Below are 285,711 nucleotides of genomic sequence, written 5' to 3'. Positions count from 1 at the left end.
ACATCTCTATCTCAGTTCTTTTGGTAAAGAGGGGGGCAATTGTGGGGTAACCAGTAACCACATATATGCATTTGGGAGGAGTCTGAGAATGTAAAAAGGGCATGGTCACCTCAAGTAATTTGGTTGTAGAAAGAGTTAGGATTTTGCTTTGTTTTTAATTGGTGACATGCCCATTTTAGGCCTTGTATTACTGTTTTATCTATTTCTCAATCCAAAATTGGAGAAAACTGGTGTAAATTTCAACAATTGTAGTTTGTGGGGTCTGCAAGGACCACAAAAATGGGAGTTGGGAGTTTCTTGGGCGCTGGGGCCATTGGATTCCTATCCCTGCTTTAGGATATGGTGCTTGCATATCTATTACTGTAATTGATGACTGGCGCATGGGTTGGGCTGAGAGAGGGTGACTGGTGATTGGCCCAAGGTTAGCCAGCTGGTTTTCATAACTAAGGCAGGACTTGAACTCAATGCCCCTTACTTTTTAGCCTGATGCTTTAGACCAGGGGTAGGCAACCTCAGCTCTTTTATGACTCGTGGACTTCAACTCCCAGAATTCCTGAGCCAGTTTGGCTGGCTCAGGAATTCTGGGAGTTGAAGTCCATGAGTCATAAAAGAGCCGAGGTTGCCTACCCCTGCTTTAGACAATGTGTAGTGCAGGAGTAGGTAATGGGCGTAAGGAGCTTCTGCCAGGGCAGATTACTTCCCTCTTGGCTATCATATTGGTTTCTCCACCCATATAGTACTATGACCAAGGGCATCAGAATAATAGCGTTGGAAGAGACTTTGTAGGTCTTCTAGTCCAATCTCCTGCAACAATGATAAGAGCACCTATAACTTCTGAAGGGAATTCTGTCAGGAAAGTTCTCCTTAGTTCTACCTTGATTGTCTCCTTGATTAGTTTCCATTCGTTGCTTCTTTTCTTGCCTTCTGGTCCTTTGGAAAATAGGTTGACCCCGTCTTCTTTGTGGCAGTGTCTCAAATATTGGGAGGGGCTGCTATCATGTCATCCATAGTTCTTCTTTTCACTAGACTAGACATACCCAATTCCTACAAGACTTCTTCATATGTTTTAGTCTCCAGGCCCTTAATCATATTTAAAGCTTAGTCTCTTTTTTTAATGTAAGTAGGTCTCTTCTGGTATCAGTTGTTGCACCACAGGAAGCCCTGCAAGGAAGCTTTTTCCTTTCTGTTTTCTTTTTAAAAAAAGGATTCATTGATTATCTTACATCAAAACTCAAAAAGAGCTTAAATGGAGAATTATCCTTAAGGACTGAGTGTGGATTGGACCAGCTGCTGAACAGATGTCTCGGGCCACTTTTTGTGAGAAACAGCTGGCGTGAATGAAACCATTTGCAGGGTGTTGCACTAAGATGAGGGCAGAATCCTACATCCATTACTTTGTTTTTCTGCTTTTCAGCTGAACATATTGCTGCTGCAGTTAAGAGAGAGAGAGAAAAAAAAGCCAGGAATGAGATAGTATTTTTTTTTTGAAAAAAAAATCCTCCTGCAGCCTTCACAACACCCAAGGCCTTGAGGCCCTTCTTAACAAAGATTCTGCTTGGAACACATCGACTCTGTGCTCAAGGTGGTCTCCATGGCAACAAAGATAACTTGGAGGCCTGGGCAACAAGAGAGCCCTGGAGGTAGTTCAAGGCAAAGCTGGACTCCATTCCTCCTACTCGGATGCAGTTTGCAGGGTATGTGCCTGTGCAAGTGTGTAGCAGAGTTGCAGCTTATTTGATGGAAAAAGCAGCATTGATATTGGATGGAAATGTAGCAAGGTAGACAATGTGCCCTTAATGAGGTGTTGTGTGTTGTGGTCTATTCAGGCTTCAGAATATGACTATTTTCATCTCTGGTGCTGCAACCACACACCCCTCGCCACTCCCCCCCCACAAAAAATCAAGGAATTGAGCTTTTGTATGCTCACTGCTGGAAAATGCAAAAATGCATTTGCCTTCTTTACTGGTTGCAGACTAAGCTACCAGTGGCAAAGACAATTCCTTCTGGTAGAATGGAAAGTGGTATAATTTTTCACAGAGGGAATTTGCATACGCTTCCCTCTTCCGTACCATAGCCTGTGCAAAGGAGAATAGAAATGGCCTTGATAACATTATGGTGACATAATCGGTACTGTTCAAATCTTGAGTTTTTATACCCAAGGACAGGGGTAGGCAACCTTGGCTCTTTTATGACTCGTGGACTTCAACTCCCAGAATTCCTGAGCCAGCTCAATTCCTGAGACAGCTTGGCTCAGGAATTCTGGGAGTTGAAGTCCACGAGTCATAAAAGAGCCAAGGTTGCCTACCCCTGCCCAAGGACATGATTTGAGCCCTCCTAACAAAATGGAAAGATGAGAGACCTTTTTGTGAATAGACCTTGCATGGCTCATTTGAATTTGCTAATCCGAGGTACTCTTACATGATGGCAGATACCCACATACTTGTTTCCGAGAAGCTTGTCTGAACAGAATTCTCCTGCTTCCTGTTCTGTATTATTATTATTTATAATAATAAAGGATTCATGCATTCCTTTACTCTGTATAAATTGCATATGCCAAGCTACTTCATAAAGCCTTCTGTTTGGCAAAATGAGAGACTCAGGCACATTTGTTTGATGCTAGAAGTAGCCACCCCACCCCACCTCCAACTCCTATAACTCCTCCTTTATCATCACTCTAGGATCCATTTCAGATAAGCATTTGAACGTAACCTAAATCTTTCTGACAGCCATTCTGGGTTATGAAGCATTTGTGGCTCACATTGTGAATTAGGCTGTCACTCTCTTTTCAGCAAACCGTAATCTGAAATGCTTTGCAGTGCTGTGGAAATGAAATCACCAGAGCCACTGCAATGAAATGGCTTGTAATGTTGAGCAAATACCACACACGTTCAACTCAAATTCTTCCCGCACATATTACTGCTTAGGTATAAAAACTTATTATTATTTAATTTAGGTACAAAAACTTACTAAGAACAAATAAAAACTTATTAAAAAGGAAAAAGCATGGGCATGAACAACACAACATATATGGATAAAATGGAAATTCAGTCTGTAAGTAGGATTGCCCACAAAGAATAGTAGCAGAAAATGACAGCCATTTCTAACAAAATAATACAGACAATATCTACGTGACCTTGCATATAGGACATTGAATGTTTGCTGTTCAGCATTGTGCATGGTTGGGTTTGAGAATTTATGAAATGCGAGCCTTAGAAGGAGAAGAACCTATTCTTTACAAAATATTGCAGGCCATATGCATTACCAAATACATATACATTAAGTACAGGTTTCGTGATTCAGTATGTTCTTATGTTTCTGTTTTGCACGAATTGCCTCTTGCTTGTATCAAAAGCCTAATGCTTTTTATAGAAGAGTCCAACTCTCTCTCAGAAAGACTGAGATCCTACACTTAAGAGACACAATGCTGATCTTTTTGTCATGAGCAGCACGCACAGACAGTAGTCTCATGGAAACGGCATTATGAAATGTACATTTGGCCCAAGAAGACGTAAGTACATTTTGACCAAAGTCAAAACACTTCCCTTGCCATTTTTATTTCTTTACTGATACATCTTGATTGGACCAGTGACAGCAATTATCTGAAGTAGCCAGACAACCCTTATTTTTCAGTTCTTACATACCAAAGAATGTACATGTAAACTCACAGCCCCCGGCTTCTTTTTGATCTGCTTGACTTTAAAATTAAACATTATAGAGAAGATTTCTAGGGTTCTTTGAAGGGAAGTAGAGCGCTACTGCAAAGCTGTCACAAGCTGTGAGGTTCTTAAAATTTTGACTGCAAGTATTCAGCAAATAACACCCCGATCTGTCCCTTTACATAAAATGTAAATAATATTTGCTATTAAAATTTTGAGAATCTCTCTGCTTGTGACAGCTTTGAATTACAAATAGCTTCCTGTTTCCCTTCAATTCATAATACCATTGGCAACACTTTCCTTAAAAATAATCTTTCAGATTTCTTTAGGTTGAGACACAACAATGTACATTTGTGCTTCCATTGAAGTGCTAACATAACTGCCTTGGCTCTTCTTTGCCTCAATATCATCAGTCTGGATCAGGTGAAAACTGTTATTTGAAAGTGATTCTGATCGACTTCACTGAATTCAAAGTTTGTGTAAAGATCCAGCTGCAGAGAACAGGCTTCTTATTTATCCTGTATTTCCTTTTAATTCCTCAGTTTTTCAAAAGCATATATGCAAGCTGACTCTTAGGCTGTCCATGAAGATTTTGTTTGTTCCCCCATCCCTTATTAAGCATAAAAGGTAAAAGAAAAGTTGTATAGCCTCACATGTATCCAAGTTTATCTTTTCCTGCTCTAGTTCAACCTTCCTAAACCAAGAGCCCTCCAGAGGTTTTGGCTGCTAACATCGCTGGAAGAAGTATGGAAATTAAAGTGGATAATTTCAGAGAACACAAGATTAGGAAAGCTGTTCTAGGCCCAAGCTACAGCTATGGGCTATAGAGAATGGAAAGAGAAATCTAAATCCCTCACCTTGATTAAAGTGGAACATGAAGAAAGAAAAAAAAGTCAGCACTGTTTTGCATATGTTAATTCATTAAAGTGTTTGCAAAGGGAATATGCCCCGTTGCAGGGATGTGGATTTTAAAGGAAAACAAAACAAATAGCAGCTCAGGTGTGTAGGGAGGGCAATTCATTTTACAGAGGAGCATCATACATCAATATTTTGTTTGGTACAATTGTGAGAGGAGCACAACTCTCTCTGTACCAATTCTTCAGGAAAGGACAGGAAACTTAAGAAAACAGCATTCTCAGTTTCATTTCCACCTGCGAAAGAATTAAAAATATGAAATGTTCCCCTCTCTTCATAGCAGCTCTGGATATTGCGGTACAACTGTTGAACGGGGCAGCCTTGATTCCCTGCCACCCGTAGCCTTCTCTAGTCTTTGGTGATGCCCAGATGGTGCCATCTGAAAGGCTTTAACACTGTAGAACAGTTCTAGAAGATCCTTTAGTTTCATGTCCTTTCTTACAGAGAAATGTTTCAATGCAGCTTTAAAGTTCCGACAGATAACCGTAGGATAAACGTATTTGCAGAGCCTTCACTGTCCTGGTCTGCCTCCCCCACCTTCTGCATGTTTACGGGGGTTGAATCTCAGGTTTGTCTTTATCTTTGATGTGCTCCATCTGTAACATTTGTGTCACGGTTCCAGGCAGGCTTCCTACCTCCCTTTCTGAAGCTTCCCTCCAGTGATTCCCACTCCCAACCCAGTCTTCTACTGGTTCACTGCTCCAGCCAGTCCCAAGGTCCTCTGTGGCCCAGTCCCCGCTTCCCACCATCACTTCGGATTCCCAGTCCCCCGCTGTAGTCCAACTGCCCCCTCCTTCCTCCACAGAGCGTTGATAGTAGGTCTCACGGGCGTGTTTGCGCTTAACATGCCGGCGGAGGGTATTGCGTTCTGTAAAGCGCAGCCGACAGATCTGGCATTGATAGGGCTTCTCCCCAGTATGGACCCGCTGGTGACGCAACAGTTCACCAGATTCCCGGAAACCTTTGCGACAGACGGGACAGCTGAAGGGTCGCTCACCGGTGTGGATGTGCTTGTGGCGCTGAAGGTGTGAGGAACGCTTGAAGGCCTTGCCACACTCGCGGCACGTGTACGGCTTGCTCTCGGAGTGGGTGATGCTGTGGCGCTCCAGGTCAGACTGGTAGAGGAAGGTCCGCAGGCAGATGGGGCAGAAATACAGCTGTCGTGGTGGTGGAGCAGAAGCCAGCAACTCGGGTTCCGAAGACTGCATTTGTCCAGCCAGTTCCACTTCCTCTCGTGACACAGTGTGGGGCACCCCTTCTGCATCAATCAGCACCAGGGATCCCTCATCAGTGGCACTACCCTCTCCTGCTGGACCCAGGTGCTTAGACTTTGGAGCAGAGGCTTGTGTGTTCGACCTTCCTCCTCTGTGTCTAGTCAGGGCAGAATGCAGCTTGGGACCCCAGAGAGCAATGCTGTAGATCTCAGGGTGGGGTGGCCTGTCATCTGTAGCCACTTGGTGCTGCGTGACATCACTGCTGAGTGGGGCCTGCGTATAGTGGTTCCAAGGCACTGGGGGGTAACTTTCTATCACCTCGTTCTCAAGCCTGTTGCCACCATGGTTTTCCAGTCTCGGCCAACTACTCTCTGCTGGCACCAATACCCGAGCCTCTGCCTGCAGCTCCGCTGGATGCCCATCACCCCTGCTGACATGCCACCTGTGAGATGGCTCCATTGGGCACCAGGAACAAGAGGGCAATCAGCTACAGGAGCATCACTGCAGAAACGGGAGAATAGTAAGAACCGTGAGGAAATGCACCCACCCATGAAATGCACACAATCGCTTTTAACACGCTTGTCATGAGAATACATTCAAAATAATACTTCCGGAATTAAAGTGATTAAAAAAAACACAGAGCAAACTAAAAGCCTGGTAATGCCAAATTTAACTAAGACTCGTGGAACTTACTTTCATATAAAACTTGCTCAAGACTATGCCGGATCATGCCTTGCAAACTATTAATAAATTCTTCAGCCTTTTTATGAAGTACGGAGCTTTTTTATGAAGCTCCAAAGTGAGCTTCATAAAATAAATCTTGTATTAGTTATATGTAGCGTTCTTTCGAAATGTCTAGAAAATTGTTAGCATAGCAATGCACACAACAAGCATGGATACAACTGCCTGGTATTGTTCAGATATTTTCTTCTGAACGCAAATATTTGTTGGTGAATATTTGCCTTACACTTATAAGCAGAATTCTAAGCACCTGCAGCCCATGAGAATGCAAGGTATTTGTGTGAACATCTATGATTTGTTATTATACCCACAAGAAAGATTTTGTTTACAATACAGTAGAAACCAATCTGGAGAACAGTAGTGGTTAAAGTGTTAGAACAATTAACCAGTGGAACAACCTGCCTCCAGAAGTGGTGAATGCTCCAACACTGGAAGTTTTTAAGAGGAGACTGGACAGCCATTTGCCTGAAATGGTATAGGGTTTCCTGTCTGAGCAGGGGGTTGGACTAGATGACCTCCAAGGTCCCTTCCAACTACTATTACTACTACTACTTCTTCTTCTTCTTCTTCTTCTTATTATTATTATTATTATTATTATTATTATTATTATTATTATTATTATTAAGGTACTAGATTAGAATCTGGGAGACTGTGATTCTAGTCTAGTCTTCAGACATGAAAGTCAGCTGGCAACTTTGGATCAGTCTCTGTCTCTCAACTTCAGAAAAACAACAACAACTGGCAAACCACTTCAGAAAAATATTTACTAAGAAAAATGCAATACTTTTTCTTGTATTCACCAAGAGCTGGGGCTGATTTGATGGGCCATAACATTTGTACCGTAGGATAATTTTGAATTATCCTACCATTTTCATAATCAGTTTGGTAAAAGAGATTGGTTGATTTTTCTCCCCTTTGGAAGTGTGCTTACGGGTAAAGTGAGGATTCTAAGTTACATTAACCACTGTAAGGAAGTAGAGCAAGGGAGCTACTTCAAGTAAAATGTAAGCAGTATCAGGTCCATCATCCAGAGGCAAGAACAAAAGCAATTTGGAAAATATATTTATATAACCCTGGCTTATTTTCTTCTCTTTACAATGCAAAGCTTCTGCACAGATTACACTCTACAAAATGTACCACACTTTTGCAAGTAGAATGTAGTAGTTCACAGATGCAATAGTGAGGTAGACATTAAATTTGTGTCCTAATTCTTGAAAGCTGTAATTCTCAGAATTATTTGGAGGGTACCAACTCTTCCCAAATAGCAAAGTTTGTCATTTGCAAAGGTTCTCTGGCATACCTGGTCTTTGCATTGTTTACATCTAGTCCTTTATATGCCTTGTACATAGCAGATGACTCTCAAAGCTCTAATCCAAGGGGATCTTCAAACTTGGCCCTTTTATGACTTGTGGACTTCAACTCCCAGAATTCCTCAGCCAGGCACTCTGACTAAGGAATTCTGGGAATTGAAGTCCACAAGTCATAAAAGGGCCAAGTTTGAAGACGCCTGCTCTAATCAGAGACTAAATCAAAGGGTCAAGTTTGAAGTTCCTTTTGCTTTAGAGTCTAATTTCAAACAGCTACCCTTGCTGCCCCCAGCTAGAATATTAGCACTGTACGTGTTTAGTAATGTAATAAATGCTAGATTATTGCTTAGGAGACTTTGGGCCCATAACATATCTTTCAGTCCAGCCTACCTCACAATGTTATTGTGAAAGTAAAATAGGAGAACACTCCCCTTTGCACTAACTTGAGTTTTTAAAAGAAAGACAGGATATGCATTTTTACACAGTCTCCAAGTATCTATTAATAACTTCAAATTCTAATATTAAAATACAGCCTAGAATTCTGAGCTGCACTCAATTTTAAATGTTACCAGTATCAGGCTTAACACTTATTTTTGAACATTTCTGTCACTTTAAGAATGAACCCCCCCTCTCTTAATTCTAGGTGATTAATCTTAAATCATGCTGTGAACTGTGAAATCCATTCCTTTGCATTTTTTTAAACATACTAAAATCCCTCAGCATCCATTACTAGAAATACTAAGGCGACAGGGTAAAGATAATGAGAGAATGAAAATAGAGAACACAGGTTACAAATGTTGCAGTCCATGTGATTTTGGACCAGAAAGCCTCTTCCACTTTGCACCATCAAATACATTTTTGTTCACAATCTGCCAATCTATACTTTTCCTACCCTGGAGAAAGGTGAGGCATGCATGTACTACTTTCAGCTGAAATCATGTGATCAAGCTTCTTGTCACAGCTGTAGCAAAATACCCACTTTCAATGCTTAACCTGAATTGAGCCCTTGTCACAATTGAATCAATACATTTTAAAAACTTCCCTAAGAAATTCTGGAAGGACCCCGAGTGCTGTTTCGAGCATGGGTCATTGTGATTTTTTCCCCCTCCCCATTAAAGAGGAGACAGCACCTCTGGGCATGTGCTGAGTGCCCTTCCTTTACCAGTTGGAATAGCACAAGCCAGCCCTGAAGCACCTGCGACTCAGTGACAAGACAGGCAGGTTTAAAAAGCACACGGAAGGTTTCCCAGCAGGCTCGATCCCTGGCATCCCATGAAAGGAGGGAAATGTCCTATTAAAATTGCATTTTACTTTTTAAAGAGAAATCTATTTCTCCCCGCTATCCCTTATTCCTCCAACAGTGTCGCCAAAAGCAGAGGATTCATAGCCTTGAGACCGTTTCTCATCCGACACAAATGGATCGCCCAGATCCAAGATCACCCTTCCCTTCCTCCTTGCGCCCCCAGCCTGCGGATAAGCGGTCAAAGCTTTAAGCACCCCCCCACCCCCCACCCCACAATTCTGCTTTGGGCTATGCTGGCTGAAAGGAAAGGCGCTACCCACCACAGCCGGAGGACCTGAGGAGCAGCTAATACCTGTTTTGCATTGTGATCTGCGGCACTGGAGGGTTTCAATGGGCCGGCAGCGGGTGGGGAAGAGATGAGCGTCTGCTGGGAAGCCTCTCAGCCCGGCCGCTGCAGAACAAAAGAGGTTGGCTGGTTTTAGCTGGGCATCCGGGAGGCGTTCGGACCCAGCCGAGGGACCCGGCAGAGAGCACCATTCCTACATTCAAGAGCGGCTCCTGGGTCCTAGTGCTACTGGCTGGTCACAAGAAGGGGACACCAGGAGTGGCGAGCAGACTCGAAATAGTCCGGGGTCCCTGCCGCGAGGGCGTTGTCGCCTTATGCCTTTGAGAGAAAGAGGTTACTCCTTCGCCTGCCCAGTTATGATTTTCCACCTTACAAGGACTAGTTAACATCACGATAGACCATGATTTGACCATTTCTCAATGAACCAGCACTGACTGGGTTTACACATTCCTCTATTGTATGCCAGTATTTTCACAACCTTGGCAACTTTAAGACCTGTGGACTTCAACTCCCAGAATCCCCCAGCCAGCCTTGCTCTATGCCAAGACCAAGCACATCATTTAATGGCATAGTACAATATGTGATCCCCTAGTTAAATGACTGTTTAAAGTGGGGTTATCCAACCTTGGCAATTTTAAGACCTGTGGACTTCAACTCCCAGAATCCCCCAGTCAGTGCTGGCTGAGGACTTCTGGGAGTTGAAATCCACAGGTCTTAAAAGTTGCCAAGGTTGGACAGTCCTGCTTTTAAGAAATGGCCTCACTGAGTCAAGCTTGACTATTTGTTATTACATGGACATGCTGTTTTCTCATAACTTTATAAAAAGGATTTATCTTCATTGGTCCTATTTGGACATCTCCATCCAACCAAATTTAGCTTGTGAGTCCAGACTCGGACTGCTCCGGGCTACCACCTGATGAGGCTCCTAAGAAGGAATTTGAAATTGATATTGACTATCTGCCTACCACATGCCAATCAACCAGATGCTATTTATTTATTTACATCCAGACGAACTCTGGGTGACTCACAACTCTAAAGATGTCAGAATAAAAATAAAATAGCTAAAGAAATGATGAAATGATGAATCTGCCTAACAACCTCAAAATAAAGATAAGCATATCGAACAAGGGGCCCCAGCCATCTTCAGGGATAGCCATATTTCAGGTTAGTTAGCCTGGCAGGTTAGGTGAGATCACCTATGCAGTGTACAGGCATATGCAGCCGATAGATCTGTAGTTTGCAGGTCAGCGCAATGAAGCTGGGTCGCTTCTGCTGAACCATTACAGGATTTCCTTGTTCTCACATCCTGGACTCTGGTGTGATCGGTAAGCAGTTGTAACCTTCCAGGCTCGTCCAGTGGGAGGGGGGACATAAAGAAAGTAAAAATGGCAGCCCAATGCATATTCAAAAGCAATGCAATTGGAGCTTCCATCATTTATTAAATTTTTAAAAAGATTTTTTATCTCACTTTTATTGCTTTATATGTAACTCAAGGCAGCAAATGAGCTCATTGCCTTATTGGTAAAACCAGTGCTTTTTTTGTAAAAGAAAAAGGTGCCGGAACTCACACATGTCATACAACCCGCCTTGCCTACCCTACAAGGTTCCATCCAAAAAAGGTGCTGGAACTCCATTCTGAGCGTTCTATGAGAAAAAAAGCCCTGGGTAAAAACCACAAAGGTAGGATATAAATAAATAACTTCCTCCTCCTCCTCTTTCTTCCATACAGTAACAAAGCTAGAGGAGGGAACTAGAGAGACAGCCATACTGGACCTAATTCTCACAAACAGAAGAAGTGATAGAGGGAGTTAAAACTGCAGGAACCTCGGGTGAGAGTGATCACGTCCTACTGTAATGCAATATAATGCAAGCACAAGCAATAGAACATAATGATAACAGAGTCTTAGATTTTAAAAGTGCTGATTTTAACAAACTCAGAGATAACTTGGGAAAGATTCCATGGATGAAAATCCTGAAGGGGAAAACAAGTCAAGAAGCTTGGGAAACTCTGAAAAATATGATCCTAAAAGCCCAATCCAGCACAATACCACCAAAAAAGAAAAACAAGAAATCTAACAAAAAAGCAGCATGGCTGCACAAAGATCTCTCTGATAAAATGAAAAAGCATAAATACAAAAAATGGAAAGAGAAACACGCAACTAAGGCAGAATATCAGCAGATAGCCAGAATCTGCAAAGAAGAAGTCAGGAAAGCAAAGGCTCAGAACGAACAAAGACTTACAACAAAAGTCAAAGCTAATTTAAAAAGTTTCTTTCAACATATAAATAATAAGGGAAAAAAATCAAGGAAACAATCGGTCCACTAAAGAGAGAAGACGCCAAGGAAGTAACAGGCAGTGGAGAGAAAGCAAAACTGCTTAGCTCATTCTTTGCATTGGTCTTCATGCAAAAAGATATTATAGCCCAATCTACCAAAAACATAACTGAAAAAGACAGATTAGAAGTAAAAGTTAAAATAAACAAAAATTGGTAAGAGAACACCTGTCTGATCTGAACATAAATCACCAGGATCAGGCAGATTACATCCCAGGGTTCTGAAGGTGCTGGCAAATGTCATCTCAGAACCACTGTACCATATCTTTCAAAAATCCTGGAGCAGCAGGGAACTACCAGAGGATTGGAAAAGAGCTGACGTAGTTCCCATCTTCAAAAAAAAAGGGGGAAAAACAGACTCAGGAAGCTACAGACCAATCAGCCTAACATCAATACCTGGGGAAGATACTGGAAAAGATAATCAAAAAACAGATCTGCTAGAAACAAATGAAATTATAACTAGAAGCCAGTACGGGTTTGTCAAAAACAGATCATGCCAAACCAATCTTATTTCCCTCTTTGACCAAACAGTAGACCAGCAAAATGCTGTGGACATAGTATACTTAGACTTCAGCAAGACAACCTACTTCTTGAAAAGGTAAAAAAAAAAGTGGGATATCAGATGGATTTTTAACTGGCTGACAAACCGTATTCGACAAGTCCTTAATGGTACTACGTCTACATGGAGGGAAGTAAGTAGTGTGGTAACACAAGGTTCTGTCCTAGGCCCAGTACTCTTCAACATCTTCATAAGTGACTTAGATGAGGGAATAAAAGGGGAACTTATCAAATTTGCAGATGATACTAAGCTGGCAGGAATAGCCAACACCCTAGATGATAGGGTCAAGATCCAGATGGACCTTGACAAACTTGAACACTGGGCCCTATCTAGCAAAATGAAATTCAATGTAGAGAAAAGTAAAGTCTTACACTTAAGCAAAAAACCCCAAAGGTACACACATAGATTGGGTGAAACCAGGCTGAATAACAGTACCTGTGAGAGGGATCTTGGAATCTTAGTCGACAATCAATTAAATATGAGCCAATAGTGTGCAGCAGCAGCAAAAAAAGCCAATGCAATCCTAAGTTGCATTAACAGAGGGATTCAATCAAGATCATGTGAGGTACTAATACCACTCTATAAAGCCTTAGTAAGACCACACCTAGAATACTGCATCCAGTTTTGGTCACCACAATGTAAAAAAGATGCTTTTTTAAAAATTCCATTTATATCCCGCCCTTCTCCGAAGACTCAGGGCGGCTTACAAGCTTAGCAGTAGCCTTCATTCTATGTATATGCCTGCTTATTAGGGCTTTCACACACACCCCAAGCGGCATTATTACAAAGTCAGCTTAATTGCCCCCAACAATCTGGGTCCTCATTTTACCTACCTCGGAAGGATGGAAGGCTGAGTCAACCTTGAGCCTGGTGGGATGCGAACCTGCACTAATTGCAGGCAGCTGGTGTTACTTAAGGAGGCATTAGCCCACTACTCCACCAAGGATCTTTTTAAGTTGAGATTCTAGGAAGAGTTCAGAGAAGAGCAACAAAGATGATTAGGGAACTGGAGGTTAAAACATATAAGGAATGGTTGCTGGAATTGGGTATGTCTAGTTCAGGGGTAGGCAACCCTGGCTCTTTTATGACTCATGGACTTCAACTCCCAGAATTCCTGAGTCAGCTGACTCAGGAATTCTGGGAGTTGAAGTCCATGAGTCATAAAAGAGCCGAGGTTGCCTACCCCTGGTCTAGTTTAATGAAGAGAAGGGCGAGGGGTGACATGATAGCAGTGTTCCAATATCTCAGGGGCTGCCACAAATAAGAGGGACTCAAGCTGTTCTCCAAAGCACCTGAAGGCAGAACAAGAAGCAATGGATGGAAACTAATCAAGGAGAGAAGCAACTTAGAACTAAGGAGAAATTTCCTGACAGAACAATTAACCGGTGCAACAACCTGCCTCCAGAAGCTGTGAATGCTCCAAGACTGGAAGTTTTTAAGAAGAGACTGGACAGCCATTTGTCTGAAATGGTATAGGGTTTGCTGCCTGGGCAGGGGGTTGGATTAGATGACCTCCAAGGTCCCTTCCAACATTATTGTTGTTGTTGTTGTTTTGCAACCCGTTTTGGTCTTCACACTATAGAAAAGATGTTGAGACTGTGGAAAAAGTGCAGAAAAGATCTACAAAGATGATTAGGGGACTGGAGGTTAAAACACAAGAAGAACGTTACAGGAACTGGGCATGACTAGTCTAGTGAAGAGAAGGACCAGGTGACCTGATAGCAGTCATTCAATATTTTAGGGGCTATCACAGAGAGGAGATCAGCCTGTTTTCCAAAGCACCTGAAGGCCAGACAAGAAATAACAGATGGAAACTGATCAAGGAGAGATTCAACCTAGAAATGAGAAATTTTCTGACAGTGAGAACCATCAACCAATGGAACAGTTTGCCTCCAAATGTGTGGGAGTTTCATCACTGAAAACTTTCAAGAAGAGACTGGACTGCCATCTGTCAGAAATGGTGTAGGGTCTCCTGCTTGGGGAGGGGGTTGGACTAGATGACCTACAAGGTCCCTTCCAATTCTATTATTCTAATTCTAATTCAACCCTGTGAGGTGGTTTGGGCTGAAAGAGTATGATTGGTTCAGTCACTCAGCTGGCTTTCATGCCTAAGGTGGGACTAGAACCCACAGTCTCCTGGCAATTGGCCCAAAGTCAGCCAGCTGGCTGTCATGCCTAAAGCGGGAGTAGAACATATCCTCACCTAGTTTCTAGGCCCGCACCTTAATCACTACACCAAACTGGCTCATGACTTATTAAATCTCCTTGGTGAATGCAGATTTAGCACGACATCTCCGAAGCAGCAATTTCTCTGCTTGCTATAAAAGACACCTGTGCATTGGTTTCTCTCTTTTAAGAAAGATGAAGTTGATTTTTAACAGTTTCTGCTGCTTCAGATGTAAATTCATTTATTTACAAAAGGAAAATACCACTTGTGCCACCCAGCCTCTCTTTTTACAGTCCCCCTGCCTCAACATCCTGCTCTTAACATTTGGCAGTGATTATGACAGAAGTAGGCAACCTTGGCTCTTTTATGACTCGTGGACTTCAACTCCCAGAATTCCTGAGCCAGCCACGCTGAGGAGAAATGGAGAGGTTTCCAAGCTGAGCCATGCTGGCTCAGGAATTCTGGGAGTTGAAGTCCACGAGTCATAAAAGAGCCAAGGTTGCCTACCCCTGGATTCTGAATTATAGTAGCCTGCTTTAATACTTTCAGAGTAAACACAATGATATAAGAATATGTGTTTAATTCTTTTTTTAAAAAAAACCCTACAAGAAAAGCTGAAAATTATGATGGCGTGTACAGGTACTTCCTTGACTTACAACCACAATTGAGCCCAAATATTTTGTTCCTAAGCAAGACAGTTAAGTGAACTTTGTCCCTTTTTATGACTTTTTTTTGCCACTTTGCTACTTTTATGACTTTTTTAATGACCTTTTTTGGCGTTGTTAATAATTGCAATTGTTAACTTAATAACACAGTTGCAAAGTGAATCTAGCTTTCCCATAGACTTTGCCATGAGTCGCAAGAGGGGATCACAAGCTACACACACACACACACACACACACACACACACACACACACACAGTGCAACCATCATAAATATGACTCAATTGCCAAATATTTGAATTCTGATCACGTGACCAGGGGGATGCTGCAATGGCTGTAAGTGTGAAAAATGGTCATAAGTCACTTTTTTTTAGTGGTCTTGTAACTTTCAATGGTCACGAAATGAACTGTTGTAAGTGGAGGACTACCTGCATCTGATCAGGATGGGAAGAAAAGGCTACAGACCTTTAGCATTATAGCTTTAAAAGGTGAACAAGGGTAAAATCTACAGGTAGTTCTCCCTTAGTGACCAGCAACTTTATTGTTAAACATTGTTAAGTGCAATGACTTACAATATCACTTCTCATTTTGTTGTTGTGAGTCATTGTGGGTTGTTGAGCAAGACGTCATGGGGCTACAACTTCTCAGTTGACTCAGCTTGTCGGAAACCAGCTGTGAAGTGTGCAAATGGCAATCACATGATCACAGGGACAACTGTGATGTTTGCAATTGGGAGGACTGGTTGTAAAGTTTCTTTCCCCCCCCCCCCACCATCACAACTTTGAACATCCCTAAACAGGACAGATATTAGGTGAGGACTACCTGTAATAGAACTGTATAATGTTGCAGGGGTCTATACCAGGGGTAGGCAACCTCGGCTCTTTTATGACTGGTGGACTTCAACTCCCAGAATTCCTGAGCCAGCATGGCTCAGCTTGGAAACCTCTCCCTTTCCCCTCAGCATGGCTGGCTCAGGAATTCTGGGAGTTGAAGTCCACGAGTCATAAAAGAGCCAAGGTTGCCTACCCCTGGTCTATACCATCAGAGTGCAAGTTGCATTTTATTTTTCCTGTGGCCCACCCCCCCCCCCTTTTTTTAAACCCCATTTATATCCCGCCCTTCTCCGAAGACTCAGGGCGGCTTACAATCTAAAGCACAAATCAATGTGCTTAGCAATAGCTTTCATTCTATGTATATGCCTGCTTATTAGGGCTTTTGCCCCCCCCCAGCGGCATTTTTTACAAAGTCATCTTATTGCCCCAAACAATCTTGGTCCTCATTTTACCTACCCCGGAAGGATGGAAGGCTGAGTCAACCTTGAGCCTGGTGGGACAGGAACCTGCACTAATTGCAGGCAGCTGGTGTTACTTAAGGAGGCATTAGCCCACTGCTCCACCAAGGCTTTTGTTGGCTTCACACAATACACCAGCAATAGTAGCCTATATTTGAAGATTAGCATTGTGGCTTAAACCAGTCAATTGTGGTTTAATCAATTTACCATGGTTAGAAAAGTCATTGCTTAAAGCGGTATGTAACATAGCTACTACAGGGAAATTCTGGGAGCTAAAATTCTTTTGACTAAGATGAAAGTAGTTATTATTAGTAGTTATTATGACATAAAAGCAGCTTTCTCCAGGCTGATGTCTTTCAAATGTGTGTTAGGCTCCAGCCTCTTCGCCTAGGGCAGCATATGGTAGCTAGGGATGAAAAGAGTTGTGGGAAAACAGATCTGGAAGTGCCAGGTTGGAAGAGCGTCAGGGCTAATCATGCCCCATCTTTCTGTTAGCAGGAAAAAAAAAAGTGTTTTTGGGGGGTGGGTGGGAGGCAGGCGGTTCAGTGAAGCACATAATTCTACTTGGGAAGCCAAATGGTTAAAATTAAAGAATATAGCCACTTTGTTTGTCGGATTCAGAGACCAGTCATTGCAGGGTGTCCAAAAATGTCTGTCTGCCTACGCAGAGTTTATTGTATTTATACAGTTTTAACAAGCAGGAAATAACGCACAGCAAAAGCATTGTTTATTGGTGTATTCCCTAGTCAATCTTAAAGAACATCGGAACATCCCAGCCAGGGCAGAGTCTCTCATATCCATCTGGTTCCTGGCAGTCCTTGGCAGTGCTAATTGGAATGAGCTCATAGACATGCGGATAACAGGATACTAAAGCAGGCAGTTTTCTGCACACGGTCCCTTCATATCCTTGACCTCCATCTCTACATTTGCTAACCCTGATCTTGTAACATTCCATGTATCTAAGAAAGGAAGAAAAAAGAAAGAGAAAAAAATATTACAAGGAAATTTGGTGTAATGGTCAAGGCACCAGGCTAGACAGCAGGAGACTGTGAGTGCTAGACCAGACATGTCAAACACAAGGCCCGGGGGCCGGATCCGGCCCGCAAAATGGTTTCATGTGGCACGCGAAGCCATCCTGGAAACAGTGAGGGAACAGCCCCCACTGCCTTGGCCCTGGCCCAGAGACCCTCCTCCTGCCAGAGACCCTCAGATCTGTCCCACTCCTGCCCAGGCCCCCATAGGCACCCTTCATGCGAACGATGTAGAGCTGGCCACGCCCACTCAGTAGGCCACACACACTCTAGCCACGCCCACCCAGTAGGCCACGCCCACCCTGGCCATACCCACCCGGCCCCCTGAGGGCAACCGCAATGCTGATGTGGCCCTCAATGAAATTGAGTTTGACACCCCTGTGCTAGACCTTCCTTAGGCATGAAAATTGGCTGGGTGTCTTTGGGGCAATCACCAGGAGACTGTCAGTTCTAGTTCTGCCTTAGGCATGAAAGCCAGCTGGGTGACTTTGGGTCAGCCCAACCCACCTCTCACAGGATTGCTGTCGTGAGGAAAGTATTTATTTTTATTTTTTTATTTTATTGAATTTATATACTGCCCTTTCCCGAAGGACTCAGGGCGGTTTACAGGGTATATAAAACATCAATACAAAAATTAAGAGCAATTTAAAAAGATTAAACTAAGTCCCTGAAAAAATATAAAACCCCAGTTAAAACCCCCAATTAAAACTCAGCCTGGGCCAGAAAGCTCGAAGAGCCAGGTCTTCAGGTCTCGGCGAAATGATCGAAGGTCAGGGGCAGTCCTAAGCTCCACGGGCAGCTGGTTCCAAAGGGCAGGCGCCCCCACAGAGAAGGCCCTTCCCCTGGGTGTCATCCGGCGGCATTCTTTTACCGGCGGCACCCTGAGAAGGCCCTCCCTGTGGAAGCGCACAGGACGAAGGGAGCTTGATGCCGGCAGGAGGTGTTCCCTCAAATATCCCGGACCCAAGCCATTTAGGGCTTTATAGGTCATCACCAGCACCTTGAATCTCACCCAGAGGGCAACTGGAAGCCAATGCAGCTCGCGGAGCAGAGGTGTTACATGGGAGTAATGGGAAACCCCCATTACAACTCGCGCGGCTGCATTTTGCACCAGCTGAAGCCTCCGAGTGGTCCTCAAGGGCAGCCCCATGTAGAGAGCGTTGCAGTAGTAGGAGGAAGAAAGAGTATTAGGTATGTTCATCACCTTGAGTCATCTATAAAAATAATAGAAGTGGGATAATAACATGAAATATTAGCAAGTTGCTCTATTTCCCCACATCTTCCCTTCTCTTCTTTTCTTTAAACCCCCTTCCCCCCCCCCCCCATGGACTGTTCCTTCAAAGGTTTTCCTGAAATCAACACACAGGATTTTCTGGGCCGATAGCCATTCTGATTATCAAATATAACCAAAACATGATGGATGGGACAAGAACCCAAGCAAAATATGTTCTGAGATCTTACATTTAATTAAGGACATATGCAGTTGCTCCCCACTCATAAATGTAATGATTCCTCCTGTTACCTTAGAGGTCCCAAATTGGTAAGGATTTTGGAAGTCTCCAATATCTACCTGCAGGGTTTTTTCTGGGGCTAGCCATCACCCTGAGATCTTACTTAGGTGGTAGTTCTGTCTTGCACAATACACCTGGGGGAAGTCAGCTCCCCAGAGAAGGAAATATTAAAAGGGCAGGAAAATATATGTCCTCAAAAGATCTTGATCAGGCAGAAAAGCATGCCCAGGTTTTCTTGATAGCCCCAGGTCTCCCTCCCCCAAGCAGAAGCCAGCTCTGTACAAATGCAGATGTAAACCATCAGGAAGGTTGAAGCTAGGAGATTAAGAAGACAAAGACACCTAACATCTGCACACCTCACCCAAACTCTAAGAGTCATTAGCCCCAGCACCAGGGAAGCAGGATATGGTCTTTGGGACATAATAACTCACAGATGCCAAAGGACACACTCAGACTCAGGTCAAAGTTCATGCCACAGGAACAGGAAGCAGCTCCAAACAAAAGGCTCCAGAGGGTATAAAAACCCACTCCCTACATGTGTTCACTCTCTTTTCTGCCAGCCTTCTTCCTGTCTGTTCTACTTTTCAATAAACTACAACCTTCTTCCTAAAGCAGTTGCCATGTTTGTTCCCAGCTTGGACTGAACCACGATGAAGACTTTTCTTCCAACACGCCAATGGTTGTAGCTTTTCTGATCCTTATCCTGCAAGATACTAGTCCTCTGGGACAGACATGACCTTTCTTTAATCTCACCTGTTTTTCCCCAGCTGTGTTGTTTTAGCCCTCGACTTAACAACCAAAATGGAGCCTGCTCATCATGGTTGTAAATCACGATGGTCATAAAACAGGTCATCCCCCCACTTTTGCAACCTTTTTTGTGGTGGTTGTCAAATGACTGTTGTGGTTGTTAAGTGAACACTGCAGCTGTTAAACAAATGCTGTTTGGGGACAAAACCTTAAAATGCAGTCACACGATTGCAGGATGTTGTAAATGCCCATAATGTGAGCTGATTTGCTAAGCACCCAAAATACAGCCATCTGACCATGGGGAGGGGCATCAGTTGGAATTTTAGAACTGATTGTAAATAGCTTGGGGGAGGGTCTGTCATAAGTCGAGGACTACCTATATTCTTCTTTCAGTCTTTATTTTCTTGCACTGCGCTATCAGCAGCTGCTCCACATTCCCACCTAAATCTCTGCCCCATTCTGCTCATACGGGTAGTCCTTGCATTACAACCACCCCAGAGCTCAAAATTTCTATGGCTAAGCAAGGCAGTTGTTAACTGAGCTTTGCCCATTTGTCCACCCTTTTTGCCACAGTTGTTAAGCAAACCATGACAGCTGTTAAGTGAATCAGTTGTTAGGTGAATCCAGGTTCCCCCAGTGACTTTGCTTGTTGGAAGCAGGCTAGGATGGTTACAAATGGTGTGATCACATGATCCTGGGATGCTGCAACTGTCGTCAATGTATGCCAGTTGCCAAGTGCCCAAATTTTGTTCACATGACCATGGGGATGCTGCAACGGTCTTAAGTGTGAAAACTGGCCATACGTCACTTTTGTCAGTGCTATTGTAACTTCAAATGGTGGGACTACCCAATGGTGGGATTCAAAATATGTGAACAACCGGTTCTCTGTGTAGATGCCATTTCCAGGAAGTCCATTCTGGGCCTGGGGAACAAAAAATTAGCTACCGGTTCTGCAAACCAGTTAAATCCCACCACTGGGACTACCGGTATACAGGTAGTTCTCAATTTACAGTTTGATGTTATGATGGACCCTCAAAAAGCTATTTACAACCTGGATTCAAAGCTCCAGGTTCAGCTGGTGGAGACTAATGAAAAAGAAACATGAAGGGTTCTTGACCATATAGGGAAAGGTAAAGGTAAAGGTTCCCCCGCACATGCATGCTAGTCGTTTCCAACTCTAGGGGCCGGTGCTCATCTCCGTTTCAAAGCCGAAGAGCCAGCACTTGTCCGAGGACGTCTCTGTGGTCATGTGGCCAGCATAACTAGATGTCAAAGGCGCACGGACCGCTGTTACCTTCCCACCGTAGTGGTCCCTATTTTTCTACTTGCTTTCAAACTGCTAGGTTGGCAGAAGCTGGGACAAGTAACAGGCACTCACTCTGCTACGCGGCACTCGGGATTCGATCCGCCAAACTGCCAACCTTCTGATCGACAAGCTCAGCATCCTAACCCACTGAGCCACCGCGTCCCTATCCATATAGGGTAGGGGTGTCAAACTGCCGGCCCGTGGGCCAGTTGCATTATACAGAGGCTGCACCCACCTCAGAACTGGCAATGCAAAAAAAGTCATGATATGTCGAGACACGTCACGTGATGCGGCGAGTTTGAAACCCATGATATAGAGGGAAATGAAATTGAAAAATCAATTAGTGAGAGACAACATCGCTACACTAAGAAGTTCTGAGCTTGAAATGAGAAGCGCCGCAAAGGGTGGAAAGAAGATCTAGTCACTTCACTTCCATTTTTTCCTGCTGCACCTGATCCCACCTCTGAATAGATCAACCGTGGATGGTGAGAGATACTTATTTCCAGGTGGAATTATTTAGGAAGATCTTATTTCTCTTTTCCTTTGTTTTGCCTTCCTCTTCTTTCTTTCCTATGCCCTTCTCTTCCCTGCTCACTCTCTTCTCTAGGCTAGCCCAGGGGTGGGGGAACCTTGGCTCTTTTATGTCTTCTGGACTTCAACTCCCAGAATTCCTGAGCTGGCTGGCTCAGGAATTCTGGGAGTTGAAGTCCACAAGTCATAAAAGAGCCCAGGGTTCCCCCACCCCTGGGCTAGCCACAGCGGCTCCCAACCTTTTCTATACCCCGCACCCCTAGAACACTTCTGATTTATTCTCGCACCCCTTAGAAAAGTTCAAAGTAATGGCAACGAATTATGCACATACACTATAATTTTGAAAACCCAAGTTTTCCCACCCCCGTTTGGGAAGCCCTTGGTTAGAGGATAACAAGTGGCAGGAATGGCTGACTTCATGTAAAATGTTGAGGTTTTAGGGTTTTTTTTTAAAAAAAAAAGGTTGATTGTGGAAAAGGTTTTGCTCAACAATGTTAAGCTGATTTTGGTTTCTATTTCTCAAGGCTGGTACAAAGAAACAAAACTAAAGATTCTGAAATTTATTTCAGGCAGAGGAAGTCACATGAAAATTTGAGGAAGTTTATTGCCATTTTCCTACTGAAAGACATTTGGGAGAAGACTATACAGTACTATAATATAATAACATTACAGTTAAATATATATATATGTGTGTGTGTGTGTGTGTGTATACACATGTTGCCCTTGAGTTACAACAGTTCATTGGGTGACCATTTGAAGTTAAACCGCACTGAAATAAATGACTTATGACTGTTTTTCACCCTTATGACTGCTGAAGCCTCCCCATGGTCATGTGATCAAAGTCAGATATTTGGCAACTGACTCTTATTTATGACGGTCGCAGTGTCCCAGGGTCATGGGATCCCCTTTTGCAACCTTCTGACAAGCAAAGACAATAGGGAAGCCAGACTCACTTAATAAATGTTGCTAAATGAACAACTGCAATAGTTAACGACTTTGGCAAGACAGGTAATAAAATGGGGCAAAATTCATTGAACAACTGTCTTGCTTAGCCTTAGCACCAGAAATTTTGGGGTCGCCTGTGGTTATAAATCAAGGACTACCTCTGTGTGTGTTTGTGTTTGTGTGTGTGTGTGTACATATAATCATATGTGTGATGTCAATGCTGCTAACATTGGATGTTCTTGCTTGACAACATAGGGAGATATAGCCTTTTTCTTTAACCTGTATGTTACTCTTAGAGTTAGAATTAGTGGACGCTGGGGGGGAGTAAGGAGAATGTATCTCAAGACTGTTTCTAATAAGAGAAGAATTGGCAGGTTGACAAAGGGAGAGAAAGTTTGCATTTTAAACTAATTGGAGAATGTGATTTATGATGTTTAAATAAGGGAGGGAATTGTGCTTTGATACAATGTCTTTATGGGAGGAGAATTCAGATCTTGGCTTCCAACATGTATGTGCAGAAGCTATGCTATACTATTAAAAGATTCTTTAAGGTAAAGATAATTTGCTTGTGGAACTTTTTATTTAGATAATGTTTATTGTCATTTTTTACTGTGGGCACAACGGCACACATCAAAAATGAAATTTAGTTGCCTGCTCTCAAAGTGAAACACATACATGACACACACCAAAAACATACTATATACAACATATGTATAGACCCACACCCCTACATATACGGAATCCAGGTTTCTGGTTTCTAGTGAAGATAGTAATTAGTACTGTAATTTGTAGTTGTACGAATTATTTAGTGTACAGTTAACTAGTGTGCTACAATTAAGACTGGTCTTAAGGAATCCTAGATTGGAGTATAACCAATTCCACATTGTTAGAATAAATCAGGCTTTTCGCCATCACATCTCCCTTTATTGTAATTTTAACGTATATACCAGCTGCCTGCAATTAGTGCAGGTTCGAGTCCCACCAGGCTCAAGGTTGACTCAGCCTTCCATCCTTCCGAAGTAGGTAAAATGAGGACCCAGATTGTTGGGGGCAATAAGCTGACTTTGTAATAATGCTGCTTGGGGGTGTGTGTGAAAGCCCTAATAAGCAGGCATATACATAGAATGAAGGCTACTGCTAAGCTTGTAAGCCGCCATGAGTCTTCGGAGAAGGGCGGGATATAAATGGAATTAAAATAAAAATAAAAAATATATACCTTCCCTACAAAGCCACACACCAAAATGGAGACAATGAGCCTTGGTGCTCTATGAGCATGGTTATTTTTTTTTTTTGCCCATGAAGGTGTTACCTAGTTGAGTAATAATGAAACACCTGCAAGAAAAGAACCAAGCTCAGAGAGCACCAAGGACCCCTCACAGTTCAACCCTGAGCTACAGACACTCTAATGAAAACAATACCATGAGACTTTGGGAAAGATGGATTGATGCCATTGAAAGGTTCCTCACACCTTCCCGGGACTCTGCATCGACGAAGAGGTAGACCTCACCGTTTGGAAAAACCCTGTTCTGAGTATTCAGATATCAAACTTCAATACAAGGTCCTCAACTTACAGTCAATTGGGTCCAGAATTTCTGTTGCTAAGTGAGGAGGTTAAACAAGTCGTGCCCAATTTTATAATCTTTTTCGCCATGATTGTTAAGTGAATCACGCAGACATTAAGTGAATGCAGCTTCCCCCTTTGCTTTGCTTGTCAGAATCTGGCTGGGAAGGTCACATATGGCGATCACGTGGTCCCAGGATGCTGCAGCCATCATAAATACATGCTGGTTGCCAAATGCCCAAATTTCCCAAATGGGAAACCTGCAATGGTTGTTAAGTGTGAGGACTGGTTTTAAGTCACTTTTTTCAGGGCTGTTTTAACTTTGAACGACTGCTAAATGGATGGCTGTAACTCAAGGACTATCTATCCTGCAGTTCCAAAGTGCATGGGAAGACATCACGTTAACTTAGGATAGACATGAAGAGCTCTGTCTAGCCCTACCCTGGCTCCCTTCTAGAAGTGAGGAAGTTGCGGCCTCCCAGAATCCCCCTCCATTGCCCCTGCTGCTGGAGCTGCTAGGATCCGTAGCTCTGGAACCCTTTTCATTCCTGCAATCCAATCAGCCTTACCGAATCCTAGCAATAGCACTTAGACCAGGGGGTGTTAAACTGCCAGCAGGCGGACCGGATGCCTCATGCCCAAACCACGTCCACCCCATTGCCGGCAAAGGAAAAAAAAGTCACAATATGTCGCGACACGTCACGTGACGCTGAGAATTTGACACCCCTGACTTAGACTTACATACCACTTCACAATGTTTTACAGCCCTAAGCAGTTTACAGAATCCCCATATTGCCCCCATCAAGCTGGGTCCTCCCTTTACCCACCTCTGAAGGATGGAATGAACCAGTAAGGAATGAACTGCCTTTCCGAATAAATTATTTTATTTTTATTGATTAAATTTGTTTGCCACCCATCTCGCCGCAGTGCGACTCTTTCCATCTTCTCTAAAAGTTTTACTTTAGCACGTTGTTGTGTGAATGCAGCATCTCCCAGGGCCATTCCCAACCTCATGCCCGCCAATCAAGATGTTTCAGCGATGGACAGATCTGGCTTTTGGGTCTGGTCAAGATAAAACCGAACACGCAGGTTTTAGGACGCTTCTGGACGGGTGAGGTTTCCCAGCGGAAAGTCTCCTCCTGAACAGAACCGCACTTTGGGGCTTGCAATGCTTTACACATACCTACCTACTTAGGAGTAACTCCCACTTAAGTCCCTGAAGCTTACACCTTGAGTAAAGAAGCCGTGGGCATTCCGCTCAAGCAGGAGTCCAGCCCTCCGCGCTTTCCCCTGAAGAAAACAAGCTTTCGCCCCAGATTTTACAGCTCTTGGCCACCTCTGTGACCCTCTCGCTCTCACTTCCCATTCTCCTCCGCCGCCAGGATCACTTTCGGTTTCCATTTCCCCGGGAGGAAAGGCAGCCGGCTATTAAAGCGCATGCAGACGCCTCCGCTGCCGGCACTCTGCTGATTGGGCGGAGAAGGCGTGGAGCAGCCATTTGCATCTTTTCCTCTGGAGAAGCGGCAGCCTGAAGACCGGGAGTGGCGCGTAGGTATTGATGGGGACCAGCGTGCCTGGTTTTCGGGGGGCGGGGAGGGGAGGTAAAGAGAAAAGGGGGCTAGAAGGGTTCAAAAAAGCAGGGCAGGATGCGATCCAGCCCATAGGATCCCATCTCCCCGTTACTTCAATCCGAGAATACGATCCTAGCTCTGGATCGCTCGATCGGAACAGTTTGGGGAGCATCGCTTCGGGCAGAAACTTGGCACAGGACTTTATGGGTTCTTTTAATTTCTTCTGAGAACTCTTTTCTGCGAGGCATGGTTCACATCAGACAGTGCTTCTTGAAACCAGTAAACCCAAAACAGGTGTGTGTTTTTAAAGGGCAGGACAGCTGTCAGCAACACATCCAATATCATCACACTGGTTGGAGTCAAGGTTGGCTCACTCCTGGCTCCAATTAGCTCTTGGAGAAGTCATTAGGCTAGGGGTTCACGTACTTTTTCCACCCTGCACTGTGAATGTTTCCATCTTATGTTCAATTAAAACATGACAACAGCTAATGTTTGTGTAGTATTATTTTAAGCAGACTGTGTTTTTCTATTGTTGTGACTTACATGACGTTTAGAGCGCATTTTATGGCCAATTCATGCAAAACTCCACGTAATCCCAAAGGGTTCACATACTTTTTCTTGCAACTGTATGTTATGCCTGTATTTCATTTTTATACATTTCTTTCTTATTCCTGCAGGTTGAAGAATGTCTCAAAAGGAGAAGAAAAAGTAAGGATTTGTGTGTGTGTGTGTTTGTGTGTGAGAGAGAAGGCAGAAGGATTATGGCTGGGGATTGTAAAAATGGCAATCCCAACCAAATGAGAGCAGGTGTAATGGTTGAAACATTGAACTACAGTAGAGTGTTTACATCAATGCACAGCTTGTGCATGTTTGTCCGTACATAGAGAGTTGCATATAACTTTCCAAGAGAAACATGAACGTGACATTATATTCCCATAAAGGAGATGTTGTGTGATGTACATGCACACACACACTTGGGGAGGAAGGCTTCAGATCCCAGCTTATCCTCAGCACAAGCTGGGATAGTGAAATAGTTGGAGTAGGAGCAAGGAGAGAGAGCCGGGTTATAATCTGGCTCAGTTTAGTAAGTATATTTGGGGCAGATATAATAATATTCAAAGCACTTTTTTTCAGTGTGTGTCCAGCTATAGTAGCTAATATTACCTTCTATTCAATTAAATATTATAATTTGGCAATAGAGGGCCACTGGAGGCCATGCCCAAGGCTTATGGGAAATCAGATTGAATTGTCCCACAGATCAGAGGTCCATTTGATCAATTTATTTATCAAATTTAGAGAGGGCCCATCTCACTCCTAATCCCTTTGTTCCAGCCTTGGAATCGCTTTGTGCGAACATGGGCTGAGAGAGAAATGGTGATGGGCTAAATGTGGCCAGAATATGATTTGTTATTGGCTTAATGTGTTGTATGAATACAACCGTGTAAACCAGAGCTATTAAATCTATGTGGTAAAACTTGCCTGCTGTGCAGTGAAGAAAACTATTGACAGAGCCAGTAATTTAAAATTTAAATCTATGGGTAATTTCTGGACAAAATTTTAATTGTGAATTATCTTCCCTGGCTCGTATAATTTTATGGGGTGTTGTATTTGTACAGGTAGTCTTCAACTTAAGGACTACAATTGGGACCAGCATTTTTCTTACTGTGCAAGGCAGTTGTTAAATGAGTCATACCCAATTTAATAACCTTTTTTGCCACAGTTGTTAAGCAAGTCACTGCAGTTGTTAACTGATCACGCCTTCATTAAGCAAATCCCGCTTCCCCCTTTGGCTTTGCTTATTGGAGGCTGGATGGGAAAGCTGCGAATAGCACTATGATCACACTGGGATGCTGCAACCACTGTAAGTACATGTTTGTTGCAAGTGCCTGAATTTTTATCCTATGGCAGTAGGGATCCTGCAAAGTGTGTAAGTTCAAGGATGGGTCCCAAGTCACATTTTACAATGACGTTGTAACTTTGAATGATTGCTAAATGAATGGCTGTAAGTCAAGAACTGCCTGTATCATCCTGTCTTCTTGTACTTCTGGCTTTTTTTAAGGCAGGATCCCTCCCCCTCCTCCCCAGCCCCCTTAGAAACAATGACTGAAAACCTGGCATCCTCAAGATGTTACTAAACTGCAGGTCCCAGTGTTCCCCCCCCCACACACACACAGAATTGACAGCAGTAAAAGAAGTTTAGAACTATTGTTTCTTGTAACTTCTGCAAGGTCACAAACTCCCGTTCTGGTGTTAGATAGATGGAGTAGCTACACAATGTATCTGAACAGGCGTTGCTGGAAGTTGGCTATTAGAAGGTCCTTATGCCCTGTATTGAAGTTTGTCTGTCTTTCAGGAAGGGCTTTCGGCAGAAACCGCCTCCCATCCTCAAGTATTTGCAGGGTATCCTTCGCAAATACCCAGATGGAGGGCAGATATTAAAGGTGGGTTTGTAAGAGTTAAACGCTGGATTTTTTTTTGTCTTTGGAAATATTGACATAGGAATAGACTCTAGCTGCTTTGCTTGTTTCTTCATTCATTGATTCATTAATTCATCACATTTATATAGCTGCTTATCATATTACATTTTGTTGCAAGGAACATGGTTCTTAATTTGAGAATATTGCACATTTTATCAGCAATATCTAAGGAGCAGTTTTGTTTTCTACATGAACTAAAAGTAAGGAAAATGTGTGTGTGTGTGTGTATCCATGCATACACATCCTGTATAAAAAATCAGAACTTTTTGTTTAAAAAAGATATATGAACATAAGTAACTAGCTTGATGGTAATTTAGGTAATCTGGATAACTTGGGACTGCTGAGTAAACATACATAATTATCTCTTTTAATCTATGTATTATTTCAACTTACCTTATAAAATTATTTGGAAACTATTGAGGGAATGAAATGCATATGAAGAAGGGGTGGGCAGACTCCTGAAAATTGTACATTTTGTTTACACCAGGAATTCTGGGATTTTAGAACTGTTGGGTTCTTCATGCTAAAGGAAATGTTGACAACTACAGTTCCCACCCTCAACACTGTAGGGAAATTTGGTGTTTTGGGGATGGAAGCCATTTGTGTTAGATATAGTTTCATATACCTATTTCATTTAATCATATAATAATGTACAGGTAGACCCCACCCACTATCTTCTTCATTCCTTAGAAGTGCTGAACAATAACTTTACAACCAATAACCACTTTTACAATCTTTACAGCATTTTCATTCACATGATCACCATTATAATCAGTATGCATTATCCTGACCTGTTTTTCTCCCTTCCCCTTGAGAATTGGAGAGGAAGGGATTACATGAGAGTAAGCAGACACACAAAGAATACATGGGTCTGTGTAGTCCTGAGCACCATCATATTGCATTTAGTGCATATTAACTATTGTGTGCCTGCTTACTCTCTTGTAATCCCTTCCTATCCAATGAATGTAAATACAAACATTAATTCTCTTGTTGCTACTCATCCCAGCACTAGATGAGCATTCCAGAGAATAGGGAGTGTCTGTACACAAGTAAATACACTTACATGTCAACTGAGCCTTGGTGGAGCAGTGGGCTAATGCCTCCTTAAGTAACACCAGCTGCCTGCAATTAGTGCAGGTTCGCATCCCACCAGGCTCAAGGTTGACTCAGCCTTCCATCCTTCCGAGGTAGGTAAAATGAGGACCCAGATTGTTGGGGGCAATAAGCTGACTTAGTAATAATGCCGCTTGGGGGGGGCGAAAGCCCTAATAAAGCAGGCATATACATAGAATGAAGGCTATTGCTAAGCACATTGATTTGTGCTTAGATTGTAAGCCGCCCTGAGTCTTCGGAGAAGGGCGGGATATAAATGGGATTAAAATAATAAAATAATAATAATAAAAAACTGCACATTTAGTCATTTGTGTGTATCACAGTGAGGAACTCTTGCGGATTGAAACTGAAGGGAGATGGAGAGATGAGGACTAAAACCTTGCAAAGGAAGTCCCAGGAAATCCCAAGTCCTTTGGCAGAGAGTCAGGGAGGGATAGCTAGCACTTCATCTCTGATGAGCTTTAAAGGATGGTGTATCTGTAAAGGCACAGCTTACTTAATGTTTGTTGGCTTCGGCGTCTACCTGAATCTGCCCTCTGATTTTCTGCTTCTTCTCAAAGGAGCTGATCCAGAATGCAGATGACGCGGGTGCTGAAGAGGTGATTTTACTCTATGATGAACGGAGTTTTGGAACACAAAGTCTTTTCTCCGATGGACTGGCAAGCACCCAAGGTAGAGAGCAAGACATGCGGAGGACTAAAAGCTGCTCACCTTCACCCAGAAATAATTCCAGCTGTCAATTGAGGGGGTGGGGTGGGCTGATGGTGGAGATCTGTGTTGTGTGGCTTGGGATGCAAAATCCTGAGACACAGGCCTATTATGATCGATATATTAACTGACAGAACGAAAACTGGTTATATGAATAGCACAGGGAGATTGCATTATTAATGGGATTTAAGGAATGTTTTTCCATTTCTGTTACGTGTACACTGGACAACAGGGGGCCCTGCACTTTGCAGGCAGCCGGGCCTGTTACCCCGTTTAATTTGATGCTATCCTCCCTTCTTAGAAATAAAGAAATTACATTTTTAAAAGCCTCCTATGTCAGAGACAGTCCTCGACTAATTTGAGCCCAAAATTTCTATTGCTGAGCGAGACAGTTGTTAAATGAGTTTTGCCCCATTTTACAACTTTGTTTTTTTTCCAAATGCTGAAACGTTAGTTCTGCGATTGGCATCACAGCTGCCCAAGGGAGTGTGGGGCATAGGTTGTTTTTGTTGTGATTCAGGGTCAGCCTGTGGATTCGGCAGTTGGGTCGGATGACTCGGAGGAGGAGGAGGAGGGGGGTGTTGAAGAGCTTGCTGAGGGGGTTGGACAGCTTGATGAGAGCCCTCAGCCAGGCCCCTCTCACCTGGTCACGACGCAGACCCAGCTGTGTGAGCCTGACAGCGTGGATGAAGATGACCCACAGCTGGCCCTGTTCAAGGACGCCCGACGCAGGAGGCAGTCAATCAGGAGTAAACAGAGGAAGGCAATGGGGCTCCTCGGAAGGAGGCAGAGAGAAGCCACACCTGAACTGTATTTAAGGGGGAATGCGTGGGAGGGCTGGTTTGCTGAAGGCAACCGCTTGAAAAGCTCCTGTTTCTTGGTTTGTGTTTTGTTCTATTTGTTTTTGTAGCAATAAATTTGGCAGGCGTAATTCCAGCCTCTTGCCTTCTTGTAAAAGGGGTTGTCCCTGCCTTTTCTTCAGGGCCGGTAGCAGGCTGGTACAGAACAGTTTTTCCATTAGCAAGAACTCTTTCTCCACTTTGTCCTCTGGAGGCTGGCTTCCTAAGTGGCCTTGCCAGTAAATCTTTTTAGAACACAGCCACGGGGCAGCAAGGAAAGAGCCTTTCCCCAGCGTAGGAGCTGGCAGAAAAGAATGATGATGTAAAGTGATGAGGATGTCTGCAACCCATATTCTGCCTACACAGTGAATCCAAATTGGGGGTTCTGTCCTCAAATGCAGAAAGGGGTGGGGGGAAGACCTCATTTGGCATCAGTTCCTGGCCACAGAAGACTAGATCTTCTATTAGTTTTCAGATTCCAGGAAGCTGGTGAGATTAGAGGTCTGCCAGCAAGGATTCATTCTTGGCTTACTTCTGCTGCTGCTTTTGGTCAGTTTCCCGTTCACACGGTGTCATCGCTTCCTGGGATCAGGGAAATGGCTACAAAAGAGCCATTCTCCCTTCTGGGGAGGAAAAAAAAAGGGGGGAAAGCAGGAGTTCCTGTTTTTCCAGCACCAAAAAGACCACCCCCGCACACCCAGTATAGAGGTTGCTGTAATGCAGGAGTGGGGAACGATGACCCTTTAATGACTTGTGGACTTCAATTCCCAGAATTCCTGAGCCCCTCTATGCTGGCTCAGGAATTCTGGAAGTCGAAGTCCAAAAGTCATAAAAGGGGCCATCGTTCCCTACCTCTGCTGCAATGGAATGCACGGGTGAGCCTGGGAAAAGACCAGAGCGATCCTGCCTAGGAAACAAATCGGATAAGAGGGGCAGGAGCCTTCAGTCGCTTTAGGAGTTGAAGGAAGAAACTGAGGAAGGACCTAACTTAATGGATCAAGCAGTTAAAAGTGGCAGGTGGGAAGACTGTACTTTTGGACTTCTGTTAGTGTAGTCTTACAGTAAAGTAGACTTAGTTCATCTAGTCCTGTTTCCTGTCTGGTTTTACCTGGGAGTGTTGGCAGTAGTTGAAGAGCGGCTGTTTCCTTTCCCAAGCAGATTGCAGGTCTGCAAGATAGATAGCTCCACAAAATAGCTGCCCACAGCTTCAGCAGCAGGGCTGCAGAACTATTGGTATATGAGAATGACCTTGGGAGATGGAAAGAAGAGATGTTGCCTAGGAAGTGATCGGATAAGAGAGGGTATAGTCCAGAGCTGCATAATGGGCGGAGAAAGAGACTCAGAAGAGCCTCTCCCTTAAGGATGGGAAAAGAAACAGCAGGAGACTTGTACTTTCAAAGTAGCAAGATTCTGTTAACGTAGCCTTACAATAAAGTAGGCTTAGCTCATCTGGTCATGTTTTCTGTCTGGCCCACTTGAGAAGGTTGTCAAGAAAGGGGTTTTTGGAGGCTAATTGTATCTCTGAGTGAACTAGTTGGGTCCACAATTCCAGTTTTGATGCAAGTAGCCTTCATTTAACATCCACTCTTTCAGCAACACTTCAAATTTACAATGAGGATGAATGAGTGGTATTGAATGACCAGAAAAGATTGGAAGCCTTGAGAAAAGGGGGAATGTGAGAAAGAAAGTAAAAATAACCATGCCTTGATGTTGTTTTATTATAAGGTGGGACAGAGAGAAACTTGGATAAACTTTCAAGAGTCTGACTCAAGTCTACCTAAATATAATTATTTATTCCTAAAATCCCAACCCTGTCGGTTTTTATTTGTCCTGCCTTGAAGGACCGACAAGATGCCACCAGGCTACAAAATTGTGTTCTTTCGTTATCTCAGCTATGAGTGGGAATTTATAGACATGAAGAATTATGTATCTCTGTGTATGTATGTATGTATGCAGGCCTTTTTTTCTCATAGAATGCTCAGAACAGTGTTCCGGCACCTTTTTTTGGGGGGAAAAAAGCTTTTGCACAAGCTGTGTTGCTATTGGCTTAAACCTATTGCAGGCTTTGCTGTTTTATGATTCATGGACTTCAACTCCCAGAATTCCTGAGTCAACTATGCTATTGGCTTTCGAAAGCCAATAGGAATTGCTGCTGAGCTTGCCAAAAGACCCGGCCGGCAAATGTTGCACAGGCAAGTTGTAGCAAAGGCAGGAACTTCGCATTCCTCCCTGCTCCCCAACTACACCATCTCAACTAGGTAAGTAAGATATTATTTGCAAATAGGATATCCAAATATGACTCAAGGAAATTTTCCCTGCATGGAGGGAGTAGTGGTTTGTTTCACTTTGTTTTACTTTTCAAATTGATGTAGGGAAGAAATGATGATTAGAAAAAGGCAGGAAGTTATTTTTATTAGGGAGAATTCATTTATCACATGCTAGATATTTGGGAGCTTAGTACCACCAGCACAGGACATTTGCTTTTCTGAAACTTCATTCAAATTCAATTCCTGATAGGGGTTATTTGAAAAAAAAAGTTATTTATTAAATTTATATGCTGACTATCTCACCAGGATGACTCTGAAGTCAACTGTGAATCCATGCACAGTGGGGCCATTAAGCCCATTTTTTCCACTTTATCAAAAAGGAGACTATGATTTACTTTATCAAATCCCTTTAAATTAACTTCAGCCCTTACAATTGCTAGCAACGCTGGCTCTCAATTATTATAATGAGAGGCTATTGTATTTTGAAAAAAAGGAAAAATCCGTGTTGAATTGCTTTAACACACTGCATTTAAAAGTTGATATCTCCAAAAAGAAAAACAAAAAACAAAAACCTCACAAAGAAAAATAACAGAAGGAAAAGTCCAAGAAATAGAAATGGTTCATCCAATGGGAAAGTGAATCATACATTAACTCAGAAGAAATAAAGTTTTGGAAACCAAAACAATAAAGAACAAGAGATTTGTTCCAGGTTCAAACAAGCCACATTAAAAAAAATGAAAGACACCAACTCAGCCCTAAATGTCAGCTGACGTTACGTTTCAGGAAGTGTTCCCAAAACCACATTAAGTCCTTGCATAGATCTTCCATATTCTTTGTACATTTCAGTTAAGAATCTTATCACTTTCTGTCACACTTACTCACCCATAATATCTTCTATTTTGAAAATGCTATTATAGAAATGGCTAGTTTATAATGTTATAGAAAAGTAAAAAGTTGAGGTTCAATGTTAATGCTTCCTTCTGCTCCTGCAAAAGAGGAAGTCAGAAGTCAGTGTCTTTTCTTTTTCCCTTCTCCCCCTCACTTTCCCCTTTTTCTCTCACCCTTCACTCGCAAAAGCCCCCCACTCACACTGTGCTCACAAGTCTCCAGTCGCTCGCTCACTCTTCCGTCTCTTTCAAAGGCACCTCGTTCAGTCTCTCCCCCACTTACTCCGTCTCTTTCAAAGGCCTCTTGCTCGCTTGCTCACTTATTGCTCCGTCGCTTCCAAACACCATTTGCTCCTTCACACACTCACTTACTGCCCCGTTGCTTCTAAATGCTTCCAAATGCCACTTGCTCGCTCACTTACTGCGTTTGGAAGTGACGGGGCAGTAAGTGAATGAGTGCCAGGGCCAGAGGCCATCAGCTGTTTGGCGCTGGAGACGCCGGGTGGCCCGATGCAGCGCTCTGTGGCTGGGGCGTCTTCAGCTGGTGTCAGGGATGGTGCTGGAGGCCGTCAGCTGTTCAGCGTCGGAGACCGCTGCCGCGATGAACACAGCTCTGGATCGGGGTTCGGCGCAGCTCTGGGTGGGGCTCAGCATGGGCTGCAGCGTGGCAACTGCAGGGAGGGGAATCCCTACGGCAGCTGTGGAGAGGAGAATCCCTGCAGCCTGTGGCTCCAAGCCGCAGGGGCGGGGGTGCAAAAGACAGGCCACGATGCTGTAGCAAGAGGGGGTTCTTACAGACACCGGCATTGCTCCCAGTGACAGCACCTCTGAGTTCCGACACCTTTTTTTTTTAGAAAAAAAGCCCTGCATGTATGCATCTGTGTAAACTTCTATGCTGTCCATCATTCCTAGAGGCAACTTTAGGTGGCTTACAATCATAAAAATGATAAAACATGGAAACAATAAATAAACGCTCAAATTAATTTAAATTAATTTAAAATTGACAAGATGAGAAGGAAGGGAGCAAGATGTGTATGGGCAGGAGGTGGAGTTCTCTTTGTCCATTAACCATTTCCAGGAATTACAAGGAATAAGATCTCTTTTACGACACTGTAATCCCTCATGTTAAAAAAGGAATATATGTTAGTCCACGTTTTTCTCTCTTAGGACCTGCACTTCTGGCTTACAATAATGGCATTTTCTCTGAGGATGACTGGGAGGGGATCAAAAGTCCCGGCATCAGTCATAAGGAAGACGATCCATCTACAGTTGGTAGATTCGGCTTAGGCTTCAATTCTGTCTACCATATTACTGGTGAGTAGCTCTGCACGTCTTGATTTAGGAGAGAGCAAATCTCAAAACCGACACACATTTCTGAAAACATTTCTTGGGCATAGTTTTTCCTTTTACCGCCACTGCCCAAATTCTGAAGTGTTTCAAGAAAAAGGACTTTGCGCTTTGTATATATGAAATCCAGGAAGACACATCCCAGGTATTTTAGATAAGGGAGGAGTTGCTTTTTTGTCAAAAGTATCCTAATGTTTAGCTTCACACATTGCCTTAGGTTAAAACCAATCACACTGTGCCGCCTGATTTATCAACTGTGGCTTATCATTTATTGATTTGTGCAAATCCAGCAAATTGTAACGTACTGTGAATGTAATAACTGGTTTAGCGCAATAAGGTTTGTACAGGGCACTAAGCCTTAATGGGATTTGTCTGGTCTGATTTAGCCCGAAGGAATGACTGTTAGAACGTAATGCGATATGTGAGCATCTAGCAACGTGAAGATACTCTGGAACGGTGTTGCTCAACCTTGTCAATTATAAGATGTGTGGATTTCAATTCCCAGAATTCTGGGAGTTGAAGTCCACACATCTTAAAATTGCGAAGGTTGGGAAACACTGCTGCAGAGTGAAATTCAGCTCTGCTGAGTGCATTTGCTCTTTGCTTAGCAACTATCCAATAATAGTTGCCCTTTGCCATTCCCTGCCATTTTCAACTTTGTTTTACACAATATTGTCCCAGTGCAATCACTCGGCTTTTCTTGGGGTTCATTGCCTGGTTATCTAGTCCAGGGCTTTTCAACCTTTTCACAGATTGTACCGCTTTTAGGACATGACAATATTTGAGTACCACCAGTGCTTAGCAAGGTGTTGAAAATTTGATGACTAAAAAAAAAGCTGGTTGGTCGGCCCTTCTTCCTCTCTCCCTCTCCTCTTCTTAGCTCTCCTTCCACAGTGTAGTAAGAATGTGCCCCCCCCCGGTCCGTTCTCTGTACCCTTAAAGACACAGGAATCAAGCGCAAAGCAAGAAAGGCTCACAAAAGTCTCCCAGAAACACTAAACTGTTTTTTGTTGTTGTTTTTCCTTAAGCTGCCTTGGGCCTGTCACAGTTTAAACAATGTAGCAATCAGAGCCTAAAAGGCTCCAGCAATTGTGAAAAGTGATAACTTTAAATTAAGCCTGTTTACCTACAGAGAAAACTTGCTAAAAGCCATAGACAGACTCAAGATAAGGGGGTAAAACTAATTACATTTGTTTAAAGGAATGAAACCTATGGAAGCCAACACTTTGGGCTCATTGCTAGACTTTGTAAAACAGAGTAAAATAGTCCAATAACCAAAGCACACAAATTGAGCTTCTGAATTACAAAACGCTGTAAAAACTACATAAAAATCCTTATGGTAATCCATCCAAGCTTCCAGCTGACCAGGAACCCACTGGCTTCTGAAATGAGCCAACCTTCTTTCCGACATGGTCGTCTCCTGGCTTTTCATTTCATCAGTGCTGATTGCATTCTCCTGGCTGGAGAAAACGAACCAGGGCCCTATTCTTCCAGCAACAGCTGCTGCTTCTTCCCTGTCTCTTTTTTCTCCCTGCCTGCTGAGCTCTCCTTCCACAGCTTCTTCTCTTCCCTGTCTTTTTTCCTGTTTTTTTTCCTTTCCCACCAAAACATATCCTCTCCTCCCTCCCCCATTTTTCTTCAGTTTACCTTCAGCTCCGCGCTGCTTCCAGAAGTGCCAATCAGCTGGAGCTCTGCCTGCACTCCTGGAGCTTCTGCCGAGCCCAGACAATCCTGCAGCTCCAGCTGACTCTCCCTGAGGCTTGCGTCGCTCAGCTCATTCCCCTCCCCCACAACATTTGTCTAGGAGGGCCGCATATCAATTGCCACGTGCCAAAGTACCACTGGTGGTAGGCGTTCCATCGGTTGAAAAGCACTGATCTAGTCCACATTAATATTTCCTGGTGGTCCAAGTATTAAGCAGGTACAACACTGTCAATAACCAAGATAAAATAATGCAGTGGCTACTACTGACTTATATGTACTGAAATAAGAAAGGAGGAAAGTAATTGAAGTAGGAGTGTTCCCTGCATGTTTGTGAAGCTAAATGTTCCTTCTCATCCTTCAGATTTTCCATCAATTCTCTCTGGTGAATTTTTGGGAGTGCTGGACACGCAGCAAACAGCACTTGAGGAAGGAGGTCAGCTGTGGAGTATAGAGGAATGGGAGGAGGCATCGGATCAATTCCAACCATTCTGGGCAACACTGGACTCCCTTGGTAAACCCTGCCCAGCAGTCAAGGGCTACTTCCCTGGCACCCTCTTTCGCTTTCCTATTCGGCAGAGCCCCTCCAAGATCTCAGACAACATCTACAGTGCACAACGGGTGCAGGAACTGCTGCGCTCATTCTTAAATGATGCCCCCATTAGCTTGCTGTTTCTCAGGAACATCCAGAAACTGACTCTGGGCATTGTTGGTTCTAGTGGTTCCATCTGTGAGCTGCTGAAGGCTGATGTGTCAACTCATCCATATTGTGAGTCAAATGCTGTTCAAGACGTGCAAAAACCAAGCAAAGCATCTCTGAGCCAGGGAAGAAACAGAAGTATCTCAGAAATATTTGCTGATTACAATCTTGGTGCCACACTGGAGACCAATGGCTGCATCAAAACTCTTGCTTTACAAGGTACTGGGATTGCTAAAGCTGCCAGCTGTGAGTGGCTCATATTGTCAGCAGAAGCAAAACAAAATGCTCTCCCAGGTTTGTGGGACCTGGCTGAGAAGGTGAGATCCACACCAGCATTATCCTTGGCCTACTGTTTGCAGGACAGATGCGCCGGCCGCCTTAGCTGTGTCTTGCCTCTCCCAGCCACTGAGGAAAATGTCACTGGATTGCCACTGCACATCAGTGCTCCCTTTCAACTCACTGATGACCGGAGGCATGTGCAGTGGTCTGAAGAGGGGTCCCAGGCACGGGGGGCTGAGGGCCGTTGGAACCACTTACTTATGGAGGAGGTACTGCCTGTTGCTTATTGTCAAATGGTGGTGCTGGCCTCCTCCTGTCCTGGTGACCCATATGGGGCATGGCCAGACCCAACTCATAGCCAACAACTCCGGTACAAGCCTCTAGTAACTGAAATATGCCAGAGGTTAAGGGACATGAAACTCTTGGTGAGGGTTGGAGAGGGGAACCCTCGCTTGCTCCATCCATCTGAAGCCATCCTTTTGCCAAAGCCAGTCTTGGATAAGCCCATAGGCCCAGTGCTGGAGAAGGCCCTCCTTTTGGCAGGATCACCGCTGGCAGCAGCCCCTCCTCACGTGCGTCAAGCCTTGGTATTGGGTGCAAAAGATGGGACAGTAGTGCAGGAAGCCACAGCCAAGTTTGTGGGAAGGGCTCTGCAACGTGCTGCTGCCAACATCTGGAATTGGCTCACAGAATCTGAGAAAAAGTTGTTACTGGAATATTTGGTTGAAGATGGATGTTACCTGGAACTGGAGGATCTGCCCCTACTTCCAACAGCTAATGGGCACTACACCTGCTTTGGAGATGCTGGAGAGACCGTGTTTGTTGAGAATCCTGACTTTCCCAGGTGAGCAGCCTCCCTCCACACCACCCCCACCCCAAATCGTCTAATTCTGTCTTCCCTTTCTTCCTCCTTCAACATACTATACCTCCTGCTTTGAATTTAGTCACCCTTGAACATCTGTTAAGGTAGAAATTCAAAATTCAAAAGTCCCGGGAGTGAGGGTGTGCAGGGTGTGCAGCCTCCCGAGCTCCGGCTGGTGTATTTGAACGCCAGGTCTGTCTCTAATAAGGCTCCTCTCGTCCGTGACTTGGTCGAGGGTGAGCAGGCGGACCTGGCTTGCATCACGGAGACGTGGTTGGGCCCAGAGGGCGGGATTCCTCTGGTCGACCTTTGCCCACCAGGTTTCCGGGTGCTGCACCGGCCTCGGGCTCAGGGTAGGGGTGGGGGTGTGGCTGTTGTTATGAGGGAGACCTTGTGTCCGCGGGAGGCCACCGTTCCCCAGTTTGTCGGGTGTGAGTCTCTCTTTCTGAGATGCGGTCCTGGTGCTCAGTTGGGCTTGCTGCTGGTGTACCTTTCGCCTAGTCACGCAGCAGCAGCCCTGCCTGAGCTGCTCGATGTCCTCTCTGGGTTGGTGATTGAGTTCCCGAAACTCATAGTTTTGGGGGACTTCAATCTACCATCGCTGGGAGGATCATCTGAGTTGGCTCGGGAGTTCATGGCTTCCATGACGGCCATGGACCTGACGCAAGTAATTTTGGGACCGACTCATGAGGGAGGCCACACCCTTGACTTAGTTTTCTTATCTGGACGGTGGTTAGATGATCTTGGTGGGGGCTCTCCAATTATTTTGCCCCTGTCATGGACCGATCATCATCTCCTGCGGCTGGTCTTCCGTTTTGCCACCCCCCGCCGTGGGTGCATGGAACCAATTAAATGGTACCGCCCCAGACGCTTAATGGATCCCCAGAGGTTCCAGGCGGCGCTGGGGTCCCCACCTGCCTCCCTTGCTCACAGCTCGGCAGATGCCTTAGTGGAAGCCTGGGAAAGGACGGCCACTGAGGCTCTTGACCGAGTTGTACCCCTGCGGCCCCTGACCCGGTGCAGATCCCGTCGAGCTCCATGGTTCTCTGTGGAGCTCCGGGAGATGAAGCGTCGGAGACGGGGCCTAGAGAGCGGTTGGAGATCCAGCCGATCCGAAGCCGACCGATTGCGTCTAAGAGCCTACATTAGGTCTTATCTCGCTGCGATAAGGGAGGCGAGGTCTAACCACTTCGCCACCCTTATCGCGTCCGCAGATAATCGCCCGGCCGCCCTGTTCAGGGTGACTCGCTCCCTCCTAAATCAGGAGGTGAGGGAGGATCCCTTGCAGGGTCGTGCCGAGGAGTTTAACCAGCATCTGTCGGACAAAATCGCTCGGATTCGGACCGGTTTGGACTCTGACTGGGCAGAGTCTGGCGATCAGGACACGGGCGGTCTTGTCGATACCATCTGGGATGAGTTTGATTCTGTGACTCCGGAGGAAGTGGACAGGATCATGGGGAGGCTGAGCACCACCACATGTTTATTAGACCCGTGCCCTTCCTGGCTGGTATATGCAGCCCGGGAGAGAACACGCAGCTGGTTCCAGGCAGTTATATCGGCTTCTTTGAGTGAGGGTAGCTTCCCCGCCGTCTTGAAAGAGGCGGTGGTGAGGCCTCTCCTCAAGAAGCCTGCCTTGGACCCAGCTGTATTGAACAACTTTCGTCCTGTCTCCAACCTTCGCTTTCTTGCGAAGGTTGTTGAGAGTGTGGTGGCGCATCAGCTCCCTCTGGTCCTGGATGAAGCGGATTATCTAGACCCGTACCAATCGGGTTTCAGGCCCGGGTACAGCACGGAGACGGCATTGGTCGCGCTGGTAAATGATCTCTGGAGGGCTCGGGACAGGGGATATTCCTCTGTTCTAGTCCTATTAGACCTCTCGGCGGCTTTCGATACCATCGACCATGGTATCTTGCTGCGGCGTCTCAGGGGACTGGGAGTGGGAGGCACAGTCTTACAGTGGTTCTCCTCCTATCTCCAGGGACGTTCGCAGTCAGTGTTGGCAGGAGGGCAGAGGTCGACCGCGAGGTCTCTCGTTTGTGGAGTTCCTCAGGGGTCGGTCCTCTCGCCTCTCCTGTTCAACATCTACATGAAACTGCTGGGTGAGATCATTCGTGGTTTTGGAGTTGGGTATCATCAGTATGCTGATGATACCCAACTTTTCCTTTCGACCCCAAACCACCCCAGTGATGCCCTCAACGTGATGTCCCGTTGCCTGGAGGCGGTTCGGGTCTGGATGGGGAGGAACAGACTTCAACTCAACCCCGACAAGACTGAGTGGCTTTGCATATCTTCATCCCGGGTTTATTCGGACATTCCACCTTTGGCTATGGGGGGTGAACTATTACCCCCCGTAGATAGGGCTCGCAACTTGGGAGTCCTCCTAGATTCACGGCTCACCTTGGAAGACCATATAGGAGCTGTGACTAGGGGGGCTTTCGCCCAGGTTCGCCTGGTGCGCCAGTTGCGGCCCTATCTTAGCCGGGATGATTTATGCACAGTCACTCATGCGCTCGTGGCCTCTCGCCTGGACTACTGCAACGCTCTCTACATGGGGCTGCCCTTGAGGACCACCCGGAAACTCCAACTGGTACAGAATGCAGCCGCGAGAGTTGTGTTGGGAGTCTCCCGATACTCCCACGTTACACCTTTGCTCCGTGAGCTGCATTGGTTGCCAGTTGCCTTCCGGGTGAGATTCAAGGTACTGGTAATGGTGTTCAAAGCCCTCCATGGCATGGGGCCGGAGTACCTTAGGGAACATCTGCTGCCGGCATCAAGCTCCCTGCGCCCTGTGCGTTCCCACAGAGAGGGCCTCCTCAGGGTGCCACCGATCAGAGAATGTCGATTGGTGGCCCCCAGGGGGAGATCCTTCTCTGTGGGCGCTCCGGAGCTGTGGAATCAGTTACCGGTAGAGCTCCGGATGGCGCCCGATCTTCGCTCCTTTCGTCGCGATCTCAAGACGTTTTTGTTTGTACAAGCCGGCCTAGCCTGATGGGGATTGGTGGGGGTTTTTATTTTTTGTATTCTTAATTTGATCTTTGGGGTTTTATAATTGTATATTAATTGTTTTAACTTGGGCAATTCATTTAATCTTTTTTAATGTTTGTATTTTGTATTTTACTTTGCCCTGTGAACCGCCCTGAGTCCTCAGGGAGAAGGGCGGTATAGAAATATTATTAAATTAAATTAGATTAAATTAAAATGCTTTAAGGATAAAGGGAAGCAGAACTTTACTGATTTGTTCCAGAACAGCTGAAGGTCAGTGTCAAGAGATGCATTTAGAGATGTCACACTCTAAATCTTGGACTGAACATACCTTTATTTCCTAAGACGTCTTATGTTCTAGGCAAAGAAAATTAAATGGAAAGCTGCATCACTTTGTATTTTGCCAGATAGACCAGGTAGCATACTAAAAAGGTAAGAATGGTAGCTGACTTGTAGAAAACGGAAAAAGCACTTGTTTATTTAGAAAAAGATGAAAGATACTATTCAAAGTAACAGACATCATCCAGGGAGATGGCAGCAAGAGCGTGAAGGATTAAGCTTGCCAATTTGGTAAATAAAGCAGATTGCCTTAATATTTGATGAGCCTGTGTAGTATTTACAAACCTTAAAATATATAGAGTAAGATCCATTTTCTTGACCTTCTTGGTAGTTTGTAGTTTATGGAACTTTTCTCTTGGTTTTGTAGAATTCTTTTGCCTGGTTTGGCCAACCAGTTTCTTCCCAAAGATCTAACTCCTGTGTTGCTGAACCATTTGGAGGCAATTGCCAAAAAAGGTACGTTGTTATTGTCCCATATGTGAGCCCCTAGGTAGTGTAATAGGCTGTGAGAATAACCTTGAGGAACAGAAAGAAGAGCCACAACTAAAACAACAGTAGCGCTTTCTTGAGTTGTGGCTCTCCTTCATGTTCCTCAAGGTAATTGTTCCATCCCATTAGAGTGGCTGGGTGCAGCCTTATCCAGTTGACTGCATCTCCCACCATCTCAGTGGGATATTGGTTGGAGAGGATGGAATTATTTGGATCTGCCTGAAGGACAATATGATCGGGTCTTAGCATGTCCATGTAGACACATAGCAGGCAGATGCCCTCTGAGAACAGACTAGAAGAAGGGACAGTGAGCTTTTCCATATTGCAATTGCTACTCAGTGTAGGATACACCTGACTTACTGGTGCAGTTAGAAGAGGGAAGTCATTCACCACCTTTCTGGTTTTAATTTGTGGTTCAGTAAAGGAGGAGGAGGATTCGTCTTCTCGGGATTCAGGATTACCTTCCAATAGAAAACAAAGGGCAAATGCAACTTTCCCCTGAAGGAAGTCAAAGGTTCTTTTTGTCAGTTGTAGAGTAAATGAGACGTTTTGACTTCTGGCCACAAAAGTGCCGTCAGAGGTCATTTGAGTATGTAAGACTGTCAAGTCCGCCTTGGATCAGGCCCAGAGTGAATGTAATAATGCTACTCGCTGCAAAGACTGAAAAGTAAGCTTTCTGAACCAGAATGGTGGTTTGAACCTTAAATCTCCTTGCTTCTAGACTAACATTCCAATAGCATGTCGACATTCTCGTTAGAATCATCAAACGCAATTAGCTGAAAAATGAGTGTGGTACCTATCGAAGAGAATATTTGTAGCTCAGGGTTGAACTGTGGGGTCCTTAGTGCCAAGGCATTCTTGGTGCATTCATGAAGTTACCTAGTTGGGTAATAGAATATCTGCAAGAAAACAATCATGTTCAGAGACCTCCAAGGACCCCACAACAGTGTGATCTCAAACCATTCACAGACCTTTGCGATATAGCCTTTAGTACAGACCAAAAATACTTCTGTAACTCTTTAGCTCCAACAGGGACGTCTGAATGGTGCTTTTTCAAAAGGCAACTGAACTTTGTTTTCTCCTTGAGCAGGGGTGTCAAACTCAATTTCATTGAGGGCCGCATCAACGTTGCGGTTGCCCTCAGGGGGCCAGGTGGGTGTGGCCAGGGTGGGTGTGGCCTACTGGATGGGCGTGGCTAGAGTGTATATGGCCTACGGGGTGGGCGTGGCCAGCTCTACGTGGTTCGCATCAAGGGCCTGGGCAGGAGTGGGAGAGATCTGAGGGTCTCTGGCAGAAGGAGGGTCTCTGGGCCAGGGCCAAGGCAGCGGGGGCTGTTCCCTCACTGTTTCCAGGATGGCTTCGGGGGCCGCATGAAACCACTTCGCGGGCCGGATCTGGCCCCCGGGCCTTGTGTTTGACATGTCTGTCCTTGAGGAAGATAATTTGCTTCTCATCCAAGAAGCTTCATCAGTTCTGACTGAATGGTGGGGGGATGGAAGGATTAGTTCTGAAGAACTAATTAACTAACTAACTAACTAACTAACCAGTCAGAACTAACTCTATTGCCAGAACAAATCCTTCCATCCCCCCACCATCCAGTTAGAGCTGATGAAGCTTCTTGGATGAGAAGCAAAACTTTTTCCTCAAAAAAAATGAAGTGTAGTTGCCTTTTGAAAAAGCACCTTTGAGATAACCTTGACCTTAGATGACTGAGAATCTCCAAAGATGTTCCTCCAACAGAGATGCACAAACATTGGTACTTGATCCTTGTGTCTTTCCTGTCTTTAGGGTTATTCAAAAATCTGGTCTCCTTGAATGAAGCCATCATTGAGAAGAATCTTCCTAGAGCTCTCCCGAGAGATTGGGTGAGCAGCAAATCTGTTCCTGTTATTTGGAGTCCCAGTGCGTATCCTGGCGAGCCTCCCCTTGAGTGGATTTCTGCTTTCTGGACTTTCCTGACACACCGTGCTTCTTCCCTGGAACCCTTCGAAGGATGCCCGATGATACCACTGACTCCTCTGCACAATTCTCTCAATGGCATTCAGTTGGCTCGGCTTTTGCCTCAACCCACCCTCATGTTCCAGAGGCGTAATGGGCAATGCTTGCCAGATGCAGTGGCTAAAATTTTGCAAGTGTTGGGCTGCACCGTGATCCAGAACTGGGACTCCAGTTGGTCCCACCAACAACTGAAAGAATATGTTCTAGAACCCACACCTAGCAATGTCCTGCAAGCTTTTGTCCATCTGGGGGTAGCAAATGTAACAGACCACCTGACATTGTTGTCCACCTGCCAGATTGAAAGTTTGAGTGCTTTTCTCTCTACAGCTGTTTCATTCTCTCAAAAAGATAACAGAGTCCTCATTAACTTGCCACTCTTCTTCAAGATGCCTTCTCTTCTTCCACCTTCCAAGTCAGCCTTGGTATCAGCCCAGGATTATTTGGCTTTAGAAAAGACTTTGGTTCCACCAGTGCCTACAAATCTCTTGACTCCGGAGCCTGTGCTCTTGTGTCGCAATGAAGCTGAACGAAGCTTGCTCTTCAAAATCCGCGGAAAGCTTCTGGGGACGCCGGACCTGTGCCTGCTGTGTGTCCGAGCAATGAAGAAGGGGTCCTATGCAAATCGGGCTGAGGATGCCAAGCAATTCATGTTGTGGTTACTGCACAATGGAGACACACTCTTTAGCCAGAGCCGAGAATTACAAGCTTTGTGCTGCGATCTTCCATTTGTGGATTGCGGATCAACAGAATTGCTCCGTCCCTGTCATCTCTACGATCCGGAGAACCGCACATTGCTGGCTTTATTAAGACCGATCCACTTTCCCAAAGGGCCCTTTCAGGAGCAAGCAGTGCTGCGAACGCTTCGTACGCTGGGTCTGAAATCAGATCTTAGTGCTGTCTCTCCAGCAGATGCAATAACCGCTGCAAGAGAAGTGAATGTAAGTGAAACAGCAACTGCCAAGGCCAAGTCACAAGCCCTTATCCGGGTTTGCAATGAGAGTCCTCTACTGTCCTGCTTATCTCCTGAGATGCTGAAGCAGCTGAGGTCCCTGCCTTGGGTCCCTGCCGTCAATTCCTCTAAGCTTGGGCCAGCTGGAGTCTTCCTAGCACCTGAATCAATTCGTTCAGAGAGGTATGCAAGTCTTGTAGGACAGGTCATGGGACTGACAAATGCTTTTTGGGCCCCCGCTGCAGAAAAACTGGGCCTGGAACGCTTACCACCTCCAGAAAAGGTGATGGAAAACTTAGCTGACCTGGTAGAAGCCTATTGCTCTAAAGAGACACCCCTGTTAACTGCAAAGTTGTGTAGCATCTATCAACACATGCAACAGCATCTCTTCCATTTCCAGCATCCCCCCACGTACACATCAGTGTGGAATGGGAAGGGCTTCTCGTGGCCAACAGACGTGGTACTGTCCTTTCCTAATGATTTGGACTTTGCACTCCTAATGCCACGAGTTCCTCCAGATTTCCAAGAGTACAGGCAGCTTTTTGCAGAATGGGGTGTCCAGCAGTCACCCACTGAGAAAGATATAGACCAGGCTCTTCGTAAGCTGGCAAAACAAATTAATGCCAGACCAAACGGGGGTACGCAGGCTGAACTACTCCTCTTTGTAGCTGCCTTGGACTGGCTTACCAATCAAGATTACCATGGGGAAGAGGAAATGCTTATACCGGTGCAGATCATAGGTTTGGTTGGTTTTGCTCTTCGCCCTGCCAGTTCAGCACTGTATTGTGACATGGATCGTGCCCGTCTTGCTGATTTGGATGGAGACCTACCCAGTTTGGTGCATGAAGCGGTTTCTTCTGCCACAGCTGCTTTCTTTGGGGTGGAGATGGTGAGTACCAAGTTGTCAGGCTTAGAACTGTTTGAGGCTTGGGGGCCTTCAGAGCCCATCACTCTCCGAATCCGTAACATCCTTCGGGAGTACAGCCAGGATGCTGATGTGTTTCAGGAACTGCTGCAGAATGCCGAGGATGCCGGTGCTCAGACTTGCCGATTCTTAATAGACCACCGGCAACATGACGCTACTAAAGGACTTCTGGATCCTGGCATGGCTACTTGCCAAGGCCCAGCCCTTTGGGCCCAGAATGATGCGCTGTTTACCGAGGCAGATTTCTCCAACATTACCCAACTAGGTGCAGCCACCAAGGAGCACCAGGAGGACAAGATCGGTCGCTTTGGCCTAGGTTTCTGCACTGTCTACCATATGACTGATGTGCCTTTCCTTCTCAGTGGTCAGACCGTCCTCATCTTTGATCCCAATATCACCCATCTCCAAAAACATATCCGTGGTTCAGCCCGACCGGGCATCCGTTTGAATTTGACCTCCACAGTCGCCGCTTCCTTTCCAGAGCAATTTTGGCCTTTCAGAGGGATTCTTGGATGTCGAATTGGGGAGAAATACCAAGGCACACTGATCCGTTTGCCTTTCCGCACTGAACAGGAGGCCAAAGAATCTCAGATCTGCCCTGAGCCGTTTGGACCCAGCCGGATCAAAGGACTAGAAACTGGTTTCCAGGAGATGTCCCAGTACCTGCTGATTTTCCTCAATAAAGTGCAGGAGGTGTCACTCTCCTACCTTGCACAGGGTTCCAGTTGTCCAGAAGTTGTGCAGCCACTGGCGACAGTAAGCAGAGAAGTACTGAATGAGATGGGCGTTCCCCTTATACGATTGAGAACAACGTGGCAGTCAGCTGTGAATATCCACCATTTTCTGCTCCATTCATGCTCAGCTGATGGGGAAGCTGATGAACTGTTCAGAAAGGGAAGAAAAAGGGGTATCCATTTCTTGCCTCCTTCTGCTAGGGTAGCCTTACCACTCCGGCCTAGTACCACCGTTGGGCGATGGCTCCCGGATATAAGTGGTTTTAAAGGCCGTGTCTTTTGCTTCTTACCTCTTCCCATTGAATCAGGTCTCCCACTGCATCTCACAGCTCCCTTCGCCGTGCTTAGTAATCGCAAAGGACTCTGGGATACCACAGAAAAGGGCCAGTGGAATATAGCACTGCTACGAGATTCAGTGACAGCTGCATGGCTTGGGGCACTAACTCAGCTCCGAGACATGTACGAACAAGATCTGCTGGAGGAGTACGAGTATTATGATTTTTGGCCTGATATACACAGTATCAAGTACCCTTTCACTGAAGCAGCCAAAGCCTTCTATCAAGCACTAATCGATGGAGTAAATGGGGAGCAGCCAGTTCTCTTCTCTGATGGACAAAAATGGCGCCCGCTTAATCATGCTTGCATTTTGGATGATGATATCGTTCGCGAGACGCAACTGAGGTCTGTAGCGGTGAGAGCCTTCTCGTTACTCTTACCAGAACCACAGATTGCAGTTTCTCTTCCAGAGAAGGTTAAATTGAGCTTTAAAACCTGGACCCCGAGAAACAGCTCAGTGCTAAACACTTATAATTGGGCACGGTTCCTTCAAGAGCTTGTTTTACCCAACCTTGCTAAGCTTGCAGTGCCTGATCGTAATGCCCTGATTCTTCGTGCCCTAGATATGAATGATGCCAGGGTGAATGAGTGCCTGAAATCCCTGCCTTGCATTCCTGCTACTCCAAATGAAAAGCTGAAAACCATTAAAGAACTTGTACACCCAAAGGGCCGTGTCGCACCTCTCTACTGTCCTGAAGATGGCTGCTTTCCTATGGGTGAAGAATTTCTGAAGCCAGAGAGGCTGTTGCGCTTGGAACATCTTGGCATGAGCAAAGATTGGGTGGAAATGGAAGAATTGATAAGCCGAGCCCGAACTGTGGAGGCTTTGTGGCATCAGAACCCCGACAAAGCATGCCAGAGAGTCTGCTGTATCTTGGATCTCCTTGATGGCCATCTCCAGGAAAGTTCCAGAAATACTACCCAGGTTTTGTTTAGGGATATTCCCTTTTTACCGGCAGTGCTTCCTGGGAATATGCGTAAAATCTGCTGCCCCGGTGAGATTTACTACCACAAGCTGAATTCCTTGGTACATTTGATTGAACCAATCCTGGACAAGAAAGCCCTTGGGGGAAACTCCAAGCTCTCTGAGGAGATAATGGAATTCCTGGGAGTCAAATGCAAACTATCTGCAACTACAGTGCTAAAGCAACTGGAGACAGCGTCCTTTTGTTCCAATGCCCTCCCCCCAAAAAAGTTGGCTAAGATGGCACAAAATTGCTATGCTTTTCTCAATGAAGTAGTCCAGAACAATCAAGGTAGGGTGGAGGTAGCGCAAAAGGCACAGACGTTCCCCTTCATCCTGGTCAGTGTTGGCTTTGTGCCAGTGTGTAAAGTGTCTCACAATCTGGCTTTCGACGCTATTCCATATCTCTTCAAATTGCCTGAGGAGTACTGGCAACAAAAGGATCTGTGGAATTGTATCGGTGTACGTGATGTATTTACTTTGGATGATTATGCTTCTGTCCTGGAAACCCTGGCTAAGGATGCAGCTGGACGGCCACTTTCTGTAAAGCAACTAGAAATTGTACTTAGGTTAATCACTGCAGGGCTTGCTGGAGTTTTGCTAGAAGATCAACAACTGGATTCTTATTTGTCCCAGAAAATGTTTTTCCCAGACCAGGACAAAGTCCTACGACAATTGCCTAAGCTGCTTTTTGATGATACTCCATGGCTCCCACGTGAGAGCGGAACACCATTCTGCCATAGTATGATTCCACGAGAAATTGCTGTGCGCTGCGGCATATCCACCAAAAAGCACCATATACTGTCCAAGAGACGGATCGAGAAACTTTCTCTTTGGGGCACAGAGTTTGGAGCTAAGGAGGATTCGTGTACCCGCCTGTCTAACATCCTTCAGGAATATCCCTCTTCACAGGATGTGCTGAAAGAGCTGCTGCAGAACGCTGACGATGCTGGTGCGAGTGTCATCCATTTCCTTTGGGATCGCCGTCAGCATCCAACAGAGCGTGTTTTCAGTGATGAATGGAAGTCTCTTCAAGGTCCAGCCCTCTGCATTTATAACAACCGGACCTTCCAAATGAGCGATATTGAGGGGATCCAGCGCTTAGGCTATGGTGGCAAAAAAGGAAGGCGGGATGCTATAGGAAAATACGGCCTGGGATTCAACACTGTTTACTATTTGACAGATTGCCCTGCATTTGTCACAGGGGATAGAACATTATGTGTCTTTGACCCCACATTGCATTATCTCCCAGAGTCTGATGAGGTCTCACCTGGCGCAAAATACAACCTCACAAAAGATTTCAGAGAGGCCTTTTTGAATGTTTATGACACCTTTTTGTCTGATGTGTTTAAGTTGGAACAGGGCACACTTTTCCGGTTGCCCCTGCGTACTCCTGCAGGGGCGGCCTCCTCTCCCATTTGTCAGAAATCTGTGTCTGAGATAGATATGGAGAATATGTTGGAAGCTCTTAAAGAAGATGCAGAATGCCTCATGATGTTCCTCAATCACATTCGCACTGTAATTTTCTCTGTTATGGGTGAGGAAGACAGGAAACCCAAAGAATTGTTGCGGGTTGAAACTGAAGGAGGGGAGCCTGGAAGGCTCGAGTACCAGAAACATCTGCAGCAGGCAGCTGCAGCAGGAGGCCTGGAGATGAGCAAACCAGCAACCGTCTTCTACAAAATGAAGATCAGCACTAATCTCTTGCATGATCCCAGCATCTGGTGGGTTGGAAGGCAAATTGGAATGGACAGCACAGAGACCATAGAGGGCATGCTACTGCCCTATGGTGGTGTGGCTGTTTGTCTTAATAGACAAGTGTGTGGGAGGGCTTTCTGCACATTGCCCCTGCCAGGAAGGACAGGCCTTCCCATCCATGTCAATGGGAACTTTGCAGTGGATTCGGCTCGGCGTGACTTGCGCAAGGATAGCGGTGAAGGGGATGTCAATTCAACCTGGAATAGGTTACTCATGCAATATCTGCTGGCCCCTTTATATGGCCAGTTACTTAAAAACCTGTGCCAGACACTGGGGAGTGAACCCCTGAAATTCCATACTCTGCAGAAATGCCATGATCATCTTGCTCAGAAGTATTTGCAATATTTCCCAATTGTAACCAAAGATGTATCTCCTGTTTGGCAGCAGTTAGTGATCCATCTGTATAAACTGATGCATGAGGACCAGCTCCCATTGTTGCCAGTTTATCAGAAAAATGTCAATTACAAAAATGCCCATAGAATTGAAAGAATAAGTGTGTGTTGGAGTGCACCTAAAGAAGAGGATTCCACCAGAGGCCCCTATTTCCTGAAGAATACAATAGAGGATGAAATTCTTGAGCGCACTCTTCAGGAGCTGGGTATGAGCTTGGTCCCTGCCTTTCAAAAGTTACAAGAGATACATGAGCAATTTGTCATGGCGGAAATTGATGTACTGACTCTTGATTCTCCTTCCCTCTGTAATTTTTTGAAAAGTCTGCTCAACTTCTTACCATGCTCACTAAATCAAACCCCTGTAAAGAATCGTTCCAATTGGTTTGCTCTCCTAACCTGCTCTCTCAGTGGACTGTGTTCTGATGACGTGAATTGCGTGGAAGGACTTCCATTACTGTTGACCGATGATAACGTGCTGAGATGTTTCAGCCAACAAGAACCTGTTTATCAGCAGAGCAGTGCTTCTGAGCTTTTCCCACATCGTCAGCATTGTTTTTCTGCCTTTGCAGATTACAATCTAAATCAGCTTCTATTAGAAATGGAATTCCTGAAGAAGTTTACATTAGATGAATCTGTGGCTTATATACAAGAGACGTTGACACTGGACAGCTGGGGCAACGATAAGCAACGCAAGAAGAGCTGGTTAGGGGAAGTGTGGAAGTTCTTTGAAAGTCAAATCTGTGTGACATGGAATAAGGAAAAAAGGAACGAGCTATTTGCAAAGTTCATTTCTCTCTTCAAACGATGCTCTCTGCTCCCTGTCTATGGTTCCAGTGAGTTGATTCCTCTTGAATCCCTTGGTACATTGATACCTAATAACTTAAGCCCAGTTTGTGAAATTCTTAATAAGCTGGGCTTTGCCAAATTAGATAACTCCCTGTTGCCTCCAGAGTTGACTGTATACTGCATCAATCCAGAGCTGCTAAAGATTGAAGACCCTATAGTAGTGCTAGAGCAACTGTCTACCCACAGTAGCCTACGCTGGAAAGAACTCAAATCCTGGGAGTATGATTCACTGTTGAGGTTTCTCTGTAAGGATCTGGAAAAGTTGAATAATCAAGCATTAGCAAAACTGAAAGCTTTGCCTGTCTTTGAGACATATCAAGAAAAATATGTATCACTAGTTTCATATGATAAGGTCTATCGTCTAGTATCCAAAAATCCAAAACTCTGTGAGAACTTTCTGGAATTTTATGAAATGGATGCAAGGACTGTTTTACTCAGAGACGCCTGTTGGAATCAAAGGTTGAGCGAGTGCTTTGGTATTGGAGAAATGAATGACTTGCAACAATTTATGCTACTTTTGCCTAGGATACCCAGTTTTCCTGAGGCCAAAGTACTGGAAGCCTTAAAGTTACTCTTCATGATCAAGTCACACTATGATGAAGAGTATGAGACCCAGAAAGCAGTTGTGGTGTCAACATTCAAGTCCTTTGCCTTCATTCGGGATAAGGAGAATGTGCTGCGTCTTGTGTCATACTTCTATCAGGATGATACAATTTTTCAAGAGTTGGGATTGAGCTCTCGATTTGTACCAGAGAAATTCTATGCTTCAATGCGTCCAATCAAAGAGTGGGAAGTGAAGCTGTTTTTATTGGATGTGGGTTTGCAGGAGGTGATTTCTGAGGAAGATGTTTTGAAATGTGCTACCCAGGTTGAACGAGAGGCTTTCAGCAGCGGTTCCACTTCGGAAAATGTCCGAGGAAAAAGTAAAACTCTCTTGAAATATCTGTTTTCCAGAGCAAAAGATGAACTGTCTAATTCCTTCCTGGCAATTTTGTCCAAGATCCGTTTCCTTGTACCGCGTCGCCTCCCTGATGAACTGTGTAGCCTTCATTTGCCATACGCCCCTTGCAGAGATCCAGTGGCACCCCGAGGTTCTTTGTACTGTTCAAACAACGCTGCACTCTTTTGGACTTCAGCTGTTGCTTTCTCTTTTAATGACCGTGTTGGGAAAGAAGGTAGGGATCTTTTAAAAAAACTTGGAGTGATATGCACAGTACCTACCGATGTGGTCTTGGAAAATCTGGGTAATGTCTGTCAAGTAACCTGTGATACCCTAGAAAAGAAGGAAACTCGGGCAGACGTTCTAAAATGCATGTACAAATTCCTGTCAGAACAGGAAGAGATAGATGTGAATTCCCTTAAAGGCCTTCCTGTGATACTGACAGATGATAATGAAGTAGCTGAGGCAAAAAATGTGGTGGCCGACTTGCAGCACTCAAATGACTTTCGACCATACCTCTACATGCTGCCATCCAAGTTAGGGGTTTATATAGATGTCTTTGAAAAGTTTGGAGTGCAGACTAAGCCAACCATCTATCATTATGCCAGTGTTCTGGCCAGGATCCAAGAAGAGACTACAGAACGGATGAACCTGCAACCCAATCTTACTAAAGCAGTGCTCAGGGCTACTCAGTTCCTCTTCCATCTATTGGAAGAAGCAAAGGAGCCAGTGGATTTCTCAAAGCTGCAAGAACTTTATCTCCCTTGCATCGATGGGAAGCTATATCCATCAAACACTTTAGTATTTAGTTTCTACCAATCTGGTCAAGAACCCCTTGCTTTGAAAAACACACTTCGCTTTCTGGTTGATCTCTCTGAATGTTTCATATCAGCGGACAAGTATAAGCAGTGGAAACTTCTGAGCTTGCTACCTGAAAATCTCTGCCCCAAGTCTTTAAATAACATTGTTGAAGAACAACTAGAAGAGTCCTCTCTGAAACTGTGCATGTATCGGGAACACTGTGAGTTTCAGAACAATTTCAAAGAACTTCTGGTTTCTCTTGATTTCCACAATGCGCTGATTGCACTACTGAAATGGCAGAGTAAAACAGAGGAGATAGACGACATGAATGACGGACTCTTCTCTCCAGATCAGCTAGAAGTGGTGTGCTGTGAAAAGCTCTGCACTGTAATGGTCTACAACCTGCAAGTTTTAGAGGAAACTGAACCTAACGAGATAGTGCATGTCGCAACAATGCCAGATGACAAGACAAAGATTTACCTTATTCACCAGGAAAATATGGGTCTGGAAGAGGGAGTACATATTTCTCAAGTTCTAGCCATTGAAATTAACAAGCTTTTGGGAGAAAAACTTCATCAAAAAGCCATGGGGATCCTCATGGAGATTTTAGTTTGCAAGGGGCCTAAAAATATTGCTCGAGTCCTAGAGAGAAGCAGAGTGCCCCTGTACCAGCAGGCAATCCGAAATGCTTATGACCTTCCTCCTCCAGGAGAAGACATCCCTGAGGAATGGTATGACAGTCTGGATATGAGCATTCTGCATACCGTTATGAAAGGAGATTATGTGGGCTATCTGGATTCTTCCCAGCCCAAGGAGCATTACCTGTACGCTGTTGTCCTTGAAGTACTTGAGTCACAGAAGAATGGTGCTGGTCAAATACACACATATCGTATTGACTTGGGAGGAGATCGGCAAGAAGAAGTGACTGCTTATGACTTGTACCATTTCAAGAGAAATAAGCCAGTTTCCGATTCAAATAAACTGGTAGTGCTGCCCACAGGTCCCGCTGATGCTGCCCAAGTGGTAAGACCAGATATTAATGAGTATTGGCACCACCGGCCACTGAGCGAGGTGAAGAAAGAGATAGATGCGTGCCTAGCTCAAGTTGGGAGACTTTCAGAAGAGGAGAAGAAGAAAGCCCTTAGAAGATTGTATCTGTGTTACCACCCAGATAAAAATCTTGGCCAGGAAGATTCTGCTAATGAACTCTTCAAGTATCTTAAAGAAAAGATCAAGGAGATGGAAAAGGGAATGAGGCAAAATGGCTCCTGTGGAGGATCCAAAAGTAGCAATTCCTATCACAGAAACTTCTCAGACTGTTGGAGTGAATGGGATCGGCAAGCTCATCAGCATCAACAGAGGCACTATGAATTTACCAGAGGTGGTGGTGGTGGAGGAGGAGGTGGCGGCAGCAGTTACGATTTCTGGTCATACCATCGATGTGGACCAAACTCTTCAAGATCACAACCAAATCACTGTTTCCTGGAGGCAAAGCGTTGGCTCCGGCAAGCAGAATGTGATCTGCAGGTAGCAGCCAGCATTGCTGGGAATGGCAGCACAGAATGGCTGCTGTATATGACTTTCCGGGCTATGGAGAAGACTCTGACAGCAGTTGAGTACAACCAGGGAGGTAGCTTTGAGAGGAATCTCTCTCTTGCAAAGCTGGCTGATAAGGCAGCATCTTATGGATGTGAGCTGGCTAAGCTTCCTGAGCAGATAGATGTGCTCAGGGAACACGGTGTGGATGACAAGATAACACAGTATCCCAAATATCACACTTCACCCACCATTCCTAATGAGGCCTTTTCTGCCTGCAAAGAGCAGGATGTGCTATTGTCAGCTTGGGAGATCTTAAACGTGGTAAAGAGATGGCTTGGCCTCTAAACAACCCCCCCCCCCCAATAAATATTAGAAGCTGGGAGAGACCATTGTATATATAATGCAGCAGTACCTGTAAAGACATTTTGCAGAGAGTTTTAAAATGAGAAAGGTTCTCTAGGAAAAAAGAAGCCTCACATTATCATTCTTTGCAGATGATAAAATAGGGTGTCTATGAAAACAGTATGCATATTCTTTAATATGGACATTCCAATTGTTTTGTCTTTTAATAAGTTGATTTAATAAACTTGGCTTTCTTAAATAACCAATTAAAGAATTGATTATATATTTATGGAGGTCCCTGACAGTCATTTCATTTCCTTTTTATCTCTGTATTTGATTCTTCTATAACAGGCATGTCAAACTGCCGGCCCATAGGCCAGACGTGTCATCCCAAAACTGCGCGAAAAAATTGGGATACATCACACGACATTACATGACATCGCTAGTTTGACATGCCTGTTCTATAAGATCACCAGTTCACCTGAATACCCAATAATTACCGTAGAAGTAATAGTGTTTTTCCCAATGGATGTGCTTACTGAAATTGTCGTGACTAAATGAGTATGTGCCATCAAGTTGGTGTTGATTTTTCATGTCAAAATAAATTTTTCCCATGATCTGTCCCTCATCTGGTCCTTCAAGTTTTCCAGTGGTGCACCACTGGTTGCTGCTGATCGTTCAATGGTTATAAGTTGAGGACTAGCTACACTGAAATGTCTTATATTTTGGTCCCCTATTTACAGAAAGGTCATCTGTAGTTCAACGGCCTGGCTACAATGTAGGATTTTTACTTCAGGAAAGAATCACATATTCTTGTGTGAGAGTGTCAACCATTTTGGATCAACTAACAGTGAAAAGGTGTAATCCTGTTTGGCCCAATTGGAGATTACTCTGGCTTTGCAATTGGGACTTTAGAGAGATGAATAAAAATACAGAATCCAGGTTACTGATTTCTAGTGAAGATAGTAATTAGTACTGTAATTTGTAGTTGTACGAATTATTTAGTGTACAGTTAATTAGTGCGCTACAATTAAGACTGGTCTTAAGGAATCCTAGATTGGAGTATAACCAATTCCACATTGTTAGACTAAATCAGGCTTTTTGCCATCACATCTCCCTTTATTGTAATTTTAATGTATTTACCTTCCCTACAAAGCCACACACCAAAATGGAGACAATGAGCCTTGGTGCTCTGTGAGAACCAAGCTCAGAGAGCACCAAGGACCCCTCACAGTTCAACCCTGAGCTACAGACACTCTAATGAAAACAATACAATGAGACTTTGGGAAAGATGGATTGATGCCATTGAAAGGTTCCTCACACCTTCCCTGGACTCTGCATCACTGAAGAGGTAGTAGACCTCACCGTTTAGAAAAACCCTGTTCTGAGTATTCAGATATCAAACTTCAATACAAGGTCCTCAACTTACAGTCAGTTGGGCCCAGAATTTCTGTTGCTAAGTGAGGAGGTTAAACAAGTCGTGTCCAATTTTATAATCTTTTTTGCCATGATTGTTAAGTGAATCACGCAGACATTAAGTGAATGCAGCTTCCCCCTTTGCTTTGCTTGTCAGAATCTGGCTGGGAACGTCACATATGGCGATCACGTGGTCCCAGGATGCTACAGCCATCATAAATACATGCTGGTTGCCAAATGCCCAAATTTCCCAAATGGGAAAGCTGCAATGGTTGTTAAGTGTGAGGACTGGTTTTAAGTCACTTTTTTCAGGGCTGTTTTAACTTTGAACGATTGCTAAATGGATGGCTGTAACTCAAGGACTATCTATCCTGCAGTTCCAAAGTGCATGGGAAGACATCACGTTAACTTAGGATAGACATGAAGAGCTCTGTCTAGCCCTACCCTGGCTCCCTTCTAGAAGTGAGGAAGTTGCGGCCTCCCAGAATCCCCCTCCATTGCCCCTGCTGCTGGAGCTGCTAGGATCCGTAGCTCTGGAACCCTTTTCATTCCTGCAATCCAATCAGCCTTACCGAATCCTAGCAATAGCACTTAGACCAGGGGGTGTTAAACTGCCAGCAGGCGGACCGGATGCCTCATGCCCAAACCACGTCGGCAAAGGAAAAAAAAGTCACGATATGTCGCGACACGTCACGTGGCACTGCAAATTTGACACCCCTGACTTAGACTTACATACCACTTCACAATGTTTACAGCCCTAAGCAGTTTACAGAATCCCCATATTGCCCCCATCAAGCTGGGTCCTCCCTTTACCCACCTCTGAAGGATGGAATGAACCAGTAAGGAATGAACTGCCTTTCAGAATAAATTATTTTATTTTTTATTGATTAAATTTGTTTGCCGCCCATCTCGCTGCAGTGCGACTCTTTCCATCTTCTCTAAAAGTTTTACTTCAGCACGTTGTTGTGTGAATGCAGCATGTAGTAGCTCCCAGGGCGTTCCCAACCTCATGCCAGCCAATCAAGATGTTTCAGCGATGGACAGATCTGGCTTCGGGGTCTGGTCAAGATAAAACCCGAACACGCAGGTTGGTTTTAGGACGCTTCTGGATGGGTGAGGTTTCCCAGCGGAAAGTCTCCTCCTGAACAGAACCGCACTTTGGGGCTTGCAATGCTTTACACATACCTACCTACTTAGGAGTAACTCCCACTTAAGTCCCTGAAGCTTACACCTTGAGTAAAGAAGCCGTGGGCATTCCGCTCAAGCAGGAGTCCAGCCCTCCGTGCTTTCCCCTGAAGAAAACAAGCCTTCGCCCCAGATTTTACAGCTCTTGGCCACCTCTGCCGCCCTCTCGCTCTGAGTTTCCATTCTCTTCCGCCGCCAGGATCACTTTCGGTTTCGATTTCCCCGGGAGGAAAGGCAGCCGGCTATTAAAGCGCATGCAGACGCCTCCGCTGCCGGCACTCTGCTGATTGGGCGGAGAAGGCGTGGAGCAGCCATTTGCATCTTTTCCTCTGGAGAAGCGACAGCCTGAAGACCGGGAGTGGCGCGTAGGTATTGATGGGGACCAGCGTGCCTGGTTTTCGGGGGGGCGGGGAGGGGAGGTAAAGAGAAAAGGGGGCTAGGAGGGTTCAAAAAAGCAGGGCAGGATGCGATCCAGCCCATAGGATCCCATCTCCCCGTTACTTCAATCCGAGAATACGATCCTAGCTCTGGATCGCTCGATCGGAACAGTTTGGGGAGCATCGCTTCGGGCAGAAACTTGGCACAGGACTTTATGGGTTCTTTTAATTTCTAGAAGGTAATCACTTAAAAAAAGCGAATTAGAAAAAAAAACACCCAACAATAAATAGCCTTGCTCTACAGCGAAGCGAAGGGGATCCGTATTTCGGGAATTTCTGTGTCTCCGCTCGATTTTAGGGATCTCATTATTTGCTGGATCTGAAAAATCCAGTTTGAGAGGAGGGAGAGGATTGCGACGGAGCAGATTTTGGCCGGCTGAATCACCTGCCTAATGGCGAATGAATTGATTCCAGATGGTGTGTCTTAAGTTTCGTTTTTGATCCATAAATGTCAGCGGGTTAATGGCCTTAAAAGTTAAAAGCTTGAAAGATAGTTTAGATTTGAGACAGAAATGGATTCCTCCTCTCAGATTGTTTCCAGCTTTCCTAAAAATTGACTTGTGCCAGATTTGCAGGGTGGCAATGGATCAGCTCCCTTGGATTCATCCTGGAATTAATTTGCACTGAGTTCAAATTAATTGGTGTGATTACAGTTGCAAGAAAAAGTATGTGAACCCTTTGGGATTACGTGGAGTTTTGCATGAATTGGCCATAAAATGCGCTCTAAATATCATGTAAGTCACAACAATAGAAAAACACAGTCTGCTTAAAATAATACTACACAAACATTAGCTGTTGTCATGTTTTAATTGAACATAAGATGGAAACATTCACAGTGCAGGGTGGAAAAAGTACGTGAACCCCTAGCCTAATGACTTCTCCAAGAGCTAATTGGAGCCAGGAGTGAGCCAACCTTGACTCCAACCAGTGTGATGATATTGGATGTGTTGCTGACAGCTGTCCTGCCCTTTAAAAACACACACCTGTTTTGGGTTTACTGGTCTCAAGAAGCACTGTCTGATGTGAACCATGCCTCGCAGAAAAGAGCTCTCAGAAGACCTACGATCAAGAATTGTTGACTTGCATGAAGCTGGAAAGGGTTACAAAAGTATCTCCAAAAGCCTTGATGTTCCACGGTAAGATAGACTGTCTACAAATGGAGAAAGTTTAGCACTGTTGCTACTCTCCCTAGGCGTGGTCATCCTGTAAAAATGACTGCAAGAGCACAGCGCATAATGCTTAATGAGGTAAAGAAGAATCCTAGAGTGTCAGCTAAAGACCTACAGAAATCTCTGGCACATGCTAACATTTTTGTTGACACATCTACAATAAGGAAAACATTAAACAAGAATGGAGTACCTGGGAGGATACCACGGAGGAAGCCATTGCTGTCCAAAAAAAATATTGCAGCACATTTGAAGTTTGCAAAAGAGCACCTGGATGTTCCACAGCACTACTGGCAAAATATACTGTGGACAGATGAAACCAAAATTGAGTTGTTTGGGAAAAACACACAGCACTATGTGTGGAGAAATAAAGGCACAGCACACCAACATCAAAACCTCATCCCCACTGTAAAACATGGCGGACGGAACATCATGGTTTGGGGCTGCTTTGCTGCCTCAGGGCCTGGACGGATTGTTGTCATTGATGGGAAAATGAATTCCAGAGTTTATGAGGACAATTTGCAGGAAAACATACGACCATCTGTCTGCCAACTGAAGCTCCGCAGAGGATGGGTGATGCAACAGGACAATGACCCAAAGCATACAAGTAATTGAACAAAACAATGGCTTCAACAGAACAGAATACGCCTTCTGGAGTGGCCCAGTCAGAGTCCTGACCTCAACCCGATTGAAATGCTGTGGCATGACCTTAAGAGAGCGATTCACACCAGACATCCCAAGAATATTGCTACACTGAAACAGTTTTGTGCAGACGAGTGGTCCAAAATTACTCCAGATCATTGTGCAGGTCTGATCTGCAACTACAGGAAACGTTTGGTTGAGGTTATTGCTGCCAAAGGACGGTCAACCAGTTATTAAGTCCAAAGGTTCACATACTTTTTCCTGCACTGTGAATGTTTCCATCTTATGTTCAATTAAAACATGACAACAGCTAATGTTTGTGTAGTATTATTTTAAGCAGACTGTGTTTTTCTATTGTTGTGACTTACATGACGTTTAGAGCACATTTTATGGCCAATTCATTCAAAACTCCACATAATCCCAAAGGGTTCACATAGTTTTTCTTGCAACTGTATGTTATGCCTGTATTTCATTTTTATACATTTTTTCTTATTCCTGCAGGTTGAAGAATGTCTCAAAAGGAGAAGAAAAAGTAAGGATTTGTGTGTGTGTGTGTTTGTGTGTGAGAGAGAAGGCAGAAGGATTATGGCTGGGGATTGTGAAAATGGCAATCCCAACCAAATGAGAGCAGGTGTAATGGTTGAAACATTGAACTACAGTAGAGTGTTTACATCAATGCACAGCTTGTGCATGTTTGTGCGTGCATAGAGAGTTGCATATAACTTTCCAAGAGAAACATGAACGTGACATTATATTCCCATAAAGGAGATGTTGTGTACATGCACACACACACTTGGGGAGGAAGGCTTCAGATCCCAGCTTATCCTCAGCACAAGCTGGGATAGTGAAATAGTTGGAGTAGGAGCAAGGAGAGAGAGCCGGTTATAATCTGGCTCAGTTTAGTAAGTATATTTGGGGCAGATATAATAATATTCAAAGCACTTTTTTCAGTGTGTGTCCAGCTACAGTAGCTAATATTACCTTCTATTCAATTAAATATTATAATTTGGCAATAGAGGGCCACTGGAGGCCATGCCCAAGGCTTATGGGAAATCAGACTGAATTGTCCCTCAGATCATAGGTCCATTTGATCAATTTATCAAATTTAGAGAGGGCCCATCTCACTCCTAATCCCTTTGTTTCAGCCTTGGAATCGCCTTGTGCGAACATGGGCTGAGAGAGAAATGGTGATGGGCTAAATGTGGCCAGAATATGATTTGTTATCGGCTTAATGTGTTGTATGAATACAGCCGTGTAAACCAGAGCTATTAAATCTATGTGGTAAAACTTGCCTGCTGTGCAATGAAGAAAACTGTTTATTGACAGAGCCAGTAATTTAAAATTTAAATCTATGGGTAATTTCTGGACAAAATTTTAATCATGTGAATTATCTTCCCTGGCTCGTATAATTTTATGGGGTGTTGTATTTGTACAGGTAGTCTTCAACTTAAGGACTACAATTGGGACCAGCATTTTTCTTACTGTGCAAGGCAGTTGTTAAATGAGTCATATCCAATTTAATAACCTTTTTTGCCACAGTTGTTAAACAAGTCACTGCAGTTGTTAACCGATCACGCCTTCATTAAGCAAATCCCGCTTCCCCCTTTGGCTTTGCTTATTGGAGGCTGGATGGGAAAGCTGCAAATAGCACTATGATCACACTGGGATGCTGCAACCACTGTAAGTACATGTTTGTTGCAAGTGCCTGAATTTTTAATCATATGGTAGTAGGGATCCTGCAAAGTGTGTAAGTGCAAGGATGGGTCCCAAGTCACATTTTACAGTGACGTTGTAACTTTGAATGATTGCTAAATGAATGGCTGTAAGTCAAGAACTGCCTGTATCATCCTGTCTTCTTGTACTTCTGGCTTTTTTTAAGGCAGGATCCCTCCCCCTCCTCCCCAGCCCCCTTAGAAACAATGACTGAAAACCTGGCATCCTCAAGATGTTACTAAACTGCAGGTCCCAGTGTTTCTCCCCCCCCACACACACACACAGAATTGACAGCAGTAAAAGAAGTTTAGAACTATTGTTTCTTGTAACTTCTGCAAGGTCACAAACTCCCGTTCTGGTGTTAGATAGATGGAGTAGTTACACAATGTATCTGAACAGGCGTTGCTGGAAGTTGGCTATTAGAAGGTCCTTATGCCCTGTATTGAAGTTTGTCTGTCTTTCAGGAAGGGCTTTCGGCAGAAACCGCCTCCCATCCTCAAGTATTTGCAGGGTATCCTTCGCAAATACCCAGATGGAGGGCAGATATTAAAGGTGGGTTTGTAAGAGTTAAACACTGGATTTTTTTTGTCTTTGGAAATATTGACATAGGAATAGACTCTAGCTGCTTTGCTTGTTTCTTCATTCATTGATTCATTAATTCATCACATTTATATAGCTGCTTATCATATTACATTTTGTTGCAAGGAACATGGTTCTTAATTTGAGAATATCGCACATTTTATCAGCAATATCTAAGGAGCAGTTTTGTTTTCTACATGAACTAAAAGTAAGGAAAATGTGTATGTGTGTGTGTGTATCCATGCATACACATCCTGTATAAAAAATCAGAACTTTTTGTTTAAAAAAGATATATGAACATAAGTAACTAGCTTGATGGTAATTTAGGTAATCTGGATAATTTGGGACTGCTGAGTAAACATACATAATTATCTCTTTTAATCTATGTATTATTTCAACTTACCTTATAAAATTTATTTGGAAACTATTGAGGGAATGAAATGCATATGAAGAAGGGGTGGGCAGACTCCTGAAAATTGTACATTCTGTTTACACCAGGAATTCTGGGATTTTAGAACTGTTGGGTTCTTCATGCTAAAGGAAATGTTGACAACTACAGTTCCCAGCCTCAACACTGTAGGGAAATTTGGTGTTTTGGGGATGGAAGCCAATTGTGTTAGATATAGTTTCATATACCTATTTCATTTAATCATATAATAATGTACAGGTAGACCCCACCTACTATCTTCTTCATTCCTTAGAAGTGCTGAACAATAACTTTACAACCAATAACCACTTTTACAATCTTTACAGCATTTTCATTCACATGATCACCATTATAATCAGTATGCATTATCCTGACCTGTTTTTCTCCCTTCCCCTTGAGAATTGGAGAGGAAGGGATTACAAGAGAGTAAGCAGACACACAAAGAATACATGGGTCTGTGTAGTCCTGAGCACCATCATATTGCTTTTAGTGCATATTAACTATTGTGTGCCTGCTTACTCTCTTGTAATCCCTTCCTATCCAATGAATATAAATACAAACATTAATTCTCTTGTTGCTACTCATCCCAGCACTAGATGAGCATTCCAGAGAATAGGGAATGTCTGTACACGAGTAAATACACTTACATGTCAACTGAGCCTTGGTGGAGCAGTGGGCTAATGCCTCCTTAAGTAACACCAGCTGCCTGCAATTAGTGCAGGTTCGCATCCCACCAGGCTCAAGGTTGACTCAGCCTTCCATCCTTCCGAGGTAGGTAAAATGAGGTCCCAGATTGTTGGGGGCAATAAGCTGACTTAGTAATAATGCTGCTTGGGGGGGGCGAAAGCCCTAATAAAGCAGGCATATACATAGAATGAAGGCTATTGCTAAGCACATTGATTTGTGCTTAGGTGGTAAGCCGCCCTGAGTCTTCGGAGAAGGGCGGGATATAAATGGGATTAAAATAATAAAATAATAATAATAATAAAAAACTGCACATTTAGTCATTTGTGTGTATCACAGTGAGGAACTCTTGCGGATTGAAACTGAAGGGAGATGGAGAGATGAGGACTAAAACCTTGCAAAGGAAGTCCCAGGAAATCCCAAGTCCTTTGGCAGAGAGTCAGGAAGGGATAGCTAGCACTTCATCTCTGATGAGCTTTAAAGGATGGTGTATCTGTAAAGGCACAGCTTACTTAATGTTTGTTGGCTTCGGCGTCTACCTGAATCTGCCCTGATTTTCTGCTTCTTCTCAAAGGAGCTGATCCAGAATGCAGATGACGCGGGTGCTGAAGAGGTGATTTTACTCTATGATGAACGGAGTTTTGGAACACAAAGTCTTTTCTCCGATGGACTGGCAAGCACCCAAGGTAGAGAGCAAGACATGCGGAGGACTAAAAGCTGCTCACCTTCACCCAGAAATAATTCCAGCTGTCAATTGAGGGGGTGGGGTGGGCTGATGGTGGAGATCTGTGTTGTGTGGCTTGGGATGCAAAATCCTGAGACACAGGCCTATTATGATCCATATATTAACTGACAGAACGAAAACTGGATATATGAATAGCACAGGGAGATTGCATTATTAATGGGATTTAAGGAATGTTTTTCCATTTCTGTTACGTGTACACTGGACAACAGGGGGCCCTGCACTTTGCAGGCAGCCGGGCCTGTTACCCCGTTTAATTTGATGCTATCCTCCCTTCTTAGAAATAAAGAAATTACATTTTTAAAAGCCTCCTATGTCAGAGACAGTCCTCGACTAATTTGAGCCCAAAATTTCTATTGCTGAGCGAGATAGTTGTTAAATGAGTTTTGCCCCATTTTACAACTTTGTTTTTTTTCCAAATGCTGAAACGTTAGTTCTGCGATTGGCATCACAGCTGCCCAAGGGAGTGTGGGGCATAGGTTGTTTTTGTTGTGATTCAGGGTCAGCCTGTGGATTCGGCAGTTGGGTCGGATGACTCGGAGGAGGAGGGGGGTGTTGAAGAGCTTGCTGAGGGGGTTGGACAGCTTGATGAGAGCCCTCAGCCAGGCCCCTCTCACCTGGTCACGACGCAGACCCAGCTGTGTGAGCCTGACAGCGTGGATGAAGATGACCCACAGCTGGCCCTGTTCAAGGACGCCCGACGCAGGAGGCAGTCAATCAGGAGTAAACAGAGGAAGGCAATGGGGCTCCTCGGAAGGAGGTAGAGAGAAGCCACGCCTGAACTGTATTTAAGGGGGAATGCGTGGGAGGGCTGGTTTGCTGAAGGCAACCGCTTGAAAAGCTCCTGTTTCTTGGTTTGTGTTTTGTTCTATTTGTTTTTGTAGCAATAAATTTGGCAGGCGTAATTCCAGCCTCTTGCCTTCTTGTAAAAGGGGTTGTCCCTGCCTTTTCTGCAGGGCCGGTAGCAGGCTGGTACAGAACAGTTTTTCCATTAGCAAGAACTCTTTCTCCACTTTGTCCTCTGGAGGCTGGCTTCCTAAGTGGCCTTGCCAGTAAATCTTTTTAGAACACAGCCACGGGGCAGCAAGGAAAGAGCCTTTCCCCAGCGTAGGAGCTGGCAGAAAAGAATAATGATGTAAAGTGATGAGGATGTCTGCAACCCATATTCTGCCTACACAGTGAATCCAAATAGGGGGTTCTGTCCTCAAATGCAGAAAGGGGTGGGGGGAAGACCTCATTTGGCATCAGTTCCTGGCCACAGAAGACTGGATCTTCTATTAGTTTTCAGATTCCAGTAAGCTGGTGAGATTAGAGGTCTGCCAGCAAGGATTCATTCTTGGCTTACTTCTGCTGCTGCTTTTGGTCAGTTTCCCGTTCGCACGGTGTCATCGCTTCCTGGGATCAGGGAAATGGCTACAAAAGAGCCATTCTCCCTTCTGGGGAGGAAAAAAAGGGGGGGAAGCAGGAGTTCCTGTTTTTCTAGCACCAAAAAGACCACCACCCCACACCCAGTATAGAGGTTGCTGTAATGCAGCGGTGGGGAACGATGACCCTTTTATGACTTGTGGACTTCAATTCCCAGAATTCCTGAGCCCCTCTGTTAAGGAATTTGTTGTGCAGAGGTCTCCTTGTGCTACCAAAGAGTTGCACAGACAAGGAAGGGCACTGAGAGCAGTAAGAGTCTCACACACAGGAGTACACTGAGTTGTAAAAGCAAAAAGTATTTTACTTTGAGGGTGGTGTAAAAACAAAAAATGCACAGTCAAAAATAAACAGTCCAGGTCATACACAATAGCAACAGTCCAAGGAGTAATCCAAACTACAAAGTCTTCTTACCGGTCCAGAGGTCAATACACAGTTCAGGTTTACAACAGTAGTAAACCATCAGCAGAGCAAAAACAGTAATAGTAGAGATCAGTGAATTCAGAGAGAGAGAGAAGCTTCCTCTTATGGCCATGAGAACACTTACCCATTGGCCAATTAACTTCTTAAAGTCATAACATTATGGTTAATATATTTTCAACCCAACATTGTAGGCTAACACCATATGCCTAACACCCTCTATGCTGGCTCAGGAATTCTGGAAGCCGAAGTCCAAAAGGCATAAAAAGGGGCCATCGTTCCCCACCTCTGCTGCAATGGAATGCACGGGTGACCTTGGGAAAAGACCAGAGCGAGCCTGCCTAGGAAACAATCGGATAAGAGGGGCAGGAGCCTTCAGTCGCTTTAGGAGTTGCAGGAAGAAACTGAGGAAGGACCTGACTTAATGGATCAAGCAGTTAAAAGTGGTGGGTGGGAAGACTGTACTTTTGGACGACACTGTAATCCCTCATGTTAAAAAAAGGAATATATGTTAGTCCACATTTTTCTCTCTTAGGACCTGCACTTCTGGCTTACAATAATGGCATTTTCTCTGAGGATGATTGGGAGGGGATCAAAAGTCCCGGCATCAGTCATAAGGAAGATGATCCATCTACAGTTGGTAGATTCGGCTTAGGCTTCAATTCTGTCTACCATATTACTGGTGAGTAGCTCTGCACGTCTTGATTTAGGAGACAGCAAATCTCAAAACCGACACACATTTCTGAAAACATTTATTGGGCATAGTTTTTCCTTTTACCGCCACTGCCAAAATTCCGAAGTGTTTCAAGAAAAAGGACTTTTGCGCTTTGTATATATGAAATCCAGGAAGACACATCCCAGGTATTTTAGATAAGGGAGGAGTTGCTTTTTTGTCAAAAGTATCCTAATGTTTAGCTTCACACATTGCCTTATGTTAAAACCAAACAATCACACTGTGCCGCCTGATTTATCAACTGTGGCTTATCATTTATTGATTTGTGCAAATCCAGCAAATTGTAATGTACTGTGAATGTAATAACTGGTTTAGCGCAATAAGGTTTGTACAGGGCACTAAGCCTTAATGGGATTTGTCTGCTCTGATTTAGCCCGAAGGAATGACTGTTAGAACATAATGCGATATGTGAGCATCTAGCAACGTGAAGATACTCTGGAACGGTGTTGCCCAACCTTGACAATTATAAGATGTGTGGATTTCAATTCCCAGAATTCTGGGAGTTGAAGTCCACAAATCTTAAAATTGCGAAGGTTGGGAAACACTGCTGCAGTGAAATTCAGCTCTGCTGAGTGCATTTGCTCTTTGCTTAGCAACTATCCAATAATAGTTGCCCTTTGCCATTCCCTGCCATTTTCAACTTTGTTTTACACAATATTGTCCCAGTGCAATCACTTGGCTTTTCTTGAGGTACATTGCCTGGTTATCTAGTCTAGGGCTTTTCAACCTTTTCACAAATTGTACCACTTTTAGGACATGACAATATTTGAGTACCACCAGTGCTTAGCAAGGTGTTGAAAACTTGATGACTAAAAAAATAAGCTGGCTGGTTGGCCTTTCTTCCTCTCTCCCTCTCCTTAGCTCTCCTTCCACAGTGTAGTAAGAATGCGCCCCCCCCCCCCCGGTCCGTTTTCTGTACCCTTAAAGACACAGGAATCAAGTGCAAAGCAAGAAAGGCTCACAAAAACCTCCCAGAATAAAGAAACACTAAACTGTTTTTTGTTGTTGTTTTTCTTTAAGCTGCCTTGGGCCTGTCACAGTTTAAACAATGTAGCAATCAGCCTAAAAGGCTCCAGCAATTGTGAAAAGTGATAACTTTAAATTAAGCCTGTTTACCTACAGAGAAAACTTGCTAAAAGCCATAGACAGACTCAAGATAAGGGGGTAAAACTAATTACATTTGTTTAAAGGAATGAAACCTATGAAAGCCAACACTTTGGACTCATTGCTAGACTTTGTAAAACAGAGTAAAATAGTCCAATAACCAAAGCACACAAATCGAGCTTCTGAATTACAAAACGCTGTAAAAACTACATAAAAATCCTTATGGTAATCCATTCAAGCTTCCAGCTGACCAGGAACCCACTGGCTTCTGAAATGAGCCAACCTTCTTTCTGACATGCTCGTCTCCTGGCTTTTCATTTCATCAGTGCTGATTGCATTCTCCTGGCTGGAGAAAACGAACCAGGGCCCTTTTCTTCCAGCAACAGCTGCTGCTTCTTCCCTGTCTTTTTTCTCCCTGCCTGCTGAGCTTCCACAGCTTCTTCTCTTCCCTGTCTTTTTCCCTGTTTTTTTTCCCTTTCCCACCAAAACATATCCTCTCCTCCCTCCCCCATTTTTCTTCAGTTTACCTTCAGCTCCTCGCTGCTTCCAGAAGTGCCAATCAGCTGGAGCTCTGCCTGCACTCCTGGAGCTTCTGCCGAGCCCAGACAATCCTGCAGCTCCAGCTGACTCTCCCTGAGGCTTGCGTCGCTCAGCTCATTCCCCTCCCCCACTACATTTGTCTAGGAGGGCCGCATATCAATTGCCACATGCCAAAGTACCACTGGTGGTAGGCGTTCCATCGGTTGAAAAGCACTGATCTAGTCTACATTAATATTTCCTGGTGGTCCAAGTATTAAGCAGGTACAACACTGTCAAGAACCAAGATAAAATAATGCAGTGGCTACTACTGACTTATATGTACTGAAATAAGAAAGGAGGAAAGTAATTGAAGTAGGAGTGTTCACTGCATGTTTGTGAAGCTAAATTTTCCTTCTCATCCTTCAGATTTTCCATCAATTCTCTCTGGTGAATTTTTGGGAGTGCTGGACACGCAGCAAACAGCACTTGAGGAAGGAGGTCAGCTGTGGAGTATAGAGGAATGGGAGGAGGCATCAGATCAATTCCAACCATTCTGGGCAACACTGGACTCCCTTGGTAAACCCTGCCCAGCAGTCAAGGGCTACTTCCCTGGCACCCTCTTTCGCTTTCCTATTCGGCAGAGCCCCTCCAAGATCTCAGACAACATCTACAGTGCACAACGGGTGCAGGAACTGCTGCGCTCATTCTTAAATGATGCCCCCATTAGCTTGCTGTTTCTCAGGAACATCCAGAAACTGACTTTGGGCATTGTTGGTTCTAGTGGTTCCATCTGTGAGCTGCTGAAGGCTAATGTGTCAACTCGTCCATATTGTGAGTCAAATGCTGTTCAAGACGTGCAAAAACCAACCAAAGTATCTCTGAGCCAGGGAAGAAACAGAAGTATCTCAGAAATATTTGCTGATTACAATCTTGGAGCCACACTGGAGACCAATGGCTGCATCAAAACTCTTGCTTTACAAGGTACTGGGGTTGCTAAAGCCGCCAGCTGTGAGTGGCTCATATTGTCAGCAGAAGCAAAACAAAATGCTCTCCCAGGTTTGTGGGACCTGGCTGAGAAGGTGAGATCCACACCAGCATTATCCTTGGCCTACTGTTTGCAGGACAGATGTGCCGGCCGCCTTAGCTGTGTCTTGCCTCTCCCAGCCACTGAGGAAAATGTCACTGGATTGCCACTGCACATCAGTGCTCCCTTTCAACTCACCGATGACCGGAGGCATGTGCAGTGGTCTGAAGAGGGGTCCCAGGCACGGGGGGCTGAGGGCCGTTGGAACCACTTACTTATGGAGGAGGTACTGCCTGTTGCTTATTGCCAAATGGTGGTGCTGGCCTCCTCCTGTCCTGGTGACCCATATGGGGCATGGCCAGACCCAACTCATAGCCAACAACTCCGGTACAAGCCTCTAGTAACTGAAATATGCCAGAGGTTAAGGGACATGAAACTTTTGGTGAGGGTTGGAGAAGGGAACCCTCGCTTGCTCCATCCATCTGAAGCCATCCTTTTGCCAAAGCCAGTCTTGGATAAGCCCATAGGCCCAGTGCTGGAGAAGGCCCTCCTTTTGGCAGGATCACCGCTGGCAGCAGCCCCTCCTCACGTGCGTCAAGCCTTGGTATTGGGTGCAAAAGATGGGACAGTAGTGCAGGAAGCCACAGCCAAGTTTGTGGGAAGGGCTCTGCAACGTGCTGCTGCCAACATCTGGAATTGGCTCACAGAATCTGAGAAAAAGTTGTTACTGGAATATTTGGTTGAAGATGGATGTTACCTGGAACTGAAGGATCTGCCCCTACTTCCAACAGCTAATGGGCACTACACCTGCTTTGGAGATGCTGGAGAGACCATTTTTGTTGAGAATCCTGACTTTCCCAGGTGAGCAGCCTCCCTCCACACCACCCCCACCCCAAATAGTCTAATTCTGTCTTCCCTTTCTTTCTCCTTCAACATACTATACCTCCTGTTTTGAATTTAGTCACCCTTGAACATCTGTTAAGGTAGAAATTCAAAATGCTTTAAGGATAAAGGGAAGCAGAACTTTACTGATTTGTTCCAGAACAGCTGAAGGTCAGTGTCAAGAGATGCATTTAGAGATGTCACACTCTAAATCTTGGACTGAACATACCTTTATTTCCTAAGACGTCTTATGTTCTAGGCAAAGAAAATTAAATGGAAAGCTGCATCACTTTGTATTTTGCCAGATAGACCAGGTAGCATACTAAAAAGGTAAGAATGGTAGCTGACTTGTAGAAAACGGAAAAAGCACTTGTTTATTTAGAAAAAGATGAAAGATACTATTCAAAGTAACAGACATCATCCAGGGAGATGGCAGCAAGAGCGTGAAGGATTAAGCTTGCCAATTTGGTAAATAAAGCAGATTGCCTTAATATTTGATGAGCCTGTGTAGTATTTACAAACCTTAAAATATATAGAGTAAGATCCATTTTCTTGACCTTCTTGGTAGTTTGTAGTTTATGGAACTTTTCTCTTGGTTTTGTAGAATTCTTTTGCCTGGTTTGGCCAACCAGTTTCTTCCCAAAGATCTAACTCCTGTGTTGCTGAACCATTTGGAGGCAATTGCCAAAAAAGGTAAGTTGTTAATGTCCCATATGTGAGCCCCTAGGAAGTGTAATAGGCTGTGAGAATAACCTTGAGGAACAGAAAGAAGAGCCACAACTAAAACAAAAGTAGCGCTGTCTTGAGTTGTGGCTCTCCTTCATGTTCCTCAAGGTAATTGTTCCATCCCATTAGAGTGGCTGGGTGCAGCCTTATCCAGTTGACTGCATCTCCCACCATCTCAGTGGGATATTGGTTGCAGAGGATGGAATTATTTGGATCTGCCTGAAGGACAATATGATCGGGTCTTAGCATGTCCATGTAGACACATAGCAGCCAGATGCCCTCTGAGAACAGACTAGAAGAAGGGACAGTGAGCTTTTCCATATTGCAATTGCTACTGAATGGTGGGGGGATGGAAGGATTAGTTCTGAAGAACTAACTAACTAACTAACTAACTAACTAGCCAACCAACCAGTCAGAACTAACTCTAATGCCAGAACGAATCCTTCCATCCCCCCACCATCCAGTTAGAGCTGATGAAGCTTCTTGGATGAGAAGCAAAAGTTTTTCCTCAAAAAAAAAAAATTGAAGTGTAGTTGCCTTTTGAAAAAGCACCTTTGAGATAACCATGACCTTAGATGACTGAGAATCTCCAAAGATGTTCCTCCAACAGAGATGCACAAACATTGGTATTTGATCCTTGTGTCTTTCCTGTCTCTAGGGTTATTCAAAAATCTGGTCTCCTTGAATCAAGCCATCATTGAGAAGAATCTTCCTAGAGCTCTCCCGAGAGATTGGGTGAGCAGCAAATCTGTTCCTGTTATTTGGAGTCCCAGTGCGTATCCTGGCGAGCCTCCCCTTGAGTGGATTTCTGCTTTCTGGACTTTCCTGACACACCGTGCTTCTTCCCTGGAACCCTTCGAAGGATGCCCGATGATACCACTGACTCCTCTGCACAATTCTCTCAATGGCATTCAGTTGGCTCGGCTTTTGCCTCAACCCACCCTCATGTTCCAGAGGCGTAATGGGCAATGCTTGCCGGATGCAGTGGCTAAAATTTTGCAAGTGTTGGGCTGCACCGTGATCCAGAACTGGGACTCCAGTTGGTCCCACCAACAACTGAAAGAATATGTTCTAGAACCCACACCTAGCAATGTCCTGCAAGCTTTTGTCCATCTGGGGGTAGCAAATGTAACAGACCACCTGACATTGTTGTCCACCTGCCAGATTGAAAGTTTGAGTGCTTTTCTCTCTACGGCTGTTTCATTCTCTCAAAAAGATATCGGAGTCCTCACTAACTTGCCACTCTTCTTCAAGATGCCTTCTCTTCTTCCACCTTCCAAGTCAGCCTTAGTATCAGCCCAGGATTATTTGGCTTTAGAAAAGACTTTGGTTCCACCAGTGCCTACAAATCTCTTGACTCCGGAGCCTGTGCTCTTGTGTCGCAATGAAGCTGAACGAAGCTTGCTCTTCAAAATCTGCGGAAAGCTTCTGGGGACGCCGGATCTGTGCCTGCTGTGTGTCCGAGCAATGAAGAAGGGGTCCTATGCCAATCGGGCTGAAGATGCCAAGCAATTCATGTTGTGGTTACTGCACAATGGAGACACACTCTTTAGCCAGAGCCGAGAATTACAAGCTTTGTGCTGCGATCTTCCATTTGTGGATTGCGGATCAACAGAATTGCTCCGTCCCTGTCATCTCTACGATCCGGAGAACCGCACATTGCTGGCTTTATTAAGACCGAGCCACTTTCCCAAAGGGCCCTTTCAGGAGCAAGCAGTGCTGCGAACGCTTCGTACGCTGGGTCTGAAATCAGATCTTAGTGCTGTCTCTCCAGCAGATGCAATAACCGCTGCAAGAGAAGTGAATGTAAGTGAAACAGCAACTGCCAAGGCCAAGTCACAAGCCCTTATCCGGGTTTGCAATGAGAGTCCTCTACTGTCCCGCTTATCTCCTGAGATGCTGAAGCAGCTGAGGTCCCTGCCTTGGGTCCCTGCCATCAATTCCTCTAAGCTTGGGCCAGCTGGAGTCTTCCTAGCACCTGAATCAATTCGTTCAGAGAGGTATGCAAGTCTTGTAGGACAGGTCATGGGACTGACAAATGCTTTTGGGGGCCCCGCTGCAGAAAAACTGGGCCTGGAACGCTTACCACCTCCAGAAAAGGTGATGGAAAACTTAGCTGACCTGGTAAAAGCCTATTGCTCTAAAGAGACACCCCTGTTAACTGCAAAGTTGTGTAGCATCTATCAACACATGCAACAGCATCTCTTCCATTTCCAGCATCCCCCCACGTACACATCAGTGTGGAATGGGAAGGGCTTCTCGTGGCCAACAGACGTGGTACTGTCCTTTCCTAATGATTTGGACTTTGCACTCCTAATGCCACGAGTTCCTCCAGATTTCCAAGAGTACAGGCAGCTTTTTGCAGAATGGGGTGTCCAGCAGTCACCCACTGAGAAAGATATAGACCAGGCTCTTCGTAAGCTGGCAAAACAAATTAATGCCAGACCAAACGGGGGTACGCAGGCTGAACTACTCCTCTTTGTAGCTGCCTTGGACTGGCTTACCAATCAAGATTACCATGGGGAAGAGGAAATGCTTATACCGGTGCAGATCATAGGTTTGGTTGGTTTTGCTCTTCGCCCTGCCAGTTCAGCACTGTATTGTGACATGGATCGTGCCCGTCTTGCTGATTTGGATGGAGACCTACCCAGTTTGGTGCATGAAGCGGTTTCTTCTGCCACAGCTGCTTTCTTTGGGGTGGAGATGGTGAGTACCAAGTTGTCAGGCTTAGAACTGTTTGAGGCTTGGGGGCCTTCAGAGCCCATCACTCTCCGAATCCGTAACATCCTTCGGGAGTACAGCCAGGATGCTGACGTGTTTCAGGAACTGCTGCAGAATGCCGAGGATGCCGGTGCTCAGACTTGCCGATTCTTAATAGACCACCGGCAACATGACGCTACTAAAGGACTTCTGGATCCTGGCATGGCTACTTGCCAAGGCCCAGCCCTTTGGGCCCAGAATGATGCGCTGTTTACCGAGGCAGATTTCTCCAACATTACCCAACTAGGTGCAGCCACCAAGGAGCACCAGGAGGACAAGATCGGTCGCTTTGGCCTAGGTTTCTGCACTGTCTACCATATGACTGATGTGCCTTTCCTTCTCAGTGGTCAGACCGTCCTCATCTTTGATCCCAATATCACCCATCTCCAAAAACATATCCGTGGTTCAGCCCGACCGGGCATCCGTTTGAATTTGACCTCCACAGTCGCCGCTTCCTTTCCAGAGCAATTTTGGCCTTTCAGAGGGATTCTTGGATGTCGAATTGGGGAGAAATACCAAGGCACACTGATCCGTTTGCCTTTCCGCACTGAACAGGAGGCCAAAGAATCTCAGATCTGCCCTGAGCCGTTTGGACCCAGCCGGATCAAAGGACTAGAAACTGGTTTCCAGGAGATTTCCCAGTACCTGCTGATTTTCCTCAATAAAGTGCAGGAGGTGTCACTCTCCTACCTTGCACAGGGTTCCAGTTGTCCAGAAGTTGTGCAGCCACTGGCGACAGTAAGCAGAGAAGTACTGAATGAGATGGGCGTTCCCCTTATACGATTGAGAACAACGTGGCAGTCAGCTGTGAATATCCACCATTTTCTGCTCCATTCATGCTCAGCTGATGGGGAAGCTGAGGAACTGTTCAGAAAGGGAAGAAAAAGGGGTATCCATTTCTTGCCTCCTTCTGCTAGGGTAGCCTTACCACTCCGGCCTAGTACCACCGTTGGGCGATGGCTCCCGGATATAAGTGGTTTTAAAGGCCGTGTCTTTTGCTTCTTACCTCTTCCCATTGAATCAGGTCTCCCACTGCATCTCACAGCTCCCTTTGCCGTGCTTAGTAATCGCAAAGGACTCTGGGATACCACAGAAAAGGGCCAGTGGAATATAGCACTGCTACGAGATTCAGTGACAGCTGCATGGCTTGGGGCACTAACTCAACTCCGAGACATGTACAAACAAGATCTCCTGGAGGACTACGAGTATTATGATTTTTGGCCTGATATATCTAGTATCAAGTACCCTTTCACTGAAGCAGCCAAAGCCTTCTATCAAGCACTAATCGATGGAATAAATGGGGAGCAGCCAGTTCTCTTCTCTGATGGACAAAAATGGCGCCCGCTTAATCATGCTTGCATTTTGGATGATGATATCGTTCGCGAGACGCAACTGAGGTCTGTAGCGGTGAGAGCCTTCTCGTTACTCTTACCAGAACCACAGATTGCAGTTTCTCTTCCAGAGAAGATTAAATTGAGCTTTAAAACCTGGACCCCGAGAAACAGCTCAGTGCTAAACACTTATAATTGGGCACGGTTCCTTCAGGAGCTTGTTTTACCCAACCTTGCTAAGCTTGCAGTGCCTGATCGTAATGCCCTGATTCTTCGTGCCCTAGATATGAATGATGCCAGGGTGAATGAGTGCCTGAAATCCCTGCCTTGCATTCCTGCTACTCCAAATGAAAAGCTGAAAACCATTAAAGAACTTGTACACCCAAAGGGCCGTGTCGCACCTCTCTACTGTCCTGAAGATGGCTGCTTTCCTATGGGTGAAGAATTTCTGAAGCCAGAGAGGCTGTTGTGCTTGGAACATCTTGGCATGAGCAAAGATTGGGTGGAAATGGAAGAATTGATAAGCCGAGCCCGAACTGTGGAGGCTTTGTGGCATCAGAACCCCGACAAAGCATGCCAGAGAGTCTGCTGTATCTTGGATCTCCTTGATGGCCATCTCCAGGAAAGTTCCAGAAATACTACCCAGGTTTTGTTTAGGGATATTCCCTTTTTACCGGCAGTGCTTCCTGGGAATATGCGTAAAATCTGCTGCCCCGGTGAGATTTACTACCACAAGCTGAATTCCTTGGTACATTTGATTGAACCAATCCTGGACAAGAAAGCCCTTGGGGGAAACTCCAAGCTCTCTGAGGAGATAATGGAATTCCTGGGAGTCAAATGCAAACTATCTGCAACTACAGTGCTAAAGCAACTGGAGACAGCGTCCTTTTGTTCCAATGCCCTCCCTCCAAAAAAGTTGGCTAAGATGGCACAAAATTGCTATGCTTTTCTCAATGAAGTAGTCCAGAACAATCAAGGTAGGGTGGAGGTAGCTCAAAAGGCACAGACGTTCCCCTTCATCCTGGTCAGTGTTGGCTTTGTGCCAGTGTGTAAAGTGTCTCACAATCTGGCTTTCGACGCTATTCCATATCTCTTCAAATTGCCTGAGGAGTACTGGCAACAAAAGGATCTGTGGAATTGTATCGGTGTACGTGATGTATTTACTTTGGATGATTATGCTTCTGTCCTGGAAACCCTGGCTAAGGATGCAGCTGGACGGCCACTTTCTGTAAAGCAACTAGAAATTGTACTTAGGTTAATCACTGCAGGGCTTGCTGGAGTTTTGCTAGAAGATCAACAACTGGATTCTTATTTGTCCCAGAAAATGTTTTTCCCAGACCAGGACAAAGTCCTACGACAATTGCCTAAGCTGCTTTTTGATGATACTCCATGGCTCCCACGTGAGAGCGGAACACCATTCTGCCATAGTATGATTCCACGAGAAATTGCTGTGCGCTGCGGCATATCGACCAAAAAGCACCATATACTGTCCAAGAGACGGATCGAGAAACTTTCTCTTTGGGGCACAGAGTTTGGAGCTAAGGAGGATTCGTGTACCCGCCTGTCTAACATCCTTCAGGAATATCCCTCTTCACAGGATGTGCTGAAAGAGCTGCTGCAGAACGCTGACGATGCTGGTGCGAGTGTCATCCATTTCCTTTGGGATCGCCGTCAGCATCCAACAGAGCGTGTTTTCAGTGATGAATGGAAGTCTCTTCAAGGTCCAGCCCTCTGCATTTATAACAACCGGACCTTCCAAATGAGCGATATTGAGGGGATCCAGCGCTTAGGCTATGGTGGCAAAAAAGGAAGGCGGGATGCTATAGGAAAATACGGTCTGGGATTCAACACTGTTTACCATTTGACAGATTGCCCTGCATTTGTCACAGGGGATAGAACATTATGTGTCTTTGACCCCACATTGTGTTATCTCCCAGAGTCTGATGAGGTCTCACCTGGCGCAAAATACAACCTCACAAAAGATTTCAGAGAGGCCTTTTTGAATGTTTATGACACCTTTTTGTCTGATGTGTTTAAGTTGGAACAGGGCACACTTTTCCGGTTGCCCCTGCGTACTCCTGCAGGGGCGGCCTCCTCTCCCATTTGTCAGAAATCTGTGTCTGAGATAGATATGGAGAATATGTTGGAAGCTCTTAAAGAAGATGCAGAATGCCTCATGATGTTCCTCAATCACATTCGCACTGTAATTTTCTCTGTTATGGGTGAGGAAGACAGGAAACCCAAAGAGTTGTTGCGGGTTGAAACTGAAGGAGGGGAGCCTGGAAGGCTTGAGTACCAGAAACATCTGCAGCAGGCAGCTGCAGCAGGAGGCCTGGAGATGAGCAAACCAGCAACCGTCTTCTACAAAATGAAGATCAGCACTAATCTCTTGCATGATCCCAGCATCTGGTGGGTTGGAAGGCAAATTGGAATGGACAGCACAGAGACCATAGAGGGCATGCTACTTCCCTATGGTGGTGTGGCTGTTTGTCTTAATAGACAAGTGTGTGGGAGGGCTTTCTGCACATTGCCCCTGCCAGGAAGGACAGGCCTTCCCATCCATGTCAATGGGAACTTTGCAGTGGATTCAGCTCGGCGTGACTTGCGCAAGGATAGCGGTGAAGGGGATGTCAATTCAACCTGGAATAGGTTACTCATGCAATATCTGCTGGCCCCTTTATATGGCCAGTTACTTAAAAACCTGTGCCAGACACTGGGGAGTGAACCCCTGAAATTCCATACTCTGCAGAAATGCCATGATCATCTTGCTCAGAAGTATTTGCAATATTTCCCAATTGTGACCAAAGATGTATCTCCTGTTTGGCAGCAGTTAGTGATCCATCTGTATAAACTGATGCATGAGGACCAGCTCCCATTGTTGCCAGTTTATCAGAAAAATGTCAATTACAAAAATGCCGGTAGAATTGAAACAATAAGTGTGTGTTGGAGTGCACCTAAAGAAGAGGATTCCACCAGAGGCCCCTATTTCCTGAAGAATACAATAGAGGATGAAATTCTTGAGCGCACTCTTCAGGAGCTGGGTATGAGGTTGGTCCCTGCCTTTCAACAGTTACAAGACATACATGAGCAATTTGTCATGGCGGAAATTGATGTAGTGACTCTCGATTCTCCTTCCCTCTGTAATTTTTTGAAAAGTCTGCTCAACTTCTTACCATGCTCACTAAATCAAACCCCTGTAAAGAATCGTTCCAATTGGTTTGCTCTCCTAACCTCCTCTCTCAGTGGACTGTGTTCTGATGACGTGAATTGCGTGGAAGGACTTCCATTACTGTTGACCAATGATAACGTGCTGAGATGTTTCAGCCAACAAGAACCTGTTTATCAGAAAAGCAGTGCTTGTGAGCTTTTCCCACATCGTCAGCATTGTTTTTCTGCCTTTGCAGATTACAATCTAAATCAGCTTCTATTAGAAATGGAATTCCTGGAGAAGTTTACTTTAGATGAATCTGTGGCTTATATACAAGAGATGTTGACACTGGACAGCTGGGGCAACGATAAGCAACGCAAGAAGAGCTGGTTAGGGGAAGTGTGGAAGTTCTTTGAAAGTCAAATCTGTGTGACACAGAATAAGGAAAAAAGGAACGAGCTATTTGCAAAGTTCATTTCCCTCTTCAAACGATGCTCTCTGCTCCCTGTCTATGGTTCCAGTGAGTTGATTCCTCTTGAATCCCTTGGTACATTGATACCTAATAACTTAAGCCCAGTTTGTGAAATTCTTAATAAGCTGGGCTTTGCCAAATTAGATAACTCCCTGTTGCCTCCAGAGTTGACTGTATACTGCATCAATCCAGAGCTGCTAAAGATTGAAGACCCTATAGTAGTGCTGGAGCAACTGTCTACCCACAGTAGCCTACGCTGGAAAGAACTCAAATCCTGGGAGTATGATTCACTCTTGAGGTTTCTCTGTAAGGATCTGGAAAAGTTGAATAATCAAGCATTATTAGCAAAACTGAAAGTTTTGCCTGTCTTTGAGACATATCAAGAAAAATACGTATCACTAGTTTCATATGCTAAGGTCTATCGTCTAGTATCCAAAAATCCAAAACTCTGTGAGAACTTTCTGGAATTTTATGAAATGGATGCAAGGACTGTTTTACTCAGGGACACCTATTGGAATCAAAGGTTGAGCAAGTGCTTTGGTATTGGAGAAATGAATGATTTGCAACAATTTATGCTACTTTTGCCTAGGATACCCAGTTTTCCTGAGGCCAAGGTACTGGAAGCCTTAAAGTTACTCTTCATGATCAAGTCACACTATGATGAAGAGTATGAGACCCAGAAAGCAGTTGTGGTGTCAACATTCAAGTCCTTTGCCTTCATTCGGGATGAGGAGAATGTGCTGCGTCTTGTGTCATACTTCTATCAGGATGATACAATTTTTCAAGAGTTGGGATTGAGCTCTCGATTTGTACCAGAGAAATTCTATGCTTCAATGCGTCCAATCAAAGAGTGGGAAGTGAAGCTGTTTTTATTGGATGTGGGTTTGCAGGAGGTGATTTCTGAGGAAGATGTTTTGAAATGTGCTACCCAGGTTGAACGAGAGGCATTCAGCAGCGGTTCCACTTCTGAAAATGTCCAAGGAAAAAGTAAAGCACTCTTGAAATATCTGTTTTCCAGAGCAAAAGATGAACTGTCTAATTCCTTCCTGGCAAAACTGTCCAAGATCCGTTTCCTTGTACCGCGTTGCCTCCCTGATAAACTACGTAGCCTTCATTTGCCATACGCCCCTTGCAGAGCTCCAGTGGCACCCCGAGGTTCTTTGTACTGTTCAAACAACCCTGCACTCTTTTGGACTTCAGCTGTTGCTTTCTCTTTTAATGACTATGTTGGGAAAGAAGGTAGGGATCTTTTAGAAAAACTTGGAGTGATATGCACAGTACCTACCAAAGTGGTCTTGGAAAATCTGGGTAATGTCTGTCAAGTAACCTGTGATACCCTAGAAAATAAGAAAACTCGGGCAGAAGTTCTAAAATGCATGTACAAATTCCTGTCAGAACAGGAAGAGATAGATGTGAATTCCCTTAAAGGCCTTCCTGTGATACTGACAGATGATAATGAAGTAGCTGAGGCAGAAAATGTGGTGGTCCACTTGCAGCACTCAAATGACTTTCGACCATACCTCTACATGCTGCCATCCAAGTTAGGGGTTTATATAGATATCTTTGAAAAGTTTGGAGTGCAGACTGAGGCAACCATCTATCATTATGCCAGTGTTCTGGCCAGGATCCAAGAAGAGACTGCAGGATGGATGAAACTGCAACCCAATCTTACTAAAGCAGTGCTCAGGGCTACTCAGTTCCTCTTCCATCTATTGGAAGAAGCAAAGGAGCCAGTGGATTTCTCAAAGCTGCAAGAACTTTATCTCCCTTGCATCGATGGGAAGCTATATCCATCAAACACTTTAGTATTTAGTTTCTACCAATCTGGTCAAGAACCCCTTGCTTTGAAAAACACACTTCGCTTTCTGGTTGATCTCTCTGAATGTTCCATATCAGCGGACAAGTATAAGCAGTGGAAACTTCTGCGCTTGCTACCTGAAAATCTCCGCCCCAAGTATTTCAATAACATTGTTGAAGAACAACTAGAAGAGTCCTCTCTGAAACTGTGCATGTATCGGGAACACTGTGAGTTTCAGAACAATCTCAAAGAACTTCTGGTTTCTCTTGATTTCCGGAATGCGCTGATTGCACTACTGAAATGGCAGAGTAAAACAGAGGAGATAGACGACATGAATGACGGACTCTTCTCTCCAGATCAGCTAGAAGTGGTGTGCTGTGAAAAGCTCTGCATTGTAATGGTCTACAACCTGCAAGTTTTAGAGGAAACTGAACGTGTCAAGACAGTGCATGTCGCAAGAATGTCAGATGAAGAGACAAAGATTTACCTCACTCACCAGGAAAGCATGAGTTGCCAAGAGGGAATACATATTTTCTCAACTCTAGCCATTGAGGTTAATAAGCTTTTGGGAGAAAAACTTCAGCCAGGAGCTATGGGGATCCTCATGGAGATTTTAGCTTGCGAGAGACCTAAAGATATTGCTGAAGTCCTAGAGAAACGCGCAGTGCCTCTGTATCAGCAGGCAATCCGAAATGCTTATGACCTTCCTCCTCCAGGAGAAGACATCCCTGAGGAATGGTATGACAGTCTGGATATGAGCATTCTGCATACCTTTATGAAAGGAGATTATGTGGGCTATCTGGATTCTTCCCAGCCCAAGGAGCATTACCTGTACGCTGTTGTCCTTGAAGTACTTGAGTCACAGAAGAATGGTGCTGGTCAAATACACACATATCGTATTGACTTGGGAGGAGGTCGGCAAGAAGAAGTGACTGCTTATGACTTGTACCATTTCAAGAGAAATAAGCCAGTTTCCGATTCAAATAAACTGGTAGTGCTGCCCACAGGTCCCGCTGATGCTGCCCAAGTGGTAAGACCAGATATTAATGAGTATTGGCACCACCGGCCACTGAGCGAGGTGAAGAAAGAGATAGATGCGTGCCTAGCTCAAGTTGGGAGACTTTCAGAAGAGGAGAAGAAGAAAGCCCTTAGAAGATTGTATCTGTGTTACCACCCAGATAAAAATCTTGGCCAGGAAGATTCTGCTAATGAACTCTTCAAGTATCTTAAAGAAAAGATTAAGGAGATGGAGAAGGGAATGAGGCAAAATGGCTCCTGTGGAGGATCCAAAAGTAGCAATTCCTATCACAGAAACTTCTCAGACTGTTGGAGTGAATGGGATCGGCAAGCTCATCAGCATCAACAGAGGCACTATGAATTTACCAGAGGTGGTGGTGGTGGAGGAGGAGGTGGCGGCAGCAGTTACGATTTCTGGTCATACCATCGATGTGGACCAAACTCTTCAAGATCACAACCAAATCACTGTTTCCTGGAGGCAAAGCGTTGGCTCCGGCAAGCAGAATGTGATCTGCAGGTAGCAGCCAGCATTGCTGGGAATGGCAGCACAGAATGGCTGCTGTATATGACTTTCCGGGCTATGGAGAAGACTCTGACAGCAGTTGAGTACAACCAGGGAGGTAGCTTTGAGAGGAATCTCTCTCTTGCAAAGCTGGCTGATAAGGCAGCATCTTATGGATGTGAGCTGGCTAAGCTTCCTGAGCAGATAGATGTGCTCAGGGAACACGGTGTGGATGACAAGATAACACAGTATCCCAAATATCACACTTCACCCACCATTCCTAATGAGGCCTTTTCTGCCTGCAAAGAGCAGGATGTGCTATTGTCAGCTTGGGAGATCTTAAACGTGGTAAAGAGATGGCTTGGCCTCTAAACAACCCCCCCCCCCAATAAATATTAGAAGCTGGGAGAGACCATTGTATATATAATGCAGCAGTACCTGTAAAGACATTTTGCAGAGAGTTTTAAAATGAGAAAGGTTCTCTAGGAAAAAAGAAGCCTCACATTATCATTCTTTGCAGATGATAAAATAGGGTGTCTATGAAAACAGTATGCATATTCTTTAATATGGACATTCCAATTGTTTTGTCTTTTAATAAGTTGATTTAATAAACTTGGCTTTCTTAAATAACCAATTAAAGAATTGATTATATATTTATGGAGGTCCCTGACAGTCATTTCATTTCCTTTTTATCTCTGTATTTGATTCTTCTATAACAGGCATGTCAAACTGCCGGCCCATAGGCCAGACGTGTCATCCCAAAACTGCGCGAAAAAATTGGGATACATCACACGACATTACATGACATCGCTAGTTTGACATGCCTGTTCTATAAGATCACCAGTTCACCTGAATACCCAATAATTACCGTAGAAGTAATAGTGTTTTTCCCAATGGATGTGCTTACTGAAATTGTCGTGACTAAATGAGTATGTGCCATCAAGTTGGTGTTGATTTTTCATGTCAAAATAAATTTTTCCCATGATCTGTCCCTCATCTGGTCCTTCAAGTTTTCCAGTGGTGCACCACTGGTTGCTGCTGATCGTTCAATGGTTATAAGTTGAGGACTAGCTACACTGAAATGTCTTATATTTTGGTCCCCTATTTACAGAAAGGTCATCTGTAGTTCAACGGCCTGGCTACAATGTAGGATTTTTACTTCAGGAAAGAATCACATATTCTTGTGTGAGAGTGTCAACCATTTTGGATCAACTAACAGTGAAAAGGTGTAATCCTGTTTGGCCCAATTGGAGATTACTCTGGCTTTGCAATTGGGACTTTAGAGAGATGAATAAAAATACAGAATCCAGGTTACTGATTTCTAGTGAAGATAGTAATTAGTACTGTAATTTGTAGTTGTACGAATTATTTAGTGTACAGTTAATTAGTGCGCTACAATTAAGACTGGTCTTAAGGAATCCTAGATTGGAGTATAACCAATTCCACATTGTTAGACTAAATCAGGCTTTTTGCCATCACATCTCCCTTTATTGTAATTTTAATGTATTTACCTTCCCTACAAAGCCACACACCAAAATGGAGACAATGAGCCTTGGTGCTCTGTGAGAACCAAGCTCAGAGAGCACCAAGGACCCCTCACAGTTCAACCCTGAGCTACAGACACTCTAATGAAAACAATACAATGAGACTTTGGGAAAGATGGATTGATGCCATTGAAAGGTTCCTCACACCTTCCCTGGACTCTGCATCACTGAAGAGGTAGTAGACCTCACCGTTTAGAAAAACCCTGTTCTGAGTATTCAGATATCAAACTTCAATACAAGGTCCTCAACTTACAGTCAGTTGGGCCCAGAATTTCTGTTGCTAAGTGAGGAGGTTAAACAAGTCGTGTCCAATTTTATAATCTTTTTTGCCATGATTGTTAAGTGAATCACGCAGACATTAAGTGAATGCAGCTTCCCCCTTTGCTTTGCTTGTCAGAATCTGGCTGGGAACGTCACATATGGCGATCACGTGGTCCCAGGATGCTACAGCCATCATAAATACATGCTGGTTGCCAAATGCCCAAATTTCCCAAATGGGAAAGCTGCAATGGTTGTTAAGTGTGAGGACTGGTTTTAAGTCACTTTTTTCAGGGCTGTTTTAACTTTGAACGATTGCTAAATGGATGGCTGTAACTCAAGGACTATCTATCCTGCAGTTCCAAAGTGCATGGGAAGACATCACGTTAACTTAGGATAGACATGAAGAGCTCTGTCTAGCCCTACCCTGGCTCCCTTCTAGAAGTGAGGAAGTTGCGGCCTCCCAGAATCCCCCTCCATTGCCCCTGCTGCTGGAGCTGCTAGGATCCGTAGCTCTGGAACCCTTTTCATTCCTGCAATCCAATCAGCCTTACCGAATCCTAGCAATAGCACTTAGACCAGGGGGTGTTAAACTGCCAGCAGGCGGACCGGATGCCTCATGCCCAAACCACGTCGGCAAAGGAAAAAAAAGTCACGATATGTCGCGACACGTCACGTGGCACTGCAAATTTGACACCCCTGACTTAGACTTACATACCACTTCACAATGTTTACAGCCCTAAGCAGTTTACAGAATCCCCATATTGCCCCCATCAAGCTGGGTCCTCCCTTTACCCACCTCTGAAGGATGGAATGAACCAGTAAGGAATGAACTGCCTTTCAGAATAAATTATTTTATTTTTTATTGATTAAATTTGTTTGCCGCCCATCTCGCTGCAGTGCGACTCTTTCCATCTTCTCTAAAAGTTTTACTTCAGCACGTTGTTGTGTGAATGCAGCATGTAGTAGCTCCCAGGGCGTTCCCAACCTCATGCCAGCCAATCAAGATGTTTCAGCGATGGACAGATCTGGCTTCGGGGTCTGGTCAAGATAAAACCCGAACACGCAGGTTGGTTTTAGGACGCTTCTGGATGGGTGAGGTTTCCCAGCGGAAAGTCTCCTCCTGAACAGAACCGCACTTTGGGGCTTGCAATGCTTTACACATACCTACCTACTTAGGAGTAACTCCCACTTAAGTCCCTGAAGCTTACACCTTGAGTAAAGAAGCCGTGGGCATTCCGCTCAAGCAGGAGTCCAGCCCTCCGTGCTTTCCCCTGAAGAAAACAAGCCTTCGCCCCAGATTTTACAGCTCTTGGCCACCTCTGCCGCCCTCTCGCTCTGAGTTTCCATTCTCTTCCGCCGCCAGGATCACTTTCGGTTTCGATTTCCCCGGGAGGAAAGGCAGCCGGCTATTAAAGCGCATGCAGACGCCTCCGCTGCCGGCACTCTGCTGATTGGGCGGAGAAGGCGTGGAGCAGCCATTTGCATCTTTTCCTCTGGAGAAGCGACAGCCTGAAGACCGGGAGTGGCGCGTAGGTATTGATGGGGACCAGCGTGCCTGGTTTTCGGGGGGGCGGGGAGGGGAGGTAAAGAGAAAAGGGGGCTAGGAGGGTTCAAAAAAGCAGGGCAGGATGCGATCCAGCCCATAGGATCCCATCTCCCCGTTACTTCAATCCGAGAATACGATCCTAGCTCTGGATCGCTCGATCGGAACAGTTTGGGGAGCATCGCTTCGGGCAGAAACTTGGCACAGGACTTTATGGGTTCTTTTAATTTCTAGAAGGTAATCACTTAAAAAAAGCGAATTAGAAAAAAAAACACCCAACAATAAATAGCCTTGCTCTACAGCGAAGCGAAGGGGATCCGTATTTCGGGAATTTCTGTGTCTCCGCTCGATTTTAGGGATCTCATTATTTGCTGGATCTGAAAAATCCAGTTTGAGAGGAGGGAGAGGATTGCGACGGAGCAGATTTTGGCCGGCTGAATCACCTGCCTAATGGCGAATGAATTGATTCCAGATGGTGTGTCTTAAGTTTCGTTTTTGATCCATAAATGTCAGCGGGTTAATGGCCTTAAAAGTTAAAAGCTTGAAAGATAGTTTAGATTTGAGACAGAAATGGATTCCTCCTCTCAGATTGTTTCCAGCTTTCCTAAAAATTGACTTGTGCCAGATTTGCAGGGTGGCAATGGATCAGCTCCCTTGGATTCATCCTGGAATTAATTTGCACTGAGTTCAAATTAATTGGTGTGATTACAGTTGCAAGAAAAAGTATGTGAACCCTTTGGGATTACGTGGAGTTTTGCATGAATTGGCCATAAAATGCGCTCTAAATATCATGTAAGTCACAACAATAGAAAAACACAGTCTGCTTAAAATAATACTACACAAACATTAGCTGTTGTCATGTTTTAATTGAACATAAGATGGAAACATTCACAGTGCAGGGTGGAAAAAGTACGTGAACCCCTAGCCTAATGACTTCTCCAAGAGCTAATTGGAGCCAGGAGTGAGCCAACCTTGACTCCAACCAGTGTGATGATATTGGATGTGTTGCTGACAGCTGTCCTGCCCTTTAAAAACACACACCTGTTTTGGGTTTACTGGTCTCAAGAAGCACTGTCTGATGTGAACCATGCCTCGCAGAAAAGAGCTCTCAGAAGACCTACGATCAAGAATTGTTGACTTGCATGAAGCTGGAAAGGGTTACAAAAGTATCTCCAAAAGCCTTGATGTTCCACGGTAAGATAGACTGTCTACAAATGGAGAAAGTTTAGCACTGTTGCTACTCTCCCTAGGCGTGGTCATCCTGTAAAAATGACTGCAAGAGCACAGCGCATAATGCTTAATGAGGTAAAGAAGAATCCTAGAGTGTCAGCTAAAGACCTACAGAAATCTCTGGCACATGCTAACATTTTTGTTGACACATCTACAATAAGGAAAACATTAAACAAGAATGGAGTACCTGGGAGGATACCACGGAGGAAGCCATTGCTGTCCAAAAAAAATATTGCAGCACATTTGAAGTTTGCAAAAGAGCACCTGGATGTTCCACAGCACTACTGGCAAAATATACTGTGGACAGATGAAACCAAAATTGAGTTGTTTGGGAAAAACACACAGCACTATGTGTGGAGAAATAAAGGCACAGCACACCAACATCAAAACCTCATCCCCACTGTAAAACATGGCGGACGGAACATCATGGTTTGGGGCTGCTTTGCTGCCTCAGGGCCTGGACGGATTGTTGTCATTGATGGGAAAATGAATTCCAGAGTTTATGAGGACAATTTGCAGGAAAACATACGACCATCTGTCTGCCAACTGAAGCTCCGCAGAGGATGGGTGATGCAACAGGACAATGACCCAAAGCATACAAGTAATTGAACAAAACAATGGCTTCAACAGAACAGAATACGCCTTCTGGAGTGGCCCAGTCAGAGTCCTGACCTCAACCCGATTGAAATGCTGTGGCATGACCTTAAGAGAGCGATTCACACCAGACATCCCAAGAATATTGCTACACTGAAACAGTTTTGTGCAGACGAGTGGTCCAAAATTACTCCAGATCATTGTGCAGGTCTGATCTGCAACTACAGGAAACGTTTGGTTGAGGTTATTGCTGCCAAAGGACGGTCAACCAGTTATTAAGTCCAAAGGTTCACATACTTTTTCCTGCACTGTGAATGTTTCCATCTTATGTTCAATTAAAACATGACAACAGCTAATGTTTGTGTAGTATTATTTTAAGCAGACTGTGTTTTTCTATTGTTGTGACTTACATGACGTTTAGAGCACATTTTATGGCCAATTCATTCAAAACTCCACATAATCCCAAAGGGTTCACATAGTTTTTCTTGCAACTGTATGTTATGCCTGTATTTCATTTTTATACATTTTTTCTTATTCCTGCAGGTTGAAGAATGTCTCAAAAGGAGAAGAAAAAGTAAGGATTTGTGTGTGTGTGTGTTTGTGTGTGAGAGAGAAGGCAGAAGGATTATGGCTGGGGATTGTGAAAATGGCAATCCCAACCAAATGAGAGCAGGTGTAATGGTTGAAACATTGAACTACAGTAGAGTGTTTACATCAATGCACAGCTTGTGCATGTTTGTGCGTGCATAGAGAGTTGCATATAACTTTCCAAGAGAAACATGAACGTGACATTATATTCCCATAAAGGAGATGTTGTGTACATGCACACACACACTTGGGGAGGAAGGCTTCAGATCCCAGCTTATCCTCAGCACAAGCTGGGATAGTGAAATAGTTGGAGTAGGAGCAAGGAGAGAGAGCCGGTTATAATCTGGCTCAGTTTAGTAAGTATATTTGGGGCAGATATAATAATATTCAAAGCACTTTTTTCAGTGTGTGTCCAGCTACAGTAGCTAATATTACCTTCTATTCAATTAAATATTATAATTTGGCAATAGAGGGCCACTGGAGGCCATGCCCAAGGCTTATGGGAAATCAGACTGAATTGTCCCTCAGATCATAGGTCCATTTGATCAATTTATCAAATTTAGAGAGGGCCCATCTCACTCCTAATCCCTTTGTTTCAGCCTTGGAATCGCCTTGTGCGAACATGGGCTGAGAGAGAAATGGTGATGGGCTAAATGTGGCCAGAATATGATTTGTTATCGGCTTAATGTGTTGTATGAATACAGCCGTGTAAACCAGAGCTATTAAATCTATGTGGTAAAACTTGCCTGCTGTGCAATGAAGAAAACTGTTTATTGACAGAGCCAGTAATTTAAAATTTAAATCTATGGGTAATTTCTGGACAAAATTTTAATCATGTGAATTATCTTCCCTGGCTCGTATAATTTTATGGGGTGTTGTATTTGTACAGGTAGTCTTCAACTTAAGGACTACAATTGGGACCAGCATTTTTCTTACTGTGCAAGGCAGTTGTTAAATGAGTCATATCCAATTTAATAACCTTTTTTGCCACAGTTGTTAAACAAGTCACTGCAGTTGTTAACCGATCACGCCTTCATTAAGCAAATCCCGCTTCCCCCTTTGGCTTTGCTTATTGGAGGCTGGATGGGAAAGCTGCAAATAGCACTATGATCACACTGGGATGCTGCAACCACTGTAAGTACATGTTTGTTGCAAGTGCCTGAATTTTTAATCATATGGTAGTAGGGATCCTGCAAAGTGTGTAAGTGCAAGGATGGGTCCCAAGTCACATTTTACAGTGACGTTGTAACTTTGAATGATTGCTAAATGAATGGCTGTAAGTCAAGAACTGCCTGTATCATCCTGTCTTCTTGTACTTCTGGCTTTTTTTAAGGCAGGATCCCTCCCCCTCCTCCCCAGCCCCCTTAGAAACAATGACTGAAAACCTGGCATCCTCAAGATGTTACTAAACTGCAGGTCCCAGTGTTTCTCCCCCCCCACACACACACACAGAATTGACAGCAGTAAAAGAAGTTTAGAACTATTGTTTCTTGTAACTTCTGCAAGGTCACAAACTCCCGTTCTGGTGTTAGATAGATGGAGTAGTTACACAATGTATCTGAACAGGCGTTGCTGGAAGTTGGCTATTAGAAGGTCCTTATGCCCTGTATTGAAGTTTGTCTGTCTTTCAGGAAGGGCTTTCGGCAGAAACCGCCTCCCATCCTCAAGTATTTGCAGGGTATCCTTCGCAAATACCCAGATGGAGGGCAGATATTAAAGGTGGGTTTGTAAGAGTTAAACACTGGATTTTTTTTGTCTTTGGAAATATTGACATAGGAATAGACTCTAGCTGCTTTGCTTGTTTCTTCATTCATTGATTCATTAATTCATCACATTTATATAGCTGCTTATCATATTACATTTTGTTGCAAGGAACATGGTTCTTAATTTGAGAATATCGCACATTTTATCAGCAATATCTAAGGAGCAGTTTTGTTTTCTACATGAACTAAAAGTAAGGAAAATGTGTATGTGTGTGTGTGTATCCATGCATACACATCCTGTATAAAAAATCAGAACTTTTTGTTTAAAAAAGATATATGAACATAAGTAACTAGCTTGATGGTAATTTAGGTAATCTGGATAATTTGGGACTGCTGAGTAAACATACATAATTATCTCTTTTAATCTATGTATTATTTCAACTTACCTTATAAAATTTATTTGGAAACTATTGAGGGAATGAAATGCATATGAAGAAGGGGTGGGCAGACTCCTGAAAATTGTACATTCTGTTTACACCAGGAATTCTGGGATTTTAGAACTGTTGGGTTCTTCATGCTAAAGGAAATGTTGACAACTACAGTTCCCAGCCTCAACACTGTAGGGAAATTTGGTGTTTTGGGGATGGAAGCCAATTGTGTTAGATATAGTTTCATATACCTATTTCATTTAATCATATAATAATGTACAGGTAGACCCCACCTACTATCTTCTTCATTCCTTAGAAGTGCTGAACAATAACTTTACAACCAATAACCACTTTTACAATCTTTACAGCATTTTCATTCACATGATCACCATTATAATCAGTATGCATTATCCTGACCTGTTTTTCTCCCTTCCCCTTGAGAATTGGAGAGGAAGGGATTACAAGAGAGTAAGCAGACACACAAAGAATACATGGGTCTGTGTAGTCCTGAGCACCATCATATTGCTTTTAGTGCATATTAACTATTGTGTGCCTGCTTACTCTCTTGTAATCCCTTCCTATCCAATGAATATAAATACAAACATTAATTCTCTTGTTGCTACTCATCCCAGCACTAGATGAGCATTCCAGAGAATAGGGAATGTCTGTACACGAGTAAATACACTTACATGTCAACTGAGCCTTGGTGGAGCAGTGGGCTAATGCCTCCTTAAGTAACACCAGCTGCCTGCAATTAGTGCAGGTTCGCATCCCACCAGGCTCAAGGTTGACTCAGCCTTCCATCCTTCCGAGGTAGGTAAAATGAGGTCCCAGATTGTTGGGGGCAATAAGCTGACTTAGTAATAATGCTGCTTGGGGGGGGCGAAAGCCCTAATAAAGCAGGCATATACATAGAATGAAGGCTATTGCTAAGCACATTGATTTGTGCTTAGGTGGTAAGCCGCCCTGAGTCTTCGGAGAAGGGCGGGATATAAATGGGATTAAAATAATAAAATAATAATAATAATAAAAAACTGCACATTTAGTCATTTGTGTGTATCACAGTGAGGAACTCTTGCGGATTGAAACTGAAGGGAGATGGAGAGATGAGGACTAAAACCTTGCAAAGGAAGTCCCAGGAAATCCCAAGTCCTTTGGCAGAGAGTCAGGAAGGGATAGCTAGCACTTCATCTCTGATGAGCTTTAAAGGATGGTGTATCTGTAAAGGCACAGCTTACTTAATGTTTGTTGGCTTCGGCGTCTACCTGAATCTGCCCTGATTTTCTGCTTCTTCTCAAAGGAGCTGATCCAGAATGCAGATGACGCGGGTGCTGAAGAGGTGATTTTACTCTATGATGAACGGAGTTTTGGAACACAAAGTCTTTTCTCCGATGGACTGGCAAGCACCCAAGGTAGAGAGCAAGACATGCGGAGGACTAAAAGCTGCTCACCTTCACCCAGAAATAATTCCAGCTGTCAATTGAGGGGGTGGGGTGGGCTGATGGTGGAGATCTGTGTTGTGTGGCTTGGGATGCAAAATCCTGAGACACAGGCCTATTATGATCCATATATTAACTGACAGAACGAAAACTGGATATATGAATAGCACAGGGAGATTGCATTATTAATGGGATTTAAGGAATGTTTTTCCATTTCTGTTACGTGTACACTGGACAACAGGGGGCCCTGCACTTTGCAGGCAGCCGGGCCTGTTACCCCGTTTAATTTGATGCTATCCTCCCTTCTTAGAAATAAAGAAATTACATTTTTAAAAGCCTCCTATGTCAGAGACAGTCCTCGACTAATTTGAGCCCAAAATTTCTATTGCTGAGCGAGATAGTTGTTAAATGAGTTTTGCCCCATTTTACAACTTTGTTTTTTTTCCAAATGCTGAAACGTTAGTTCTGCGATTGGCATCACAGCTGCCCAAGGGAGTGTGGGGCATAGGTTGTTTTTGTTGTGATTCAGGGTCAGCCTGTGGATTCGGCAGTTGGGTCGGATGACTCGGAGGAGGAGGGGGGTGTTGAAGAGCTTGCTGAGGGGGTTGGACAGCTTGATGAGAGCCCTCAGCCAGGCCCCTCTCACCTGGTCACGACGCAGACCCAGCTGTGTGAGCCTGACAGCGTGGATGAAGATGACCCACAGCTGGCCCTGTTCAAGGACGCCCGACGCAGGAGGCAGTCAATCAGGAGTAAACAGAGGAAGGCAATGGGGCTCCTCGGAAGGAGGTAGAGAGAAGCCACGCCTGAACTGTATTTAAGGGGGAATGCGTGGGAGGGCTGGTTTGCTGAAGGCAACCGCTTGAAAAGCTCCTGTTTCTTGGTTTGTGTTTTGTTCTATTTGTTTTTGTAGCAATAAATTTGGCAGGCGTAATTCCAGCCTCTTGCCTTCTTGTAAAAGGGGTTGTCCCTGCCTTTTCTGCAGGGCCGGTAGCAGGCTGGTACAGAACAGTTTTTCCATTAGCAAGAACTCTTTCTCCACTTTGTCCTCTGGAGGCTGGCTTCCTAAGTGGCCTTGCCAGTAAATCTTTTTAGAACACAGCCACGGGGCAGCAAGGAAAGAGCCTTTCCCCAGCGTAGGAGCTGGCAGAAAAGAATAATGATGTAAAGTGATGAGGATGTCTGCAACCCATATTCTGCCTACACAGTGAATCCAAATAGGGGGTTCTGTCCTCAAATGCAGAAAGGGGTGGGGGGAAGACCTCATTTGGCATCAGTTCCTGGCCACAGAAGACTGGATCTTCTATTAGTTTTCAGATTCCAGTAAGCTGGTGAGATTAGAGGTCTGCCAGCAAGGATTCATTCTTGGCTTACTTCTGCTGCTGCTTTTGGTCAGTTTCCCGTTCGCACGGTGTCATCGCTTCCTGGGATCAGGGAAATGGCTACAAAAGAGCCATTCTCCCTTCTGGGGAGGAAAAAAAGGGGGGGAAGCAGGAGTTCCTGTTTTTCTAGCACCAAAAAGACCACCACCCCACACCCAGTATAGAGGTTGCTGTAATGCAGCGGTGGGGAACGATGACCCTTTTATGACTTGTGGACTTCAATTCCCAGAATTCCTGAGCCCCTCTGTTAAGGAATTTGTTGTGCAGAGGTCTCCTTGTGCTACCAAAGAGTTGCACAGACAAGGAAGGGCACTGAGAGCAGTAAGAGTCTCACACACAGGAGTACACTGAGTTGTAAAAGCAAAAAGTATTTTACTTTGAGGGTGGTGTAAAAACAAAAAATGCACAGTCAAAAATAAACAGTCCAGGTCATACACAATAGCAACAGTCCAAGGAGTAATCCAAACTACAAAGTCTTCTTACCGGTCCAGAGGTCAATACACAGTTCAGGTTTACAACAGTAGTAAACCATCAGCAGAGCAAAAACAGTAATAGTAGAGATCAGTGAATTCAGAGAGAGAGAGAAGCTTCCTCTTATGGCCATGAGAACACTTACCCATTGGCCAATTAACTTCTTAAAGTCATAACATTATGGTTAATATATTTTCAACCCAACATTGTAGGCTAACACCATATGCCTAACACCCTCTATGCTGGCTCAGGAATTCTGGAAGCCGAAGTCCAAAAGGCATAAAAAGGGGCCATCGTTCCCCACCTCTGCTGCAATGGAATGCACGGGTGACCTTGGGAAAAGACCAGAGCGAGCCTGCCTAGGAAACAATCGGATAAGAGGGGCAGGAGCCTTCAGTCGCTTTAGGAGTTGCAGGAAGAAACTGAGGAAGGACCTGACTTAATGGATCAAGCAGTTAAAAGTGGTGGGTGGGAAGACTGTACTTTTGGACGACACTGTAATCCCTCATGTTAAAAAAAGGAATATATGTTAGTCCACATTTTTCTCTCTTAGGACCTGCACTTCTGGCTTACAATAATGGCATTTTCTCTGAGGATGATTGGGAGGGGATCAAAAGTCCCGGCATCAGTCATAAGGAAGATGATCCATCTACAGTTGGTAGATTCGGCTTAGGCTTCAATTCTGTCTACCATATTACTGGTGAGTAGCTCTGCACGTCTTGATTTAGGAGACAGCAAATCTCAAAACCGACACACATTTCTGAAAACATTTATTGGGCATAGTTTTTCCTTTTACCGCCACTGCCAAAATTCCGAAGTGTTTCAAGAAAAAGGACTTTTGCGCTTTGTATATATGAAATCCAGGAAGACACATCCCAGGTATTTTAGATAAGGGAGGAGTTGCTTTTTTGTCAAAAGTATCCTAATGTTTAGCTTCACACATTGCCTTATGTTAAAACCAAACAATCACACTGTGCCGCCTGATTTATCAACTGTGGCTTATCATTTATTGATTTGTGCAAATCCAGCAAATTGTAATGTACTGTGAATGTAATAACTGGTTTAGCGCAATAAGGTTTGTACAGGGCACTAAGCCTTAATGGGATTTGTCTGCTCTGATTTAGCCCGAAGGAATGACTGTTAGAACATAATGCGATATGTGAGCATCTAGCAACGTGAAGATACTCTGGAACGGTGTTGCCCAACCTTGACAATTATAAGATGTGTGGATTTCAATTCCCAGAATTCTGGGAGTTGAAGTCCACAAATCTTAAAATTGCGAAGGTTGGGAAACACTGCTGCAGTGAAATTCAGCTCTGCTGAGTGCATTTGCTCTTTGCTTAGCAACTATCCAATAATAGTTGCCCTTTGCCATTCCCTGCCATTTTCAACTTTGTTTTACACAATATTGTCCCAGTGCAATCACTTGGCTTTTCTTGAGGTACATTGCCTGGTTATCTAGTCTAGGGCTTTTCAACCTTTTCACAAATTGTACCACTTTTAGGACATGACAATATTTGAGTACCACCAGTGCTTAGCAAGGTGTTGAAAACTTGATGACTAAAAAAATAAGCTGGCTGGTTGGCCTTTCTTCCTCTCTCCCTCTCCTTAGCTCTCCTTCCACAGTGTAGTAAGAATGCGCCCCCCCCCCCCCGGTCCGTTTTCTGTACCCTTAAAGACACAGGAATCAAGTGCAAAGCAAGAAAGGCTCACAAAAACCTCCCAGAATAAAGAAACACTAAACTGTTTTTTGTTGTTGTTTTTCTTTAAGCTGCCTTGGGCCTGTCACAGTTTAAACAATGTAGCAATCAGCCTAAAAGGCTCCAGCAATTGTGAAAAGTGATAACTTTAAATTAAGCCTGTTTACCTACAGAGAAAACTTGCTAAAAGCCATAGACAGACTCAAGATAAGGGGGTAAAACTAATTACATTTGTTTAAAGGAATGAAACCTATGAAAGCCAACACTTTGGACTCATTGCTAGACTTTGTAAAACAGAGTAAAATAGTCCAATAACCAAAGCACACAAATCGAGCTTCTGAATTACAAAACGCTGTAAAAACTACATAAAAATCCTTATGGTAATCCATTCAAGCTTCCAGCTGACCAGGAACCCACTGGCTTCTGAAATGAGCCAACCTTCTTTCTGACATGCTCGTCTCCTGGCTTTTCATTTCATCAGTGCTGATTGCATTCTCCTGGCTGGAGAAAACGAACCAGGGCCCTTTTCTTCCAGCAACAGCTGCTGCTTCTTCCCTGTCTTTTTTCTCCCTGCCTGCTGAGCTTCCACAGCTTCTTCTCTTCCCTGTCTTTTTCCCTGTTTTTTTTCCCTTTCCCACCAAAACATATCCTCTCCTCCCTCCCCCATTTTTCTTCAGTTTACCTTCAGCTCCTCGCTGCTTCCAGAAGTGCCAATCAGCTGGAGCTCTGCCTGCACTCCTGGAGCTTCTGCCGAGCCCAGACAATCCTGCAGCTCCAGCTGACTCTCCCTGAGGCTTGCGTCGCTCAGCTCATTCCCCTCCCCCACTACATTTGTCTAGGAGGGCCGCATATCAATTGCCACATGCCAAAGTACCACTGGTGGTAGGCGTTCCATCGGTTGAAAAGCACTGATCTAGTCTACATTAATATTTCCTGGTGGTCCAAGTATTAAGCAGGTACAACACTGTCAAGAACCAAGATAAAATAATGCAGTGGCTACTACTGACTTATATGTACTGAAATAAGAAAGGAGGAAAGTAATTGAAGTAGGAGTGTTCACTGCATGTTTGTGAAGCTAAATTTTCCTTCTCATCCTTCAGATTTTCCATCAATTCTCTCTGGTGAATTTTTGGGAGTGCTGGACACGCAGCAAACAGCACTTGAGGAAGGAGGTCAGCTGTGGAGTATAGAGGAATGGGAGGAGGCATCAGATCAATTCCAACCATTCTGGGCAACACTGGACTCCCTTGGTAAACCCTGCCCAGCAGTCAAGGGCTACTTCCCTGGCACCCTCTTTCGCTTTCCTATTCGGCAGAGCCCCTCCAAGATCTCAGACAACATCTACAGTGCACAACGGGTGCAGGAACTGCTGCGCTCATTCTTAAATGATGCCCCCATTAGCTTGCTGTTTCTCAGGAACATCCAGAAACTGACTTTGGGCATTGTTGGTTCTAGTGGTTCCATCTGTGAGCTGCTGAAGGCTAATGTGTCAACTCGTCCATATTGTGAGTCAAATGCTGTTCAAGACGTGCAAAAACCAACCAAAGTATCTCTGAGCCAGGGAAGAAACAGAAGTATCTCAGAAATATTTGCTGATTACAATCTTGGAGCCACACTGGAGACCAATGGCTGCATCAAAACTCTTGCTTTACAAGGTACTGGGGTTGCTAAAGCCGCCAGCTGTGAGTGGCTCATATTGTCAGCAGAAGCAAAACAAAATGCTCTCCCAGGTTTGTGGGACCTGGCTGAGAAGGTGAGATCCACACCAGCATTATCCTTGGCCTACTGTTTGCAGGACAGATGTGCCGGCCGCCTTAGCTGTGTCTTGCCTCTCCCAGCCACTGAGGAAAATGTCACTGGATTGCCACTGCACATCAGTGCTCCCTTTCAACTCACCGATGACCGGAGGCATGTGCAGTGGTCTGAAGAGGGGTCCCAGGCACGGGGGGCTGAGGGCCGTTGGAACCACTTACTTATGGAGGAGGTACTGCCTGTTGCTTATTGCCAAATGGTGGTGCTGGCCTCCTCCTGTCCTGGTGACCCATATGGGGCATGGCCAGACCCAACTCATAGCCAACAACTCCGGTACAAGCCTCTAGTAACTGAAATATGCCAGAGGTTAAGGGACATGAAACTTTTGGTGAGGGTTGGAGAAGGGAACCCTCGCTTGCTCCATCCATCTGAAGCCATCCTTTTGCCAAAGCCAGTCTTGGATAAGCCCATAGGCCCAGTGCTGGAGAAGGCCCTCCTTTTGGCAGGATCACCGCTGGCAGCAGCCCCTCCTCACGTGCGTCAAGCCTTGGTATTGGGTGCAAAAGATGGGACAGTAGTGCAGGAAGCCACAGCCAAGTTTGTGGGAAGGGCTCTGCAACGTGCTGCTGCCAACATCTGGAATTGGCTCACAGAATCTGAGAAAAAGTTGTTACTGGAATATTTGGTTGAAGATGGATGTTACCTGGAACTGAAGGATCTGCCCCTACTTCCAACAGCTAATGGGCACTACACCTGCTTTGGAGATGCTGGAGAGACCATTTTTGTTGAGAATCCTGACTTTCCCAGGTGAGCAGCCTCCCTCCACACCACCCCCACCCCAAATAGTCTAATTCTGTCTTCCCTTTCTTTCTCCTTCAACATACTATACCTCCTGTTTTGAATTTAGTCACCCTTGAACATCTGTTAAGGTAGAAATTCAAAATGCTTTAAGGATAAAGGGAAGCAGAACTTTACTGATTTGTTCCAGAACAGCTGAAGGTCAGTGTCAAGAGATGCATTTAGAGATGTCACACTCTAAATCTTGGACTGAACATACCTTTATTTCCTAAGACGTCTTATGTTCTAGGCAAAGAAAATTAAATGGAAAGCTGCATCACTTTGTATTTTGCCAGATAGACCAGGTAGCATACTAAAAAGGTAAGAATGGTAGCTGACTTGTAGAAAACGGAAAAAGCACTTGTTTATTTAGAAAAAGATGAAAGATACTATTCAAAGTAACAGACATCATCCAGGGAGATGGCAGCAAGAGCGTGAAGGATTAAGCTTGCCAATTTGGTAAATAAAGCAGATTGCCTTAATATTTGATGAGCCTGTGTAGTATTTACAAACCTTAAAATATATAGAGTAAGATCCATTTTCTTGACCTTCTTGGTAGTTTGTAGTTTATGGAACTTTTCTCTTGGTTTTGTAGAATTCTTTTGCCTGGTTTGGCCAACCAGTTTCTTCCCAAAGATCTAACTCCTGTGTTGCTGAACCATTTGGAGGCAATTGCCAAAAAAGGTAAGTTGTTAATGTCCCATATGTGAGCCCCTAGGAAGTGTAATAGGCTGTGAGAATAACCTTGAGGAACAGAAAGAAGAGCCACAACTAAAACAAAAGTAGCGCTGTCTTGAGTTGTGGCTCTCCTTCATGTTCCTCAAGGTAATTGTTCCATCCCATTAGAGTGGCTGGGTGCAGCCTTATCCAGTTGACTGCATCTCCCACCATCTCAGTGGGATATTGGTTGCAGAGGATGGAATTATTTGGATCTGCCTGAAGGACAATATGATCGGGTCTTAGCATGTCCATGTAGACACATAGCAGCCAGATGCCCTCTGAGAACAGACTAGAAGAAGGGACAGTGAGCTTTTCCATATTGCAATTGCTACTGAATGGTGGGGGGATGGAAGGATTAGTTCTGAAGAACTAACTAACTAACTAACTAACTAACTAGCCAACCAACCAGTCAGAACTAACTCTAATGCCAGAACGAATCCTTCCATCCCCCCACCATCCAGTTAGAGCTGATGAAGCTTCTTGGATGAGAAGCAAAAGTTTTTCCTCAAAAAAAAAAAATTGAAGTGTAGTTGCCTTTTGAAAAAGCACCTTTGAGATAACCATGACCTTAGATGACTGAGAATCTCCAAAGATGTTCCTCCAACAGAGATGCACAAACATTGGTATTTGATCCTTGTGTCTTTCCTGTCTCTAGGGTTATTCAAAAATCTGGTCTCCTTGAATCAAGCCATCATTGAGAAGAATCTTCCTAGAGCTCTCCCGAGAGATTGGGTGAGCAGCAAATCTGTTCCTGTTATTTGGAGTCCCAGTGCGTATCCTGGCGAGCCTCCCCTTGAGTGGATTTCTGCTTTCTGGACTTTCCTGACACACCGTGCTTCTTCCCTGGAACCCTTCGAAGGATGCCCGATGATACCACTGACTCCTCTGCACAATTCTCTCAATGGCATTCAGTTGGCTCGGCTTTTGCCTCAACCCACCCTCATGTTCCAGAGGCGTAATGGGCAATGCTTGCCGGATGCAGTGGCTAAAATTTTGCAAGTGTTGGGCTGCACCGTGATCCAGAACTGGGACTCCAGTTGGTCCCACCAACAACTGAAAGAATATGTTCTAGAACCCACACCTAGCAATGTCCTGCAAGCTTTTGTCCATCTGGGGGTAGCAAATGTAACAGACCACCTGACATTGTTGTCCACCTGCCAGATTGAAAGTTTGAGTGCTTTTCTCTCTACGGCTGTTTCATTCTCTCAAAAAGATATCGGAGTCCTCACTAACTTGCCACTCTTCTTCAAGATGCCTTCTCTTCTTCCACCTTCCAAGTCAGCCTTAGTATCAGCCCAGGATTATTTGGCTTTAGAAAAGACTTTGGTTCCACCAGTGCCTACAAATCTCTTGACTCCGGAGCCTGTGCTCTTGTGTCGCAATGAAGCTGAACGAAGCTTGCTCTTCAAAATCTGCGGAAAGCTTCTGGGGACGCCGGATCTGTGCCTGCTGTGTGTCCGAGCAATGAAGAAGGGGTCCTATGCCAATCGGGCTGAAGATGCCAAGCAATTCATGTTGTGGTTACTGCACAATGGAGACACACTCTTTAGCCAGAGCCGAGAATTACAAGCTTTGTGCTGCGATCTTCCATTTGTGGATTGCGGATCAACAGAATTGCTCCGTCCCTGTCATCTCTACGATCCGGAGAACCGCACATTGCTGGCTTTATTAAGACCGAGCCACTTTCCCAAAGGGCCCTTTCAGGAGCAAGCAGTGCTGCGAACGCTTCGTACGCTGGGTCTGAAATCAGATCTTAGTGCTGTCTCTCCAGCAGATGCAATAACCGCTGCAAGAGAAGTGAATGTAAGTGAAACAGCAACTGCCAAGGCCAAGTCACAAGCCCTTATCCGGGTTTGCAATGAGAGTCCTCTACTGTCCCGCTTATCTCCTGAGATGCTGAAGCAGCTGAGGTCCCTGCCTTGGGTCCCTGCCATCAATTCCTCTAAGCTTGGGCCAGCTGGAGTCTTCCTAGCACCTGAATCAATTCGTTCAGAGAGGTATGCAAGTCTTGTAGGACAGGTCATGGGACTGACAAATGCTTTTGGGGGCCCCGCTGCAGAAAAACTGGGCCTGGAACGCTTACCACCTCCAGAAAAGGTGATGGAAAACTTAGCTGACCTGGTAAAAGCCTATTGCTCTAAAGAGACACCCCTGTTAACTGCAAAGTTGTGTAGCATCTATCAACACATGCAACAGCATCTCTTCCATTTCCAGCATCCCCCCACGTACACATCAGTGTGGAATGGGAAGGGCTTCTCGTGGCCAACAGACGTGGTACTGTCCTTTCCTAATGATTTGGACTTTGCACTCCTAATGCCACGAGTTCCTCCAGATTTCCAAGAGTACAGGCAGCTTTTTGCAGAATGGGGTGTCCAGCAGTCACCCACTGAGAAAGATATAGACCAGGCTCTTCGTAAGCTGGCAAAACAAATTAATGCCAGACCAAACGGGGGTACGCAGGCTGAACTACTCCTCTTTGTAGCTGCCTTGGACTGGCTTACCAATCAAGATTACCATGGGGAAGAGGAAATGCTTATACCGGTGCAGATCATAGGTTTGGTTGGTTTTGCTCTTCGCCCTGCCAGTTCAGCACTGTATTGTGACATGGATCGTGCCCGTCTTGCTGATTTGGATGGAGACCTACCCAGTTTGGTGCATGAAGCGGTTTCTTCTGCCACAGCTGCTTTCTTTGGGGTGGAGATGGTGAGTACCAAGTTGTCAGGCTTAGAACTGTTTGAGGCTTGGGGGCCTTCAGAGCCCATCACTCTCCGAATCCGTAACATCCTTCGGGAGTACAGCCAGGATGCTGACGTGTTTCAGGAACTGCTGCAGAATGCCGAGGATGCCGGTGCTCAGACTTGCCGATTCTTAATAGACCACCGGCAACATGACGCTACTAAAGGACTTCTGGATCCTGGCATGGCTACTTGCCAAGGCCCAGCCCTTTGGGCCCAGAATGATGCGCTGTTTACCGAGGCAGATTTCTCCAACATTACCCAACTAGGTGCAGCCACCAAGGAGCACCAGGAGGACAAGATCGGTCGCTTTGGCCTAGGTTTCTGCACTGTCTACCATATGACTGATGTGCCTTTCCTTCTCAGTGGTCAGACCGTCCTCATCTTTGATCCCAATATCACCCATCTCCAAAAACATATCCGTGGTTCAGCCCGACCGGGCATCCGTTTGAATTTGACCTCCACAGTCGCCGCTTCCTTTCCAGAGCAATTTTGGCCTTTCAGAGGGATTCTTGGATGTCGAATTGGGGAGAAATACCAAGGCACACTGATCCGTTTGCCTTTCCGCACTGAACAGGAGGCCAAAGAATCTCAGATCTGCCCTGAGCCGTTTGGACCCAGCCGGATCAAAGGACTAGAAACTGGTTTCCAGGAGATTTCCCAGTACCTGCTGATTTTCCTCAATAAAGTGCAGGAGGTGTCACTCTCCTACCTTGCACAGGGTTCCAGTTGTCCAGAAGTTGTGCAGCCACTGGCGACAGTAAGCAGAGAAGTACTGAATGAGATGGGCGTTCCCCTTATACGATTGAGAACAACGTGGCAGTCAGCTGTGAATATCCACCATTTTCTGCTCCATTCATGCTCAGCTGATGGGGAAGCTGAGGAACTGTTCAGAAAGGGAAGAAAAAGGGGTATCCATTTCTTGCCTCCTTCTGCTAGGGTAGCCTTACCACTCCGGCCTAGTACCACCGTTGGGCGATGGCTCCCGGATATAAGTGGTTTTAAAGGCCGTGTCTTTTGCTTCTTACCTCTTCCCATTGAATCAGGTCTCCCACTGCATCTCACAGCTCCCTTTGCCGTGCTTAGTAATCGCAAAGGACTCTGGGATACCACAGAAAAGGGCCAGTGGAATATAGCACTGCTACGAGATTCAGTGACAGCTGCATGGCTTGGGGCACTAACTCAACTCCGAGACATGTACAAACAAGATCTCCTGGAGGACTACGAGTATTATGATTTTTGGCCTGATATATCTAGTATCAAGTACCCTTTCACTGAAGCAGCCAAAGCCTTCTATCAAGCACTAATCGATGGAATAAATGGGGAGCAGCCAGTTCTCTTCTCTGATGGACAAAAATGGCGCCCGCTTAATCATGCTTGCATTTTGGATGATGATATCGTTCGCGAGACGCAACTGAGGTCTGTAGCGGTGAGAGCCTTCTCGTTACTCTTACCAGAACCACAGATTGCAGTTTCTCTTCCAGAGAAGATTAAATTGAGCTTTAAAACCTGGACCCCGAGAAACAGCTCAGTGCTAAACACTTATAATTGGGCACGGTTCCTTCAGGAGCTTGTTTTACCCAACCTTGCTAAGCTTGCAGTGCCTGATCGTAATGCCCTGATTCTTCGTGCCCTAGATATGAATGATGCCAGGGTGAATGAGTGCCTGAAATCCCTGCCTTGCATTCCTGCTACTCCAAATGAAAAGCTGAAAACCATTAAAGAACTTGTACACCCAAAGGGCCGTGTCGCACCTCTCTACTGTCCTGAAGATGGCTGCTTTCCTATGGGTGAAGAATTTCTGAAGCCAGAGAGGCTGTTGTGCTTGGAACATCTTGGCATGAGCAAAGATTGGGTGGAAATGGAAGAATTGATAAGCCGAGCCCGAACTGTGGAGGCTTTGTGGCATCAGAACCCCGACAAAGCATGCCAGAGAGTCTGCTGTATCTTGGATCTCCTTGATGGCCATCTCCAGGAAAGTTCCAGAAATACTACCCAGGTTTTGTTTAGGGATATTCCCTTTTTACCGGCAGTGCTTCCTGGGAATATGCGTAAAATCTGCTGCCCCGGTGAGATTTACTACCACAAGCTGAATTCCTTGGTACATTTGATTGAACCAATCCTGGACAAGAAAGCCCTTGGGGGAAACTCCAAGCTCTCTGAGGAGATAATGGAATTCCTGGGAGTCAAATGCAAACTATCTGCAACTACAGTGCTAAAGCAACTGGAGACAGCGTCCTTTTGTTCCAATGCCCTCCCTCCAAAAAAGTTGGCTAAGATGGCACAAAATTGCTATGCTTTTCTCAATGAAGTAGTCCAGAACAATCAAGGTAGGGTGGAGGTAGCTCAAAAGGCACAGACGTTCCCCTTCATCCTGGTCAGTGTTGGCTTTGTGCCAGTGTGTAAAGTGTCTCACAATCTGGCTTTCGACGCTATTCCATATCTCTTCAAATTGCCTGAGGAGTACTGGCAACAAAAGGATCTGTGGAATTGTATCGGTGTACGTGATGTATTTACTTTGGATGATTATGCTTCTGTCCTGGAAACCCTGGCTAAGGATGCAGCTGGACGGCCACTTTCTGTAAAGCAACTAGAAATTGTACTTAGGTTAATCACTGCAGGGCTTGCTGGAGTTTTGCTAGAAGATCAACAACTGGATTCTTATTTGTCCCAGAAAATGTTTTTCCCAGACCAGGACAAAGTCCTACGACAATTGCCTAAGCTGCTTTTTGATGATACTCCATGGCTCCCACGTGAGAGCGGAACACCATTCTGCCATAGTATGATTCCACGAGAAATTGCTGTGCGCTGCGGCATATCGACCAAAAAGCACCATATACTGTCCAAGAGACGGATCGAGAAACTTTCTCTTTGGGGCACAGAGTTTGGAGCTAAGGAGGATTCGTGTACCCGCCTGTCTAACATCCTTCAGGAATATCCCTCTTCACAGGATGTGCTGAAAGAGCTGCTGCAGAACGCTGACGATGCTGGTGCGAGTGTCATCCATTTCCTTTGGGATCGCCGTCAGCATCCAACAGAGCGTGTTTTCAGTGATGAATGGAAGTCTCTTCAAGGTCCAGCCCTCTGCATTTATAACAACCGGACCTTCCAAATGAGCGATATTGAGGGGATCCAGCGCTTAGGCTATGGTGGCAAAAAAGGAAGGCGGGATGCTATAGGAAAATACGGTCTGGGATTCAACACTGTTTACCATTTGACAGATTGCCCTGCATTTGTCACAGGGGATAGAACATTATGTGTCTTTGACCCCACATTGTGTTATCTCCCAGAGTCTGATGAGGTCTCACCTGGCGCAAAATACAACCTCACAAAAGATTTCAGAGAGGCCTTTTTGAATGTTTATGACACCTTTTTGTCTGATGTGTTTAAGTTGGAACAGGGCACACTTTTCCGGTTGCCCCTGCGTACTCCTGCAGGGGCGGCCTCCTCTCCCATTTGTCAGAAATCTGTGTCTGAGATAGATATGGAGAATATGTTGGAAGCTCTTAAAGAAGATGCAGAATGCCTCATGATGTTCCTCAATCACATTCGCACTGTAATTTTCTCTGTTATGGGTGAGGAAGACAGGAAACCCAAAGAGTTGTTGCGGGTTGAAACTGAAGGAGGGGAGCCTGGAAGGCTTGAGTACCAGAAACATCTGCAGCAGGCAGCTGCAGCAGGAGGCCTGGAGATGAGCAAACCAGCAACCGTCTTCTACAAAATGAAGATCAGCACTAATCTCTTGCATGATCCCAGCATCTGGTGGGTTGGAAGGCAAATTGGAATGGACAGCACAGAGACCATAGAGGGCATGCTACTTCCCTATGGTGGTGTGGCTGTTTGTCTTAATAGACAAGTGTGTGGGAGGGCTTTCTGCACATTGCCCCTGCCAGGAAGGACAGGCCTTCCCATCCATGTCAATGGGAACTTTGCAGTGGATTCAGCTCGGCGTGACTTGCGCAAGGATAGCGGTGAAGGGGATGTCAATTCAACCTGGAATAGGTTACTCATGCAATATCTGCTGGCCCCTTTATATGGCCAGTTACTTAAAAACCTGTGCCAGACACTGGGGAGTGAACCCCTGAAATTCCATACTCTGCAGAAATGCCATGATCATCTTGCTCAGAAGTATTTGCAATATTTCCCAATTGTGACCAAAGATGTATCTCCTGTTTGGCAGCAGTTAGTGATCCATCTGTATAAACTGATGCATGAGGACCAGCTCCCATTGTTGCCAGTTTATCAGAAAAATGTCAATTACAAAAATGCCGGTAGAATTGAAACAATAAGTGTGTGTTGGAGTGCACCTAAAGAAGAGGATTCCACCAGAGGCCCCTATTTCCTGAAGAATACAATAGAGGATGAAATTCTTGAGCGCACTCTTCAGGAGCTGGGTATGAGGTTGGTCCCTGCCTTTCAACAGTTACAAGACATACATGAGCAATTTGTCATGGCGGAAATTGATGTAGTGACTCTCGATTCTCCTTCCCTCTGTAATTTTTTGAAAAGTCTGCTCAACTTCTTACCATGCTCACTAAATCAAACCCCTGTAAAGAATCGTTCCAATTGGTTTGCTCTCCTAACCTCCTCTCTCAGTGGACTGTGTTCTGATGACGTGAATTGCGTGGAAGGACTTCCATTACTGTTGACCAATGATAACGTGCTGAGATGTTTCAGCCAACAAGAACCTGTTTATCAGAAAAGCAGTGCTTGTGAGCTTTTCCCACATCGTCAGCATTGTTTTTCTGCCTTTGCAGATTACAATCTAAATCAGCTTCTATTAGAAATGGAATTCCTGGAGAAGTTTACTTTAGATGAATCTGTGGCTTATATACAAGAGATGTTGACACTGGACAGCTGGGGCAACGATAAGCAACGCAAGAAGAGCTGGTTAGGGGAAGTGTGGAAGTTCTTTGAAAGTCAAATCTGTGTGACACAGAATAAGGAAAAAAGGAACGAGCTATTTGCAAAGTTCATTTCCCTCTTCAAACGATGCTCTCTGCTCCCTGTCTATGGTTCCAGTGAGTTGATTCCTCTTGAATCCCTTGGTACATTGATACCTAATAACTTAAGCCCAGTTTGTGAAATTCTTAATAAGCTGGGCTTTGCCAAATTAGATAACTCCCTGTTGCCTCCAGAGTTGACTGTATACTGCATCAATCCAGAGCTGCTAAAGATTGAAGACCCTATAGTAGTGCTGGAGCAACTGTCTACCCACAGTAGCCTACGCTGGAAAGAACTCAAATCCTGGGAGTATGATTCACTCTTGAGGTTTCTCTGTAAGGATCTGGAAAAGTTGAATAATCAAGCATTATTAGCAAAACTGAAAGTTTTGCCTGTCTTTGAGACATATCAAGAAAAATACGTATCACTAGTTTCATATGCTAAGGTCTATCGTCTAGTATCCAAAAATCCAAAACTCTGTGAGAACTTTCTGGAATTTTATGAAATGGATGCAAGGACTGTTTTACTCAGGGACACCTATTGGAATCAAAGGTTGAGCAAGTGCTTTGGTATTGGAGAAATGAATGATTTGCAACAATTTATGCTACTTTTGCCTAGGATACCCAGTTTTCCTGAGGCCAAGGTACTGGAAGCCTTAAAGTTACTCTTCATGATCAAGTCACACTATGATGAAGAGTATGAGACCCAGAAAGCAGTTGTGGTGTCAACATTCAAGTCCTTTGCCTTCATTCGGGATGAGGAGAATGTGCTGCGTCTTGTGTCATACTTCTATCAGGATGATACAATTTTTCAAGAGTTGGGATTGAGCTCTCGATTTGTACCAGAGAAATTCTATGCTTCAATGCGTCCAATCAAAGAGTGGGAAGTGAAGCTGTTTTTATTGGATGTGGGTTTGCAGGAGGTGATTTCTGAGGAAGATGTTTTGAAATGTGCTACCCAGGTTGAACGAGAGGCATTCAGCAGCGGTTCCACTTCTGAAAATGTCCAAGGAAAAAGTAAAGCACTCTTGAAATATCTGTTTTCCAGAGCAAAAGATGAACTGTCTAATTCCTTCCTGGCAAAACTGTCCAAGATCCGTTTCCTTGTACCGCGTTGCCTCCCTGATAAACTACGTAGCCTTCATTTGCCATACGCCCCTTGCAGAGCTCCAGTGGCACCCCGAGGTTCTTTGTACTGTTCAAACAACCCTGCACTCTTTTGGACTTCAGCTGTTGCTTTCTCTTTTAATGACTATGTTGGGAAAGAAGGTAGGGATCTTTTAGAAAAACTTGGAGTGATATGCACAGTACCTACCAAAGTGGTCTTGGAAAATCTGGGTAATGTCTGTCAAGTAACCTGTGATACCCTAGAAAATAAGAAAACTCGGGCAGAAGTTCTAAAATGCATGTACAAATTCCTGTCAGAACAGGAAGAGATAGATGTGAATTCCCTTAAAGGCCTTCCTGTGATACTGACAGATGATAATGAAGTAGCTGAGGCAGAAAATGTGGTGGTCCACTTGCAGCACTCAAATGACTTTCGACCATACCTCTACATGCTGCCATCCAAGTTAGGGGTTTATATAGATATCTTTGAAAAGTTTGGAGTGCAGACTGAGGCAACCATCTATCATTATGCCAGTGTTCTGGCCAGGATCCAAGAAGAGACTGCAGGATGGATGAAACTGCAACCCAATCTTACTAAAGCAGTGCTCAGGGCTACTCAGTTCCTCTTCCATCTATTGGAAGAAGCAAAGGAGCCAGTGGATTTCTCAAAGCTGCAAGAACTTTATCTCCCTTGCATCGATGGGAAGCTATATCCATCAAACACTTTAGTATTTAGTTTCTACCAATCTGGTCAAGAACCCCTTGCTTTGAAAAACACACTTCGCTTTCTGGTTGATCTCTCTGAATGTTCCATATCAGCGGACAAGTATAAGCAGTGGAAACTTCTGCGCTTGCTACCTGAAAATCTCCGCCCCAAGTATTTCAATAACATTGTTGAAGAACAACTAGAAGAGTCCTCTCTGAAACTGTGCATGTATCGGGAACACTGTGAGTTTCAGAACAATCTCAAAGAACTTCTGGTTTCTCTTGATTTCCGGAATGCGCTGATTGCACTACTGAAATGGCAGAGTAAAACAGAGGAGATAGACGACATGAATGACGGACTCTTCTCTCCAGATCAGCTAGAAGTGGTGTGCTGTGAAAAGCTCTGCATTGTAATGGTCTACAACCTGCAAGTTTTAGAGGAAACTGAACGTGTCAAGACAGTGCATGTCGCAAGAATGTCAGATGAAGAGACAAAGATTTACCTCACTCACCAGGAAAGCATGAGTTGCCAAGAGGGAATACATATTTTCTCAACTCTAGCCATTGAGGTTAATAAGCTTTTGGGAGAAAAACTTCAGCCAGGAGCTATGGGGATCCTCATGGAGATTTTAGCTTGCGAGAGACCTAAAGATATTGCTGAAGTCCTAGAGAAACGCGCAGTGCCTCTGTATCAGCAGGCAATCCGAAATGCTTATGACCTTCCTCCTCCAGGAGAAGACATCCCTGAGGAATGGTATGACAGTCTGGATATGAGCATTCTGCATACCTTTATGAAAGGAGATTATGTGGGCTATCTGGATTCTTCCCAGCCCAAGGAGCATTACCTGTACGCTGTTGTCCTTGAAGTACTTGAGTCACAGAAGAATGGTGCTGGTCAAATACACACATATCGTATTGACTTGGGAGGAGGTCGGCAAGAAGAAGTGACTGCTTATGACTTGTACCATTTCAAGAGAAATAAGCCAGTTTCCGATTCAAATAAACTGGTAGTGCTGCCCACAGGTCCCGCTGATGCTGCCCAAGTGGTAAGACCAGATATTAATGAGTATTGGCACCACCGGCCACTGAGCGAGGTGAAGAAAGAGATAGATGCGTGCCTAGCTCAAGTTGGGAGACTTTCAGAAGAGGAGAAGAAGAAAGCCCTTAGAAGATTGTATCTGTGTTACCACCCAGATAAAAATCTTGGCCAGGAAGATTCTGCTAATGAACTCTTCAAGTATCTTAAAGAAAAGATTAAGGAGATGGAGAAGGGAATGAGGCAAAATGGCTCCTGTGGAGGATCCAAAAGTAGCAATTCCTATCACAGAAACTTCTCAGACTGTTGGAGTGAATGGGATCGGCAAGCTCATCAGCATCAACAGAGGCACTATGAATTTACCAGAGGTGGTGGTGGTGGAGGAGGAGGTGGCGGCAGCAGTTACGATTTCTGGTCATACCATCGATGTGGACCAAACTCTTCAAGATCACAACCAAATCACTGTTTCCTGGAGGCAAAGCGTTGGCTCCGGCAAGCAGAATGTGATCTGCAGGTAGCAGCCAGCATTGCTGGGAATGGCAGCACAGAATGGCTGCTGTATATGACTTTCCGGGCTATGGAGAAGACTCTGACAGCAGTTGAGTACAACCAGGGAGGTAGCTTTGAGAGGAATCTCTCTCTTGCAAAGCTGGCTGATAAGGCAGCATCTTATGGATGTGAGCTGGCTAAGCTTCCTGAGCAGATAGATGTGCTCAGGGAACACGGTGTGGATGACAAGATAACACAGTATCCCAAATATCACACTTCACCCACCATTCCTAATGAGGCCTTTTCTGCCTGCAAAGAGCAGGATGTGCTATTGTCAGCTTGGGAGATCTTAAACGTGGTAAAGAGATGGCTTGGCCTCTAAACAACCCCCCCCCCCAATAAATATTAGAAGCTGGGAGAGACCATTGTATATATAATGCAGCAGTACCTGTAAAGACATTTTGCAGAGAGTTTTAAAATGAGAAAGGTTCTCTAGGAAAAAAGAAGCCTCACATTATCATTCTTTGCAGATGATAAAATAGGGTGTCTATGAAAACAGTATGCATATTCTTTAATATGGACATTCCAATTGTTTTGTCTTTTAATAAGTTGATTTAATAAACTTGGCTTTCTTAAATAACCAATTAAAGAATTGATTATATATTTATGGAGGTCCCTGACAGTCATTTCATTTCCTTTTTATCTCTGTATTTGATTCTTCTATAACAGGCATGTCAAACTGCCGGCCCATAGGCCAGACGTGTCATCCCAAAACTGCGCGAAAAAATTGGGATACATCACACGACATTACATGACATCGCTAGTTTGACATGCCTGTTCTATAAGATCACCAGTTCACCTGAATACCCAATAATTACCGTAGAAGTAATAGTGTTTTTCCCAATGGATGTGCTTACTGAAATTGTCGTGACTAAATGAGTATGTGCCATCAAGTTGGTGTTGATTTTTCATGTCAAAATAAATTTTTCCCATGATCTGTCCCTCATCTGGTCCTTCAAGTTTTCCAGTGGTGCACCACTGGTTGCTGCTGATCGTTCAATGGTTATAAGTTGAGGACTAGCTACACTGAAATGTCTTATATTTTGGTCCCCTATTTACAGAAAGGTCATCTGTAGTTCAACGGCCTGGCTACAATGTAGGATTTTTACTTCAGGAAAGAATCACATATTCTTGTGTGAGAGTGTCAACCATTTTGGATCAACTAACAGTGAAAAGGTGTAATCCTGTTTGGCCCAATTGGAGATTACTCTGGCTTTGCAATTGGGACTTTAGAGAGATGAATAAAAATACAGAATCCAGGTTACTGATTTCTAGTGAAGATAGTAATTAGTACTGTAATTTGTAGTTGTACGAATTATTTAGTGTACAGTTAATTAGTGCGCTACAATTAAGACTGGTCTTAAGGAATCCTAGATTGGAGTATAACCAATTCCACATTGTTAGACTAAATCAGGCTTTTTGCCATCACATCTCCCTTTATTGTAATTTTAATGTATTTACCTTCCCTACAAAGCCACACACCAAAATGGAGACAATGAGCCTTGGTGCTCTGTGAGAACCAAGCTCAGAGAGCACCAAGGACCCCTCACAGTTCAACCCTGAGCTACAGACACTCTAATGAAAACAATACAATGAGACTTTGGGAAAGATGGATTGATGCCATTGAAAGGTTCCTCACACCTTCCCTGGACTCTGCATCACTGAAGAGGTAGTAGACCTCACCGTTTAGAAAAACCCTGTTCTGAGTATTCAGATATCAAACTTCAATACAAGGTCCTCAACTTACAGTCAGTTGGGCCCAGAATTTCTGTTGCTAAGTGAGGAGGTTAAACAAGTCGTGTCCAATTTTATAATCTTTTTTGCCATGATTGTTAAGTGAATCACGCAGACATTAAGTGAATGCAGCTTCCCCCTTTGCTTTGCTTGTCAGAATCTGGCTGGGAACGTCACATATGGCGATCACGTGGTCCCAGGATGCTACAGCCATCATAAATACATGCTGGTTGCCAAATGCCCAAATTTCCCAAATGGGAAAGCTGCAATGGTTGTTAAGTGTGAGGACTGGTTTTAAGTCACTTTTTTCAGGGCTGTTTTAACTTTGAACGATTGCTAAATGGATGGCTGTAACTCAAGGACTATCTATCCTGCAGTTCCAAAGTGCATGGGAAGACATCACGTTAACTTAGGATAGACATGAAGAGCTCTGTCTAGCCCTACCCTGGCTCCCTTCTAGAAGTGAGGAAGTTGCGGCCTCCCAGAATCCCCCTCCATTGCCCCTGCTGCTGGAGCTGCTAGGATCCGTAGCTCTGGAACCCTTTTCATTCCTGCAATCCAATCAGCCTTACCGAATCCTAGCAATAGCACTTAGACCAGGGGGTGTTAAACTGCCAGCAGGCGGACCGGATGCCTCATGCCCAAACCACGTCGGCAAAGGAAAAAAAAGTCACGATATGTCGCGACACGTCACGTGGCACTGCAAATTTGACACCCCTGACTTAGACTTACATACCACTTCACAATGTTTACAGCCCTAAGCAGTTTACAGAATCCCCATATTGCCCCCATCAAGCTGGGTCCTCCCTTTACCCACCTCTGAAGGATGGAATGAACCAGTAAGGAATGAACTGCCTTTCAGAATAAATTATTTTATTTTTTATTGATTAAATTTGTTTGCCGCCCATCTCGCTGCAGTGCGACTCTTTCCATCTTCTCTAAAAGTTTTACTTCAGCACGTTGTTGTGTGAATGCAGCATGTAGTAGCTCCCAGGGCGTTCCCAACCTCATGCCAGCCAATCAAGATGTTTCAGCGATGGACAGATCTGGCTTCGGGGTCTGGTCAAGATAAAACCCGAACACGCAGGTTGGTTTTAGGACGCTTCTGGATGGGTGAGGTTTCCCAGCGGAAAGTCTCCTCCTGAACAGAACCGCACTTTGGGGCTTGCAATGCTTTACACATACCTACCTACTTAGGAGTAACTCCCACTTAAGTCCCTGAAGCTTACACCTTGAGTAAAGAAGCCGTGGGCATTCCGCTCAAGCAGGAGTCCAGCCCTCCGTGCTTTCCCCTGAAGAAAACAAGCCTTCGCCCCAGATTTTACAGCTCTTGGCCACCTCTGCCGCCCTCTCGCTCTGAGTTTCCATTCTCTTCCGCCGCCAGGATCACTTTCGGTTTCGATTTCCCCGGGAGGAAAGGCAGCCGGCTATTAAAGCGCATGCAGACGCCTCCGCTGCCGGCACTCTGCTGATTGGGCGGAGAAGGCGTGGAGCAGCCATTTGCATCTTTTCCTCTGGAGAAGCGACAGCCTGAAGACCGGGAGTGGCGCGTAGGTATTGATGGGGACCAGCGTGCCTGGTTTTCGGGGGGGCGGGGAGGGGAGGTAAAGAGAAAAGGGGGCTAGGAGGGTTCAAAAAAGCAGGGCAGGATGCGATCCAGCCCATAGGATCCCATCTCCCCGTTACTTCAATCCGAGAATACGATCCTAGCTCTGGATCGCTCGATCGGAACAGTTTGGGGAGCATCGCTTCGGGCAGAAACTTGGCACAGGACTTTATGGGTTCTTTTAATTTCTAGAAGGTAATCACTTAAAAAAAGCGAATTAGAAAAAAAAACACCCAACAATAAATAGCCTTGCTCTACAGCGAAGCGAAGGGGATCCGTATTTCGGGAATTTCTGTGTCTCCGCTCGATTTTAGGGATCTCATTATTTGCTGGATCTGAAAAATCCAGTTTGAGAGGAGGGAGAGGATTGCGACGGAGCAGATTTTGGCCGGCTGAATCACCTGCCTAATGGCGAATGAATTGATTCCAGATGGTGTGTCTTAAGTTTCGTTTTTGATCCATAAATGTCAGCGGGTTAATGGCCTTAAAAGTTAAAAGCTTGAAAGATAGTTTAGATTTGAGACAGAAATGGATTCCTCCTCTCAGATTGTTTCCAGCTTTCCTAAAAATTGACTTGTGCCAGATTTGCAGGGTGGCAATGGATCAGCTCCCTTGGATTCATCCTGGAATTAATTTGCACTGAGTTCAAATTAATTGGTGTGATTACAGTTGCAAGAAAAAGTATGTGAACCCTTTGGGATTACGTGGAGTTTTGCATGAATTGGCCATAAAATGCGCTCTAAATATCATGTAAGTCACAACAATAGAAAAACACAGTCTGCTTAAAATAATACTACACAAACATTAGCTGTTGTCATGTTTTAATTGAACATAAGATGGAAACATTCACAGTGCAGGGTGGAAAAAGTACGTGAACCCCTAGCCTAATGACTTCTCCAAGAGCTAATTGGAGCCAGGAGTGAGCCAACCTTGACTCCAACCAGTGTGATGATATTGGATGTGTTGCTGACAGCTGTCCTGCCCTTTAAAAACACACACCTGTTTTGGGTTTACTGGTCTCAAGAAGCACTGTCTGATGTGAACCATGCCTCGCAGAAAAGAGCTCTCAGAAGACCTACGATCAAGAATTGTTGACTTGCATGAAGCTGGAAAGGGTTACAAAAGTATCTCCAAAAGCCTTGATGTTCCACGGTAAGATAGACTGTCTACAAATGGAGAAAGTTTAGCACTGTTGCTACTCTCCCTAGGCGTGGTCATCCTGTAAAAATGACTGCAAGAGCACAGCGCATAATGCTTAATGAGGTAAAGAAGAATCCTAGAGTGTCAGCTAAAGACCTACAGAAATCTCTGGCACATGCTAACATTTTTGTTGACACATCTACAATAAGGAAAACATTAAACAAGAATGGAGTACCTGGGAGGATACCACGGAGGAAGCCATTGCTGTCCAAAAAAAATATTGCAGCACATTTGAAGTTTGCAAAAGAGCACCTGGATGTTCCACAGCACTACTGGCAAAATATACTGTGGACAGATGAAACCAAAATTGAGTTGTTTGGGAAAAACACACAGCACTATGTGTGGAGAAATAAAGGCACAGCACACCAACATCAAAACCTCATCCCCACTGTAAAACATGGCGGACGGAACATCATGGTTTGGGGCTGCTTTGCTGCCTCAGGGCCTGGACGGATTGTTGTCATTGATGGGAAAATGAATTCCAGAGTTTATGAGGACAATTTGCAGGAAAACATACGACCATCTGTCTGCCAACTGAAGCTCCGCAGAGGATGGGTGATGCAACAGGACAATGACCCAAAGCATACAAGTAATTGAACAAAACAATGGCTTCAACAGAACAGAATACGCCTTCTGGAGTGGCCCAGTCAGAGTCCTGACCTCAACCCGATTGAAATGCTGTGGCATGACCTTAAGAGAGCGATTCACACCAGACATCCCAAGAATATTGCTACACTGAAACAGTTTTGTGCAGACGAGTGGTCCAAAATTACTCCAGATCATTGTGCAGGTCTGATCTGCAACTACAGGAAACGTTTGGTTGAGGTTATTGCTGCCAAAGGACGGTCAACCAGTTATTAAGTCCAAAGGTTCACATACTTTTTCCTGCACTGTGAATGTTTCCATCTTATGTTCAATTAAAACATGACAACAGCTAATGTTTGTGTAGTATTATTTTAAGCAGACTGTGTTTTTCTATTGTTGTGACTTACATGACGTTTAGAGCACATTTTATGGCCAATTCATTCAAAACTCCACATAATCCCAAAGGGTTCACATAGTTTTTCTTGCAACTGTATGTTATGCCTGTATTTCATTTTTATACATTTTTTCTTATTCCTGCAGGTTGAAGAATGTCTCAAAAGGAGAAGAAAAAGTAAGGATTTGTGTGTGTGTGTGTTTGTGTGTGAGAGAGAAGGCAGAAGGATTATGGCTGGGGATTGTGAAAATGGCAATCCCAACCAAATGAGAGCAGGTGTAATGGTTGAAACATTGAACTACAGTAGAGTGTTTACATCAATGCACAGCTTGTGCATGTTTGTGCGTGCATAGAGAGTTGCATATAACTTTCCAAGAGAAACATGAACGTGACATTATATTCCCATAAAGGAGATGTTGTGTACATGCACACACACACTTGGGGAGGAAGGCTTCAGATCCCAGCTTATCCTCAGCACAAGCTGGGATAGTGAAATAGTTGGAGTAGGAGCAAGGAGAGAGAGCCGGTTATAATCTGGCTCAGTTTAGTAAGTATATTTGGGGCAGATATAATAATATTCAAAGCACTTTTTTTCAGTGTGTGTCCAGCTACAGTAGCTAATATTACCTTCTATTCAATTAAATATTATAATTTGGCAATAGAGGGCCACTGGAGGCCATGCCCAAGGCTTATGGGAAATCAGACTGAATTGTCCCTCAGATCATAGGTCCATTTGATCAATTTATCAAATTTAGAGAGGGCCCATCTCACTCCTAATCCCTTTGTTTCAGCCTTGGAATCGCCTTGTGCGAACATGGGCTGAGAGAGAAATGGTGATGGGCTAAATGTGGCCAGAATATGATTTGTTATCGGCTTAATGTGTTGTATGAATACAGCCGTGTAAACCAGAGCTATTAAATCTATGTGGTAAAACTTGCCTGCTGTGCAATGAAGAAAACTGTTTATTGACAGAGCCAGTAATTTAAAATTTAAATCTATGGGTAATTTCTGGACAAAATTTTAATCATGTGAATTATCTTCCCTGGCTCGTATAATTTTATGGGGTGTTGTATTTGTACAGGTAGTCTTCAACTTAAGGACTACAATTGGGACCAGCATTTTTCTTACTGTGCAAGGCAGTTGTTAAATGAGTCATATCCAATTTAATAACCTTTTTTGCCACAGTTGTTAAACAAGTCACTGCAGTTGTTAACCGATCACGCCTTCATTAAGCAAATCCCGCTTCCCCCTTTGGCTTTGCTTATTGGAGGCTGGATGGGAAAGCTGCAAATAGCACTATGATCACACTGGGATGCTGCAACCACTGTAAGTACATGTTTGTTGCAAGTGCCTGAATTTTTAATCATATGGTAGTAGGGATCCTGCAAAGTGTGTAAGTGCAAGGATGGGTCCCAAGTCACATTTTACAGTGACGTTGTAACTTTGAATGATTGCTAAATGAATGGCTGTAAGTCAAGAACTGCCTGTATCATCCTGTCTTCTTGTACTTCTGGCTTTTTTTAAGGCAGGATCCCTCCCCCTCCTCCCCAGCCCCCTTAGAAACAATGACTGAAAACCTGGCATCCTCAAGATGTTACTAAACTGCAGGTCCCAGTGTTTCTCCCCCCCCCCCCACACACAGAATTGACAGCAGTAAAAGAAGTTTAGAACTATTGTTTCTTGTAACTTCTGCAAGGTCACAAACTCCCGTTCTGGTGTTAGATAGATGGAGTAGTTACACAATGTATCTGAACAGGCGTTGCTGGAAGTTGGCTATTAGAAGGTCCTTATGCCCTGTATTGAAGTTTGTCTGTCTTTCAGGAAGGGCTTTCGGCAGAAACCGCCTCCCATCCTCAAGTATTTGCAGGGTATCCTTCGCAAATACCCAGATGGAGGGCAGATATTAAAGGTGGGTTTGTAAGAGTTAAACACTGGATTTTTTTTGTCTTTGGAAATATTGACATAGGAATAGACTCTAGCTGCTTTGCTTGTTTCTTCATTCATTGATTCATTAATTCATCACATTTATATAGCTGCTTATCATATTACATTTTGTTGCAAGGAACATGGTTCTTAATTTGAGAATATCGCACATTTTATCAGCAATATCTAAGGAGCAGTTTTGTTTTCTACATGAACTAAAAGTAAGGAAAATGTGTATGTGTGTGTGTGTATCCATGCATACACATCCTGTATAAAAAATCAGAACTTTTTGTTTAAAAAAGATATATGAACATAAGTAACTAGCTTGATGGTAATTTAGGTAATCTGGATAATTTGGGACTGCTGAGTAAACATACATAATTATCTCTTTTAATCTATGTATTATTTCAACTTACCTTATAAAATTTATTTGGAAACTATTGAGGGAATGAAATGCATATGAAGAAGGGGTGGGCAGACTCCTGAAAATTGTACATTCTGTTTACACCAGGAATTCTGGGATTTTAGAACTGTTGGGTTCTTCATGCTAAAGGAAATGTTGACAACTACAGTTCCCAGCCTCAACACTGTAGGGAAATTTGGTGTTTTGGGGATGGAAGCCAATTGTGTTAGATATAGTTTCATATACCTATTTCATTTAATCATATAATAATGTACAGGTAGACCCCACCTACTATCTTCTTCATTCCTTAGAAGTGCTGAACAATAACTTTACAACCAATAACCACTTTTACAATCTTTACAGCATTTTCATTCACATGATCACCATTATAATCAGTATGCATTATCCTGACCTGTTTTTCTCCCTTCCCCTTGAGAATTGGAGAGGAAGGGATTACAAGAGAGTAAGCAGACACACAAAGAATACATGGGTCTGTGTAGTCCTGAGCACCATCATATTGCTTTTAGTGCATATTAACTATTGTGTGCCTGCTTACTCTCTTGTAATCCCTTCCTATCCAATGAATATAAATACAAACATTAATTCTCTTGTTGCTACTCATCCCAGCACTAGATGAGCATTCCAGAGAATAGGGAATGTCTGTACACGAGTAAATACACTTACATGTCAACTGAGCCTTGGTGGAGCAGTGGGCTAATGCCTCCTTAAGTAACACCAGCTGCCTGCAATTAGTGCAGGTTCGCATCCCACCAGGCTCAAGGTTGACTCAGCCTTCCATCCTTCCGAGGTAGGTAAAATGAGGTCCCAGATTGTTGGGGGCAATAAGCTGACTTAGTAATAATGCTGCTTGGGGGGGGCGAAAGCCCTAATAAAGCAGGCATATACATAGAATGAAGGCTATTGCTAAGCACATTGATTTGTGCTTAGGTGGTAAGCCGCCCTGAGTCTTCGGAGAAGGGCGGGATATAAATGGGATTAAAATAATAAAATAATAATAATAATAAAAAACTGCACATTTAGTCATTTGTGTGTATCACAGTGAGGAACTCTTGCGGATTGAAACTGAAGGGAGATGGAGAGATGAGGACTAAAACCTTGCAAAGGAAGTCCCAGGAAATCCCAAGTCCTTTGGCAGAGAGTCAGGAAGGGATAGCTAGCACTTCATCTCTGATGAGCTTTAAAGGATGGTGTATCTGTAAAGGCACAGCTTACTTAATGTTTGTTGGCTTCGGCGTCTACCTGAATCTGCCCTGATTTTCTGCTTCTTCTCAAAGGAGCTGATCCAGAATGCAGATGACGCGGGTGCTGAAGAGGTGATTTTACTCTATGATGAACGGAGTTTTGGAACACAAAGTCTTTTCTCCGATGGACTGGCAAGCACCCAAGGTAGAGAGCAAGACATGCGGAGGACTAAAAGCTGCTCACCTTCACCCAGAAATAATTCCAGCTGTCAATTGAGGGGGTGGGGTGGGCTGATGGTGGAGATCTGTGTTGTGTGGCTTGGGATGCAAAATCCTGAGACACAGGCCTATTATGATCCATATATTAACTGACAGAACGAAAACTGGATATATGAATAGCACAGGGAGATTGCATTATTAATGGGATTTAAGGAATGTTTTTCCATTTCTGTTACGTGTACACTGGACAACAGGGGGCCCTGCACTTTGCAGGCAGCCGGGCCTGTTACCCCGTTTAATTTGATGCTATCCTCCCTTCTTAGAAATAAAGAAATTACATTTTTAAAAGCCTCCTATGTCAGAGACAGTCCTCGACTAATTTGAGCCCAAAATTTCTATTGCTGAGCGAGACAGTTGTTAAATGAGTTTTGCCCCATTTTACAACTTTGTTTTTTTTCCAAATGCTGAAACGTTAGTTCTGCGATTGGCATCACAGCTGCCCAAGGGAGTGTGGGGCATAGGTTGTTTTTGTTGTGATTCAGGGTCAGCCTGTGGATTCGGCAGTTGGGTCGGATGACTCGGAGGAGGAGGGGGGTGTTGAAGAGCTTGCTGAGGGGGTTGGACAGCTTGATGAGAGCCCTCAGCCAGGCCCCTCTCACCTGGTCACGACGCAGACCCAGCTGTGTGAGCCTGACAGCGTGGATGAAGATGACCCACAGCTGGCCCTGTTCAAGGACGCCCGACGCAGGAGGCAGTCAATCAGGAGTAAACAGAGGAAGGCAATGGGGCTCCTCGGAAGGAGGTAGAGAGAAGCCACGCCTGAACTGTATTTAAGGGGGAATGCGTGGGAGGGCTGGTTTGCTGAAGGCAACCGCTTGAAAAGCTCCTGTTTCTTGGTTTGTGTTTTGTTCTATTTGTTTTTGTAGCAATAAATTTGGCAGGCGTAATTCCAGCCTCTTGCCTTCTTGTAAAAGGGGTTGTCCCTGCCTTTTCTGCAGGGCCGGTAGCAGGCTGGTACAGAACAGTTTTTCCATTAGCAAGAACTCTTTCTCCACTTTGTCCTCTGGAGGCTGGCTTCCTAAGTGGCCTTGCCAGTAAATCTTTTTAGAACACAGCCACGGGGCAGCAAGGAAAGAGCCTTTCCCCAGCGTAGGAGCTGGCAGAAAAGAATAATGATGTAAAGTGATGAGGATGTCTGCAACCCATATTCTGCCTACACAGTGAATCCAAATAGGGGGTTCTGTCCTCAAATGCAGAAAGGGGTGGGGGGAAGACCTCATTTGGCATCAGTTCCTGGCCACAGAAGACTGGATCTTCTATTAGTTTTCAGATTCCAGTAAGCTGGTGAGATTAGAGGTCTGCCAGCAAGGATTCATTCTTGGCTTACTTCTGCTGCTGCTTTTGGTCAGTTTCCCGTTCGCACGGTGTCATCGCTTCCTGGGATCAGGGAAATGGCTACAAAAGAGCCATTCTCCCTTCTGGGGAGGAAAAAAAGGGGGGGAAGCAGGAGTTCCTGTTTTTCTAGCACCAAAAAGACCACCACCCCACACCCAGTATAGAGGTTGCTGTAATGCAGCGGTGGGGAACGATGACCCTTTTATGACTTGTGGACTTCAATTCCCAGAATTCCTGAGCCCCTCTGTTAAGGAATTTGTTGTGCAGAGGTCTCCTTGTGCTACCAAAGAGTTGCACAGACAAGGAAGGGCACTGAGAGCAGTAAGAGTCTCACACACAGGAGTACACTGAGTTGTAAAAGCAAAAAGTATTTTACTTTGAGGGTGGTGTAAAAACAAAAAATGCACAGTCAAAAATAAACAGTCCAGGTCATACACAATAGCAACAGTCCAAGGAGTAATCCAAACTACAAAGTCTTCTTACCGGTCCAGAGGTCAATACACAGTTCAGGTTTACAACAGTAGTAAACCATCAGCAGAGCAAAAACAGTAATAGTAGAGATCAGTGAATTCAGAGAGAGAGAGAAGCTTCCTCTTATGGCCATGAGAACACTTACCCATTGGCCAATTAACTTCTTAAAGTCATAACATTATGGTTAATATATTTTCAACCCAACATTGTAGGCTAACACCATATGCCTAACACCCTCTATGCTGGCTCAGGAATTCTGGAAGCCGAAGTCCAAAAGGCATAAAAAGGGGCCATCGTTCCCCACCTCTGCTGCAATGGAATGCACGGGTGACCTTGGGAAAAGACCAGAGCGAGCCTGCCTAGGAAACAATCGGATAAGAGGGGCAGGAGCCTTCAGTCGCTTTAGGAGTTGCAGGAAGAAACTGAGGAAGGACCTGACTTAATGGATCAAGCAGTTAAAAGTGGTGGGTGGGAAGACTGTACTTTTGGACGACACTGTAATCCCTCATGTTAAAAAAAGGAATATATGTTAGTCCACATTTTTCTCTCTTAGGACCTGCACTTCTGGCTTACAATAATGGCATTTTCTCTGAGGATGATTGGGAGGGGATCAAAAGTCCCGGCATCAGTCATAAGGAAGATGATCCATCTACAGTTGGTAGATTCGGCTTAGGCTTCAATTCTGTCTACCATATTACTGGTGAGTAGCTCTGCACGTCTTGATTTAGGAGACAGCAAATCTCAAAACCGACACACATTTCTGAAAACATTTATTGGGCATAGTTTTTCCTTTTACCGCCACTGCCAAAATTCCGAAGTGTTTCAAGAAAAAGGACTTTTGCGCTTTGTATATATGAAATCCAGGAAGACACATCCCAGGTATTTTAGATAAGGGAGGAGTTGCTTTTTTGTCAAAAGTATCCTAATGTTTAGCTTCACACATTGCCTTATGTTAAAACCAAACAATCACACTGTGCCGCCTGATTTATCAACTGTGGCTTATCATTTATTGATTTGTGCAAATCCAGCAAATTGTAATGTACTGTGAATGTAATAACTGGTTTAGCGCAATAAGGTTTGTACAGGGCACTAAGCCTTAATGGGATTTGTCTGCTCTGATTTAGCCCGAAGGAATGACTGTTAGAACATAATGCGATATGTGAGCATCTAGCAACGTGAAGATACTCTGGAACGGTGTTGCCCAACCTTGACAATTATAAGATGTGTGGATTTCAATTCCCAGAATTCTGGGAGTTGAAGTCCACAAATCTTAAAATTGCGAAGGTTGGGAAACACTGCTGCAGTGAAATTCAGCTCTGCTGAGTGCATTTGCTCTTTGCTTAGCAACTATCCAATAATAGTTGCCCTTTGCCATTCCCTGCCATTTTCAACTTTGTTTTACACAATATTGTCCCAGTGCAATCACTTGGCTTTTCTTGAGGTACATTGCCTGGTTATCTAGTCTAGGGCTTTTCAACCTTTTCACAAATTGTACCACTTTTAGGACATGACAATATTTGAGTACCACCAGTGCTTAGCAAGGTGTTGAAAACTTGATGACTAAAAAAATAAGCTGGCTGGTTGGCCTTTCTTCCTCTCTCCCTCTCCTTAGCTCTCCTTCCACAGTGTAGTAAGAATGCGCCCCCCCCCCCCCGGTCCGTTTTCTGTACCCTTAAAGACACAGGAATCAAGTGCAAAGCAAGAAAGGCTCACAAAAACCTCCCAGAATAAAGAAACACTAAACTGTTTTTTGTTGTTGTTTTTCTTTAAGCTGCCTTGGGCCTGTCACAGTTTAAACAATGTAGCAATCAGCCTAAAAGGCTCCAGCAATTGTGAAAAGTGATAACTTTAAATTAAGCCTGTTTACCTACAGAGAAAACTTGCTAAAAGCCATAGACAGACTCAAGATAAGGGGGTAAAACTAATTACATTTGTTTAAAGGAATGAAACCTATGAAAGCCAACACTTTGGACTCATTGCTAGACTTTGTAAAACAGAGTAAAATAGTCCAATAACCAAAGCACACAAATCGAGCTTCTGAATTACAAAACGCTGTAAAAACTACATAAAAATCCTTATGGTAATCCATTCAAGCTTCCAGCTGACCAGGAACCCACTGGCTTCTGAAATGAGCCAACCTTCTTTCTGACATGCTCGTCTCCTGGCTTTTCATTTCATCAGTGCTGATTGCATTCTCCTGGCTGGAGAAAACGAACCAGGGCCCTTTTCTTCCAGCAACAGCTGCTGCTTCTTCCCTGTCTTTTTTCTCCCTGCCTGCTGAGCTTCCACAGCTTCTTCTCTTCCCTGTCTTTTTCCCTGTTTTTTTTCCCTTTCCCACCAAAACATATCCTCTCCTCCCTCCCCCATTTTTCTTCAGTTTACCTTCAGCTCCTCGCTGCTTCCAGAAGTGCCAATCAGCTGGAGCTCTGCCTGCACTCCTGGAGCTTCTGCCGAGCCCAGACAATCCTGCAGCTCCAGCTGACTCTCCCTGAGGCTTGCGTCGCTCAGCTCATTCCCCTCCCCCACTACATTTGTCTAGGAGGGCCGCATATCAATTGCCACATGCCAAAGTACCACTGGTGGTAGGCGTTCCATCGGTTGAAAAGCACTGATCTAGTCTACATTAATATTTCCTGGTGGTCCAAGTATTAAGCAGGTACAACACTGTCAAGAACCAAGATAAAATAATGCAGTGGCTACTACTGACTTATATGTACTGAAATAAGAAAGGAGGAAAGTAATTGAAGTAGGAGTGTTCACTGCATGTTTGTGAAGCTAAATTTTCCTTCTCATCCTTCAGATTTTCCATCAATTCTCTCTGGTGAATTTTTGGGAGTGCTGGACACGCAGCAAACAGCACTTGAGGAAGGAGGTCAGCTGTGGAGTATAGAGGAATGGGAGGAGGCATCAGATCAATTCCAACCATTCTGGGCAACACTGGACTCCCTTGGTAAACCCTGCCCAGCAGTCAAGGGCTACTTCCCTGGCACCCTCTTTCGCTTTCCTATTCGGCAGAGCCCCTCCAAGATCTCAGACAACATCTACAGTGCACAACGGGTGCAGGAACTGCTGCGCTCATTCTTAAATGATGCCCCCATTAGCTTGCTGTTTCTCAGGAACATCCAGAAACTGACTTTGGGCATTGTTGGTTCTAGTGGTTCCATCTGTGAGCTGCTGAAGGCTAATGTGTCAACTCGTCCATATTGTGAGTCAAATGCTGTTCAAGACGTGCAAAAACCAACCAAAGTATCTCTGAGCCAGGGAAGAAACAGAAGTATCTCAGAAATATTTGCTGATTACAATCTTGGAGCCACACTGGAGACCAATGGCTGCATCAAAACTCTTGCTTTACAAGGTACTGGGGTTGCTAAAGCCGCCAGCTGTGAGTGGCTCATATTGTCAGCAGAAGCAAAACAAAATGCTCTCCCAGGTTTGTGGGACCTGGCTGAGAAGGTGAGATCCACACCAGCATTATCCTTGGCCTACTGTTTGCAGGACAGATGTGCCGGCCGCCTTAGCTGTGTCTTGCCTCTCCCAGCCACTGAGGAAAATGTCACTGGATTGCCACTGCACATCAGTGCTCCCTTTCAACTCACCGATGACCGGAGGCATGTGCAGTGGTCTGAAGAGGGGTCCCAGGCACGGGGGGCTGAGGGCCGTTGGAACCACTTACTTATGGAGGAGGTACTGCCTGTTGCTTATTGCCAAATGGTGGTGCTGGCCTCCTCCTGTCCTGGTGACCCATATGGGGCATGGCCAGACCCAACTCATAGCCAACAACTCCGGTACAAGCCTCTAGTAACTGAAATATGCCAGAGGTTAAGGGACATGAAACTTTTGGTGAGGGTTGGAGAAGGGAACCCTCGCTTGCTCCATCCATCTGAAGCCATCCTTTTGCCAAAGCCAGTCTTGGATAAGCCCATAGGCCCAGTGCTGGAGAAGGCCCTCCTTTTGGCAGGATCACCGCTGGCAGCAGCCCCTCCTCACGTGCGTCAAGCCTTGGTATTGGGTGCAAAAGATGGGACAGTAGTGCAGGAAGCCACAGCCAAGTTTGTGGGAAGGGCTCTGCAACGTGCTGCTGCCAACATCTGGAATTGGCTCACAGAATCTGAGAAAAAGTTGTTACTGGAATATTTGGTTGAAGATGGATGTTACCTGGAACTGAAGGATCTGCCCCTACTTCCAACAGCTAATGGGCACTACACCTGCTTTGGAGATGCTGGAGAGACCATTTTTGTTGAGAATCCTGACTTTCCCAGGTGAGCAGCCTCCCTCCACACCACCCCCACCCCAAATAGTCTAATTCTGTCTTCCCTTTCTTTCTCCTTCAACATACTATACCTCCTGTTTTGAATTTAGTCACCCTTGAACATCTGTTAAGGTAGAAATTCAAAATGCTTTAAGGATAAAGGGAAGCAGAACTTTACTGATTTGTTCCAGAACAGCTGAAGGTCAGTGTCAAGAGATGCATTTAGAGATGTCACACTCTAAATCTTGGACTGAACATACCTTTATTTCCTAAGACGTCTTATGTTCTAGGCAAAGAAAATTAAATGGAAAGCTGCATCACTTTGTATTTTGCCAGATAGACCAGGTAGCATACTAAAAAGGTAAGAATGGTAGCTGACTTGTAGAAAACGGAAAAAGCACTTGTTTATTTAGAAAAAGATGAAAGATACTATTCAAAGTAACAGACATCATCCAGGGAGATGGCAGCAAGAGCGTGAAGGATTAAGCTTGCCAATTTGGTAAATAAAGCAGATTGCCTTAATATTTGATGAGCCTGTGTAGTATTTACAAACCTTAAAATATATAGAGTAAGATCCATTTTCTTGACCTTCTTGGTAGTTTGTAGTTTATGGAACTTTTCTCTTGGTTTTGTAGAATTCTTTTGCCTGGTTTGGCCAACCAGTTTCTTCCCAAAGATCTAACTCCTGTGTTGCTGAACCATTTGGAGGCAATTGCCAAAAAAGGTAAGTTGTTAATGTCCCATATGTGAGCCCCTAGGAAGTGTAATAGGCTGTGAGAATAACCTTGAGGAACAGAAAGAAGAGCCACAACTAAAACAAAAGTAGCGCTGTCTTGAGTTGTGGCTCTCCTTCATGTTCCTCAAGGTAATTGTTCCATCCCATTAGAGTGGCTGGGTGCAGCCTTATCCAGTTGACTGCATCTCCCACCATCTCAGTGGGATATTGGTTGCAGAGGATGGAATTATTTGGATCTGCCTGAAGGACAATATGATCGGGTCTTAGCATGTCCATGTAGACACATAGCAGCCAGATGCCCTCTGAGAACAGACTAGAAGAAGGGACAGTGAGCTTTTCCATATTGCAATTGCTACTGAATGGTGGGGGGATGGAAGGATTAGTTCTGAAGAACTAACTAACTAACTAACTAACTAACTAGCCAACCAACCAGTCAGAACTAACTCTAATGCCAGAACGAATCCTTCCATCCCCCCACCATCCAGTTAGAGCTGATGAAGCTTCTTGGATGAGAAGCAAAAGTTTTTCCTCAAAAAAAAAAAATTGAAGTGTAGTTGCCTTTTGAAAAAGCACCTTTGAGATAACCATGACCTTAGATGACTGAGAATCTCCAAAGATGTTCCTCCAACAGAGATGCACAAACATTGGTATTTGATCCTTGTGTCTTTCCTGTCTCTAGGGTTATTCAAAAATCTGGTCTCCTTGAATCAAGCCATCATTGAGAAGAATCTTCCTAGAGCTCTCCCGAGAGATTGGGTGAGCAGCAAATCTGTTCCTGTTATTTGGAGTCCCAGTGCGTATCCTGGCGAGCCTCCCCTTGAGTGGATTTCTGCTTTCTGGACTTTCCTGACACACCGTGCTTCTTCCCTGGAACCCTTCGAAGGATGCCCGATGATACCACTGACTCCTCTGCACAATTCTCTCAATGGCATTCAGTTGGCTCGGCTTTTGCCTCAACCCACCCTCATGTTCCAGAGGCGTAATGGGCAATGCTTGCCGGATGCAGTGGCTAAAATTTTGCAAGTGTTGGGCTGCACCGTGATCCAGAACTGGGACTCCAGTTGGTCCCACCAACAACTGAAAGAATATGTTCTAGAACCCACACCTAGCAATGTCCTGCAAGCTTTTGTCCATCTGGGGGTAGCAAATGTAACAGACCACCTGACATTGTTGTCCACCTGCCAGATTGAAAGTTTGAGTGCTTTTCTCTCTACGGCTGTTTCATTCTCTCAAAAAGATATCGGAGTCCTCACTAACTTGCCACTCTTCTTCAAGATGCCTTCTCTTCTTCCACCTTCCAAGTCAGCCTTAGTATCAGCCCAGGATTATTTGGCTTTAGAAAAGACTTTGGTTCCACCAGTGCCTACAAATCTCTTGACTCCGGAGCCTGTGCTCTTGTGTCGCAATGAAGCTGAACGAAGCTTGCTCTTCAAAATCTGCGGAAAGCTTCTGGGGACGCCGGATCTGTGCCTGCTGTGTGTCCGAGCAATGAAGAAGGGGTCCTATGCCAATCGGGCTGAAGATGCCAAGCAATTCATGTTGTGGTTACTGCACAATGGAGACACACTCTTTAGCCAGAGCCGAGAATTACAAGCTTTGTGCTGCGATCTTCCATTTGTGGATTGCGGATCAACAGAATTGCTCCGTCCCTGTCATCTCTACGATCCGGAGAACCGCACATTGCTGGCTTTATTAAGACCGAGCCACTTTCCCAAAGGGCCCTTTCAGGAGCAAGCAGTGCTGCGAACGCTTCGTACGCTGGGTCTGAAATCAGATCTTAGTGCTGTCTCTCCAGCAGATGCAATAACCGCTGCAAGAGAAGTGAATGTAAGTGAAACAGCAACTGCCAAGGCCAAGTCACAAGCCCTTATCCGGGTTTGCAATGAGAGTCCTCTACTGTCCCGCTTATCTCCTGAGATGCTGAAGCAGCTGAGGTCCCTGCCTTGGGTCCCTGCCATCAATTCCTCTAAGCTTGGGCCAGCTGGAGTCTTCCTAGCACCTGAATCAATTCGTTCAGAGAGGTATGCAAGTCTTGTAGGACAGGTCATGGGACTGACAAATGCTTTTGGGGGCCCCGCTGCAGAAAAACTGGGCCTGGAACGCTTACCACCTCCAGAAAAGGTGATGGAAAACTTAGCTGACCTGGTAAAAGCCTATTGCTCTAAAGAGACACCCCTGTTAACTGCAAAGTTGTGTAGCATCTATCAACACATGCAACAGCATCTCTTCCATTTCCAGCATCCCCCCACGTACACATCAGTGTGGAATGGGAAGGGCTTCTCGTGGCCAACAGACGTGGTACTGTCCTTTCCTAATGATTTGGACTTTGCACTCCTAATGCCACGAGTTCCTCCAGATTTCCAAGAGTACAGGCAGCTTTTTGCAGAATGGGGTGTCCAGCAGTCACCCACTGAGAAAGATATAGACCAGGCTCTTCGTAAGCTGGCAAAACAAATTAATGCCAGACCAAACGGGGGTACGCAGGCTGAACTACTCCTCTTTGTAGCTGCCTTGGACTGGCTTACCAATCAAGATTACCATGGGGAAGAGGAAATGCTTATACCGGTGCAGATCATAGGTTTGGTTGGTTTTGCTCTTCGCCCTGCCAGTTCAGCACTGTATTGTGACATGGATCGTGCCCGTCTTGCTGATTTGGATGGAGACCTACCCAGTTTGGTGCATGAAGCGGTTTCTTCTGCCACAGCTGCTTTCTTTGGGGTGGAGATGGTGAGTACCAAGTTGTCAGGCTTAGAACTGTTTGAGGCTTGGGGGCCTTCAGAGCCCATCACTCTCCGAATCCGTAACATCCTTCGGGAGTACAGCCAGGATGCTGACGTGTTTCAGGAACTGCTGCAGAATGCCGAGGATGCCGGTGCTCAGACTTGCCGATTCTTAATAGACCACCGGCAACATGACGCTACTAAAGGACTTCTGGATCCTGGCATGGCTACTTGCCAAGGCCCAGCCCTTTGGGCCCAGAATGATGCGCTGTTTACCGAGGCAGATTTCTCCAACATTACCCAACTAGGTGCAGCCACCAAGGAGCACCAGGAGGACAAGATCGGTCGCTTTGGCCTAGGTTTCTGCACTGTCTACCATATGACTGATGTGCCTTTCCTTCTCAGTGGTCAGACCGTCCTCATCTTTGATCCCAATATCACCCATCTCCAAAAACATATCCGTGGTTCAGCCCGACCGGGCATCCGTTTGAATTTGACCTCCACAGTCGCCGCTTCCTTTCCAGAGCAATTTTGGCCTTTCAGAGGGATTCTTGGATGTCGAATTGGGGAGAAATACCAAGGCACACTGATCCGTTTGCCTTTCCGCACTGAACAGGAGGCCAAAGAATCTCAGATCTGCCCTGAGCCGTTTGGACCCAGCCGGATCAAAGGACTAGAAACTGGTTTCCAGGAGATGTCCCAGTACCTGCTGATTTTCCTCAATAAAGTGCAGGAGGTGTCACTCTCCTACCTTGCACAGGGTTCCAGTTGTCCAGAAGTTGTGCAGCCACTGGCGACAGTAAGCAGAGAAGTACTGAATGAGATGGGCGTTCCCCTTATACGATTGAGAACAACGTGGCAGTCAGCTGTGAATATCCACCATTTTCTGCTCCATTCATGCTCAGCTGATGGGGAAGCTGAGGAACTGTTCAGAAAGGGAAGAAAAAGGGGTATCCATTTCTTGCCTCCTTCTGCTAGGGTAGCCTTACCACTCCGGCCTAGTACCACCGTTGGGCGATGGCTCCCGGATATAAGTGGTTTTAAAGGCCGTGTCTTTTGCTTCTTACCTCTTCCCATTGAATCAGGTCTCCCACTGCATCTCACAGCTCCCTTTGCCGTGCTTAGTAATCGCAAAGGACTCTGGGATACCACAGAAAAGGGCCAGTGGAATATAGCACTGCTACGAGATTCAGTGACAGCTGCATGGCTTGGGGCACTAACTCAACTCCGAGACATGTACAAACAAGATCTCCTGGAGGACTACGAGTATTATGATTTTTGGCCTGATATATCTAGTATCAAGTACCCTTTCACTGAAGCAGCCAAAGCCTTCTATCAAGCACTAATCGATGGAATAAATGGGGAGCAGCCAGTTCTCTTCTCTGATGGACAAAAATGGCGCCCGCTTAATCATGCTTGCATTTTGGATGATGATATCGTTCGCGAGACGCAACTGAGGTCTGTAGCGGTGAGAGCCTTCTCGTTACTCTTACCAGAACCACAGATTGCAGTTTCTCTTCCAGAGAAGATTAAATTGAGCTTTAAAACCTGGACCCCGAGAAACAGCTCAGTGCTAAACACTTATAATTGGGCACGGTTCCTTCAGGAGCTTGTTTTACCCAACCTTGCTAAGCTTGCAGTGCCTGATCGTAATGCCCTGATTCTTCGTGCCCTAGATATGAATGATGCCAGGGTGAATGAGTGCCTGAAATCCCTGCCTTGCATTCCTGCTACTCCAAATGAAAAGCTGAAAACCATTAAAGAACTTGTACACCCAAAGGGCCGTGTCGCACCTCTCTACTGTCCTGAAGATGGCTGCTTTCCTATGGGTGAAGAATTTCTGAAGCCAGAGAGGCTGTTGTGCTTGGAACATCTTGGCATGAGCAAAGATTGGGTGGAAATGGAAGAATTGATAAGCCGAGCCCGAACTGTGGAGGCTTTGTGGCATCAGAACCCCGACAAAGCATGCCAGAGAGTCTGCTGTATCTTGGATCTCCTTGATGGCCATCTCCAGGAAAGTTCCAGAAATACTACCCAGGTTTTGTTTAGGGATATTCCCTTTTTACCGGCAGTGCTTCCTGGGAATATGCGTAAAATCTGCTGCCCCGGTGAGATTTACTACCACAAGCTGAATTCCTTGGTACATTTGATTGAACCAATCCTGGACAAGAAAGCCCTTGGGGGAAACTCCAAGCTCTCTGAGGAGATAATGGAATTCCTGGGAGTCAAATGCAAACTATCTGCAACTACAGTGCTAAAGCAACTGGAGACAGCGTCCTTTTGTTCCAATGCCCTCCCTCCAAAAAAGTTGGCTAAGATGGCACAAAATTGCTATGCTTTTCTCAATGAAGTAGTCCAGAACAATCAAGGTAGGGTGGAGGTAGCTCAAAAGGCACAGACGTTCCCCTTCATCCTGGTCAGTGTTGGCTTTGTGCCAGTGTGTAAAGTGTCTCACAATCTGGCTTTCGACGCTATTCCATATCTCTTCAAATTGCCTGAGGAGTACTGGCAACAAAAGGATCTGTGGAATTGTATCGGTGTACGTGATGTATTTACTTTGGATGATTATGCTTCTGTCCTGGAAACCCTGGCTAAGGATGCAGCTGGACGGCCACTTTCTGTAAAGCAACTAGAAATTGTACTTAGGTTAATCACTGCAGGGCTTGCTGGAGTTTTGCTAGAAGATCAACAACTGGATTCTTATTTGTCCCAGAAAATGTTTTTCCCAGACCAGGACAAAGTCCTACGACAATTGCCTAAGCTGCTTTTTGATGATACTCCATGGCTCCCACGTGAGAGCGGAACACCATTCTGCCATAGTATGATTCCACGAGAAATTGCTGTGCGCTGCGGCATATCGACCAAAAAGCACCATATACTGTCCAAGAGACGGATCGAGAAACTTTCTCTTTGGGGCACAGAGTTTGGAGCTAAGGAGGATTCGTGTACCCGCCTGTCTAACATCCTTCAGGAATATCCCTCTTCACAGGATGTGCTGAAAGAGCTGCTGCAGAACGCTGACGATGCTGGTGCGAGTGTCATCCATTTCCTTTGGGATCGCCGTCAGCATCCAACAGAGCGTGTTTTCAGTGATGAATGGAAGTCTCTTCAAGGTCCAGCCCTCTGCATTTATAACAACCGGACCTTCCAAATGAGCGATATTGAGGGGATCCAGCGCTTAGGCTATGGTGGCAAAAAAGGAAGGCGGGATGCTATAGGAAAATACGGTCTGGGATTCAACACTGTTTACCATTTGACAGATTGCCCTGCATTTGTCACAGGGGATAGAACATTATGTGTCTTTGACCCCACATTGTGTTATCTCCCAGAGTCTGATGAGGTCTCACCTGGCGCAAAATACAACCTCACAAAAGATTTCAGAGAGGCCTTTTTGAATGTTTATGACACCTTTTTGTCTGATGTGTTTAAGTTGGAACAGGGCACACTTTTCCGGTTGCCCCTGCGTACTCCTGCAGGGGCGGCCTCCTCTCCCATTTGTCAGAAATCTGTGTCTGAGATAGATATGGAGAATATGTTGGAAGCTCTTAAAGAAGATGCAGAATGCCTCATGATGTTCCTCAATCACATTCGCACTGTAATTTTCTCTGTTATGGGTGAGGAAGACAGGAAACCCAAAGAGTTGTTGCGGGTTGAAACTGAAGGAGGGGAGCCTGGAAGGCTTGAGTACCAGAAACATCTGCAGCAGGCAGCTGCAGCAGGAGGCCTGGAGATGAGCAAACCAGCAACCGTCTTCTACAAAATGAAGATCAGCACTAATCTCTTGCATGATCCCAGCATCTGGTGGGTTGGAAGGCAAATTGGAATGGACAGCACAGAGACCATAGAGGGCATGCTACTTCCCTATGGTGGTGTGGCTGTTTGTCTTAATAGACAAGTGTGTGGGAGGGCTTTCTGCACATTGCCCCTGCCAGGAAGGACAGGCCTTCCCATCCATGTCAATGGGAACTTTGCAGTGGATTCAGCTCGGCGTGACTTGCGCAAGGATAGCGGTGAAGGGGATGTCAATTCAACCTGGAATAGGTTACTCATGCAATATCTGCTGGCCCCTTTATATGGCCAGTTACTTAAAAACCTGTGCCAGACACTGGGGAGTGAACCCCTGAAATTCCATACTCTGCAGAAATGCCATGATCATCTTGCTCAGAAGTATTTGCAATATTTCCCAATTGTGACCAAAGATGTATCTCCTGTTTGGCAGCAGTTAGTGATCCATCTGTATAAACTGATGCATGAGGACCAGCTCCCATTGTTGCCAGTTTATCAGAAAAATGTCAATTACAAAAATGCCGGTAGAATTGAAACAATAAGTGTGTGTTGGAGTGCACCTAAAGAAGAGGATTCCACCAGAGGCCCCTATTTCCTGAAGAATACAATAGAGGATGAAATTCTTGAGCGCACTCTTCAGGAGCTGGGTATGAGGTTGGTCCCTGCCTTTCAACAGTTACAAGACATACATGAGCAATTTGTCATGGCGGAAATTGATGTAGTGACTCTCGATTCTCCTTCCCTCTGTAATTTTTTGAAAAGTCTGCTCAACTTCTTACCATGCTCACTAAATCAAACCCCTGTAAAGAATCGTTCCAATTGGTTTGCTCTCCTAACCTCCTCTCTCAGTGGACTGTGTTCTGATGACGTGAATTGCGTGGAAGGACTTCCATTACTGTTGACCAATGATAACGTGCTGAGATGTTTCAGCCAACAAGAACCTGTTTATCAGAAAAGCAGTGCTTGTGAGCTTTTCCCACATCGTCAGCATTGTTTTTCTGCCTTTGCAGATTACAATCTAAATCAGCTTCTATTAGAAATGGAATTCCTGGAGAAGTTTACTTTAGATGAATCTGTGGCTTATATACAAGAGATGTTGACACTGGACAGCTGGGGCAACGATAAGCAACGCAAGAAGAGCTGGTTAGGGGAAGTGTGGAAGTTCTTTGAAAGTCAAATCTGTGTGACACAGAATAAGGAAAAAAGGAACGAGCTATTTGCAAAGTTCATTTCCCTCTTCAAACGATGCTCTCTGCTCCCTGTCTATGGTTCCAGTGAGTTGATTCCTCTTGAATCCCTTGGTACATTGATACCTAATAACTTAAGCCCAGTTTGTGAAATTCTTAATAAGCTGGGCTTTGCCAAATTAGATAACTCCCTGTTGCCTCCAGAGTTGACTGTATACTGCATCAATCCAGAGCTGCTAAAGATTGAAGACCCTATAGTAGTGCTGGAGCAACTGTCTACCCACAGTAGCCTACGCTGGAAAGAACTCAAATCCTGGGAGTATGATTCACTCTTGAGGTTTCTCTGTAAGGATCTGGAAAAGTTGAATAATCAAGCATTATTAGCAAAACTGAAAGTTTTGCCTGTCTTTGAGACATATCAAGAAAAATACGTATCACTAGTTTCATATGCTAAGGTCTATCGTCTAGTATCCAAAAATCCAAAACTCTGTGAGAACTTTCTGGAATTTTATGAAATGGATGCAAGGACTGTTTTACTCAGGGACACCTATTGGAATCAAAGGTTGAGCAAGTGCTTTGGTATTGGAGAAATGAATGATTTGCAACAATTTATGCTACTTTTGCCTAGGATACCCAGTTTTCCTGAGGCCAAGGTACTGGAAGCCTTAAAGTTACTCTTCATGATCAAGTCACACTATGATGAAGAGTATGAGACCCAGAAAGCAGTTGTGGTGTCAACATTCAAGTCCTTTGCCTTCATTCGGGATGAGGAGAATGTGCTGCGTCTTGTGTCATACTTCTATCAGGATGATACAATTTTTCAAGAGTTGGGATTGAGCTCTCGATTTGTACCAGAGAAATTCTATGCTTCAATGCGTCCAATCAAAGAGTGGGAAGTGAAGCTGTTTTTATTGGATGTGGGTTTGCAGGAGGTGATTTCTGAGGAAGATGTTTTGAAATGTGCTACCCAGGTTGAACGAGAGGCATTCAGCAGCGGTTCCACTTCTGAAAATGTCCAAGGAAAAAGTAAAGCACTCTTGAAATATCTGTTTTCCAGAGCAAAAGATGAACTGTCTAATTCCTTCCTGGCAAAACTGTCCAAGATCCGTTTCCTTGTACCGCGTTGCCTCCCTGATAAACTACGTAGCCTTCATTTGCCATACGCCCCTTGCAGAGCTCCAGTGGCACCCCGAGGTTCTTTGTACTGTTCAAACAACCCTGCACTCTTTTGGACTTCAGCTGTTGCTTTCTCTTTTAATGACTATGTTGGGAAAGAAGGTAGGGATCTTTTAGAAAAACTTGGAGTGATATGCACAGTACCTACCGATGTGGTCTTGGAAAATCTGGGTAATGTCTGTCAAGTAACCTGTGATACCCTAGAAAATAAGAAAACTCGGGCAGAAGTTCTAAAATGCATGTACAAATTCCTGTCAGAACAGGAAGAGATAGATGTGAATTCCCTTAAAGGCCTTCCTGTGATACTGACAGATGATAATGAAGTAGCTGAGGCAGAAAATGTGGTGGTCCACTTGCAGCACTCAAATGACTTTCGACCATACCTCTACATGCTGCCATCCAAGTTAGGGGTTTATATAGATGTCTTTGAAAAGTTTGGAGTGCAGACTGAGCCAACCATCTATCATTATGCCAGTGTTCTGGCCAGGATCCAAGAAGAGACTACAGAATGGATGAAACTGCAACCCAATCTTACTAAAGCAGTGCTCAGGGCTACTCAGTTCCTCTTCCATCTATTGGAAGAAGCAAAGGAGCCAGTGGATTTCTCAAAGCTGCAAGAACTTTATCTCCCTTGCATCGATGGGAAGCTATATCCATCAAACACTTTAGTATTTAGTTTCTACCAATCTGGTCAAGAACCCCTTGCTTTGAAAAACACACTTCGCTTTCTGGTTGATCTCTCTGAATGTTTCATATCAGCGGACAAGTATAAGCAGTGGAAATTTCTGCGCTTGCTACCTGAAAATCTCCGCCCCAAGTATTTCAATAACATTGTTGAAGAACAACTAGAAGAGTCCTCTCTGAAACTGTGCATGTATCGGGAACACTGTGAGTTTCAGAACAATCTCAAAGAACTTCTGGTTTCTCTTGATTTCCAGAATGCGCTGATTGCACTACTGAAATGGCAGAGTAAAACAGAGGAGATAGACGACATGAATGACGGACTCTTCTCTCCAGATCAGCTAGAAGTGGTGTGCTGTGAAAAGCTCTGCACTGTAATGGTCTACAACCTGCAAGTTTTAGAGGAAACTGAACGTGTCAAGACAGTGCATGTCGCAAGAATGTCAGATGAAGAGACAAAGATTTACCTTACTCACCGGGAAAGCATGAGTTGCCAAGAGGGAATACATATTTTCTCAACTCTAGCCATTGAGGTTAATAAGCTTTTGGGAGAAAAACTTCAGCCAGAAGCTATAGGGATCCTCATGGAGATTTTAGCTTGCGAGAGACCTAAAGATATTGCTGAAGTCATAGAGAAACACGGAGTGCCCCTGTATCAGCAGGCAATCCGAAATGCTTATGACCTTCCTCCTCCAGGAGAAGACATCCCTGAGGAATGGTATGACAGTCTGGATATGAGCATTCTGCATGCCTTTATGAAAGGAGATTATGTGGGCTATCTGGATTCTTCCCAGGCCAAGGAGCATTACCTGTACGCTGTTGTCCTTGAAGTACTTGAGTCACAGAAGAATGGTGCTGGTCAAATACACACATATCGTATTGACTTGGGAGGAGGTCGGCAAGAAGAAGTGACTGCTTATGACTTGTACCATTTCAAGAGAAATAAGCCAGTTTCCGATTCAAATAAACTGGTAGTGCTGCCCACAGGTCCCGCTGATGCTGCCCAAGTGGTAAGACCAGATATTAATGAGTATTGGCACCACCGGCCACTGAGCGAGGTGAAGAAAGAGATAGATGCGTGCCTAGCTCAAGTTGGGAGACTTTCAGAAGAGGAGAAGAAGAAAGCCCTTAGAAGATTGTATCTGTGTTACCACCCAGATAAAAATCTTGGCCAGGAAGATTCTGCTAATGAACTCTTCAAGTATCTTAAAGAAAAGATCAAGGAGATGGAAAAGGGAATGAGGCAAAATGGCTCCTGTGGAGGATCCAAAAGTAGCAATTCCTATCACAGAAACTTCTCAGACTGTTGGAGTGAATGGGATCGGCAAGCTCATCAGCATCAACAGAGGCACTATGAATTTACCAGAGGTGGTGGTGGTGGAGGAGGAGGTGGCGGCAGCAGTTACGATTTCTGGTCATACCATCGATGTGGACCAAACTCTTCAAGATCACAACCAAATCACTGTTTCCTGGAGGCAAAGCGTTGGCTCCGGCAAGCAGAATGTGATCTGCAGGTAGCAGCCAGCATTGCTGGGAATGGCAGCACAGAATGGCTGCTGTATATGACTTTCCGGGCTATGGAGAAGACTCTGACAGCAGTTGAGTACAACCAGGGAGGTAGCTTTGAGAGGAATCTCTCTCTTGCAAAGCTGGCTGATAAGGCAGCATCTTATGGATGTGAGCTGGCTAAGCTTCCTGAGCAGATAGATGTGCTCAGGGAACACGGTGTGGATGACAAGATAACACAGTATCCCAAATATCACACTTCACCCACCATTCCTAATGAGGCCTTTTCTGCCTGCAAAGAGCAGGATGTGCTATTGTCAGCTTGGGAGATCTTAAACGTGGTAAAGAGATGGCTTGGCCTCTAAACAACCCCCCCCCAATAAATATTAGAAGCTGGGAGAGACCATTGTATATATAATGCAGCAATACCTGTAAAGACATTTTGCAGAGAGTTTTAAAATGAGAAAGGTTCTCTAGGAAAAAAGAAGCCTCACATTATCATTCTTTGCAGATGATAAAATAGGGTGTCTATGAAAACAGTATGCATATTCTTTAATATGGACATTCCAATTGTTTTGTCTTTTAATAAGTTGATTTAATAAACTTGGCTTTCTTAAATAACCAATTAAAGAATTGATTATATATTTATGGAGGTCCCTGACAGTCATTTCATTTCCTTTTTATCTCTGTATTTGATTCTTCTATAACAGGCATGTCAAACTGCCGGCCCATAGGCCAGACGTGTCATCCCAAAACTGCGCGAAAAAATTGGGATACATCACACGACATTACATGACATCGCTAGTTTGACATGCCTGTTCTATAAGATCACCAGTTCACCTGAATACCCAATAATTACCGTAGAAGTAATAGTGTTTTTCCCAATGGATGTGCTTACTGAAATTGTCGTGACTAAATGAGTATGTGCCATCAAGTTGGTGTTGATTTTTCATGTCAAAATAAATTTTTCCCATGATCTGTCCCTCATCTGGTCCTTCAAGTTTTCCAGTGGTGCACCACTGGTTGCTGCTAATCGTTCAATGGTTATAAGTTGAGGACTAGCTACACTGAAATGTCTTATATTTTGGTCCCCTATTTACAGAAAGGTCATCTGTAGTTCAACGGCCTGGCTACAATGTAGGATTTTTACTTCAGGAAAGAATCACATATTCTTGTGTGAGAGTGTCAACCATTTTGGATCAACTAACAGTGAAAAGGTGTAATCCTGTTTGGCCCAATTGGAGATTACTCTGGCTTTGCAATTGGGACTTTAGAGAGATGAATAAAAATACAGAATCCAGGTTACTGATTTCTAGTGAAGATAGTAATTAGTACTGTAATTTGTAGTTGTACGAATTATTTAGTGTACAGTTAATTAGTGCGCTACAATTAAGACTGGTCTTAAGGAATCCTAGATTGGAGTATAACCAATTCCACATTGTTAGACTAAATCAGGCTTTTTGCCATCACATCTCCCTTTATTGTAATTTTAATGTATTTACCTTCCCTACAAAGCCACACACCAAAATGGAGACAATGAGCCTTGGTGCTCTGTGAGAACCAAGCTCAGAGAGCACCAAGGACCCCTCACAGTTCAACCCTGAGCTACAGACACTCTAATGAAAACAATACAATGAGACTTTGGGAAAGATGGATTGATGCCATTGAAAGGTTCCTCACACCTTCCCTGGACTCTGCATCACTGAAGAGGTAGTAGACCTCACCGTTTAGAAAAACCCTGTTCTGAGTATTCAGATATCAAACTTCAATACAAGGTCCTCAACTTACAGTCAGTTGGGCCCAGAATTTCTGTTGCTAAGTGAGGAGGTTAAACAAGTCGTGTCCAATTTTATAATCTTTTTTGCCATGATTGTTAAGTGAATCACGCAGACATTAAGTGAATGCAGCTTCCCCCTTTGCTTTGCTTGTCAGAATCTGGCTGGGAACGTCACATATGGCGATCACGTGGTCCCAGGATGCTACAGCCATCATAAATACATGCTGGTTGCCAAATGCCCAAATTTCCCAAATGGGAAAGCTGCAATGGTTGTTAAGTGTGAGGACTGGTTTTAAGTCACTTTTTTCAGGGCTGTTTTAACTTTGAACGATTGCTAAATGGATGGCTGTAACTCAAGGACTATCTATCCTGCAGTTCCAAAGTGCATGGGAAGACATCACGTTAACTTAGGATAGACATGAAGAGCTCTGTCTAGCCCTACCCTGGCTCCCTTCTAGAAGTGAGGAAGTTGCGGCCTCCCAGAATCCCCCTCCATTGCCCCTGCTGCTGGAGCTGCTAGGATCCGTAGCTCTGGAACCCTTTTCATTCCTGCAATCCAATCAGCCTTACCGAATCCTAGCAATAGCACTTAGACCAGGGGGTGTTAAACTGCCAGCAGGCGGACCGGATGCCTCATGCCCAAACCACGTCGGCAAAGGAAAAAAAAGTCACGATATGTCGCGACACGTCACGTGGCACTGCAAATTTGACACCCCTGACTTAGACTTACATACCACTTCACAATGTTTACAGCCCTAAGCAGTTTACAGAATCCCCATATTGCCCCCATCAAGCTGGGTCCTCCCTTTACCCACCTCTGAAGGATGGAATGAACCAGTAAGGAATGAACTGCCTTTCAGAATAAATTATTTTATTTTTTATTGATTAAATTTGTTTGCCGCCCATCTCGCTGCAGTGCGACTCTTTCCATCTTCTCTAAAAGTTTTACTTCAGCACGTTGTTGTGTGAATGCAGCATGTAGTAGCTCCCAGGGCGTTCCCAACCTCATGCCAGCCAATCAAGATGTTTCAGCGATGGACAGATCTGGCTTCGGGGTCTGGTCAAGATAAAACCCGAACACGCAGGTTGGTTTTAGGACGCTTCTGGATGGGTGAGGTTTCCCAGCGGAAAGTCTCCTCCTGAACAGAACCGCACTTTGGGGCTTGCAATGCTTTACACATACCTACCTACTTAGGAGTAACTCCCACTTAAGTCCCTGAAGCTTACACCTTGAGTAAAGAAGCCGTGGGCATTCCGCTCAAGCAGGAGTCCAGCCCTCCGTGCTTTCCCCTGAAGAAAACAAGCCTTCGCCCCAGATTTTACAGCTCTTGGCCACCTCTGCCGCCCTCTCGCTCTGAGTTTCCATTCTCTTCCGCCGCCAGGATCACTTTCGGTTTCGATTTCCCCGGGAGGAAAGGCAGCCGGCTATTAAAGCGCATGCAGACGCCTCCGCTGCCGGCACTCTGCTGATTGGGCGGAGAAGGCGTGGAGCAGCCATTTGCATCTTTTCCTCTGGAGAAGCGACAGCCTGAAGACCGGGAGTGGCGCGTAGGTATTGATGGGGACCAGCGTGCCTGGTTTTCGGGGGGGCGGGGAGGGGAGGTAAAGAGAAAAGGGGGCTAGGAGGGTTCAAAAAAGCAGGGCAGGATGCGATCCAGCCCATAGGATCCCATCTCCCCGTTACTTCAATCCGAGAATACGATCCTAGCTCTGGATCGCTCGATCGGAACAGTTTGGGGAGCATCGCTTCGGGCAGAAACTTGGCACAGGACTTTATGGGTTCTTTTAATTTCTAGAAGGTAATCACTTAAAAAAAGCGAATTAGAAAAAAAAAACACCCAACAATAAATAGCCTTGCTCTACAGCGAAGCGAAGGGGATCCGTATTTCGGGAATTTCTGTGTCTCCGCTCGATTTTAGGGATCTCATTATTTGCTGGATCTGAAAAATCCAGTTTGAGAGGAGGGAGAGGATTGCGACGGAGCAGATTTTGGCCGGCTGAATCACCTGCCTAATGGCGAATGAATTGATTCCAGATGGTGTGTCTTAAGTTTCGTTTTTGATCCATAAATGTCAGCGGGTTAATGGCCTTAAAAGTTAAAAGCTTGAAAGATAGTTTAGATTTGAGACAGAAATGGATTCCTCCTCTCAGATTGTTTCCAGCTTTCCTAAAAATTGACTTGTGCCAGATTTGCAGGGTGGCAATGGATCAGCTCCCTTGGATTCATCCTGGAATTAATTTGCACTGAGTTCAAATTAATTGGTGTGATTACAGTTGCAAGAAAAAGTATGTGAACCCTTTGGGATTACGTGGAGTTTTGCATGAATTGGCCATAAAATGCGCTCTAAATATCATGTAAGTCACAACAATAGAAAAACACAGTCTGCTTAAAATAATACTACACAAACATTAGCTGTTGTCATGTTTTAATTGAACATAAGATGGAAACATTCACAGTGCAGGGTGGAAAAAGTACGTGAACCCCTAGCCTAATGACTTCTCCAAGAGCTAATTGGAGCCAGGAGTGAGCCAACCTTGACTCCAACCAGTGTGATGATATTGGATGTGTTGCTGACAGCTGTCCTGCCCTTTAAAAACACACACCTGTTTTGGGTTTACTGGTCTCAAGAAGCACTGTCTGATGTGAACCATGCCTCGCAGAAAAGAGCTCTCAGAAGACCTACGATCAAGAATTGTTGACTTGCATGAAGCTGGAAAGGGTTACAAAAGTATCTCCAAAAGCCTTGATGTTCCACGGTAAGATAGACTGTCTACAAATGGAAAAAGTTTAGCACTGTTGCTACTCTCCCTAGGCGTGGTCATCCTGTAAAAATGACTGCAAGAGCACAGCGCATAATGCTTAATGAGGTAAAGAAGAATCCTAGAGTGTCAGCTAAAGACCTACAGAAATCTCTGGCACATGCTAACATTTTTGTTGACACATCTACAATAAGGAAAACATTAAACAAGAATGGAGTACCTGGGAGGATACCACGGAGGAAGCCATTGCTGTCCAAAAAAAATATTGCAGCACATTTGAAGTTTGCAAAAGAGCACCTGGATGTTCCACAGCACTACTGGCAAAATATACTGTGGACAGATGAAACCAAAATTGAGTTGTTTGGGAAAAACACACAGCACTATGTGTGGAGAAATAAAGGCACAGCACACCAACATCAAAACCTCATCCCCACTGTAAAACATGGCGGACGGAACATCATGGTTTGGGGCTGCTTTGCTGCCTCAGGGCCTGGACGGATTGTTGTCATTGATGGGAAAATGAATTCCAGAGTTTATGAGGACAATTTGCAGGAAAACATACGACCATCTGTCTGCCAACTGAAGCTCCGCAGAGGATGGGTGATGCAACAGGACAATGACCCAAAGCATACAAGTAATTGAACAAAACAATGGCTTCAACAGAACAGAATACGCCTTCTGGAGTGGCCCAGTCAGAGTCCTGACCTCAACCCGATTGAAATGCTGTGGCATGACCTTAAGAGAGCGATTCACACCAGACATCCCAAGAATATTGCTACACTGAAACAGTTTTGTGCAGACGAGTGGTCCAAAATTACTCCAGATCATTGTGCAGGTCTGATCTGCAACTACAGGAAACGTTTGGTTGAGGTTATTGCTGCCAAAGGACGGTCAACCAGTTATTAAGTCCAAAGGTTCACATACTTTTTCCTGCACTGTGAATGTTTCCATCTTATGTTCAATTAAAACATGACAACAGCTAATGTTTGTGTAGTATTATTTTAAGCAGACTGTGTTTTTCTATTGTTGTGACTTACATGACGTTTAGAGCACATTTTATGGCCAATTCATTCAAAACTCCACATAATCCCAAAGGGTTCACATAGTTTTTCTTGCAACTGTATGTTATGCCTGTATTTCATTTTTATACATTTTTTCTTATTCCTGCAGGTTGAAGAATGTCTCAAAAGGAGAAGAAAAAGTAAGGATTTGTGTGTGTGTGTGTTTGTGTGTGAGAGAGAAGGCAGAAGGATTATGGCTGGGGATTGTGAAAATGGCAATCCCAACCAAATGAGAGCAGGTGTAATGGTTGAAACATTGAACTACAGTAGAGTGTTTACATCAATGCACAGCTTGTGCATGTTTGTGCGTGCATAGAGAGTTGCATATAACTTTCCAAGAGAAACATGAACGTGACATTATATTCCCATAAAGGAGATGTTGTGTACATGCACACACACACTTGGGGAGGAAGGCTTCAGATCCCAGCTTATCCTCAGCACAAGCTGGGATAGTGAAATAGTTGGAGTAGGAGCAAGGAGAGAGAGCCGGTTATAATCTGGCTCAGTTTAGTAAGTATATTTGGGGCAGATATAATAATATTCAAAGCACTTTTTTCAGTGTGTGTCCAGCTACAGTAGCTAATATTACCTTCTATTCAATTAAATATTATAATTTGGCAATAGAGGGCCACTGGAGGCCATGCCCAAGGCTTATGGGAAATCAGACTGAATTGTCCCTCAGATCATAGGTCCATTTGATCAATTTATCAAATTTAGAGAGGGCCCATCTCACTCCTAATCCCTTTGTTTCAGCCTTGGAATCGCCTTGTGCGAACATGGGCTGAGAGAGAAATGGTGATGGGCTAAATGTGGCCAGAATATGATTTGTTATCGGCTTAATGTGTTGTATGAATACAGCCGTGTAAACCAGAGCTATTAAATCTATGTGGTAAAACTTGCCTGCTGTGCAATGAAGAAAACTGTTTATTGACAGAGCCAGTAATTTAAAATTTAAATCTATGGGTAATTTCTGGACAAAATTTTAATCATGTGAATTATCTTCCCTGGCTCGTATAATTTTATGGGGTGTTGTATTTGTACAGGTAGTCTTCAACTTAAGGACTACAATTGGGACCAGCATTTTTCTTACTGTGCAAGGCAGTTGTTAAATGAGTCATATCCAATTTAATAACCTTTTTTGCCACAGTTGTTAAACAAGTCACTGCAGTTGTTAACCGATCACGCCTTCATTAAGCAAATCCCGCTTCCCCCTTTGGCTTTGCTTATTGGAGGCTGGATGGGAAAGCTGCAAATAGCACTATGATCACACTGGGATGCTGCAACCACTGTAAGTACATGTTTGTTGCAAGTGCCTGAATTTTTAATCATATGGTAGTAGGGATCCTGCAAAGTGTGTAAGTGCAAGGATGGGTCCCAAGTCACATTTTACAGTGACGTTGTAACTTTGAATGATTGCTAAATGAATGGCTGTAAGTCAAGAACTGCCTGTATCATCCTGTCTTCTTGTACTTCTGGCTTTTTTTAAGGCAGGATCCCTCCCCCTCCTCCCCAGCCCCCTTAGAAACAATGACTGAAAACCTGGCATCCTCAAGATGTTACTAAACTGCAGGTCCCAGTGTTTCTCCCCCCCCACACACACACACAGAATTGACAGCAGTAAAAGAAGTTTAGAACTATTGTTTCTTGTAACTTCTGCAAGGTCACAAACTCCCGTTCTGGTGTTAGATAGATGGAGTAGTTACACAATGTATCTGAACAGGCGTTGCTGGAAGTTGGCTATTAGAAGGTCCTTATGCCCTGTATTGAAGTTTGTCTGTCTTTCAGGAAGGGCTTTCGGCAGAAACCGCCTCCCATCCTCAAGTATTTGCAGGGTATCCTTCGCAAATACCCAGATGGAGGGCAGATATTAAAGGTGGGTTTGTAAGAGTTAAACACTGGATTTTTTTTGTCTTTGGAAATATTGACATAGGAATAGACTCTAGCTGCTTTGCTTGTTTCTTCATTCATTGATTCATTAATTCATCACATTTATATAGCTGCTTATCATATTACATTTTGTTGCAAGGAACATGGTTCTTAATTTGAGAATATCGCACATTTTATCAGCAATATCTAAGGAGCAGTTTTGTTTTCTACATGAACTAAAAGTAAGGAAAATGTGTATGTGTGTGTGTGTATCCATGCATACACATCCTGTATAAAAAATCAGAACTTTTTGTTTAAAAAAGATATATGAACATAAGTAACTAGCTTGATGGTAATTTAGGTAATCTGGATAATTTGGGACTGCTGAGTAAACATACATAATTATCTCTTTTAATCTATGTATTATTTCAACTTACCTTATAAAATTTATTTGGAAACTATTGAGGGAATGAAATGCATATGAAGAAGGGGTGGGCAGACTCCTGAAAATTGTACATTCTGTTTACACCAGGAATTCTGGGATTTTAGAACTGTTGGGTTCTTCATGCTAAAGGAAATGTTGACAACTACAGTTCCCAGCCTCAACACTGTAGGGAAATTTGGTGTTTTGGGGATGGAAGCCAATTGTGTTAGATATAGTTTCATATACCTATTTCATTTAATCATATAATAATGTACAGGTAGACCCCACCTACTATCTTCTTCATTCCTTAGAAGTGCTGAACAATAACTTTACAACCAATAACCACTTTTACAATCTTTACAGCATTTTCATTCACATGATCACCATTATAATCAGTATGCATTATCCTGACCTGTTTTTCTCCCTTCCCCTTGAGAATTGGAGAGGAAGGGATTACAAGAGAGTAAGCAGACACACAAAGAATACATGGGTCTGTGTAGTCCTGAGCACCATCATATTGCTTTTAGTGCATATTAACTATTGTGTGCCTGCTTACTCTCTTGTAATCCCTTCCTATCCAATGAATATAAATACAAACATTAATTCTCTTGTTGCTACTCATCCCAGCACTAGATGAGCATTCCAGAGAATAGGGAATGTCTGTACACGAGTAAATACACTTACATGTCAACTGAGCCTTGGTGGAGCAGTGGGCTAATGCCTCCTTAAGTAACACCAGCTGCCTGCAATTAGTGCAGGTTCGCATCCCACCAGGCTCAAGGTTGACTCAGCCTTCCATCCTTCCGAGGTAGGTAAAATGAGGTCCCAGATTGTTGGGGGCAATAAGCTGACTTAGTAATAATGCTGCTTGGGGGGGGCGAAAGCCCTAATAAAGCAGGCATATACATAGAATGAAGGCTATTGCTAAGCACATTGATTTGTGCTTAGGTGGTAAGCCGCCCTGAGTCTTCGGAGAAGGGCGGGATATAAATGGGATTAAAATAATAAAATAATAATAATAATAAAAAACTGCACATTTAGTCATTTGTGTGTATCACAGTGAGGAACTCTTGCGGATTGAAACTGAAGGGAGATGGAGAGATGAGGACTAAAACCTTGCAAAGGAAGTCCCAGGAAATCCCAAGTCCTTTGGCAGAGAGTCAGGAAGGGATAGCTAGCACTTCATCTCTGATGAGCTTTAAAGGATGGTGTATCTGTAAAGGCACAGCTTACTTAATGTTTGTTGGCTTCGGCGTCTACCTGAATCTGCCCTGATTTTCTGCTTCTTCTCAAAGGAGCTGATCCAGAATGCAGATGACGCGGGTGCTGAAGAGGTGATTTTACTCTATGATGAACGGAGTTTTGGAACACAAAGTCTTTTCTCCGATGGACTGGCAAGCACCCAAGGTAGAGAGCAAGACATGCGGAGGACTAAAAGCTGCTCACCTTCACCCAGAAATAATTCCAGCTGTCAATTGAGGGGGTGGGGTGGGCTGATGGTGGAGATCTGTGTTGTGTGGCTTGGGATGCAAAATCCTGAGACACAGGCCTATTATGATCCATATATTAACTGACAGAACGAAAACTGGATATATGAATAGCACAGGGAGATTGCATTATTAATGGGATTTAAGGAATGTTTTTCCATTTCTGTTACGTGTACACTGGACAACAGGGGGCCCTGCACTTTGCAGGCAGCCGGGCCTGTTACCCCGTTTAATTTGATGCTATCCTCCCTTCTTAGAAATAAAGAAATTACATTTTTAAAAGCCTCCTATGTCAGAGACAGTCCTCGACTAATTTGAGCCCAAAATTTCTATTGCTGAGCGAGACAGTTGTTAAATGAGTTTTGCCCCATTTTACAACTTTGTTTTTTTTCCAAATGCTGAAACGTTAGTTCTGCGATTGGCATCACAGCTGCCCAAGGGAGTGTGGGGCATAGGTTGTTTTTGTTGTGATTCAGGGTCAGCCTGTGGATTCGGCAGTTGGGTCGGATGACTCAGAGGAGGAGGAGGAGGGGGGTGTTGAAGAGCTTGCTGAGGGGGTTGGACAGCTTGATGAGAGCCCTTAGCCAGGCCCCTCTCACCTGGTCACGACGCAGACCCAGCTGTGTGAGCCTGACAGCGTGGATGAAGATGACCCACAGCTGGCCCTGTTCAAGGACGCCCGATGCAGGAGGCAGTCAATCAGGAGTAAACAGAGGAAGGCAATGGGGCTCCTCGGAAGGAGGTAGAGAGAAGCCACGCCTGAACTGTATTTAAGGGGGAATGCGTGGGAGGGCTGGTTTGCTGAAGGCAACCGCTTGAAAAGCTCCTGTTTCTTGGTTTGTGTTTTGTTCTATTTGTTTTTGTAGCAATAAATTTGGCAGGCGTAATTCCAGCCTCTTGCCTTCTTGTAAAAGGGGTTGTCCCTGCCTTTTCTGCAGGGCCGGTAGCAGGCTGGTACAGAACAGTTTTTCCATTAGCAAGAACTCTTTCTCCACTTTGTCCTCTGGAGGCTGGCTTCCTAAGTGGCCTTGCCAGTAAATCTTTTTAGAACACAGCCACGGGGCAGCAAGGAAAGAGCCTTTCCCCAGCGTAGGAGCTGGCAGAAAAGAATAATGATGTAAAGTGATGAGGATGTCTGCAACCCATATTCTGCCTACACAGTGAATCCAAATAGGGGGTTCTGTCCTCAAATGCAGAAAGGGGTGGGGGGAAGACCTCATTTGGCATCAGTTCCTGGCCACAGAAGACTGGATCTTCTATTAGTTTTCAGATTCCAGTAAGCTGGTGAGATTAGAGGTCTGCCAGCAAGGATTCATTCTTGGCTTACTTCTGCTGCTGCTTTTGGTCAGTTTCCCGTTCGCACGGTGTCATCGCTTCCTGGGATCAGGGAAATGGCTACAAAAGAGCCATTCTCCCTTCTGGGGAGGAAAAAAAGGGGGGGAAGCAGGAGTTCCTGTTTTTCTAGCACCAAAAAGACCACCACCCCACACCCAGTATAGAGGTTGCTGTAATGCAGCGGTGGGGAACGATGACCCTTTTATGACTTGTGGACTTCAATTCCCAGAATTCCTGAGCCCCTCTGTTAAGGAATTTGTTGTGCAGAGGTCTCCTTGTGCTACCAAAGAGTTGCACAGACAAGGAAGGGCACTGAGAGCAGTAAGAGTCTCACACACAGGAGTACACTGAGTTGTAAAAGCAAAAAGTATTTTACTTTGAGGGTGGTGTAAAAACAAAAAATGCACAGTCAAAAATAAACAGTCCAGGTCATACACAATAGCAACAGTCCAAGGAGTAATCCAAACTACAAAGTCTTCTTACCGGTCCAGAGGTCAATACACAGTTCAGGTTTACAACAGTAGTAAACCATCAGCAGAGCAAAAACAGTAATAGTAGAGATCAGTGAATTCAGAGAGAGAGAGAAGCTTCCTCTTATGGCCATGAGAACACTTACCCATTGGCCAATTAACTTCTTAAAGTCATAACATTATGGTTAATATATTTTCAACCCAACATTGTAGGCTAACACCATATGCCTAACACCCTCTATGCTGGCTCAGGAATTCTGGAAGCCGAAGTCCAAAAGGCATAAAAAGGGGCCATCGTTCCCCACCTCTGCTGCAATGGAATGCACGGGTGACCTTGGGAAAAGACCAGAGCGAGCCTGCCTAGGAAACAATCGGATAAGAGGGGCAGGAGCCTTCAGTCGCTTTAGGAGTTGCAGGAAGAAACTGAGGAAGGACCTGACTTAATGGATCAAGCAGTTAAAAGTGGTGGGTGGGAAGACTGTACTTTTGGACGACACTGTAATCCCTCATGTTAAAAAAAGGAATATATGTTAGTCCACATTTTTCTCTCTTAGGACCTGCACTTCTGGCTTACAATAATGGCATTTTCTCTGAGGATGATTGGGAGGGGATCAAAAGTCCCGGCATCAGTCATAAGGAAGATGATCCATCTACAGTTGGTAGATTCGGCTTAGGCTTCAATTCTGTCTACCATATTACTGGTGAGTAGCTCTGCACGTCTTGATTTAGGAGACAGCAAATCTCAAAACCGACACACATTTCTGAAAACATTTATTGGGCATAGTTTTTCCTTTTACCGCCACTGCCAAAATTCCGAAGTGTTTCAAGAAAAAGGACTTTTGCGCTTTGTATATATGAAATCCAGGAAGACACATCCCAGGTATTTTAGATAAGGGAGGAGTTGCTTTTTTGTCAAAAGTATCCTAATGTTTAGCTTCACACATTGCCTTATGTTAAAACCAAACAATCACACTGTGCCGCCTGATTTATCAACTGTGGCTTATCATTTATTGATTTGTGCAAATCCAGCAAATTGTAATGTACTGTGAATGTAATAACTGGTTTAGCGCAATAAGGTTTGTACAGGGCACTAAGCCTTAATGGGATTTGTCTGCTCTGATTTAGCCCGAAGGAATGACTGTTAGAACATAATGCGATATGTGAGCATCTAGCAACGTGAAGATACTCTGGAACGGTGTTGCCCAACCTTGACAATTATAAGATGTGTGGATTTCAATTCCCAGAATTCTGGGAGTTGAAGTCCACAAATCTTAAAATTGCGAAGGTTGGGAAACACTGCTGCAGTGAAATTCAGCTCTGCTGAGTGCATTTGCTCTTTGCTTAGCAACTATCCAATAATAGTTGCCCTTTGCCATTCCCTGCCATTTTCAACTTTGTTTTACACAATATTGTCCCAGTGCAATCACTTGGCTTTTCTTGAGGTACATTGCCTGGTTATCTAGTCTAGGGCTTTTCAACCTTTTCACAAATTGTACCACTTTTAGGACATGACAATATTTGAGTACCACCAGTGCTTAGCAAGGTGTTGAAAACTTGATGACTAAAAAAATAAGCTGGCTGGTTGGCCTTTCTTCCTCTCTCCCTCTCCTTAGCTCTCCTTCCACAGTGTAGTAAGAATGCGCCCCCCCCCCCCCGGTCCGTTTTCTGTACCCTTAAAGACACAGGAATCAAGTGCAAAGCAAGAAAGGCTCACAAAAACCTCCCAGAATAAAGAAACACTAAACTGTTTTTTGTTGTTGTTTTTCTTTAAGCTGCCTTGGGCCTGTCACAGTTTAAACAATGTAGCAATCAGCCTAAAAGGCTCCAGCAATTGTGAAAAGTGATAACTTTAAATTAAGCCTGTTTACCTACAGAGAAAACTTGCTAAAAGCCATAGACAGACTCAAGATAAGGGGGTAAAACTAATTACATTTGTTTAAAGGAATGAAACCTATGAAAGCCAACACTTTGGACTCATTGCTAGACTTTGTAAAACAGAGTAAAATAGTCCAATAACCAAAGCACACAAATCGAGCTTCTGAATTACAAAACGCTGTAAAAACTACATAAAAATCCTTATGGTAATCCATTCAAGCTTCCAGCTGACCAGGAACCCACTGGCTTCTGAAATGAGCCAACCTTCTTTCTGACATGCTCGTCTCCTGGCTTTTCATTTCATCAGTGCTGATTGCATTCTCCTGGCTGGAGAAAACGAACCAGGGCCCTTTTCTTCCAGCAACAGCTGCTGCTTCTTCCCTGTCTTTTTTCTCCCTGCCTGCTGAGCTTCCACAGCTTCTTCTCTTCCCTGTCTTTTTCCCTGTTTTTTTTCCCTTTCCCACCAAAACATATCCTCTCCTCCCTCCCCCATTTTTCTTCAGTTTACCTTCAGCTCCTCGCTGCTTCCAGAAGTGCCAATCAGCTGGAGCTCTGCCTGCACTCCTGGAGCTTCTGCCGAGCCCAGACAATCCTGCAGCTCCAGCTGACTCTCCCTGAGGCTTGCGTCGCTCAGCTCATTCCCCTCCCCCACTACATTTGTCTAGGAGGGCCGCATATCAATTGCCACATGCCAAAGTACCACTGGTGGTAGGCGTTCCATCGGTTGAAAAGCACTGATCTAGTCTACATTAATATTTCCTGGTGGTCCAAGTATTAAGCAGGTACAACACTGTCAAGAACCAAGATAAAATAATGCAGTGGCTACTACTGACTTATATGTACTGAAATAAGAAAGGAGGAAAGTAATTGAAGTAGGAGTGTTCACTGCATGTTTGTGAAGCTAAATTTTCCTTCTCATCCTTCAGATTTTCCATCAATTCTCTCTGGTGAATTTTTGGGAGTGCTGGACACGCAGCAAACAGCACTTGAGGAAGGAGGTCAGCTGTGGAGTATAGAGGAATGGGAGGAGGCATCAGATCAATTCCAACCATTCTGGGCAACACTGGACTCCCTTGGTAAACCCTGCCCAGCAGTCAAGGGCTACTTCCCTGGCACCCTCTTTCGCTTTCCTATTCGGCAGAGCCCCTCCAAGATCTCAGACAACATCTACAGTGCACAACGGGTGCAGGAACTGCTGCGCTCATTCTTAAATGATGCCCCCATTAGCTTGCTGTTTCTCAGGAACATCCAGAAACTGACTTTGGGCATTGTTGGTTCTAGTGGTTCCATCTGTGAGCTGCTGAAGGCTAATGTGTCAACTCGTCCATATTGTGAGTCAAATGCTGTTCAAGACGTGCAAAAACCAACCAAAGTATCTCTGAGCCAGGGAAGAAACAGAAGTATCTCAGAAATATTTGCTGATTACAATCTTGGAGCCACACTGGAGACCAATGGCTGCATCAAAACTCTTGCTTTACAAGGTACTGGGGTTGCTAAAGCCGCCAGCTGTGAGTGGCTCATATTGTCAGCAGAAGCAAAACAAAATGCTCTCCCAGGTTTGTGGGACCTGGCTGAGAAGGTGAGATCCACACCAGCATTATCCTTGGCCTACTGTTTGCAGGACAGATGTGCCGGCCGCCTTAGCTGTGTCTTGCCTCTCCCAGCCACTGAGGAAAATGTCACTGGATTGCCACTGCACATCAGTGCTCCCTTTCAACTCACCGATGACCGGAGGCATGTGCAGTGGTCTGAAGAGGGGTCCCAGGCACGGGGGGCTGAGGGCCGTTGGAACCACTTACTTATGGAGGAGGTACTGCCTGTTGCTTATTGCCAAATGGTGGTGCTGGCCTCCTCCTGTCCTGGTGACCCATATGGGGCATGGCCAGACCCAACTCATAGCCAACAACTCCGGTACAAGCCTCTAGTAACTGAAATATGCCAGAGGTTAAGGGACATGAAACTTTTGGTGAGGGTTGGAGAAGGGAACCCTCGCTTGCTCCATCCATCTGAAGCCATCCTTTTGCCAAAGCCAGTCTTGGATAAGCCCATAGGCCCAGTGCTGGAGAAGGCCCTCCTTTTGGCAGGATCACCGCTGGCAGCAGCCCCTCCTCACGTGCGTCAAGCCTTGGTATTGGGTGCAAAAGATGGGACAGTAGTGCAGGAAGCCACAGCCAAGTTTGTGGGAAGGGCTCTGCAACGTGCTGCTGCCAACATCTGGAATTGGCTCACAGAATCTGAGAAAAAGTTGTTACTGGAATATTTGGTTGAAGATGGATGTTACCTGGAACTGAAGGATCTGCCCCTACTTCCAACAGCTAATGGGCACTACACCTGCTTTGGAGATGCTGGAGAGACCATTTTTGTTGAGAATCCTGACTTTCCCAGGTGAGCAGCCTCCCTCCACACCACCCCCACCCCAAATAGTCTAATTCTGTCTTCCCTTTCTTTCTCCTTCAACATACTATACCTCCTGTTTTGAATTTAGTCACCCTTGAACATCTGTTAAGGTAGAAATTCAAAATGCTTTAAGGATAAAGGGAAGCAGAACTTTACTGATTTGTTCCAGAACAGCTGAAGGTCAGTGTCAAGAGATGCATTTAGAGATGTCACACTCTAAATCTTGGACTGAACATACCTTTATTTCCTAAGACGTCTTATGTTCTAGGCAAAGAAAATTAAATGGAAAGCTGCATCACTTTGTATTTTGCCAGATAGACCAGGTAGCATACTAAAAAGGTAAGAATGGTAGCTGACTTGTAGAAAACGGAAAAAGCACTTGTTTATTTAGAAAAAGATGAAAGATACTATTCAAAGTAACAGACATCATCCAGGGAGATGGCAGCAAGAGCGTGAAGGATTAAGCTTGCCAATTTGGTAAATAAAGCAGATTGCCTTAATATTTGATGAGCCTGTGTAGTATTTACAAACCTTAAAATATATAGAGTAAGATCCATTTTCTTGACCTTCTTGGTAGTTTGTAGTTTATGGAACTTTTCTCTTGGTTTTGTAGAATTCTTTTGCCTGGTTTGGCCAACCAGTTTCTTCCCAAAGATCTAACTCCTGTGTTGCTGAACCATTTGGAGGCAATTGCCAAAAAAGGTAAGTTGTTAATGTCCCATATGTGAGCCCCTAGGAAGTGTAATAGGCTGTGAGAATAACCTTGAGGAACAGAAAGAAGAGCCACAACTAAAACAAAAGTAGCGCTGTCTTGAGTTGTGGCTCTCCTTCATGTTCCTCAAGGTAATTGTTCCATCCCATTAGAGTGGCTGGGTGCAGCCTTATCCAGTTGACTGCATCTCCCACCATCTCAGTGGGATATTGGTTGCAGAGGATGGAATTATTTGGATCTGCCTGAAGGACAATATGATCGGGTCTTAGCATGTCCATGTAGACACATAGCAGCCAGATGCCCTCTGAGAACAGACTAGAAGAAGGGACAGTGAGCTTTTCCATATTGCAATTGCTACTGAATGGTGGGGGGATGGAAGGATTAGTTCTGAAGAACTAACTAACTAACTAACTAACTAACTAGCCAACCAACCAGTCAGAACTAACTCTAATGCCAGAACGAATCCTTCCATCCCCCCACCATCCAGTTAGAGCTGATGAAGCTTCTTGGATGAGAAGCAAAAGTTTTTCCTCAAAAAAAAAAAATTGAAGTGTAGTTGCCTTTTGAAAAAGCACCTTTGAGATAACCATGACCTTAGATGACTGAGAATCTCCAAAGATGTTCCTCCAACAGAGATGCACAAACATTGGTATTTGATCCTTGTGTCTTTCCTGTCTCTAGGGTTATTCAAAAATCTGGTCTCCTTGAATCAAGCCATCATTGAGAAGAATCTTCCTAGAGCTCTCCCGAGAGATTGGGTGAGCAGCAAATCTGTTCCTGTTATTTGGAGTCCCAGTGCGTATCCTGGCGAGCCTCCCCTTGAGTGGATTTCTGCTTTCTGGACTTTCCTGACACACCGTGCTTCTTCCCTGGAACCCTTCGAAGGATGCCCGATGATACCACTGACTCCTCTGCACAATTCTCTCAATGGCATTCAGTTGGCTCGGCTTTTGCCTCAACCCACCCTCATGTTCCAGAGGCGTAATGGGCAATGCTTGCCGGATGCAGTGGCTAAAATTTTGCAAGTGTTGGGCTGCACCGTGATCCAGAACTGGGACTCCAGTTGGTCCCACCAACAACTGAAAGAATATGTTCTAGAACCCACACCTAGCAATGTCCTGCAAGCTTTTGTCCATCTGGGGGTAGCAAATGTAACAGACCACCTGACATTGTTGTCCACCTGCCAGATTGAAAGTTTGAGTGCTTTTCTCTCTACGGCTGTTTCATTCTCTCAAAAAGATATCGGAGTCCTCACTAACTTGCCACTCTTCTTCAAGATGCCTTCTCTTCTTCCACCTTCCAAGTCAGCCTTAGTATCAGCCCAGGATTATTTGGCTTTAGAAAAGACTTTGGTTCCACCAGTGCCTACAAATCTCTTGACTCCGGAGCCTGTGCTCTTGTGTCGCAATGAAGCTGAACGAAGCTTGCTCTTCAAAATCTGCGGAAAGCTTCTGGGGACGCCGGATCTGTGCCTGCTGTGTGTCCGAGCAATGAAGAAGGGGTCCTATGCCAATCGGGCTGAAGATGCCAAGCAATTCATGTTGTGGTTACTGCACAATGGAGACACACTCTTTAGCCAGAGCCGAGAATTACAAGCTTTGTGCTGCGATCTTCCATTTGTGGATTGCGGATCAACAGAATTGCTCCGTCCCTGTCATCTCTACGATCCGGAGAACCGCACATTGCTGGCTTTATTAAGACCGAGCCACTTTCCCAAAGGGCCCTTTCAGGAGCAAGCAGTGCTGCGAACGCTTCGTACGCTGGGTCTGAAATCAGATCTTAGTGCTGTCTCTCCAGCAGATGCAATAACCGCTGCAAGAGAAGTGAATGTAAGTGAAACAGCAACTGCCAAGGCCAAGTCACAAGCCCTTATCCGGGTTTGCAATGAGAGTCCTCTACTGTCCCGCTTATCTCCTGAGATGCTGAAGCAGCTGAGGTCCCTGCCTTGGGTCCCTGCCATCAATTCCTCTAAGCTTGGGCCAGCTGGAGTCTTCCTAGCACCTGAATCAATTCGTTCAGAGAGGTATGCAAGTCTTGTAGGACAGGTCATGGGACTGACAAATGCTTTTGGGGGCCCCGCTGCAGAAAAACTGGGCCTGGAACGCTTACCACCTCCAGAAAAGGTGATGGAAAACTTAGCTGACCTGGTAAAAGCCTATTGCTCTAAAGAGACACCCCTGTTAACTGCAAAGTTGTGTAGCATCTATCAACACATGCAACAGCATCTCTTCCATTTCCAGCATCCCCCCACGTACACATCAGTGTGGAATGGGAAGGGCTTCTCGTGGCCAACAGACGTGGTACTGTCCTTTCCTAATGATTTGGACTTTGCACTCCTAATGCCACGAGTTCCTCCAGATTTCCAAGAGTACAGGCAGCTTTTTGCAGAATGGGGTGTCCAGCAGTCACCCACTGAGAAAGATATAGACCAGGCTCTTCGTAAGCTGGCAAAACAAATTAATGCCAGACCAAACGGGGGTACGCAGGCTGAACTACTCCTCTTTGTAGCTGCCTTGGACTGGCTTACCAATCAAGATTACCATGGGGAAGAGGAAATGCTTATACCGGTGCAGATCATAGGTTTGGTTGGTTTTGCTCTTCGCCCTGCCAGTTCAGCACTGTATTGTGACATGGATCGTGCCCGTCTTGCTGATTTGGATGGAGACCTACCCAGTTTGGTGCATGAAGCGGTTTCTTCTGCCACAGCTGCTTTCTTTGGGGTGGAGATGGTGAGTACCAAGTTGTCAGGCTTAGAACTGTTTGAGGCTTGGGGGCCTTCAGAGCCCATCACTCTCCGAATCCGTAACATCCTTCGGGAGTACAGCCAGGATGCTGACGTGTTTCAGGAACTGCTGCAGAATGCCGAGGATGCCGGTGCTCAGACTTGCCGATTCTTAATAGACCACCGGCAACATGACGCTACTAAAGGACTTCTGGATCCTGGCATGGCTACTTGCCAAGGCCCAGCCCTTTGGGCCCAGAATGATGCGCTGTTTACCGAGGCAGATTTCTCCAACATTACCCAACTAGGTGCAGCCACCAAGGAGCACCAGGAGGACAAGATCGGTCGCTTTGGCCTAGGTTTCTGCACTGTCTACCATATGACTGATGTGCCTTTCCTTCTCAGTGGTCAGACCGTCCTCATCTTTGATCCCAATATCACCCATCTCCAAAAACATATCCGTGGTTCAGCCCGACCGGGCATCCGTTTGAATTTGACCTCCACAGTCGCCGCTTCCTTTCCAGAGCAATTTTGGCCTTTCAGAGGGATTCTTGGATGTCGAATTGGGGAGAAATACCAAGGCACACTGATCCGTTTGCCTTTCCGCACTGAACAGGAGGCCAAAGAATCTCAGATCTGCCCTGAGCCGTTTGGACCCAGCCGGATCAAAGGACTAGAAACTGGTTTCCAGGAGATGTCCCAGTACCTGCTGATTTTCCTCAATAAAGTGCAGGAGGTGTCACTCTCCTACCTTGCACAGGGTTCCAGTTGTCCAGAAGTTGTGCAGCCACTGGCGACAGTAAGCAGAGAAGTACTGAATGAGATGGGCGTTCCCCTTATACGATTGAGAACAACGTGGCAGTCAGCTGTGAATATCCACCATTTTCTGCTCCATTCATGCTCAGCTGATGGGGAAGCTGAGGAACTGTTCAGAAAGGGAAGAAAAAGGGGTATCCATTTCTTGCCTCCTTCTGCTAGGGTAGCCTTACCACTCCGGCCTAGTACCACCGTTGGGCGATGGCTCCCGGATATAAGTGGTTTTAAAGGCCGTGTCTTTTGCTTCTTACCTCTTCCCATTGAATCAGGTCTCCCACTGCATCTCACAGCTCCCTTTGCCGTGCTTAGTAATCGCAAAGGACTCTGGGATACCACAGAAAAGGGCCAGTGGAATATAGCACTGCTACGAGATTCAGTGACAGCTGCATGGCTTGGGGCACTAACTCAACTCCGAGACATGTACAAACAAGATCTCCTGGAGGACTACGAGTATTATGATTTTTGGCCTGATATATCTAGTATCAAGTACCCTTTCACTGAAGCAGCCAAAGCCTTCTATCAAGCACTAATCGATGGAATAAATGGGGAGCAGCCAGTTCTCTTCTCTGATGGACAAAAATGGCGCCCGCTTAATCATGCTTGCATTTTGGATGATGATATCGTTCGCGAGACGCAACTGAGGTCTGTAGCGGTGAGAGCCTTCTCGTTACTCTTACCAGAACCACAGATTGCAGTTTCTCTTCCAGAGAAGATTAAATTGAGCTTTAAAACCTGGACCCCGAGAAACAGCTCAGTGCTAAACACTTATAATTGGGCACGGTTCCTTCAGGAGCTTGTTTTACCCAACCTTGCTAAGCTTGCAGTGCCTGATCGTAATGCCCTGATTCTTCGTGCCCTAGATATGAATGATGCCAGGGTGAATGAGTGCCTGAAATCCCTGCCTTGCATTCCTGCTACTCCAAATGAAAAGCTGAAAACCATTAAAGAACTTGTACACCCAAAGGGCCGTGTCGCACCTCTCTACTGTCCTGAAGATGGCTGCTTTCCTATGGGTGAAGAATTTCTGAAGCCAGAGAGGCTGTTGTGCTTGGAACATCTTGGCATGAGCAAAGATTGGGTGGAAATGGAAGAATTGATAAGCCGAGCCCGAACTGTGGAGGCTTTGTGGCATCAGAACCCCGACAAAGCATGCCAGAGAGTCTGCTGTATCTTGGATCTCCTTGATGGCCATCTCCAGGAAAGTTCCAGAAATACTACCCAGGTTTTGTTTAGGGATATTCCCTTTTTACCGGCAGTGCTTCCTGGGAATATGCGTAAAATCTGCTGCCCCGGTGAGATTTACTACCACAAGCTGAATTCCTTGGTACATTTGATTGAACCAATCCTGGACAAGAAAGCCCTTGGGGGAAACTCCAAGCTCTCTGAGGAGATAATGGAATTCCTGGGAGTCAAATGCAAACTATCTGCAACTACAGTGCTAAAGCAACTGGAGACAGCGTCCTTTTGTTCCAATGCCCTCCCTCCAAAAAAGTTGGCTAAGATGGCACAAAATTGCTATGCTTTTCTCAATGAAGTAGTCCAGAACAATCAAGGTAGGGTGGAGGTAGCTCAAAAGGCACAGACGTTCCCCTTCATCCTGGTCAGTGTTGGCTTTGTGCCAGTGTGTAAAGTGTCTCACAATCTGGCTTTCGACGCTATTCCATATCTCTTCAAATTGCCTGAGGAGTACTGGCAACAAAAGGATCTGTGGAATTGTATCGGTGTACGTGATGTATTTACTTTGGATGATTATGCTTCTGTCCTGGAAACCCTGGCTAAGGATGCAGCTGGACGGCCACTTTCTGTAAAGCAACTAGAAATTGTACTTAGGTTAATCACTGCAGGGCTTGCTGGAGTTTTGCTAGAAGATCAACAACTGGATTCTTATTTGTCCCAGAAAATGTTTTTCCCAGACCAGGACAAAGTCCTACGACAATTGCCTAAGCTGCTTTTTGATGATACTCCATGGCTCCCACGTGAGAGCGGAACACCATTCTGCCATAGTATGATTCCACGAGAAATTGCTGTGCGCTGCGGCATATCGACCAAAAAGCACCATATACTGTCCAAGAGACGGATCGAGAAACTTTCTCTTTGGGGCACAGAGTTTGGAGCTAAGGAGGATTCGTGTACCCGCCTGTCTAACATCCTTCAGGAATATCCCTCTTCACAGGATGTGCTGAAAGAGCTGCTGCAGAACGCTGACGATGCTGGTGCGAGTGTCATCCATTTCCTTTGGGATCGCCGTCAGCATCCAACAGAGCGTGTTTTCAGTGATGAATGGAAGTCTCTTCAAGGTCCAGCCCTCTGCATTTATAACAACCGGACCTTCCAAATGAGCGATATTGAGGGGATCCAGCGCTTAGGCTATGGTGGCAAAAAAGGAAGGCGGGATGCTATAGGAAAATACGGTCTGGGATTCAACACTGTTTACCATTTGACAGATTGCCCTGCATTTGTCACAGGGGATAGAACATTATGTGTCTTTGACCCCACATTGTGTTATCTCCCAGAGTCTGATGAGGTCTCACCTGGCGCAAAATACAACCTCACAAAAGATTTCAGAGAGGCCTTTTTGAATGTTTATGACACCTTTTTGTCTGATGTGTTTAAGTTGGAACAGGGCACACTTTTCCGGTTGCCCCTGCGTACTCCTGCAGGGGCGGCCTCCTCTCCCATTTGTCAGAAATCTGTGTCTGAGATAGATATGGAGAATATGTTGGAAGCTCTTAAAGAAGATGCAGAATGCCTCATGATGTTCCTCAATCACATTCGCACTGTAATTTTCTCTGTTATGGGTGAGGAAGACAGGAAACCCAAAGAGTTGTTGCGGGTTGAAACTGAAGGAGGGGAGCCTGGAAGGCTTGAGTACCAGAAACATCTGCAGCAGGCAGCTGCAGCAGGAGGCCTGGAGATGAGCAAACCAGCAACCGTCTTCTACAAAATGAAGATCAGCACTAATCTCTTGCATGATCCCAGCATCTGGTGGGTTGGAAGGCAAATTGGAATGGACAGCACAGAGACCATAGAGGGCATGCTACTTCCCTATGGTGGTGTGGCTGTTTGTCTTAATAGACAAGTGTGTGGGAGGGCTTTCTGCACATTGCCCCTGCCAGGAAGGACAGGCCTTCCCATCCATGTCAATGGGAACTTTGCAGTGGATTCAGCTCGGCGTGACTTGCGCAAGGATAGCGGTGAAGGGGATGTCAATTCAACCTGGAATAGGTTACTCATGCAATATCTGCTGGCCCCTTTATATGGCCAGTTACTTAAAAACCTGTGCCAGACACTGGGGAGTGAACCCCTGAAATTCCATACTCTGCAGAAATGCCATGATCATCTTGCTCAGAAGTATTTGCAATATTTCCCAATTGTGACCAAAGATGTATCTCCTGTTTGGCAGCAGTTAGTGATCCATCTGTATAAACTGATGCATGAGGACCAGCTCCCATTGTTGCCAGTTTATCAGAAAAATGTCAATTACAAAAATGCCGGTAGAATTGAAACAATAAGTGTGTGTTGGAGTGCACCTAAAGAAGAGGATTCCACCAGAGGCCCCTATTTCCTGAAGAATACAATAGAGGATGAAATTCTTGAGCGCACTCTTCAGGAGCTGGGTATGAGGTTGGTCCCTGCCTTTCAACAGTTACAAGACATACATGAGCAATTTGTCATGGCGGAAATTGATGTAGTGACTCTCGATTCTCCTTCCCTCTGTAATTTTTTGAAAAGTCTGCTCAACTTCTTACCATGCTCACTAAATCAAACCCCTGTAAAGAATCGTTCCAATTGGTTTGCTCTCCTAACCTCCTCTCTCAGTGGACTGTGTTCTGATGACGTGAATTGCGTGGAAGGACTTCCATTACTGTTGACCAATGATAACGTGCTGAGATGTTTCAGCCAACAAGAACCTGTTTATCAGAAAAGCAGTGCTTGTGAGCTTTTCCCACATCGTCAGCATTGTTTTTCTGCCTTTGCAGATTACAATCTAAATCAGCTTCTATTAGAAATGGAATTCCTGGAGAAGTTTACTTTAGATGAATCTGTGGCTTATATACAAGAGATGTTGACACTGGACAGCTGGGGCAACGATAAGCAACGCAAGAAGAGCTGGTTAGGGGAAGTGTGGAAGTTCTTTGAAAGTCAAATCTGTGTGACACAGAATAAGGAAAAAAGGAACGAGCTATTTGCAAAGTTCATTTCCCTCTTCAAACGATGCTCTCTGCTCCCTGTCTATGGTTCCAGTGAGTTGATTCCTCTTGAATCCCTTGGTACATTGATACCTAATAACTTAAGCCCAGTTTGTGAAATTCTTAATAAGCTGGGCTTTGCCAAATTAGATAACTCCCTGTTGCCTCCAGAGTTGACTGTATACTGCATCAATCCAGAGCTGCTAAAGATTGAAGACCCTATAGTAGTGCTGGAGCAACTGTCTACCCACAGTAGCCTACGCTGGAAAGAACTCAAATCCTGGGAGTATGATTCACTCTTGAGGTTTCTCTGTAAGGATCTGGAAAAGTTGAATAATCAAGCATTATTAGCAAAACTGAAAGTTTTGCCTGTCTTTGAGACATATCAAGAAAAATACGTATCACTAGTTTCATATGCTAAGGTCTATCGTCTAGTATCCAAAAATCCAAAACTCTGTGAGAACTTTCTGGAATTTTATGAAATGGATGCAAGGACTGTTTTACTCAGGGACACCTATTGGAATCAAAGGTTGAGCAAGTGCTTTGGTATTGGAGAAATGAATGATTTGCAACAATTTATGCTACTTTTGCCTAGGATACCCAGTTTTCCTGAGGCCAAGGTACTGGAAGCCTTAAAGTTACTCTTCATGATCAAGTCACACTATGATGAAGAGTATGAGACCCAGAAAGCAGTTGTGGTGTCAACATTCAAGTCCTTTGCCTTCATTCGGGATGAGGAGAATGTGCTGCGTCTTGTGTCATACTTCTATCAGGATGATACAATTTTTCAAGAGTTGGGATTGAGCTCTCGATTTGTACCAGAGAAATTCTATGCTTCAATGCGTCCAATCAAAGAGTGGGAAGTGAAGCTGTTTTTATTGGATGTGGGTTTGCAGGAGGTGATTTCTGAGGAAGATGTTTTGAAATGTGCTACCCAGGTTGAACGAGAGGCATTCAGCAGCGGTTCCACTTCTGAAAATGTCCAAGGAAAAAGTAAAGCACTCTTGAAATATCTGTTTTCCAGAGCAAAAGATGAACTGTCTAATTCCTTCCTGGCAAAACTGTCCAAGATCCGTTTCCTTGTACCGCGTTGCCTCCCTGATAAACTACGTAGCCTTCATTTGCCATACGCCCCTTGCAGAGCTCCAGTGGCACCCCGAGGTTCTTTGTACTGTTCAAACAACCCTGCACTCTTTTGGACTTCAGCTGTTGCTTTCTCTTTTAATGACTATGTTGGGAAAGAAGGTAGGGATCTTTTAGAAAAACTTGGAGTGATATGCACAGTACCTACCGATGTGGTCTTGGAAAATCTGGGTAATGTCTGTCAAGTAACCTGTGATACCCTAGAAAATAAGAAAACTCGGGCAGAAGTTCTAAAATGCATGTACAAATTCCTGTCAGAACAGGAAGAGATAGATGTGAATTCCCTTAAAGGCCTTCCTGTGATACTGACAGATGATAATGAAGTAGCTGAGGCAGAAAATGTGGTGGTCCACTTGCAGCACTCAAATGACTTTCGACCATACCTCTACATGCTGCCATCCAAGTTAGGGGTTTATATAGATGTCTTTGAAAAGTTTGGAGTGCAGACTGAGCCAACCATCTATCATTATGCCAGTGTTCTGGCCAGGATCCAAGAAGAGACTACAGAATGGATGAAACTGCAACCCAATCTTACTAAAGCAGTGCTCAGGGCTACTCAGTTCCTCTTCCATCTATTGGAAGAAGCAAAGGAGCCAGTGGATTTCTCAAAGCTGCAAGAACTTTATCTCCCTTGCATCGATGGGAAGCTATATCCATCAAACACTTTAGTATTTAGTTTCTACCAATCTGGTCAAGAACCCCTTGCTTTGAAAAACACACTTCGCTTTCTGGTTGATCTCTCTGAATGTTTCATATCAGCGGACAAGTATAAGCAGTGGAAATTTCTGCGCTTGCTACCTGAAAATCTCCGCCCCAAGTATTTCAATAACATTGTTGAAGAACAACTAGAAGAGTCCTCTCTGAAACTGTGCATGTATCGGGAACACTGTGAGTTTCAGAACAATCTCAAAGAACTTCTGGTTTCTCTTGATTTCCAGAATGCGCTGATTGCACTACTGAAATGGCAGAGTAAAACAGAGGAGATAGACGACATGAATGACGGACTCTTCTCTCCAGATCAGCTAGAAGTGGTGTGCTGTGAAAAGCTCTGCACTGTAATGGTCTACAACCTGCAAGTTTTAGAGGAAACTGAACGTGTCAAGACAGTGCATGTCGCAAGAATGTCAGATGAAGAGACAAAGATTTACCTTACTCACCGGGAAAGCATGAGTTGCCAAGAGGGAATACATATTTTCTCAACTCTAGCCATTGAGGTTAATAAGCTTTTGGGAGAAAAACTTCAGCCAGAAGCTATAGGGATCCTCATGGAGATTTTAGCTTGCGAGAGACCTAAAGATATTGCTGAAGTCATAGAGAAACACGGAGTGCCCCTGTATCAGCAGGCAATCCGAAATGCTTATGACCTTCCTCCTCCAGGAGAAGACATCCCTGAGGAATGGTATGACAGTCTGGATATGAGCATTCTGCATGCCTTTATGAAAGGAGATTATGTGGGCTATCTGGATTCTTCCCAGGCCAAGGAGCATTACCTGTACGCTGTTGTCCTTGAAGTACTTGAGTCACAGAAGAATGGTGCTGGTCAAATACACACATATCGTATTGACTTGGGAGGAGGTCGGCAAGAAGAAGTGACTGCTTATGACTTGTACCATTTCAAGAGAAATAAGCCAGTTTCCGATTCAAATAAACTGGTAGTGCTGCCCACAGGTCCCGCTGATGCTGCCCAAGTGGTAAGACCAGATATTAATGAGTATTGGCACCACCGGCCACTGAGCGAGGTGAAGAAAGAGATAGATGCGTGCCTAGCTCAAGTTGGGAGACTTTCAGAAGAGGAGAAGAAGAAAGCCCTTAGAAGATTGTATCTGTGTTACCACCCAGATAAAAATCTTGGCCAGGAAGATTCTGCTAATGAACTCTTCAAGTATCTTAAAGAAAAGATCAAGGAGATGGAAAAGGGAATGAGGCAAAATGGCTCCTGTGGAGGATCCAAAAGTAGCAATTCCTATCACAGAAACTTCTCAGACTGTTGGAGTGAATGGGATCGGCAAGCTCATCAGCATCAACAGAGGCACTATGAATTTACCAGAGGTGGTGGTGGTGGAGGAGGAGGTGGCGGCAGCAGTTACGATTTCTGGTCATACCATCGATGTGGACCAAACTCTTCAAGATCACAACCAAATCACTGTTTCCTGGAGGCAAAGCGTTGGCTCCGGCAAGCAGAATGTGATCTGCAGGTAGCAGCCAGCATTGCTGGGAATGGCAGCACAGAATGGCTGCTGTATATGACTTTCCGGGCTATGGAGAAGACTCTGACAGCAGTTGAGTACAACCAGGGAGGTAGCTTTGAGAGGAATCTCTCTCTTGCAAAGCTGGCTGATAAGGCAGCATCTTATGGATGTGAGCTGGCTAAGCTTCCTGAGCAGATAGATGTGCTCAGGGAACACGGTGTGGATGACAAGATAACACAGTATCCCAAATATCACACTTCACCCACCATTCCTAATGAGGCCTTTTCTGCCTGCAAAGAGCAGGATGTGCTATTGTCAGCTTGGGAGATCTTAAACGTGGTAAAGAGATGGCTTGGCCTCTAAACAACCCCCCCCCAATAAATATTAGAAGCTGGGAGAGACCATTGTATATATAATGCAGCAGTACCTGTAAAGACATTTTGCAGAGAGTTTTAAAATGAGAAAGGTTCTCTAGGAAAAAAGAAGCCTCACATTATCATTCTTTGCAGATGATAAAATAGGGTGTCTATGAAAACAGTATGCATATTCTTTAATATGGACATTCCAATTGTTTTGTCTTTTAATAAGTTGATTTAATAAACTTGGCTTTCTTAAATAACCAATTAAAGAATTGATTATATATTTATGGAGGTCCCTGACAGTCATTTCATTTCCTTTTTATCTCTGTATTTGATTCTTCTATAACAGGCATGTCAAACTGCCGGCCCATAGGCCAGACGTGTCATCCCAAAACTGCGCGAAAAAATTGGGATACATCACACGACATTACATGACATCGCTAGTTTGACATGCCTGTTCTATAAGATCACCAGTTCACCTGAATACCCAATAATTACCGTAGAAGTAATAGTGTTTTTCCCAATGGATGTGCTTACTGAAATTGTCGTGACTAAATGAGTATGTGCCATCAAGTTGGTGTTGATTTTTCATGTCAAAATAAATTTTTCCCATGATCTGTCCCTCATCTGGTCCTTCAAGTTTTCCAGTGGTGCACCACTGGTTGCTGCTAATCGTTCAATGGTTATAAGTTGAGGACTAGCTACACTGAAATGTCTTATATTTTGGTCCCCTATTTACAGAAAGGTCATCTGTAGTTCAACGGCCTGGCTACAATGTAGGATTTTTACTTCAGGAAAGAATCACATATTCTTGTGTGAGAGTGTCAACCATTTTGGATCAACTAACAGTGAAAAGGTGTAATCCTGTTTGGCCCAATTGGAGATTACTCTGGCTTTGCAATTGGGACTTTAGAGAGATGAATAAAAATACAGAATCCAGGTTACTGATTTCTAGTGAAGATAGTAATTAGTACTGTAATTTGTAGTTGTACGAATTATTTAGTGTACAGTTAATTAGTGCGCTACAATTAAGACTGGTCTTAAGGAATCCTAGATTGGAGTATAACCAATTCCACATTGTTAGACTAAATCAGGCTTTTTGCCATCACATCTCCCTTTATTGTAATTTTAATGTATTTACCTTCCCTACAAAGCCACACACCAAAATGGAGACAATGAGCCTTGGTGCTCTGTGAGAACCAAGCTCAGAGAGCACCAAGGACCCCTCACAGTTCAACCCTGAGCTACAGACACTCTAATGAAAACAATACAATGAGACTTTGGGAAAGATGGATTGATGCCATTGAAAGGTTCCTCACACCTTCCCTGGACTCTGCATCACTGAAGAGGTAGTAGACCTCACCGTTTAGAAAAACCCTGTTCTGAGTATTCAGATATCAAACTTCAATACAAGGTCCTCAACTTACAGTCAGTTGGGCCCAGAATTTCTGTTGCTAAGTGAGGAGGTTAAACAAGTCGTGTCCAATTTTATAATCTTTTTTGCCATGATTGTTAAGTGAATCACGCAGACATTAAGTGAATGCAGCTTCCCCCTTTGCTTTGCTTGTCAGAATCTGGCTGGGAACGTCACATATGGCGATCACGTGGTCCCAGGATGCTACAGCCATCATAAATACATGCTGGTTGCCAAATGCCCAAATTTCCCAAATGGGAAAGCTGCAATGGTTGTTAAGTGTGAGGACTGGTTTTAAGTCACTTTTTTCAGGGCTGTTTTAACTTTGAACGATTGCTAAATGGATGGCTGTAACTCAAGGACTATCTATCCTGCAGTTCCAAAGTGCATGGGAAGACATCACGTTAACTTAGGATAGACATGAAGAGCTCTGTCTAGCCCTACCCTGGCTCCCTTCTAGAAGTGAGGAAGTTGCGGCCTCCCAGAATCCCCCTCCATTGCCCCTGCTGCTGGAGCTGCTAGGATCCGTAGCTCTGGAACCCTTTTCATTCCTGCAATCCAATCAGCCTTACCGAATCCTAGCAATAGCACTTAGACCAGGGGGTGTTAAACTGCCAGCAGGCGGACCGGATGCCTCATGCCCAAACCACGTCGGCAAAGGAAAAAAAAGTCACGATATGTCGCGACACGTCACGTGGCACTGCAAATTTGACACCCCTGACTTAGACTTACATACCACTTCACAATGTTTACAGCCCTAAGCAGTTTACAGAATCCCCATATTGCCCCCATCAAGCTGGGTCCTCCCTTTACCCACCTCTGAAGGATGGAATGAACCAGTAAGGAATGAACTGCCTTTCAGAATAAATTATTTTATTTTTTATTGATTAAATTTGTTTGCCGCCCATCTCGCTGCAGTGCGACTCTTTCCATCTTCTCTAAAAGTTTTACTTCAGCACGTTGTTGTGTGAATGCAGCATGTAGTAGCTCCCAGGGCGTTCCCAACCTCATGCCAGCCAATCAAGATGTTTCAGCGATGGACAGATCTGGCTTCGGGGTCTGGTCAAGATAAAACCCGAACACGCAGGTTGGTTTTAGGACGCTTCTGGATGGGTGAGGTTTCCCAGCGGAAAGTCTCCTCCTGAACAGAACCGCACTTTGGGGCTTGCAATGCTTTACACATACCTACCTACTTAGGAGTAACTCCCACTTAAGTCCCTGAAGCTTACACCTTGAGTAAAGAAGCCGTGGGCATTCCGCTCAAGCAGGAGTCCAGCCCTCCGTGCTTTCCCCTGAAGAAAACAAGCCTTCGCCCCAGATTTTACAGCTCTTGGCCACCTCTGCCGCCCTCTCGCTCTGAGTTTCCATTCTCTTCCGCCGCCAGGATCACTTTCGGTTTCGATTTCCCCGGGAGGAAAGGCAGCCGGCTATTAAAGCGCATGCAGACGCCTCCGCTGCCGGCACTCTGCTGATTGGGCGGAGAAGGCGTGGAGCAGCCATTTGCATCTTTTCCTCTGGAGAAGCGACAGCCTGAAGACCGGGAGTGGCGCGTAGGTATTGATGGGGACCAGCGTGCCTGGTTTTCGGGGGGGCGGGGAGGGGAGGTAAAGAGAAAAGGGGGCTAGGAGGGTTCAAAAAAGCAGGGCAGGATGCGATCCAGCCCATAGGATCCCATCTCCCCGTTACTTCAATCCGAGAATACGATCCTAGCTCTGGATCGCTCGATCGGAACAGTTTGGGGAGCATCGCTTCGGGCAGAAACTTGGCACAGGACTTTATGGGTTCTTTTAATTTCTAGAAGGTAATCACTTAAAAAAAGCGAATTAGAAAAAAAAAACACCCAACAATAAATAGCCTTGCTCTACAGCGAAGCGAAGGGGATCCGTATTTCGGGAATTTCTGTGTCTCCGCTCGATTTTAGGGATCTCATTATTTGCTGGATCTGAAAAATCCAGTTTGAGAGGAGGGAGAGGATTGCGACGGAGCAGATTTTGGCCGGCTGAATCACCTGCCTAATGGCGAATGAATTGATTCCAGATGGTGTGTCTTAAGTTTCGTTTTTGATCCATAAATGTCAGCGGGTTAATGGCCTTAAAAGTTAAAAGCTTGAAAGATAGTTTAGATTTGAGACAGAAATGGATTCCTCCTCTCAGATTGTTTCCAGCTTTCCTAAAAATTGACTTGTGCCAGATTTGCAGGGTGGCAATGGATCAGCTCCCTTGGATTCATCCTGGAATTAATTTGCACTGAGTTCAAATTAATTGGTGTGATTACAGTTGCAAGAAAAAGTATGTGAACCCTTTGGGATTACGTGGAGTTTTGCATGAATTGGCCATAAAATGCGCTCTAAATATCATGTAAGTCACAACAATAGAAAAACACAGTCTGCTTAAAATAATACTACACAAACATTAGCTGTTGTCATGTTTTAATTGAACATAAGATGGAAACATTCACAGTGCAGGGTGGAAAAAGTACGTGAACCCCTAGCCTAATGACTTCTCCAAGAGCTAATTGGAGCCAGGAGTGAGCCAACCTTGACTCCAACCAGTGTGATGATATTGGATGTGTTGCTGACAGCTGTCCTGCCCTTTAAAAACACACACCTGTTTTGGGTTTACTGGTCTCAAGAAGCACTGTCTGATGTGAACCATGCCTCGCAGAAAAGAGCTCTCAGAAGACCTACGATCAAGAATTGTTGACTTGCATGAAGCTGGAAAGGGTTACAAAAGTATCTCCAAAAGCCTTGATGTTCCACGGTAAGATAGACTGTCTACAAATGGAAAAAGTTTAGCACTGTTGCTACTCTCCCTAGGCGTGGTCATCCTGTAAAAATGACTGCAAGAGCACAGCGCATAATGCTTAATGAGGTAAAGAAGAATCCTAGAGTGTCAGCTAAAGACCTACAGAAATCTCTGGCACATGCTAACATTTTTGTTGACACATCTACAATAAGGAAAACATTAAACAAGAATGGAGTACCTGGGAGGATACCACGGAGGAAGCCATTGCTGTCCAAAAAAAATATTGCAGCACATTTGAAGTTTGCAAAAGAGCACCTGGATGTTCCACAGCACTACTGGCAAAATATACTGTGGACAGATGAAACCAAAATTGAGTTGTTTGGGAAAAACACACAGCACTATGTGTGGAGAAATAAAGGCACAGCACACCAACATCAAAACCTCATCCCCACTGTAAAACATGGCGGACGGAACATCATGGTTTGGGGCTGCTTTGCTGCCTCAGGGCCTGGACGGATTGTTGTCATTGATGGGAAAATGAATTCCAGAGTTTATGAGGACAATTTGCAGGAAAACATACGACCATCTGTCTGCCAACTGAAGCTCCGCAGAGGATGGGTGATGCAACAGGACAATGACCCAAAGCATACAAGTAATTGAACAAAACAATGGCTTCAACAGAACAGAATACGCCTTCTGGAGTGGCCCAGTCAGAGTCCTGACCTCAACCCGATTGAAATGCTGTGGCATGACCTTAAGAGAGCGATTCACACCAGACATCCCAAGAATATTGCTACACTGAAACAGTTTTGTGCAGACGAGTGGTCCAAAATTACTCCAGATCATTGTGCAGGTCTGATCTGCAACTACAGGAAACGTTTGGTTGAGGTTATTGCTGCCAAAGGACGGTCAACCAGTTATTAAGTCCAAAGGTTCACATACTTTTTCCTGCACTGTGAATGTTTCCATCTTATGTTCAATTAAAACATGACAACAGCTAATGTTTGTGTAGTATTATTTTAAGCAGACTGTGTTTTTCTATTGTTGTGACTTACATGACGTTTAGAGCACATTTTATGGCCAATTCATTCAAAACTCCACATAATCCCAAAGGGTTCACATAGTTTTTCTTGCAACTGTATGTTATGCCTGTATTTCATTTTTATACATTTTTTCTTATTCCTGCAGGTTGAAGAATGTCTCAAAAGGAGAAGAAAAAGTAAGGATTTGTGTGTGTGTGTGTTTGTGTGTGAGAGAGAAGGCAGAAGGATTATGGCTGGGGATTGTGAAAATGGCAATCCCAACCAAATGAGAGCAGGTGTAATGGTTGAAACATTGAACTACAGTAGAGTGTTTACATCAATGCACAGCTTGTGCATGTTTGTGCGTGCATAGAGAGTTGCATATAACTTTCCAAGAGAAACATGAACGTGACATTATATTCCCATAAAGGAGATGTTGTGTACATGCACACACACACTTGGGGAGGAAGGCTTCAGATCCCAGCTTATCCTCAGCACAAGCTGGGATAGTGAAATAGTTGGAGTAGGAGCAAGGAGAGAGAGCCGGTTATAATCTGGCTCAGTTTAGTAAGTATATTTGGGGCAGATATAATAATATTCAAAGCACTTTTTTCAGTGTGTGTCCAGCTACAGTAGCTAATATTACCTTCTATTCAATTAAATATTATAATTTGGCAATAGAGGGCCACTGGAGGCCATGCCCAAGGCTTATGGGAAATCAGACTGAATTGTCCCTCAGATCATAGGTCCATTTGATCAATTTATCAAATTTAGAGAGGGCCCATCTCACTCCTAATCCCTTTGTTTCAGCCTTGGAATCGCCTTGTGCGAACATGGGCTGAGAGAGAAATGGTGATGGGCTAAATGTGGCCAGAATATGATTTGTTATCGGCTTAATGTGTTGTATGAATACAGCCGTGTAAACCAGAGCTATTAAATCTATGTGGTAAAACTTGCCTGCTGTGCAATGAAGAAAACTGTTTATTGACAGAGCCAGTAATTTAAAATTTAAATCTATGGGTAATTTCTGGACAAAATTTTAATCATGTGAATTATCTTCCCTGGCTCGTATAATTTTATGGGGTGTTGTATTTGTACAGGTAGTCTTCAACTTAAGGACTACAATTGGGACCAGCATTTTTCTTACTGTGCAAGGCAGTTGTTAAATGAGTCATATCCAATTTAATAACCTTTTTTGCCACAGTTGTTAAACAAGTCACTGCAGTTGTTAACCGATCACGCCTTCATTAAGCAAATCCCGCTTCCCCCTTTGGCTTTGCTTATTGGAGGCTGGATGGGAAAGCTGCAAATAGCACTATGATCACACTGGGATGCTGCAACCACTGTAAGTACATGTTTGTTGCAAGTGCCTGAATTTTTAATCATATGGTAGTAGGGATCCTGCAAAGTGTGTAAGTGCAAGGATGGGTCCCAAGTCACATTTTACAGTGACGTTGTAACTTTGAATGATTGCTAAATGAATGGCTGTAAGTCAAGAACTGCCTGTATCATCCTGTCTTCTTGTACTTCTGGCTTTTTTTAAGGCAGGATCCCTCCCCCTCCTCCCCAGCCCCCTTAGAAACAATGACTGAAAACCTGGCATCCTCAAGATGTTACTAAACTGCAGGTCCCAGTGTTTCTCCCCCCCCACACACACACACAGAATTGACAGCAGTAAAAGAAGTTTAGAACTATTGTTTCTTGTAACTTCTGCAAGGTCACAAACTCCCGTTCTGGTGTTAGATAGATGGAGTAGTTACACAATGTATCTGAACAGGCGTTGCTGGAAGTTGGCTATTAGAAGGTCCTTATGCCCTGTATTGAAGTTTGTCTGTCTTTCAGGAAGGGCTTTCGGCAGAAACCGCCTCCCATCCTCAAGTATTTGCAGGGTATCCTTCGCAAATACCCAGATGGAGGGCAGATATTAAAGGTGGGTTTGTAAGAGTTAAACACTGGATTTTTTTTGTCTTTGGAAATATTGACATAGGAATAGACTCTAGCTGCTTTGCTTGTTTCTTCATTCATTGATTCATTAATTCATCACATTTATATAGCTGCTTATCATATTACATTTTGTTGCAAGGAACATGGTTCTTAATTTGAGAATATCGCACATTTTATCAGCAATATCTAAGGAGCAGTTTTGTTTTCTACATGAACTAAAAGTAAGGAAAATGTGTATGTGTGTGTGTGTATCCATGCATACACATCCTGTATAAAAAATCAGAACTTTTTGTTTAAAAAAGATATATGAACATAAGTAACTAGCTTGATGGTAATTTAGGTAATCTGGATAATTTGGGACTGCTGAGTAAACATACATAATTATCTCTTTTAATCTATGTATTATTTCAACTTACCTTATAAAATTTATTTGGAAACTATTGAGGGAATGAAATGCATATGAAGAAGGGGTGGGCAGACTCCTGAAAATTGTACATTCTGTTTACACCAGGAATTCTGGGATTTTAGAACTGTTGGGTTCTTCATGCTAAAGGAAATGTTGACAACTACAGTTCCCAGCCTCAACACTGTAGGGAAATTTGGTGTTTTGGGGATGGAAGCCAATTGTGTTAGATATAGTTTCATATACCTATTTCATTTAATCATATAATAATGTACAGGTAGACCCCACCTACTATCTTCTTCATTCCTTAGAAGTGCTGAACAATAACTTTACAACCAATAACCACTTTTACAATCTTTACAGCATTTTCATTCACATGATCACCATTATAATCAGTATGCATTATCCTGACCTGTTTTTCTCCCTTCCCCTTGAGAATTGGAGAGGAAGGGATTACAAGAGAGTAAGCAGACACACAAAGAATACATGGGTCTGTGTAGTCCTGAGCACCATCATATTGCTTTTAGTGCATATTAACTATTGTGTGCCTGCTTACTCTCTTGTAATCCCTTCCTATCCAATGAATATAAATACAAACATTAATTCTCTTGTTGCTACTCATCCCAGCACTAGATGAGCATTCCAGAGAATAGGGAATGTCTGTACACGAGTAAATACACTTACATGTCAACTGAGCCTTGGTGGAGCAGTGGGCTAATGCCTCCTTAAGTAACACCAGCTGCCTGCAATTAGTGCAGGTTCGCATCCCACCAGGCTCAAGGTTGACTCAGCCTTCCATCCTTCCGAGGTAGGTAAAATGAGGTCCCAGATTGTTGGGGGCAATAAGCTGACTTAGTAATAATGCTGCTTGGGGGGGGCGAAAGCCCTAATAAAGCAGGCATATACATAGAATGAAGGCTATTGCTAAGCACATTGATTTGTGCTTAGGTGGTAAGCCGCCCTGAGTCTTCGGAGAAGGGCGGGATATAAATGGGATTAAAATAATAAAATAATAATAATAATAAAAAACTGCACATTTAGTCATTTGTGTGTATCACAGTGAGGAACTCTTGCGGATTGAAACTGAAGGGAGATGGAGAGATGAGGACTAAAACCTTGCAAAGGAAGTCCCAGGAAATCCCAAGTCCTTTGGCAGAGAGTCAGGAAGGGATAGCTAGCACTTCATCTCTGATGAGCTTTAAAGGATGGTGTATCTGTAAAGGCACAGCTTACTTAATGTTTGTTGGCTTCGGCGTCTACCTGAATCTGCCCTGATTTTCTGCTTCTTCTCAAAGGAGCTGATCCAGAATGCAGATGACGCGGGTGCTGAAGAGGTGATTTTACTCTATGATGAACGGAGTTTTGGAACACAAAGTCTTTTCTCCGATGGACTGGCAAGCACCCAAGGTAGAGAGCAAGACATGCGGAGGACTAAAAGCTGCTCACCTTCACCCAGAAATAATTCCAGCTGTCAATTGAGGGGGTGGGGTGGGCTGATGGTGGAGATCTGTGTTGTGTGGCTTGGGATGCAAAATCCTGAGACACAGGCCTATTATGATCCATATATTAACTGACAGAACGAAAACTGGATATATGAATAGCACAGGGAGATTGCATTATTAATGGGATTTAAGGAATGTTTTTCCATTTCTGTTACGTGTACACTGGACAACAGGGGGCCCTGCACTTTGCAGGCAGCCGGGCCTGTTACCCCGTTTAATTTGATGCTATCCTCCCTTCTTAGAAATAAAGAAATTACATTTTTAAAAGCCTCCTATGTCAGAGACAGTCCTCGACTAATTTGAGCCCAAAATTTCTATTGCTGAGCGAGACAGTTGTTAAATGAGTTTTGCCCCATTTTACAACTTTGTTTTTTTTCCAAATGCTGAAACGTTAGTTCTGCGATTGGCATCACAGCTGCCCAAGGGAGTGTGGGGCATAGGTTGTTTTTGTTGTGATTCAGGGTCAGCCTGTGGATTCGGCAGTTGGGTCGGATGACTCAGAGGAGGAGGAGGAGGGGGGTGTTGAAGAGCTTGCTGAGGGGGTTGGACAGCTTGATGAGAGCCCTTAGCCAGGCCCCTCTCACCTGGTCACGACGCAGACCCAGCTGTGTGAGCCTGACAGCGTGGATGAAGATGACCCACAGCTGGCCCTGTTCAAGGACGCCCGATGCAGGAGGCAGTCAATCAGGAGTAAACAGAGGAAGGCAATGGGGCTCCTCGGAAGGAGGTAGAGAGAAGCCACGCCTGAACTGTATTTAAGGGGGAATGCGTGGGAGGGCTGGTTTGCTGAAGGCAACCGCTTGAAAAGCTCCTGTTTCTTGGTTTGTGTTTTGTTCTATTTGTTTTTGTAGCAATAAATTTGGCAGGCGTAATTCCAGCCTCTTGCCTTCTTGTAAAAGGGGTTGTCCCTGCCTTTTCTGCAGGGCCGGTAGCAGGCTGGTACAGAACAGTTTTTCCATTAGCAAGAACTCTTTCTCCACTTTGTCCTCTGGAGGCTGGCTTCCTAAGTGGCCTTGCCAGTAAATCTTTTTAGAACACAGCCACGGGGCAGCAAGGAAAGAGCCTTTCCCCAGCGTAGGAGCTGGCAGAAAAGAATAATGATGTAAAGTGATGAGGATGTCTGCAACCCATATTCTGCCTACACAGTGAATCCAAATAGGGGGTTCTGTCCTCAAATGCAGAAAGGGGTGGGGGGAAGACCTCATTTGGCATCAGTTCCTGGCCACAGAAGACTGGATCTTCTATTAGTTTTCAGATTCCAGTAAGCTGGTGAGATTAGAGGTCTGCCAGCAAGGATTCATTCTTGGCTTACTTCTGCTGCTGCTTTTGGTCAGTTTCCCGTTCGCACGGTGTCATCGCTTCCTGGGATCAGGGAAATGGCTACAAAAGAGCCATTCTCCCTTCTGGGGAGGAAAAAAAGGGGGGGAAGCAGGAGTTCCTGTTTTTCTAGCACCAAAAAGACCACCACCCCACACCCAGTATAGAGGTTGCTGTAATGCAGCGGTGGGGAACGATGACCCTTTTATGACTTGTGGACTTCAATTCCCAGAATTCCTGAGCCCCTCTGTTAAGGAATTTGTTGTGCAGAGGTCTCCTTGTGCTACCAAAGAGTTGCACAGACAAGGAAGGGCACTGAGAGCAGTAAGAGTCTCACACACAGGAGTACACTGAGTTGTAAAAGCAAAAAGTATTTTACTTTGAGGGTGGTGTAAAAACAAAAAATGCACAGTCAAAAATAAACAGTCCAGGTCATACACAATAGCAACAGTCCAAGGAGTAATCCAAACTACAAAGTCTTCTTACCGGTCCAGAGGTCAATACACAGTTCAGGTTTACAACAGTAGTAAACCATCAGCAGAGCAAAAACAGTAATAGTAGAGATCAGTGAATTCAGAGAGAGAGAGAAGCTTCCTCTTATGGCCATGAGAACACTTACCCATTGGCCAATTAACTTCTTAAAGTCATAACATTATGGTTAATATATTTTCAACCCAACATTGTAGGCTAACACCATATGCCTAACACCCTCTATGCTGGCTCAGGAATTCTGGAAGCCGAAGTCCAAAAGGCATAAAAAGGGGCCATCGTTCCCCACCTCTGCTGCAATGGAATGCACGGGTGACCTTGGGAAAAGACCAGAGCGAGCCTGCCTAGGAAACAATCGGATAAGAGGGGCAGGAGCCTTCAGTCGCTTTAGGAGTTGCAGGAAGAAACTGAGGAAGGACCTGACTTAATGGATCAAGCAGTTAAAAGTGGTGGGTGGGAAGACTGTACTTTTGGACGACACTGTAATCCCTCATGTTAAAAAAAGGAATATATGTTAGTCCACATTTTTCTCTCTTAGGACCTGCACTTCTGGCTTACAATAATGGCATTTTCTCTGAGGATGATTGGGAGGGGATCAAAAGTCCCGGCATCAGTCATAAGGAAGATGATCCATCTACAGTTGGTAGATTCGGCTTAGGCTTCAATTCTGTCTACCATATTACTGGTGAGTAGCTCTGCACGTCTTGATTTAGGAGACAGCAAATCTCAAAACCGACACACATTTCTGAAAACATTTATTGGGCATAGTTTTTCCTTTTACCGCCACTGCCAAAATTCCGAAGTGTTTCAAGAAAAAGGACTTTTGCGCTTTGTATATATGAAATCCAGGAAGACACATCCCAGGTATTTTAGATAAGGGAGGAGTTGCTTTTTTGTCAAAAGTATCCTAATGTTTAGCTTCACACATTGCCTTATGTTAAAACCAAACAATCACACTGTGCCGCCTGATTTATCAACTGTGGCTTATCATTTATTGATTTGTGCAAATCCAGCAAATTGTAATGTACTGTGAATGTAATAACTGGTTTAGCGCAATAAGGTTTGTACAGGGCACTAAGCCTTAATGGGATTTGTCTGCTCTGATTTAGCCCGAAGGAATGACTGTTAGAACATAATGCGATATGTGAGCATCTAGCAACGTGAAGATACTCTGGAACGGTGTTGCCCAACCTTGACAATTATAAGATGTGTGGATTTCAATTCCCAGAATTCTGGGAGTTGAAGTCCACAAATCTTAAAATTGCGAAGGTTGGGAAACACTGCTGCAGTGAAATTCAGCTCTGCTGAGTGCATTTGCTCTTTGCTTAGCAACTATCCAATAATAGTTGCCCTTTGCCATTCCCTGCCATTTTCAACTTTGTTTTACACAATATTGTCCCAGTGCAATCACTTGGCTTTTCTTGAGGTACATTGCCTGGTTATCTAGTCTAGGGCTTTTCAACCTTTTCACAAATTGTACCACTTTTAGGACATGACAATATTTGAGTACCACCAGTGCTTAGCAAGGTGTTGAAAACTTGATGACTAAAAAAATAAGCTGGCTGGTTGGCCTTTCTTCCTCTCTCCCTCTCCTTAGCTCTCCTTCCACAGTGTAGTAAGAATGCGCCCCCCCCCCCCCGGTCCGTTTTCTGTACCCTTAAAGACACAGGAATCAAGTGCAAAGCAAGAAAGGCTCACAAAAACCTCCCAGAATAAAGAAACACTAAACTGTTTTTTGTTGTTGTTTTTCTTTAAGCTGCCTTGGGCCTGTCACAGTTTAAACAATGTAGCAATCAGCCTAAAAGGCTCCAGCAATTGTGAAAAGTGATAACTTTAAATTAAGCCTGTTTACCTACAGAGAAAACTTGCTAAAAGCCATAGACAGACTCAAGATAAGGGGGTAAAACTAATTACATTTGTTTAAAGGAATGAAACCTATGAAAGCCAACACTTTGGACTCATTGCTAGACTTTGTAAAACAGAGTAAAATAGTCCAATAACCAAAGCACACAAATCGAGCTTCTGAATTACAAAACGCTGTAAAAACTACATAAAAATCCTTATGGTAATCCATTCAAGCTTCCAGCTGACCAGGAACCCACTGGCTTCTGAAATGAGCCAACCTTCTTTCTGACATGCTCGTCTCCTGGCTTTTCATTTCATCAGTGCTGATTGCATTCTCCTGGCTGGAGAAAACGAACCAGGGCCCTTTTCTTCCAGCAACAGCTGCTGCTTCTTCCCTGTCTTTTTTCTCCCTGCCTGCTGAGCTTCCACAGCTTCTTCTCTTCCCTGTCTTTTTCCCTGTTTTTTTTCCCTTTCCCACCAAAACATATCCTCTCCTCCCTCCCCCATTTTTCTTCAGTTTACCTTCAGCTCCTCGCTGCTTCCAGAAGTGCCAATCAGCTGGAGCTCTGCCTGCACTCCTGGAGCTTCTGCCGAGCCCAGACAATCCTGCAGCTCCAGCTGACTCTCCCTGAGGCTTGCGTCGCTCAGCTCATTCCCCTCCCCCACTACATTTGTCTAGGAGGGCCGCATATCAATTGCCACATGCCAAAGTACCACTGGTGGTAGGCGTTCCATCGGTTGAAAAGCACTGATCTAGTCTACATTAATATTTCCTGGTGGTCCAAGTATTAAGCAGGTACAACACTGTCAAGAACCAAGATAAAATAATGCAGTGGCTACTACTGACTTATATGTACTGAAATAAGAAAGGAGGAAAGTAATTGAAGTAGGAGTGTTCACTGCATGTTTGTGAAGCTAAATTTTCCTTCTCATCCTTCAGATTTTCCATCAATTCTCTCTGGTGAATTTTTGGGAGTGCTGGACACGCAGCAAACAGCACTTGAGGAAGGAGGTCAGCTGTGGAGTATAGAGGAATGGGAGGAGGCATCAGATCAATTCCAACCATTCTGGGCAACACTGGACTCCCTTGGTAAACCCTGCCCAGCAGTCAAGGGCTACTTCCCTGGCACCCTCTTTCGCTTTCCTATTCGGCAGAGCCCCTCCAAGATCTCAGACAACATCTACAGTGCACAACGGGTGCAGGAACTGCTGCGCTCATTCTTAAATGATGCCCCCATTAGCTTGCTGTTTCTCAGGAACATCCAGAAACTGACTTTGGGCATTGTTGGTTCTAGTGGTTCCATCTGTGAGCTGCTGAAGGCTAATGTGTCAACTCGTCCATATTGTGAGTCAAATGCTGTTCAAGACGTGCAAAAACCAACCAAAGTATCTCTGAGCCAGGGAAGAAACAGAAGTATCTCAGAAATATTTGCTGATTACAATCTTGGAGCCACACTGGAGACCAATGGCTGCATCAAAACTCTTGCTTTACAAGGTACTGGGGTTGCTAAAGCCGCCAGCTGTGAGTGGCTCATATTGTCAGCAGAAGCAAAACAAAATGCTCTCCCAGGTTTGTGGGACCTGGCTGAGAAGGTGAGATCCACACCAGCATTATCCTTGGCCTACTGTTTGCAGGACAGATGTGCCGGCCGCCTTAGCTGTGTCTTGCCTCTCCCAGCCACTGAGGAAAATGTCACTGGATTGCCACTGCACATCAGTGCTCCCTTTCAACTCACCGATGACCGGAGGCATGTGCAGTGGTCTGAAGAGGGGTCCCAGGCACGGGGGGCTGAGGGCCGTTGGAACCACTTACTTATGGAGGAGGTACTGCCTGTTGCTTATTGCCAAATGGTGGTGCTGGCCTCCTCCTGTCCTGGTGACCCATATGGGGCATGGCCAGACCCAACTCATAGCCAACAACTCCGGTACAAGCCTCTAGTAACTGAAATATGCCAGAGGTTAAGGGACATGAAACTTTTGGTGAGGGTTGGAGAAGGGAACCCTCGCTTGCTCCATCCATCTGAAGCCATCCTTTTGCCAAAGCCAGTCTTGGATAAGCCCATAGGCCCAGTGCTGGAGAAGGCCCTCCTTTTGGCAGGATCACCGCTGGCAGCAGCCCCTCCTCACGTGCGTCAAGCCTTGGTATTGGGTGCAAAAGATGGGACAGTAGTGCAGGAAGCCACAGCCAAGTTTGTGGGAAGGGCTCTGCAACGTGCTGCTGCCAACATCTGGAATTGGCTCACAGAATCTGAGAAAAAGTTGTTACTGGAATATTTGGTTGAAGATGGATGTTACCTGGAACTGAAGGATCTGCCCCTACTTCCAACAGCTAATGGGCACTACACCTGCTTTGGAGATGCTGGAGAGACCATTTTTGTTGAGAATCCTGACTTTCCCAGGTGAGCAGCCTCCCTCCACACCACCCCCACCCCAAATAGTCTAATTCTGTCTTCCCTTTCTTTCTCCTTCAACATACTATACCTCCTGTTTTGAATTTAGTCACCCTTGAACATCTGTTAAGGTAGAAATTCAAAATGCTTTAAGGATAAAGGGAAGCAGAACTTTACTGATTTGTTCCAGAACAGCTGAAGGTCAGTGTCAAGAGATGCATTTAGAGATGTCACACTCTAAATCTTGGACTGAACATACCTTTATTTCCTAAGACGTCTTATGTTCTAGGCAAAGAAAATTAAATGGAAAGCTGCATCACTTTGTATTTTGCCAGATAGACCAGGTAGCATACTAAAAAGGTAAGAATGGTAGCTGACTTGTAGAAAACGGAAAAAGCACTTGTTTATTTAGAAAAAGATGAAAGATACTATTCAAAGTAACAGACATCATCCAGGGAGATGGCAGCAAGAGCGTGAAGGATTAAGCTTGCCAATTTGGTAAATAAAGCAGATTGCCTTAATATTTGATGAGCCTGTGTAGTATTTACAAACCTTAAAATATATAGAGTAAGATCCATTTTCTTGACCTTCTTGGTAGTTTGTAGTTTATGGAACTTTTCTCTTGGTTTTGTAGAATTCTTTTGCCTGGTTTGGCCAACCAGTTTCTTCCCAAAGATCTAACTCCTGTGTTGCTGAACCATTTGGAGGCAATTGCCAAAAAAGGTAAGTTGTTAATGTCCCATATGTGAGCCCCTAGGAAGTGTAATAGGCTGTGAGAATAACCTTGAGGAACAGAAAGAAGAGCCACAACTAAAACAAAAGTAGCGCTGTCTTGAGTTGTGGCTCTCCTTCATGTTCCTCAAGGTAATTGTTCCATCCCATTAGAGTGGCTGGGTGCAGCCTTATCCAGTTGACTGCATCTCCCACCATCTCAGTGGGATATTGGTTGCAGAGGATGGAATTATTTGGATCTGCCTGAAGGACAATATGATCGGGTCTTAGCATGTCCATGTAGACACATAGCAGCCAGATGCCCTCTGAGAACAGACTAGAAGAAGGGACAGTGAGCTTTTCCATATTGCAATTGCTACTGAATGGTGGGGGGATGGAAGGATTAGTTCTGAAGAACTAACTAACTAACTAACTAACTAACTAGCCAACCAACCAGTCAGAACTAACTCTAATGCCAGAACGAATCCTTCCATCCCCCCACCATCCAGTTAGAGCTGATGAAGCTTCTTGGATGAGAAGCAAAAGTTTTTCCTCAAAAAAAAAAAATTGAAGTGTAGTTGCCTTTTGAAAAAGCACCTTTGAGATAACCATGACCTTAGATGACTGAGAATCTCCAAAGATGTTCCTCCAACAGAGATGCACAAACATTGGTATTTGATCCTTGTGTCTTTCCTGTCTCTAGGGTTATTCAAAAATCTGGTCTCCTTGAATCAAGCCATCATTGAGAAGAATCTTCCTAGAGCTCTCCCGAGAGATTGGGTGAGCAGCAAATCTGTTCCTGTTATTTGGAGTCCCAGTGCGTATCCTGGCGAGCCTCCCCTTGAGTGGATTTCTGCTTTCTGGACTTTCCTGACACACCGTGCTTCTTCCCTGGAACCCTTCGAAGGATGCCCGATGATACCACTGACTCCTCTGCACAATTCTCTCAATGGCATTCAGTTGGCTCGGCTTTTGCCTCAACCCACCCTCATGTTCCAGAGGCGTAATGGGCAATGCTTGCCGGATGCAGTGGCTAAAATTTTGCAAGTGTTGGGCTGCACCGTGATCCAGAACTGGGACTCCAGTTGGTCCCACCAACAACTGAAAGAATATGTTCTAGAACCCACACCTAGCAATGTCCTGCAAGCTTTTGTCCATCTGGGGGTAGCAAATGTAACAGACCACCTGACATTGTTGTCCACCTGCCAGATTGAAAGTTTGAGTGCTTTTCTCTCTACGGCTGTTTCATTCTCTCAAAAAGATATCGGAGTCCTCACTAACTTGCCACTCTTCTTCAAGATGCCTTCTCTTCTTCCACCTTCCAAGTCAGCCTTAGTATCAGCCCAGGATTATTTGGCTTTAGAAAAGACTTTGGTTCCACCAGTGCCTACAAATCTCTTGACTCCGGAGCCTGTGCTCTTGTGTCGCAATGAAGCTGAACGAAGCTTGCTCTTCAAAATCTGCGGAAAGCTTCTGGGGACGCCGGATCTGTGCCTGCTGTGTGTCCGAGCAATGAAGAAGGGGTCCTATGCCAATCGGGCTGAAGATGCCAAGCAATTCATGTTGTGGTTACTGCACAATGGAGACACACTCTTTAGCCAGAGCCGAGAATTACAAGCTTTGTGCTGCGATCTTCCATTTGTGGATTGCGGATCAACAGAATTGCTCCGTCCCTGTCATCTCTACGATCCGGAGAACCGCACATTGCTGGCTTTATTAAGACCGAGCCACTTTCCCAAAGGGCCCTTTCAGGAGCAAGCAGTGCTGCGAACGCTTCGTACGCTGGGTCTGAAATCAGATCTTAGTGCTGTCTCTCCAGCAGATGCAATAACCGCTGCAAGAGAAGTGAATGTAAGTGAAACAGCAACTGCCAAGGCCAAGTCACAAGCCCTTATCCGGGTTTGCAATGAGAGTCCTCTACTGTCCCGCTTATCTCCTGAGATGCTGAAGCAGCTGAGGTCCCTGCCTTGGGTCCCTGCCATCAATTCCTCTAAGCTTGGGCCAGCTGGAGTCTTCCTAGCACCTGAATCAATTCGTTCAGAGAGGTATGCAAGTCTTGTAGGACAGGTCATGGGACTGACAAATGCTTTTGGGGGCCCCGCTGCAGAAAAACTGGGCCTGGAACGCTTACCACCTCCAGAAAAGGTGATGGAAAACTTAGCTGACCTGGTAAAAGCCTATTGCTCTAAAGAGACACCCCTGTTAACTGCAAAGTTGTGTAGCATCTATCAACACATGCAACAGCATCTCTTCCATTTCCAGCATCCCCCCACGTACACATCAGTGTGGAATGGGAAGGGCTTCTCGTGGCCAACAGACGTGGTACTGTCCTTTCCTAATGATTTGGACTTTGCACTCCTAATGCCACGAGTTCCTCCAGATTTCCAAGAGTACAGGCAGCTTTTTGCAGAATGGGGTGTCCAGCAGTCACCCACTGAGAAAGATATAGACCAGGCTCTTCGTAAGCTGGCAAAACAAATTAATGCCAGACCAAACGGGGGTACGCAGGCTGAACTACTCCTCTTTGTAGCTGCCTTGGACTGGCTTACCAATCAAGATTACCATGGGGAAGAGGAAATGCTTATACCGGTGCAGATCATAGGTTTGGTTGGTTTTGCTCTTCGCCCTGCCAGTTCAGCACTGTATTGTGACATGGATCGTGCCCGTCTTGCTGATTTGGATGGAGACCTACCCAGTTTGGTGCATGAAGCGGTTTCTTCTGCCACAGCTGCTTTCTTTGGGGTGGAGATGGTGAGTACCAAGTTGTCAGGCTTAGAACTGTTTGAGGCTTGGGGGCCTTCAGAGCCCATCACTCTCCGAATCCGTAACATCCTTCGGGAGTACAGCCAGGATGCTGACGTGTTTCAGGAACTGCTGCAGAATGCCGAGGATGCCGGTGCTCAGACTTGCCGATTCTTAATAGACCACCGGCAACATGACGCTACTAAAGGACTTCTGGATCCTGGCATGGCTACTTGCCAAGGCCCAGCCCTTTGGGCCCAGAATGATGCGCTGTTTACCGAGGCAGATTTCTCCAACATTACCCAACTAGGTGCAGCCACCAAGGAGCACCAGGAGGACAAGATCGGTCGCTTTGGCCTAGGTTTCTGCACTGTCTACCATATGACTGATGTGCCTTTCCTTCTCAGTGGTCAGACCGTCCTCATCTTTGATCCCAATATCACCCATCTCCAAAAACATATCCGTGGTTCAGCCCGACCGGGCATCCGTTTGAATTTGACCTCCACAGTCGCCGCTTCCTTTCCAGAGCAATTTTGGCCTTTCAGAGGGATTCTTGGATGTCGAATTGGGGAGAAATACCAAGGCACACTGATCCGTTTGCCTTTCCGCACTGAACAGGAGGCCAAAGAATCTCAGATCTGCCCTGAGCCGTTTGGACCCAGCCGGATCAAAGGACTAGAAACTGGTTTCCAGGAGATTTCCCAGTACCTGCTGATTTTCCTCAATAAAGTGCAGGAGGTGTCACTCTCCTACCTTGCACAGGGTTCCAGTTGTCCAGAAGTTGTGCAGCCACTGGCGACAGTAAGCAGAGAAGTACTGAATGAGATGGGCGTTCCCCTTATACGATTGAGAACAACGTGGCAGTCAGCTGTGAATATCCACCATTTTCTGCTCCATTCATGCTCAGCTGATGGGGAAGCTGAGGAACTGTTCAGAAAGGGAAGAAAAAGGGGTATCCATTTCTTGCCTCCTTCTGCTAGGGTAGCCTTACCACTCCGGCCTAGTACCACCGTTGGGCGATGGCTCCCGGATATAAGTGGTTTTAAAGGCCGTGTCTTTTGCTTCTTACCTCTTCCCATTGAATCAGGTCTCCCACTGCATCTCACAGCTCCCTTTGCCGTGCTTAGTAATCGCAAAGGACTCTGGGATACCACAGAAAAGGGCCAGTGGAATATAGCACTGCTACGAGATTCAGTGACAGCTGCATGGCTTGGGGCACTAACTCAACTCCGAGACATGTACAAACAAGATCTCCTGGAGGACTACGAGTATTATGATTTTTGGCCTGATATATCTAGTATCAAGTACCCTTTCACTGAAGCAGCCAAAGCCTTCTATCAAGCACTAATCGATGGAATAAATGGGGAGCAGCCAGTTCTCTTCTCTGATGGACAAAAATGGCGCCCGCTTAATCATGCTTGCATTTTGGATGATGATATCGTTCGCGAGACGCAACTGAGGTCTGTAGCGGTGAGAGCCTTCTCGTTACTCTTACCAGAACCACAGATTGCAGTTTCTCTTCCAGAGAAGATTAAATTGAGCTTTAAAACCTGGACCCCGAGAAACAGCTCAGTGCTAAACACTTATAATTGGGCACGGTTCCTTCAGGAGCTTGTTTTACCCAACCTTGCTAAGCTTGCAGTGCCTGATCGTAATGCCCTGATTCTTCGTGCCCTAGATATGAATGATGCCAGGGTGAATGAGTGCCTGAAATCCCTGCCTTGCATTCCTGCTACTCCAAATGAAAAGCTGAAAACCATTAAAGAACTTGTACACCCAAAGGGCCGTGTCGCACCTCTCTACTGTCCTGAAGATGGCTGCTTTCCTATGGGTGAAGAATTTCTGAAGCCAGAGAGGCTGTTGTGCTTGGAACATCTTGGCATGAGCAAAGATTGGGTGGAAATGGAAGAATTGATAAGCCGAGCCCGAACTGTGGAGGCTTTGTGGCATCAGAACCCCGACAAAGCATGCCAGAGAGTCTGCTGTATCTTGGATCTCCTTGATGGCCATCTCCAGGAAAGTTCCAGAAATACTACCCAGGTTTTGTTTAGGGATATTCCCTTTTTACCGGCAGTGCTTCCTGGGAATATGCGTAAAATCTGCTGCCCCGGTGAGATTTACTACCACAAGCTGAATTCCTTGGTACATTTGATTGAACCAATCCTGGACAAGAAAGCCCTTGGGGGAAACTCCAAGCTCTCTGAGGAGATAATGGAATTCCTGGGAGTCAAATGCAAACTATCTGCAACTACAGTGCTAAAGCAACTGGAGACAGCGTCCTTTTGTTCCAATGCCCTCCCTCCAAAAAAGTTGGCTAAGATGGCACAAAATTGCTATGCTTTTCTCAATGAAGTAGTCCAGAACAATCAAGGTAGGGTGGAGGTAGCTCAAAAGGCACAGACGTTCCCCTTCATCCTGGTCAGTGTTGGCTTTGTGCCAGTGTGTAAAGTGTCTCACAATCTGGCTTTCGACGCTATTCCATATCTCTTCAAATTGCCTGAGGAGTACTGGCAACAAAAGGATCTGTGGAATTGTATCGGTGTACGTGATGTATTTACTTTGGATGATTATGCTTCTGTCCTGGAAACCCTGGCTAAGGATGCAGCTGGACGGCCACTTTCTGTAAAGCAACTAGAAATTGTACTTAGGTTAATCACTGCAGGGCTTGCTGGAGTTTTGCTAGAAGATCAACAACTGGATTCTTATTTGTCCCAGAAAATGTTTTTCCCAGACCAGGACAAAGTCCTACGACAATTGCCTAAGCTGCTTTTTGATGATACTCCATGGCTCCCACGTGAGAGCGGAACACCATTCTGCCATAGTATGATTCCACGAGAAATTGCTGTGCGCTGCGGCATATCGACCAAAAAGCACCATATACTGTCCAAGAGACGGATCGAGAAACTTTCTCTTTGGGGCACAGAGTTTGGAGCTAAGGAGGATTCGTGTACCCGCCTGTCTAACATCCTTCAGGAATATCCCTCTTCACAGGATGTGCTGAAAGAGCTGCTGCAGAACGCTGACGATGCTGGTGCGAGTGTCATCCATTTCCTTTGGGATCGCCGTCAGCATCCAACAGAGCGTGTTTTCAGTGATGAATGGAAGTCTCTTCAAGGTCCAGCCCTCTGCATTTATAACAACCGGACCTTCCAAATGAGCGATATTGAGGGGATCCAGCGCTTAGGCTATGGTGGCAAAAAAGGAAGGTGGGATGCTATAGGAAAATACGGTCTGGGATTCAACACTGTTTACCATTTGACAGATTGCCCTGCATTTGTCACAGGGGATAGAACATTATGTGTCTTTGACCCCACATTGTGTTATCTCCCAGAGTCTGATGAGGTCTCACCTGGCGCAAAATACAACCTCACAAAAGATTTCAGAGAGGCCTTTTTGAATGTTTATGACACCTTTTTGTCTGATGTGTTTAAGTTGGAACAGGGCACACTTTTCCGGTTGCCCCTGCGTACTCCTGCAGGGGCGGCCTCCTCTCCCATTTGTCAGAAATCTGTGTCTGAGATAGATATGGAGAATATGTTGGAAGCTCTTAAAGAAGATGCAGAATGCCTCATGATGTTCCTCAATCACATTCGCACTGTAATTTTCTCTGTTATGGGTGAGGAAGACAGGAAACCCAAAGAGTTGTTGCGGGTTGAAACTGAAGGAGGGGAGCCTGGAAGGCTTGAGTACCAGAAACATCTGCAGCAGGCAGCTGCAGCAGGAGGCCTGGAGATGAGCAAACCAGCAACCGTCTTCTACAAAATGAAGATCAGCACTAATCTCTTGCATGATCCCAGCATCTGGTGGGTTGGAAGGCAAATTGGAATGGACAGCACAGAGACCATAGAGGGCATGCTACTTCCCTATGGTGGTGTGGCTGTTTGTCTTAATAGACAAGTGTGTGGGAGGGCTTTCTGCACATTGCCCCTGCCAGGAAGGACAGGCCTTCCCATCCATGTCAATGGGAACTTTGCAGTGGATTCAGCTCGGCGTGACTTGCGCAAGGATAGCGGTGAAGGGGATGTCAATTCAACCTGGAATAGGTTACTCATGCAATATCTGCTGGCCCCTTTATATGGCCAGTTACTTAAAAACCTGTGCCAGACACTGGGGAGTGAACCCCTGAAATTCCATACTCTGCAGAAATGCCATGATCATCTTGCTCAGAAGTATTTGCAATATTTCCCAATTGTGACCAAAGATGTATCTCCTGTTTGGCAGCAGTTAGTGATCCATCTGTATAAACTGATGCATGAGGACCAGCTCCCATTGTTGCCAGTTTATCAGAAAAATGTCAATTACAAAAATGCCGGTAGAATTGAAACAATAAGTGTGTGTTGGAGTGCACCTAAAGAAGAGGATTCCACCAGAGGCCCCTATTTCCTGAAGAATACAATAGAGGATGAAATTCTTGAGCGCACTCTTCAGGAGCTGGGTATGAGGTTGGTCCCTGCCTTTCAACAGTTACAAGACATACATGAGCAATTTGTCATGGCGGAAATTGATGTAGTGACTCTCGATTCTCCTTCCCTCTGTAATTTTTTGAAAAGTCTGCTCAACTTCTTACCATGCTCACTAAATCAAACCCCTGTAAAGAATCGTTCCAATTGGTTTGCTCTCCTAACCTCCTCTCTCAGTGGACTGTGTTCTGATGACGTGAATTGCGTGGAAGGACTTCCATTACTGTTGACCAATGATAACGTGCTGAGATGTTTCAGCCAACAAGAACCTGTTTATCAGAAAAGCAGTGCTTGTGAGCTTTTCCCACATCGTCAGCATTGTTTTTCTGCCTTTGCAGATTACAATCTAAATCAGCTTCTATTAGAAATGGAATTCCTGGAGAAGTTTACTTTAGATGAATCTGTGGCTTATATACAAGAGATGTTGACACTGGACAGCTGGGGCAACGATAAGCAACGCAAGAAGAGCTGGTTAGGGGAAGTGTGGAAGTTCTTTGAAAGTCAAATCTGTGTGACACAGAATAAGGAAAAAAGGAACGAGCTATTTGCAAAGTTCATTTCCCTCTTCAAACGATGCTCTCTGCTCCCTGTCTATGGTTCCAGTGAGTTGATTCCTCTTGAATCCCTTGGTACATTGATACCTAATAACTTAAGCCCAGTTTGTGAAATTCTTAATAAGCTGGGCTTTGCCAAATTAGATAACTCCCTGTTGCCTCCAGAGTTGACTGTATACTGCATCAATCCAGAGCTGCTAAAGATTGAAGACCCTATAGTAGTGCTGGAGCAACTGTCTACCCACAGTAGCCTACGCTGGAAAGAACTCAAATCCTGGGAGTATGATTCACTCTTGAGGTTTCTCTGTAAGGATCTGGAAAAGTTGAATAATCAAGCATTATTAGCAAAACTGAAAGTTTTGCCTGTCTTTGAGACATATCAAGAAAAATACGTATCACTAGTTTCATATGCTAAGGTCTATCGTCTAGTATCCAAAAATCCAAAACTCTGTGAGAACTTTCTGGAATTTTATGAAATGGATGCAAGGACTGTTTTACTCAGGGACACCTATTGGAATCAAAGGTTGAGCAAGTGCTTTGGTATTGGAGAAATGAATGATTTGCAACAATTTATGCTACTTTTGCCTAGGATACCCAGTTTTCCTGAGGCCAAGGTACTGGAAGCCTTAAAGTTACTCTTCATGATCAAGTCACACTATGATGAAGAGTATGAGACCCAGAAAGCAGTTGTGGTGTCAACATTCAAGTCCTTTGCCTTCATTCGGGATGAGGAGAATGTGCTGCGTCTTGTGTCATACTTCTATCAGGATGATACAATTTTTCAAGAGTTGGGATTGAGCTCTCGATTTGTACCAGAGAAATTCTATGCTTCAATGCGTCCAATCAAAGAGTGGGAAGTGAAGCTGTTTTTATTGGATGTGGGTTTGCAGGAGGTGATTTCTGAGGAAGATGTTTTGAAATGTGCTACCCAGGTTGAACGAGAGGCATTCAGCAGCGGTTCCACTTCTGAAAATGTCCAAGGAAAAAGTAAAGCACTCTTGAAATATCTGTTTTCCAGAGCAAAAGATGAACTGTCTAATTCCTTCCTGGCAAAACTGTCCAAGATCCGTTTCCTTGTACCGCGTTGCCTCCCTGATAAACTACGTAGCCTTCATTTGCCATACGCCCCTTGCAGAGCTCCAGTGGCACCCCGAGGTTCTTTGTACTGTTCAAACAACCCTGCACTCTTTTGGACTTCAGCTGTTGCTTTCTCTTTTAATGACTATGTTGGGAAAGAAGGTAGGGATCTTTTAGAAAAACTTGGAGTGATATGCACAGTACCTACCAAAGTGGTCTTGGAAAATCTGGGTAATGTCTGTCAAGTAACCTGTGATACCCTAGAAAATAAGAAAACTCGGGCAGAAGTTCTAAAATGCATGTACAAATTCCTGTCAGAACAGGAAGAGATAGATGTGAATTCCCTTAAAGGCCTTCCTGTGATACTGACAGATGATAATGAAGTAGCTGAGGCAGAAAATGTGGTGGTCCACTTGCAGCACTCAAATGACTTTCGACCATACCTCTACATGCTGCCATCCAAGTTAGGGGTTTATATAGATATCTTTGAAAAGTTTGGAGTGCAGACTGAGGCAACCATCTATCATTATGCCAGTGTTCTGGCCAGGATCCAAGAAGAGACTGCAGGATGGATGAAACTGCAACCCAATCTTACTAAAGCAGTGCTCAGGGCTACTCAGTTCCTCTTCCATCTATTGGAAGAAGCAAAGGAGCCAGTGGATTTCTCAAAGCTGCAAGAACTTTATCTCCCTTGCATCGATGGGAAGCTATATCCATCAAACACTTTAGTATTTAGTTTCTACCAATCTGGTCAAGAACCCCTTGCTTTGAAAAACACACTTCGCTTTCTGGTTGATCTCTCTGAATGTTCCATATCAGCGGACAAGTATAAGCAGTGGAAACTTCTGCGCTTGCTACCTGAAAATCTCCGCCCCAAGTATTTCAATAACATTGTTGAAGAACAACTAGAAGAGTCCTCTCTGAAACTGTGCATGTATCGGGAACACTGTGAGTTTCAGAACAATCTCAAAGAACTTCTGGTTTCTCTTGATTTCCGGAATGCGCTGATTGCACTACTGAAATGGCAGAGTAAAACAGAGGAGATAGACGACATGAATGACGGACTCTTCTCTCCAGATCAGCTAGAAGTGGTGTGCTGTGAAAAGCTCTGCATTGTAATGGTCTACAACCTGCAAGTTTTAGAGGAAACTGAACGTGTCAAGACAGTGCATGTCGCAAGAATGTCAGATGAAGAGACAAAGATTTACCTCACTCACCAGGAAAGCATGAGTTGCCAAGAGGGAATACATATTTTCTCAACTCTAGCCATTGAGGTTAATAAGCTTTTGGGAGAAAAACTTCAGCCAGGAGCTATGGGGATCCTCATGGAGATTTTAGCTTGCGAGAGACCTAAAGATATTGCTGAAGTCCTAGAGAAACACGCAGTGCCTCTGTATCAGCAGGCAATCCGAAATGCTTATGACCTTCCTCCTCCAGGAGAAGACATCCCTGAGGAATGGTATGACAGTCTGGATATGAGCATTCTGCATACCTTTATGAAAGGAGATTATGTGGGCTATCTGGATTCTTCCCAGCCCAAGGAGCATTACCTGTACGCTGTTGTCCTTGAAGTACTTGAGTCACAGAAGAATGGTGCTGGTCAAATACTCACATATCGTATTGACTTGGGAGGAGGTCGGCAAGAAGAAGTGACTGCTTATGACTTGTACCATTTCAAGAGAAATAAGCCAGTTTCCGATTCAAATAAACTGGTAGTGCTGCCCACAGGTCCCGCTGATGCTGCCCAAGTGGTAAGACCAGATATTAATGAGTATTGGCACCACCGGCCACTGAGCGAGGTGAAGAAAGAGATAGATGCGTGCCTAGCTCAAGTTGGGAGACTTTCAGAAGAGGAGAAGAAGAAAGCCCTTAGAAGATTGTATCTGTGTTACCACCCAGATAAAAATCTTGGCCAGGAAGATTCTGCTAATGAACTCTTCAAGTATCTTAAAGAAAAGATCAAGGAGATGGAAAAGGGAATGAGGCAAAATGGCTCCTGTGGAGGATCCAAAAGTAGCAATTCCTATCACAGAAACTTCTCAGACTGTTGGAGTGAATGGGATCGGCAAGCTCATCAGCATCAACAGAGGCACTATGAATTTACCAGAGGTGGTGGTGGTGGAGGAGGAGGTGGCGGCAGCAGTTACGATTTCTGGTCATACCATCGATGTGGACCAAACTCTTCAAGATCACAACCAAATCACTGTTTCCTGGAGGCAAAGCGTTGGCTCCGGCAAGCAGAATGTGATCTGCAGGTAGCAGCCAGAAATGCTGGGAATGGCAGCACAGAATGGCTGCTGTATATGACTTTCCGGGCTATGGAGAAGACTCTGACAGCAGTTGAGTACAACCAGGGAGGTAGCTTTGAGAGGAATCTCTCTCTTGCAAAGCTGGCTGATAAGGCAGCATCTTATGGATGTGAGCTGGCTAAGCTTCCTGAGCAGATAGATGTGCTCAGGGAACACGGTGTGGATGACAAGATAACACAGTATCCCAAATATCACACTTCACCCACCATTCCTAATGAGGCCTTTTCTGCCTGCAAAGAGCAGGATGTGCTATTGTCAGCTTGGGAGATCTTAAACGTGGTAAAGAGATGGCTTGGCCTCTAAACAACCCCCCCCCCAATAAATATTAGAAGCTGGGAGAGACCATTGTATATATAATGCAGCAGTACCTGTAAAGACATTTTGCAGAGAGTTTTAAAATGAGAAAGGTTGTTCTCTAGGGAAAAAGTAGCCTCACATTATCATTCTTTGCAGATGATAAAATAGGGTGTCTATGAAAACAGTATGCATATTCTTTAATATGGACATTCCAATTGTTTTTTGTGTTTTAATAAGTTGACTTAATAAACTTGGCTTTCTTAAATAACCAATTAAAGAATTGATTATATATTTATGGAGGGGGAAAAGGGAATTATTATAGCCATATGTTCCCTCATAGAGATTTCATTTCCTCTTTATCTCTGTATTTGATTCTTCTATAAGATCAACCACCAGTTCCCCCGAATACCCAATAACTACCATAGAAGTACGGTAATGGTGTTTTTCCCAATGGATGTGCTTACTGAAATTGTCCTGACTGAGTATGTGCCATCAAGTTGGTGTTGATTCTTCATGTCAAAATACATTTTTCCCATGATGTGTCCCACATATGGTCCTTCAGGTTTTGCAGTGGTGCACCACTGCCACTGGTTGCTGCTGATTGTTCAGTGGTTATAAGTTGAGGACTAGCTATACTGAAATGTCTTATATTTTGGTTCCCTATTTACAGGGGATGTGTGTACTGTACATATTTTTATATACATACAGAAAGGTCATCTGTAGTTTATTGCACATCTTGACCAGTGTAGAATTTTTATTTCAGGATCAGAATCACATACTCTTGCATGAGAGTGTCAACCATTTTGGATCAACTACAGTTAAAAGGTGTAATCCTGTTTGGCCCAATTGGAGATTACTCTAGTTTTGCAATTGGGACTTTGAGAGGTGAATAAAAATACAGAATCCAGGTTTCTGATTTCTTGTGAAAATAGCAATTAGTACTGTAATTTATAGTTGTATGAATTATTTAGTATACAGTTAACTATTTAGTATAAAGTACAATTAAGATTGGTGTTAAGGAATCCTAGATTGGACTATAACCAATTCCACAGTTAAAAATAAATCAGGATATTTGGTGAAAGGCACAATAAATAGATTACAGCTGCCCAAAGTTACCTTGAGGTAAAATGGGCGGCCTATAAATTTCATAAATAAATAAATATCCCTGGCCAGCTATCAGTACTTCACATTGCCAAGGGGGTGTGAATGGTTGTTAAGCAGCCTTCCCACACAAGTGTTGTCTGCTAACTGGTGCAACAGAAACTCTTCGGTTGTTTTAGGTTACTGTGTTCATGTTATTGACACAACATCCTTTAATAGATGGTATTGATGGCAGCAACAGGTTCAACATTGCATATTGCACTACTTTGCGTGCTTTAGGGATTGTCCTTTCTAGGCATGTTGATGTGAGGTCCCAAGTTTTCTACTTGCCCTGGGAAAGTATGTGTTCCTGAACTCAAATATTCTATATATCTTAACAAGCAAGGGATTCTGTAATCTTTGCCCACTAAATGAACAAGTTGAAGTGCCCAAGGAAGGGAGGGGTTCTGAAGCAAGTTGTAAAACTAACCTAGTTTTGTGACAGTCACCCCTGGCAACTGTCTCAATGCACATCAACATGGGACCATATGTACATATTTTCTTGAAAAAAGATAAAGGACAAATGTGTAAAGGGACAAATATGAAAGAGATTCATAAGGATTTAAATGGTAATTGTTTATAACTTTACAAAGGCAAATTCAAGAGCAAAGCCAAGAAAAAAAAACTTACAAAAATGCATATTTCAACTTTCTGAAATAAAGGGCACACATGGTCACTGTAACAGGCTGAAATGCCCTGCCAGAAGGTGTATCTTAATGATCATAAATTTTCACCACTCTCTTCTAATTTCAAGAATTCTGCCAGTGATCTGTCTCAAAGGTTGATTTAGCAGTCATTGAAAATAAATAAGAACTTTACTTTTATACCAGTAAAGCAATCAATTAAAAATCACTCCTACCTGATTATATATGTTTTTCCACCCACACCGTTTCAGGCTCCCATTTAATTTTCACATAACATGGCTCCTTTGTCCTTTGCACCTGTGTCACAGAGTGCAATTTCAGACAGCATAACATAAGCTGAGGATAAACATTTTTTTTTAAAAAGGCCCATCACCTAATACTTCTATAGGCCTCTATATTCCATTCTCTCATTGGAATACAGAAGATCTCTACTTTTCTTGCTTGCAGAAAATATATTTTTCTAATTAACATACACAGTAAGGGAAGCATCTCTTCTCCCACCTCTACATCAGTAAAAATTAGGGTTATGAAAAATTGGCGCCTCCTTAAATCCCACACTCGGTCCTGTAACCTTCTTTGCCCACATCAAACATGGCAGCTCAAGCATTCTTATTACTATAGGGGAGGAGCCTGTCCCAACAACAACAAAGAGGATGCCTTTCCGTGTTGCTCGTTGCCCAAAGAAAGCGTGGTGGCTTTTCCGCCTTTTTGAATGCCAGTACTAAACATGGAACCCCCAACATTCTTTTCCGTTCCTTGCCATCCGAAATCACAACCGTTTTCTCGGAGTTACGGACACTGCAGCTCTTTATTGCCCCCCGCCCACCAAGCTAGGCCCACCTTTCCTCCGCCGTCGCATTAGTAACCAGGCCCTGAAGAAGCAGCCCGAATCAAAAATGGCGCCGCAGCGAACCCGCCATCCACCTGCCCACAAGGAACACGCCGCTTCTGCGCCTCCCTCTTCTTCTTGCCCACAGAAAAGATGGGGGAGGAGCGGGGGTGGAGCATCCTGTTAACTTCCATCGGGGTTGGATTGGAGGGTGGGGGGGAGCGACTGTCGCCAGAGGTCAACGCTTCCTCGCGGCGACCCCTTGAGTAGTTTCTCGGGGGGGGGAGAAGAGGGCAGACGTTAGCCTCCCTGTCGCCGTCCGTCGAAGGATCTGCCCTTCACTAAAATGTCGGCGCCGATAAGTTGTGAGTACTGTTAGACGTTGGAAACAGGGGGGGCGGGGGGGCGGCGGACTGAGCGGACAGACCCCGCGCCTGTAGTTAGCCCACCGGGCAGGAGGCGAGCAGCAAAGGGAAGGCAGGGCGCCTGGGTTGCCGGGGGGGGGGGAGTTAGGAAGAGAGTTTACAGAGTCATAACGCCTGGAGCCCGGATTCCGGGTTCCCCAAAAGTGCCTGTGCGAGAGGCTACGATCCCTGCAAGCTACTTCTATTCCCAGAGCACCGTAGGGAACAGCAAGGAGATCGTGGTCTATAGAAACTGGGTTAGGATCCATCAATATCTCCTCCTCCTCCTCCTCCCCCCCCAATTCTGTCCGAGTCTAGACAAAAGTTGGACTTCAACCGGCTGGGAAATCTAGAGCTGGCCAAGTTAGCTGGAGGTTAGGCGAACGGCAGCCCAGGAGATCTGGAGGGCTTTTATGGGGACAGGGATGGTCCAAAAACTCTTTTCGGCATTTTCAGCCTTAGACGAAGGATTCGGAGGGTCTTTTGTTTGCAGTCAAGAAGAAAAGGTGAATTTTCTTCCGATAGAGGTGTGGGGTGGTCACGATCCTGGAAGTTGGTTTGCAAGCCCGAATCAAAAATGATTTTTATCTTGCCCATACAACTCAAGGTGAGGAATGTACCTAAACGGTCTTCCTCCTCCTCTTTTCTCTCATAACAACAACCTTGTGAGGTGGGTTGGGCTGAGAGAGCAGAGGGAGGGGACTGGCCCAAAGTAACCCAGCCAGTTTTTCATGCTTCTCCTGGTTTCTAGGCCATCATTGGTTTAAACTGGCTCAGGTTTTTTTCCCCCCTGGGTTAAGGACAAAAAAAGCATTGGCCAGAGTTTCTCAACCTTGGCAGCTTGAAAATGTGTGGGCTTCAAATCCCAGACATGGGATTTAGGGGAGTTGAAGTCCACACAGGCAAGAATTTCTGGGAGTTGAAGTCCACAAATCTTACCAAGGTTGAGAGCCATTGGCATAAGCATCAGCAGCAAAGGTGAAGTGTAGAAGTTCCAAAGGGAGACTGAGGCTTTGAATTCTCAAAAAAAAGGCATACATGGTCTGACTTTGTTCTTTTCTCAAATATTTTTTATATTGCTTCAGCTTGGAAAAGAAAGCAGATTGCCACCTCAACCGGCCGCACAAGGAAGAGCAGTATTTAGATTTAGATTTTAGATTTTATTAGATTTATATACCGCCCTTTCCCGAAAGACTCAGGGCGGTTTACAGGGCATTTTAAAATCATATCAATATAAAATACAAAGTTAAAAGAGAATTAAAAGATTAAATTATCCCTGAAAATAAAACCCCAGTTAAAATTCTCAGCCTGGGTCAGAGAGCTCAAAGAGCCAAGTCTTCAGGTCCCGGCGGTATGTTTGGGCAAAATTAATATTCCATGTGTATTTTGATGCTATTTAAAAAAATTTGTCCCCTTTCAGTTATTTTTCCCCTCCTTCAATTTACATTACTGGAAGACAGCAAAGATTGCACTTCATTCATTATTCTCTTTCTTGTGCATCTGTTAGAAGATTGTGGTTGGTGTAAAGGTGAACATCCTGAATAGGAAATAGGACTTCAGGCTTCAGCTTTTCAAAGAAAAAGAGCTGCTTGGTGTAGGATAAGAAAAAGTTTGTTGAACCTCTGGGCACTTTCAGGGCAAGGATTTTCTTCCTGCTTCAGTCTTGTAAGAACAAATCTGCACAATGTTGTGGGTGCCCAAAAAACTTGGAACCCTTAATTCCATTCAAGAAAGTGAGGAATTGAAACCTAATAAGTTTTTATCCTATATCACATCCCTCTGTGGTCCTGCTTCTGTAGAAAAATTTAGTTTTCTACCAATGCCCCATTATACCAAGAGTTTTCTGAAGCAACTCATCTACCATAGCCAGGAACAAATAAACCCTGGAGATTTCCCACGTCTATGTTTAATACTATCTGCTAGTGCAGGAAATCTAATGGCATTGACAAGAATTCAGATGTTTCCCCCCCAAAAAACCCCGTTGACTTGTTTCCATTGTTTGGAAATAAAAGCATTAACCTCTGCCTTACCTGAATTAAACCATCCTGAATTAGTACACATTGCAGCACAAGAAGGCACTCTCGGATTAACCCAACAATTCCATATGCAGAGCTTTCTACAGTATTTTTCCTGGGTTTTTCAATGAATTACTTGCAATTGTTTTTTTTATGCAGATACTTTTTAGAAGTTGTTTAATGGTTCGGGTGATGGGTTTACAGGTAGACCTCAACTTAAGGCCAGTTGTTTTAACGATTGTTTGAAATTATGACAATTTTAGAACGGATGCCTTACAGCACACATGTCAAACACAAGGCCCGGGAGCCGGATCCGGCCCGCGAAGTGGTTTCATGTGGCCCACGAAGCCATCCTGGAAACAGTGAGGGAACGGCCCCCACTGCCTTGGCCCTGGCCCAGAGACCCTCCATCTGCCAGAGACCCTCAGATCTGTCCCACTCCTGCCCAGGCCCCCATAGGCACCCTTGATGCGAACGATGTAGAGCTGGCCACGGCCACCCAGTAGGCCATACGCAATCTAGCCACGCCCACCCAGTAGGCCACGCCCACCCTGGCCACACCCACCCGGCCCCCTGAGGGCAACCGCAGTGCTGATGCGGCCCTCAATGAAATTGAGTTTGACACCCCTGCCTTACAGCCTGTAAAGCACCACTGGCCATCATAAAATCCTTTCTCCCCCCCCCCCCCCCCGGTCACATGGCAACATTTCCAGTGCTTGGCAACTGGTTCACATTTAAAATTGGCTGCAGTATCCTGAAGTCATGTGACTGTGATTTGCAACAGTTTCTGGCAAAAAAAATCCCATTTGTGAGAATGGATTTACTTAACAACCACTACAAAATCAGCACAAAAAAAATAAGCTTCAGTCCCACAGATGTGTCGACTTACGACAGGAATGACTTACGACGGAAATTCTGTTCCCAATCTTGATAATAGGTCGGGGGCCACCTGTACACTGGGAAGAGGGGGCTGTCTTTATTGGGGATTTGAACTCAACAGCTTGAGAACCCCTTCAGCTCTAATTCTCTTCTTACTGCTCTCTAGAAGTACGTTGGGTAGATGGAGAGCCATGGTGAAGCATGGCCAGAGGGCCAACATTCCCAGGAGGCTCCAGGAGGCGTTCGGACGGCCCCTGGAACTGAGGAAGAATGCGTCGTTCTCTACTCGGATACTGAGGACGACCCCTCATTCTTGACGGTCAATGGAGCAGGCCCCCGAGCCCCATTCCATTGCTCCGAATGTGACAAGAGCTTCCGCTACCGTTCGGACCTGCGCCGCCATTTTGCCCGACACACCGAACTGAAGCCTTTCCAGTGCCCTCACTGTGTCAAGAGCTTCAAGCATTCTTTCAACTTGGTGAACCACATCCGGAGCCACACCGGGGAGCGTCCCTACCGCTGCACCATGTGCCCCAAAGGCTTCCGGGACTCTACGGGACTTCTTCACCACCAGGTGGTCCACACTGGAGAGAAGCCGTACTGCTGTCATATCTGTGAGCTCCGTTTCTCCTCCCGCAGCAGTTTGGGCCGCCACCTCAAGCGCCAGCACCGGGCGTCTCCTGCCACTGCAGCCCCTCAAGCCCCTACCCCGCGTTGCCTGGCCTGCGGCAAAGAGCAGAGTCCCTTGGGACACCTTTGTGCTGCCGGCCGAGGCCGGGCCGCCCCTTTCGGTTGTGGGGCCTGCGGGCGTCACTTCCAGTTAGCCTCTGAACTTCGCCGCCATTGGCTGGCTCACACTGACATCAAACCCTTTAAATGTCCGGATTGTGAGAGAGACTTCAACGCTGCGTCCCTCTTGGAACGCCATAAGCTCACTCATGCCAAGGACAGGCCCCTACCGTGCCAACTTTGCTCCAAGAAAGCTCAGAAGAGGGATGGGAGGGTGCCGGAACTGAATGGCGTGGAGGAACAGCCGAAAGGAGGTGAGCAGGGGCAGGAGGAGACTGAGCGTCACAGCAGAGGCTGTCCATCCTGCCACTCTCCTGAAACTCGCCCGCCGGACACGCTGTACCAGTGTGAGTGTGGAACATTTTTTGCCAACAGCAACACCCTTGCCGCTCACCTGACTGCCCACGGAGGCGAGCCCTCTTTCACCTGTGGCATATGTGGCCAGCCTTTCGTGAACTTGCAGGCCCTGGAGGAGCACCAGCTGAGCCACGCTGTGTCCACAGCACCACTACCAGGCCCGGGCAGCGAGCTAGAACGCCACCTGTTGCCCCAGCTGGATCTCCGGACATTCCCGACTCAGCCCGGCAAGAAACTCTACAAGTGCAGCGAATGTGAGAAATTCTTCCGCAGTCCCCGAGATCTGGACCGTCACGTGTTGGTACACACCGGTGAGAAACCTTACCAGTGCACTGAATGCGGCAAGTTCTTCCGGCATGAATGTTACCTGAAAAGGCACCGTCTCTTGCACAGCGGTGAGCGTCCTTTCAAGTGCACTGTCTGCCACAAGGGGTTCATCACCCTGAGCAACCTCTCCCGCCATCTCAAGCTGCACCGAGGGATTGACTAGGAGGGCTATCCTGATCTGCTGAGAATAACCCTCCTTCCCCAGCACCCCATTTCTTCTACCTCCGTCCCCCAGTGGCAGCCACAGATGTTCCCGTTTTGGAGGTAGACTTCTGCCTGACGTTCCCGAACTCTGCCTGCCCCTCACCCTCCTTCTTGGTTCAGTACTTTAGGGCAAGGACTTGAAAGGAATTTTATACAATGTTCCACTACTGTTAATAGAATACATTGCACATGCTTGGCAAATATATAAGGTTTCGGTATGTCGGGTAGAGAGGAATATCTCCCTGTCTATTGACCTGATCGGTTCCAGAAAGTTCTTGATTTCAGAACAGGAATACTCAGAGCCATGCAAAGAAGTTATGACAGGAAAAACCCCTTGGCTAAGTGTCTGACCCAGGGGTGGGCAACCTCGGCTCTTTTAAAAGAGCCGAGGTTGCCCACCCCTGGTCTAACCTCTGAAGGCGCTTTTATGTGGGTGAGCTTAACAATGCTGAAATTACTTCGGCCAATAATCCTGGAGAGCTTGGGGTGGGGGCAGAGCCATTTTTTCTGTCTCTCCTTCCAGAGAGTGAGGAAACTTTGCTGGATATTTAAAGAGGCAGAGTACTACTTCACCCTTGAGTATTTCCCAATCACTTTAGTACTGGGGTCTTGTACTAAAAGGCAGCACAATTGGCCAAATTAAAAAAAAAGAAGATAAATGTGCACAAATCTAACTTGCATTGATCTTTACTTTGTATAGTTTTCTTTCTTCTTCCTTTTGCCCTTCTGTTCGTGAATTGATAGGACTACAGTTAGATGTACTTCCTGTCCCTAAAGGTAGAGAAACCTTATGCCTCTCATAATAACCGTTATCCCCAAGGTTAAATGAGGGTAACATGTTTATGACATAACTACACATTGTAATTTATTGGGAATCTCCAAAAAGGTTCAACTTGATTTAGAGAAGCCCACTAATACTAGATTTGAGAACTTTTACTTCACGGTATATATGCTACAAAAGGGATATTAAGTATTGAAAAATAATTCACACCATTGATTAAAAAAAAATCACAAAACTTGACAGCCTGTTTCTTCCACCCTCCCCTCCAAATGTTAGCCTTTTATATTTATTTTATTTATCTCCTTTTTCCTACAGCTCCCACCAGCATTTCTAGCACACACTGTCCAAATTTTCTTCCCAACAATAGTTTTATGAGGGAATTTGGGGCTGTTTGAGGAGGGTGAATTCTGTTTCCTATTTTTAATCTTGCAATATGACATGTTTTCTCCAATTTATCAGCCAGAAGAATGTTCATTTGGGTCACCTCTGCTATTCCTTTCTGAAAACTGTGTAAAGGCCAAACAGATGCCTTTGCTTTGGTGTGAAGTTTCAAGGCAGAGAAACTTAGTATTTAATGGAAGACAATGTTTAACAAAATAATTTAAAGAGTATTTGTCATTTTAATGGTAATATTGAGGAGCTGGTATATTTCTCCTTCATGGTTGGCTATAGGAAGGGTGAAATTTTGAGTTGGCCTAGGCTTATGTATAATTTCTAAATGATATTTAAAACTGCTAAAAAATTTAGGTGCCTAGTAGCATCTCATAAAGATTAAGATCTGGGAGCAAGGATAGCTCACATTTACTTACATAGGCAACAGAGAACAAACTAAAAAGCAAGGCATATTATCTAAACCAGGGATGTATAGCCTGGGTAACTTTTAAGATGTTTGGACTTCAGTTCCAAGAATTCCCCAGCTAGTATGGCTGGTTGGGAATTCTGGGAGTTGAAGTCCAGACGTCTTAAGGTGGCCAAGGTTGGACACCCCTGCTCTAAACAAGAAATTAGAACACAGTGAAGAGTTGTATGTTCCTGTACTCTACATGAAAACCTAACACTGGGTTGGCTTTGGTCTAGACCAGGGGTAGGCAACCTCTGCTCATGGACTTCAACTCCCAGAATTCCTGAGCCAGCCATGCTGAGGGGAAAGGGAGAGGTTTCCAAGCTGAGCCATGCTGACTCAGGAATTCTTTGAAGTACGTGAGTCAATAAAAGAGCCGAGGTTGCCTACCCCTGCTCTATACTCTTGCCTGTCTGCTGCCATTCTTAGGACTTCCTGGCTGTGCAAACTCATTCCCTACGAATTCTAGATTCTGATGGAGTAGCCCTTACCCATCCCAATATGGAGTTGTTTGCTGACCAACAACTGAGTCTTCTGGGGTTTTTCCCCCTCTTTTTTAAGTCCTTGTTAGCTCCTTGAACATCTAATAAACTTATGTACCTGACCAAAATCCAGTTCCTTATCTTCTGTGGAATGTAAGCCTTGCACCTGGGCATTTCTGTATTACTTTATTGAAAGAATAATTGCACATGTGGGTATTTGCTTATGTTTTGGAAACATAGCCTGTCCAGTTTGTCTGGCCAAGGGACCTACTTTACCTGTCCTCTGCTTGAACCCTTAGCTACTTCAACCTTGGTTTCAAGATAATTAACCACGCGTGCGCGCACACGAGAGAGGAAAAAAATATCCATCAGTAGTACCTGGGCAGTGAAAGAAGCCAGCACCTAGGTTAGCTGGTTGAAATATTTTCCCACATGGCAGGCAGTATTGTATTTCTGCTAATTTACCATTATATTAAACCTGCATCGTATACCTATGGATTAACATTTGCAGTTTTTATGTAACTCTTTTTTCCTCTTGATGTCATTCTGGGCATAAGGCTCAAGTGACAGCATGTTTATACACAGCAATGAACTCACCTTGTGTTTGAATGATCTGCTTAGATTACCCTAAACTCTAGCCATGGTTTAGAATACACCCTTGAAACAGAGAGTGTAAGTGGCCCAAGGTCACCTAGCAGGCTTTGTGCCCAAGGCAGGATTAGAACACCTAATCACTTGTTTTCTAATCGCTACACCAAACTGCCTCTCCCAGTCCCGACGTACAGGTGAGAAAATAGAGCTGAAACCGTAACAGAGAAATATTTCAGAAACATTGCCAGTAAAAACAGGTTGGAGCACCAGTTCGGTGTAGTGGTAAAGGCACCAAGTTTGAAACCAGGAGACTGTGAATTGTAGTCCCACCTCAGGCACAATGTCATGGCTCCGATAGATGAGACCAGTTAAAAGAACTTCCAAGGCAATTTATTTGGCTACATAGTATCGGCACGAACAAAGGTGAACCCAAGATTGAAATCCCCTCCCCTCAGGTTACAGTGTTGCAAAATGGAAGTTCCCACCCCAGCAAGGTGTCATATAAATCACATTATCCAATTAAAATAAATTGTGCTTCTAATGGAAACCCCAGCCCGCCAAAATGCAGTCAGCAACGACCTTGGTTCCCACAGAACAGTGTATTGTTTTGACAAGTTAAAAACACCCTCCTCCCAATTACGTGGCAACCGAAAACCAAGGGTAAAATGGCTTCAGCCAAATTTGTTTGCAGTGTTGACTCACAAAGCAAGCAGGGCAACCTTGGGCCAAGTCACACGCTCACAGCCTGAATGAGAAGGAGGCAAGGGCAAGCCACTTCCAAAACTCTTGCCAAGAGTAAGGTTGGGACTATCGTAGTTCAGGCAGTTGCCAGGAATCAGCAATGATGTGGAGACACCTAACAATCCAGTTTGACAGAGCGGCACAGATTACTAATTCTCTCTAGGTCTGGACCAGTGTCTCTCAACCCTGACAACCTTAAGAAATATGAATTTCATGCAGACTGGGGAATTCTGGGAGTTGGGAGTCCACGTGTCTTAAAGGTTGAGAAACGCTAATCTGGACTCTTGTCTCTTACAAGGCTCCATGATAATATGAAGCTACTGGATATGTTGTGACAAGGAAGAAGAAATAAAGGGAAATGTAGAAGAAGGGGATGACAGAGAATGAGGTGGCTGGGTGGAGTCACTGAAGCAGTAGGCATGAGCTTAAATGGACTCCAGAAGATGGTAGAGGACAGGAAGGCCTGGAGGAACGCTGTCCATGGGGTCGTGACGGGTCAGACACGACTTCGCAACTAACAACAACAAATATGTCAACAGCTGCCTTTTTTTGCTGGCTCAGGAATTCTGGGAGTTGCAAGTCCATTGGTTGTATATAAAAGGGAGGGGAACAAGCCAAAGATTCACAAAATTCATTTGAGGTAGTCCTCAACACACATTCATTCAGTGATCGTTTGAAGTACCGCAGCACTGAAAAAAAAGTGACTTATGACTGTTTTTCACACTTGCAACCGTCGCAGCATCCCCATGGTTGCGTGATTACAAAATCAGGTGCTTGGCCACTGGTTGCAGTATCCCGGGATCATGTGATCACCTTTTGTGACCTTTGGACAATCTTGAGTCAATGAGGAAGCCGGATTGATTTAGCAACCATGTTACTGACATAATAGCTGCAGTGATTCACTTAACAACATGATGGCAGGAAAGGTTGTAAAATAGGGAGAACTCACTTTGCAAACATCTTGCTTAGCAACAGAAATTTTGGGCCCAGCTGTGGTTGTAAGTCCAGTCTTGTGTAATGTGTAGCTATGCACAGGCATAAATTCAATGTTTCTCAATTAAAAGCAAATTAGCAACTGTTCAAAGTTACAATGGCTCTGAAAAATAGCTCACAACTGGTCCTCGCACATAAAATCAACACTTAAAATCAACCAGCATCCTCCTGGACACGTGATCAAAATTCAGGCACTTAGTAACTGGTGTGTATTTACAACAATTGCAGTGTTCTTGGCTTCCAACAAGCAAAATCAATGGGGGGAAGCTGGATTCACTTAATGATGGCACGAGTAACCACTGCTGTGATTTGCTTAACAACTGTGGCCAAAAAAAAAAGTCATAAAATTGGGTGCAATTCACTAAAGAACCATCTTGCTTAGCAACAAAAATTCTGGTCCCAGAATGGTGCTCCTAAGTCAAGGACTACCTGTATCGGAATTCCTAGCCTGATAGTACATTGATGGGAATTTTAATTCCAACACACCGCCAGGCTGGGGAAAGATTTACTAAACATCCCCAATTGGTAGTAGCTGAAGTCTGAAGCATTTAATTCATAGCATTACATCAACAATTTTGGAGGAAATGTCTCTTTGGAACATTTTCACTGGAAAATAGCAGCTTTCAGATCTGCTGCAGTGTTTATGATTTATAAAAGATGCTTTCTTGCTGGTGCAGTCTCTTAAGGGGGTGGATTTGCCATCTCTGGTTTGACATCGACAATATAAAAAAATTGAATCCAGCACTATCTACGCCTAACAAATGTGTTGTTCCATTCCTGTTTCTTCTCTTTTCTGACTGGAAAAAAAAATTGACCATGAACAAAAGTAAAGAAATAATGCAAAGTCTACTAAAAGGCCATTGAAGGATAGGGACTGTGACAACACAACCAAGATAGTGATTGTGACAACACAATTACAGCCCTGTTCTTTTTTTTTACATGATATAAATGCATGGCTTTGATAGTGCAGTTGTGGCTGCCATCTTGATTTTTGACTTCCTACATTGACCCTACATGTTAGGATTGTTGTAAGGTTAGGAAAGCTCCATCTTGGGCTAGAGCAGGGGTAGGTAACTTTGGCTTTTTTATGACTCATGGACTTCAACTCCCAGAATTCCTGAGTCACCTGAGTCATCAAAGAGCTGAGGTTGCCAACACCTGGCTAGAGATTAGGTTTTGAAGGAGAAAGAAAGACTTTTCAATAGACTACTGCAACACTCTCTACATGGGGCTGCCCTTGAGGACCACTCGGAGGCTTCAGCTGGTGCAGAATGCAGCCGCGCGAGTTGTGATGGGGGTCTCCCGATACTCCCATGTAACGCCTCTTCTCCGCAAGCTGCATTGGCTTCCAGTTGCCCTCCGGGTGAGATTCAAGGTGCTGGTGATGACCTATAAAGCCCTAAATGGCATGGGCCCGGATTATCTGAGGGAGCACCTGCTGCCAGCGTCAATTTCCCATCGTCCTGTGCGCTCCCACAGGGAGGGCCTCCTTAGGGTCCTGTTGGTCAGGGAGTGCCGGCAGGCGATCCCCAGGGGGAGAGCGTTCTTGGTGGGCGCACCTGCCCTATGGAATCAACTGCCTGTGGAACTCCAGATCACCCCCGACCTTCGCTCGTTTTGCCAGGACCTAAAAACCTGGCTATTTGAGTTAGTCGGCCTGGACTGAGGGATGTTAAGGTTTTAAATTTTAAATTTGAAAGTCTTTTGGGGCTATTAATTTTATTTTATTTTAATTTGTACATTGCACTGTTTTAATTTGCCCTGTAAACCGCCCTGAGTCCCTCGGGAAAAGGGCGGTATATAAATCTAAATAAATAAATAAATTTTAGCTGCTTCAGGTAACACAGCTCTGTTTGTACACACAACAAAATACTATGGGTGGGTTCATACAGTCCACAAGGCTAAACTGTGGTCAACTTGTTTGTGACCTAATGGGTTGTGAAAACACGGCTGATGGCAAATCATGATTAAGGTAACCCTGACTTGGTGTGTTCTGAAGGTTGTATTGATGTGGTTTGAAGCTTCCCCCCATAGCAACAGTAACTATGGCACCCACAAATGCTGTGTGCCTGATCTCACAGCTGGACCAAACTTCACCTTGGTTACAAGCATAATTTCTCCGGAGGTTTACAGTATAGACACATTAGAAAAACATAAGCAACTGAAAGAGGCAGAAGAAAGAGTCTCCTGTGTTGTTAACAATCTTCTCTCCATCATGGTGCTCTAGATACAAAGAGGTTCTTTTAGCCCGCCAAGTCGCTGCACCTTTTGGTCTGCACCATTTGCTGTGGGAACAGCCACTATAGTTTGTAAATCATGATTTTGGGCTTCATATGTATGAAGCTGAACCACTTATGGCTTAATCAGTAAACTGCAATTCGGTAAAACCAATTGTTGAAGGAAAAGTCTTCATCATGGTTCAGTCCAAGCCGGGAATAAACAACATGGCGACTGCTTTAGAAAGAAGGTTGCAGTGCATTGAAGAGGAGAGCCAGACAGGAAGATGGCTCTGGAAGAAGAGAGAGAGCACATGTAGGGAGCGGGTTTTTATACCCTCTGGGGCTCTTGAGGTTGTTTCCTGTTCCTGTTTGGGGCTTTGCATTTCCTGTGTCATGTATTTTGACCTGTGTCCCTTTGGCATCTGGGGGTTAATCCTAATGTCCTGTCTTAGAGTTTGGGTGGGGTATATAGATTTTAGGTGTCTTTCTCTTAATCTTCTAGCTTCAACCTTTACATCTGCATTTCTACAGAGCTGGTTTCTGCTTGGGGGAGGGAGACTTGGGGCTATTAAGAAAACCTGGGCATGCTTTTCTGCCTCTTTAAGATCCTTTAAGGAAATATATTTTTCTGCCCTTTTAATATTTCCTTCTCTGGGGTGTGTGTGTGTGTGTGACTTTCCACACAGTCAAAGTCATTCTGTAACACTTTTGACTCTCCCCAAAATAAATCTCAATTCAATTTCTCTCTTTGTGTGTGCCTTCAAGACAACGTTTTGACTCTTGATGACTGCCTAGACAAGTCTCTACAGTTTTATTGGCAACATTTCAGAAGGGGGTTTGTCCTTGCCCACTTCTTAGGGCTCAAAGAGAGTGACTGGCCCAAGGTCATTCAGCTGGCTTCATGGATTCTTGGTGTCTAGCCTGGTATGTGTAGCGTATTTATCATCTCGCCTTGTCTTCTGGGAGATAAGCTGTACAGACCATTTCAGATAATCTCCTATCTTGATTTCAGCAAGATAGAGAAAGCCAGTTTGGCCCTGTGTTGTTAAGGTGTTGTCCTAGAAACCAGGAGACCACGAGAAAAACTGGCTGAGTAACTTTGAGCCAACTCACTACACAGGATTCTTTTTGTTAGGAAGATAAGGAAAATCTAAACGGAAAAGGTGGGTCTTCACAAACGCTCCATTATTTTCTTCTTTATTAAATATATTCATAGCATTAGTCCTTTAATGAATTAAAATGCCAAAGATTCGCTACTACAGCCACTGCCTTAAGTCACTGCCCACCATGGTCATCACTTCTGGTCCATTCGTAAAATGGATCAGTCATGTGACCTTTTTTGATGTAATTACATGAATCACCCCAGTTGTTCAGCAAATCCACAGTTGTTGAGTGAACACCAAAGTCAATAAGCGAACCAATAGCTTGCTATGAGTGGGGTTTTGCCGAAAACTGGAAATATATTTGGGCTTTCAGCAAAACCATCCTAAAACACAGTCATATGATGGCAGGATGGTGCAAATGCAGCCCAGTTGCTGAATGTACAAAGTGCAATCATGTGATCACTGGGGGTGTGGGGGAAGAACCATCAGAATTTCAGATCTGGGTTGTAAACACTTGTCCAGGTAGATCCATTGGAACTTTGATGGTTGTCAAGGACAACCTGTACTCTGTTCCTACCAGGGGTAGACAACCTTGGCTCTTTTATGACTTGTGGACTTCAACTCCCAGAGTTCCTGAGCCAGCATGGCTCAGCTTGGAAACCTTTACCTTTCCCCTCAGCATGGCTGGCTCAGGAATTCTGGGAGTTGAAGTCCACAAGTCATAAAAGAGCCAAGGTTGCCTACCCCTGCCTGTCCCATGTGTTTAAGGGAACACTAATGAAGAAATCTTTGCTAGTTATGTCTACAGCAGAAAATTGGGGATGATTCTCGCTGCATTCTTGTGTAGAGACACAAACACCCCAGGCAGCAGATGGAGGAAGTGGCCAGCCTGTGCCCTCCATTTCCCATCCATCTGTTCATATGTAACATGGACTAGGATTTTGCACGTACCCGCTGCATTTTTGGACTCCTCATTTCTTCCACAAAGCACCTTCTGTTGATACGCAGGAAGTGGGACATGCATTAAACCGCCCAATTATTGAAATTGCCACCCAGGATTTGTCTTATATTGACCAACTGACCAAGTGTGAATCGTAATAGTAATCGTAATCGTAATCGTAATTGAGTCCTGGGAAGGACTCAACTGCGACATTTTCTGCCTGTTTTCTGGAAATCTCAGGTCCTGAATTTGGAAACTTTACCAGGCGCTCAGCTACACCCTCTGATCGGCTTGATAATTCCATTTGGGGTTGTCTCCATTTAAAGTCCTGCAGGAGACACAAAGGCAAAAGTGGGACTGACAGAAATCAGAGGGACACGAGATTGGATGAGACAGCTTTTAATATGGAGCTGTCAGCTCCAAGGTGTGGGGTATCTCAGAAGCTCTTAGCAACTTCACAGAAAAAAGTCAAGGACCTCTGACTCCATAATTAATTGCTTTGAATGAGAATGTTCAAACAGTGTCTGAAACTAGGTGCATTAACCCTCCCCCCCCTTTTAAAATTTCCTATTAGTTTTCTTTTGGGACAATAATTCTATGTAATTCCCATGGTGCTGCCACGCAATTTAAAATCTTCTAAAAATAGGGAGGATTTTGGGAGTTTTTAACCCGTAGGTCCTGAAGAAGATTCATCTGAACTACCAGATACAGCTAATCTCCATTTCAAAATTTTTGCTGGTTTCTCCCTTGAAGAAAAAGGAATTTTGTTTTCTTCTTCTGCATTACAACTTTCCAATGTTTTTTCTCTCACCCCTCTGGTCCTATCTGGTTATGAAGATTGTTTTTCCCCCAAGGCTGTTGCCACACAACACACATAAATCAGAGCTTCTGCCTGATTTGTGATATGTTCACATTTCTCTTACAGCTTGGCACAGCACTGGCTAACCTACGATGAAAATTTTTTATTGATTGATTAGATTTGTATCCCGCCTTTATTACTACTTCATACGGTAGGTAACTCAAGATGGTGAACATGCACAGTACTCACAAATGAAGGTAAATATACAGGATAATGTCGCAGGACCCAATCTGGGTCAGTCACCAGGACAAGAGGTTTACTTTTCTGAGCTTTCAGACATGCACTGGAGCCCTTCCTGAGGGAACTTCTCTCTGTCAGAATGTGTGCTTTGGGCTATTCTATTTTATAGTGAACCTCTGGTCCTGGTGACCAACACAGATTGAATCTTACATACATAATACTCTCTCCTATTATCCCCGTAACAACAACCCTGTGAGGTGTGTTGGATTGAGAGTGAACGACTGGCCCAGTATCACCCAGCTAGCTGTCATGCCTACAGTGGGACTACAAATCACTGGATATTACTGGGCATTGTTTACAAGCAAGCTTTCAGAACAGAGAGGAGCTGAAGACCCTTAAATGTTTCCCAAATCAACAAGTATGTTGGAGAAAGCAAAGCAATACCAATGTGGCATCTGCCTCAAATATTTTTCAAGGGAGGATTCCAACTAGTGGAAGTGACTCTGGTACCCAGTAAACCTTGTCAGCTCTTGCATTAATGAGTTCTCATGTCGGAGATAAAGACAACAAAAGAATTAATGTTTCAAAGAAGTTTCATCTTGAGTTCTAACGAAAGCAGGATGTGAGGCATGTTTCATACAAGCAGGGCTTTTTTTGTCATAGAACGCTCAGAATGGAGTTCCGGCACCTTTTTTGGATGGAACCTTATAGGGTAGGCAAGGCGGGTTGTATGACATGTGTGAGTTCCGGCACCTTTTTCTTTTACAAAAAAAGCACTGCATACAAGAATGCCTGAGCTTACAATAATCTCCATTAAGAAAAATCCTAAGTAATATTATATGACACCTTAAAATGTTAACGCATCTATTCTGTTTAAACGCCGATATGTGTCGGATGGATAAAAATTTATCCAATCGTCTACTACTCTATGCATTCCTATTTAGGAAGCAGTCTTTGGACTCATGGAAAGTAGTAACCAGATGGGCTAGACTAGAATGTGTTTAGGTTTCTCTGATTGGACACTTTCCAACGAGATCTGATTGGACAACTTTTGACATCCTTTGGGTCGATTGGTGAAGACGACCAGGCGTTTTTACAGGTTAGCGAGAGAGAGAGAGAGAGAGAGAGAGAGAGAGAGGGGCGGAGTAGGAGTAGACTAGTCTCGTTCGGAGTTCTCACTCTGGTCCGACCCCAGACTATATTAAGTTCCTGGCACGGCGTCCTTTCGTTGTTATCCAGGTGGTGGTCTGGTTGCGAAGATGTCTGGTCGCGGGAAAGGAGGGAAAGGCTTAGGGAAGGGAGGCGCTAAGAGGCACCGTAAGGTCCTTCGCGACAACATTCAGGGCATCACGAAGCCCGCCATTCGCCGCTTGGCTCGCCGTGGGGGAGTGAAACGTATCTCCGGGCTCATCTACGAAGAGACCCGAGGCGTCTTAAAGGTCTTCTTGGAGAACGTTATCCGGGATGCGGTTACCTACACCGAACATGCCAAGAGAAAGACGGTGACTGCCATGGACGTCGTTTATGCTTTGAAACGCCAGGGCCGCACCTTGTATGGTTTTGGTGGCTAGGAAGCTACATTTCCACTGCTGACCAAGCAACCCAAAGGCCCTTTTCAGGGCCACCCACGCAGTCAATTTAAAGAGCTGTTTTCATTTGGCCAAAAAAACAAACAAACCCAAAACCCAGCGTTAACTAGTATAAACTTATTCTGATCGACAATGTTAGTAAATAATTAACTGAGCAAATGAAGCTGCTTTTATTTCGCATCGAGTCCTTGACGTTTGTGAAAACGGGCTGATTAAGGTTTTATTATTTTTAAAAGTGTATTTTCAAGGCTTTCTCGCATGTTTTTGTCTTTTCCGGAAAGACTGATTTGGTTCTCTCTCATGGGAGACGTGAAATGGCGAACCTTTCGCCATCTTTTTATCACGTTTATCGGGGGACAAAAGAGGGGGGGGGAGATGTAAATTAATGACGCGCCTACAAAGAGTCAGTACTGCAGCGCGGCAAATTCAGATCTTGTTCATTGAATCGTAGATTATGTGAGAAATTTGACACGAGATGGCAGCAGAGGACAAGGATTACCGATTGCCCCTCCCCCCCCAAAAAAGCCCCTCATGAAACGACATGAAAAGACTTACAATATACTCCACAACTGATCGAACGCTTGATAGTGGAGAAACTCTGATCTCTAGGTACATTTCCATCCTTCCGAGATCAGTAAAATGAGGACCCAGATTGTTGGGGGCATACTCCGACTCTAAATTACTTGGAGATACATGAGTCTAAGTGCTATTGCTATTGCTGTATTAGAATATCTCCAGGGAATAGATATGGCTTGGAATAATAAGTATTCAAGTGCAAATACTCATTTATATCCTCAATTGCCACCAGTGATTGAGTTTTCCGTTCGCTTCTGGTATTCTGCATTTTTGAAGCTAACCATCTGGATTTTTTGCACAGGGGAAAAAAATAATAAATTTGCCTATTTCAAAGAACTTTTTCTCTTCAAGGGAAAAAAAGGTGAGGGCAGGAAAAATAAAGCAAGGGACTCCTTTTTTCTCTCACAATTAGTTTCAGAGGGGTTAAGGTTAGGGTTCTTCACACAAGCGGTTAATAGTAGAGCTTACTTATCCCACCAAAGCACTAAGATACCTTGTGGATTCAAAGGCTGCAGCATAACATCTACAGTCAAGATAAGATCCTTGATTCAGAAACACATCAAATAAAATGAAGGCAGGAGGGTCCCTTGTCCTCAAAATGGGCTCCATTGCTGAAATTGTCCTGCTTCTAGCATCACTTTTCCACATGAACACTTAAATGTAGGTGGTGTCTGTTATTGTTATCTTTTAGATAATAATGCAGATGATTTAAACTTAAATGCTCTGTCCAAAGTTTTTTTTTAGTAACACAAATGTTCTCCAAATTGGCAAAATAATATAGGTAGTCTTCGATTTACAACCATTTGTTTAGTGACCGTTTGCAGTTATGGCACCCAAAAAAGTGACATGACAAATTTTAGATAAGATAAGCTTTATTGTCATTTTTTTTACTGTGGGCACAACGGCACACATCAAAAATGAAATTTAGTTGCCCTCTCTCAAAGTGGAACACATACATGACACACATCTAAACATACTATATACAACATATATACGGGAGAAGGGCGGTATATAAGTCTAAATAATAAATAATAAATAAATAAACATATGTATAGACCCACACCCCTACATATACATAACAAATAAATATTAAATTCTGTCCATCTTGAATATAGTATGTATGGTAGTTGCAGTGTCCCAGGGTCATGTGATCACCTTTTGTGACCTAACAAGCAAAATCAATGGGGAAGCCAGAATCACTTAACAACCATGTTACTAATTTAGTTACAGTGATTCATTTAACAACGGTGGCAGAAAAAGTTGTAAAATGAGGACAAACTAACTTAACTGTCTTTCTTAGCAAGATAAATTTTAGGCTCAATTGTGGTTGTAAGTTGAGGAGTAACTGTATGGCATAACCATAACCAATACAGAAGAATATTTGTAGCTCAGGGTTGAAACGAAGGGTCCTTGGTGCATTCTAAGCTTGGCTATTTATTTTCTTGCAGATGTTACATTATCCAATCTAGGTAACATCCTCAGCGACTAGTCATTTGCATGAAGAGTGAAAATGGTGAACATGTGAATAGGTATACATACACAAAGCATGAGGACACAATGAAAGATAAAGAGGGTTGGGAAACCAAGGACAAAATCATGTCCAGAACCACAAAGAGAAATCAAACCGAAAGAAAAAGTCTCATCTGAACTGAGATCAATTGCTATTAAAATTTGGGCAGGTCAATGCATTGATCATTTATATCAGCACTGAAAAAGATATAGTTCCTTTTCTACACGGGTCTATTTTTTCCATGTTCCTTATAGTGATGTGGGCTTAAATCACATGTTTTATAATGTGCAGGCAGTCAGAAATATGATTAGGTGCCCCCTTTTGAATGGCAAATATGAGCATTTGGCATTCACTCAAGTGGAATCCTGTGATAGTTCAGTAGATTTAATATTAGGATGATGTGACCTAATACCAGCTAAAGCTCCAGAAATAAAGGAAAGAAGAAAAGTGGTACAATGAGAATGTGCTTGGCTCAATTATTTAGAAATATTTGATGACACTCATGCATCCTTCATACTTGTTTTGGATTTTAGAATTGCACTTTGCATACAGTGTCCAGTTTGGGACACCAATATGAAACTATTTGGAATATATTCAGACAAGGGCACCAGGAAAGATTAGGAGACCAGGAAATAGATCCTTTAAGCAGAGGTCGGTTGGATGGGGTTTATATACCATTTTAAAAGGACAATAATGATGAAGGATGGGATGTAACATTTCCAAGCAATTACAGAACCACAGGTAAAGTTGACAGAATTTGTTCTTCATAATTTCAGAGGGTAGAATGAAGAATAAGCAAGGAGGTTCAATTCATGGCATAAATGATCAATTACTATCCTAATATTCTATTATTATTATTCTACTTTTAGCGATTGGATATTATGTTGCTGCTACTACTTTTCTGAATAGTGACATACTTTGAATAAAATACATAGACGGAGTGTTTATTAAACACCAGCGATAGTTTTCTCCATTTTATGCCACTGGAATTTTATAGGAATCAATATACACTTATCCAGGGGCCATCCACAACATATTCTTCAGGTCATCGTTCATTCCGCCAAATTTTGGATTTAAAGTTAGGATTTCCCCCCCCCCCCATTAAACAACAGCAGGGAGAATGAGAAATGCAGGAAAGGAGCCATTTAAAGACCTTAAACCTTTTGAAGCTGCCCCGAGCCACTCACTCCTTGCCAGAAACGATGCTCGACGGCGTCCGACAGACAAGCAAACTTCTGCGGCCGGTCCGAGGAACCGGACATTCGGGGCGATCGACGCTGTCAAAGAAAGAAAGAAGGAAGGAAGGCAAAAACCGGCTTTTTTCCTGGGAAGAATAAAAGTAAAAGTCCCCAATCGGAAGCGTTTTCCCAGCGAAGTCGCCTCACTCCGACTCCAAAGCGAATGAATGAATGTGTTACTTGGGACAATTCAAGCGGCTTCTCCAGCCGAGCGGCCGTCCGGGGAGAGGCGCTTTCCTCCCCACGCCGCCCCGGAGTCCCCCGAGAGCGGCCCGGCCCCCTTCCCCAGCCCCGCACTCCCGAGACGAGGCCGGAATTTACGCCAAAACACCCAACATCTCCTGGCCGGAGACGCGCCGAGCCGAGAGCCGCTCGGCTTCCGCCCGCTTTTCTCCCGCCCGCCGCCTGGCCTCGGCCGAGCGCCGCCCCCGAGCGAAAGGCCGGCTCCCCCCGCCCCGTTTCCCCCGGCCCCGGGCGCGCCCCGCCGCCCCGCCGCCACTCGGGGGAGGCTTTTGGGGCCCCCAAGAAACACAAAGTGGCCGCCGGCGGAGCCGCGTCTGGCTGGCGGAGAGCGGCGCCCGCCAACGCACCAATCAGGGCGCAGCTCCGCCCCTATAAATAGCAGGCAGCTCCGGCGCTGCGGGTCAGACTTTACTTTTCGGCTGCCGGAGACTCTGCGTCCGCCGCCCGCCCGCCCGTCGACGCAAGGAAGCCGAGAGGCCCCGAGGAGAGCATGTCCGAGACGGCGCCCGAAGCCCCCGCGGCCGCTGCGCCCGCAGCCAAGGCGCCGGCCAAGAAGGCCAAGAAGCCCGCGGGCGCCGCCGCCAAGCCGCGCAAGGCTTCCGGGCCCAGCGTCACCGAGCTGCTGACCAAGGCGGTGGCCGCCTCGAAGGAGCGCAACGGGGTGTCCCTGGCGGCGCTGAAGAAGGCCCTGGCGGCGGCCGGCTACGACGTGGAGAAGAACAACAGCCGCATCAAGCTGGGCCTGAAGAGCCTGGTGGGCAAAGGCACGCTGGTGCAGACCAAGGGCACGGGCGCCTCGGGCTCCTTCAAGCTCAACAAGAAGCAGCAGGAAGGCAAGGACAAGGCGGCCAAGAAGAAGCCGGCCGTCAAGAGCAAGAAGCCCGCCGCCAAGAAGCCGGCCGCCGCCGCCGCCAAGAAGGCGCTCAAGAAGCCCGCCGCCAAGAAGAGCCCCAAGAAGGCCGTCAAGAAGTCGGCCGTGGGACCCAAGAAGGCGGCCAAGAAGGCCAAGCCCGCCAAACCCAAAAAGGCGGCCAAAAGCCCCGCCAAAACCAAGGCGGTGAAGGCGAAGGCAAAGGCCGCCAAGCCCAAGACTCCCAAAGCGAAGGTGGCCAAGCCCAAGAAGGGGGCGGCCAAGAAGAAGTGAAGCGGCTTCTTTGACTTTCGATCCCAAAGGCTCTTTTAAGAGCCACCCACTTTTTCTATTGGAAAGAGCTGACCTCATTCGAATCCAGGCGATCGCTGTGCATTTCCCGAAGTGTTAGGAACTCGCCAACGGCACCTTGTTCGCTAAACGTTGGATAGGGAATGCGCAAATAATTTTTTAGGTAGCGCCATGTTCGCCCGCAAAACCAGAGTGAGCGCGCTGCATTTCGTTCTTATCGCGACTACTGTTGCCCGGATATTCCTCCCTAATTTATGCGTAATCTTGTTTTATATATTCCCCCACGATAGCGGAGAAAGGAGGAGAAAAAATGCCCAGATAAGGATTAAAATGAATGAATGCAGATGTGCAGAATTATTGCAACCTTTGCAATTCCTGAAAATTGCTGATTGGTTGAGAAAGCTATGGTTCATTAAAAAAAAATAACCCAGGCTTCACAGGGATTGGGTGGTGACTTCATTTTTAACCAATCAGGGCTGACGCAGGCCCTGCGCATAGTGACGATCTAATTGCATTTCTGCTTTCCCCGCTATTTCGTTACGATGTAACGAAGGCATGTGAAAGTGATCGGTGTTGCTCTTATGGTGTATCCCAATTTTCCGGAAACATCATGAGACAATGTTATCCAAAATGCCGCAATCATGTCTAAGAGAAACCATTTGAGGCTTCCTTAAGTCTAGGGAAGAAAAAAAAATGCATAAGTAAACATTACCGAAGAATTGTTTCATAAAATAAACATTTTTTTTAACCAAGGATGCTTGAGGCACCGTTGGCCATCATGCCGAAATCATATGTTGCAATCGAGTACTGAAAGCAAAAAGAAATACAAGACACTAAATAAACACCTCTGCGAAAACGCTTTTAGAAATTTCCTTGATAAACGGCTTTGTTGCAATTCACAAATCGCAACTCCCAATTTCCCGAGGTGCATTCAATTTCAAAACGTTTTTGTAACTTTTTTTTTTAAAAAAAGTTCTGCAGCCGCTTGTCTATTAAGTTACAGTGCTTAGTAAGCATAAAAAGAAAAGTTGCGATTTTGTAGCACATTTCTTTATAAACGAACAACCTGATTGGTCACTTTCCAGTTCCTGGTTGATTTATTGATGGAAAAGCCCGCCTCTTAGAATTCTTTATACTTTAAGGGAGGAGGGGCCGAAAGGGGTGTACGCCTCTCTTCAAGTTCTCACTCAGGTCGGGTAAAGGGCTATATAAACGTTGGTCTCGCAGTCGCTCATCGTATTTTTGTCTGCTTCAGCCAGAGGTTAGTGGTGGCCGTTTTTTCGTCATGTCTGGTCGTGGAAAAGGCGGGAAGGGTCTCGGGAAAGGAGGCGCCAAGAGGCATCGGAAAGTGCTCCGCGATAACATCCAAGGCATCACTAAGCCTGCTATACGCCGTCTGGCTCGCCGTGGAGGTGTGAAACGTATTTCGGGCTTGATTTACGAAGAGACTCGCGGTGTACTGAAGGTCTTTTTGGAGAACGTTATTCGGGATGCCGTGACCTACACCGAACACGCGAAGCGCAAGACCGTAACCGCTATGGATGTTGTTTATGCCTTGAAACGCCAAGGTCGTACTCTGTACGGCTTTGGTGGATAAGTTTGTAGAATTCATCTTTTATTTGTTGACCTAAAAGGCCCTTATCAGGGCCACCCACGCATTCCTAAAAAGAGCTCCGTTCGCTTGTGAATGAATACAAGTGTAAGTGTTGGAATGTGTTCGCTTGTGGGTGTAAATTATATGTTAAAGTATTGGAAGGAACACTAGAGAGAGAAGTCTGGTGTTGGGGAAACACCTTCAGTAAAACATTGTAACTTTAAATTGATAACAAGCTCTTTGAAAGAAAGTGGCACCATGTGAAACTGTTAAAAATGTAAATGTTTGGTCCATTCATGTATCTCGTTTAAGAACACAAAGTAGCTCCTTTAAAAATTAACCCGTTCCTCCAGGAAACGAATAACAAAAAGCTTTTATCAAGAGTTCTCTGCTGCCCTGCAACTGAAGAAGAGACGTGAATGCCCAGATTTTTTTTGGGGGGGTGGCTGTTTATGCTGGTTCTCATTTCACGTTATCTTTTCAATAGCCTCTTCCCCGCTATTTCTGACATTAAAAGTAATTGCTCTCATATTTTCTAGCATATTTTCTCCTGTCCCACCCACCCCCTCCCCTTGACACTGCTAATAGAGCAAAAATGGAAGGATCTGTTGAACACGTTGGGGTGTTCTGCTAGTCGCAATGCAATTGTGGGATGTTTCAATCATGAAGGCTCACAATTTCTATTGTTCTTTCTCCCACTTTTTGATTATGAATCCCAAGGTTAAGGTAAGCTTGATGGGAAACCTGCTGCCTAAAGTGGCCGAAAGGTTTTATAAATGAGCAGTATTCACCTCACCTATCAACTCAGGATTTGATTAACCATGATTTACCAAATAAATTATAATTTTATGAGCTGGTACAATATGCTTTTAATTAACTGAGCTACTTTCCATAATTAACACATCTGTGTTGGAGATCCTATGCGTAGGCTAATAATGGTAGTCAAATTTACAAAAAATACATTTTAGCCTAGCAACTCCAGGATCACATGCAACTCATTTTGGGTTAATAAGGTAAATTAAACCTGGCTACTTTGTGCAAAAAGTTTTAAATAACTTGGTAATTAAGCAGCTTAAGCTGCTTCACATAGAATTCTGGTTTATGCTTTTATAGAATCCTGGAATGCCAGTAAAAATTTTCAGAAATTACACCCACATGAAGAAAAACATGAGTGAGAAGGAGAGCTTATATGCATACAGTGTCATACTCCGGAGCTCAGCGGAACCAGGCTTTGTTAGAATTCGAATTGGATACCACCAGGTAATTCCAGAATTGTAGAGAATAAAGGGTTAGATTAGGAAGTTGAAAACATGCTTTGGAAGATGGAAAACCACATTCATCCTGCCAAGAATTTTTTTTAATCCTCCCTTTTTATTTTAGAAGTACAGGTAGTCCTCAACTTGCAATCATTCATTTAGTGACCATTTGAAGTTACAGTAGCGCTGAAAAAAAGTGACCAGTTTTCACATTTATGACCGTTGCAGCATCCCCACGGTCACATCATCAAAACTTGGACGCTTGGCAACTGGTTCCTATGGATGAGGGTTGCAGTGCCTCTGGGTCACCTGCTCACCTTTTCTTGACCTTCTGACAAGCAAAGTTAATGGGGAAGCCAGATTCACTAAACCTTTTTTACAAACTTAACAACTGTGACAAAGAAAGGTCATAAAGTGGGGGCACAACTTTGTTGACATCTGTCTCACTTAGCAACAGAAATTCCAGATTCAATTGTAGTCATAAGTCAAGCACTATCTGTAACTCAAGGCAATGAATATGCATAACACTCCTTCCTCCTCCTTCTCCTTTCTCCACAACAACAAACTTGTGAGGTGGATTGGGTTGAGAGGGAGTGAATGGCCCAAAGTCACCCAGCTGGTTTTCATGTCTAAGGCGGGACTAGAAGTCCCAGCCTCCTAGTTTCTAGGCCAGTACCTTAACCATTACACCAAACTATATCCATGATTTAAGTACATCTTTCTAGTGGGATGCGGTGGCTCAGTGAGTTAGGACACTGAGCTTGTCGATCAGAAGGTCGGCAGTTTGGCGGGTCGAATCCCAGTGCCGCGTAGCAGAGTGAGCGCCTGTTACTCGTCCCAGCTTCTGCCAACCTAGCAGTTCGAAAGCACGTAAAAATGCAAGTAGAAAAATAGGGACCACTACGGTGGGAAGGTAACAGCGTTTCGTGCGCCTTTGGCATCTAGTCATGCCAGCCACATGACCACGGAGACGTTCTTGGACAAGCGTTGGCTCTTCGGCTTTAAAGCGGGGGAACCTTTACCTTTACCTTCCCTTTCTATTAAACAGAATTCACTTCTATATTAGTATGGGTGTCAAACAAATTTCTCAAAGTAGTAAGCTTGAGTTTCTTAAGGAATAGGTGAAGAATTACAAGCCCAAGAGACAGTTGATTAGTACAAAAATAGATGCCTTTTAAATTAAAACTGTCCCAGAACCCTTGCTTTGGGTATAGAACAGAGGTGTTTGCTGGGTATGATCCGAACAGTCATGGTATCAGTCAAAGCAAATGTAATTGAAGCTTAGCCTATTTTTTTATGTGTATTGCCATCTTGATTTCTTTTACCACGTCCTTTTATTGTGATTGGAACTCATGGAGGATGAAATCCCAAGTATCTTGAGGAAAGCAAAATAGTCCACCTCTTCAATCCTGGGTCAATCCTGGAAGATTTTTAAAAGGAAAAAAAAATCCATTCAATATTCTAAAAATGGACATTACTTTCAATCCGTTTGTGGGATGAAAGTTGCAAAAGATGATTACCAGTAATATTATTTTTCTTGCTCCCTTTCAATCATGTCTCCAGAGAAAATGAGGGGAAGCAAAGGAGAAAACCTCTACTAAACTGCACAAAAGGCAACTTAGTTGCAAGAATGAAGTAATACATACAAGGCATTGGCTTCCTTTGCTTTTTTTTTCACCCTTGCCTTACATTCTTGGAATTGTCTCACAAAAGAGCTGGAAAATAAATGCCTTTCTGAAGTAATCAGGGAAAAATATTTCAATAGACGTTTTAAAACCTTATTCGCAGTAGATTTAAAAACAAACAACAAACAGTTATCCCTTTATTCAGTTTTAAATTTTATAACAATGCATGTTCAATAGATAAATTATGAGAGGCTTGAGACCGTGTAGATTAAATTAGACTCGCCACATAATTATTTTTTTTAAAAAAATGGGCGCCAAAATCGTGCATAGCTTTGAATTCTATTTACTGTATTCTGATTGGACAGTTTAATTCCGTATTAGTCGTTCATTGGATAAAGGAACAATGAGGTTCGTTTTTTTAAAAAAAATCTCCCCCCCCTTGCTGTTTTCATTCTGGTCGGTCTCTGCGCAATATAAGCTGAGAGCCTCGCGCTCTGAACAGCATTTCTTTTCCTGCAAGCGAGGTGTCTCGTGTTCGAAAAGAAACATGTCTGGACGTGGAAAAGGCGGAAAAGGTCTCGGAAAGGGGGGCGCGAAGAGACATCGGAAAGTGCTCCGCGATAACATCCAAGGCATTACCAAGCCTGCTATTCGTCGTTTGGCTCGCCGTGGGGGAGTAAAGCGTATTTCTGGCTTGATTTATGAAGAAACTCGGGGCGTACTGAAGGTTTTCCTGGAAAACGTTATTCGTGATGCCGTGACCTACACCGAGCATGCGAAACGAAAGACCGTGACTGCGATGGATGTCGTTTATGCCCTGAAACGCCAAGGTCGCACTCTCTACGGCTTCGGAGGCTAAAAAGTTGAATTAACAGTACAAAACTCAAAAGGTCCTTTTCAGGGCCGCCAAATCTTTCAGAAAAAGAGTTTGAGTTGTTTGTTGGCTTTGTAACCAGAAATTTTGGTATAAACATTTAAATCTTAATACAGTGGTGTGAGTGCTTGCTACCAATTTTCAGGAACTATGCCTGCAAGGTTTTTAAGATTTCCTGAAATAGGTTGCTATTTATTTTCCTCTTCAACGTAAAGAGTTGTGAGAACTGCTTGAGGCAGCATTCACGATTTCCAGCTTTGTACCCTGGAGTTTCAACCCATATATCAAATAGGCTCCTTACTATTGCTAACATGAAAATATTCATAGCATTGCAACATTTTAACTAAACAAATTGTAGATTTGTGTAAGTTACAAGACAAGCACCACAATGTCAAATAAGTGATATTTTGGAAAAGGATATTTCTAACTAGTATAATGGTCTTATATTCAAACATTCTGTTGGATTCAGTGGGAATTCATCTGGAATAAAAACTGCAGCCCTAATGCAGTGGGTCTAATTTGGAAAATGTTTTAAACGTCAGTACTGTCTCTTAAAGCTGAACAGTAACAATTCAAAGGATTTCTTTGCATTTTGTTAATTTATGTGGATTGAAGAGTTTGGGTTTTGCCTTCACTTGGATGACTGAAAATGGGGTGGGGGGGAAGTAGTCCCAGTCTTTAAAATGTATGTTGGTGGACTAACACTACAAATAGATGCCAGTTCTGCTCCAGAACTAAGTAAATCATTCTCTTTGAGAATTACAGTATCGGCCTGAGTTTTTGTTATGGCTTTTTACTATCCCATTTTGATGAGTTTGGGAGAATATTAAAGCTTGTTTAAGCTTTTCTCTTACTGCAATTTGACTGGTGTAGGGCTCATACTTCTCTCCAGGACTAGATTCACCTTTAATTTCTATTTTTATCTGCTTGATTTGGACCAGTTTTGTAGCAAGGATTTAATAGTTAATTCTTTTAGTGCATTGTTTAAACCCTCACTGCAATAACCTCTTGCTTTCTAAAGAGCCATTTTGGTAATATTTAAATCTGTTATATAAATTGCTAATCGTTCCTCCACATAGCAGAAAAGGCAAAAAAGTCTGACCATCTTTGTCCAATTTCCACCAAATCTACCAGGATTGGAAGTGAAATTGAAATCCAACATATCTAAAAAGAACTAGACTGGGGAAATTGTGGGTGTGCTTGTACATGGAATGTTTTGTAATTTATGTTTGTAAACTTTTAAATATCCCTATTTTCTTAAATATCCCTATATTATCCCTGGGCCAAAATCAACCATGGAGTATTCAGGAACAATGCATCTTTTGCTGACATTTGCTGAGTACAAAGAAAGGAAGATTGCTAAAGAAGTTACCAATTTTGATTAGAAAATCAGTTGTGATTAGGAAATCAGACACGGTAATTTGGAGATGTGCTGCAATTAATAAACCTCTAATCTGACCCACTTCCCATGTTTTTGAATGCAATCCATATGGAGGAAAGAAATGTTTTAAGAAAATGGCATTAAATTGCAGTCTTAGCAGAAATAAAACTTTGTGTAATATACTGAGTTACTGTGCTTAGGATTTCACAATAGAAAGCAGAGAATACAGAATAATAGAGTTGGAAGGGACCTTGGATTTCAACTCACTGCTTGAGCAGACTTTTCCAGACATGTGGCTGTCCAATCTCTTCTTAAAAACCTCTAGTGATGGATTACTCACAATTTCTGAAAGAAAGTCATTCCTCTGTTTAATTGTTGTCACTGCAGGAGATTTCTCCTTAGTTCTAGGCTGGATCTCTTTTTGATAAGTTCCCATCTGTTACTTATTCATTTTATTTATTTTATTTTAATTCCATTTATATCCCGCCCTTCTCCGAAGACTCAGGGCGGCTTACAAGCTTAGCAGTAGCCTTCATTCTACTGGACAGACTACAAGATTTATTATTCCTGGTATGTTTGCATGGATGGAGACGTCATCTCTTAGTATCGATAAACGCGGGTGAGGGGGAGACAGGATGCTTCGAGTCAATTAAAATCACAGAAGAGCGATTGGCTGCGGAAGGGGGAAAAGAGACCAATCAGAGCTGTGCTGTTATTGTCCAATCACGGCAGAGCCCGGGAAATTCAAACAGGGTTAATGACTTCACTCTCAGCCAATAAAACGAAGGGACGCTGCCTATAAATACCCACCAGCTCAGCCGCCAAATTCATTCACCCGAACTTTTTAAGCGAGTGAGCTTTCCTTTTTTTGGGAGGATGGCCAGAACCAAGCAGACAGCTCGGAAGTCCACCGGTGGCAAAGCACCAAGGAAGCAGCTTGCTACTAAAGCAGCTCGCAAAAGCGCTCCCGCCACCGGAGGCGTGAAAAAACCTCACCGTTACCGTCCTGGCACTGTGGCTCTCCGAGAGATCCGGCGCTACCAAAAGTCCACCGAGCTGTTGATTCGTAAGCTCCCTTTTCAGCGCTTGGTGCGTGAAATTGCTCAGGACTTCAAGACCGACCTGCGTTTCCAGAGCTCTGCCGTGATGGCCCTTCAGGAGGCCAGCGAGGCTTATTTGGTGGGTCTATTTGAGGATACCAATCTCTGCGCCATCCACGCCAAGCGAGTCACCATCATGCCCAAAGACATCCAGTTGGCTCGCCGTATCCGCGGCGAGAGAGCCTAAATCTTTCACCTCAACTCGGAGGCTTCGTTATACCCCAAAGGCTCTTTTAAGAGCCACCTACGCGTTCACCTTAAAAGAGCCTGGTCATTTACGTAGTACAAGTCCCTGCAGCTGCTTTGGTACTATTACAGTGTCGCTTTAGGATACAGATAATTAATGGCGATATACACGGGGGACTATTCCATTTATATCCCGCCCTTCTCCGAAGACTCAGGGCGGCTTACAAGCTTAGCAGTAGCCTTCATTCTATGTATATGCCTGCTTATTAGGGCTTTCACACACACACACACACACACACACACACACACACACACACACACCCCCAAGCGGCATTATTACAAAGTCAGCTTAATTGCCCCCAACAATCTGGGTCCTCATTTTACCTACCTCGGAAGGATGGAAGGCCGAGTCAACCTTGCACTACCCTTGTGGCGCTCTCGTTGCCACCCCCCTCCCTCAGCCAACGGTCTGGGGGACAGTTAGGGCAGGGAAACCCTGAAAAGGAAACGGCTTATACGGTTCTACGAGGGAGGTGCTTGGCCGAGGTTTAGCATACATCGTGTGTGTGTGTGTTATATATACTGCTCAAGAAAATAAAGGGAAGACTTAAAACACCAAAATGCACTGTATTTAATAGTAGGTAGGATGTCTTATCTTGTGTTCCCTTTATTTTTTTTTTTAACAGTAATCAAATGAGGTCAGCCCTTTTCAATAGAAAAAGTGGGTGGCTCTTAAAAGAGCCTTTGGGATCGAAAGTCAAAAGAAGCGCCTCTACTTCTTCTTGGCCGCCCCCTTCTTGGGCTTGGCCACCTTCGCTTTGGGAGTCTTGGGTTTAGCCGCTTTCGTCTTGGCTTTGGCGGGACTCTTGGCTGCCTTCGTCGGCTTGACGGGCTTGGCCTTCTTGGGGCTCTTGGCCGCCTTCTTGGGTCCCACGGCCGACTTCTTGACGGCCTTCTTGGGGCTCTTCTTGGCGGCGGGCTTCTTGAGCGCCTTCTTGGCGGCGGCGGCGGCCGGCTTCTTGGCGGCGGGCTTCTTGCTCTTGACGGCCGGCTTCTTCTTGGCCGCCTTGTCCTTGCCTTCCTGCTGCTTCTTGTTGAGCTTGAAGGAGCCCGAGGCGCCCGTGCCCTTGGTCTGCACCAGCGTGCCTTTGCCCACCAGGCTCTTCAGGCCCAGCTTGATGCGGCTGTTGTTCTTCTCCACGTCGTAGCCGGCCGCCGCCAGGGCCTTCTTCAGCGCCGCCAGGGACACCCCGTTGCGCTCCTTCGAGGCGGCCACCGCCTTGGTCAGCAGCTCGGTGACGCTGGGCCCGGAAGCCTTGCGCGGCTTGGCGGCGGCGCCCGCGGGCTTCTTGGCCTTCTTGGCCGGCGCCTTGGCTGCGGGCGCAGCGGCCGCGGGGGCTTCGGGCGCCGTCTCGGACATGCTCTCCTCGGGGCCTCTCGGCTTCCTTGCGTCGACGGGCGGGCGGGCGGCGGACGCAGAGTCTCCGGCAGCCGAAAAGTAAAGTCTGACCCGCAGCGCCGGAGCTGCCTGCTATTTATAGGGGCGGAGCTGCGCCCTGATTGGTGCGTTGGCGGGCGCCGCTCTCCGCCAGCCAGACGCGGCTCCGCCGGCGGCCACTTTGTGTTTCTTGGGGGCCCCAAAAGCCTCCCCCGAGTGGCGGCGGGGCGGCGGGGCGCGCCCGGGGCCGGGGGAAACGGGGCGGGGGGAGCCGGCCTTTCGCTCGGGGGCGGCGCTCGGCCGAGGCCAGGCGGCGGGCGGGAGAAAAGCGGGCGGAAGCCGAGCGGCTCTCGGCTCGGCGCGTCTCCGGCCAGGAGATGTTGGGTGTTTTGGCGTAAATTCCGGCCTCGTCTCGGGAGTGCGGGGCTGGGGAAGGGGGCCGGGCCGCTCTCGGGGGACTCCGGGGCGGCGTGGGGAGGAAAGCGCCTCTCCCCGGACGGCCGCTCGGCTGGAGAAGCCGCTTGAATTGTCCCAAGTAACACATTCATTCATTCGCTTTGGAGTCGGAGTGAGGCGACTTCGCTGGGAAAACGCTTCCGATTGGGGACTTTTACTTTTATTCTTCCCAGGAAAAACCCGGTTTTTGCCTGCCTTCCTTCTTTCTTTCTTTGACAGCGTCGATCGCCCCGAATGTCCGGTTCCTCGGACCGGCCGCAGAAGTTTGCTTGTCTGTCGGACGCCGTCGAGCATCGTTTCTGGCAAGGAGTGAGTGGCTCGGGGCAGCTTCAAAAGGTTTAAGGTCTTTAAATGGCTCCTTTCCTGCATTTCTCATTCTCCCTGCTGTTGTTTAATGGGGGGAAAAATCCTAACTTTAAATCCAAAATTTGGCGGAATGAACGATGACCTGAAGAATATGTTGTGGATGGCCCCTGGATAAGTGTATATTGATTCCTATAAAATTCCAGTGGCATAAAATGGAGAAAACTATCGCTGGTGTTTAATAAACACTCCGTATTTTTTTCAAAGTAATTGACTATCACTTTTCAGAAATGTAGTTTAGTAGCAGATACCCAGTCACTAATGCTAGAAAAAAATAAAATGATAGTAGAAATGCAATTGCACTGGGAGTGATCAGTACTTTTCTGTAAAACTTACATTGAACTTTTATTCTTTCCAGACGTTATCTCCAGCAATCAAGCACGATTGCTGACTTTCTAAGCACTGATAGTATTTTTAAAATGATTTCTCTATTTCTTGTCAACACAAGGATATGTCAGTTCAATTTGGTTTAACTCTGAGAAATAGGAAGTATTTTAATCCTGTCTTTTAAAATTCCTCCATTGTACAATAGTTCTGGTTTCATTTTATATTGCTGCTGGGGAATGAAACTTTATGGCATATATTATATGCATTCGTGATTGCCTTTCAGCTGAGTAGGTTTGATAACAATGGAGGTTGGGAGTAATTAAAAGTTAACCAAGTCTGTCCCAGTTCTTACCCTGGAAATCTTTGGAATGTGTATCCATCACCTCCAATAATTACCATAAGGACATACATAAGCAGTGGCCTGCTGGATCAGACCCCCTGGCCCATTAATGGCGAACCTTTTAGAGACCGAGGGCCCAAAATGCAACCCAAAACCCACTTATGTATCATCGGTATCGGGTGAGCGTGGCCCATTGGGTGGGCGTGGCTGCGGTGGTAACGGCAGACTGGGTGGGTCTAAAAAGTTCAATCAATTCCAAGTTTGCGAGATCTTTTTTTTCCCCGCAAGAAGTTGAAATTGATTGACTGAACTTTTTTTTTTTTTTGCACACAGCAGCAAAGGCCTAAAGCAAAAAGGTTTTATACAACCCAGCTGACGGCCTAGGACTGGGGCGACAGTGCGTGTGCCCACCAAGAGGGCTCTATGTGCCACCTGTGGCACGCGTGCCATAGGTTCGCCACCATGGCCCTGGCCCATGTACTCCTGCTGTCTGTTCTCACAGTGGCCAACCAAGTACAGGTAGTCCTTGACTTATAATAGTTCATTTAGTCACAGAAAAAAGTGACTTATGACCATTTTTCACACATACAACCTTTGCAGCATTCCCCATGGTCACTTGACCAAAATTCAGATGCTTGGCAACAGACTCATATTTGTGATGGCTGCAGTGCCGCAGGGTCATGTGGGGACAAGCAAAGTCAGTGGGGAAGCTTAACAACCATTTTACTAACTGAAACAGCTGCAGTAATTCACCCAAAACTGAGGCAAGAAAGGCTGTAAAATGGGGCAAAATTCACTTAACAACTGTCTTGCTTAGCAACAGAAATTTTGGGCTTGGTTGTGATCTTAAGTCGAGAACTACCTGTAGACAAGTCTCTCACTAATCTGTCAGCAGGTGACTTTCAGAGGCAACCTGATAGCCATTGATCCCCAGATCAGATAGGATAATATCAGTTCTTGGATACATGGAGAAGAGATCCATAATATCCCCCTCTCCCAGCAGAGGGGGAGGGATACGACATCATCTACCTCCAGTCTACATCACGGTCCTTTCAGCAGTTCCAAGAAGGCTCCACACCCATTTGCACCACTCAGGTGACCCTGAGGACACAGGTAAACCTCCAGGTGGCCTCAATAACTCTCCAAAAGAATGCAAATGACGAGCTGTCTGCAAGGAGTATAAATCCTTCCATTCCCCGCCATCCAGTCAGATCTGAAGAAGCTTCTCGGATGAGAAGCGAAACATCTTCAAAGGAAAAAAAACAAGAAAATCCAGTTGCCTCTTGAAAAAGCACCTTTGGGACCGCCATGATCTGGATGACTGAGACTCTCCATAGTCAAATATCCTGTCTAATACAGGCAGTCCTTGACTTACAACAGTTTAGCAACCATTCAAAGTTACAAGACCACTGGAAAAAGTTGACCTATGACCATTTTTCACACCTACAACCCTTGCAGCATCCCCATGGTCATCTGATCAAAATTCAGACACTTGCCAACTGACACATCTTGGGGCTCCTGGGCTTGTGTCATCCCCTTCTGACAAGCAAAGTCAGTGTGGAAGCTACATTTATTTAACAACCATATATTACTAAATTAACAATTGTAGTCATTCCCTTAACAATTGTGGCAAGAAAAGTCATAAAATGGGGCTAAGCTCACTTCACAAATGTCTCCTTTAGCAACAGAAATGTTGGGTTCAATTGTGATCGCAAGTCGAGGACTACAGGTAGTCCTTGACTTATAACTGTTCACTTAGTGACCATACAAAGTTACAACGGCACTGAAAAAAGTGACTTATGACCATTTTACGACCCCACGATTGTGTGATCAAAATCCAGATGCTTGGCAACTGGTTCATACTTAGGACCGTTGCTGTGTCCCAGGGTCATGTGATTCTTTTTTGTAACCTTTTGGCAAGAAAAATCAAGGGGAAGCCAGATTTCATTTAACCACCATGTTAGTAACCTATCAATGGCAATGATTCACTTAACAATTGTGGCAAGAAAAGTTGTAAAATGGGGCAAAGCTCACTTAATTAACATAAATTTTAGGCTCAATTGTGCTTGTAAGTCGAGGACAACCTGTACCTGTATTTCCTTTTGTTGTGCCAAGAAACATTTCCTGGCAGCAAATAAAATCCCCCCTTGGAAAGTGTCTCCTGTCCATTTATCTATTTTGCTTAGGTAAAGGTAAAGGTTCCCCTGCACATGCGTGCTAGTCGTGTTTCCGACTCTAGGGGGCGGTGCTCATCTCCGTTTCAAAGCCGAAGAGCCAGCGCTTGTCCGAGGACGTCTCCGTGGTCATGTGACCGGCATGACTAGACGCCAAAGGCGCACGGAGCACTGTTACCTTCCCACCGGAGTGGTCCCTATTTTTCTACTTGCATTTTTTATGTGCTTTCGAACTGCTAGGTTGGCAGAAGCTGGGACGAGTAACAGGCGCTCACTCTGCTACGCGGCACTCGGGATTCAACCCGCCAAACTGCCGACCTTCTGATCGACAAGCTCAGTGTCCTAACCCACTGAGCCACCGCGTCCCTCTATTTTGCTTACTTCTAAAGAAATGGGGGAAAAATAGTACATTTTTTTCCTCCTTAGTTTCTTAACTTTACAAAATGCGTTTCTTCCTCCTCTTCCTCTTCTCACATAAGGAATATAAAGTTTCAGGAAGTCAAGAAAAATGTAAGTTGATGTCATCCCCAGAAGCCTACTTGGATAGGGAGCCACTCAGAAATTTTCAGTGTGTTATGCTTAGCAAAGTAATGTTGATGTGGGCACAGCTACAAAACTAGTCATTTAGTAACTATTCAAAGTTACAATGGATCCCCCAAAGGTACTTACTACCTAGTTCCGAAGTTCCAATAGCCGCCACCACCCCAGTCACATGACCACATTTTGGGTGCTTGGCAACCAACCCATGTTTATGGCTGTTTGCATAGTCCTGCCAAGTATGACCGTGGCAGTCGTTTTATGACTGTGGCATTCACTTAATGGCTGCTGCGTTCTCATCAGGACTGCAGAGTTTGCTTAATAATCATGGCATTTCCTTAACAATCACCACAAAAAAGTCATAAAATTTGGTCGGTCATTTGGGTTCACTTGATGAACTTCACCACTTTCAACTGTAAAAGGCAGGCTCTATTACATAAGTCATAAGTCAAGGACTACCTCCATTAGTTTCTGAATGTGTCTTGTATTTTGTATTACATTGTTATCTTGTTACCTGTCTTCAGCACTGAACAGAGTCATAAGGCATAAATCAAGAAGGACACATTGGTGCTACGTAACCAAAGTAATTGGGAAAAATTGCACATCAGCCTCAGCTTAGCAGGAAACTAGTCCATTTCCCACCCATTGCCAAGACTCAGAGTAAGGAGGGAATAAAAAAGGAGAAAAATATAAAGAACTGGGAGACTGGTGTAGACTTGCCGAGTGGTTTGTGGATTAGGGCAGAGGTCCCAAACTTTTTGGGCACCGGGGACTGGTTCCGTGGAGAGAGGTTTTTCCAAGAAACAGACGGGGCATGGTTTCCTGTACTGCCTGCATCCTGGGGATGGGGCTTTGCTTATCTGTATGGACCGGTTGCTGGCATGCTGCGGCCCGGTACTGGTGCACAGACCGGGGGTTGGGGACCCCTAGATTAGGGGAAATGAGAAATTAGATTAGGGGGGGGGGAATAATTCTTCAAGAACCTTTTCAGTTACATACCTGTTGGCATTCAGTGCCCCTACTTTTAATTGGTGTTTCCAATATTCTGCCCCACCTGAGAATGGCAAAGAAGGAAAAAAAATAGCTACCACTGTACAGGTAGTTCTCTACTTACGACCGTTCATTTAATGACTGTTCAAAGTTACAATGACACTGAAAAAAGAGATTTATGACCATTTTTCACACTTACGACTATTGCAGCCTTCCCAAGGTCAGATGATCAAAGTTTAGGGGCTTGGCAACTGGCATGTAGCTATGACAGTTGCCATGTTCTGGGGTCATGTGATCCCCTTCAACCTTCTGACAAGCAAAGTCAATGGAGAAGCAAGGTTCACTTAACAACCGTATTACTGCCTGAACAACTGCAACGATCCACTTAACAACAGTGACAAGAAAGGTCATAAAATGGAGCAAAACCTACTTAACAACTTAAATCAGCAATTCTTGCTTAGCAACAAAATTTTGGCCTCAGTTGTAGTTGCGATTCGAGGACTACCTGTATAAGCAAGGACATGAGTTGACTTTAGTGCTGACATCTTTTATAAGCTCATTTAATTTCTCCCATAAATGAATGGTTGTCATTCATCAAAGAACTAAAATCTTCTTGCAAATCACTAAGGAAAGACAGAAAGTGGCTTTTACCTCTGATTTGATTCTACGTAATCCTTGCTTTAAAAGAGTTTGGTGGTGTTGGTGATGGTGGGATTTCACATAATATTGATCAAACCACTAGGGGGCAGAAAGAAACAAATATTTAATACTGACATCCACCATCTGATAAAGAATCTCAATCTCTCTTTCTCTCTCTCTCTCTCTTCCTCCTTCACTCCTCAGGAATTTCAGACTAATCGCTTGCCCTATCTTAATGGGTGCTGATGTTCTTGGAAAAAATTAAGAGAACAAAATAGTATGTACACTATATTCAGCTCTTTCCAGGGGGAATTTAAGTGTGTGTGCGTGCGTGCGCGCGTGCCTTACCTTCTTCTTTCTAAGGCTGAGAGAAATGACATGGCCCAGGATCACCGGCTTGGGTTCTTGCTTAAGGGGAGACTCTTAGTCACATAATCTCTTAAACTACAACAACTACACTAAACTGTCTCTCACTGGGACAGAAGTACCACAAATAAACATTTTTTTTCCTATGATGGAGCAGGGTGACATGGGAAACTTTGTATCATGAACACCACAATTTTTCTGGAGGGGAGGCCAGCGGAGAGGGAAGGGGGGGAAGAGGATTTATTTGGGCCACTGGTGGGCAATATTTTGGATATCAAATATTGCAGCAGGTAGAAGGGTGCAAGGTGAGTAGCCTCTGGGTTGTGTGATTTTTTTCTTTTCCTATGACGTTGGAGGTAGTTGCGGTGGGGTGGGGGGGGTGGGATTGGCCTGTTTATTTTATAACACCATTCTAAGCTGACTTCAGAGACTGGGTAACAGTTTCCCTTTCAAACACCCATCGATCCCTCTCAACTAGGACAGAAGTGGGAACCACAGAAAAGGTGCTCAAAGCCATCTTCTCTTTGGCCTTTAAAATTTTGGTGGGGGAAGTCATCAGAGGCGTTGCGGGGGAGGGCGGGAAGAAACCCGCCATTGAATAGCCTCCTTCCATCTGATGCTGTCCAAAATTTCACCCAACAGAGCCACCGGCTATGCAATGCTAGACGCTGGCATCTCAACATAGGTTAAGGGCGCAGAAAGATGTCAAGGCAGGCCCCACTAGGCAACCAACCTCGTGCAGGCAATAGTACTTTTATTACACAGCTGCTTTACTACAGAACCTTGAAAGTCAGAAGTTTAGTTTTATGAGAACGGGGGAAGGTTATCTCAGATGCCTTCTCAGGTTACAGCTTCAGACTCAGATTTCTTTTATCTGAACAAATTTTTTCTTTGGGGAGGGGGAGGGTGTTTTTTTCCCTCCTCTTCCTCAAGGCTTTTCCTTCTATCCATTTACAGAAGGCTAGCATGACAGAGATTTAACACCAAAGCATGTCCCAAAACTCTCCAGCAAGGAGGTTGCTGTTCTCTCTTCACCAAAGTGAGGGTACGTTGAAAATGTCTCTTTCTTTCTTTCTTTCTTTCTTTCTTTCTTTCTTTCTTTCTTTCTTTCTTTCTTTCTTTCTTTCTTTCTTTCTTTCTTTCTTCCTTCCTTCCTTCCTTCCTCTCTTTCTTTCTTTCTTTCTTTCTTTCTTTCTTTCTTTCTTTCTTTCTTTCTTTCTTTCTTTCTTTCTTTCTTTCTTTCTTTCTTTCTTTCTTTCTTCCTGCCTCTTCTTCTGCCTCCTCCTCCTCTTCCTCTACAAACACTGGTATGTAGTGGAAAACCATCCTATTCCCACATCTCAGAAGGGCATGTGGATGTCACAGGCAGAAGCTGACGTTGCCTTTGGAGTGGCAGCAGAGATGAGACACTGCAGAGCAGACTGGAGGGGGGGCTCCAGGAGGTTTCCACAGACTGTTGAAAGTACACAGGACTGTGAATCGGGGTATGTATCATATCCCAGCAGATTTGAACCACATGCATCTAGGTCGAGTAAGTTCTCCTTGGCAATGGGTTCAAAAAATTCATCAGGCTCCGACATGAGAGACTCAAGGGAGAGACACCAACCAGGGCTTGGGTCTGGAGCTGCAAAAGCTTCTGCTATGCCTGAGAAAGAGCCAGGAGGAGTCTGGAGTGGCTGGGATGTGGGGGGCTTCAGAGGGGCCTTTTCCTGGGATACCTTAGGCAATGCCAGAGCTTCTTGAGAAAGAATGGAGGAGGCCAAGCTGTGAGTAGCAGCCTCAATGTCAGAAAAGCTCCTGGGGTGGGATGGAAAGGAGAGGGGAAAAAGCTGTGAATGGCAGTTACCCGGTAGAACAAAGTGTTACATTTCATTACAGCTTAAACAAACTTCTGAATTTTGCTATTACATCTCTGCTTACCCTTCACAGATGATAACTCTGCTGTATTTCACCAAGACCAAAAAAAAAGGTTGTAAAAATCAGGTGTAACTCACTTAACAACTGGCTTGCATAGCAATAGGAATTAAATTGTGGTCGTAAGTTACCTGTATATGTGAAGCACATCATCACTAATTACTTCTAAAAGTAAGAGGAATCAAGTGCAGACCGCATGATGTTCTGAAGCCCCGTTTTAATAATAATAATAATAATAATAATAATAATAATAATAATAATAATAATAATAATATAATGATGATGATGATGATGATGATGATGATGATGATGATGATGATGATGATGATGTTGGAAGGGACCTTGGAGGTCATCTAGTCCAACCCCCTGCTCAGGCAGGAAACCCTATACCATTTTGGACAAATGGCTGTCCAGTCTCTTCTTAAAAACCTCCAGTGTTGGAGCATTCACCACTTCTGGAGGCAGGTTGTTCCACTGGTTAATTGCTCTAACTGTCAGGAAGTTTTTCCTTAGTTCTAGGTTGCTTCTCTCCTTGACTAGTTTCCATCCGTTGCTTCTTGTCCTGCTTTCAGGTGCTTTGGAGAACAGCTTGACTGCCTCTTCTTTGTGGCAGCCCCTGAGATACTGGAACACTGCTATCATATCCCCCCTCGTCCTTCTCTGCATTAAACTAGACATACCCAATTCCAGCAGCCATTCCTCATATGTTTTAGCCTCCAGTCCCCTAATCATCTTTGTTGCCCTTCTCTGTACTCTTTCTAGAGTCTCAACATCTTTTTTACATCATGGTGACCAAAACTGGATGCAGTATTCCAGGTGTGTCCTAGCGAATTGCTTTCCCAATTCCAGGTTTATGCCATTCAAATCCACTCAGCCCCACCCAGGCCCGCTTTCATTGGTGCACTTTTTCATAATATAAGAACAAATACAGGACCATTCACCCTCCTTTTTCTTTGTGTTGAAATCAGATTTCACCTTTTCTGCCTTAAAAAAAATAAATTCCCTGAAAAGCAAAAACAAAAAAATGTCCTTGTGTGTCTCCCCTCCAAAACCCAATTAAAAACATCAATCCTGGTATAAAGAGAACTCCTGTTGCAGCTTATCTTCCCCAACCGGAAACCTTCCAGAGGTGCTGAAGTTAAATGCATGGCTAGAACTTCCAGAAGACCATGTGGGTTGGGAATTCTTAGAGCTAAGGACCCAACAAATCTGAAAGCATCAGTTGGGAGATGCTTTAATATTACATCCCTAAATCACCTGGGTGACATCCTTCTTCTACCAATAAGCTGGGACAAACACGGACCTAAATGGTCCCAGTTCATTTTAGGATGGTGGCTTAGAACAGGTCTGGTTACTCCAGAGCAGGGGGTCTTCAAACTTGGCCCTTTTATGACTTGTGGACTTCAACTCCCAGAATTCCTCAGCCAGAGTGTCTGGCTGAGGAATTCTGGGAGTTGTAGTCCACAAGTCCACAAGACCCCCCTGCTCCAGAGGTAGGGAGGCTGAAAACATTCCAACAATACCTGCATATCTGGTTTTGGAGAAACCGCCGGAGATTCACTTTCCGTTTAGTAGGTCGGCTCTTGCAAGGCTTCTGCAAAGCATGGATCACATGGGATGTTGCAGCGGACACAAAGGTGCACAGATCGCTCCCACCTTCAGCGGGAGCCAGGGGTTGTGGCGGAGGTGCCAAAATTGGGTAGTTGTGGTGAAACATTCTCTGTGACCATATGAGTGAGGTTCAGTTCCAACTGCAGAGCAGAGATGTCATGGCCGATTAATTATACACCAAGATGACTGACCTGTGGTTTCCCTGATCAACCCTGGATCCCTTTTTAAAAATCCTTCTAATTTCCTGTACTAAGCCTGATTTGAATAACAAGTGAGACTCTCTTATTAGATGTTGAACAATTTTACATTGAGCTAAGAACTCTTTAGCAGTTCAATATCAGGAGCCAGTGATATGGTATGCTGATGATTCCCAGCTTTTTATTTCGACCCCAAACCACCCCAGTGATGCCCTCGACGTGATGTCCCGTTGCCTGGAGGCGGTCCGGGTCTGGATGAGGAGGAACAGCCTTCGGCTCAACCCTGACAAGACTGAGTGGCTGTTCGTGCCGGCATCCCGGGAAATTCCGATTATTCCATCTCTTGCCATGGGGGGTGAGCTATTACCCACCGTAGATAGGGCACACAACTTGGGGGTCCTTCTAGACTCACAGCTCTCTTTAGAAGAGCATATTGGAGCTGTGACTAGGGGGGCCTTTGCCCAGGTTCGCCTGGTGCGCCAGTTGCGACCCTATCTGGACCGGGATGCCTTGCGTACAGTCACTCATGCGCTCGTGACCTCTCGTCTGGACTACTGTAATGCTCTCTACATGGGGCTGCCCTTGAAGACCACTCGGAGGCTCCAACTGGTGCAGAATGCAGCCGCGCGAGTTGTGCTGGGAGTCTCCCGATACTCCCATGTTACACCTTTGCTCCGCGAGCTGCATTGGCTGCCGGTTGTCCTCTGGGTGAGATTCAAGGTGTTGGTAATGACTTACAAAGCCCTACATGGCATGGGTCCGGATTGCCTACGGCAACACCTGCGGCCAGCGTCAACTTCCCTCCATCCAGTGCGCTCCCACAGAGAGGACCTCCTCAGGGTGCCTCCGATCAAAGAATGTTGATTGGTGGCCCCTAGGGGGAGAGCGTTCTCTGTGGGCGCGCCAGACCTGTGGAACCACTTGCCGGTTGAGCTCCGGATGGCCCCCGACCTTCGCTCCTTCCGGCGCGATCTAAAAACTTATTTATTCAAGCAATCTGACCTTGTTTGATGGGTTAGGGTTGGGGTTTTAATATGTTTTTTAATTACTGTTTTAAACTTGGGCATAATATTTAATTGTTTTTTAACTTTTGTATTCCGTTTTTATATTTATTGCCCTGTACACCGCCCTGAGTCCTTCGGGAGAAGGGCGGTATAAAAATATAATAAATATAAATATAAATATAAATATTTTGTACAAGGTGTCTCTTAAGAGTATTGAGACTCACAGAAAAAGAATGGCGAACTGAAGATAGTTCCAAGAAAAAGCAGAGCTGACAACCACAGAGAACAAAGAGTCAATGATTAGACTGGCCTTTTCGAACCTGACTGGACAAAGGGGAGGGGTAGAGATCACCCACAAGTTCTCCACACATTTGCTCCTCCTGAGAAGATTGCAAGATAGCAGTCTCCAGCAGGTTTTAAGCAGGGTGAGATAAGGGAATAGTTATCTTGCTCAAAGGATGGTACACACCTTTGAAAGGACACTAACTTTGCATACTTCCTTTTCTAATCACTTTTGGAAATAGCTTGTTAGCTACCTTTTAGCCATTACAAACCTTTGGACTGACACATTTGAAAGCACTGGGTCATTTTGCATTCAATCCTGAATGAAATAAAGTTTTAATTACAAGCTTAAGAATTAAGAACTACAAGCTTTTTTAAAAAAAAATAAACATCAAAAGATGGATTAAAACTTTAATTTTAGAATTCCAGATAAATTTGGAATATGATTGTGGAATTAATTAGAAACAATCTTCCTTCGGGAAAATAGTTTCATTTTAAATAAAAAAAAGATTTTAAATACTGGATACTAGAGGGAACTAAATATTTCAATTAAAGGAGAAGTACACATAAACTTGACTAACAGTTACAGAGTGACACAAAATATTCTAACACTGGAATTATTGAAGGATGCTGTTGAGAAGTGAAGTCAGAAGTTAATATTAACAATGTCAATAGCAATATCTGCTTCTATGGAAAACTCTAAAATGTGTTATGGAAGAGGAACAAGTTTTACTTGACAAAAGAGACTGAGCTGAAAGTGAATTTGCATATGACAGGCTTCATGAATGACATGGAAAAGGATATTACGCTAGACATACAGAAGCAACTGATGTTGAGATCAGATGGGTGATAGGATCAAATTCTCTGGAAGAAGTGAGCCTTCCATTTTTTGCTGGTATGTTACATTTTTAAAAGGTTCTATAGACAGAAAGGAAAACGTGCTTTCAATCTCACCTACCTGTTCTTTGATGAGGTAAGCTAAGAAGGCAGATTCACAGTAAAGGCACCAATCTTCAGCCAGTCATTTCTGTGTCTGTTCATTTTTCCATTCCATTCATTTTTCCTTACCCAGTGCTGATCCTATCAGTCCTTTTCCATAATGTCATCTACTCTTTTTTTGGGGGGGGAAGGCTGCCTGAAATTGGTACCCAGCACAGAATAGAAGATGATAATGAAGTTTAGAAATGCCACTCCTTTCTTCTCCTCCTCCCTCTGAAGAACACAAACACTGTTTAAAAAAAAACTAACAAAACAGCACCAGGAGGTTTGGTTGTTAGCTAAAGGGGGGTGGGTAATGGGGCCGTCTACTCCATAAATGGTGTTGGCTCTAATGCAGGAAAGGATAGTCCTAATTTAACTTCAAGAATCAACATTTCAACAAGGTATCTTAAAAGCTTTTGCAACTCAAGAGACAAAGACTTTGCTAAGCTATCTAGAAAGAGTAGCTTAGAGCTTCTAGAATGGTCGCAGGAATCCCACTCTTCATCTCAGCTTCTCTAGAATAGAGATATCTAGAGATATAGAGATATCTCTATAGTCTTCTCTCCCTCCAGACCTTATCTAAAACGGTAGACAAGCTTTTGTAGAGCTAAGGTCCTCTATCCATACAGACCTCCTTCAACTTAATGGGCTTACTTTTACATAGACCCATGTAGAATTGTGGCATAAAATCATTTTTTTGACTCAGTTCCCTCCCTTTACTGCTAATGATGTCCAGTTCTCTTCTTTTTCCAGCAAAAATAAGTAGTGATGCAAACGTATCGTTATATTTCTTCCTGCAAGATGGTTGATTAAAGGCAGTTTTCCAGGTACGGGGTGGGAAATTTAGCAGCTATAAATCACGTCTGCCTGTGGCTTGTTCTACACCTTTATATCTACTTTCATAATTAATATTATTCCGTGCATCGTCACCCCATTCGCTAACAGCACTTGCAGACTCTTTTTGGAGGCATAGGTTAAATCTATAAGTAATTAAATTTCTGCAGTACTGGCCAAATTACTGTTGCTTTCATTTCCCTCTCCCCACTCTTTCACTTATTCTCTCCCGATGTTTTGTAGTCCCTCAGTTGAAGCCCTTAGCAGAAGCTTCCTCATTAGCACATATTTGTCCCTGGGATGTGGCTGTTATTGCTACTTGCACCCATTTCCGATGTCCTCCCCTTCATGGGCTGCTGAACATTCAAAACACCATGGAGATACCAGCCACAGGGGAGAATTTTGCTAGCACAAAAGGAAGCAACACCCTTGTTGGCCTTCTTCCTTCATCTTAGCATCCTGAACAAATGTCCTGTATTATAAAGGCAATTATAAAGTAATTGCTCGTCACTATTGCCATTAAACTCAGGCCCTCTGCTTCCAGAAAGAAAGAAAGGAGGACAGCATGAGAAATAATTGATGAGTCAATGCAAAGGTTTAACCAATATTGCCATCTCTTTTCCAACTTCCTTTGTTCAACACTCCAGCTCATTATCAGCTGTTTGACCACCGATATGAAGGGCTAAGTCACTTGCTTGCCTGTTAAGGACCACAATGCAGAATAATAAGTAAAAGGGGTACAGTTGATGTCAGGTCTGCTGTTTGAGGAGAAAACTCTTGGGGACAATGGTGGTGGGGGAGGAGGACTGAAACAACGATGTCATAAAAGCAAAACAGAAACTATTGTGTTGTGGGTCCTGGACCGCATGGATGACTCCGGACAACAGGGTTCAACATAGTATACTTTATTGAAGATGGTAAAGACTGGAGACAAAGGGCTATTAGCCCCTTTTATAAACCTAGCCAGGTATACCAGGAACCAATCCCCTTGTCTGAATTTCCCGCCAAGGACTACCCTGCCAATCCGGACAGGGTACCATGCCACCTGGTGGGGTCAGTGGCTCATCTCAACCGGACACATTCCCTATATACATAACAGAAACAAACCACTACAAGGAGAATAATAATAATATTCGTATCTCAATATTCCTCTTTCTGGCATTTGAGAACTTGGGAAAGGGAGTATTAATTGGGAAAACAGGATAAGTCTAGACTAGATAATCGTCAGCCCTTTTTGGATTGCTTTTAACATAAAGTCTTTGTTTGGATAGAAATCACTTTACTTCCCATGTTATGTTATGATGTGTATGGTATTCACTGTTACTGTTGATATTTATATTTATTTGGATCTCAACACTGATCAGTAGTTTTTAAAATAGCATAGTATACATACGTGTTCTTTGTACATTTAAACTTCCTTCCTTTCTTTCTTTCTTCCTTCCTTCCATTTTTTAAATTAGAAAATTATACTGTATGGTCAACAATGGAAAAATAATAACATTCCCACAATGGAGAAGTAAATTGTGAAAATGTCGGAATTTGCAGGAATGGTAAAACTGAACAAACAACTTTTTAAAAAAGACTCGAACCCTCATGTGGTCTTTTTGCTGAAAGAAGAAAAAATGAATTAATGATTTGTGGATTTAAAGATTATGAAAGATGTGGGTTAAAGGATGGACTGAGGGGATTGGTAAAATATTTAAGAGAGAGGAAGGACAATGACTGTCTATTGAAAAGAAGTTCAAAGGTCATTTATATATTTCTTAACTTTAGTTTACTTTTGCTTTTTTCTCCTTCCTTCCTTCCTTCCTTCCTTCCTTCCTTCCTTCCTTCCTTCCTTCCTTCCTTCCTTCCTTCCTTCCTTCCTTGAAAATTCTTAATAAATATAAATTTAAAAACTTTTTTTACATGTGAGGTCTGAAAATATTGTAGGAATATTCCTGAAAATATTGTAGGAAGAAAGCCACATTGGGCTATAGTAGCAAAAAAATCATTCTGATGGCACCTTTTCTGAAAACATTAAAAATATAGCTTTCAGATTCCTTTTGATGTCTGGCCATCAAATAGTTTCCCAGCCCTTATATGTTTGAGATAGGCTGGACAGCTATAATTACAGCAATAATAATGTAACTGCTATAATTGAAATAAAAACACTCTAAGGCTCTTATTCCTCATAGTGGAGAAGACTACAAACAAGGAAGTCATATGATCACAGGATTGCAATTAAAAAATACAAACAGAGTTGGGCTGCATATTTATTACATGATTTGTGATTTAATAAATCCGCTGTTCCTAAGTGATATAAACTTTAGATTTAAATCCTAAAGCCCCTTATTAAGGAGACATGGTAAATATAAGGGGATTTGCTTTCTCACTTCGGAGTTAACTATGCATAGTTTTTCTGGAAATTGACTGCTAGAAGTAAGTCTGGATCCTGGGGCAGGAAGAACGAGACATTCAACCACTGTTTTGTCTCCCCCCCCACCAAAGTAGAATGAAAAGCCTCTTTCCAGACCTCCAGGCCTCACTTCAAACTTCTTCTCACACAAGGGTGGCAAAACAAACTCTGTGCATGGACAAAGAACACTCTCATGTCCACAGGTGAGTGTGAGAGGCCAAGCCTTGCCTAGAGAAAGAGGCTGGCCAAGATATTTTTTCTCATAATTTCTTCACCAGCCATTCTGGCTCCCGTGTCAGCTTTCTATCCTGCAAAGGAAAGGAGTCACCTCTTCTAGAGTGAGGTCTGTTGTGCCCAGAAAACAAAAATGTTCAGGGTTACAGGTAGTCCTCAACTTACACTCACAGTTGGGATTGGAACTTCTGTCATTAAGCAAGATGATTGTTAAATCAAATGAATTGTCCCTGATTTTACGATTTTATGACATTTAGGCAAGAAAAACCAAACGCACAGTTACAGTATAGGTCACAGGTAGGCAATCTCGGCTCTTTTATGACTCATGGACTTCAACTCCCAGACTGACTCAGGAATTCTGGGAGTTGAAGTCCATGAGTCATAAAAGAGCCGAGGTTGCCTACCCCTGGTATAGGTGGTACCTTGCTCAATAGTAATAACTGTCAGAGGGATCTCAGAGTCCTAGTGGACAATCACTTAAATATGAGCCAGCAGTGTGCTGCAGCTGCCAAAAAAGCCAGCACAGTGCTAAGCTGCATTAACAGAGGGATAGAACCAAGATCACGTGAAGTGTTAATACCACTTTACAATGCCTTGGTAAGGCCACACTGGGAATACTGCATCCAGTTTTGGTCACCACGATGTAAGAGTGTAGAGAAGAGCAACAAAGATGATTAGGGGGCTGGAGGCTAAAATATATAAAGAACGGTTGCCGGAATTGGGTACATCTATTTTAATGAAGAGAAGGACTAGGGGTGACATGATAGCAGTGCTCCAATATCTCAGGGGTTGCCACAAGGAAGAGGGGGGGTCCGTCTATTTTCCAAAGCACCTGAAGGCAGGACAAGAAGCAATGGACGGAAATTAATCAAGGAGGGAAGCAACCTAGAACTAAAGAGAAATTTCCTGACAGAACAATTAATCACTGGAACAACCTGCCTCTAGAAGCTGTGAATGCTTCAACACTGGACGTCTTTAAGAAGAGATTGGACAGCCATTTGTCCAAAATGGTATAGGGTTTCCTGCATGACCAGGGGGTTGGGCTAGAAGACCTCCAAGGTCCCTTCCAACTCTGTTATTGTTATTGTTAAGTAAATCATGTGGTCACTAAGCGCATCTGGCTTCTCCCATTGACTCCCTGTCAGAAGCTGACTGTAAGGTCATAAATGAGGATCAAATGATGCTGTGAAACCATGCAACAGCTAGACATACAAGCTGATTGCCAAGCACCTGAATTTTGATTATGTGACCACAGGGATGCTGTGTCATAAGTGTGAGGACCAGTTAAAAGTTACTTTTTTCAGTACCATTGTACCTTTCAATGGTCACTAAACAAGTGGTTATAAATCAAGGACTACCTATATTTTATTTTGCACACATTCCTGTCCGTCCAGATTGGAATGTCTGTGTTTTCAACAAGGCCAGACTGGCATGAAGGTGCTCACATGCTCACTCAAGACATTTCATGGGATATGCTCAAAGGCCGGGCAGCCAATTCTCTGGGATAACTTGATCTGGCTTTTGGAACTGTGCAGGAGTTGGACTCTATGATCCCTTCCAACTCTGTGGTTGTGTGGAGGCCTAGATCAAACTTCATAGGCTGTTTTTAACTAACTGGGTCTCTTCATCCTCCATATTTTTATTTATTTATGGATTTATGTGTGTGTTTGTCAAATTTAGGTCCTTCCAATCTCACTTTCGGTGAAGGGTCAAACACAAATAGCTTATTCTGGATAGTGTAGGAATGACATCAAGTATTTCTTTTTTTTTTTTATTGAAAAGTTTTATCAAAGATATCGGCCTATTTGAAAGATCATTCGCAAGAACGCTATATTATGGAGTGGAGAAAATGGATTGAGTATATCCAGAACAAATATGGGACTAAAAAGTTTCATGTAGCATTTGAATAAGTCTTTCCTTCTTTTCTCTTTTTTTTTCTCTTTTTTTATATATTTTATATTAATAGTGTTTGTAGTTATCCTATATGAGCTAGAGAGTGATAGATTTTAGAGTTTATGGTTGTTAGCATATGGTTGTTTATGATTCTTTTTTTTTTGTTTTTTATACCTTGTACTTAGCTCTGGGAAGTGGGGGGGGAGGGGGGGAGGGGTAAGGAGGGAGGGATAGGGGAGGGGTAGGGGGGTTTGTTAAAGACATCAGGTATTTCATATTAAGCATGCTAATAAGAACTAATACAAATCGTAATTTATATTAAAGCTTCACTGAAACAGACAAGATATCATGGAAGAAGAAAAAATCTCTTTGGGACAGGCTCGGCTCAAAACCGAGGTTCTTTCATTCTTCTTGAGAGAGCCAAATTCAGTATTTGTTAGTGGAACTGTGGGTTTTCTGAGCCACATCTGCTGTAGTGCTGCTGCTGTTCCCTCTCCGTTTATTTTTCTGCAAGACACTGGCGCGGGTGTACAAATTAGGCACAGTGGGTGGGAGGCCCGTGCTGGCTTCAGGCTGGGATTTGGGATAACAGCCAAGGGAGACGTGAGCGGTTTCCCCCAAATCATATTCTCTTGTCCTCCCATCTCCAGCTGGCGTCTGGCTACCAGGTGAAAGCCATTGGAGAGGAGGGAAACAGAAAAAGGAAAGGGAAGGGAAGGGAAGGGAAGGGAAGGGAGGAAGGAAGGAAGGAAGGAAGGAAGGAAGGAAGGAAGGAAGGAAGGAAGGAAGGAAAAAGAGAGAAAGAAAGACAACTGGTCATTGCCGTATTTCCAACACCCACTTTCAAGCTGTGTGAGGCAGAAACAGAGCCCCGACATTTGATCTGAAGAGGACACACCTTCATGGAACAGTTGGTATCCCTGGGATCTGAGTTCAAGAAGAATTTGTCCTGGATGCTCTTGGTTTATGTGACTTGCTGGCCAGAAGAGCTGGAGAACAACCCTTTTCTGGCCTCCACATGGAACCAGAATGGAGCAAACTGCAGCTCAAATATGGCCTCCCTGGCATCATTCCTGAAACCTCTCACTTTAGTTCTGCTAGAATTTAGCGGCAAACTGTTGTTTTTCAGAATTGCAACTTTGGTTGCAATGAACATAGGGGGCAAATCAAAAGCCTTAAAATCCCTTCACAGGTAGTCCTCCTCAACAAAATCATGATCAGAGGGCTGCCATCTTGGCTTTCAAACACATAAATATACAAACACCGCCCCCCCCCCACAAACACACACTGTGGACACCCCCTTGTAACTGGTAGCCTGTCCAGCATCCTCGTGCAACTTATTTCCCGCCTTTCAGTGTGATGAAAATGTTCTCTGTTTGGGAAGGTTAAAGTAAAGACTTAAAAAAAATCTGCATGCTAGCTTCTTCTCCACTTCAAGCTGTAACAGGTTTGGGCCAGTCTTGGTCCTTCTGATAGTGCAGGAGATCCCCCCCTTTTGCAACCTTAAGGGACAGTTTAAAGTTCTGGGGATCTCAAGAGAGCCACATAACACCACATAGCTGCCAGACAAAGAGCAAGCTTTATTTCCACAACTAAGGATAAAAATGGAGGATTGTTGTACAGTATTGTAGAGGACAACCAACACAGTAGAGAGAGTGTTTTGCCAAAAGTCAGTGCAATGCACAGGTGGCCAGACAATTAGGTTTTTTTGGGGGGGGATCTAGAGACAATAAACACTCCAATAAATACAACTTACAAACCCACTTGAGTCCAGTTGTTGAGTTTTGCCCTATTTTGCAACTTTTCTTGCCACAGTTGTTTAAGTGAATCACTGCAGTACTTAAATTAGTAAAATGGTTGTTAAGTGAATCTGGCTTCCCCACTGACTTTGCTTTCAGAAAGTCACAAAAGGTGATCACATGACCCTGGGACACCGCAACCGTCACAAAAACATGCCAACTGCCAAGCATCTGAATTTTGATCACGTGACCAGGGGGATGCTACAATGATCACAAGTGTGAAAAACAGTCATAAGTCACTTTTTTCAGTGCTGTTGTAACTTTGAACAGTCAATAGATGAATGAGTATAAGCTGAGAACTACGTGTGAAGGGATTTTAAGTTTTATTATTATTTAATAAGGTCAGCAGAGGTACTCCCAAACTGGCCAATTTCCACACGATGATGATGATGATTATTATTATTATTATTATTATTATTATTATTATTATTATTATTATTATTATTATTATTACTACTACTACTACTACTACTACTACTACTACTACTACTACTATTTGGAAAGGACCTTGGAGGTCTTTTAGTCCAACCCACTGCTCAGGCTAGGTGCTAGGTTCCATGCAGAAGCTCCCCATGGACAACAACATGCCCATGGTTTTTATCAAAACCTGGCACTATGACTTCATGGCCCTGCTACGGTCAAGAGATTTCTAGATTTGACCTTGACCGGCTGACACCTGACTCTGGGGTGGGAATCAAAGACTTGAGACTATCATAGCAGGAAAAGCTTTGAAACTGCATAAAAATTCCCCTCCACACCTTCTCCTTCATTCAGGGAGCAAAGGTGAAAAACAAGCCGGTTAGCTCAGAATGAGCTCTTGAATAGTCTTAATATGAAGTGAAAATCAAAATATATGACACTAAATTCCTCAAAATAGCAATGGTCTTTCTCATTGCCACTACAGAGGGAGAACTCAAGTGAAAATTTGCCTAACAAAACCTGACTCCAGAATGAGATGTAAGGAGTAGCAGTATCCGTGCCCGCCCACGTATTCTTTTCCCTCATCCTCTAGACACCAAGCTTGCCACTCAGCCCCATGGCTTTCTCACAAAGCGAAATCAACAAGCTGTAAAGGGAACAAAAAGACCAAAACATCTCCCAGCCAACAATTAACACCCAGCTGAGCATAGATTAACACCAAGATTAACATCAGATCTACAATCAAGAAGCAAACAACACCCCAATCAAGGGACTGCCAAATAAGCTAACAGTAAACAGCCCAACCAAAGACACCATTCCCATCAACACTGACAGGGCAAGCCACCAGAATATAACTTAATAGCAAACCCCGCTTCCTACTGGCACTGATGGTGTTACTCAGTGTGTATAATGAAAGGTTTGCCAGAAAACAACCAAGGTCAGAGAGCACCAAGGACCTCTCAAAGAGAAATCGGGTTTCTATGGAGCTCCCCATTTTCAGAAGCCCACTGCCTTTGAGCAAGAAACACTGCATGTGCTCAGATTCATTGCTCCTTATTCAACCTTTGTAAGCTGAGATCCAGGGCTTCTTGCCTGAAGCCTAAGCATTGTTTCTGGAGTTCTGCTCTGTGCCTGGTCTGAATGCTTAGAGTCCTTTTCCTCTCCAAGAAAACCCCCTGTCTTGGAGGGTCACGGCGGGGTTAAACAAACCCAGCAGCACCACACAAATTTGCTTTGGGCAAACCCTGGCTTGCTGGCGCAGATTTTTTTCCTGCCTTCTGGCTCACCAGATCCACTCAGCTCAAGTCAGCAAAACCCTCTTCTCAACCCAATCCAGGGATTAATGAAATGGTGGAAGAGATGGAGAAACTGGTTCTGGAGCTGAGAGAGAAGACAGCTCTAAAAAGCAGAAAGGACAGTGACCATCCCTGAAATGAGGAAAAGAGCCAGCCTAGCAAAGACACAGTTCACAAAACAGCAACACACAATGGGAGAGTGGCTTAATGCATTGGATGACAGATTCCAACTGCCATCCCCCGGGTCTTTCAGAAGGATCTGAAAATCTACTTATTCAATAAAGAGATGGAAGTGACCATGAACAGAAGGCTAAGAACAGTGATAGGTCTGTTTTGCTGTAAATCTTATTAGTAAAGCCAGGTGGACGGTAGGTTTAGAATATTTTAATTGTACAGTGTTATTATGTTCACTCCAATTTTCAATATATTCCACCTGGTTTTATTTTCTTTGTATAATTTTAACTGCTGTTGGATTCTTATTGGTTCATTTTGTAAAATTGTGATTGGAGCGTGCCCTCGTGGAGAGTGTGTTACAAATACAAGTTTTATTTGTTGGTTTGGTCGCTAGATGTCTGCTTCTGAATAGCAAGTTTACCCACACCAACAAAACACACCAGTGGTAAAGCGCATAGCCATTCAAACACCCAACAGGAATAATATGTGCGTGGAATTCTGAGAGACACCTAACTGAAAACATGCTGCCGCAAACATTTCACATCTGCACAGCGGTTCACTCACAGCCCAGAAACTGCCGTCTCTCTTACAAGCACGGCTTTGTCAGATACAGGCATAAAGTAAATGCAGCTTGTGCCTTTCTTCTGCTTCTGTATAGCTGCACAAAATATTCCAGAAATGGAAGGACTGATTTAAGTGTAATCTTCTGCTCAGTGTAGGTAGCCCTCGATTTACAACCACAGTGGGGCCCAAAATTTCAGTGGCTAAGAAAGGCAGTTTTGCCCCATTTTTAAGACCTTTTTTGTCACAGTTGTTAAGCAAATTACTGGAGTTGTAAAGTAAATCATGTGATCATTAAGCAAATCTGGCCTCCCCCTTTGAGTCTGCTTGTTGGAAGCCGGCTGGGAAGATTACAAATGGTGATCAGATGGCCCTGGGACAGTGCAGCTGTCATAAATACATGCCACCTGCCAAGCACCCAAATTTTGATCATGTGACCATGGGGATGCTGAAATGGTCATTAAGTGTGAAAAACGATCATAAGTCGCTTTTTTCAGTGCCATTGTAACTTCGAAAGGTCACTAAAGGAATTGTTGTAAGTTGAGGACTACCTGTATCTCTTGCAGATGATTGTCCAACCTCTGATTATGAACAGCCTCAGTGAAAATTAGCTTACCAACTAACCAGTAAATTGTACTGCTGATTAACAGCTGTTCCTTTTAGGAGTCCCCAACAACAACAACAATGTTCAACCAGAATGTACCTTCCTGTAATTGGACATTCATTCTCCATTTGATAATAACAGACCACTGTTTTTGATCTTCTACAAGGCATCCCTTTGGATGCTTGAAAGGTATTATGATAATCGTATCACCCATAGCCTAAACCATTTTTTGGGGGGAGCCTAAATAAATCCAGTTCTTTCAATATTTCTTTAGGACTTATTTTCCAACCTCCCTTCCATTTTTTGCACCAGTTTTAGTTTCATTAAATCTTTTTTAAAATGAGATGCCCTATAATTATTACTTTCATTATTATCTTCCAAAATTTGGAAATGTATATTATGCATGTATTTATTTGTTTGGAATTGATATATTCTCCTTTCTTTTTATTGTTTGGAATTGATATATTCTCCTTTCTTTTTATTATTTGGAATTGATATATTCTCCTTTCTTTTTATTGTTTGGAATTGATATATTCTCCTTTCTTTTTATGAAGCTTCAAGGCAGCTTACAACTATACTTTGATTCATGCTGCCTAAAATCCATTTCCTTTTCTGGAAACCTATCACAGATATATATTACAATTCTTTTTGTATATAATGTTCCCAAGTCAAATGTCTCATATGCTATCTCCCTGTGTTTGATTTCTTTTTGCTAATGAAGAACTTTCTTTGCAATTTCATTTTGCTATTTTCAGTCAAAATCCCTTTAAATATAGGTGCCCATCTTTGAGACTATTAACTGCGCCATCTCACTTTGTATAATGTGCAAATATGATAAGAATATCTACTACCAACTTGATCCAAACCATTATTGAAAATGTTGAGGTAGTAAAAAATTTTTAATGCGTTATCTTGTTGACAGTCACAAAAAGTAACATATAATATACAGATTCTCTATTCATTATATAACTTATTGAACAGTGTGTACTGTTCAATAAGTTGTGTACTGTTGTAGATGTTACCCAGTGTGGTGGGATTTACACAATACACTAAGCTTAGATGTGGGCAGTTTGTGGTTAAATATAGTTGACTTGACAGTTTGATTAAAACTAGGAAAGGTGGATGAATATTAAATCTGACATGTGCAAATGATTTAATGGCGGGACTATGATTAAAGGGGATCCACATGAAAACAAAATCCACAGCAAGGCTATGGAAGGGCTGTCTGTTGCCATCACCTTATTCTAGTGTAGGAAACAGATGGATGAAAAGGCATGGGTCATTTTCATTTCACTCCTTTTCATCTAAGGTCTGTCTTTCTGTGTCTGCATTTGTGAGATCCTTTTGTCCATTGATCAATACAGTCCCCTTCTGTCTTTCTATCTCTTGGTTATTTTTTCTTTCTCGTGGTTGGCATCATTCCATGGAAAGTTGTATAATTATGCCAGCAGGGAGTTGGACCCTGTGTGTATGTCTGTTTGGGGTGGCGGAGGTGGGGAAAAATTCTGTCTGTCACTATCTCCAGACCAATCAGACCCCTGAATGTCATCCCAGCACCCGCCCCTTAGCCCCTGTTGCTGACGTGCTGTCAAAATCCCACCTCAGGGTTGAAATAAACAGGCTCCTCAAAATAGACAGGGGCTGCACCAAGGTTCAACCCCAACATACAAATATTAGCAGGGTGCGAAGAATGTAAGAGAAGAGAATTTGCAAACCCAGACAGATACACACAGATCCTCTTCACACACAGGAGACCTTGCGCGCCATCACCGACGCTGAGAGTATAGAGTAAGAGAAGAAGGGAAGGCGGATCAGAAGAAAAAGCTTCTTCATGTCTAGATTCAAAGCAGTGACCATATGCCTCAGATACAAGAGAGATGGGGGGGAAGTTACCCTCCCAAAAAATATCCTTTACAACCTCAAACCGAATTTTTTTTTAATACAGCAGTAAGATGGAGCAAAAAAAGGAATGGGAAGGATCAGAAGGAAAACAGATAGACTTATAGATGGAGCAGTAGACCAAACTGTAGGGAGACAAAGAGGTGATCTGATATAGACTTTGATATTCAACTTAACTGATAAGTAGAAATAGAGATTGATGGGCATCTAGTACGCTTTCCTTGATTTCTCTCCTGAGGACTAGAATGTTAAAAAATTCTTCCCAGCAGCTTACCTTGGACCATTTCCTCATGATGACGTCCTCAACAAACTTTTCTTCCTGGCTACTGCTAGGCAACGGCTCCTCATCGGACGGACACGAATCAGCAGCAGTCCTGGGAGCTGTCTTGAGTCTGATGTGTATTACCGGGGTGGCTGGCAACCTCTATGCTCTGGCGGTCGTGCGGGCCTCTGCCTCGGCCTCCTCTCTGCAGGTCCACCTAATTAACCTAGCTTTGGCTGACCTTTTGTATCTCTTGACGGCCCCCTTCATTGTTCACAATGGGCTGGCGAAGGACTGGCCTTTTGGGGAGGCTGGCTGCCGGATTCTGCTCAGCCTAGACCTCCTCACTATGCATGCCAGCATCTTCTTGCTGACTCTGATGAGCTGTGAGCGCTATACAGCTGTGGTGCACCCATTCCAGGCTGCCAGCCGTGCGCGGCGATGCAGCCGACCGCTGGCCATTGCTGTTTGGCTCCTGTCCTTTGCTCTGGCCCTCCCCATGATGGTCATGATCCACCAGGAGGAACGTACAATGGGGAGTGGAGCTGGGGTGCGTCGCCTCTGCTCCCCCACCTGGAGTGAGGAGCAATACAAAGTCTACCTGAGCATCCTTTTTGGCACCAGCATAGTGGCGCCTGGGATAGTAATTGGGTCACTCTACTGGCGCCTGGCAAGAAGCTACTGGCTGTCACAGACCCGTGGAGGCCTGGGACGCTCCCCTAAGAACCGTGTCTTCCTCCTCATCCTTGTGATTGTCTTGGCCTTTTGGGCCTGTTATTTGCCCTTTTGGATCTGGCAACTCCTTCCCCTGTATTGCCCCTCGGCAGTCCACCTGCCCATCCACACGGAGATCTCTGTCAATCATCTGGTGACCTGCTTGACCTACGGCAACAGCTGCATCAACCCTTTCCTCTACACTCTGCTCACACGCAACTACCGTGAATACCTACGTAGACACCAACGAGGGACTTCCTGGGGCTTTCTGCAATGCCTCCGGAGCAGAAATGGGTCTCAGAGGGAAGGGGCTACAGGCACCTGAGATACAGGTAAGCAAGGAGGGATGCTGGAGGAAGGCCGAGATAGTCTTACTAGTAGCTGGTAGGAGCTCAGAGAGTCATGGCTTATAACTACTAGGGTAATTTTTCAGATGTTTGGGATCACAACCTGATCATCCTTGCAAAGCATCTGGAAGTCAAAAGAAGGGCCCAGCTAGCATGCCCATTAGGCTGATCAATATAAATGCTAATTCTCAAGTGGATTAGAATTTGTAATGCAGAACGGAGAAACCATATTAATTGCCTCATTAACAATTGGCATACATGCCAGGTTTTCCTCTTATTCTAGATACTTTCCAAATCAATTTAGTGATTTTTCCCCTGGGGGAAATAACTCTTGCTATGTAAAAGGTAACTAGGAAGAGATGATCTGGCCTCCCTTTATCCATGTTGCTTAGTAAATTTCTCCTCTGCCCCCATTGTAGAGATTTATCCCAACCTAACTACGGTAACTGTCCTGCCTCCATAGTCCCTGGATCAGAAAAGATCCACCGCTATCAAAGTCATGTTGAAAGGGGAGTCGTGGTTGTAAGAAATCAGGTTATAGAAAATAGGAGTCAACTTCACAATAAAAAGAGGATGGATAATTAATTAGTATTCAATTGTAGCATTTGCATCCCATCCATATGATAAAACTGTCCAGTTCAATTGAAAACCATTTAATTCCTTAATTGCCATAAGTTTCTTTTTTTTCCAAGCCCACAATTAGATCCCAGATTGCAAAATAATAGGGATTTTTTTAATTAAAAAAGGGATCATAACCAAACTTACAGTTCATCACACAAAGATGCTGCCAATTTTATTTTCAAAATTCTTCCTTCAATAATAAAATAAAATAAAATAAGGTAATGTAAAGTGATTTCTAAAATGAATTCAGAGAATAGACCCTGGTTTATGGAAGTGATAGGAAATCTGTCAATATTATCACCTAGAAATTTACCTAGAAATACATTTAGCAGTTTTCTAAAATGTATGTGCAATATATACATGATTTTTAGTCATTGTGTAATTGTGTAATTAGGATTAGAAAATTTTAATAGCGAACCTATTTGAATACACACAGAAAAATATTTTAACAGTATTGTGTATCATAAAATTACAAGTTCCATGTCTGATATTTTTGAAGGGTTTATATCACACATTCATATACAGACTTCTGAGGACAATTTTTTTCTTAGTTACAAATAGAAAAAAATGATCCTCTACTAATTTTGAATTTCTCAAAATCAAACTTTTTGGCTGCTCTAACAAATTCAAAGTAATGAATATGTGTTGTAATGAACATATCTTTTGACAATAGTGCATTAATACAACATCAATTTCCTCTTTATTATCATAATTTCATTATGAGTGTCACACAATTGTCTTTCTCGTTAGGAAGTCTGGACTGTTTATTGTCCACAATGACTCTTTAAAATACTGAAAATATCAATTTGGGAAAGGAACTAAAATTGTGCACTTTGTCTGAAATGCTTTGCTAAGTTCTTGTTCTTAAATATCCAAAGTAAGTCTCTACAATTTCAGCTTCCAACAAATTCGTTCCCATAAATAAGCAATCCAAGTCCTAAATTGTCGCTAACAAGAAAATATGAGTTTTCTTTTGAACTTTCAAAGATTTATATTGAGATAGGTGCACCCCAAAAAATAAAAATCCCACTTTTAATTTGTTATTTTCAGTAATAATACATTACTGAATACAGAGTCTAATTCTACCCTCACTTACATGGAAAACAATCATACTGAGTTTATATAGGACTTACATCTGTGTTAGAATACAAGGTATTGTGATTTCAGATGAGAGTAAGTCTGTTGAAATTCTTGAGCAAATTTTAAAAATGTTTCTTTCCATTTTTTCCCCGCTGGTTAAATCATTTTCTAGATTAGCTAATATAATATGGTGCTAAGGTGTGCTAAGATCAAGCACACATTGCCCAAGTTATATATATACTCATTAAAAGCATTTGTTCACTGCAGTAATCTTTTTTCCCCTTAAAGTTAGATAGATGATAGATAGATGATAGCTAGTTAGATATTTATAAGAAAGAAAGAAAGAAAGAAAGAAAGAAAGAAAGAAAGAAAGAAAGAAAGAAAGAAAGAAAGGAAGGAAGGAAGGAAGGAAGGAAGGAGGGAGGGAGGGAAGGAAGGAAGGAAGGAAGGAAGGAAAGAAAGAAAGAAAGAAAGAAAGAAAGAAAGAAAGAAAGAAAGAAAGAAAGAAAGAAAGAAAGAAAGAAAGAAAGAAAGAAAGAAAGAAAGGAAGAGGGAGGGGGAGGGAGGGAAGGAAGGAAGGAAGGAAGAAAGAAAGAAAGAAAGAGAAAGAAAGAGGGAGGGGGAGGGAGGGAAGGAAGGAGGGAAGGAAGGAAGGAGACGGAAATAGAGACAGAAATAGAGATAAGACAGTTTGGAACTTCAGACAGATAGGAACATATTTAATACTATTATTTTTACTTTTAAAATGTATGGTATGCCAATTAATAAATGATTAATTTGTACATAAAATTCTTTTCCCCGCAGCTAAATTGTTCCTATTGTGAGCTCAGTATATTGTAGCAGCAGGATTGGATTCCGTATTCATGTTTGGCTGTAGTGGTGCTGTTTAAATGAGCTAAAACGTGAACTTGACTCTGTGCTAATGATAATTACAATCCAGCAGAATTTAAAAACAGGATTTGCTTTGTTTTGAATGTAAGATACACAGGGAATGCTGAAGACATCGCAATGCATAAAATGATAGAACAAGACAAGAAATTGCACGACTGAAGCAAAAGATGAGCATAAATTTATGACAGGCGTAAGACCGTCATATCTGGGGTTCAAAGTGGCTTAGCTTGTGATCTGGAACTAGTAGGGAAGAATTTCAGATTGGGAAAATGAATTCTCCATTGTCTTCAGTCCCAATTCTTGTCTTTCATAACTAATGCTGCTGTTTTTCACTTTAATGAGACTTTTCTGCCTTTAAGGATTGAAGAAATGTATCTTGAGTGCTTCGTCTGAACTTTTCTCCTGTTCTATATCTTCTTAATCCATGCTCAATGAAAAAAAGACATACTTTTTGATGAAAATATGTAGCACAAGGTTCTTTTGTTAAATATTTCCTGGCTAAGGCAAAAGCTGAACATCTGTAGCCACTTACAGAGGCTTATCACCTGATCTAAAACAGAACTTCCAGGTGTTTATGTACACGGGTTTTGTAAGCATCAGAAGAGCAGAAAATTGAAGGTTTTCTTCATCAATTCTGGTGCAAGCTGGTGGACAATTTTAGACTTTTGTACAAGGTAAATAATACTTAACTTGGGTGCAGATCACTTGATCAATCCCCTATTTCAGTGAAATCCTTCCTCGGCTCTTAAATCTTCAACGGGAGACATTTTCTTCAATGGCTGCTGGAAATATTTCTAATCTCAACATCAATTTCTGCTTTTCCCTGGGTACATCCTAAACTAGGAAGCAACTTGCACTGGAGTAAGGGCTGGGCTCCACCCTGCTGATGTTTAGGAGGGGGTGAATTATTATTATTTTTTAAACAAAGGCTGCTTTTTACCAGTTTGTTAGATTGTATTTTACTGTAATGAAACATTTGTAAGCTGTCCGGAGCAACTAAATGGAATGCGTGACATATCAATGTTGAAATAAATCGACTAAATACAGATAGTCCTGGACTTACAACAATTTGTTTAGTCACCGTCCAAAGTTACAAAGGCACTGGAAAAAGGACTTACGACCGTTTTTCATAGTTACGACCTTTGCAGCATCCCCATGGCCATGTGATCAAAATTCAGATGCTTAGCAACTGATTCATATTTATGACGGTTGATGTGTCCCAAAGTCATGTGATCCCCTTTTGCAACCTTCTCACAAGCAAAGTCAATGGGGAAGCCAGATTCACTTAACAATTTTGGCAAAAAAGGTCATAAAATGGGGGGAGGAATCACTTAACAAATGTCTCACTTAACAACAGAAATTTTGGGCTCAATTGTGGTCGTAAGTTGAGGACTACTTGTAATTTCTCAACTTAGAAGGATTGTTCCTTATTTTTTCTCTCTCTCTTCTAAGCAGCCATTTAGTGCACACTTCATGCTGGTTTCAATGTCTACTTTTTAATTTTTATTGTGGGGGTAGATAATAGATTTATTGCAGGCTGGACAATTCACAACTCTACCAAATGTCAGTGCAGAATGCATCTCCTAGAATTTCCCAGCATCGCACTGCCAAGTAACATGGCATGATTTTCCTCTAGTTTCCCATGAAAGATCAGGTATAACGAGTTAAGCCCGTTAACAACAGGCCAATTAATGTTTAATGTTTATATGGCTTCTAAAAATAAAGTCTCCTTCACACTGAGCTTAGCTTCTGGAAACTTCATGGAATTGCCCATTTAATTTTCTTCTTTCTCATATAATAATCTTTCAGTACAGTCATACAGAAATGGTTCACCGCTGCATTCCAGCAGGATGTTTTTTTTACTTCCCAGCTTAGACGAAAATCTTAGTGGTTTGGGTGTTTTTCCATCCAGGTGTAACAAAGTCTGGAGAAAACCACAAGTGGGTAAAAAAGTCAAGAAGGCAGTTACGTTCCCAAGATCAAAGCCGGTGGTTCTTTAGGAAAGGTCGCAAACAGGTGATCCCTTGACTCTGGGAGACTGCAAGCGCCATAAATACATTCCGGTTGCGAAGCGCCCGAATTTTGATTCCGTGACTGGGGGGGGGGTTGGTTGTAAGTCCAAGGACTGATTATAACTCACTTTTGCCGTGCCACTTTAACTACAAACAGTTGTTAAACAAATGGTTGTGAGTTGAGGACTATCTGAAACCAATAATGCATTTTTTAAAATCCTTGTAACTATCATAGGTTTCCTTAAGAATCTGGCAAAATGGTCATTTAACAAAAGGTCTGAGACCCTGAGTTCAGCATTTTTAAGATTTTCCATAACACTCTCGGAATAGGAAATTTTTATTTAGGCCAGTTCTTCTCTACTAGCTTATAGCATCTCTCTGGTATCTAAAGCCTGCCCACTTGCTATTTTGGAACAATAATAGATGACTCTAGAAGAGAGCACACATTTCTATTTGAGAAATTATTTCATTAGCTTTGGGACTGCTGCAGTTCTCTATTCTGGAAATAATTATTCTGAAGAATTGAAAATTTATTATGATTTTTGTATTTGAAAACCATCTTTATAAACACCCATTAAACTCCTAATTCCACTCCTCTGGCTTGCATTGATTTTCTTGCTGCTGTATCTTTCTAATTCTTCCTTTGCCACAATTCTTTTCTTAAAGAATAAGAAAAAAAATGATACTTAGGCTTTTAGACATTTTGCTGAAGCGGATTTTGAATCACCTTTCAGGCCATCAATGGAATAAATTTTTGCTGGTTTAAATTTGCACTGCTACAGCAAAGAGCCTAAGTACAGATTCTTTTGGTTTTTTTTTTAATATTATTGTTGAGGTTCGTTGGAAATCCTTCTGGAATAAGATCATGCATCCCTCTGCACACACCATTTTCCTGGAATTTTCAGCAATGCAAAGTGATGGATGGATGTTTCAACTTGAATTTCCCGTCAGAAAAAGTAAAAATACTTGGAAAGCAAGCAAATCTCTACCTAGAAACCACAACATTTTTTCCCCACACAGTCATTTTTAAGTTTCAGAACTCTGAAGCTGTAGAGTTCCATCTTTGTAGCAGTTGGCCAAGGAGCAAATTCTTACTTCTAAGAGAATATATATATATATATATATATATATATATATATATATATATATATATATATATATATATATATATATATATATATATATATATATATATATATATATATATATATATATGTGTGTGTGTGTGTGTGTGTGTGTGTGTGTGTGTGTACATACACACACACATATAGGGGGAATATGTGTGTGTGTGTGTATAATTATTAAAATACAAGTATGATTACAAAATTATCTCTTACTCTATGGTTACCAAAAAAGCCTATTTCTTCTATTATTTTCTATTTTAATATTTTCTAATGATCAAAATTACAAATCAAAAGTTGATTTTTTTCCCCTGCTTCTATAAGTCTAATAAGGGGTTTCCAGTCAGCCATAAATGTAAATGTTTTTTCTCCTAATCAAAGAAGTCAGTTTAGTCATCTGTGTAAGTTTCAACATCTTCATCCACCCTTCCTCCATTGCGAGTAATGCCAAGCTTTTCACTTTTGAGCATATAATAATCTCACTGTAGTTACCATATATAAAAACAAAGTTCTCTGACTTTTTCCCAGCTGTTTATCCATTAATCCCAAAAGAAAAATCTCTAGTTTCAAATCTAGATTAGTCTTTAAAATCTTCTGAATTAGTGGTCTAGTTCATTACCTTATCTTTTGTTATGTAGAGTCCATCAACAAGATGCACTTTTTAACAATAAACAAAAGGTATTTCTAGGCAGGCCTGATCTGTTTAACTGGCAAAGTACAAATTTATACTAAAACACTTTGGTTGAAAATAAAAATAATTTATAAAAAATACTTAAAAGTTATTTTTTCCCCTTTATGCATTTTGAAAATTTCTTAAATCTTTTTTTTTAATTAAGCTTTTTGCTGAACATTCTTGAATCTTTAAATCCTGAAAGTCCCTCTCTTTTTTTGTAATCCTCAAAGTTTTGACTCACCGCAATACTTCCTAAAGTGATTAAGAAATTAGGAAGGTAGAGGTTAATGTCCAAATAGGCTACACCACAGTTGTAAGATAGATGGAATCCCAGGACAGAATAGGACAACTTGCCACAGCTGACTCACCACAGGACAATTCAATGTGGGACAATTCAACATGGGATAACTCAAGAGAGGAACAAGTAGAATCGCAGCTCACCCCAGCCTCATGGACTTCTAGCTTGAGAAGGTTCAAACCTTCAGCAGCCGGCCGCAGATCACCCAGGTAGCCCAGCAGCACCATGGCAGCCATGCCCTGCCCCGCAGCATCAACTGCGCACGATGGGCGGCAAGGGCGGAGTCTTGTCCCTGGCTGCCATGTCCTTGGCTGCACTGCTCCGTTCGGGCCACACTCAGGGGTGACTCTCCTCCGGGGGGGGCAGCTGGTGAGGAGGGGGCCATGGGCCGAGGCGGGGCTGGGCTGATGGCGCACATGCCCACAGAGAGGGCTCTAAATGCTGCCTCTGGCACATGTGCCATAGATTCACCACCACTGAGATAAGGCCTGATGCAACTCACTTGGCCCTCTCTTGAGTTATCCTGCATTAAATTTTCCCATGGTGAGTTATCCATTCCCGAGTTGGCTCGGGCAAATTGTCCTTGACCCTTCCAGACTCCTGGCAGCTCAAATACAAAGACAGCTGCAAAAATTTTCAGCTTCTGCAGTTTACTAACAAAGAGCTTCTGTCCAGACTGCGCATGGGTTATCTCATGATCTCCCTTTCATCCATGGAGATTATGCCAGCCTGCCAGCCAGTGTTCTTGGCTGCAATGTCTCTCCACTCCTTTGGACAGCATCATCCTGTCATAATTCCCCACCAAAGTTCCACTACTAGCTTTAAGGGCCTTCTAAATGAGAGCTTTTATAACTGAACCCTCCAATAGACTGTATCTCTAAAATATTCAAAATTTAACTGCTAAGCTTGTAAGCCGCCCTGAGTCTTCGGAGAAGGGCGGGATATAAATGGAATTAAAATAAAAAAATAAATAAAAAAGAACACAGAGAAGGCTAACACTGAGATCATATGATCCTAATCGTTCTAGAGTTCATCTTAAGGGTCATAAGGTGAGTCTGGAAAATTTGAAGAGGCAAAATGGTATGAGTTGACCAAGAAACTGTCAATGCACTCTTGCCTCTTTGTTGACATCTCTGAAAATTTCTCCTTAATCTCCACCCTACTAGCAGGAGTCTTGATGGTGAGAGGTTCTGAAACTGGATCCTTCCAGGAAAAATAAATCTGTTTCCACCTCGAAGGCCAATAGCTTCTTTCGCAGAGTCAGAGCACAGGAAAGAACCATCAAGGTTGTCCATCGTTCTGCTAATTAGCCCTCTTTTTCAGCATTTCTGATAAATGATCTGGTCTCTACTTAAAAATTCAAATGACAATCCAGTCCCTACCAAAACAGGCAGTTCCTCTGTGGAATATTTCTGCCCTATGGGCGTTTTACCTGATGTTTAATCTACACCCTTTCCTGTAATTTAAAATCATTAGCCTAGATCTGATCCTCTAGGGCAGGGGTAGGCAACCTTGGCTCTGACTCATGGACTTCAACTCCCAGAATTCCTGAGCCAGCCTGGCTCAGGAATTCTGGGAGTTGAAGTCCACGAATCATAAAAGAGCCAAGGTTGCCTACTCCTGCTCTAGGGAAAAACAGGGCAAATTTCTGCCATCAGCCATGTGACAGTGAGGGGCATCCATGGCAAAAGGATAAAGAAAAAGTGAAATAAAAAGGTGAAGCCCTGCCGGTTTTCAATGTGTCTCAATGCATATGAAAAGGATCTTGGCATCAGTTGTGGAGTTACAGATGCCATCTTGATTTTTTTGCCGAACTGTGTGGACCCTCAGACAACAGATCTTCTAAGGTGGGAAGGTGACAGCTCACATATATATGAATCTGATTTATTTATTATTAAAAAATTTTTTATTAAATTTATTTAATTAATTATTTATTTGATAAATTTATAAATGAGGCATCCAACTGACTGCTCTCCTTACACACAAGATTGAGCTCATTAGAGTATGTTGATTAATTAACCTATATTCAGGATCAGACGCATCTCACACTCACCTATTCATGCAACAGATGATTTTCCTAGGACAGACACTCCCAACCACTGACAACCGAACAAGCTGAAATTCAGCAGGTATACTTTCCTTCCAGGTTGTAAAGTCTATTCAAGCATTCTACTGAGGACTTAGTACTAGTAAACCACGGAAAGCGTGCTTCCACTGCCCCCTCGAGGGAATTGCAAGTCAAGACAGCCCAGAACAGAACTTCATGTAAATTGCCACCTTATGGGAGCGTGGAGGTCCTGGGCAGTACACTTTTTTTGAAGTTTACCTCTACATTCATAGAAAGTGGGACTACCTTGGCAAATGATTTCCAACATCACAGATGCTTGAGCTGGTGTAATTTCTTTCTTTGAAACTCAAATACTTTGGCCACCTAATGAGAAGGAAGGACTCACTGGAGAAGAGCCTAATGCTAGGAAAGATTGAGGGCAATAGAAGAAGGGGACGACAGAGAATGAGGTGCCTGGATGGAGTCACCGACGCAGTAGGCGTGAGCTTAAATGGACTCCAGAAGATGGTAGAGGACAGGAAGGCCTGGAAGAATGTTGTCCATGGGGTTGTGATGGGTTGGACACGACTTTGCAACCAACAACAGCAACAATTTCTTTCTCTTTTATCAGCTTACAATTTGGGGGGGGGGGGGTGAGACACCAAACTACAGTGAGAAAGCCAGATCTTGTTTGCTATATGCAGAATATCTTCAGTATTTCTTTCTTTTATTTCTTGATTAAATTTGTATGCTGTTCGTTTTCTCTGATAGGTTACTCTGGGCAGTTCACAGGCAATAAAATACACAAAAAATAAAATATGTTAAAATATTAAAATGACAGATTAAAATTTTAAAAACTATACAAAAACCCAAATTAAGAGATGGACAGCACATGGATGAGGTCTCCTTTTAATTAATTTTAAGTATTAATTACTGGATAGCCTTAATCCTGTAATCGTACATCCAAGTTACAATATATATTGCAGAGTACTTCAGTTTTGAAAGGGGAGGTTTCATTTAAAAATTACTAAAAGCAAAGCCTTTCCCACAACTTGAGCAAAACTCTTCATGACTACATGTAAGTTTAATGCAGGGGTCTTCAACCTTGGCCCTTTTATGACTTGTGGACTTCAACTCCCAGAATTCCTCAGCCAGGCATGCTGGCTGAGGAATTCTGGGAGTTGAAGTCCACAAGTCATAAAAGGGCCAAGTTTGAAGACCCTTGGTTTAATGGGTTACCAGTTTATTTCTGATTTTTTTTAAACTTCCCAGGCTTGTCTGCAGCTCTGAATTTTTCAAAACAGCCTATATTGGAATAAAGTTCAGACCACAAGAGCACAAAGCAAAAACCTGCAGGCAGGCCTTAGTGTCAACGTTTTGTGTCAATCAGTCTTCTGGTGAAAATAATAGTGTTTCAAAACAGGAATTCCTCTCTGGTCTGAAGTCAGAGGACAGGAAGAAGAGTAACCTGGTTGAGTTGGGGTTTAGAAATCAGAAATACTGTTGAGAAAGACACTGGAACTCAGATGTAAATAAACAGCTTCACATTTGAAGTGCTCATGGTTGTCAAACGAAACATCAGATGTCTGCAATTTGTGAGCTGCCATTAATCCACCGTGTCAAAAGCCAGCTGGGAAAGTCAGCAGTGGCAATCATGTTACTGCTGGATGCTGCAACTGTTGTTAAGACTCTTTTTCACATATATTGTATGAAGAACTTTTAATTTAATTTAATTTAATTTAATTTAATTTTTTTTTTTTAATTTATTTGCATTTATATACCGCCCTATTCCCTGAGGACTCAGGGCGGTTTACAGGGAATTAAAAATCCACAATACAAAAGTTAAAAAACCAATTAAAAGATATTAAATTACCCTGTATACATTAAAACCCGAATTAAAAATTTCTCCTCAGCCTGGGCCTGAGAGCTCAAAGAGCCAGGTCTTCAGGCCCCGGCGGAATGATCGGAGGTCGGGGGCAGTCCTCAGCTCCACCGGCAGCTGGTTCCAGAGGGCAGGCGCTCCCACAGAGAAGGCCCTATCCCTGGGTGTCACCCGCCGGCAATCTCTCACCGGCGGCACCCTGAGCAGACCCTCCCTGTGGGAGCGCACTGGGCGAAGGGCGTTTGATGCCGGCAGCAGGTGTTCCCTCAAATAGCCCGGACCCAGGCCATGTAGGGCTTTATAGGTAATAACCAGCACCTTGAATTTCACCCGGAGGGCAACCGGAAGCCAATGCAGCTCGCGGAGTAGAGGTGTTACATGGGAGTATCGGGAAACCCCCATTACAACTCGCGCGGCCGCATTCTGCACCAGTTGAAGCCTCCGAGTGGTCTTCAAGGGCAGCCCCATGTAGAGAGCGTTACAGTAGTCCAAACGGGAGGTCACAAGCGCATGAGTAACTGTGCGTAGGGCGTCTCGGTCCAGATAGGGACGCAACTGGCGCACCAGGCGAACCTGTGCAAAAGCCCCCCTGGTCACGGCTCCTATGTGGTCTTCAAAATTGAGCCGTGAATCCAGGAGGACGCCCAAGTTGCGAGCCCTATCAACGGGGGGTAACACCTCGCCCCCCATCGTTAGAGGTGGAATAACTTGGTTAACCCGAGATGCCGATATGCACAGCCACTCAGTCTTGGCGGGATTGAGACGAAGCCTGTTTCTCCCCATCCAGACCTGAACCGCCTCCAGGCACCGGGACATCACGGAGAGGGCATCGCTGGGTTGGTTCGGGGTGGAAAGAAAAAGTTGGGTATCATCAGCGTACTGGTGATACCCCACCCCGAAACCACGAATGATCTCGCCCAGCGGCTTCATATAGATGTTGAACAGGAGAGGTGAGAGGACCGACCCCTGAGGAACTCCACAAATGAGAGACCTCGGGGTGGATCTCTGCCCTCCTGTCAACACCGACTGCGAGCGGCCCTGGAGGTAGGAGGAGAACCACCGTAAAACGGTGCCTCCCACTCCCAACCCCCTGAGACGCCGCAGCAGGATACCATGGTCGATGGTATCGAAAGCCGCTGAGAGATCTAATAGGACCAGGACAGAGGAACAACCCCTGTCCCTAGCCCTCCAGAGATCATTCACCAGCGCGACCAATGCCGTCTCCGTGCTGTATCCGGGCCTGAAGCCCGATTGGTACGGGTCCAGATAATCAGTTTCCTCCAGGAACAGAGGGAGCTGATGCGCCACCACACTCTCAACAACCTTCGCCAGAAAGCGAAGGTTGGAGACTGGACGATAGTTGTTTAAAACAGCCGGGTCCAAAGCAGGCTTCTTGAGAAGGGGCCTCACCACCGCCTCCTTCAAGGCGGCAGGGAAGACACCCTCCTTCAAAGAAGCAGTTATTACTGCATGGAACCAGCCTCGTGTTCCCTCCCGAGCCGCATAAGCTAGCCAGGAGGGGCACGGATCCAACAAACAGGTGGTGGTGCTCAGTCTCCCCATGATCCTGTCCACATCATCAGGGGAAACAGGGTCGAACTCAGTCCAGATAACATGCTCAAGACCGCCTGATTCCTCCACGTCAGACTCTGCCCAGTCAGAGTCCAAGCCGGTCCGGATCAGAGCGATTTTGTCCGCCAGATGATGACTAAACTCCTCGGCTCGTCCCTGCAAGGGATCCTCTCTCACCTCCTGGTTAAGGAGGGAGCGAGTCACCCTAAACAGGGCGGCCGGGCGATTATCTGCGGACGCGATAAGGGAGGCAAAGTAGTTAGACTTTGCCGTCCTTATCGCCGCAAGATAAGACCTTATAAAGGTTCTTAACTGCAATCGGTCGGATTCGGATCGGCTGGATCTCCAACCGCTCTCTAGACCTCGTCTCCGACGCTTCATCTCCCGGAGCTCCACAGAGAACCATGGGGCCCAACGGGATCTGCGCCGAGTCAGAGGTCGCGAGGGTACAACGCAGTCGAGTGCCCTGGTGGCAGCCGTTTCCCAGGCCTCCACCAGAGCATCGACTGGGCTGTGGGTAAGGGTGATAGGTATAGGCCCAAGCGCCCTCTGGAACCGGTCCGGGTCCATTAGGCGCCTGGGGCGGAACCACCTGGTCGGTTCCGCCGCCCAGCGGCGGGGGATGGCATGACGGAAAACCAGCCTCAGGAGGTGATGATCTGACCATGACAGAGGGGTGATGGATGGGGAACCCCCTCCCAGATCATCCAACCACTGTCCAGACAGGAACACCAGGTCGAGAGTATGATCCCCCTCGTGAGTAGGGCCCTCAATAACCTGGGTCAGGCCCATGGCTGTCATGGAAGCCATGAACTCCCGAGCTAACTCCGACGACCCCCCCAGTGATGGCAGGTTGAAGTCACCCAGGACTATAAGCCTGGGGAACTCCACCGCCAACCCTGAGAGGGTGTCGAGCAGCTCAGGCAGGGCTGTTGCCACACAGCTGGGCGCCAGGTATGTGAGCAACAAGCCCAACTGAACCCGAGGACCACATCTCAAGAGGAGGGATTCACTCCCGGCCATCTGGACAATGGTGGCCTCCCGGGGACACAAAGTCTCCCGAATAACCACTGCCACCCCACCACCCCTGCCCTGAGCCCGCGGCTGGTGCAGCACCCGGAAACCCGGCGGGCATATCTCGGTGAGAGGCACCCCTCCCTCCGAGCCCAGCCAAGTTTCCGTGATGCACGCTAGATCCGCACGTTCCTCCTCGATCAGATCACGGATGAGGGGAGCTTTGTTAACTACGGATCTAGCGTTAAAATAGACCAACCTGAGCTCAGGGGCCTGATCACCCTCATCCCCGGGTAAGAGGGCGCTAACCGGAGGGTCGGAGCGCGCCACCGCTCGGAGATAGCGGGGGCGCGATCCCAGATGTTGATATGGCCCTCCGCGCAAACACCTGCTGCCATACCCTATCGCCGTGGGGATTCGATGCCCCACCCCCACATTCTCAGAACCAGCAGCCACCTCCCCCAACCCCGTCCCGTCAGGACCTCTAACAGGACCAGACTGAGTGCCGGTTAAAAATTCCCTCCCTTCCCTCCCCCTCACTAACTTCTTAAAATAACCGGCTAGAAATTTTATCAGGGGCCTCTTAACATATCTTGACTCGAGGCCCCTATCTAAGCCCAACCACCTCTCGGAATCCCAAAGCTTGGGATCGTCATTAAGGGGAGTATGGAAACAGGCGACAGGTCGCGCCCATGAGGCAGGAACTGCCCTAAGGGCATACAAGTCAGCTCCGGTGTAGTGATAAATCATACTGCGCTGGGATAGTCTTTTAGGGCAGATGTTATGAGTATGTCCAAGGATCACTCAGTGATGGTATAGAGATGGTAAAAAGTCCAGTAGGCATATCTCCTAATCTGCAGAGCCATCTCAGCTCTCACCTGAGATGGGAAATCCAAGGGACAACCTCAGTCGTCCTCTCACTCCGGCTGAGGAGTCCAATCAAGGGCAGAGAAAGAGAAGGGAATCCTGGGCCAGGGCCACCCCAACTGGTCTCTCACACCAGTGAGGTGGCCACTGACCAGTCCAAAACCGTCCTCCCACCACGGTCCGGACCCGGCCACACTGGACTATCAGTAGGAGGGATCAAAGATAGGCATCCTGCTTTAGAAGAAGGCACCACTGTTGCAAATGTTTACACCACAGTAGAAATACCAGCCTTTCAGATGCCTCAAGACTAGTACATTTGGACCAGTATTTTTCAAACCTGGCAAGTTTAAGATTGATGGACTTCAACTCCCAGAATTCTCCAGCCAGTAAATACTGATTTAGACCAGGGGTGTCAAACTGCCGGCCTGTAGGCCGGTTGCATCATGCAGAGGCTGCGCCCACCCCAGCTCCAGCTGTGATTTAGACTAACCCTGTTACAATATTTTCCTGCTTTGTTCAACCACAGGCAATCCTCAATTTATGACTGGCCACTTAATGAGCATTTGAAGTTACAACTAAGACCTCCCCAGAGCTTCTTATGACCCATTTGTGGACTTATGACTGCCACGCATACGCCCACGGTCACTTGATTGCATTTTGGGTGCTTGGCAAGCAGCTCACCTTTATGGCCATTTGCAGTTGAAAATTAATTTATGAACACAGAGTGATTGGGCTCCGGCGCCAGGCTTCTTCTGAGCAAAATCCAGGGATTGCTCTATCCACGCAGTTCTTCAGTTCTTTTCACACATTCTACCCACATACACAGAGGGTGTGCATGTGTGTGCCTTTTTAAGAACCCTTTGGGGGCCTGCTTGAAATCCTCCTGTTCCTTCTTGAGCATACTCGGTTCAAATCCTTCCTTCCTTTTCAAGCCTCCTGCCTGGATTACTTCTTCTGCCCTGACCTGGATCTGCCCACCAGAACTCTGGCCTCTCCATATGCCACCCACCTCCCCAAACCCAGTTGTGGCTTCTCTTAGCAACCTGAGATGCACCTTCTCTTCTCCTTGCTCTGAGGTGCCTCGTTTCCATCCTTGGCTGCCTTGGGACCTGAGTTCCCCATCTCAAGGTTGGCAGCTTTCAAATGGGTGGACTCCAATTCCCAGAATTCCCCCACCAGCTTGCCAGCAGGGGAATTCTGGGAGTTGGAGTCCACATATCTTAAAGTTGCCACGATTAAGAAGCCCTGCACCTGTAGTGTTAAAACTCAGCTGCTAAATAATTACTCTGCGCAATTGTGAACTAGACCCAAGAGCGAGGCTGTATGATATTTTCATCAGTCGTAATCTTGCAGATATACAGATCTGTTTAATTTACATGCCCCAATCACTCCCATCTTCTCAACCTCTTTTCCAAAAGGAATTCTGGTTTATACTTCACTCCAGAAGAAAAAGTTGCCACATGATTCCTGTGCGTTGATCAGGGCCAGACAGAAGCAACTGCAGGGGCTCCTCTGCCAGAGATCCAGCTGCGAGGACTCCTTAGGCCAGGGGTCTTCCTCCAACTTGGCCCTTTTACGACTTGTGGACTTCAACTCCCAGAATTCCTCAGCCCGGCACGCTGGCTGAGGAATTCTGGGAGTTGAAGTCCACAAGTCGTAAAAGGGCCAAGTTTGTCAGCCGCGAGAAGGCGCTAATCCTTCCTCAGCAAGGAAAGAGTTACGCCAGCAGCAGAGCAAGGCAGCGGCGGGAGGGATCTCGTAGCCTTCGCTCTTTCCGCTTCCTGCTCCGGGATCTGAGAAGGCGGGTTGCTGTGATCTCTGGGTGAGAATCCGGGGGCGAGAATTCTGCAATGATAATCTCGATTACGGAGAGGACGGGGCGAGCAGATGATATGCTTTGCAAGCCATCGCATAATTGCAAATGCTTATTTCGAATAATTCTGCGTTTCTAGCAAAAGAGCGGGGAAATCCGGCTAGAACGAACGTGCGAAGGGCCGCAGCTGAATTGCATCCAGTCTCGCTCGTATCCTGGTCACCCGCAGTGGCCAAACCGCTATAACTTTCCATTTCCAGGTAGTAGTTGATAGATCAGCATTTCTGAACCTTGGCGACTTGAAGGACATGTGGACTTCATCTCCCAGAATTCCTCTTGCTGGCTGGGGAATTCTGGGAGATGAAGTCCACACGTCTTAAAAGTCGCCAAGTTTCAGAAATACTATGATATATTGTTTTTTAACTGGAATGCGGGGGGGGGGCTTTATTTGCCCGTTGTGATGGCAGTAATTAATTGATCTAGTCTGCCCTCAGTCAGTTTTCACTTTGGAAGCCATGAAAGTGGATGCCTGTTGTATTACTTTTTAAAAAGTAAATTCCATTAAAGATAGTTTCCCAACTTGGGGTCCCTTTATGGTACTGGGATTACTAATGCTTAGCCAGCTATGTGACCAAGAGATAACAGCTTTATGGACCCATTACCCATAAATGAAGCTGGCATGCTTTATTTTAGGCACCTCGGGGCAAAGCCAGTTCTCCCTTATCTTCTTATGGGTTGCTGATTTTTCATTGCTGTGTCCTTACCTTTCTGTTTATTTTATTCTAGTTTCCTCTTTGCTATAATTCCCCCCCCCCCTTTTTTTAGCACTTTGGATAGGTAAATGTGGAGGAAAATGTCTTGCCAGAATAATTGTTTTGCTGAACTTTTAAGGGAAAAGGGAAGGTGAAAAGGGGTTCTGTTTAAATGGAACTGCTTTGAAACTGGAATGTGGCTGCTCCATATGAGGGACCTATGTTGAATTAGAGGAAGGGTTTTCCCCCACAATCTAATTCAATAGCCAGTCATCCAGGGGCTAAAACAGGTAGTCCTTGTCTAGTAACTGCATTGTATAGTGACCATTTACAGTTACGACAGCAATGAAGAAGTATCTTTGTGACCAATCACATTTACGACCTTCACAGGTCTATAAAGGAAAGGAAAGCTGATGTAAGATTGTAAGCAGTTGCAGTTTCACTTAACTGCAACGGAGTTGCCAATCTCAGTTGTGATCACTAAATCAGGACCACCTGTACTAAGCTTCTTCTTTCTTCTTGGATAGCCAATAGATGCTTTGGGATCCATGAGTTTGTGGAACTATATTTTGTATTACTTTTTTAAAATGTTAAAATCCCAATTCCAAAGCTTTGGAATTGCTGCAGTTTTTAATTATTTGACTTGCCCTTTTCTGCATTTTTTTCTGCTTGTGTGAAAACAAAGCTATGCTCTTAAGTATATTGAATCTCGTTTTGGAAGGCCCCAGTGGTACAGTTGTACGTTACAATATGCTTGTGTCTGATTAGAAGTAGCCAGGCTTGCCATATTCATAATTTATGCATGGTTGACTGATTGCTAGGACAAGACTGAGCTGGAAATATTTGCCTACTTGCTGAAGTTGTCTTTGGGGCTTTTCTTCCACCCTAGAGCCATCTACTGCCTGCCCCGTTTCTTCTCTACTGCAGCCCACGATGAAGAAAAACCTACGGAAAAGCCAGGATGAACGTTATCGCTTGAAGTTTCAGCGTCTTTGCCGTGTGGCCAAGGTGCTGGTTTACGAGAACGCAGCCTTGTGTGATGAGATTGCCCGGCTGGAGGCCAAATACTTGCGGGTACGTGAAGAGCGTCGTTTCCTGCTTACTCGCCTGTTGCAAGCACAAGCCCTGGCTGAAGACGACTCACCCACACCAGCTGTGGCAGCCAGCCTGCAACCATCCCCAGATGAGCCGCAAAATTCTCGCAAAATTCGCCGGGAGCGCAAAGGCAAAGAGAATGGCCGAGCATCCAAACGCAGGGCACCCCTGGAGCTGGGCATCCGCCGACTGGTCCCGCCGCTTCCCTTGGATCCTGCCGGACGACCGATTTTTCCTATCGCTTTAGGTCCACTGACTGTCTACAGTCTGGGTGAGATCATCTCCGACCGTCCTGGTTTTCACACGGAGAATGCCATCTACCCGGTGGGGTACTGCAGTACCAGGGTTTTTGCCAGCACCCACAGGCCAATTCACCGCTGTCTCTACACCTGCCAGATCAAGGACGGGGGCACCGGGCCACACTTCGAAATTGCCCCTGAAGACGAACTGGGAGCTGTAATAATGGGGTCCACCCCGGATGCTTGCCATGCTCAGCTGTTGGAAGCAGTGGGTGCTGGCCAGCTTGAGCCAGCCGGGGCCGAATTCTTTGGGCTGTCACACCCTGCAATCCAACACCTCGTCCAGAGCTGCCCAGGGGCACACAAGTGTGCTGGGTACCGCTGGTACCGCTTTGAGATCTGTCGCCCGAATGATGGACACCCTCCTGAAGGACTGTCTCCAGGAAACCCGGGCATTGATTTTGAGGCCTTCCAGAGTCAAGTTTTGGCCGGGTCTATGAATCTAGATTTCCCTGCAGCTTCTCCTTCTCCACCCTGCGGAAATGGCTACACTGAACTTTTCCTGCCTTGTGCTACTTCGGCTGGGTCCCCCCTCTCTCCGAGTCCAGAAACTGACCCTGATTGAGAACAGCCAGAGGGCAGCTTTTAAGGTTGCGTCATCCTTTCTTTCTAGCTTCTCTCTCTAGGGAGAACAGAGTTGCCCGATACCACTAGAATGGGCTTGAATGAAATTTTCGGAAGTTTTTTTTCCCCTTTCCCTTTAGATTTACAAGCACCCGCTTTATCTCTTTTAAGTTTTCCCCAGGACCAATAAGAAAAGAAGTAATTTAAAAACTAAAGGGGATCAGGGATTTTAAGTGGGGGGGGGCTATGGAATTCCTCAAAACAGGGTTTATCAAACTTTTTGGAGTAAAGGGCCGAGATTGCTTACTTTTTGCAAAATTACCAATATTGTGGCTATATTTTGGAGGCAACCACACTCATTTCCAGTTCACTTATTCTGGAGCAGAGTTTGTTCTGTAGAGGAAGAGCTACAGAAGATCTAGTCATTGGCTTGTCCCAAGTGGGATCCAGTCCAGTTCGTTGTACAGAAATTCATGTGCTAAAGCCACACCTGCGCTCCGCCTGGACAAACAAGCTGTCGGCTTGTCCAGATGTAACCAGGAGCAAGGACCGCTACATATGCATGAGTTCCCTTCCAAATTGGCTACCCTCTATAGCAGGGGTGGGCAGCTACGGCCCCTTTATGATCTGTAGCAAGCTCAGGAATTCTGGGAGTTGAAGTTCACAAATCATAAAAGGGCCATAGGTGCCCACCCCTGCTCTACAAGTAATCGTCACTTAAAAACCCGAATCGGGACCGGAAATTTCTATTGCTAAGAGATGTGGCTGTTAGGTGAAAGATTATATAACCACACCACTTAGCAATGGAAAACGTTGGACAGTCACAGTTGCACATCGTTAAGTGATGACTGCACACTTTTCCTGCCCTGTTGTACTTGCTTCCACCTCATCACCCTCCATCTATAATCTCATCCCAATCTCTGCCTTTTTGGGTGTCCTGCGCTCCACTGCTTTTCCCTGCTGCCTCCAACTTACCCCCCTCTTCCTCCCACAGCTGATGATGTGTGCCTGACTTGGCCTTTGCATTGCAGCTGCTGGCAGAGCACAGGGGGAAGGGAAGCAGAGAGCAGCCAAGAGGGCAAAGATGGGAGATAGGTGGATGGAGTTCGTATGTGCAGGTGGCATGCCAAGTGCCCAAATTTTGACCATGTGACCACAGGGGTGCTGGAGTGGCCATAACTTCAAGGACCAGGCATAAGTATCATTCATTCAACATTATTGGAACTTTGAACTGTCACTGAAGAATGTTAAGTGAGGACTATCAGCAATATTTGTTTGTGACTTTCTAGCTAGTTAACAGTCTTGAGAATCCTATATTAAGCCAATACATCCAGTGATATTGTAACATCTGAGGTTAGGGAAACCAAATAACTCTCCATGTTCCGATACTGCAAACTGAACCTTCATTGTCATCCCAATCAGCCAAAGGACTACTTGGGGACCGTATGAGATAACATGGAATGCGTATAGCCTGTAGTTTTCCAAACCCTGACCTACAGCAGGACATGCCTGGGTAGAAAAAAAACCCGTCTTGCTATTAAATGAACATCTACTTGTTGAGTTTTCCTGCAGCTGGGCTAACAATTGGTTTCAAAATATTTCCATCATAGCCTCATTGAAAAGGTAATGTTAGATCGTGTCTTGTGTTCCACTTAGATATTAACACGTAGAATTTATATGGGGTGTATTTCCGCTTTTACCCATAATCTTCAAGTGACTATTAAAGTTTTTGTATATTGTGTTTATGCTCATTAGGCAGTGATACTGTCAACTCCATGCTAATATTGTATTAAGATACCTTCTCGTTGTAACTGATTGTGTAAATTCCCCTTCCTGTGCCATTTTGTAGTGTATGAATGTTAACAGACTAGCAATTAAATTGAAGTGTTGCTGTACTTTTTCCACTGTATACTAGAAAAAAGTATATTACAGAGAAGAACAGGAGCACATCTATGCCGTTATTGGAGAAGCACTGTTGGTTGCACAACTTACAAATTCACACACAAAATCAAGCACACAGTGACTGGCCTGTATTATCTTGATTTTCTCCCCCTCCCCCCCATTATTTTCTTGTGTCCATAAGCCTCAACTTTGCAACCTGTTTTGTCCTAAGCCTTAAAATTTGTCTATAAAGAAAATTTGACGATGCATATGGAATTAGTAGAATATAAATACAAAAAATAATAAAAATAAAGGGACGCGGTGGCTCAGTGGGTTAGGACGCTGAGCTTGTCGATCACGTCAGCAGTTTGGTGGGTCAAATCCCGAGTGCCGCGTAACAGTGAACGCCTGTTACTCGTCCCAGCTTCTGCCAACCTGACAGTTCGAAAGCACGTAAAAATGCAAGTAGAAAAATAGGGACCACTACGGTGGGAAGGTAACAGTGTTCCGTGCGCCTTTGGCATCTAGTCATGCCGGCCACATGACCACGGAGACGTCCTCGGACAAGCGCTGGCTCTTCGGCTTTGAAACGGAGATGAGCATCGGCCCCTAGAGTTGGAAACGACTAGCACGCATGTGCGGGGGAACCTTTACCTAAATACAAAAAATAATGTCACTGATAATGAATTCTCCATTTAAGAAAAGGATTTCTTTTCCCAATTTGTAATGTATAGGCTCATAATCCTATCTGTGCAAATCAATTGTGACATATGCAGATGTTTAGACACATTCATAACGCCCTGAGTCTTCGGAGAAGGGCGGGATATAAATAGAATTAAAATAACAATAAAATAAATTCATGTATATAGTCCTCAACTTACGACCAGTTGCTTAGCAACTGTTTGAAGTTGCAGTGGACGCCCCCCCCCAATTCCCAAAGGTACTTATGACATGGTTTTGAAGTTCTGGCAGCTGCGCCCTCCCCCCCCCCATATTTTTAGGCTTTCCACAAAAATGGCCCACAGCAAACAATATGTTAGTTTTATAACTCTTGCATTCACTTGAGTGACACAAAAAAAGTAAAACTCAGTCACTCACATGGGTGAACTGCTTTACGACCATTATGACCTACGACTGTAATGGCAGGCTCCTATTATGGTCATAAGCCAAGGAGTACCTGTACACATGATAGACACGCCAGACGCACAACTACAAAATGCACTTTTTTCTCAAATTTGATAGAAGCCTACACCAAACGGCCTTTTTAAAAATATATCTGGATGCACAGTTATCAATGCAAATAGACATTTACATACCAGCTTTGTTTCTGTATTAATATTTCTGAACAAATTGATCTAAGGAGAAAAACAAAGTGATGCTGATCCTAGCAACACAGATGTGAAATGATTCTTCAGGACAAATGCTTTAGTGTGATTCAGAATGGCTATTTGGGTGCATTTACTGTCCCTCGTGGAGGCATCCCAAAGCAGCAAAGTATGTATCCAAACTGGTTCCGTCACACATAAATTCAGGTGTGTAGGGGTGTGTGTGTGTAAAGATTTTTTTACGAGCTTGCATGCTTGGAAGGCGGCAGAACTATCTCCCAACAGCTCAGGAAAAATGGAAACAAGAACGTATCCAGTTATTTCAAGATTACTGAACTTTCAGTCAACGTATCGCTGTTGGCTTGGGAATTATCTGTTTGGATATGATTGGTTTGTTATATTGAGGTGCTAATGAGACAACCACACTGTCCTCCAATGGAAGTTAGTAACCAATCCCAGATATTTCTGGCAGGAGTTGCCCAAACTTCTTGCTCCAGCACTTTTCTAGCATCCACATTTGGTACATGCCGTTGGGTTGTCTTCTGACAAGGAACTTGAAGAGGAGGGCAAAGAGGCACACGGGCATGTCAGAAACATAGCAAACCCCATTTACCATTAATAGTCTTGGTTTGGATCGGGAGAAAATAATACCAGACTTTAGCTGGTAAGGCTTCAGTAGCTTCTGGAGGTATGCTGGTAAAACTATGCAATGTTGTTGTATACCCGAACAACATCTTCGTGGTCTTCAAGGGCCTCTAGCAACCTCGCGGCCCCTTCCATCTCTGGGTCTGATAGCTGGACATGGACAATTGGGATGAATTCGAGGCCAGCAGACAACGAACAAAGACCCAGCGACTCCAGTTTTTCACGTACTTGGTGCAAGGTGGACACAGCGGAAATAAACTAAGCAATGGAGAAGACAAAAGGAGGAAAAAATATAGCGTTATAGCAGGCGTGTCAAACTCGAGAGAGAGAGAGAGAGAGAGAGAGAGCGCACAAGTGCCTCTCTCTGTCTCTCTCTCTCTCTCTCTGTGTAACTCACGCTGTTCTCCGAGCTGCAGGAGAAGGCTGAAAGACTTGCGTTACCGATCCGTGGTCTAGACAGAAAGAGTCTAGTTCAGACTGATCGGGAGTGAATTCTGACAGAGCTTGGCATGCACTTGGTGGAAATCAACGATCAGCTACCTGCTGGGTGCACATCCTGCCCAGGTGAGAGATTGCAGAGTGCTACCTTGCAGTGACCCAGTCCTATATTCCTCTAGCATGCATCTCCCTGGGGGGTTTTCTATCTTGGTGAGATAAGGATGGGCAAGAGCCACAATGTATAGGTAGTCCTTGACTTACGACTGATCGCTTAGTAACAGTTTGAAGTTACGATCTACTTGAAAAAGGGGACTTAGGACCGGCATCCAAAGTTCTAATGGTTGCTCCCCTGCCCTGTGGTCACATGAACTATATTTTATGACCGTTTTGCTGCATTCAGCAAAAATGGTCTATAGCAAACAATGAGTTCGTTTTAACAACTGCAGTGTCTGCTTAGTGATATTTGCTTAATGACATCTGCAAAAAAAGCCATAAAATTTGGTGATTCACATGACCAATCTGCTTTGCAACCACTGATATTGACAACCTTAATGGGCAGGCTCCATTACAGCCGTAACTCAAGGACTTACCTATAGTCTTGCACAGGGAACCATTTCTAAGCCGTCTGAAATTTTATCAGTTGTACAAAAACACCTTTAACCCCAAGATTCTCTTGGCCACACAAACACCCTGCACGCACACACTCATTTTTGTAGTCCACAGTCCCCTCCATGCAGTGCCATTGAAACTCAGCGTCAAGCCAATGATTTTGTTATAAAGACTCCCCAGCTTGAGCTCATCCCTAGTGACAATGGACGTTATGGGTAATATTCTCAGAAATTACAGGGAATTTACCATTTTTTTCACTTGAAGAGTTTTTCCCCCCACTTTCCTCAGTCTTGGGGTTTTTCTGGTCATCTCAGCCCAAACCGTGTAAGTAGCTTTGTGAAATCACTCAAAATCTTTTAAACGTTTGTCCTCACTTCCTTGCTAGGTCAACCATTTGGGGTGCAACATTTTTTAAAATTTTTTTTAAAGAGTGGAAATGTGTGCCACTTACTTCGCTAAATTTAAACCCACCCTTTCAACTCACCCTGAGCACCACCTTCTCATCCTCCTCTTCCTCTTCCTGGACGTCTTCAGCTTCGGCTTCAATTGCCAAGTCAAGTGCCTGATCCAAGCTGACAGGACTGCCGGATTTGTCTTCCTTGCTGACAGTCACAACCCCCTTTTTTTCAAAATGATTGTGAAGCCCTTCGGCAATGATCCCCCTGCAAGGAACCAAGTCTTTAGCCTAAGACTTATTAAGCAGTGGCTTGCTAGAACCTCTGCAATCTCTGATGTGAAAGGACTACAAATCCCCATTAAACTTGCACGCCCCCACCTCCTACCTCTTGCAAACTAGCCAGCCAACACTCCTTAGGTTGCACTAACCCATTTTTGTTTAAAAGATGTCGGATTTCATTGGAAGTCCTCTTTAAGTTGTCTGTCAGTATTTCGACATAGAATGATGCGCCACCTGGACCTCGGATGCTGCAGAGGTGATAGATGGATTTCATCTTCTCCTGCCGAAGAAATTAATAATGGTAACCATCACCAAACCACATCATCTTCCCCATCATTTCAAGTATCAGGCATATGGTCCCCAGCTGCCCCTTTAAAGCAATTTAACAAAAGCGGGAACCAAAGATTTGTATGGCCACGTACCTTAAACACAACTCTGGGCGACTCACAACAATGAAAGCAGTAAGTGCAAAATCATAGACCACAGAGCCATAAAAACAAAAATGCAATGCTTATGTCAGGGGTCTTTAAACTTGGCCCTTTTGTGACTTATGGACTTCAACTCCCAGAATTCCTCAGCCAGGCACACTGGCTGAGGAATTCTGGGAGTTGAAGTCCACAAGTCATAAAAGGGCCAAGTTTGAAGATGCCTGGCTTACGTCATCTCCTTGAGATGCCCCACAACCAATCTAAATATCCTCCTTCTATCCTAGCATCCATTTCTTCCCCATGCTGGAGGTAGTGACAGATTCTATTTTCCTGGGCTCCAAGATCACCGCAGATGGGGACTGCAGCCAAGAAATTAAAAGACGCTTGCTCCTGGGGAGGAAAGCCATGGCAAATCTAGACAGTACACTAAAAAGCAGAGATATCACCCTGCCAACAAAAGTGCGTATAGTCAAGGCTATGGTCTTCCCAGTTGCAATGTATGGCTGTGAAAGTTGGACCATAAGAAAGGCTGAGCGCCAAAGAATCGAGGCCTTTGAACTATGGTGCTGGAGAAGACTCCTGCGAGTCCCTTGGACTGCAAGGCGATCAAACCGATCCTGAAGTTGAAACTCAAATACTTTGGCCACCTAATGAGAAGGAAGGACTCACTGGAGAAGAGCCTAATGCTGGGAAAGGTTGAGGGCAAGAGAAGAAGGGGACGAGAGAGAATGAGGTGGCTGGATGGAGTCACTGAAGCAGTAGGCGTGAGCTTAAATGGACTCCAGAAGATGGTAGAGGACAGGAAGGCCTGGAGGAACGTTGTCCATGGGGTCGCGATGGGTCGGACACGACCGCAAGTAACAACAACATCCTAGCATCTGGGTAACAAGCCAGCTTTTGGTAGCATACCAAAAAGCTAAAAGAGGGCCTGCCAAATCACCAGAGGGTGTTCTGAAGTGCCACTAGATGGCAAGAGTTCAGGGAAGGGACCAGGAATATGCCTGCCTATCTGATATGGTAGGATAGGCAGCTATTCTGAGGAGCAGGTAGTCCTGCAAGTATCTTGGTCTTATTCCATGAAAGGGTTTAAAAGTGATAACCAACACTTTGAATTGTACCTGGAAGGAAGCTGGGAGCCAGTGCAGCTCAAACAACAGAAATGTAATATGGCCAAACCTAAGGAACACCTAATTCAGCACATGCTATTGTTGTTCTGGACCAGTTGTAGCTTCCAATTGGTCTTCAAGTGTTCTTCAATGCATCCCTTAAAAATGTATTCCTTAAAGATATTTCTAACTTGCTTTTGTGCTGTACAAACTCCACAAAGGAACAGCAATAAAAAAACCACAAAACAGAGATCAAAAGCTGGCTGGTCCTAATGACTGTTTTGCCCCCAAACAGATGCAACATTTCCCTTTTTTGCTACTATCGTTGGCTCACAAAGGAGTCAGCAGGGACATTCAGAGGGAAGGGTGTGGGGGAAGGCACATTTGTTGTGATATCGTGGAGTAAATAACACAAATCAAGTCTTGTATTCTGACCTAAGTATATAAGTCTTATCTTGTCAATGATGCCATGTGGCTTATCAACAGGATGACACCACCATCATTTTGCCATTCTCATAGCTTGTATCGTACATCTTTGGCTATAGCCATCCCTTTATGCAGACCCCCCCCCCCAGTGACTCATAAACCTACCGCGCCAGAGATGGCTGTTTCAATAGAGCTTTTTGGCATATTCTTCCTTCGACACACCTCAATAATGTTGGCTAAATTAGTGTTAAGATGTGGGTTGGGTCCTCCTTCTGAAAAGGCAATGCAGAAAGAGATGGCCAATCATTATCATTAGGTTAGGAAGCACTACACTACATTTAAGGAAACGAAATAAAAGAGAATTTTGTTCAGTTAGTGCAAGAATGCCAAGTTCAACTATACATAATTAAGGATGTGCACAGCATGGTTTCTTCCAACTGTTGTAATTAAGGAGAGAACATTCGGGAGAAGCCTAGTTTTAAATGCAGAATGTCTTCTTTTAAATCTGAAGAGCTCATTCAGTGCAAATAGGGAGCAACATGTTTCACAGCTCCGGTTTATTCATTTTATATCCCATTTTTATTATTTTTATAAATAGGTCAAGGCAGCAAACAGAAACAATACTCTTTTCTCCTCCAATTTTCCTCACAACAACCCTGTTAGGTGGGTTGGGCTAAGAGAAAGTGACTGGCCCAAAGTCACCCAGCTGGTTTTTGTGCCTAAGGTGGGATTAGAACTCACAGTCCTAATTTCTAGTCTGGTGCCTTAATCACTAGACCAAACTGTTTGGTCATTGTCTCATCCTAACAAACTTGGCAAAAAGGACTGTTCTGCTCGCCAGAAAACAGTGATACATGTCACAATCTTGCCTTTTTTGCAAGTCCCTCACTTTAGACAAGTTAGCACAACAAGAACCACACCTAGCTAACAAACGTTTGTCCAACAATTATTGCCTAGAATATGGTTTTCCATATGGTAAATCACAAATCACAAATGGCTGGATTCATACAACACATTGAGCTAACATCAAAACCAAACACATGATGGCTTCATGTCATATTGTGGCTTAGCCACAGCTGTCCTTAGGAGTCTTCACTTTGATTGTAAAAAAAGCCAGTGAAATATTGGATCCGTACCCTTCACAGCAAAACGGATCATCATGGTAAGTTTTTGGAAGACCAAGGAACGTGCAGTATCTTTAGGACCCTTAATATGCTTGACTTTGGACCACTTGTTGTGTCCAGCAAGTGCAGCACTGGAGGCATGGATGGCACAACTGGGATGATGGAAAAGCATCAAACGGGGTGGCCGAAGTAGAACACTCAGCCGTGTGTAAATGCAGCCCACGGACATGATTTTGGATTGGCCACAGACCTTGGAACAAAAGAGAATATGAAGGAAAATTACCATGGAGACATTCGAAGAACATATAATCTACATATATTTATATATTTAAATAATAAATAAATAAATATAATTTATATATAAATCTGGTGGCAGTGTCCTATTAAGTCAATCCTAATTCTTGGTGACCATAGGAACAAATCCATACAGGTTTCTTAATGACATTTTCAGAAGGGGCATGCCATTTATTTTTTTTAAAAAAATATATGTTTTATTGATTTTTAACATAATCACCTTAATATTTCGTAAACAGTGTGTTGTTTGGGTTAGTATTTAGAAAACAATCAATAATAATTAATTTCTATAATTCTATAGTCCATATAATGGCTTTGCTTTTCTTCTTCCAATAATATTTTCTTTTGCCAACCTTAAATTAATACATTTATTATATGAATAAATGACAATTAAATATAGACATTTTTCTCGTATTTCTGCAAATAATAACTCCATCAATATAAAGCTTTTCTAACTGATCATCTTGTCTCGTCATAGATCCTGTTTACAAAATTCTTATTTAAATTTGTTTTCCCCACAATATTCAAAGCATTCTTACTGATTTAAGATTTTCTCCAAATTAGTTACACTTAAGTATTTAAGTCTTTTTTCTCATACAAGCCATCCCAACACTTTTACATTTCTCATATTTTAAAAAAGGGGGGGGGAAGAAAACACTTCCTTTTATATAAACCATCCCAACGTTTTTATATTTCTCATGTCAAAAAACAAAACACAAAAGAAAAAAGAAAGAAAAAAATACTATATTACTTGAGGGGTTCATCCCTCTTAAACTAATCTTCATTTATATCCCAAATCTTTCTATTTCTTTAACCATATTCAAACAGATGTTTAATTTTTAAATATTCCCTCTGGTAAATCCCATCATCTAATTTCTTAATTTCTTTTTTTTTTAGTTTTGTAGTTTTTCCTTTGGCTAACAACTGATCTAAAATCACCCAGCTGACTTTCATAGCTAGGGAAGGACTAGAACTCAACTCTCCCAGCTTCGAATCCTGCCCCTTGAGCCCCTTTACCAAATAGTTTTCCAAAAACAGATCCACACCATAAAAATGGCTCAGTTGGGAGTGGGATAATTACAGATAACCTCCCCAAAAGGTATACCCAGGTGTATAGTTTATCTGAACATTCCAGAAATGTTAGGCTAAATTCTGGAGTTCCCCCTCCCATGCCAAACAGTAAAATAGCAAAGTATAAAACTACCAAACCTAATGATCTATTATGATGTCCAAAGTGTTAGGAATAGGATAGCTATCAAAATAACACCAAAACAAGGTCCAAATCCTTTTTTTTAAAAAAAACAACACGGATTATACTTCTAAGAACCCTCTTCTTGTTATATTGATTCATTGTTTTGTTCTTTATTTCATACGTACAGGATACTGTCTACAAAACAAGCCACGCTCCCCTTTCGGCATTTACCCTTCTTATGGTAATGGCAGGTCTAGACGAATCAAAAGTTGGAATTAAGATTACCGGGAGAAATATTAACAACCTAAGATATGCAGATGATACCACTCTAATGGCAGAAAGTGAAGAAGAACTAAAGAGCCTCTTGTTGCAGGTGAAGGAGAGTGCAAAAGTTGGGTTGAAACTTAACATTAAGAAAACCAAGATCCTGGCATCCAGCCCTCTCAATTCCTGGCATATAGATGGGGAAGAAATGGAGGTAGTGACAGATTTTATTTTCCTGGGTTCCAAGATCACCGCAGATGGGGACTGTAGCCAAGAAATTAAAAGACGCTTGCTCCTGGGGAGGAAAACCATGGCAGATCTAGACACCACACTAAAAAGCAAAGACATCACCCTGTCAACAAAAGTCTGTATATTCAAGGCTATGGTCTTCCCAGTTGCAATGTATGGCAGTGAAAGTTGGACCATAAGAAAGGCTGAGCGCCAAAGAATTGAAGACTTTGAACTATGGTGCTGGAAAAGACTCCTGCGAGTCCCTTGGACTGCAAGGCGATCAAACCGGTCAGTCCTAGAGGAGATCAACCCTGACTGCTCTTTAGAAAGACCAGATCCTGAAGTTGAAACTCAAATACTTTGGCCACCTAATGAGAAGGAAGGACTCACTGGAGAAGAGCCTAATGTTGGGAAAGGTTGAGGGCAAGAGAAGAAGGGGACGACAGAGAATGAGGTGGCTGGATGGAGTCACTGAAGCAGTAGGCGTGAGCCTAAATGGACTCCAGAAGATGGTAGAGGACAGGAAGGCCTGGAGGAACATTGTCCATAGGGTCGCGATGGGTCGGACACGACTTCGCAGTTAACAACAACAACAATGGTAATGGCATAAACCTGCCTGCCCTAACCTTGGTTTCAGAATGCCCGAGAAGGTCGGGGAAGACAGTTTACACGGCGATCCTAAATATATGCGGAAAGACTTAAGTGTCAAGAGAACGTCGGGATGGGGCCTTCCATCATTTCCTGCAATTAACCCATTACTCCGCCCTCTCCATCCGCCACCCCTTACCTACCCAGGAGGAGTAACTCAGGAATAAAATCCCAGAATTCTGCAGAGTCCTTCCACTAAAAGCTCCGCCCCCATTAGGGAAGAGCCTGAAATTAACTCTTTCTTCTCGGCAAATCAATTTTCCAATGCCAATTTTTTTCTCTCCTTTATTTTTTCAACGGACACTTACTCCCCAGTCCTTCACTCAGAAAGATTCCTTGAGCCGCTTTGCAAAGACCAGCTTTCCTTGTATTGAAGCTTAAGGGTTACGAGACACAAGGAAAAAGATCGGGAGGGAAGAGGAAAACGAGTAACTTCGTGGCTGAAGTCACTTCCGGATTTAAGCCGCACGAGCAAGTGAATGTCTGCGCATGTGCAGAATCCTCCACCGCTGAAGTATTTCACCACTAACTAGCAATGGAACTAGACCCCAGTGATAATAAGTGGCGCCTGCTTAGTTGCTCCAATGAATAAAAATCTTTCTTGGAAAAAGAAAGGTAGTCCTGCACGGCAGTTTCCTCTAACTACAGCCTTGTGCATAGGAGTAGTAGGCAATCGGTTGTCGTCGGAGGATTTGGATTACAATTCCCATCGCATCTGACAAAGGGGAATGGCGGATGAGGATAATTGAAATAATAAAATTACTGGTGGACCCCGGCTTCTCTGTGATATCTATGCAGTTAATGATATGGCATTAGTGAGCAAATTTCCAAATGGAGGTTGCTCAGGGCAACGCTGGACTGGATGGTGATGTGCAAAGTGTAAGACTTAAGGTTTTTCTTTCTCCGGAGATATTATTCTGCTTTTCCCCCTCATTTAATATTTCTTTAAGTTGGCTCCCCGGTACATTTTTTGTACCTTTTCTGCCTCAAAATGGCATCAAATGCTACATTACTAATTTTGGGACACTGTTTTAAGGGGTGCAAAAAAACATGTTCAGAAGCCACAAAGGCTGCGCAAGAATAGTCTTTAATGACAGGCTAAGCATCACTTTTTAGAATCACAAATGAAAACATTTGCTTATCCTTTGCTTAAAAATCTGTTTCTCAACCTTGACAGCTTTAAGCTCTGTGGATTTCAGCTCCCATAATTCCCCAGCCAGCATGCTGGGGTTATTGGCCTCCAAGATGTACTTGTCATTCTATTTGAAGTCTTTGGTTTAACTGAAATATGGTAAATCAATAAGATTGCAAGGATTTTTTTCCCAGAATAACAGAGTTGGAAGGGACCTTGGAGGCCTTCCTGTTTAATCCTCTGCTCAGGCAGAAAACCCTGGCCTATACTATTTTAGACAAATGGCTGTCCAGTCTCTTCTTAAAAGCCTCCAGTGATGAAACACCCACAACTTCTGAAGGCAAGCCATTCCACTGATTGTTTTAACTGTCAGGAAATTTCTCCTTAATCCTAGATTGGTTCTCTCCTTGATTAGTTTCCATCCATTGCTTCTTTTCTTGCTTTCTGGTGTTTTGGAAATTAGGGTGACCCCCTCTTCTTTGTGACAGCCTCTCAAATATTGGGAGGGGCTCCTATCGTGTCACCCTGGGCCTTCTTTTCACTAGACTAGACATACCTAATTCCTGCAACAGTTCTTCATATGTTTTGGCTCTTTTTTGCACTCTTTCCAGAGTCTCAACATCTTTTTTGTAATGTGATGATCAAAACTGGATACAGTATTCAGTTTCCACCAATGCATTTCATGCAAGCCTGCTACATAATTTTCACTCCCCATTTTTTAGAAGAATGGAGAAAGCCCTTAATTATTTCATGGATTATCTCTGATTACAGGCAATAGAAACTTATTTGGGATGTGACTGATATTTGTGCTAGCAATCTTTTTCCATTAAATTAATCATTTTGCAATAAATTCTCAACTGGTACATGTGTCTAGCCACTGATATAATATCTGTGCTTAATTTTTTCATGCTTCTCTAATTTTCAGGTCAGAAATGTTAGTAACTTAATATATTTTCAGAGTAGCATTTCTGCAGCCTGTGCAGCTTGTTTGCTCTTTAGATTAATCAAAAAAAGCAGGGACATTACTTGTCCCAAACAACATAGCTACTGAGAATCATCTAGTAAGAGCTATTAAGGCATACAGTTGTAGTCTAGGAATATTCTACTAAAGAACACATCGTTGTAGAAATCACAGTAAGAATATGGTTCATGTTTTTTCTTACAAGTTGCATTTTTTTTCTATGTGCAAAACAATGGGGGAATGAACTTTCAAGTATAATACACAGAAAAAAATATATTTGCCAAAACGACAGGGAGCAAAAGAAGAAGTATAACTGAATTTTACTTACTGGATTTGCAGCATAAATTGCAATAGGCTAATCTATGACTAGCTGAAGCATGGCTTACTGAGTTCTTTCAATTGCTTTGATTCACACATCACATTGCACTGTAAAGTACTGTATTGTACTGAAGTACTGTAACCATTATAAGCTAAGTATATTCAGCACATTGAGCCACAAAGTAGCCAAGCACATTTTAGAAAATATTTGAACTCCCTACCTCAATTAAAAGCAGCATTACATTTGCACCATCCTGAATTCATCTTATTCCTAAATTAATTCTGTTCTCTAAACTTGGCTACTGGCTATTTTCTTGGGTTTTGGGGTGATAAACCTTGCTACTTTTTTTTTACCTGGATAAGATTCTACTTGACAGCCAGATGTCTTTCAGTAGTATAATATGCACATCACCTTTCTGAAATTCCCAGTCTGAACACGCAGCTCTAACCGTTGCTTGTAGAAATGAAACTTCAAAAGGTGGTGGAAAAACCTGTTTTGTATCTATATCTTTGTATCTATAGAAGACTGTTTAAGGACCTGGCAAAACTATCCATCTATGTATGCAATGCACAAACACATTTATGTGAACACTGGCAGTTGCATAACTGAGTAGAACAGAAAGCATAAATTAACGACTAATAAGATTTATAAAACCAAAAATTATTAATAGATGGGTTACTGTGCAAAGAGCTTAATCTATCTGATTAACACTATGCATGTATTCTATCATAGTGTTGCCCTGTACACCGCCCTGAGTCCTTCGGGAGAAGGGCGGTATAGAAATTAAATTATTATTATTATTATTATTATTATTATTATTATTATTATTATTAATATTATTATTATTATTATTATTATTATTATTATTATTATTATTATTATTATTATTTGGACAAGACTGTGGAGTAATTGAATTATTGATGTGGTTCAAATGGAAAGTATTTGTGTGGTTACAGTACTTTGTCTGTAAAGCAACTAACTGTAGCTTCAGTTAGTAACTGTGGCAAGTAACTATGCCATTTTCATTAGAAGTGAAAAATATGAACAGGAAAAAAAACCCATTGAAATCCATCATATATTGAGCTCATTCATAATATGATGTTGGTGGGCAAACACACCTAACAGAAATTTACTGTAGAAAGCAAGGAAGGTGATGCTGATAGAGATATGCAGGAACTGTTACGTAGACAAAAATGGATGGAAGAATTTTTAAGTCCGGAACAGTCAGATGACATTCAGAAGTGACTCAGGCAGACATTTCCCTAATTCACTGAACTATAAGGAGGAAGGGGAGAACCAGCACCATCAGACTTCCAAGACTGTGTTATTGTAGCCAGTCTCAATAAAAGCAGTTTTAGCTTGCCTGTGGAATTGTTTTCCTGGTCTGATCGAACACATTTAATGATTAAAATGAACTTTAGAACAATGCTGGGGAGTCTGCAGGCTATGGTTAAAAAAAACTCAAAATAGTACCCAACACTGGAAAAATGAAAATTTACCAGCTGAAGAAGTACTAATTAAGAAAATTTTAGAGTGTGCAGAAATGGATAGATTGACTTTAAAGATAAAAGAAAAAGACTCAGTGTATTTTAGAAAATGGGATAATTTCTATCAATGGCTAGAAAAAGAGTTAGAGAGAAAGGAATGTGATATGTAACTTTGAATATATATTAGCAAGAAGAAGGCTATTAAGCGATTAATTAACTTATTGTTTACAATAATTAACTATTATCTATTATTGTTTGTTAAACACATGAACCCAGACATGCTGTTTGCTAAATATTGAGAATGTTATTTGGAAAAACCCCAACCTCAACCCAAATACCAGCACCAACCCTGACCCCACCTTATTCCTAACCCTATAAAAACTAATAAAATTTAAGCAGAAAAACTCAAAATAGTAGACATGAGGATGCAACTGAACCTCCATCTGTTTTTATGTATGTTGTGTAAAAACATAAGTGAAGTACATGTAACACACATTAAAAAATGAGTGAAATTTCAATCACATCTTTATGGCCACCATCCTGACTTTGTTATCAACCCTGTCAAATTATTTGGCAATAAAATGATCCATTCATCTATTGTGTTGTAAAAGAGATTAAAGATGTAATTTCTGTGGCACAGAAACATAAAAGCTCATGGCTATTGTGTTTCAACATTTGATGAGAGGGATTTGCAAGTTAGAAGCAATATACAAAGAGTGATTACAACTCATTTATTAGATTAAAAAAAAGGAAAATCTGTGTGTAAACATTGCTTTCTGAAAGAACTTGAAGATAATACAGATAGTCCTTGACTTATGACAGTTCAGTGACTGTTCTAAGTTATGACAACACTGAAAAAAGGGGTTTAGAGCTGGTCTTTGCACTTACAATAGTCACAGCTTCCCCACGGTGACTTGATCAAAATCTCGGCACTTGACAACCAGCTTGTATTTGTGATGGTTGCAGCATCCTGGGGCCACATGATTATCACTTGCGACCATCTCAGTTTATTTACAACAAGCAACGTCAATGTGGGAAGCCAGATTTGCAGAATGACTGCATGATTTGCTGCAGCTGATTTGCTTAACAACCATGGCAAAATGCTTGTAAAATCAGGCATGACTCATTTAACTGCCTTGTTTAGCAACAAAAAATTCTGGTCCCAACTGTGGGTATAAGTTGAGGGCTGTTCTGTCCTACGCAGCCAAAATTTGCTTTCCAAGCAGCAGGGCTAAGAAAGGCCTTCCCACAGGATGGGAAGAAAATTTACCCCAGTAGTGTCTGCACCTATTCTGAAATCAATTCTTTTCAAAGGCAGTGAGATGGGGAGTGTTTTTTGCTTACAGGCAGACAGTACATTTCCCGCGGAAATGAGCTTTCATGATTCAGGCCTCAAAAGCGATGACTGATAAGTTGTAACTGATTTTTTAAAATGTATGTTGTTTACTGTGGTACTCCACACCTAGGAAGATTTTTTTATTTTATGTTAGGCGTACTTCCAACCAAGTCACTAAACAATGGGTGGCAGCTTTAGGACCTGAGGAACAACATGGCACAAACTTCTGCAAATGTTCCCCCAGATTCTCCAGTAAACTGCAATCTTTAAGCCCCTTTAAGGAAAAGGTGGAAGACCCAAGATCAGAAAAAGGAAAGGAGGCGAGGTTTCATGCAGGAATACAAGCTCATTTGAGGGCTAATCCACACGGAGCTCCGTTTCCATCTGTCCTGTTTGCCATCGTTCACTCCCTAGAGACTAAAATGGACTTTCTGAAACTTGAGCTGGCCACAAACAAGGAGTGTATATCAGAGGTGGTGACCCTTTGAGAGCTGTATGCAACGAAATTTCATTTCCAGAGGTGGTGAATGCTCCAACACTGGAGGTTTTTAAGAAGAGACTGGACAGCCATTTGCCTGAAATGGTGTAGGGTTTCCTGCCTGAGCGGGGGCTTGGACTAGATGACCTCCAAGGTCCCTT

General features: G+C 44.2%; 16 protein-coding genes across 22 annotated transcripts; 14 read left to right on the top strand and 2 right to left on the bottom strand.

Moving 5' to 3' along the window:
• The first annotated feature begins 25,547 nt into the window (after positions 1–25,547).
• Positions 25,548–55,775, top strand: LOC308677733 (sacsin-like). Of its 2 annotated transcripts, none has more exons than XM_081344388.1 (8): positions 25,548–25,619; positions 26,316–26,346; positions 27,992–28,079; positions 29,789–29,900; positions 35,097–35,243; positions 37,342–38,800; positions 42,507–42,595; positions 44,417–55,775. In XM_081344388.1, exons 2-8 carry the CDS (start codon positions 26,324–26,326, stop codon positions 55,153–55,155), a joined length of 12,657 nt encoding a protein of 4,218 aa, XP_081200514.1. In that variant the 5' UTR covers positions 25,548–25,619; positions 26,316–26,323; the 3' UTR covers positions 55,156–55,775. The 2 variants fall into 2 exon arrangements, with proteins under 2 accessions (XP_081200514.1, XP_081200513.1); XM_081344387.1 differs by having other exon boundaries at positions 25,559–25,615.
• Positions 55,776–57,955: 2,180 nt separating this feature from the next.
• Positions 57,956–82,992, top strand: LOC308677512 (sacsin-like). Its single transcript, XM_081343972.1, has 8 exons — positions 57,956–58,122; positions 60,500–60,530; positions 62,176–62,263; positions 63,976–64,087; positions 66,521–66,667; positions 68,768–70,226; positions 70,852–70,940; positions 71,632–82,992. The coding sequence occupies exons 2-8, from the start codon at positions 60,508–60,510 to the stop codon at positions 82,371–82,373; spliced, it is 12,660 nt and encodes a 4,219-aa protein (XP_081200098.1). The 5' UTR covers positions 57,956–58,122; positions 60,500–60,507; the 3' UTR covers positions 82,374–82,992.
• Positions 82,993–85,172: 2,180 nt separating this feature from the next.
• On the top strand, positions 85,173–110,209 carry LOC308677383 (sacsin-like). The gene is made up of 8 exons (XM_081343686.1): positions 85,173–85,339; positions 87,717–87,747; positions 89,393–89,480; positions 91,193–91,304; positions 93,738–93,884; positions 95,985–97,443; positions 98,069–98,157; positions 98,849–110,209. The coding sequence occupies exons 2-8, from the start codon at positions 87,725–87,727 to the stop codon at positions 109,588–109,590; spliced, it is 12,660 nt and encodes a 4,219-aa protein (XP_081199812.1). The 5' UTR covers positions 85,173–85,339; positions 87,717–87,724; the 3' UTR covers positions 109,591–110,209.
• A 2,180-nt stretch (positions 110,210–112,389) lies between these two features.
• Positions 112,390–137,423, top strand: LOC308677188 (sacsin-like). Its single transcript, XM_081343371.1, has 8 exons — positions 112,390–112,556; positions 114,934–114,964; positions 116,609–116,696; positions 118,409–118,520; positions 120,954–121,100; positions 123,201–124,659; positions 125,285–125,373; positions 126,065–137,423. The coding sequence occupies exons 2-8, from the start codon at positions 114,942–114,944 to the stop codon at positions 136,804–136,806; spliced, it is 12,660 nt and encodes a 4,219-aa protein (XP_081199497.1). The 5' UTR covers positions 112,390–112,556; positions 114,934–114,941; the 3' UTR covers positions 136,807–137,423.
• A 2,180-nt stretch (positions 137,424–139,603) lies between these two features.
• LOC308679133 (sacsin-like) lies at positions 139,604–164,645 on the top strand. The gene is made up of 8 exons (XM_081346407.1): positions 139,604–139,770; positions 142,149–142,179; positions 143,825–143,912; positions 145,625–145,736; positions 148,176–148,322; positions 150,423–151,881; positions 152,507–152,595; positions 153,287–164,645. The coding sequence occupies exons 2-8, from the start codon at positions 142,157–142,159 to the stop codon at positions 164,026–164,028; spliced, it is 12,660 nt and encodes a 4,219-aa protein (XP_081202533.1). The 5' UTR covers positions 139,604–139,770; positions 142,149–142,156; the 3' UTR covers positions 164,029–164,645.
• A 2,180-nt stretch (positions 164,646–166,825) lies between these two features.
• LOC308677966 (sacsin-like) lies at positions 166,826–191,706 on the top strand. Its single transcript, XM_081344700.1, has 8 exons — positions 166,826–166,992; positions 169,371–169,401; positions 171,047–171,134; positions 172,847–172,958; positions 175,398–175,544; positions 177,645–179,103; positions 179,729–179,817; positions 180,509–191,706. Exons 2-8 carry the CDS (start codon positions 169,379–169,381, stop codon positions 191,248–191,250), a joined length of 12,660 nt encoding a protein of 4,219 aa, XP_081200826.1. The 5' UTR covers positions 166,826–166,992; positions 169,371–169,378; the 3' UTR covers positions 191,251–191,706.
• Positions 191,707–194,077: 2,371 nt separating this feature from the next.
• Positions 194,078–201,420, top strand: LOC308678170 (flt3-interacting zinc finger protein 1-like). 4 transcript variants are annotated; one of them, XR_014028613.1, is made up of 3 exons: positions 194,078–194,222; positions 197,322–199,174; positions 199,223–201,420. XR_014028613.1 is itself a non-coding variant. In XM_081345129.1 (2 exons), exon 2 carries the CDS (start codon positions 197,337–197,339, stop codon positions 198,789–198,791), a length of 1,455 nt encoding a protein of 484 aa, XP_081201255.1. In that variant the 5' UTR covers positions 194,078–194,222; positions 197,322–197,336; the 3' UTR covers positions 198,792–199,198. The 4 variants fall into 4 exon arrangements, 1 of the variants encoding a protein (XP_081201255.1); XR_014028614.1 differs by lacking the exon at positions 194,078–194,222 and adding an exon at positions 194,610–194,868; XM_081345129.1 differs by lacking the exon at positions 199,223–201,420 and having other exon boundaries at positions 197,322–199,198.
• An 8,401-nt stretch (positions 201,421–209,821) lies between these two features.
• LOC308676901 (histone H4) lies at positions 209,822–210,200 on the top strand (the record flags this gene model as incomplete). The annotated part of the gene is made up of 1 exon (XM_081342962.1): positions 209,822–210,200. One exon carries the CDS (start codon positions 209,822–209,824, stop codon positions 210,131–210,133), a length of 312 nt encoding a protein of 103 aa, XP_081199088.1. The 3' UTR covers positions 210,134–210,200.
• Positions 210,201–214,155: 3,955 nt separating this feature from the next.
• On the top strand, positions 214,156–214,862 carry LOC308678482 (histone H1.3-like; the record flags this gene model as incomplete). Its single annotated transcript, XM_081345693.1, has 1 exon — positions 214,156–214,862. The coding sequence occupies exon 1, from the start codon at positions 214,209–214,211 to the stop codon at positions 214,860–214,862; it is 654 nt and encodes a 217-aa protein (XP_081201819.1). The 5' UTR covers positions 214,156–214,208.
• Positions 214,863–216,151: 1,289 nt separating this feature from the next.
• Positions 216,152–216,670, top strand: LOC308678320 (histone H4). Its single transcript, XM_081345432.1, has one exon. It carries the CDS (start codon positions 216,166–216,168, stop codon positions 216,475–216,477), a length of 312 nt encoding a protein of 103 aa, XP_081201558.1. The 5' UTR covers positions 216,152–216,165; the 3' UTR covers positions 216,478–216,670.
• Positions 216,671–219,884: 3,214 nt separating this feature from the next.
• LOC308678284 (histone H4) lies at positions 219,885–220,787 on the top strand. The gene has a single exon (XM_081345388.1). The coding sequence runs from the start codon at positions 219,903–219,905 to the stop codon at positions 220,212–220,214; it is 312 nt and encodes a 103-aa protein (XP_081201514.1). The 5' UTR covers positions 219,885–219,902; the 3' UTR covers positions 220,215–220,787.
• Positions 220,788–222,486: 1,699 nt separating this feature from the next.
• On the top strand, positions 222,487–222,897 carry LOC308677899 (histone H3.2; the record flags this gene model as incomplete). The annotated part of the gene is made up of 1 exon (XM_081344597.1): positions 222,487–222,897. The coding sequence occupies one exon, from the start codon at positions 222,487–222,489 to the stop codon at positions 222,895–222,897; it is 411 nt and encodes a 136-aa protein (XP_081200723.1).
• Positions 222,898–223,648: 751 nt separating this feature from the next.
• LOC308677474 (histone H1.3-like) lies at positions 223,649–224,369 on the bottom strand. Its single transcript, XM_081343918.1, has one exon. The coding sequence runs from the start codon at positions 224,314–224,316 to the stop codon at positions 223,669–223,671; it is 648 nt and encodes a 215-aa protein (XP_081200044.1). The 5' UTR covers positions 224,317–224,369; the 3' UTR covers positions 223,649–223,668.
• Positions 224,370–248,916: 24,547 nt separating this feature from the next.
• On the top strand, positions 248,917–250,008 carry LOC308678449 (urotensin-2 receptor-like; the record flags this gene model as incomplete). The annotated part of the gene is made up of 1 exon (XM_081345651.1): positions 248,917–250,008. One exon carries the CDS (start codon positions 248,917–248,919, stop codon positions 249,925–249,927), a length of 1,011 nt encoding a protein of 336 aa, XP_081201777.1. The 3' UTR covers positions 249,928–250,008.
• A 15,804-nt stretch (positions 250,009–265,812) lies between these two features.
• On the top strand, positions 265,813–270,438 carry LOC308676958 (transforming growth factor beta regulator 1-like). Of its 2 annotated transcripts, none has more exons than XM_081343031.1 (2): positions 265,813–265,849; positions 267,482–270,438. In XM_081343031.1, exon 2 carries the CDS (start codon positions 267,526–267,528, stop codon positions 268,549–268,551), a length of 1,026 nt encoding a protein of 341 aa, XP_081199157.1. In that variant the 5' UTR covers positions 265,813–265,849; positions 267,482–267,525; the 3' UTR covers positions 268,552–270,438. The 2 variants fall into 2 exon arrangements, with proteins under 2 accessions (XP_081199157.1, XP_081199158.1); XM_081343032.1 differs by having other exon boundaries at positions 265,848–266,100.
• A 1,024-nt stretch (positions 270,439–271,462) lies between these two features.
• On the bottom strand, positions 271,463–280,262 carry LOC308679079 (translational activator of cytochrome c oxidase 1-like). 2 transcript variants are annotated; one of them, XM_081346319.1, is made up of 6 exons: positions 279,816–279,961; positions 277,221–277,458; positions 276,250–276,356; positions 274,274–274,404; positions 273,933–274,110; positions 271,463–272,659 (listed from the first exon to the last, which is right to left on the bottom strand). In XM_081346319.1, exons 2-6 carry the CDS (start codon positions 277,435–277,437, stop codon positions 272,459–272,461), a joined length of 834 nt encoding a protein of 277 aa, XP_081202445.1. In that variant the 5' UTR covers positions 277,438–277,458; positions 279,816–279,961; the 3' UTR covers positions 271,463–272,458. The 2 variants fall into 2 exon arrangements, with proteins under 2 accessions (XP_081202445.1, XP_081202444.1); XM_081346318.1 differs by lacking the exon at positions 279,816–279,961 and adding an exon at positions 280,146–280,262 and having other exon boundaries at positions 271,464–272,659.
• Between the last annotated feature and the right edge of the window lie 5,449 nt (positions 280,263–285,711).

The sequence above is a fragment of the Vipera berus genome (genome assembly GCF_964194415.1).
Source record: "Vipera berus genome assembly, chromosome: Z".
In the NCBI taxonomy this organism is placed as follows: Eukaryota; Metazoa; Chordata; class Lepidosauria; order Squamata; family Viperidae; genus Vipera; species Vipera berus.
The sequence above is the reverse complement of the archived record's forward strand: the minus strand, read 5'-3'. Positions and strand labels throughout refer to the sequence as shown.

Coding starts and splice junctions, on each gene's coding strand:
- LOC308677383 (XM_081343686.1), top strand. CDS start 87,725: ATGTCTCAAAAGGAGAAGAAAAA. Junction 89,481..91,192: donor ATGGAGGGCAGATATTAAAG/GTGGGTTTGTAA, acceptor TTCTTCTCAAAG/GAGCTGATCCAGAATGCAGA. Junction 91,305..93,737: donor TGGACTGGCAAGCACCCAAG/GTAGAGAGCAAG, acceptor TTTCTCTCTTAG/GACCTGCACTTCTGGCTTAC.
- LOC308676958 (XM_081343031.1), top strand. CDS start 267,526: ATGAAGAAAAACCTACGGAAAAGCCAGGATGAACGTTATCGCTTGAAG.
- LOC308678284 (XM_081345388.1), top strand. CDS start 219,903: ATGTCTGGACGTGGAAAAGGCGGAAAAGGTCTCGGAAAGGGGGGCGCG.
- LOC308677188 (XM_081343371.1), top strand. CDS start 114,942: ATGTCTCAAAAGGAGAAGAAAAA. Junction 116,697..118,408: donor ATGGAGGGCAGATATTAAAG/GTGGGTTTGTAA, acceptor TTCTTCTCAAAG/GAGCTGATCCAGAATGCAGA. Junction 121,101..123,200: donor TTCTGTCTACCATATTACTG/GTGAGTAGCTCT, acceptor CTCATCCTTCAG/ATTTTCCATCAATTCTCTCT.
- LOC308677512 (XM_081343972.1), top strand. CDS start 60,508: ATGTCTCAAAAGGAGAAGAAAAA. Junction 66,668..68,767: donor TTCTGTCTACCATATTACTG/GTGAGTAGCTCT, acceptor CTCATCCTTCAG/ATTTTCCATCAATTCTCTCT. Junction 70,227..70,851: donor GAGAATCCTGACTTTCCCAG/GTGAGCAGCCTC, acceptor TTGGTTTTGTAG/AATTCTTTTGCCTGGTTTGG.
- LOC308678320 (XM_081345432.1), top strand. CDS start 216,166: ATGTCTGGTCGTGGAAAAGGCGGGAAGGGTCTCGGGAAAGGAGGCGCC.
- LOC308677966 (XM_081344700.1), top strand. CDS start 169,379: ATGTCTCAAAAGGAGAAGAAAAA. Junction 171,135..172,846: donor ATGGAGGGCAGATATTAAAG/GTGGGTTTGTAA, acceptor TTCTTCTCAAAG/GAGCTGATCCAGAATGCAGA. Junction 175,545..177,644: donor TTCTGTCTACCATATTACTG/GTGAGTAGCTCT, acceptor CTCATCCTTCAG/ATTTTCCATCAATTCTCTCT.
- LOC308679133 (XM_081346407.1), top strand. CDS start 142,157: ATGTCTCAAAAGGAGAAGAAAAA. Junction 145,737..148,175: donor TGGACTGGCAAGCACCCAAG/GTAGAGAGCAAG, acceptor TTTCTCTCTTAG/GACCTGCACTTCTGGCTTAC. Junction 151,882..152,506: donor GAGAATCCTGACTTTCCCAG/GTGAGCAGCCTC, acceptor TTGGTTTTGTAG/AATTCTTTTGCCTGGTTTGG.
- LOC308678170 (XM_081345129.1), top strand. CDS start 197,337: ATGGAGAGCCATGGTGAAGCATGGCCAGAGGGCCAACATTCCCAGGAG.
- LOC308679079 (XM_081346318.1), bottom strand. CDS start 277,437: ATGTCCGTGGGCTGCATTTACACACGGCTGAGTGTTCTACTTCGGCCA. Junction 276,357..277,220: donor GATCCGTTTTGCTGTGAAGG/GTACGGATCCAA, acceptor TTGCCTTTTCAG/AAGGAGGACCCAACCCACAT. Junction 274,111..274,273: donor CATCTTTTAAACAAAAATGG/GTTAGTGCAACC, acceptor GGTTCCTTGCAG/GGGGATCATTGCCGAAGGGC.
- LOC308677474 (XM_081343918.1), bottom strand. CDS start 224,316: ATGTCCGAGACGGCGCCCGAAGCCCCCGCGGCCGCTGCGCCCGCAGCC.
- LOC308677733 (XM_081344388.1), top strand. CDS start 26,324: ATGTCTCAAAAGGAGAAGAAAAA. Junction 28,080..29,788: donor ATGGAGGGCAGATATTAAAG/GTGGGTTTGTAA, acceptor TTCTTCTCAAAG/GAGCTGATCCAGAATGCAGA. Junction 42,596..44,416: donor GGAGGCAATTGCCAAAAAAG/GTACGTTGTTAT, acceptor TCCTGTCTTTAG/GGTTATTCAAAAATCTGGTC.